The 220,030-nt window shown below is 38.2% G+C and overlaps 3 protein-coding genes and 1 non-coding gene across 7 annotated transcripts; 1 reads left to right on the forward strand and 3 right to left on the reverse strand.

The window, feature by feature from the left end:
* The first annotated feature begins 502 nt into the window (after nucleotides 1–502).
* Nucleotides 503–187,542, forward strand: Usp34 (ubiquitin specific peptidase 34). Its single transcript, XM_075944509.1, has 80 exons — nucleotides 503–850; nucleotides 20,852–20,939; nucleotides 34,224–34,644; nucleotides 42,763–42,813; nucleotides 42,950–43,099; nucleotides 48,143–48,210; nucleotides 52,557–52,749; nucleotides 54,901–54,962; nucleotides 58,432–58,513; nucleotides 58,595–58,687; nucleotides 66,728–66,853; nucleotides 67,028–67,157; nucleotides 68,077–68,112; nucleotides 68,551–68,681; nucleotides 69,259–69,899; nucleotides 72,968–73,182; nucleotides 77,086–77,201; nucleotides 77,286–77,413; nucleotides 79,025–79,114; nucleotides 80,406–80,501; nucleotides 84,762–84,844; nucleotides 87,992–88,146; nucleotides 89,802–89,915; nucleotides 92,187–92,286; nucleotides 92,812–92,971; nucleotides 95,576–95,702; nucleotides 95,821–95,968; nucleotides 98,526–98,626; nucleotides 98,845–99,054; nucleotides 102,690–102,815; nucleotides 104,252–104,374; nucleotides 104,504–104,587; nucleotides 105,776–105,862; nucleotides 110,698–110,898; nucleotides 113,522–113,604; nucleotides 117,196–117,236; nucleotides 117,380–117,504; nucleotides 118,794–118,946; nucleotides 120,210–120,314; nucleotides 122,033–122,088; nucleotides 122,177–122,297; nucleotides 125,361–125,544; nucleotides 125,935–126,095; nucleotides 129,197–129,262; nucleotides 130,120–130,266; nucleotides 130,353–130,409; nucleotides 130,503–130,580; nucleotides 130,906–131,000; nucleotides 134,015–134,187; nucleotides 137,402–137,555; nucleotides 139,009–139,087; nucleotides 141,078–141,131; nucleotides 141,234–141,329; nucleotides 144,125–144,189; nucleotides 144,279–144,354; nucleotides 144,443–144,490; nucleotides 144,597–144,662; nucleotides 147,304–147,384; nucleotides 149,016–149,101; nucleotides 149,788–149,956; nucleotides 150,053–150,127; nucleotides 151,353–151,504; nucleotides 154,592–154,640; nucleotides 154,730–154,834; nucleotides 154,913–154,957; nucleotides 155,931–156,035; nucleotides 157,310–157,457; nucleotides 161,391–162,025; nucleotides 164,895–165,052; nucleotides 167,550–167,628; nucleotides 169,466–169,592; nucleotides 170,608–170,715; nucleotides 171,650–171,754; nucleotides 171,871–171,995; nucleotides 172,970–173,093; nucleotides 182,819–182,898; nucleotides 184,637–184,777; nucleotides 184,898–185,041; nucleotides 185,991–186,150; nucleotides 186,382–187,542. The coding sequence occupies exons 1-80, from the start codon at nucleotides 808–810 to the stop codon at nucleotides 186,987–186,989; spliced, it is 10,671 nt and encodes a 3,556-aa protein (XP_075800624.1). The 5' UTR covers nucleotides 503–807; the 3' UTR covers nucleotides 186,990–187,542.
* On the reverse strand, nucleotides 10,240–10,346 carry LOC142833247 (U6 spliceosomal RNA). The gene has a single exon (XR_012907376.1). It is a non-coding gene; the product is annotated as a U6 spliceosomal RNA (small nuclear RNA).
* LOC142833196 (activator of 90 kDa heat shock protein ATPase homolog 2) lies at nucleotides 185,687–197,705 on the reverse strand. 4 transcript variants are annotated; one of them, XM_075944513.1, is made up of 9 exons: nucleotides 197,485–197,705; nucleotides 196,386–196,576; nucleotides 192,742–192,827; nucleotides 191,287–191,401; nucleotides 190,198–190,286; nucleotides 189,384–189,497; nucleotides 188,976–189,077; nucleotides 188,444–188,495; nucleotides 185,687–188,348 (listed from the first exon to the last, which is right to left on the reverse strand). In XM_075944513.1, exons 1-9 carry the CDS (start codon nucleotides 197,562–197,564, stop codon nucleotides 188,176–188,178), a joined length of 1,002 nt encoding a protein of 333 aa, XP_075800628.1. In that variant the 5' UTR covers nucleotides 197,565–197,705; the 3' UTR covers nucleotides 185,687–188,175. The 4 variants fall into 4 exon arrangements, with proteins under 4 accessions (XP_075800628.1, XP_075800625.1, XP_075800627.1 ...); XM_075944510.1 differs by having other exon boundaries at nucleotides 189,384–189,491; nucleotides 197,485–197,696; XM_075944512.1 differs by having other exon boundaries at nucleotides 189,384–189,491; nucleotides 196,386–196,571; nucleotides 197,485–197,685.
* An 8,352-nt stretch (nucleotides 197,706–206,057) lies between these two features.
* C12H2orf74 (chromosome 12 C2orf74 homolog) lies at nucleotides 206,058–208,397 on the reverse strand. Its single transcript, XM_075943548.1, has 4 exons — nucleotides 208,255–208,397; nucleotides 207,622–207,732; nucleotides 207,077–207,245; nucleotides 206,058–206,276 (listed from the first exon to the last, which is right to left on the reverse strand). Exons 1-4 carry the CDS (start codon nucleotides 208,395–208,397, stop codon nucleotides 206,103–206,105), a joined length of 597 nt encoding a protein of 198 aa, XP_075799663.1. The 3' UTR covers nucleotides 206,058–206,102.
* Nucleotides 208,398–220,030: the final 11,633 nt, after the last annotated feature.

Below are 220,030 nucleotides of genomic sequence, written 5' to 3' on the forward strand. Positions count from 1 at the left end.
GAAGCGCTGCAGCGGCGGACACGGGGGCGCTCCCGTCCCAGCTCTCGGAGAGCCTCCCCGGAGAGCGCAGGCGGCCCGGGGCGGGAGAGTCCGCGTAGCCGCGACCCGCCCGCAGCCTCCGCCATCTTCTACTCACCCGACTCCCCCCGCGGCAGCGGGCGGCGCGCTTCCCTTCCGGCCTCTGACAGAGATCCGGGCTGGGCGGGGTGGGCGAGCGCGCGGAGGGGGTGGACCGAGGGCGGGGAGGCTGGACGGAAGAGGAAAGGGAGGGCGGCCAGCGGCTCCGGCAAGGGTGTGAGGCGTGCGGCGTGTGTGCGGAGAGAGGCGGAGGGCGGGAGGAGCCGGGAGGGAGGGCGGAGGCATGAGAGCGCGAGGCGCCTCTCTTCGGCTCCTTCGCCTGGGCGGAAAGAGCCGAGCGCAGCCCGAGCGCTCCATTAAAATGGCGGCGGCGGCGGCGGTGGCCGCGGCGTCTGGTCGGTGGTGAAGTGACTCTGCTGCTTCTCTCCCCACCCGCCCCTCCCTCTTCCCTCCCCCGTCCTTCCCCCTTCTCCCGCCGCCTGCGCCTCGGCGCCCCTGAGGCCTGCACCTCCCTCACCCCCCTCCTCGCCCCCGCCCGCTCCCGGGCCCGCCGGCCCCCTCCCCCACCCTCCGCTCCCCGCCCCGTCCTCGCCGCCGCCCGCCCGCCCTCGTCGCTTCCCCGCCCCGCCGGCAGGCCGGCCCCCTCCCCTGCCTCTGTCCCCTCCCCCCCGCCGGTCGGGATCAGTCAGCGCGATCCTCAGCGGGGGAGGGGGGGGCGGCGGCCGAACGATGTGCGAGAACTGCGCAGACCTGGTGGAGGTGTTAAATGAAAGTAAGTAGCCGGCTAGGGGACCTGTCGGGGTGCACGGTTTGGGGGTCCCCCCACCCCGCACCGCTCTCCGGTCTCCTCCCCCGTCTCCCGCGGCCTGCGGACAGCGCCGAGCCGGCTGGCCGGCGTGCGAGCCCGGGAGCCCGGGGAAGGTGCGCGGTGGCGGGGCCGTCGCGGCGTCTCGGGCCCAGGCCGGCCGGGTTACCTGGGCGTCCGGGAGGGAGGCCGCGGCTCAGCCCTGGCCCAGCCTGGCCTGGGCGGTCTCGGAAAGTTTCCTCATTACAGGTGTCAATTAACGAAGGCACTAATGAGTCCTTCCGCCCTCGGCCCCTGCAGAGAGGCGAGGGGAGGTGGGGTCGGAGGACTGGCCTTTCCTCCGCAGTCCGAGCCGGAGGGCCGCCCTCTTTGATTTCCAGCGTGCTGCGGAGGCCTGGCTTACCTGCTAATTTTCATTAAAGTCCCCGGGAGAAGGGTGGTGATTTTTCCTTCCCTTGAGGGTGTGTGGGTGTATTAAATCCATCTGCCAGCCCTGAAATAGCAGAAAATGAATTGCACTAGTGATGATTGGGGCCGTCTTACCTTAATTAAAAAGAAAGGCGATAGTATTTCTTCAGCGTATCACTCGTCGTTTAAGGAGTAAAATCTATTATGAGGACATCTCTGTACCAAAGACAGCCATCTCGAGTAGTCATGGTCTTCTATCCCCGAAAATCATAGGCCTAATTCTTTATTATAGTACATATTTTATTTGTGGCCGTTGCAAGATTGTGTTTCTGCTCTAAAAAAAAAAGGGTATATTGCAAGTCAGCTGCTTAATGGGTCCAGAGGCCTAGGTAGGGAGAGGTGATCTTGATGAAATGATAATTTACAAAAACTTGATTCATTTGAAGTATTGGAACTCACATTCAGTGTGATCTGTGATATTTTGCCAGATTTCCAAACTGCTTATTCTTTTTTTAATACATTGTTTAAATAGTGAGTTTATAGACTGCAATGCCCTTTTTGTGTTTAAATTTTACTTTATTATGTGCTTGGATTTTACTTTAATGACTAAAAGATCTGTAATTTATTTTTAGCTCTGTATTTACTTTCGGACAGATGCAAGTGTTTCCATATATTCAAATTATATTTTCTCATATTTGTGTCATCATAAATTTTCCTAGAATTTTAAGGTTATTTCTATTTTGACATAAGTTTCATTTTTGGTGCGGTAATACGGTAAACATAAGTTTTAGCATTTAAATTTTCAGTAAGACATTTTGTATCTTAGAAATACATTGGTTATTGTGACTTTCTTCTCAAACTTGAAAGTTACTTTATTGTTTAGTATGCATTAGAAAAATGATTAGGGTGGATTTGAAGATTCATTTTTATTATTTTAATTGTTTGTAGGTGTATGCATGTCTGTCTGTGGGTATATTCTTGTGAGTGCAGCTGCATAAGGCCAGAGACATCTGATCCCAGGAACTGGTGTTTGAGACAGTTGTGAGCTGCCCCATGTGGGTGCTGAGAACTGAACCCAGGTCCTCTGGGAGAGTAGAAGTGCTTTTAACCCCTGAGCCACCTCTCCGCCGATTTCTTAAGATGTGATTTAAAATATTTTAAGCCTAATTAGGAATGTTGTAAACATAGCATCTGAAGAGTTTATTTGTAAAGAGATGGTGTTTGTATGATAGAGTCTGTTTTTGGGCTGATGAGAGTGCTTCCGGGGTACAGGTGCTTTACTCTGTAAAAGGATGACTTGAGTGAGCTTATTTCCAGACCCACCCATGCTCACACGCATGTGCATAACTAATAGTAATAATAATAATAATAAGTGCTGTTTAAGATTATCTGTGAAACTCTTGAAACTTTGCCAGTGGTCTCCAAATGTTCTTACACTTTAATGTTTAAGGCTCATTTCGAAGAAAAAGAATGTCTTCAGTCATCTCATAAGATACTTTATTCTTTCTTTCTCTCTCTCTTTTTTTTAATTTCTTGAAACAGGGTTTCTGTGTGTGTGTGTGTGTTTCTGGTTTTCTCTGTCTGTCCAAAACTTTCTTTGTAGACAAGGCTGCTCTCAAATTCAGAGAGATAAGCCTGCCTCTGCGTGCACCATTACACCTGTCTGTATGTTTCTCTCTCTTTTTCTTTCTCTCTCCCTCCTTCCCATTCTCCCAACATTGTAGTTTTCCTAAATATTTTCATATGTAGTGAGACCCTGTCTCAAACAGTATTTTCATTTGTACTGTTCTTAATTCTCTGAGAACAAGGCAGGCATATTTCATTACTGATGATAATGTTTGCCCATGCACACGAAGGAGGAGCTTCATGATGAGCATGGTGGTTGAACTTTGACTAAAACTTGTTAAATTAGGCTGGCCTGGTGGCGCAGGCTTGTCTGTAGACCAAGCTACTCAGGAAGCTGAGGCAGGGGAATCACAAGGTCAAGGATTTTCCTAGGTTAGAAGATGAATCCAAGGCCATTGTGAACAGAAAATACAAAGTAAAAAGCATGCTGGAATTAGAGTTAGTGGTACTGTTTGCCTAGTGTGAAGCATGGCTCTGGCTTTAACCCCCAGGAATGGCCTCCCTCAACAAAAGCAGCAAAAAAGAAAATAAGCTGTTTTGAAACTTTAGACCTTTAAATTTAATTTTATGTGTATGAGCGTACCACTCTCATGCCTTGTGCCCTCAGAGGTCAGAAGGAGGCATCAGATCCCCTAGAGCTAGAGTTCTACAAAGTCAGCTTTTTAAATTGAAGTGGGTTATGTCTTTCTTGTAGTTGTTGTTTTTGTTTTTTCGAGACAGGGTTTCTCTGTGGCTTTCGAGCCCGTCCTGGAACTAGCTCTGTAGACCAGGCTGGTCTCGAACTCAGAGAGATCCGCCTGCCTCTGCCTCCCGAGTGCTGGGATTAAAGGCGTGCGCCACCATCGCCCGGCTTCTTTCTTGTAAGTTTATTTGGTAATTATGTATTGGTGATCTTTTCCTTCCCTATAGATTATGCAAAGATGAATATTCAACCCTGACTTAAAGTTCAGAATTAAATTTCTCAAACCACATTCTGCTGCCTTTTTGTTTGTTTGTTTGTTGTTGTTTTGAGACAGGGTTTCTCTGTAGCCCTGGCTCTTGAAACTCACTCTGTAGACCAGACTGGCCTCAACTCACAGAGATCCACCTGCCTCCTCTTGTGTGCTGGTATTAACGGTTGCAGCGGCTATTTATTTATTATTAAGGAACTCAAATATTTTTTTCTTTGGTTTTTCGAGACAGTGTTTCTCTACGGCTTTGGAGCCTATTCTAGAACTAGCTTTTGTAGACCAGGCTGGCCTTGAACAGAAATGTGCCTGCCTCTGCCTGGGATTAAAGGCGTGCATCACCACTGCCCTGCCAAATATAAATATCTTAAGGAAAAGAGAACACTGGAATTTTAAGAGGCTCCAAAGGAGGAATACTGTGGAACATTTAAAGATGAAATGAAGTGAGACTAAGACTGAGAAGATGGCCCTGTGGTTAAAAGTACTTGCTTGTTTTTGGAGAGCACGGGAAATGGGTTTCTAGAACACACACGGAGTGGCTCTCAGCTGCCATCTTACTCCAACTTGAGGGGATCAGAAGGTCAGACACTCTCTTTTGACCTTCAAGGTATGTCAACATACCCACTCCCACACATACAATTAACAATAAAAACAAAAAATTGGCAGAGAGCAGGGTGTTGTGGCACATACATGTCTGTGCTTGGGAGTCTGAGTCAAGATCCTGAGTTTGGGGCCAGACAGGCCGTAGTGAAACCTTGTCTTAAAACCAGGCAAACAAATCTGGAAGAATGTGTGTAATATGTCTGACAAAAAATTAGCAGTAACATTTTCTGAACAGTTTACTTTGTTATCAGTATTGGCTGCAATATTAATATCAGTTGTATCTGTAGTCTTGTAGAGGTTCTCAAACTAAATTCTTACCATGGAAACATATATTATGTAACTATGCACATAAATTTATAAATAAGTGTCTGGAGCAAGGCTAAGGATCAAGAACTTACCTGTAGAGCCTTGACAGTTCAAGGCTGGTCTTGAAGTCCTTCCTGGTCCTCTTGCTTGAGGCTCCCAAGTTTTGGAATTATAGTCAGGAACTAAGTCTGACTTTAAATAGAGAGGAGGCTGGGGGGGGCGGTGAATGACAATGTTTTGCCCTTTGCCTAGGTTGGCCTGGATCTTGCAAGTAATATTACTGTCTCAGACTACCAAGTATTGGCATTATACATGGAAACTACATACCTGCCTGTCAGTACAATTTTTTTTTTTGTTGTTGTTGTTTTTGATTTTTTCAAAACAGGGTTTCTCAGTAGCTATGTATGGAGCCAGTCCTGGAACTCGCAGAGATCCACCTGCCTTTGCCTCCTGAGGGTTGGGATTTAAAGGCTTGTGCCACCACCCAGCAGTACAGTCTTAATTACAGATTTTTTTTCCTGCTTGGTAAATCTTGTTATTTCTTTAACCAATTAATATTTGAAGTACTGACTAACAGATAAAATTATTCACAATTTCCATCCAAATTCTATTATGTTTTGAGCCTTGGTCTTCTGTAGCCTAGGTTATCTTCAAATAGTTCTGCTTCAGCCTCCCAAGGAATAGGTTACAGGCATGAACTGCCATGATCAGCTGTAGTTCAAATAGCTTTATAAAGTAGCTTCTATAAATGATGAAGTATTATACAGATATGTAGTATATTAACCTAGGAAAGTATCAGTATTGTCTCTGTAATGAACACTGATTATTATATAGCTCTCCTGTCCTGGAACTTACTATGTAGACCAGGCTGGCCTCAAATTCCCAGATGCTGGTAATAAAGGCATGCGCCACCACATCTGGCATATTAATGTGTGTGTGTGTGTGTGTGTGTGTATTTAAAAATGTTAATAGAGAGGCTAGAAGAATGGTTCAGTGGTTAGGAACACTTGTTGCTATTGCAGAGTACCTGGGTTTGTTTCCCAGCACCTACATGGTGGCTCACAAACATCTGTCATTCTAATTACAGGAAATCTGATGCCTTTTGACTTCTGGGGGCACTAAGCACACATACCTACCTGCAGGCAAAACACTCATACACAAAAACAAACCTAAAAACGATTTATTTATGTGTTAAATGTATGGGTGTTTTGTCTGCATGTATGCCTGAATACCAGAAGAAAGCATTGTACCCCAAATGTTTTATGTGGTTGTGAACCATCATGTGGGTGCTGGAAATTGAACTTAATACCTCTGGAAGAGCAGATAGTGTTTTAAATAGCTGAGCCATCTCTTGAGTTCCCAAATATAATTTTTTATTATTATTATTGAGATAGGTTTCTCTATGTAGCCCTGGCTATTCTGGATCTGGCTCTGTAGATCAAGCTAGCCTCAGAGATCTCCCTGCCTAAGTCTCTGGATGTATGCCTCCACACTACATTTAAAAAAATGTTTTTAGCCGGGCAGGGTAGTGCACGCCTTTAATCCCAGCACTGAGAGGCAGAGGTAAGCAGATCTCTGAGTTCAAGAGAACTCTTATTGATTTCCAGGACAGACTTCAAAGCTACACAGAGAAACCCTGTCTTGAAAAAAACAAAACACCAACAAAAAATACTGGGGCCCAGCAAGATGGCTCACCTGGAAAAGCATCTCCTGCTAATTCTGCCACCTGAATTTGATTCCTGAAACCTACTTGGTAGATGGAGAAAACCCAGCTCCTGCAAGTTGTCTTTCTGACTTTGACATACTTGCCACACACACAAAAATAAATTAAAAAAAAAAAAGGTGATGAGACTAAAGAAGATTGCTCAGTGCTTAAGACTATTCCTGCTCTTGGAGAGGACCAGAGTTTAGTTCCCAGTATCTACATTGTACATTACCTTCTGTAATTGTATTTTAGGGGATCTGGTGTGTGTGATGTAGCTCAGGTGTTAGAATGTTTGCCTGACATGTGAAACCCTGGGTTTGGTCCCTAGTATCCCTTAAATTGGGCTTTATGATGGACTTCTGTAATCCCAGTACTTGGTAGGTGGCAACAGGAAGTTCAAGGCTACATAGTGAGTTGAGACTAGACTTAGCTGCATGAGATCCTGAAATGGATAATGATAATATCCTCTAACCCAGCTTTTTGGAGTTAAGATCTGATATCTCCAGTTCAGAAAATCACACATAGGACTTACTGAAGCCACCTTGCACATCAACAGATCTCAAACAAGTGTTTGGTAAAAGCTTTCCCATTTATACAGGTAATTTCCCTCTGAACTCTGTACCTGAATACTGAAGCCAGTCTTGGGCCCCCCTGGCAGCTGAAAAGTTATAGCCATCCTCAAGAGTGCTCCAGGCAAGGAGGAGCTTGCCACTCAGGAACCAAAAGTAGTATGAGTTCTTGCAGAATCCATATCTCTTTACTAAAAAAATTGTCAGAACTTTATGTTCCATTTTCATTCAACAAAGGAACAGAAAGAGAACATTCTCTCCTTGGAAGTACTGGGGAAATGAGAAAACTTTGAGGGATGTGGTCTCTTTTTTTGTGTAGTGGATTCAGAGTGTCCTTATCAAAGATTCAGAGCAGTTATCAAAGAAGAAATTACGAACTGCCAAATTCTGGGGCGTTGAGGATTCTGTGTTAGAAATGTAGGAACTGTCGTTATTCATTTTATGGGAATTTTAAGAAGAACTGCGTTTTCTTAGGTTTTAGTTAAGTACTAGTTCTAATAAAAAGTGTCAGACTCTTCCTCCAGTCACTTTGAACTGTGTTTGGTAAAGTGTAGTATCCATTTATCTAACTATTTATACCTATGTACAAACAATAGGACAAGTTTTCCCTGGAAAACAACTATGTATTAGGTGTATAAACTCTTAGGTTAGTCAGAAAATGATGAACCTAACCAATTAAGAGAATAGCTTGGATTCTTCTAGACATCCAGCACTTTATGTTATGGTTAAAACTGGCTTTAGTCGTTCACTGGAAAGCTAGAGCTTGTTCAGACTCTTAGAGGATCCCTGGTCAGAACCTTTGGTCTCTATCCTTCCACTCTCTAGCAACGATGCCTCTCTGGACCATGGTCTGTCACTAGGTCACAGACTGTTTCTTTTTTTTTCTTTTTAAAATATTTATGTATTATGTGTACAGTGTTCTGTCTGTGTGTATGTCTGCAGGCCAGAAATGAGCACCAGACCTTATTACAGATGGTTGTGAGCCACCATGTGGTTGCTGGGAATTGAACTCAGGACCTTTGAAAAGCAGGCAATGCTCTTAACCACTGAGCCATCTCTCCATCCCCCACAGACTGTTTCTTGCTTAGCTGTATTAGGCCAGCCTTTGATTACTTTGTTGGTTTATAAAAGCTCACAGCTTTCAAGGAAGTTATGTGAAGGTAGGATATACAGCTTTCTCTGGGTGTTTTTGTGGATCCCAAGTACATGGCCCTAAAGTGTTAAATGATTGATTCTCAAGCAAACCTGTGGTAGGAACATGGAATATCTGTTGAACAGTAGCATCTTCGTCATAATGTGAGGTCCTAGTGCAGGTAGGCACAGAAACATAGGGGACACTTAGCATCACCAGCATGATTGTTGGCTTATCTTTCAGGATGGGGTGAGAGTGTGCATGGGTATAGCTGTGTCTTAGAGAATTGCTCTCTTGTCTGGTGGTGGCGGCGCATGCCTTTAATCCCAGCACTCAGGAGTCAGAGGCAGGTGGATCTCTGTGAGACCAGCGTGGTTGACAGAGCAAGTTCTAGGACAGCCAGGGCTTCACAGAGAAGCCTTATCTTTAGGGGGAAAAAAAGAAAAGAAAAGAAAAGAAAATTTCATGAGTTGATTATATAGCTCTGTTGGTAGCAAGCTTGACTGGCTTGCTAAACTCTAGGTTTGACCCAGTATCCCATGAAGACTTTTCTAGTGGTATACACCTGTAATCTTAGCACCTGGGAGGTGGGTGTAGTAGGATCAGAAGCGCATAGGTATCCTCAGCTACACAAGGAAGTTGAGGTGAGTCGGCTATTTGAGACCCTGTCTTTTCCAAAGTAAGAAAAGAAAAAAATAGTAATTGGATGTGGGACCACAGACGTAGGAGCTTATTCTTCTGTTTTATTGGATATGGAGGAAATGTTTTCCAGCAGTTAAATAAAGGACAGTGCCATAGTATATCACTGAATTTATAGAGCCTGGTTCTGGGAGAACAAGAGAGGAGGTCAAGGACAGGACTAGGATGAGGATCATCTTGTTTGTATGTGTGTGTGTGTGTTTTTAAGACGAGATTAACTTTCTTAGCTTTTCGAGACAGGGTTTCTCTGTTTAGCCCTGACTGCCCTGGAACTCACTCTGTAGACCAGACTGGCCTTGAACTCAGATTCTGCCTCTGCCTCTGGAGTTCTGGGATTAAAGCTGTGTGCCGCCACTGCCTAGCAAGAGATTAACTCTTTTGATCTAGACTTGAGTGGAATTCAGTAGCCCTGATTGATCTCACTCACAGCTATCCACCTGCTTCAGTGTTATAGTGCTAGGGTGACAGCGACAGCATGAGCTAGCATTCTTTGCCAATAAAGTTTTATATGGCTACAGATGTCATTTTCTTTTAATTTTTTTGTGTACGTATATATGTAGTGCCTGAATATAATAAGTATGTATTCGTGTATACGTATTACATCTGTGCAGCAGCCAGCAGACGTCAGATTAGGGTGTCAGAGCTACTGGAACTGGAGTTACAGGTTTTTGTGAGCTGCCACATGGATGTTTGAAACTGATTGGGTCCTCTGCAGGAGCAGCAAGTGTTTTTTTTTTTTTTTTTTTTTTTTTTGGTTTTTCGAGACAGGGTTTCTCTGTAGCTTTGGAGCCTGTCCTGGGGAACTAGCTCTTGTAGACCGGGCCAGCCTCGAACTCACAAAGATCCGCCTGTTTCTGCCTCCCGAGTACTGGGATTAAAGGCGTGCGCCACCACCGCCCGGCTTCGCAGCAAGTGTTCTTAACTGCTGAATCATCTCTTTGACCCCCAGATTATATTTTTGCAGTTATATAGACAATACTTCTAACAGTTGTCTATGAGAACTTGATATAGAAAGTTGATGCTGGTTATTTCTATGTGCAAGTGAGTATAGTCCGGGTTTCTAGGAGATGGGTGTTTTTATTTGTGTGTGCCAGGTCTGCATGTGGAGGTCTCAAACAGTGTGAGTTGGGTCTCCTTCTGTCCTGTAGGTACCAGACATTCAATTCCAGTTGTCAGGCTTGCTGGTAGTCATTTATTTGTTTGTTTGCTTATTTACTTATTGAGGCAAGGTTTCTCTGTAGCTTTGGAACCTTTCCTTAGGACTCGCTCTGTAGACCATACTGTCCTAGAACTCACTGAAATCCACCTGTTGGGATTAAGAACGTGCACCACCACTGCCTGGCGCAAGTGATCATTTTTTTTTTAATATGGAACGCTTCACGAATTTGCTTATCATCCTTGTGCAGAGGCCATGCTAATCTTCTCTGTATCGTTTTAATTTTAGTATACATGCTGCCAAAGCGAGCACGCTAATAATCATTTTTACTTGCTGAGCTAACTTGCTTGCCTGGAGATTGCTCACTATGTTGCCTTGGCTGGTTGGAACTAGATATATAGATCAGGCTGACCCCAAACTCAAAGAGCTGCTTTCTTCTGCCTCCTGAGTGCTGGAATTAAAGTTGTATATTGCCATGGTTGGCTAGATTGCTAATTTTTCAACTGTAGTTCTAGTGCTATGTACACTAATCACAAAGTTTTATGTATTTCTATATGTTACTTAAAGATTTTTAAAATTTAATTTTTGAAACATTTATTTTGTTTTTTTGAAACAAGATCTCCTATAACTCAGAGTTGTCTCAAACTAAAATGTACCTGAGGAGGACCTTGAATTTACTCGAAGCCTTTTAATTATGTATAGTAAATTATACACCTTTACAATGGAGGTACAGTTTCAACAGCCTTAGGTAAATACTGAGTTTCTCTTCAGAATGTAAATAAAAATTTATCTATTTTTCAAAGAAATATGTGTGTGTTTATAGATTTTTCTGTTATGTGAAATTGATTCTTTGTTTCTACCATGTGGGTCCTAGGAATTGAATTGATTGTCATTCTTTGGGTACAGATACTTTCATTCACTGAGCCATCTCATCAGCCCTGCATTTTTCTTTTTACATATTTATTATGTTTACAATATTCTGTGTGTATGTCTGTAGGCCAGAAGAGAGCACCAGACCTCATTCCAGATGGTTGTGAGCCACCGTGTGGTTGCCGGGAATTGAACTCAGGACCTTTGGAAGAGCAGGCAATGCTCTTAACCACTGAGCCATCTCTCCAGCCCAGCCCTGCATTTTTTTTAACAATAGATTGAATTACCATGTCCTATGCTATTAACTAAGTAACACCCAGGATTACATTTTAAAAATTTCCTTTTGTCTTTAATGAGGTCCTGGATTTATATCTAGGATCACAGGTAAGCCAAAACAATAAAACATCTGGGCATGGTGGTGCGTGCTGAAGGCAGGCGGATCTCAAGAGTTCTAGGCCAACCTGATCTACAGAGTTAGTTTCAAGACAACCAGGAATACACAGAGAAATTCTGTCTTGGAAAACCAAAACCAAGCAATAAAATTAAAACCCAGGGGAGGTAGGAGAAAACCAATATTACTTCTTAACCCCTCAGCTGCTGACTCCTGATGTGATTCTTCGAAATAATTTTCTTTTCCATAGACGTTTCATTGAAAACAATGTTTATGCAGTATAAGATTTAGCTAGAGCTGGATGGTGATGGCACACGTTTAATCCCAGTGCTTGGGAGGCAGAGGCAGGTGGATCTTTGTGAGTTCGAGGTCAGCCTAGTCTACAGAGCTAGGGCTCTGTCTTGAAACCCTGTCTTGAAAAACAAAACAAAACAAAAAGATTTAGCTAGCTTCTTCTAACATTGACAGTGGCTTTTTTTGTCTTAAATTTTATTTAATGTGTATTTTGCCTGCATGTATGTCTTTGCGATATTTGTGCAGTGCCCAAGAAGGCATGGAATCCTTTGGAACTGGGATTACAGATGGTTGTGAGCTGCCGTGTATTTGCCGGGAATCAAATCAGGTCCTCTGGGACAGCAGCCAGTGCTCTTAACTATTGAGCCATCTCTCTGGTCCTCTTGTATTTTTTTTTTTATTAACAAAGTAATATTTCATTATGTCATTTTAGTACATAATTTGCTTTTTGTTGATTTCTTTTTCACTTTACACCATGTGTGTTCTATACCATATCTTCAAAACCTATTACCTTTTTTTTCTTTCTTTTCTTTTTGGGTTTTCGAGTCAGGGTTTCTCCGTGAAACAGTACTGGCTTTCCTGGAACTCACTCTGTAGACCAGGCTGACCTCGAACTCACAGAGATCCTCCTGCCTCTGCCACCTGAGTACTGGGATTAAAGGTGTTGGCCACCAGCCTGGCCACCTCAGGCTTCTTAGTTTAAATAAGCAAATTTTGTATGTTGTCTTATGTTATTTTCTTTTGATGACAGAGATTAACTCAGAGTCTCTGTTCTACCATTGAGCCATACCTATCTCTCTTAATATCATTTATTTTGTGATGACTGAACCACAGGGCTTGGTGTGTAATAAGGAAGTACTCTGTCATTAAACACTTCTAGCCCTCTAAAATTACTTTTTTCTCCTTTTGTCAGTGCTGTAGATTGAATCCAGGTCATGTACATGCTAGGCAAGTGTTCTACCACCGAGCTACAACTTCTATATAATGTTTTTTTATTTATAGTGTGTATATGCCCTTGAACAAGTGTGTATGTGAGGGAGGGGGAGGTTAACATGTCGGTGTACATGTAAAAGGCAAAGGAAGAAATTGGATGTTTTCCTCTGTTGTTTACTGCTTTATTCGCTTGAGACAAAGTCTGTCTCAAACCTGAAGCATGAGGTTTTGGCTCCCAAAATTTGCCTCTTTGCTCCAGATGCTGAGGTTAGAGGCCTTTGTGGCCATGCCTGTTTTTTGCCTGTAGATATTTCAATTTAGATCCTTATGCTTATACATAAATGTTCTTATCTGCTGAATTATCTCTCTTTATCTATCTGTCTGTCTACCTACCTACCTAATTTTTAAGACAGGGACTTATGTAAGACAAACTAGCCTAAAATTTACTGTGCTGCCTGGCTCTTAATTATGTTTCTAAGACGCAGGTTAAAGCTGGATGTGATGGCACATGCCTGTAGTCCCAGCAATAGATAACTAGGGAATCTAAGGGCTACCCTGGACTACATAGTAAGACTGTTGACAAAAGAGAAAAAGATACCAGCACCTTTTCCATATTAAGTATCCAATTAAATTACACCTTTTATAGTCTTTTTTTCTTTAAAAAAAACTTATTTATTTATTCTGTATACAATATTCTTTCTGCGTGTATGCCTGAAGGCCAGAAGAGGGCACCAGACTGTAGTAATATGGGCGGCGGCAGGGTTGCGTCCCCAAACACCCCAGCCGCCTGCCCGGCTCGCTTATGCCCCAAATAATTACACGGACACCGTATTCTTTTAAACACTGCTCTGGCCCATTTCTATCTAGCCTCTTCTAGGCTAATTCTCACATATTAATTTAGCCCATTTCTAATCATCTGTGTAGCGCCCCTAGGTGCGCTTACCGGGAAGATTCTAGCCTAAGTCCATCCTGGGTTGGAGCTTCATAGCGTGCATCTTCCCTGGAGCAGGCAGCATGGCGTCTCTCCTGAGGCGTCTGCTCCGGAGAGCAGAGCTGTGGAGTCTGACCTCACTTCCTCTTCCTCCCGGCATTCTGTTCTGTTTACTCCACCCACCTAAGGGTGGGCCTATCCAATGGGCTAGCAGTTTCTTTATTGCTTAACCAAGGAAATCAACAGATTGATATATGACACTCCCACATCACTTCCCCTTTTTCTGTTTAAACAAAAAAGAAAGGCTTTAACTTTAACATAGTAAAATTACATATAGCAAAACAGTTATCAAGCAAGAATTACAGTTACAATATTTATATCTATTTTATCTTTTATCATAACTAAGGAAAACTATAACTATCTATTCATTCTTCAACTCCAGCAAAGACTCCAGAAGGATATAATACTACCTAAGTAAACAAGAAATAAGAAAACTCTAGAAATGACAGAGACATCTCGCTGCCTGGACAGTCACCCAAAGGTCCTCTGTACCGTTGGGACATCCATCTTCAGCCTACAGGCCCATGGTATCCAGCAGACATTTCCATAAAGCAGGAAAATTCAAAGTCAGTTCAGTCACTATCTGTTGTGTCCTGCAGAATGTCTTGCAGACTCTTTCATGAATCAGGAACCCCGAAAGATCATCTCACCTTAGGCAAGTTCAGTAGTCCTCTCTCTGTGGGTTCTCTGTGTCCAGTTTATGCAATAGTCCAGGCAAGAGCAGTTTCTTGCCCAAATGGCTATCAAACTCCATAAGGTACCTCTTCGATGCCCATCTTCCTCTTGAAGGAGATTGGTGCTGCCAGGAGCAGAGTGTCTCATTGTCAGGAAAAGTCCTCAGTTATTAAAACATTAAATGTCCTATTCTGTAATCTTTGAAAGACATGAAGAATATCTATCTAAAATATATCTCTATATATATCTAGAAAATCTAACTAACATGACTGCAAGCTTTACTATTATCGATGATTATCCATTAACAACCTATATTTCTTAATTATGCAGTACATATTTAAATAAACTACACAATCACAATACCTTAATAAATATCGGAAATACATATACATATAATAAAATTGACCTTAAAATCCATACCAATGCAAATTATTCATACCTATATCATTTCCCCCTTTAAATGTAAAAGAATGTTTATAAACCATATTTGGGAACATGGGCGCAGTTTTTTCTCTCCAAACTGCTTCCTGCTGAATGGGGGCGTCGTTAATTAGGTCTTTCATGGTATAACCTGTGTGCTAGTTTCATCTCAGATGGCAGTTGAGCAAAGCAATTTTCTGAAGATGTTCACAGCAACCCTTCAGGAGGACGTGGTCCATCATACCAAATCGGAATAGAAGAAATCCATAGAGTCTCATCCTCTGTGAAAACAAAAGAAGACTCTCTCCAAAGCATCATATCCTTAGACCCAAATTCTGAAATCGTAATACCCTTATATCCATTCTGGTTTAGCTTGGCAGCCCAGGTAATGAAATGTCTCTCTGTACTTAGCTCCTTCACAGTCAAAAATTTTAAAGAAAACACAATAATACAAAGAATCCAGACTCTCTGTGAATTTTCCATCTTTACGCGGCTTATTTTTATTTATATCTATAACTATCTGTACTCTGTCTCTTTAAAGACTTTACTTTTACTTTTTTCTTTTTAAACCATTAACTTTTTTCTCTATATTCTTTTTCTTCTCTCTCCCAAGCCAACGTACATTCATCTAACAGTGTGACTTATTTAGTGGTCTGAATCTGTCCTATTGTGAATCTGCAATTTTTTACTATCCAGGAGCACTTTTGATCTACGCCTTTAAATCACTAGGTGCTTAAGAATCTAAGCTGTGACATTAGGTTAACTTTTTGTTTTTTGAGCGTATATCTGTAGACCAGGCTATCTTTGAACTCTCAAGAGATCTGCCTGTCTCTGCCTCCCAGGCATTGGGATTAAAGGCGTGTGCTACCACACCTTGAAGTCACAGAGGTCAATCTCCCTCTGCCTTCCAAGTGTTGGGAATAAAGGTGTGTACCACGACACACAACAACTCTCTTCCTTTTTTTGTTTTTTTGCTTTAAGAACTTCAACTTTCAGCTTGCATATATTTTTAACACACTTTAAACCATTCAGAAATCTCTGTCTTTGAATCTCTCTTTACTGTATCTCTCTGTTTTTCTGACCACATGAGTCTTTAATTTACCAAGCAATCTCAGTAGGACTAAAGGCGTGGCTTTGCCAGCTCGATGTAGCCCATTCCTTAGCTTTTCAGCCTCATGGCTGATGTACAGGCTGCAGCCGTGTTTATAGCCACACCTGGCATTTCAAGGTCCCTGCCAGCCAGCAAGCTACAACAGACAACACTCAAGTCCTCTCTCTGTAGCCGGCCCTCCTGCCTCAAACAGTCAGAGTTTGCCCTGGCAGGATGGCCCAGAAAGCCGGCATTTTTAAATGGCGCAGCTTTTTTCCTGCTACGGCTGAAAACCGAAAAGCATGTGTTCAGCTTTTCATCAACACCGTTTAAATGTTTCGTGGCAGGACCTCTTAATGAGCTGCAGGCTTTGCAGCTGAAGCTGAGTCAGGAAGCCTCTCTTAGATGAGAGCGCTTGCTTGCCTCTAGCAAGCAGAGTAGACCCAAGAAATCGCTACTATCAATAAAACATGCTTTACTCTTTCCCAAGCTTTTTCAGGCTTTCTGTGGATTCAGTTGGCCCCTCATCTGGGCGTCATTTGTAGTAATATGGGCGGCGGCAGGGTTGCGTCCCCAAACACCCCAGCCGCCTGCCCGGCTCGCTTATGCCCCAAATAATTACACGGACACCGTATTCTTTTAAACACTGCTCTGGCCCATTTCTATCTAGCCTCTTCTAGGCTAATTCTCACATATTAATTTAGCCCATTTCTAATCATCTGTGTAGCGCCCCTAGGTGCGCTTACCGGGAAGATTCTAGCCTAAGTCCATCCTGGGTTGGAGCTTCATAGCGTGCATCTTCCCTGGAGCAGGCAGCATGGCGTCTCTCCTGAGGCGTCTGCTCCGGAGAGCAGAGCTGTGGAGTCTGACCTCACTTCCTCTTCCTCCCGGCATTCTGTTCTGTTTACTCCACCCACCTAAGGGTGGGCCTATCCAATGGGCCTAGCAGTTTCTTTATTGCTTAACCAAGGAAATCAACAGATTGATATATGACACTCCCCCATCACCAGACCTCATTACAGATGGTTGTGAGCCACCATGTGGTTGCTGGGAATTGAACTCAGGACCTTTGGAAGAGCAGGCAGTGCTCTTAACCGCTGAGCCATCTCTCCAGCCCCACCTTTTATAGTCTTAATATAGTTTTCCATTATTTGGTCACACTGTAACTTAAATATCCCCCTGATCTTTATTTTCTTTTTTTTTTTTAAATTATTTATTTATTATGTATACAACATTCCTTCCATGTGTGCTTGCATGCCAGAAGAGGGCACCAGATCTCATTCTAGATGGCCATGAGCCACCATGTGGTTGCCGGGAACTGAACTCAGGACCTCTTGAAGAGCAGTCAGTGCCCTTAACCTCTGAGCCATCTCTCCAGCCCTGATCTTTATTTTCTTTAAAAAATTTTTTATGTGTATGAATGTTTTTCCTGAATATATGGGCAATGCATGTGTGCCTGGTGCCTGCAGAGGTCAGAAGAGTGTCAGAACTTCTAGAAATAGAGTTACAGATGGTTGTGAGCCATCATAAGAGTGCTAGAAATCAAACCCAGGTCCTCTGCAAGGGCAATAACTACTCTTAAATGCTGAGTCAACTCTACAGCCTACTCCCTCCCCCCAATTTATTTTATTATTACTTTGTTTTAAGTACAGATATTTTACCTGCAGGCATCTGGGCATTATGTGCATGCTTGTGCTCACAGAGGCCAGAAGAGGATATTGGACCCCATGGAAATAGAATTAAAAATAGTTGTTGGCCACCATATGCATGCTTATAATTAAACTCCTATCTTCTGTGCTATTAACCACTGAGCTGTCTCTCCTTGCTGACCTCCTACACCCCCACCCCAAGAGGCAGTTTCTAGTATGAAGCAATGTGTCCTTGAACTCAAGATCCTCTTGTCTCAGACACCCAAGTATTGAGATTGCGGGCTTGTACCATTGGGCAGTGATGACAGTAGGGCCTTTGGAGTGCATTCAAAGTAAGAAGATAATGAGATGCTACTCATCATTACTTGGTAAAGTGGTTTAATGTGGCCAACAGAATGTTGTTTTATTTTATTTTCATTCTTTTGTTTTTTGAGAAAGGGTTTCTTTTTGTAGTCTTTGTTGTTCTGTAACTCAATCTTTAGACCAGGCAAGGCTAGCCTCAAACTCACAGATAGATCCACCTGCCATTACCTCCTCAGTGCCAACACCACCCGACATGTTTTATTTTAATGGTATTTTGTTTCCATGTTTCCTTTCAAGGTGAGTTCCCCCAAATAGCAATACAAATCCTATCTTAAGTGAGATAGTAACTTTTAATCTAGTGAAGAATTAGAGGTTGGTTATCACTAAACCTAAAACCTGATGTCTTCTAGTTAGTGTGATGCTAGAATTTAAATTTTGAGTAAAAAAATAAATTTAAAAAACATTTATTGACTGTGTGAGTGTGCATGCTTATGTGCGTATACATGCATAGCAGGCATGCATGCCATGGAACATGTGTGGAGCCCAGATGACAATTTGCAGGATAATTTTCTCCTTCCACCGTGTGGGTTTTGAAGATTGAATTCAGGGTTTAGGACTTGGTGGCAGTAATATTTACTTCATGAGTTTTGCCAACTTCATTAAAAAATTCTGTTTGTTATGTGTATACACGTGTGTGTCATAAGAGGGTATTTTATCCTCTGACATTGGAGTTCCAGGTGTTTGTGAACTGTCTGACATGGATGTTGAGAGCTAAATTCTTGTTAGTGTTCTTAACCACTGAGTCATTCTCCAGCACCAATCCTCCACTCCCAGCTTTAACTTTTTTTTTTAAAGATGGCATATACAGCTAGTAAAGTCTGCACCATTATTTTAAATTCTGAAAAATTCTGAAGTCTGAAATAGTTCTTATTCCAAGCATTTCAGGTACAGAATACTGAGCTTGTAATGAGAGAATGTTGATGGTATCCAAATTTAAATCCCCAAATCTTGGGAATAAAAGAATACTGAGTTTGGCATTTTTTATTTGATTTTATTTTGTGAGCTGGGTTTCTGTCTGCATGTATGAGCACCACATACATGCAGTGTCTACAGCCTTTTAAATAGTACTTTGGCTCACCTGGAACTGGAATTAGAGACAGTTGTGAATTCTCATGTGAGTACAGGGGCTTGAACCCTGGTCCTCCTGAGGAGCAGCTAGGGCTCTCAGTTGCTGAGCCATCTCGAGCTCAGTGATTCTCAGCCTGTAGGTTATGACCCCACTGGGGTCACATATCATATCCTGCATATCATATATTTTTGATGCATAATAGCAAAATTACAGTTATAAATAGCAAGGAAATGATTTCATGGTTGAAGAGCACTACGGGGGGATCTGTATTAACTGGGCAGTGGTGGCACACACCTTTAATCCCAGCACTTGGTGGAGGCAGGCAGGTCTCCCTGAGTTCAAGGCCAATCTGGTCTACAGAGAATCTAGGACTTGCAAGGCTGTTAAACAGAGAATCTCTGTTTTGAGAAACCAAAAAAGGGGGGGAGGGCTGGAGAGATGACTCAGCGGTTAAGAGCACTGACTGTTCTTTAAGGGCATCCAGGTTCATTCCCAGCACCCACATGACAGGATACCCTCACACAGAGATACATGCAGGCAATACACTAATGTAAATAAAATAAAGAAAATTTATATTAAAAAAGGATCTGTATTAAAGGGTCTTTGCATTAGGAAGGCTGAGAACCTCTGTTGTAGCTCCTTTGAATTTGAAGCTTTAGTTAATGATGCCTCTGGAATAGTAAGAATTGACAAACACTGTTTTAGATTGCTATCCCTTTCTTTCTCTTTAAAGAAGAAATGTTAGGGCTGGGGAGATGGCTCAGCTGTGGATAAGATAGTTTGATGTTAAACCTGATGACTTGATTTTGATTCCTTGAACCCACATGGTAGGAGGAGAGAACAAATTTCTGCAAATTGTTTTCTCACAACTTAAAACACATATTCACAAAATAAATTCAAAAACAACAACAACAACAACAACAAAACAAACTTAAAACACCAAAACAAAAACTGAACCAGGTATAGTGGAACACACCTTTAATCCAAACACCAGGGTCAGAGGCTTGTGGATCTCATATTTGTCAGTTCAGTTCGAGGCCAGCCTGGTCTACAAAGCAAGTTCCAGGACAGTCAGGACAGCTACACAGAGAAACCCTGTCTCAAAACAACAACGAAAAAATGTACAACAAATTGGAAATCTAAGTGGAAAATGCATTCAGTACTCGTACACTGCCAGACAATTTATTGGATACACACTGTATTTGTTGTTAACTTTCCTGATCACATGACTTGCTAGAAGCTAGGATTTTCTGCCCAGGATTATGAGATTTTCATAGAGCATATCTATAGTGTGGGAAAAGAGAAGTATGGAATGGCTAGCTGTGTACTTCTGTAGCATTTATAATGCCGCATACCTTAGAGGAGTCGTGATTTGGTCTAAATAGGACAAAGCAGCAGGAGGTGGACTAGAGTTAAATTATTTTTTTTTTAAATACATCATTTGATTGGAGAGATAGTCCAGTGGTTAGAGCACCTACTGCTCTTGCAAGGAACCTGTATTCAGCTCCCAATACCCACAAGGTAGCTCATAATCACCTGTAACTCTAGTTCTTGGGAATCTTGCTGGCACATGATACACATGTACTCACATAGCGTCACACACATACACATACATAAAAAAATCTAATCCTAAAAATACTTTTATTAAGCCTTTCTCTTCTTTTTTTTTTTTGGTTTTTCGAGACAGGGTTTCTCTGTAGCTTTGGAGCCTGTCCTGGAACTCCCTTGGTAGACCAGGCTGGCCTCAGAGATCCGCCTGTCTCTGCCTCCCAAGTGCTGGGATTACAGGCGTGCGCCACCACCGCCCGGCTTCTTCTTTATTTTTTTGAGATAGGATCTATTTAGCCCTGGACCTTTAAGTGAAATAAACCCTTTCCTCTCCAAGTTACTTTTGGTAATAGTCTTTGTTACAGAAATAGGAACTACTATAGTCAGTAATCAAAGATTTTATTTCAGTAGTGAAAGCAAAAGAATTAACTGATGTTTGTATTCATGTATCTAAACTTTATTTTTGAAGTATTGACTTTAACATTGGTTTAACATTTATTCATACTTTTATCCTTCTATTTCAGTATCAGATATAGAAGGTGGTGATGGACTGCAGCTCAGAAAGGAACATACTCTCAAAATATTTGCTTATATCAATTCCTGGACTCAGAGGTATGCAGTTGTAGGTATTTTGAAGACTAACTTGGTGAATTGTATAAATTGCCATTAATTATCATTAGATTTTCTTTTAGGATGTTTTATTACATGTTATTCTTTGTACTAATGGTAGTTATCAATATTCAATCATTTTACCTTTTCCTTAATCATGGGCTTAATTATGACATTGTTTTTAAAACAACATAAAAATTGTTTTGTTTTTTTCTTTTTTTTTTCTTTTAAGACAGGGTTTCTCTGTGTAACAGCCCTAGCTGTCCTGGAACTTGCTCTGTAGCCTTGAACTCACAGAGATCCACCTGTCTCTGCCTCCCAAGTGCTGGAATTAAAGGCGTGCGCTGCCACCACTGCCCAGTTTATTTTTGATTTTTTTCTTTTACCTTTCCCTCATTGTTTTTTTAGGAATGAGTGACTAAAATTTAGAAAGATATTTTGAGCCATCTATCTATCTATCTATCTATCTATCTATCTATCTATCTATCTATCTATCTATCTATCTAATCTGTCAATTATTTTGAGAGATAAGAGATTTTTGTTTGTTTGTTTGTTTTTGTATTTTGAGATGGGGTTTCACTGTGTAGCCTTGGTGTCCTGGAACTTGCTCTATAGACCAGGCTGGTCTTGAACTCAGAGATTGTTTTACCTCTGCCTCCAGAGTGCTGGTATCAAAAGTTTGTGCCGCCACCACCCTGTCGATAAGAAAATTTTTATAGAAAGCTCAAAACTTATAGCAAACTTAAATTAAAACTATCTTCATTGTGGTAACATATTTTGAAGTCATTTGCTGCTTGTTCTTTTTTATTATGCACATTAGTTCAATTTTTATGTAATATGTAAGTTGGGAATAAATAGAACAAAACTCCAAGAATCATAGTTGTTAATATAATCAATTTGAAAAAAAAACTAAATTTCTGTTTCTGTGATTTTAATTGGTGGTGGCAAACAATCTTAACAGTGATGAAGTTCAGTGCCAGTCTATTAACTGCTGGGCTTTACCACTGAGTTATATGCCCAGCCTTCTAGTAGTTTTTCAGGGGAGATAAGGGTTGACTTTAAATTCAAGGCCTTGTATATACTAAACAACTATTTAGTGTATGTCCTCAGCCCCCCACTAAATATCTTTTCACTTGTGTGTTTTGCCTAATTAGAACTAGTCTTCTTTAAAGTTTTATGAGTTAGAAAAATGTTGGATGTGGGACAGAGAGCTGTTTCAGGGGTAAAAAACTTCTGCTACCAAACCTGATAGCTAAGGCTCAGATCACAGGGATATTGGTAAGGTAGAAGAGGAGAACTGTTCCACAAGTTGTTCTGACTTCCATACATGTGTATGGCACCTGTACATGAATGCACACATGTGCAGGGACACACCCAGTATATGTACATAAACTTTTTTTTGAGACAGGATCTCACTGTGTAGCTGTAGCTATCCTGGAACTCACTATATAGGCCTACTAGCCTTGAACTCACAGAAATTTGCTTATTTCTGCCTCCTAAGTGCTAGGATTAAAAGTGTATGCCACCACACTGGGCAATAAATAGAATATTTTAAAAAATATTTGAAGGGCCGGGCGGTGGTGGCGCACACCTTTAATCCCTGCACTCGGGAGGCAGAGGCAGGCGGATCTCAGGAGGCAGAAGCAGGCCAGCCTGGTCTACAAGAGCTAGTTCCAGGACAGGCTTCAAAACCACAGAGAAACCCTGTCTCGAAAAACCAAAAAAAAAAAAAAAAAATGAAGTATTATAGTAAGGATCAGTAAGTATGCTACATCTTATAACATAAAAATATAAAGTTTGTCTGATAATAAAGAGTTTAAGCTGGCCACTGGTGGCATATGCCTTTAATCCAAGTACTCAGGAAGCAGAGGGAGATGGATCTCTGAGTTCAGACCAACTTGATCTACAGAGCAAGTTCTAGGAAGGCCAGGGCTATACAGAAAAACCCTGTCTTGAAAAAGCCAAAGGGGGAAAAATTTAATTTCAAATTTCAGCTTTTTTCTGCAATGACATTTTTACAGTATTTTTCTTTTAGTAAAATCCGCAGTTTTTGGGAAAAGTTAGTGGGTTTTAAGTACTTTTTAAAACTTAAATTCAAGGTTGATGCTGACATCTCTTCTGAATACCAACCAGATAGATTGTTTCGGACTAGGTTGTTATTGCTTTCATTATGAGTAGACTAGATGTATATATATTTTATATTGATATGCTAGTTTAAAATGTAATAATTGAAGATATTTGCTTAGTCATAATTTTGAATCTGTTGTAGCTATAGCTAGATGCCCACATAATAGGCATCTACTAGAAAAACCTAGAACTTATAATTTCAGAATGTATTGGGTACACCTGAATAAGGTGAAATCCATAGAAGTAATAGAGTTTTCCTAATATCTTATTTAGAGTTATTAATGGAGCTGGGGTTGTAATTACAATTTCATGTTTTAATTCATACTAGTAGATATTAGAGATATTAGTATTTTTTAATGTAGAGTCTGTGAACAAAGAAATAGTTGGGCGGTAGTAGTGTACTCCTTTAATCCCAGCACTCTGGAGGTAGAGGCAGGTAGATCTTTGAGAGTTTGAGGCCAGCCTGGTCGACGGAGTGACAGCTAGGACTACACAGAGAAGTCTTGTCTCAGAAAACAAAACAAAAAAAAGTTTCAATGAAACTTTATAAATGGGACTGGAAAGATGGCTCAGGGGTTAAGAGCTTTGCCTGCTTTTCCAGAGTTCCTGAGTTAAATTCCCAGCAACCACATGGTGGTTCACAACCATATGCACTGAGGTTTGGTGCCCTCTTCTGGCCTGCAGGGATACACGCAGGCAGAATACTGTATACATACTAAATAATTTCTTTTAAAAAAATTTTATAAATGAAGAAAAAAATAATGAAATTATAAAGGAAATCTTGATATGTGCAACTATAAGCAATAATTAATAGGCTTTATCAGAATACCTAAATTTGCCCTCAAATTAATGAGAACCTCTGCTTGATCACCTAAAATACCTGGAGGGTGGCTTTGGAGCTAGATAGGTATGGATGAAAGTTATGCTTCATCATCTATGAACTGGGTAGTGAACAAATTATTTCACTTCTGTAAGGTTGTTTTTTTTTTTTTTTTCAATATAGGGTTTCTCTGTGTAACAGCTCGCTGTCCTGGAACTGATTTTGTATAGCTGGCTTTGAGCTCACAGAGATCCCTCTACCTCTGCCTCCCAAGTGCTGGATTTAAAGGTGTGCATCACCACCACCTGGCTTGTTATTTTCTTATACTTAAATGTTATTGACTAACTTTAAGATTGTGCTTCTTTCATGGGATAAATACCTATTAACAATTAGCCTACAAAAAAGATTAGGTTGAGTACAATAAAAAGATAAATTGGTAATAATTTGGTGACCTTTCGTGGAGAAAAGTGTTTATAGCCTTCATATAATATCAGTAGAATGGGATGGACATAATATAGCTGAGTATGTTCAACATTTGTGAGAACCCTGGGTTTGATTTTAATCACCACATACAAAATGATAGTAGATGCATGTTGTGGAATTCTAGTACAGTCCTAGGAAGTTATCTTGTTTTATAGTTCTTCAAGAATATTTACTTACTACTAAAATTAAATGGAGCTGCATGTTTTATGCTATCACTGCATTCAAAAGGCTTATTAGCGTGTGTATGTCTGATATGTTCGTGAGAATATGCAAGTTTTGTCATCCTTCTATGGTTTCAGGGATTGGATTTGGGTCGTTAGTATTGTATTGCAAGTGCTTTACCCACCAAGCTTTCTTACCAGCCCTCACTACATGTGTTTACGTATAAATTTAAATTCAGATGGGAAGCATATCATTTACTTGGGTAATAAATTCATAACCAGGCTGGAAATACTAGATGTAGGATGGATAAAAAGGTAGGAAAGGTATTTGTGATGCAGAAGAATAAATACAAGAAATCTATATGTGTTTCTTTTTTATTCATTTTACAACAACCACAGTTTCCCCTCCCATCCCTCTTCCCGCTCACCCCCTCAACCCACTCCCCATCCACTCTTCCAAAAAGGTCGGGTCTCCCTTTGAGGCAGGACCAAACCCCGCCGTCCACCCCCCCCACCCCCTCCCACCCTGCATGAAGGCTGATCAAGGGATCCCAAAAAGCCAGCTCATGTACCTGGGATAGATTCTGTTCCCAAATCTATGCAAGTTTTGTAAGTCAGTGATGCAGGCATGGTGGCACATGTATATCAACACAGATAGGTAGGTCTGAGTTTGAAGCCAGCTTGGTCAATGGAGCAGATTCTAGGCTCAAGTCTAAAATGTAACTGAAAGAGAAAGTATATAGCATTTTTAGTTTCCTTCTCAATCCTTTTCTGTTTGCAAGTAAAGGTTTAATATTCTGCTTTTTGAAATTGTATTATCTTGTAACTCTTGCTTCAGCTATCAATTTTAGGTATAACTGTAACCTTTTTATGATACAGGATTTCACTTTATCACGTCCTTTCAATATAGTTGCTATCGATTCTTAGCATACTTGTAAAACTAAAACTGCTGTTCAAAGATGTGCCAGAATGTTATATGGAAAACATGGTTTTAGACCTGGCATGTCTAAAGTGACTAGCCTATATGTGTGCTTTTGTTGGATACAGGATTTTGGGTGGAAAGTTACTTTCTCTCAAAATTGTGGAGGTAGTGCTTCATTGTATTCCAGGGATCCAGTGTTGTTTTTCTGAAACACTGTCTTTGTAGCTCTAGTTGTCCCAGAGTTGGGCTAAAACTTGGGCTCCTCCTACCTCAGTCTTCTGAGTGTACAACTATAGGTGTATGTCATGATGACCAGCAGTTTTAGAGCCTGTCCTGGAACTGCTTCTGTAGACCTGCCTGGCCTGAAACTCATAGATATCCACTTGCCTCTGCCTCCCGAGTGCTGGGATTAAAGGCGTGAGACACCACTGCCCAGCAGTTTTAGCATGTTTTGTTTTTCTTTTTTCTTTTTGGTTTTTTTCGAGACAGGGTTCCTTGGTAGCTTTGGAGTCTGACCTGGAACTAGCTCTTGTAGACCAGGCTGGTCTTGAACTCACAGAGATCCACCTACCTCTGCCTCCTGAGTGCTGGGATTAAAGGCGTGCGCCACCACCGCCTGGCATTTTTAGCAGTTTTTATCCCTTAAGTTTTCCCTATTAAATACCTTGATTTTTCCTCTTATACTTAAAAATTATAAGTGGTGTGTGTTTGGGTATGTCTTCCTAGTCTTAAAGTGGTTATCATAGAAGAACTGACAACAAAAGCTGGAGAGGGTCTGAAGCCTTGATGGGAATGTAAACTGGGGCGGCCTTGATGAAATCATTGTGGGTAGTTTCTCAGTAAATTGCAAATAGAACTTGCTTTTTTTTTTGAGACAGGGTTTCTGCCTGTAGCCAGGGCATGACTGTCCTAAAACTCACTCTGTAGACCAGGCTGGCCTTGAACTCAGAGATCCTTCTACCTCTGCCTCCAGAGTGCTGGGATTAAAGACTTGCTCCACCAGACCTCACTAAATAGAACTTTTATATGATCCATTTGTACGGTTCCTGGACATCCACCTGAAAGACTACATCCTATTATAGATATTTGCTTGTCTATGTTTAATGTTACTGTTTTCATAATAGTTGGTAAATATAATAAACTTAGATGTCCATCAATAGAAGAATGAATAATGAATATGTATATATACATGATGGAATTGTGTTCATCTGTAAAGAAAAATAGAATTATCTGGGTTTTGGTGGTGGCACAAACGTCTTTAATCCCAGCACGTGGGAGGCAAAGGCAAGTATATTTTTGAATTGAGGCTAGCCTGGTTTACAGAGAGTTCCAGTACAGTTAGGACTACACAGAGAAATCCTGTCTCTAAAATCTTAAAAAAAAAAAATAAAGTGAAAAAAACAGAATTATGCCTTTTGAAGGAAAGTGTATCAAACTGGGAAATATTACATTAAATGAGGTGACCCAGACTCTGAAAGACAAATATCACTTATCTTCTCTCATATGAATCTTAGAACTTTTTGTGTATGCATATCTATGTGAGATGGAGACCAGATACCAGAAACCATTACTTCTAGCAAAATTACTCTAATTAAATCTCAGTAAGTGGTATCTAAGCTTTACTTAAGAATCCTAAAAGCTGTTGTTGATTGGATTAGCATATGGCCATGTATGAAAAATCCTAAACTGATTATGCTGTTAGAACTAGTGTTTATGATGCAGATATATTTTCTCTTCTGATTAGTAATTTCATTTTTGTGCATTTTGTACATTTAAATATTTCTGTTGAGTTTCACTTAAATTTTGATCTTGATGCTTTTTTCAAAATCAGAGACCACCCTGCGATCTTGATGCTTTTTATCTTTAATTAGTTCTCTTTATATGAATTTAAAATTTTCAGTAATGCCGGGCGGTGGTGGCGCGCGCCTTTAATCCCAGCACTCGGGAGGCAGAGGCAGGCAGATCTCTGTGAGTTCGAGGCCAGCTTGGTCTAGAAGAGCTAGTTCCAGGACAGGCACCAAAAACTACAGAGAAACCCTGTCTCGAAAATCCAAAAAAAAAAAAAAATTCCCTTATGGGGCTGGAGAGATGGCTCAGCGGTTAAGAGCACTGACTGTTCTTCCAGAGGACCTGAGTTCAATTCCCAGCAACCATATGGTGGCTCGCAACCATCTGTAATGAGATCTGGCGCCCTCTGGCCTGCAGGCATACATGGAGGCAGAATGTTGTATACATAATAAATAAAAATTAAAAAAAATTTTTCAGTAAGTTGAAATAAAAATACTGAACACCCTTGAGAATTTTTATTTCCTCACTTTCATCTGCCCTTTAAACCTATTACTAGTTTTTGATTGGTTGCATGCTTTTCTTTTTCTCCCCAGTATCAGTCTTTGTCTTTCTTTCTGGGGAACTGTTAGACCTTCTGTTATGTATTAAAAATGATAAATGATGTATTTATTTAAAAGGCATTCAAAAAGCAGGGCAGTGATGGCACACGCCTTTAATCCTAGCACAGTCAGGAGACTGTTGGACCTCTGTGAGTTCAAGGCCATCTTGGTATACAGAGTGAGTTCCAGGACAGCCAGGGCTACACTTGAAAAACCAAATCTATGTACAATTAAAGAGCTTTTTATTTTAAATGGTGATTAGTGTTGAACCCAGGGCCTCATACATACAAAGGCAAATGATTTAATATTCAGCTCCTTGATGAACTTTAAAGGACCCAGTTTTTGTAATCCCTATTTTGGTTTTTATAATATCCACTCTTCTTTCAGTGACCTAATATCTGTTAGGTTCTAAGTATTATAAAGTACAGTTAAAATTTTTGCTTTCTTGTGATTGTGTTGGTTAGTGTTTTTTTTATTTAATTTTTTATTTTTTTATTTTTTTTGATTTTTTCGAGACAGGGTTTCTCTGTGGTTTTGGAGCCTGTCCTGGAACCAGCTCTTGTAGACCAGGCTGGTCTTGAACTCACAGAGATCCGCCTGCCTCTGCCTCCCGAGTGCTGGGATTAAAGGCGTGCGCCACCACCGCCCGGCTTATTTAATTTTTAAACTAAGCCCTATTTACTTTTTAATTTCTAAACCCATTTAGAGTTTCTCAAAGTGATACTGCACATAAGTATAATATGTACTCTCACTAAAATAAATATAAGTGAATCATCTACTGCAACATTAATGTAGTGCTTGCTAAAAATGCAGTGTATATATATATATATATATATATATATATATATATATATATATATATATATATATATATTTCTCTCTGCTCCCTTCCTTTCCTCTCCCTCACCTTTTACCCTCTTCCATTTAATTTTTAACACCTTTAAATAATATATGGTCATCTAGGAAGAGTTAACCTCAGCTCAGAAATTGCTCCCATTAGATTATAGAGCAGATTAGATTAGATTATTAGATTATATTCTTGAATGGTGATTGATGTGGGATGGCCTAGCCTATGGTGGTAGTGGATCCTGAAGCAGGGATCCTGAAGCAGGAACAAACCCTAAGGAGCAAGCTAGTAAGCAGCATTGTTCTATGGTAATCTTTTTAGCTCCTGTCTTCAAGTTCCTTGGCTTTCCTCAGTGATGTACTGTGGATAAAGAAGTATAAGCCAAATGAAATCTGTTTTTTCTTGAGTCACTTTTGGCCACAGTAACAGATAGAAAACTGGGAAAGAAATTGGTACCAGACACCTATTGTAGCTATTGTGGTGACAGATATTGCATGGAGTTTGGGAAGATTGTGGAAGTGTTGGGAACTTTGGGTTGGAAAAGCCATCACTTAAAACTTAATGGCCTGTTCTATGGAGACTTGGACAAGAGTGTTGAGAGAGCAGTGCAGATTATAGAGGCTTGCCTTGTGGAATTTCATATAGAGAAGCAAAAACTCTGTCAGGGTATTTGTGGTGATTTATTTGAATTAGTAATTGTGGTTTCTGGTCAGCTGCAGCTAAAGAATCAGCTCTGAATAGGAGGAAAACACACTGAAATGAAACCTTTGCTTTGCTGGGACAATTGATGGTTGTTTGGTATGGCTTAGAAAGCATCCGTGATTACGAAAAGACCAGTATCATAGAGTTGAAATCTTCTGTGGAGTGTTTCCTCTGGGCCAGCACACCGAAGTTGTGGTCCAGAGGAGCCAAGGCTGTTTCTCAAGTTGGCAGTTGAACTTGGTAATGTTAAGAGTCTTCTACATGGTGCTGATTTTTGACTGTGTGAAAGTTGCTTTTTTTTTTTGTTTGGTTTTGTTTTGAGACAGGGTCTCATTACGTAGCCCTGACTGTCCTAGAACTCAAAATGTAAACTATACTGGGCTGGGAACTCAGAGCTGTGCCTGCCTCTGTCTCTTGAGTGCTGGTCCCTGAAAACTTCCTTTTAAGGGATCATAGGGAGCTTGGTATTGTGAGAGGTCAGGAAAGAAAGCTCTTTGGTTATAGTATAGCATCAGCTGTGGTGGAAACCCCAGGATTGAAAGGGTCATGGAGAGAAGTTGAGGACTGGCACTATGGTACAAAGTTGGAACCCTTGAAGAGAACACAGGAGATGTCATTAGTGAAGGTATAACTTTAGCCTCAGTGGAGACCCCAGCATAGCAGAGATTCCAGGACTGTGACCATTTTCTTTATTAATAAGTGATGTTGGAGGGCGTGGCCGGTGGTGGGTGGTCTTGGGTTTTATCACAAAGCAAACTGAGCAAGCCATGGAATATGCTAATAAGGAGCCATTGTTTTCCATGATTTCTGCTTCCAGTTCCTACTTCCAGAATGACTATATGTCTTGTCTTTCCTCAGTGAGGAATTGTAACCCAGAGTTGTAAGATGAAATGAACACTCTCCTTCCCTGATTTGCTTTTGGACACTGTTTATCAAAATAATAGAGAGGAAACTAGAACATTCTGTGTTGTATTTATTTTTGAGTATTTTTTAAAAAATCTATTATTATTATTATTGTTGTTGTTGTTGTTGTTATTTTTATTTGGTTTTTTGAGACAGGGTTTCGCTGTAGTTTTAGAGCCTGTCCTGGAACTAGCTCTTGTAGCCCAGGCTGGCCTCGAACCCACAGAGATCCACCTGCTTCTGCCTCCCGAGTGCTGGGATTAAAGGTGTGCGCTACCACCGCCCGGCAAAAAATTATTTTAAGTTTTTATCGATTCTTTGTAGATTTAACCCCCCCCCCTTTTTTTTTCTTTTTTGCTCTTACAAAGATTTATTGTTGGCTGTCCTTTTATGGTTAAGACAAAGGCACAGCAAAGTATGTTGGATATTCTCTGTGGGTGGGCTACCTTAAAATGATGGCAGAGGCAGGCGGATCTCTGTGGATTCGAGGTCAGCCTGGGCTACAAGAGCTAGTTCCAGGACAGGCTCTAAAACTACACCGAAACCCTGTCAAAAAGACCAAAGGAAAAAAAAAAAGATGATTTATACTATATTAAATAACATGATGAGCAGGCTTTTTTTGTTTTCAGACAGGGTTTCACTGTGTTGCTTGATTGGCCTAGCCAACCTTTTGTAGAGCACACTGACCTCAAACTAGGCTTTTTTAGTCTTTACCTGTGATAATTTAACTATTGAGCAGGGAAGTTACTTGATAACCTTTTATTGAATCCTCTTTTTCTGTCCTGCTTCATCCTTGCCTTAGTCTCTTAAGTCCCAAGTCTTTCCTCTGTTTTTCCTCTTGTTTTCAAGATCACGGTGGACCTCTTGTTGGTCTGGAACTCGTAGATCCTGCTGCTTCTGCCTTCATGTTTTGTAGGATTAAAGGCATGCACTGCTACTTACCTTAATTCTCATTTCCTTTTTATTTTTCCTTTTTTAAAATTTTATGCTTATTGTCCTTTGCCCACATCAATCTCCTACATACAGTGTCTGCAGAGGCCAGAAGAGGACATTGGATCCTGTGAACTGAAGTTATAGACAGTTGTGACCCACCATGTGGACACTGGACACTGGAAAAGCAACCAGTGTTTTTAATCGCTAAGCCATCTCTCCAACCCCAATTTCTATTTTCTGACAACTAATTTTGAAAGTAAATTTGTCTTTCCTATTCTAAGTCTGAGTCAGGATCTTTAGGAACTCAGATTCTGGCTTTACTAAGAAAAATGCCTAAGTGTGCAGCTTCTCACTTTAAAGATAATTTTCCATTAGTATTATAGGAAGAAGCTGAATTTGGAGTGGTGCTGCATGCCTGTAATCCTCAAATTTTGGAGTCCTTAAGGCAAGAGGATTCTGATCAGCCTGGATCCTGTCAATGTAAAAAATGACAGGGATGTGGCTCAGCAATTAGAGGACTTTCCCAGTCTGTATGAAGTCCTGGATTTGATCCCAAGTATTGGAGAGGAAAAAAAAGAGAGATAGGAAATAAGAGGTATGCAGACTGTTTTTCAGAAAAACAAAATAAAACAAAACATTATAACTAATTTGTTTTGTGTGTGTGTTTCAGCTTTTTGTGTGTGTGTGTGTGTGTAGCTCTATTCTAGAATTTGTGTGGTAGTCCAGGCTAGCCTTAACTCAGAGAGAGATTCTGCCTTTGCTTCCCGATTGCTGTCACCACCACCCTGAGTAATTTTTTTATGTTTGTTTTAAGATTAGGTGAGAGCATCTCTTTGTAGTCCTAGCTCACTTTGGAATCACTCTGAGTTCAACTCACAGATCTACCTGCCTCTTCATTATATTTGTTTTTTTTTTCCTCATACAAATTATAATTTGGACTGGGGGGTGGTGCTGGAGAGATGGCTCAATGATTAAAAGGACTTTTTGCTTTTCTAGAGGAGCCATCTTCAGTTCCTTGTCTGGTGGTTCACAACTGCACATAACTGCAGATCCAGGGGATCTGCCCTCCTTTGGCCTTTGAGGCACATGCACATATAAACACACACACACACACACACACACACACACACACACACACACTGAGTGTTGTGACATACATACATATACCTTTAATCCTAGCATTTGGGTGTCAGAGGCAGGCAGGTCTCTGAGTTTGAGGCCAGCCTGGTCTACATAGTGAGTTCTAAGCAATCCAGAGTCACATAGTGAGACCTTGTCTTAAAAAAAAAAATAAAAGAACCCTTAAAAATACTGGTAATATGGAATTTTATAGCGGCAGAGACCTTTGAAGTAAAAGCCCTTTTATTCCACCATTGTAACAATTTTCCAAAAGTAGTATTTAATTAATATAGAAACTGGATGACAGTCAGATAGGGATTTTGGAAACTTATAGTTGGTTAATTCTGTGTTGGATTTGTCATTGGATTTATCATAAGGATTTAGTTATGGTATTATTATCATCTTGGAGGCTTACACGGGGCTAAAGGATCGACATTAAGTGTTTGCGGGAGGTCTTAAGTGTTTCCTATATACTTTTTCAATAGGCAGCTTCAGTGTTATTAACTAGATCATGGTTGTAATGTCTTTGTGACCTATTCTTAGATGTCCCATCCTCTAATTTCCACCACAGTCTATTCATCAGAGAGTCTCTTTGACACTCGAGGAAAAAAGTTAGGGTTTGCTTCTCAAATGAAAGTATGTCAGTGGTTTTGTGGTCAAGTTTATCATACCTATAAAAATGAAATTATTTTTCTGTGTGGTCATACAGGGTGCTGGTGATTTATTTGGACTATGTTGGACACATTTTGCTAATATTCGAAGACATAAATCATGAGTAATAGCTGATTAACTGTCATCAGTCTTTGGATTATGCTAATATAATTTGAACTAGGTGGTACTTGTTCATATTGTTTAGTTACTTAGTAGCAAGATTTTTAATTACCCGAAGTATGGTAGGCATTGTGCTATTAATTGAATTTTTAAAGATTTATTTATTTATTATGTATACAGTATTCTCAGTATTCCGCCTGCATGTATGCCTTCATGCCAGAAGAGGGCATCAGATCTCATTACAGATGGTTGTGAGCCACCATGTGGTTGCTGGGAAACCTTTGAAAGAGCAGGCAGTGCTCTTAACCACTGAACCATTTCTCCAACTCTTAATTGAATTTGTTTAAGAGAACTAGATTAGTATGTTCTTACTTGACACCTTGACACTTCCTGTTTTTTTTTTTTTTTTGAGATGGGGGTTTCTCTGTGTTAACAGTCTTAGCTATCCTGGAAATAGGTCTTGTAGAACAGGCTGGCCTCGAACTCTCTGAGATCTGCCTGCCTCTGCCTCCCAAGTGCTGGGATTAAAGGCATTTACCAACACCACCTGGTTTATTAATAAAAAATTTTTATTCTTATTTATTGTTGGTTGGTTGGTTTATTTATTTATTTATTTATTTATTTTTTGGTTTTCTGAGACAGGTTCTCTATAACCCTGGGCAGTCCTTGAACTCACAGAGATCCACCTGCTTCTCTGCTTCCCAAATGCTAGGAGTAAGGTATATATCACCTGCCTGGCCTGTGATTCTTTTGTTGTTGTTGTTGTTTGTTTGTTTTTGTTTTTGAAGACAGGGTTTCTCACTAGTTATGGAGCCATGTCATGATGCCTAGCAGTTTTAAAGCCTGTCCTGGAACTTGCTGTGTAGACCAGGCTGGCCTCAAACTCAGACATCTGCCTGCCTCTGCCTTTTATGTGCTGGGATTAAAGGCATGCACCACCACCGCCTGGCTGGCCTGTGATTCTGTTATAAAATCAGTGTTACCCTAGCAGAAGGGGAAAATTGATGCTTTAAAAAGTATTTCAGTATTTGTTTTGTCTGTGACTTATTAAAATGTATAATTGTTTCTTTTCTAGGAAGCATTTATTTATTGCATTTTATTTTCTTTTGTAGGCAATGTCTGTGCTGCTTCAAGGAATATAAGCATTTGGAGATTTTTAACCAAGTAGTGTGTGCACTTATTAACCTAGTGATTGCCCAAGTTCAAGTGCTCCGGGACCAGCTTTGTAAACATTGTGCTACCATTAACATAGATTCCACGTGGCAAGATGAGAGTAATCAAGTGGAAGAACCACTAAATATAGATAGAGAATGTAATGAAGGAAATGCAGAAAGACAAAAATCAATAGAAAAAAAATCAAACTCTACAAGAATTTGTAATCTGACTGAGGAAGAATCTTCAAAGAGTTCTGATCCTTTTAGTTTATGGAGTACAGAGGAGAAGGAAAAACTATTACTGTGTGTAGCAAAAATTTTTCAAATCCAGTTTCCCTTATATACTGCTTACAAGCATAATACTCATCCTACTATAGAGGTATGTAAAAATAGGTACTGTGACTCTTTTCTTATGATCAAGTCCATTCCTTATCTGTGAATGACTGAAGCTAGTTATTTTTGATGGTAATCTTTCTGACTAAGCTACCCTGTTGCATTCCCTTTCATTGTATAGTCTTGTAGTCTGTAGGCTTTGAGCTTTCTGTGTATCCTTGGGCTGGCCTGGAGATTTAATTCACTTGCCTCAAATTAAGTATTTGAATTACATACAGGTGTGCACAATCATGTCCCAGATTGATGGAAATTTTTCTAAAAATTACTGGTGTTGTCAAAATTGTTTTCTTTAGATCTTTTTATAACAGTTTGTGTTGAAAATGTGCATATTATTTGTAATTGAACTCATAGAACTTAAATTTTAAGTGACTTAAACATTTTTATAGTCTGTTCATTATGACTTTAAAAAATAATGGCTGGGCGTATACTTCAGTGATAGAGTGCTTGCCTATCATTTGCATGAGGTCTCAAGTTCAGGTCCCAATTCCAAAGTAAATAAAATTTATAGTTGCAGTGGACCCAGGTTCTGTTTCCAGTGGCCATTCATTGGTCCACAGTTGTCTGCAGCCCCAATTCCAGGGGATCTGATCTGACCGACCTTTTTAGGTTCCTACATACATGTGATGGGAAAACATACACTTAATCATACACTTATACATAAGATTAAAAAAAATAGTTGTGGTAAGAGAACCACATAGAGTTTTTAATTTCATTTTTATAAACGGATGTCAGACTCTAGAATTTTAAATCATCAAACAGGGCTTAGCAAATTATATACATTTTAAAAAGTATTTTTTTTTTTTTTGGTAAGCCAAACTGCTTAATTCTGCATTTGTTATTTTTATAAGCATTTTCAGAAACTTAGTAATATAAGATTTGTGTCTTATCAGTTTGGCTGCTCTTTTTAGGTTCTTCTGTTTTTTTCCATGGCTACAGCTTCTACTCAGGTGGACTAGCTTCCTTACATTTTTGATTTAGGAGTGTTTGAGAGACGCAAAGGTAGAAGCTGTAAGATTTCCTCTGAAATAGCATAAAATAAATTTTTTTACATTTTGGTAATTGATATAATTCATAAGGGCATTCAGCATCCAAAGGGGTTTTGAAAGTCTCTAGGTGGGGAGGAATGGTATTGTTGTTATTATTATTATGACGATGATGATTATTAACTGGGCTAAGGTTGGCCTAAGACCCTAAACTACTTCCTTCTCTGCATCCTGGGTTCTGGAATTACAAGTATACATTACCATATCTGCTTATGGAATTCTGGGGATCAGACATAGGACTGTGCTTACTGGGCAAATTATGCTGTCAACTAAACAGTATCTCTAGTCCTCATTCCTATCTTGGACAGTTTGCTTCCCCAAATGTTGAGATGTTCATCCATCCATCCATCCATCCATCCATCCATCCATCCATCCACCCATCCATCCACCCATCCATCCATAGAAAGGGTTTTACTTTGTAGCCCTAGCGGTTCTGGAATGTGCTATGTAGACCAAGCTGGTGTCAAAGTCAAAGAGAGCTGTGGCTGGCTGTCCTGGAGCTCCCTCTGTAGACCAAGCTGGCCTTTACTCAGAGATCTACCTGCCTCTGCCTGCCAAATGCTGGATTAAAGGCGTATGTCACCATAATCAGATGGCTTTATTGTTTTTTTCATGTCTGTTGTTTTTCAGTTTATATCTTTTGTAACCTTCATACTACCAACTTTTCTTCATCTGAAAAGTAATAGTCCTTCATTGGAATATTTCCACCTTGTATTGAGTAAAGAAAGCCCATGAAATTATTATTATCCCTATTAGAAATATTCATAAGAACATTTTGAGATAGATTGTGCTTTCTTCTATAATTTAGTGTATTGTTTCTGTGTAGAAACTTAGTAAAGAATATTATGAGATACATTAAAGATACCAAAAAGTGTCAGGGTTTTTATTTTTTTTTTTGGTTTGTTTGTTTGTTTTTAAAAACAAATTACTAAAAGTGTGATTTTTCAGGGACTAGAGAGATGACTCAGTAGTTAAGAGCACTGGCTGCTCTTCAAGAGGATTCAGGTTGGATTCCTAGCACCCATGTTGAAGCTCACAACTGTTTGTTCCAGGGGATCCTTCTAGGGGATCTATACTCTATTCTCGCCTACAGAGGTATTGTTTGTACACGGCGCACAGATTTATATGTAGGCAAAATACCTATATACATGTATAAAATTAATCTGATTTTTCCTAAACATTCATTAGAATGCACTGTAAATTATGTTTTCATGCTTCAAATTGTTATTGAAAGATACTAGAAATATTTTCATTAGGAACCATGTGAACTTTATTCAGAAATTAATTTTATCCAATTATTTTTTTGGTGGGCAGAACCTCAATTATCTTGCCTGGAGCTTGCATTGTAGATAAGACTGGCCTGGAAGTTACAGATCCACTTAGTTCTTCTTCAACACCCTGTTAGTTAAAAATTACTTAATGAAACTGGATGTTGTAGCTCATGCCTTTAATACCAACCAGTTCTCAGGAGAGACTGAGGTAGGAGAATCATCATAGTTGGAGGCCAGTTTGGGCCAACCATAGTAAATTTTAGAACAGTTTGACCTTCTGAGTCAAACTTGACCTTGCCTCAAAACAAAAACCAGAAACCAGAAAAAGCATTCTTTGTAAGAGTACAACGAGTCTGCATCTGTTATTTCGTCCTTTATTTTTTTCTTCCCAAGATTTATTACATATACAGTGTTCTGCCTACAGGCCAGAAGATGGAACTCCAGATCTCATTACAGATGGTTGTGAGCCACCATATGGTTGCTAGGAATTGAACTCAGACCTCTGGAAGAGCAGCCAGTGCTCTTAACCGCAGAGCCACCTCTCCAGGCTTTGTTCTTAAAATAAATTTATTCATTAGTTATCTTTGTTTTCTTCTTGGATTCTAAAAATGATAACCTGTAAATGTTATAGTTACTGCATATACTTTTTATTTTTGGAGTAAAAAACCTTAATTATTTTTCAAGACAATTTCGTATGGTTACATGGTTGAAATTAACGGTATCATGAAATGCTTGAGGTAAAATTATTTTATTGAAATTTTATTAAAATTTTGATTTAAAAACTTTAAAATTTTTTATAAACTTCAAATTTTTTTTCTGAAAAACCATAAGAAGAGTTTTCTTACTAAATTAACTGTTAATTGTAGTTTTCAGAAGGTCCTAGATCACAGTCTTTTTTGTGGGGTTTTGTGGAATTTCGTGGAGTTGGGACAGGGTTTTTCTGTATAATAGATCTGACTATCCTGGAACTCACTTATCGACTTGGCTGGCTCCTTACTCTAAAGGCTAGGATTAAAGGTGTATGCCACCATGCCTGGCCCTAGATTGCAAGCTTCATATAGTCTATATATATCCTAGAGTTAGACAATATGTATTTATACATATGAGTTTGTTTTACAGTGTTTAATGAGCAGTGCAGTGACACTTAATTTCTAGTTTATCCTTTTGTTGTTTACTGAGACAAGGCTTCACCCTGTAGCATACATTAGCTTTCAACTCACAGTCCTGACGCCTTCACCTGTTAAGTGCTGGGTTTGCAGGTGTGTACCACCAGGCCCAGCTTTCTTTTCTTTGAATCATAGCCTATCTTGTCTTACCTTTTATTCTTGTGCCACCCTTTCCTGATTAAGCCTTTTACTTGAATTTTTATTTTATTTTATTATTACTATTATTATTATTGTTTTTTTTTTTTTGGTTTTTCGAGACAGGGTTTCTCTGTGGCTTTGGAGCCTGTCCTGGAACTAGCTCTGTAGACCAGGCTGGTCTCGAACTCAAAGAGATCCGCCTGCCTCTGCCTCCTGAGTGCTGGGATTAAAGGCATGCACCACCATCGCCCGGCTTTGAATTTTCGTTTTTAAGAGATGTAACTTGATAAAGTCTTTTATAACAAAAAGGTTAAAGACTCATGTTATTATTTTAATAGCAATGACTAGAGACCTAGTCAGTGCCCTTATTAGATAGAGGACAGATTTACTTGGCTTATAGACATTAAAAGATTTGGCAAGATTTCTTTCTTTTTCTTTTTTTTTTTTTTACTTTTTTTTGATTGATATTTATGAGCTCTACATTTTTCTCTGCTCCCTTTCCCCCTTCAGTCCTCCCCCAAAGTCCTCATGCTCCCAATTTACTCAGGAAATCTTGACTTTTCCTACTTTCTACTTCCCATGTAGATTAGATCTATGTAAGTCTCTCTTAGTGTCCTCATTGTTGTCTAAGTTCTCTGGGATTGTGATTTGTAGGCTGGCTTCCTCTGCTTTATGTTTAAAAACCACCTAGGAGTGAGTACATGTGATAATTGTCTTTCTGTGTCTGGGTTATCTCACTCAAAATAATGTTTTCTAGCTCCATCCATTTTCCTGCAAAATTCAATCTGTTGTTATTTTTTCCTGCTGTGTAGTACTCCATTGTGTAAATGTATCACCTTTTTTCTTATCCATTCTTTGGTCGAAGGGCATTTAGGTTGTTTCCTGGTTCTGGCTATGACAAACAATGCTGCTATGTACATAGTTGAGCACATGTCCTTGTGGCACGATTGAGCATCCTTTGGATATATACCCAAAAGTGGTAGTACTGGGTCTTGAGGAAGGTTGTTTCCTAATTTTCTAAGAAATCGCCACAATGGCATCTGAAGGGGTTGTACCAGCTTGCATTCCCACCAGCAATGCAGAAGTGTTCCCTTTCCCCCACAACCTCTCCAGCATAAGTTTTCATCAGTGTTTTTGATCTTGGCAATTCTTATAGGTATAAGATGGAATCTCAGAGTTGTTTTGATTTGCATTTCTCTGATGGCTAAGGATGTTGAACATTTCCTTAAGTGTCTTTAAGCCATTTTAGATTCCTCTGTTGAGAGTTCTCTGTTTATGTTTGGACTCCATTTTTTTAAATTCTATTATGTGATCTTTTGGTGTCCAATTTCCTGAGTTCTTTGTATATTTTGGAGATCAGACCTCTGTCTGGGGTTAATGAAGATTTCTGCTGTAATTCTTTTAGAAAAATTTATTTATTTATTTATTATGTATACAATATTCTGTCTACATGTATGCCTGCAGGTCAGAAGAGGGCACCAGACCTCATTACAGATGGTTGTGAGCCACCATGTGGTTGCTGGGAATTGAACTCAGGACCTTTGGAAGAGCAGGCAATGCTCTTAACCTCTGAGCCATCTCTCTAGCCCCTCCCCCCCCTTTTTTGAGTAGTCTTGTCCTTTCTTGAACTGGTTCTGTAGACCAGGCTGGCCTCTGCTTCTGAGGTGTTGGGATTAAAAGTTTGCTCCACTACTTCCCAGCAACAGCAAGTACTTTCAAGAGCTGAGCCATCTCTTCATTCCGTTTGACCCTTGGGGCTCAGTGTTGTGGGCCATACCTTTTATTCCAGCACTTGGAACGCAGAGGCTTGCCTGGCCTTCATAATGAGTCCCAGGACAGCTAGTACTATAACTTCAGACAGTCTCACACAAACAAGAAAATTATTCGATAATTTTAGCTCATGTGCAGGGTTTCATGAGTGCTGTGACTTGGCAGTTATTTTCAGCCTTACTTGAACAATTCTGCTTTATGTGAAACAGGTAATTGTAAAGAATGAATGAATGAGTTTTCTTGGTATCACTTTCAGTTGAATGTATTTAGTGTGACAAATTGATAACAGTACACAAAATAAAAACTATAAAACCCTTGGATCTCATCTTTCTTTCAATGCTTCCTCAGTGACAAAACACAGCCTTTTAACCTAATTACTAATTAGTTAATATCTTTCTTGACTTTAAAAAAATATATATTGGTGCACACCTATTATGTCAGCTCTTGGCAGATGGTGGTAGGAGTTCGTGGTCATCCCTAGCTGCTTTGGGAATTCAAAGTCAACCTAGGCTATATGAGACCCTGTTTCAAATCTTAGACCATTGTACACCTAAGTTGTGATCAGCAAGGTAAGATTTCATACTGGAACCCTTAGCATTAGAAAGCCAGCTTCATGAGGATTGTAAATTCCAGGCCAGTCTATGCTATCCAATAGAATTATTGTGTTTTAAAATAATTTTTTAAAAATATTTATTTATTTATTATGTATACAATATTCTGTCTGTGTGCCTGAAGGCCAGAAGAGGGTGCCAGACCTCTTTACAGATGGTTGTGAGCCACCATGTGGTTGCTGGCAATTGAACTCAGGACCTTTGGAAGAGCAGGCAATGCTCTTAACCACTGAGCCATCTCTCCAGCCCCTAAAATAATTTTTATAATTAGATCTTGACCATAAGTTCTTCTCTTAACATTATTACCTTTTTTCCGAACATACAAATCTTAATTTTTTCCTATCCATTTTGTTTTCAACGGGCCTATTTTTTGGAAGGGGGGTTTTGAGATAGTGTTTCTCTGTATACCTCTGACTGCCCTGGAAATTGCTCCCTTGGCAAGGGTGGCCTTGACCTCAGAGACTCTCCTGCCTTTGACTACCTACCTTTTTAATAGGATCTTTTTGTTGTTGTTGTTTTTTTGTTTGTTTGTGGTTTTTTTTTTTTTTTTGCTTTTTTTTTTTCTTTGCTTTTCTCTGCCAGACAGTCCTAGCTGTCCTAGAACTTCCTAGACCAGACTGGCCTTGAACTCACAGAGATCCACTTGCTGGGATTAAATGCAAGCACCACTACTGCCTGGCTTCTTAAAGGTAGAAATTATATATCATATGTCTGCAGTTTAGTAGGACAAACTTGTACCACATCTCAGTTTTTAGAGTATTTTATTTTTGATAGGTGATCTAGGATTGGGTGTTTGTACTACTGTTTACTTACCTGATCAGTGGCTATTAGTTTTATTTAGATTTGTTATCAGTTACTGTGAACATGATCATACAAACATTTTTTCAGCATTTCTCTTGATAATCTTTAGACTGAAGCATACAAAAGATCATCTGCAATTCTAAACCAGATATTTATTATTTTAAATATTGAAGGTACTATTTACTTACCCCATAGAGACCATATTTGCTTATATGGTTACCAACAATGTTTAAGTGTACTTCAGGCAGTTAAAATTCATTTATTTATTGGTTTCTTTCAGACAGGGTTTTTCTGTGTAGCCCTATCTATTCTGGAACTTGCTCTGTAGACGGCTGGCCTCGAACTCAGATCCACCCGCCTCTGCCTCCCGAGTGCTGGTATTATGTATTATCATTGCCTGGTACAGTTTATATTTGAGATATGGAGTTATACATTAAGGAACTCTGGAGTCTTTTTCTAGCAAATTACGGAGTGTAGTTTGAAAATCATCTAAGTTATATTTTTATGAGACTCAGCCTGACTCTTTTGAGGTATGTGCCCCCCCTCCCATTGTTAAGATCCAACCCAGCAGCCGGGTTGTGGTCGCGCACCCCTTTTTATCCCAGCACTTAGGAGGCCGAGGTAGTCCGACCTCTGTGAGTTCAAGGTCAACCTGGTCTACAAGAACTTGTTCTAGGACAGGCTTCTAAACTAAGGAGAAACCCTGTCTCGAACCCCCCCCCCCAAAAAAAAACCCAATCTACCCCAGGGTTTTATACATGTTAAGCAAGTATTCTAACACTATACAGCAATTTACGCAGCCCAACTGCGCCATGATTGAAAGGACAGCATATATTATTAAAATTGCTTTTATTTGAAAAGAAAAGATAAACCCAGTGTGGTTGTGCACAGCTGTACTGTCAGCTCTGTGAAGACAGAGACAGAAAAGTCGTGAGTTCAAGGCTATTATTCTGGGCTCCTGCTGGGCAATCCTATCTCAAACAAAAGCCAAAAACAAACAAACCAAAAAAAGAAAAAACCAGAGTGTAGTGGCATAGCTCAGTTGTAGAGTACTTGCCTGATGTGTGCTAAGTACTGTGAAAGAAACCTAACCAGGAGGACAATGGTGTGGTGTGTCCTAGAGGAGAGTTGCCTCCCGAAGGCTTTAAGTATAGTTCAGAGCTGGGTGACTGTAACTTCATAGGCGATGTTGCTGTTGATCGCTATAAAATACTTCTTGAGATTTCATAAGATCACTTTGAGAAAATTTAATGTATTTGATTATCATTTAATAATGACCTAATATTTACTTTTTTTAAAATTAGGATATATCGACGCAAGAAAGTAACATATTAGGGGCATTCTGTGATATGAATGTAAGTGTTTTTATCTTCTTTAAGGTTTATGGAAAATGTTTTCTTTTGAATTTGTTTTTATATTTTTTTATGTTTCTTATAATTAAAAATTATTTCTGATACGTTTAAAACTTATACACTTTTGTTTGTTTTATAGGATGTAGAAGTTCCCTTGCATTTGCTTCGTTACGTCTGTCTATTTTGTGGAAAAAATGGCCTTTCTCTCATGAAGGATTGCTTTGAATATGGAACTCCTGAAACATTGCCGTTTCTTATAGCACATGCATTTATTACAGTTGTTTCTAATGTAAGTATTATTTGGAATTAGTCTTGAACTCATTTAGCTCAACATCCTGTATTTCAGTGTCACGAGTTTTTGTTTTTTGTCTTGAAAATATCAAGTTTTGGGTGGTTTGCAGATGTAATCATCTTTTACATAATTTAAAAACTGAGTATGTTTGTTTTAAAGGGGCAATAAAATTAAAATCTGAACAAAATTAATTTTTAAATTTAAAATAGTTAAAGATTACCCTCATCTCTTTTTGTGAAATCAAAGGTAGGTGGCTTTCATTGAAATTAACCTTCTTTGTCTGGGATTTTTGTTCTAGCAAAACTTCGCTTCTTAGTGTTTTTTGTTATTTAAGTAATGGTTGTCTATTTCACTGCTGAAGTATGTCTGACTTCACTGTACATTACATAAAAAGGTATAATGTTTCTTTTTCCCTTAACACTGTTAGAACTGTGAGGCACAGTAAAAATCGTCTGAAAGAAGTAATTTTATTACCTATATATTCAGTCTTTAACTTACTGTGGACATTTCAGAAAGAGCGTTGCTAAAATTAAATGTAATTTAACTAAAACCTGAGGTTTGGTATAAGTATTTATACCAATTACATTTGGTATAAACTTATTTGAATATAAGTTTAAAAAGTAAAGCAGCTTGTGAAAAGCCTTTGGTCAGCATTGCGCAGTCATGCCTCCAGTGCGGTCTCTGCAGTGTCAGTGCTCTGGGACGGGGTGGGCGGGCACCTTGTGTTCCTTAAATTAAACTCTTTTAGCTCACCATCCTGGATTTTAGTGTCAGAGTTTTCTCTAAGATTAATTTTAAATCCATAATTCCATGTTTTCTGATATGTTGAAAGTTTAACCTAATAGAAGTATATATAGTGTGTATATATGCCATTTAGACTTTGTGTGTGTTATGCAAGGCCTGCTTTTTTGGCTGACCTCGGCCCCTTTGGTTTTATAGCTGCTTTTTTTTTTTAAGTTTAAAATGTTAGCTATTGATCTTAAAGTGAGAATGATGATGGTGTCTTCCTTAGAGGATTCTTTAACGTTGAGTGGAGTTTAACAGTAAAAGCAGTCTTGGCCTGGCGAGGTATGAAGTGCTTGAAGACCTTATTTGATAAGGTTGAAGAGAACACACTCTTGAGTTATCCTTTGACTTCCAGCCGTGTGCTGTGGCATGCAAGTGTCTGTGCTCACATAATAACTGAAAAAGAAAATATGCCTGGCAGTGGTGGCACACTCCTTTAATGCCAGCACTCGGAATTCAGAAGCTGGTGAATCTCTATGAGTTCAAGTCTACAGAGCGATTTCCAGGACAGATTCCAAAGCTACATAGGGAAACCTGTCTCATCAAGCCAAAATCAAACAAACAAACAAACCCTCAATTTAAAGTTGCTATGGTAGCACTTGATGTCTGTATAACCGCTTAATCACTATATTATTATGCATTTTAGCTATGAAGCATTTAACTCAGTACTCTTATTTTGCATATAGAAATTCTGTTCATTTTGGCTTAGTCTTCTGGCCCCACTTCTTCTCTTGAAACTTAACCTAGTCTCTAGCCTTGGGTATAAAGCAGGGTTGAGTTCAGACTGGGCAACATGAACCTTTCTGAGAAACTAAAATCAAATGCAAATCAGCTCATTTAAATTAAAATCTTATACATTCCTTATATCCCAGCACTTAGGAGGCAGAGGCAGGTAGTTCTCAGTTTAAGGCCAGCCTGGTCTACAAAGTGAGTTCCAGGACGGTCAAGAGTGTTTCAAAGAGAAAACTTTGTTTCAGAAAAACAAAACAAAACAAAAAACCAACTTATAAATATTAGAAGTTTTGACATTTTTTTAAACCTACTATTGGTGCTTTGATCCCACCCTTCCCTGAAGTTTATAAGTAAACAGGAAGTGATGCTGGGCATAGAAATGCATGCCTTTAATCCCAGTGCCATAGAGGCAGATGGGTCTCTGCATTCAAGGATAGTGAAATCCTGCCTCCAGCACAGTGTCTTTAGTTAATTTTAATGACATGGTAAATTTCAGAGTTTTTGTAGGTATATCATGCCATCTGGAACACAGTAATTTTTCTGTTAGTCATTATGTGAACTATGGTTTGTTGTTGGCTTCGTCTTTTGTTGGAAATTGTTACTTAGCCTACGTTGACCTCAATCTCTGAATTCCCCTGTTTTATGTGATTCACTATCCTCACACTGTTAATGTCCATTTCTTTTATTGAAAATAGCCTCTCTTTGGGAATATGCAAATTTACATGAATTTTCACACAGTGAAATGATGGATAATCAGCTCCTTTCCTATAAAGAGAAAGAAAACTGAATCCTAATATATGATCTAGCACAGATAGACTGGCCTTATCGAGTACTTATTTCTCTCACAGTGTGAGACCACATGTCCCATAAAAGAATAGTTATATTTTTGAGGGAACTAGATTTTTATGCCTGTGAAGAGTAGCACTCTCTCTCTTCCTCTCTCCCTCTGTCTGCCTGTCTGTCTTTTGAGACAGGCCTTTTGTTTTGTTTTGTTTTTTGAGGCGGGGTTTTTCTGTAGCTTTAGAGCCTGTTCTGGAACTAGCTCTTACAGACCAGGCTGGCCTGGAACTCACAGAGAGCTGCCCGCCTCTGTTCCCCAGTGCTGGGATCAAAGGCATGCTCCACTACCGTTCAGTGAGACAGGCTTTCATTATTCAGTCTGGGCTGTTCTGGAACTATGTAGACCAGGCTGTCCTCTAGCTCAGAGATCCACTTGCTTCTTTTTCCAAAGTGCTGGGATTAAAGGTGTGTACCATCACATATGACTATCTTCAGCAGTTCCTAGTCTCATTGTTAGTATATTTCTCAATTTTGCACAAATAGCCGACTTGTATGGATACATTCATAGAAATAGTAGCTAAAGCTATTATTATTTTTCTTTAAGAAAAGAAACCTTTTTAAAAATAGTTATTTTCTGTTGATCTTTAAGTCTTTAGGAAAGGCAGTTTATTAACATTCATTATAGATTAGAGCAGTAGAACATAAAAGGAGGTTTCCCCACTAAGACCCAGGTAGTAGTTCATCTTTTCTTTTTTAGGTTAACATTTGTAGGCAAAGGCTGCTTGCTCGTTTCCTTGTTGCCGAAACCCAAAATAATCACACAGAAACTGTATTAATTACAATACTGCTCGGCCAGTTAGCTTAGGCTTCTTATTCACTAATTCTTACATCTTAAATTCACCCATTTCTATTATTTTATGTTTTACCATGAGGCAAAATTGGTTTTACCTTATAGTACTCTTCCTCAGCTCTTACCTCTTATCCAGAGTTTTCTTGTCTCAAACGTAATATTTTTTATTAATAATATGTTAAATATGGTATAGAATTTAAAAATTTTAGTACATTTGGAGAAAAGTTGAAAGACAATAAACTATAAATAAGATGCTTTTGAAAATAATGTAGATTAGTTATTAAAAATATAATCAGATGTAAGTTTTTCATAGTGATTTTAGTAATGCTACAGTGGACAAAATAAATTGAACTGTCTTAATACTGCTTTTGCTAGGTGTGTTGGTACATCTTTTCATTCCAGTACCCTGGAGGCAGAGTCAGGTGGATCTCTGAATTGGAGGGGTCCTGATACAGAGTTCCAACCAGCTGATGATACATAATGAGATTCTGTCTCACCCACTCTCCGTGTTTTTACAAGAGGACTAACAGAGCCTTTTGAATATAAGAAATTAGTTTAGGATTATGTATTTCCACATATTTCCGTGACAGGTCAGAAAGCTGACAGTTTTGTAAAAATTTTATTTTTCTACTTTATGAAAAAGTGAGATTAAGCAATTGGGAGCAGTGAACATTTCTTTCCCCTGTTAATGACATTTAATGTGTGGTTAGAGTCTTACTAGAATTTTATTAGTGCAAAGGTAGCCAAGGTAAACCTGAAAAGCGTATTCATATCTAACATCATCCTTCAGTTTGCTTGTTTTCTTTGCTAATCTCTGGAGCTGGTAAGAAATATTGCTTTCGGGTAAAGCAGACAGTATGCCATTTTTCTTGTAACATTTGAGTTCGTTTTGATCTTTGCACTTGGAGTCACTTTTTAATACTTTGCATATAACATACACCTCATTTAGTTGCATTGAGTCTTCAGCTTAAATTGGTTTAATCTTTACAGTGTAGTGTCTTCTGTAAGCAGACAAATGTTTCTGTGGGTTGGTTTTTTTTTTTTTTTTTGAGACAGTCTTGCTCCATAAACCAGGCTTTCTATGAACTAATTTGAGATCAACTTGCCTCTGCCTCCCAAGTGATGGGATTAAAGGCGTGTGCTACCACCGTGAGACAAATGTTTCTTTAAAAAATTTTTTTGGTTTGTGGAGATGCCTTAGTGGTTAAGTACACTTCTTGTTTATGCAGCGCACCTAGGGTTGCTTCCCAGCATCCACAAAACAATTCTCAGTCATACAAACTCCAGATCTAGGATGCACCTGAAGCACAGAGGTACTGATAAGCTAAATATTCACAGACTTAGAATAAAATAAGCAAATCAAAGGTTTTTAAAATTATAGTTTGTGTTTTTAAGAAGAGAAAGAGAGGAGAGAAACAATGAGCTGTCTTTTCAGCTCGTACTTCACACGCATACAGTTTGTTCATGTGTATATATATATTTGCTGGCACAAAGAGATGGAAAAGCGTGGTTTTAGTATTTATTTTCTTCCTTTTTTTTTTTTTTTTTGGTTTTTCGAGACAGGGTTTCTCTGTAGCTTTGGAACCTGTCCCTTTGTAGACCAGGCTGGCCTTGAACTCACAGATATCCACCTGCCTCTGCCTCCCGAGTGCTGGGATTACAGGCGTGCGCCACCACCGCCCGGCTTAGTATTTATTTTCAAGTTAATTTTATATTATTGTATATAAATTAGATTAATTGATGAATTATAGCTTTTTTTCTAGCTTATCTTATTCAGAATGTATGAATGAAAGGTAGGGTTTAAGAGGCAGCTCTTGTTTTTAAATTAAGTGGAAGGCACTAACATTTTTCACATCTTACTTATACATTGTTTGGTTTACATTTACTTATAGATTAGGATATGGCTCCATATCCCTGCTGTCATGCAACATATTATACCATTTAGAACGTATGTTATCAGGTAAGTTCGTAAAATTTCTTCTCTCATTTATTAAATTTATAACATAATTAAACAATTCATAACAATTCTTTTGCTTTTGAAAGACCCTTGTAGATATATTCTAGGGACGATTTCAGTTTATAGATCAGTATATAGTAATTTTTATGCATGTGTATGAGTTTATGTTGATATATACATTTTAAAAAATTCTTTAACCTTGTTTTTTGCATGAGTTTAGGAAGAGTTAAGTAAAGACTTAGTATGGTTTTACTGACTTTATTAGTCAATAAGTAATTTTAAGTACTTTGTTAAGAACACCTTATTTAAAAAGTAACTTGATATACACAATTTATAAGAAATCACAACTATTAACAGGATAATTATCAGGAAAGAAATAAGAGTATGAGAGGGTGGACTATAATTTTACATGCCCGGTTTGGTTGAGTCCTGAGGAGACGGCTTTGTTGAAAAAGCATGTACACAAATGTGAGGGCCTGAGTCCACATAAAAACTGAACACCCAGGCGTGACACTTGTTACGGGGAGGTGGGAATTGGAGACTGGTCCTGGAGGCTCACTAACCCTGTTTTAGTTTACTTGATGAAGTTGCAGCAAATGAGAACCTTACCGTAAAAATGATACCTTCAGCCCAACCTCTGTACATACACTCTGGTACACATGAATACACATAAAGGTTAGAGGAACGAGAAAGGTCTTTTTGAGGAGGAAGTAAATTTAATTTTTTTTATTATTCACCTAAAAAGAAAACCTAAGATGATGTATTGTATAGCTTAGATATGAAGTGTGAGACTATTAATTTATTTTCTTGGTTTCAAACAGGAGTTCTTTGCAGTTTTTCCTCATTCATTTATTCAAGTTTTGAGTGTTTTTTATTTTTCCTAATACTGTTAGAGGTGTTGCAGAATGTCAGAGTATCAGGATTGCTTAGATGTGTTGGGTTCCTTGTAAGTAAAGCCGTATGATGGAGAAAGCTGTGAACCAGCTACTCATGTGGTGTCAGGGCAAACGTTCTAGCATGCATAGAGACATAGAGTATGATGAAGTGGAAGTGGAGTGGTGTGAGCCTATTGTCAGGGATGGTGTTGTTATGGTACACGTTGGAGTGCTCAGCAAAGGCAGATTATTCAGATCTTTGTAGGCTTCTGTGAGTGCTTGGGTTTAGTTTTAGCAATGGTGACTATGTGGCTCTAGATGTTCTGGAACTAGCACTGTAGACCAGGCTGGCCTTGAACTCACAGAGATCCACCTGCTGGGATTAAAGGCCTGCATCACTACCACCTGGCTCTGTTGAAATTTTTAAGTAGACCAATCTTAATATTTTTAAAAGACCAGTTTGGATTTTAGTAAAGTTCATGTTTTAAATACTATAAGACTTTATTAGAAGCCAAGGGACCAATTAAAAGTTCATGCCATGTCGTAGTAGAAATTACATTAGCTATACCAAGATTATTGATGGCTAGATTAGAAATAGGCATATTAAGTTGTCGGAGACCAGCCTTGACAAAAATACCTCCTGCCAGGGTAAAGGCGTGGGGGTTAGAAATATAGAAAAGAATAAGAAAGCACGAATGAAAATAATAAAACAGAGAAACAAATAGGATAGTATCAGGAGGGGATTTTTCAGTGAGTACTTGGTTTCAACTGCTTAAAATATCCCTGACCCCAAAAGGTAGGAGTAAGACAATAAACTGCATTAACATGATACAAGGAAATGAACATACCAATTGAAAGTCTCCGGCTACATTCATAGTTAAACATTCTGTTGCTAGAACAAAGCAAGCCGCCAAGTCACTCTCACACCCTAGATCAAACACTCTGTTGGCAAACCACTCCTTGGGTGGAACCCCAAGTTATTTCCACAAAAGGGAATTGGAGCTTAGTTGGATCCTTGGAGTTTTGTTTGAGGTAGGAACAAACTACTTCTCTATTCCAGGAGCAGATGTCTGACAATTAGCCATACTTGTTGACACTGTTGACGATAACCTGGAGAGAATAAAGCTCTGATTTACAACTAGGTGGGACCTTTGTCTGGGGTTTAAGTACAATAACATCAGTAGGAACTAGAAACAAGTCCCAACCTCTGTGACCTTTGGTCAATTTGGAAATAGGCCTTTTTGGGCCTCCACATTAAGTGAAAATAGAATCACTAAGACTAGTAATTATGGGGCTGTAAAGAAAAAGGTAACATTACAGAGGCCGGAGATACCTCAGTGATTATGAGCACTAGCTGCTCTTGCAGAGCACCTGAGTTCAATTTTTAGCACCCAGATGGTGGTTTACAGCAGTCTACTGATCATCAATTTTAGTTCTAGGGGTTCCATTCCTTCTTCTGCCCTCTGTGGACACCAAGCATGTGCGTGGTATGTATACATACATACATACAAAATTAGTAAGTCTAATTTTAAAAAAATTTAAAGAAAAAGAAAAAAGGTAACGTTGCAGATGAGACCAATACTCATACCTTCTTAGTTTCCCTTTAGCTGTGGTTATCATTAACAGTGATGCAAAAGTCAGAGAAAACATAGGTGAAACTTTGTGTTCCTTGTGAGACATTAATGTGATGTTGGCAAATTGAAATGAACTTCCATCCGGTTCCGAAGAAAATCTTTTAGTTTTCAGCATAAGGACTGGGGTATTTGTTTTGTGGGTACAGTGCTTGCTGCATAAGCACGCAGACTTAGTTCAGACGCACAGTTCAGATATAAAAAAGAAGCAGAAACAGGAGAGTCCAAAGTTTTCTTGGCCAGCCAGCCATTCAGGGTGCTGAATTTAATTCCCATAACTGTGTGTAACTTCAGTCCTAGGGAAATAGATGATTATTTCTTCTGGCCTTTTCAAGCACTGAGCATACAAGTGGTACTCAGATATACATGCAGGCAAAAAAATAAATATATATTTAAATAATAAAAAAATAAAGTTACTATATAAAAATAGAAATAAGATAAATAATAAAATAAAAACAATAAATAAAAGTGATGGAGAGCAATTGAAGAAGGTATCCCCCGTTTACCTCTGCTCTCCATACACATGTACACAAATCACATATAACATACCACAGACATACACACCAGCAAAACATGAACAACAATCCCATCAAATTATCATCCAAATTATCATCATGAAAACAGTAGTTAGAAACTAGTAGAACATATGAGGTCACTTAAAGAGAGAACAAAGAAAGAAAATATAGATGAGTCTATGGTGAAGCCTTATATCACTTGCTTTTGCTATGTAAGCAAAGAGCCCTTCTTCCACTTAGTGTTTTAAAGTAATGGGCATCTATTATTTCTCATTGTTGGTAGGATAGAAATTTCAACTGATTTGGACTTGCTTGACTGAAACTGTGTAGTTGAAGATAACCTTACTTATTCTGTGATTACCGGCGTAATTGGTGTTGGCAAATGGATATTCATTTATGTTCGACAGTTGGCTTCTCATGAAGTGCTCTAAATTGTGTCTCTTAGTGGTGGAAGTAGAGGACAAGCTGAATGCCTCTCCATTTTCTTATGTTAGTCATGTTTGTTAATACCTTCTTTGCCAAAGCAAATTATCTGTCAAAAGTTCAGACTCAGTAGGGTAAAAAAACACTTTTTGGTGGGAGGAGTACTGGAGTCACATTTCAGGTACTTTTACATCTAGCACTGAGAGGAATATGTGGCATATGTGGCATTTTTACAGATCCTGAGGTGTTGAAAGGATGGATAACAGAGAATTAGCACTCAGAGATGTAAATCAGGGCCTGAGAAAAATTTTTAAATCACTCTTTTATTGGTTTTTAGAAAAAAAGTAAAAAAAAAAACCCATAATGATTTGTATGCATACCATGACAAAGGTTTCCCTGTGTCCCAGAAGGAAATTTGCTATTTCTTTGAAGTCAGCTGATAATCCCTAGAGTGGGGATGTTAGAAGATGATACAGCATTATGGAGGAACAGACCACTAGGATAAATGACCTGGTTTTTTGCAATAATCAGTTCAGATTGAACTCCCAGCAATGACACATTGTTACAGTTCACTTTTTAAAAAAATTGTTAATTAGAAATAGTTTAAATTGTACCTAGCTAGATGATTTAGTTCTATCCACAGGATACATGTAAGTAGTAGTAGAACCAACTCCCATAAGTTGTTCTGACTTTCACATCCATATTGTGACACCCCACATGCCTACACACAAAATAAAAAAATATATAAACAATTAAAACATAAAAGGAAATTTTAAATTAAGAATATTTATATATTGTAATATATAAAATGGAGATTTGGAGCAAAGAAATGTTGATAAATTTCTAATGGGATTTTTAGAATTATTTAGTGAGTTTTGTATATTTTCTGTTTTTGACTCATTTAGATATTTATGCAAGCTCTCTGATCAGGAGTTACGACAGAGTGCAGCTCGTAACATGGCTGACTTAATGTGGAGTACAGTGAAAGAACCATTGGATACAACACTATGCTTTGATAAAGAAAGCCTTGATCTTGCATTTAAGTACTTTATGTCACCAACTTTGACCATGAGGTTGGCTGGATTGAGTCAGATAACAGTAAGCAATATTTCCTTTGTTTTTGATGACTGTTTTGTTTGCTTGCTAGACAAACATAATACCAGTGAAGGGCTTTATGTTCCGCTTAATGCTGTTTTACACAGAATATTTTATATTGCCGTCACCATTTTTTTTTCATTTGTAAAAATAAGATGAGTGAGAGTTAGAGAGATGGCTCAGTGGTTAAGAGTGTTTGCTGCCTTTCCAGAAGACCTGGGTTTGGTTCCCATCACCCATATGTAGGCTGACAGCCTTTTGCAACTGCAGTTCCATGAAATTTGATGCCTTTTTCGGATGGTATTTTTGTATGTATGTAGGCAAAACACTCATACACATAAAATAAAATAAAAATAAATCCTTAAAAATAAGACTGAAACTTTGATTTATATTTTAGATCTGTTTGGTTTCAGTGTCTCATTATTGCTACATGGTATATTTTGTTTCTGTTGAATTTCTGCACTCAAGCGTTAGCTATCTGCTTCACCATGGATTACAGATAATTACCACTACACCACACACATATGTGTATAGTGTATGTGTTCATGTGTGTGGAACTTTGAGGTTGATATTCATGATTTCCTTAGTTGCTATCTCTCTCTCTGAAACAGGTTCTCTTATTAAACCTGAAGCATATATATGTGACTAGACTGCTTGGCCACTTCTTTTCAGCACTGTGATGATAAGCATATGCTGTTATACTCAGCTTTTTTATTCTGAGGATGCAAACTAAGTGTCTCATGCTTGCATGATAAGCAGTACTGAGCCATTTCTCTTTCTCCTCCCCCTTCTTTGCTTTCTCTCTCTCTCTCTCTCTCTCTCTCTCTCTCTCTCTCTCTCTCTCTCTCTCTCCCTCCCTCCCTCCCTCCCTCCCTCCCTCCCTCCCTCCCTCCCTCCCTCCTTCCCTCTCCCCCCCTTCTTTGCTTTCTCTCTCTGTCTCTCCTTTCCTCTCCCTCCTTCCCTTCCTTTCTTGTTTTATAAGACTATGTTATATTATGTGGCCTCAGATAAACCTTAAATTCACCACGTAGCCATGGCTGATTTTGAACTACTGATTCTTTTGCACTTCTTGATTGGTGGGATTGCAGGAGTGTACTGCCACACCCAGCTATTTTTAAGTTTTTATTTTATTGTTGTTTGTAAGAAACATGCTATCATGAATTTGATCCTGATTTTGCTTACTGGTTACTTGAAATTAAGGGGTGGATACAACCATGCCCTTGTTAAAAAAAATCTGCACTTAGACAGTATTTTAAGATAGAAAAATAATTAGCAGTGATTATCCAGAGTTAATGATAATCTTAATGGAAGTCCCATTTGACTAACAGCAGTTGTTTTGTACATTATTAAGTACTGTTTAAAATGTGGGAGAATGAAATTAAAATCTAGTTGTTGGAGTGTCTCGAAGTGGGAATAGGTGAACAAACACTTTGTGTGTTACATGAATTATTTGCTGAAGACAAATAGTTGACTTTCTTAGTTTATTCTGGTTCTCAGTAGCTTTTGCTTCTTTCTATTATTTATTTTTTGTAATGTTAGCACACTGAAAATCTAAAGTGATCTAATATGTTGGGTTTTATAAATAGCAAAATGCTTCTTGACATTTTCCCAGATAAATCACAAGTAAATTTTACTAGGAAGCCTAATGACATATATGATTTTCTCCCTAGATTGTATTTACCTTTTTCCTTACTCAGCTTTATTTTCTTACTTTATTTATTCATTCATTCATTCATTCATTCATTCATTCATTCATTCATTTATTATGTATACAATATTCTGTCTGTGTGCATGTCTGCAGGCCAGAAGAGGGCACCAGACCTCTTTACAGATGGTTGTGAGCCACCATGTGGTTGCCGGTAATTGAACTCAGGACTTTTGGAAGAGCAGGCAATGCTCTTAACCACTGAGCCATCTCTCCAGCCCCTCAGCTTTATTTTCTTGAATGTGTTTAATGAAATAAAGCATAATTTTTTTGCAAAGAATTTTAGTATTAACATGATAAAATAATGTACTCGTGGTTTTATGTATTACATTTCATTATTGCAATCTTATCAGTTGTGATCTGTGTAACAAGTTTATTGTGTTTCTTGCCATTTGCCAACAGCTTTCATGTTTAAAAAAAACCCCTTATCTTCTTTTCTTTAATCTTAGAATCAACTTCATACTTTCAACGATGTGTGCAATAATGAATCATTGGTATCAGACACAGAAACGTAAGTGGGATCATTAGTTGATATAGAGTTATACTTTTTTCTTTAAAGACTTGCTTTGGCTGTTATGGAATTCACTGTGTAGGCAAGGTTGGCCTCAGATCTGTCTGCTTCGGACTCCTGAATGCCTCCATTAAAGTTGTATGCCATTATGCCTGGCTGAAGTATACCATGTTGTTACTGGTTTTATAGCAAATATAGTTGTGTTTTTATTTGATTTGAAGAATTTATTGGAAATCCTTATCTTGTGGCTTCAGTTTGAATAAAAAATATATATTTCAGTGTTGGCGAGATGCTTAGTGGTTAAGAACAGTAGCTGCTTTTCCAGAGGACTCAGGTCAATTGACTCAGAACTGCAACTCTAAGGCTCTCATTTTCTCCTGGCCTCTATGAGCAGTACTGTGTATATCTGCACGTGCATACATTCACACATACACACACACACGCATGAATATATATATAAAGTTCTTTTAAACAACAACATATATTAGGTTCTGAGAGACCTAGTCATTAAGACTTCTTGCTTCCAGAGGATCTGAGTTCAGTTCCTAGTACCCTTGTTTGGTGGCTTTCAACCACTTTAAACTCCAGGGAGTCAACACTCTTTTGGCCTCTACAGATCTGCGCACACATATATTAACCTGACAAGAAGCTCAACTACATGAAGCAGAGCTGGGTGTGGTAGTAAACATCTGTAATTCTTACATTTAGTAGGTAGAGAAAGCAGAATTAGGAGTTTAAGATGATTCTCAGTTTCCTAACAAATGTGAAACAAAACTCTGCTATAGAGCAAGATTGACAAAAAAAAAAAAAAAAAAAAAAAAGCAGGGGTGTGTGTGTGTGTGTGTGCAAGACCTATTAAAACCACAGTGAAATAATAATTGGTCAGTGTAACAGCTATAATAAAAAATGTAGTAATTGAGTATAAGGGCTTTCAATCTTAGTACTTAGTGTCTATTATGAAAAATAAGAACATATAGTCTAAAGACCTGCACATAAATGTAACTAGCAACTGAAAAGTAGAAAATACACTGATACCCATCAAAAGTAAGTGGAGAATCAGAATGATACAACATTGCACAATGTAGTGGTATTTAATAATAAAAAGAATGGTGTATTAGTACAAGTACAAAATAGATAAATATAATAATTGGATAAACACTGTAGTGTATTTGAATGATGTAATACTATTAGGAAATAAAAAATACACACTACTAGTCAGGTGATGGTGGTGAACGCCTTTAATCCGAGCACTTGTGGTGCAGAGGCAGGCTGGTCTCTGTGATTTAAGGTCAGCCTGATCTACAGAGCAAGTTCCAGGACAGACTCCAAAGGTACACAGAGAAACCCTGTCTTGAAAAACCAAGCCAAACCAAAACATAAAGAAAACCACATACTACCATGTGAATAAACCTAGTAAATGTATAAAAAGTTTGGATTCTTGTTTCTGGAGAGAGGGCTCAACAATTAAGAGCACTTACTGCCTTTTTTTTTTTGTGTGTGTGTGGTTTTTTAAGACAGGGTTTCTTTGTATACCAGGCTGGCCTTGAACTCACAGAGATCTGCCTGCCTCTGCCTCCCAAGTGCTGGGATTAAAGGCGTGCACTACCAACCAGTGCTTTTCTTGAGGATCTGTTTGGTTCCCAGAACCTATATTGGGTGACTCAACACCACTTGTAACTCCAGCTTGAGAGATCCAACACTCTCTTCTGTCCTCCTTAGATACCAGGCCGGTCTATATAGTTTATCTATACAGATATACCCACATACTCATAAATAAAAGTATTGTTAATATTTTATATATAATTTTATATATTTATAAATAATTTATATATTTAATATATATTTAATTTATGTATAATTAATCTATATAATGAAACAGTACTATTCAGCAGAATAAAAGAAAAGTTCTGTGATAGAGGCCTTTCCTCACATGAATGAAGTCCTATGTTCAATACCTATTATGAATATAAATAACATTATAAATAGGTAAAGTTTGGTATATATTACAACAGAAATAAAACTTAAACAAAAAATGTAGATCTTAGAAGCTGGCTCTGTGGGTTTATTACTGGCCATGTAAAGTCAAGAATGTAATTTGGATTTCCAATCCACATAGAGTGCAAAGTGGACCTTGCTAGAATCCCAAGGCTTGGAAGGCAAAAACATCGCTGGAACAAGCTGGATAGCTAGACTAATTGAATTGGTGAGCTCTTGGTTCAGTATATAAGATAGAGAGTAGTTAAGGAAGACACGCGGCATAAGCCTCTAGTTTCCACATCTACCTACCTGATTACAAATACAGCACAGCACAGTGTAGGTGTACAAGCTTCGAATGTGGCATGCACAAAGGCCATAGGCTCAATCCTTAGAACATATCTGTCTGCTTTCCCCAAGACCCAATGAAAAATAACATATAAATATCATACAATTCCATTTACTTGAAATCCTTATGAATTGATAAATTATGTTGACAGAAAATAGACTAATAAAACTGGAAATGAGAACAAGGACTGACTTATTGCAAATGGGAGATAGCAAATAAGATTTTTCTGAAGGGATGGAAATATTTGTTAAAATGTGTTGTAAGCATTTCATTCAAAACAGGTGAATTTTGTTTGTGTAATATGTATATCTTAAAGTTTTAAAAAATACTCAATTTAGTCTCCAACAGTATTCACTCTTTGTTTGCTGTATTTTTTTCATGCTGTTTATACAATATCTTACCTACTTGTCATTAAAACTTAAGGTCATTCTAAAAATGACCCACCTTGGCCCTAAACAAACATGTTGTTTTTCTTTTGCTTTCCTTGAGTTAAGTGTTACTGTGTAGCTCTAGATATCCCAGAATTGATTACTAAAGAATGTGATGGCCTCGAATGTCAGGTGATCGTTTTGCTTTTGCCCCTAAGTGCTGTGGTTGAGGTTTTATTTTATTTTGGTGGATTTCATATAGTAATTATCAAAATTAAATCTTACAGATCATATCTTGAGTAGAACTACCCAGAAATAGTTAAAATATATAAGTATTGTTTTTGTGATTTTTTTTTTTCTGTACATAACTTACTTCATTCATTTTGAAGCTTCATTAGTATTAGGAAGGAGACATGCAATTTGTTCTTGGGTATAATTCTTTATGTTTTCAACTCTTAGGTAACTACTTCCTACTTTGCTTAATTCATCATAGAAGTGGTGTTGCAAAATCTTCCCCAAATGCTCCAGTGCCTATTGTGGAAATTAATGCCTGGGAGCAAAGTCTAAGGACTTGGTAGCTGGTGTTGTTATCTTAACTTTTCAGTTGTTAATTGTTTGTAAATTCAGGGTATACTTATTTTAGTTATGCTTTGTAGTATTGTGAACAATTTTTTATAATTCTTTGTATTGTATGGAAGCAAATCTAGGTTTTCTTTTGTGTCTTTTTTGACATGAGAAAATTGCTTTAAAAATTATTTTTTCAATCATTTGATCCTAGGTCTATTGCAAAAGAACTTGCTGACTGGCTTATTAGCAACAATGTAGTGGAACATATATTTGGACCAAATTTACATATTGAGGTTTGTGGACAGTTATATTGGTTATCTATTATATAAAGGCACTTTAAATAAAAATAACTACACCAAGTTTTCCTTTTTTAGATTATTAAGCAGTGCCAAGTGATTTTGAATTTCTTGGCAGCAGAAGGACGACTGAGTACTCAGCATATTGACTGCATTTGGGCTGCAGCACAGGTGATACTAATGCTTCATATTTATTTAATGCTTTTTTTAATGTTCTGAATGCTACTGTTATGAAAGATAACGAAGACATGAGGAAGATATGATAGGGACCTCTAAGGTTTGGGTTGAGTCCATGTGTTATTATGTTACTGATAGAAGGCAGGCTGTTAGAATCACTAAACTTACGGAAACTACTCAGTTTTAATAAAGACATTTTCCTGTTATTTATAAAATCGACACTTATAACATGATATTACGATTGTTACATGTTTCTTTTCTGTGGCAGCCAGCCTCCTTGCCTTCCTTTCTTCTTTGAATCAGGCTCTCACTATGTAGATCTAGACGGTCCATCCACTGACTTCTGCTGAGTGCTGGGATTAAACGCTTTGCCAGCATGCCTTGATGTTGTGCTATTTTTTTTTCTTTAACTTTTTGAGTAGCCCTGTATCCATCTGAAAGATTCAAAAATTTAAAACATGAAAGTATAATATGACTGGAGAGATGGCTCAGAGGATAAGAAAACTTGAAGTCAGAGGACTTAAGTGTTGGTTCCCAAGCTCATATCAAGTGACTCACAAATGCCTGAAAGCATTTACATACGAAATAGAAATCCACATGTACATTTTTAAAAAGAGAGAGAGAGCACCAAATACCAGTGGCTCATGATACTGGCCCTGGAATCCTCATAAATACCAGAAGTATTTATCATTTTTCTTGCACCTTAGTCTCTGAAGCAGCTTTTTTAGTCCCTTGTAATAAGTCAAATATGTACATAGCTCAGTATATATATATTTTCTCTTTTGTTTTCATAAATAGTGCATTCCCACAGACTTGTGTTTTATTATTTATTTTGGTTAGTTTCATATTCTGGAAACGTGCTGCTATGTAGATTAGGCTACCCTGGAATTTATCTTCCTGAGTGTTGGGATTATAGGCATGAACTAACAGTTTAAACCCAGCCGTCTGTCCATCTAATCTAATCTATGATTATATAGCTTTCAAAAGATTTAGACGTAATTTATACATATATGTGAGCTTCTATATGCGCACCATTTGTGTGGGGGGAAAAAACAACAAAACAAAATTCCTATGTCAGATCTGGAACCAGTTGTGATGCAGTTTTGAGCTTCTGTGTTGGTGAACCCAACGCAGGTATTCTGCAAGAGTACTATGTGATCTTGATCAGGGAGTCGTCTCTAGCTTGCTTAATACTTTTGTTTAAGACTGTAGTGTCATCATTTAGATGTGAAATAATTTTAAAAAATCCATTCATGGGCATATTTTCTCCTGGACATTCTATTATAAAGGATACTGTTGTAGTATCTGATAGTTATTACTTACTTATGCAAAACTTTTATGTAAGATTAATTCCTACTGAAGTAGAATTAATATGTTAAAACAGAGTGTGCTTTTCTTGTGATTATTTATAGGGAAGTGCCACTTTTTTCTCAGCTTCCTTTATGTACTGTCATTAAACTTGATTCTTATTCTTTTTTTGCTAATTTGGTGAGTGAAAAGAGAGATTAGTATTTTATTTTGCATTTATTGTATTATGAATGGGATTGAGATACTTTTTATATCTTTTCTGGGAATATCTGCTTATATTCCTTGTTGTTTATTGATTGCTTTATTTGTTTATTCTTTTTTTAAACATTTATTTGTTTGCGGTGGGGCTCATATGCCATGGCATCCATGTGAAGTCTGGACAATTTGTGGGAGTTGATTCTTTCTGCCAGCTTAGTGCTGGGAATCAAACTCAGATAGGCTTGGAGGCAGATGTCTTTACCCACTGAGTCATCTTAGGGGCCCTTTGATCTTTTTTTTTTTTTTTTTTTTGGATTGTGTGTGTATCTGTGGTGTTCATATTCAAGCCCAGTGCCTCTCATGTATCTGAACAAGTTGTTTTTTGTTTTTTGTTGTTGTTGTTGTTTTGTTGTTTTGTTTTTTCGAGGCCGGGTTTCTCTGTAGCTTTGGTGCCTGTCCTGGAACTAGCTCTTGTAGACCAGGCTGGCCTCGAACTCCCAGAGATCCGCCTGCCTCTGCCTCCCGAGTGCTGGGATTAAAGGCGTGCACCACCACCGCCCTGCCTGAACAAGTTTTTTGTCACTTAATTTTTCCTTTTAAAGTAATCCATTATTATTATTTTAGTTAAGTATATGTGTGTGTGCCTTGTGTGTGGGTAATGTGCCACATGATTGCTGGTGTTCGAGTTGGCCAGAGTCATTGGATTTCCTGGAAGTACAGTTATAGGAGGTTGTGAGTTATCTGACATGTGTGCTGGAAATGGATCTTGGGTCTTGTGGAAGAGCAGTGCTCTTAACCTTTGAGTCATATATCTAGACACTATGTATACATTTTATTTATTTACACATGCACAGTGATGGCATTCATTTTAAAGTATGTGATTATGTCATTAAAATACTTTTATTTTTCTTAGATTATAAAGTAATTAAATTACTGGTCCCACTATACTGTCCAGGCACACCATTGTCACTTGCCTTCATAAGGCCTAGTTCAGTCCTTTGAAGGTTCTCCAGTTGTCTGTCTGGAGTCAGTGAGATTCCAATAGCTTGGGTCAGCTGATTCTGTGGGTTTCCCCATCATGGTCTTGACACCTTTGTTCATAATTTCTTGCTCCTCTCTCTCTTTGACTGGACTCCGGGAGCTTGGTGCAGTGGTTAGTTGTGGATCTCTTCATCTGCTTTCTTCTGTTTGTGGATGAAATCCTAGCTTCTCTGGGATTGTGGACTGGTTATCCCTTTGCTTTATGTCTGATATCCACTTATGAGTGAGTATATACCATGTTTGTCTTTCTGGATCTGGTTTATCTCACTCAAGATATTTATTTATAGTTCTGTCCATTTGCCTCAAATTTCAAGATGTCATTGTTTTTTTACTGCTGAATAGTACTCCATTGTGTAAATGTACCACATTTTATTTATGCATTCTTCTGTGGAAGGGCATCTAGGTTTCCAGGTTCTGGTTATTACGAATAATGCTGCTGTGAACATAGTTGAGCAAATATTCTTATAGTATGAGTGTGTATCCTTTGGGTATAAGCCCAAAAGTGGTATTACTAGGTCTTAAGGTAGATTGATTCTCAGTTTTCTGAGAAATGCTGTACTGTTTACCAAAGGTGCTGTACAAGATTGCATTCTCTCCAGCATGAGCTGTCATCAGTGTTTTCGATCTTAGTCATTTTTTTTTCTCATGAAAGAACAATTTATTGCTTCCTCCTATTTCTTTTACATTCATTTTTTACAGTACCCCAACTAAGAGCTAAGTTTAGGGGTTTATATGTTTGCATCATCCCCTAGACTATCAATTGCATAATAATAAGCATTATGTTCAATTTAGTTCTGAGCTGAAAATTCGCAGAGTACCTGACTCATTGTTTGCACTAAACTGTCTTTTTAGTGATTAATGAATTAATACACAGGCACAAAACTTAGATTTGGAACTTGAGATGCTTGATTCTCTCAAGCATCAAGGAAAACCATATCACAATCAGAAGTTTTCCTGAATAATTAGAAGAAAAGCAGTTTACAGAAAAAAAAATGTTTTGAAGTCCATTAGTAGAAAACGAACTTCAGAAAAATGTGGCTCATAATTAAAATGATTCTTCCACCTTCAGCATAATAATAATAATAATAATAATAATAATAATAATAGGAAATTTAAATTTTGGCACTCTTGTGCCACAAATTTGGACACTCGATCTTAGTCATTCTGATCAGTGTAAGATGGTATCTCAGAATTGTTTTGATTTGCATTTCTCTGATGGCTAAAGCTGTTGAGCATTTCCTTAAGCATCTTGTTGGCCAGTTGAGATTCTTCTGTTGAGAATTCTCTGTTTAGATCAGTACCTCATTTTTTAATTGGATTATTTGGCATTCTGATGTCTAGTTTCTTGAGTTCTTTGCTTATTTTGGAAATCAGCCCTCTGTCAGATGTCGGATTGGTGAAATCTTTTCCTGTTCTCTAGGCTGCTGTTTTGTCTTGTTGACTGTGTACTTTGCTTTACAGGAACTTCTCAGTTTCAGAAAGTCGCGTTTATTAATTGTTGCTCTCAGTGTGTATGTCACTGGTATGCTATTTAGGAAGTGGTATCCTGTGCCAATTGTTCAAGAGTACTTCCACTTTCTCTTCTCTGAGGTTCAGTGTGGATTTATGTTGAAGTCTTTGATCCATTTGGAGTTTTGTTCATGGGGATAGATACAGATATCTATTTGCGTTCTTCTACGTGTTGACATCCAGTTATACCAGCACCATTTGTTGAAGATGTTTTCTTTTTTTTTTATTTTATATTTTTGGCTTCTTTGTAAAAAAAAAATCAGTTGTTCATAGGTGTTTGGGTTAATATCAGACTCTTGGATTCTGTTGGTCCACCTGTCTGTTTTTGTGCCAATACCAAGCTGTTTTCATTACTGTAACTCTTATAACATCAGGGATTGGTGATGTTGCCAGATGTTTCTTTATTGTACAGGGCTGTTTTGGCTATCCTGGGTTGTTTTTTTCATATGAAATTTAGTATTGTTCTTTCAAGGTTTATGAATTGTGCTGGGATTTTGATGGGGATGTCACTGAATCTGTAGATTGCTTTTGGTAAGATTGTCATTTTTACTGTGTCAATTCTACCTATCCAGGAGACTAAGAATAGGAGATCTTTCCATTTTCTGATCTTTCAATTTCTTTCTTCGAAGACTTAATTTTCTTGTCATACAGGTCTTTTGCTTGTTTGGTTAGAGTTACCCCAAGATATTTTAATGTTTGTGACTGTTATGAAGGGTGATATTTGTTTGATTTTTTTTTTCTCAGTCTGTTTATCAGCTGTATATATGAGGGCTACAGGTTGTGTTTTGGGTGGTTTTTTTTTTTTGAGTTAATTTTTTATCCTGTCACTTAAGTATACTATCATATCATCTGCAAATAGTGAAAGTTTGGCTTTTTTCTTTCTAATTTTTGTTGTCTTACTGCTCTAACCAGAACCTCAAGTACTATATTGAATAGATATGGAGAGAGTAGACAAACTTGTCTTGATCCTGATTTTAGTGGAATGACCTAGGCTCTCCATTTAGTTTGATGTTGACTTGCTGTATATTGCTTTTATTGTATTTAGGTATATTCCTTATATACCTGATATATCCAAGAATTTTATCATGAAGGGATATTGACTTTTTTCAAAGACCTTTATTCAGCACCTAATGAGATGATTATGTGATCTTTTTTCTTTTAGTTTGTTTATATGGTGGATTACATGGACAGATTTTCATATGTTGAACCATCCTTGCCTCTCTGGGATGAAGCCTACTTGGTTGTGGTGGATGATGTTTCTGATGTGATCTTGGATTTGGCTTGTCATTGTTTATTGAATATTTTTGCTTGAATGTTCATGAGGAAACTTGGTAGTGGCAGATTTTGGAGAAGTGTTGTGCTCCTTACCTTCTTTGAACATGCTCTGTTTCTGTGTTTCAAGTAGATTTGGAGTTTATTATTTCAGTTAATGTAAATTCTAAGCCTAGGTTTAAGAGAAAGAAAAGTGGTAATTAGAAAGTAAGATATACTTGAGAACCATGAGTATGGAATTCTCAAAGGTGAGTTGCCTCCTTAGACAGTAGCAATTTTTATGTGTGTGGATGTTTTACCTGAATGTATGTATGTGTACCACTTGCATGCCTAGTACCTGCAGTGGCCAGATGGAAGTGTCTGATTCCCTGGAATAGGATTTAAAGAAGGTTCTGAGCCACCATGTGGCTGCTTGAATCCAAACCCAGGTTCTCTGAAGAGCAGCCAGTGATCTTAACCACTGAGCCCTTTCTCAGCCCATACTTTTTAATACTTCTGACTTCTTTTCTATGGAGGTTACTAATGTGTGCTAATCAATTTCGGGGGGAGGGGGGCGGAGTCTTTTTGCCTTGGTTTTTCAATTATTTGCTTTGGGGACAAGTTATTTGGGATTCAGTCATTATTTGATTTTCTTTTAATTCTGTCACATATTTGAGTATATACATGTTTTTCTTTCTGTAGTTATGCACAAGTATGTGCATTTGAAGGTCTGAGGTCCACATTAGGTATATTCCTTACTCATGCTCTACCTGTGGCTTTTGTTTTGTTTTGTTTTTGTATTTTTTAGATGCATGTTTTCTCGTTTAACCTGGAGGTCACTTAGCTAGACTAGCTTGACCAGCAATCCCTGGAATTCTTCTGTCTTTTTATGTGTTACAGGATTACAGGTGCACGACCATGCCTAGTTTTTTACATGAATGCTCAGTATGTGAATCATGGTCTCATGTGTTTGTGTGCTTTATTGACTGGGTTTGGCAAGGGTTGCAACTGCTCTTAACCCACTGAGACATCTCTCCATTCTCCTGATATTTCTTACAGCTCATACCTAGGTTTAAACCCCTGTGGTGTATATTTCCATTTCAACTATTGGACTTTTCAGCTTTAGGTGGTTTTTTTTTAACTTTGTTTTTTAAATTTTTCTATTCATGATCTTTTGTTTAGTCATTCTTTTCTTGAAGGATTTCTTTTAACCCCTTTTAGATAATGTGGAAGTCAGAGAACAAATTGCAGAAATCAGTTCTTTCCTTAAGCCATATAGGTATAAGGTATAGGGATTGAACTCAGGTATTTTTTTAGCTGCTGGTCCATCTTGCTGGTCTTCTATGTCATGTACTCTTATCTTCTTATTTGTCTTAAAGTGTTCTTTTTGTCCCCATATCTCTGTTTCTGTCTGTCTGTCTCTCTTTGTGTGTTTGTGTGTATGTGTGTGAGTGATAAATAAAAAGACAAACGGGCTCTTTTTATTGCTGTGTAGATCAGGCTGGCCTCAGAATGACAGATTCACCTCCCTTTGGTTTTCAAAGTGTTGGGTTTAAGGATGTGTACTACCCTTGGGCCTTTGAAAGGTTTTTGTAATGTACAGGATTGAAAATCCTTTTCCAGTTTGTCTGAAGATGGTAGTCCTTCTGAAACATGTGTTATCTTTTCTTCTTTCTTTTCTTTTTCTTTCTTCTCCCCCCCTCTTTTTTTTTCTTTTCCTTGTGAGGTAGTATTTCCTGTAGCCTAAGTTGACCTTAAACTCAGTAGTCGCCACAACTCACCTTACTCTTGTCTCAAGTGCTATGTTATTGTCCTGTTTCCTAATGTCCTGCTACTCTCTTCATTGTAAGGGGACCTATCTACCTTCTGTTTCTTTGTTGTCACGGAATACTAGAGCCTGCTCCATCAGTCAGCCCCTTCCTCCCTCCCTCCTTCCTTTTTTCTCTTCTCTTTTTTTCCTTTCTTTTGTTTTTCCTTACAGGGTTTCTGTCTTTTTATGTGTTATAGGATTACATGCTCCATCACCACCTGGCTATTCTTGGTTTTAATTGTCTACAGCATAGTCATTTTTTAAAAGATTGGTTTATTATGTATACAGTGTTCTGTCTTCAGGCATGTCTGCATGTCGGAAGATCTCATTATAGATGGTTGTGAACCACCAAGTATTTGCTGGGAATTGAACTCATGACCTCTGTGAGAGCAGCCAGTGCTCTTACACCTGAGCCATCTCTCCACCCATATAGCCATTATTTTTAGCATTGGTGATCATACCAAAGTTTCACACTGTAATACTTCATCACTGATCTATTTCCCAAAGCCCATTAAATTTTTTTTATATTAATGATATTGGAATTCTCTTTACTAGAATTCTGAAAGCTTTTATTTGCTTCCCTTTTCTGACTAGAAATTAGCTTGTAGTTTGTTTGGCTAAGATAAATCAGTTAAATTTTGTTTTCAATTTTTAAAAATAGTGATTTATATTTACACTATAAATCAGTATTTTACCAGTATATAAAGTTTTTGTCGATTTTACAACCTAGTTTTTTCTAATTTTTTTTAAAATAACAAGAAAAGCATCATTTATTATATTCCAACGCTTAAATACAATAGAGGATTATAGAGGAGTCAAGCTGGACTGGGAATACAGCACAGTGGTACAACCTAGCTTTTTCATATCAATAAATTTCCTTGGGGGAACTTGTTAAACTTTTGTTTCTTATTTTATAGCTCAAACACTGTAGTCGATATATTCATGACTTATTCCCTTCACTCATCAAGAATCTGGATCCTGTGCCACTTAGACATTTACTTAATCTGGTCTCAGCTCTTGAGCCAAGTGTTCATACTGAACAGGTAATACATTGAGAATAAATTCATATGTTTTGTTTCTTGCATGTTAGAATTTTGCATAATTGTTCAAATAGCGTAAGTTATAATTTATGTACTATTTAAATTCATTTAGAATTTTTAAATTTCTTATATGTCTGCCCTGCCCCAGAGGCTCTAACCTTAATCTTTCTCTTTTAGACACTGTACTTGGCATCCATGTTAATTAAAGCTTTATGGAATAATGCACTTGCCGCTAAGGCCCAACTATCTAAACAGAGTTCCTTTGCATCTTTATTAAACACTAATATGCCCATTGGAAATAAAAAAGGTTAGTCAAATATATTGTTGTTTGAAATAACCTGTATTGGATTTTGAGTTTATTAATAAGGTGTCAATTATTTCCTGGTAGTGCAGTTTGAACACTCCTAATCTGAAAATTCATATCACTCCAAATCCAACATCTTTGTTGAATAAAGACATACATAGAAAGTCCTACATCTTTTCTAACTATCACCATCTCGTCATAAGTGCACTACAGATAATATGTAAAATTATTCTTAGCCTGGAATGGAAGTTTTATATAAGACTTGCATAAATTGAGGGGCTGGAGAGATGACTCAATAGTTAAAGATTACTGACTGCTTTCCCAAATGTCCTGAACTCAATTCCCAGCAACCATTTTTAATGGGATCTAATGCTGTCTTCTGTCATGCAAGCATACTTGCAAGGAGAGCACTCATATATATAAAATACATAAGTAAATCGTTAAAGAATTGTATGAATTAAAAATAAATTTTGTGTTTAGACTTCTAAAATCTTAGAGTAAACACAATCTGAGACACATTAAAATCCTGTGCATTTTTACATAAGATATTTAAGAGGTAGTCAGAAGTTTGCCTTCATTTTAAGTGAGATTTGGGACAGGATTCCTATTTGGAATGGGAAGTAGGCTTTGTATGAAATGATTAAAGATTAGAACGTAATAATGGTTCTTTTTAACTTTGCATATCAGTTTTTCTAACTTTTTTGTTGCATGTATGAATTATTTTGAAGGAATTTTTAAAACTTTATGCACTTAAACCCAGTTTTCTTTTGACATCATATACTACTGTCTTTCTGTGCAGATACCCACAATAATTGACAGGTTTCCCTATCAGTATCTTACATACATAGATAGCGTCTGTATTGTCTCAGAGAAGGTCAGTCACTTAGAATGTTTTCCTCCTGTTTTTTTCCTTTTCCTTCAGAGGAAGAAGAGCTGAGAAGAGCAGCTCCTTCACCTTGTAAGTCGAGCCTTAGAAATGCATGACAGTGTGACTTGGAGTTTTTGTGATCTTTGAGCTTGTGGATCTTGTGTAGTGTATATATTTATGCAGTGTATGCTCGAGTCACAATTTGATTTGAGAAAAAGACATTATTAAAATACTCATCTTGCCTTTTTGTTTTGTTTTCAACACTTGTAGTCTTAAACCTGCTAGACAGCAAATGACTGCACCACTGAGCTCTAGCCCCACACCTCATCTTACCAGTTTTGCTTAAAATCATTAGTATCTAGATTTTAATTGAGATTATTTTTACCCTTTTTAGAAACAACAAATTTAGAGCTGTAGTTTGGTTTCTTAGCATAAACTTTGATAAGTAACTCAAGGAATCAAAGTGTGGTGTCCTATCAGATGCATGTTAATTTAAATCAGAAATAAGAATTTAAAAATCGATTTTAGGGTCTCCTGCAGCAAGTCCTCAAAGTAGTGACAACAGTGATACACATCAGAGTGGAGCCAGTGACATTGAAATGGATGAGCAGCTTATTAATAGAACCAAGCATGTGCAGCAACGACTTTCTGACACCGAGGTAAGTGATATGGAGGTCTCTTGTCATAGGATTTAGAAAATCTGTTTTAATTTGACCTGGGGATAATACCACTCTTCAATTTCTTTGTGTAGGACTTTGGACATCCTTAGAGTTTTATATTTATTTTGTAGTTTTCAAAGATAATAATGCAGTAGTACTATTGCCAACATTTTCAAAAAAATTTGCTGTGTTGAGGCCAGCATGGTCTACAGAGTGAGTTCCATTTTCAGGATAGTCTGCACAGAGAAACCCTGTCTTAAAAACCAACCAACCAACCAAACAAACAAAACCTAAAACTTGTTGTGGTACTCAAAAGATGGCTCAGATGTAAAGGCACTTGCCATCAAGTCTGACAAACCAAAGGACCCGTAGGATCCCCAGAGGAAGAAGAGAAAAGCAGCTCCTGAAAAGCTGTCCTTGACTTTCACGTGTACTCCACATGTCATAGCACATGTTCATAGAGACACTGGAAATAAATAAATGTAGTAATTTTTTTAAAATATTAACACATATTATCTACATGCCAGTTTCTCTCTCACTGTTCTAAATTTTTAAATATATTTGTTTATAAATATAGGAATCCATGCAAGGAAGTTCTGACGAAACTGCTAACAGTGGTGAAGATGGAAGCAGTGGCCCTGGTAGCAGTAGTGGACATAGTGATGGATCTAGTAATGGAGTCAACTCAAGCCATGCGAGCCAGTCAGCTGGTAGTCCTGGAAGTGAGGTGCAATCAGAAGACATTGCAGACATTGAAGCCCTTAAAGAAGAAGAGGAAGATGATGATCATGGTCACAATCCTCCCAAAAACAGTTGTGGTACAGAACTTCGAAACAGAAAGTTAGAAAGTCAAGCAGGCATTTGCTTGGGGGAATCCCAAGGCACATCTGAAAGAAATGGGACAAGCAGTGGAACAGGAAAGGACCTGGTTTTTAATACTGAGTCATTGCCACCTGTAGATAATCGAATACGAATGCTAGATGCCTGTGCTCACTCTGAAGACCCAGAGCATGATATTTCAGCGGAAATGAGTTCTGCACACATAGTACAAGGTTCTCAGGAGTCTTGTATCACACGAAGCGGGGACTTCCTTGGGGAGACTATTGGGAATGAATTGTTTAATTGTCGGCAGTTTATTGGTCCACAGCACCACCACCACCACCACCACCACCACCATCACCACCATCACCACCACCACCACCACCACCATCATGATGGGTAAGAATGCTTAAAAATAAATGCTGTATTTGTGTTTCTTATAGTGAAATACCGCTATTACTTTTTCAGTTGCTATTTATTTTAGTTGAGTACTATTTAATTCTCAAATAGATAATGATAAATTTTTTTGTTGTCAATTTAAGAAAATGCAAAATGTAAGGTAATGTGATTGCTGCTAGTGTACCTCAAGGCCCTGGGTTCAATCAGGACTGAAAAAAGTAAGGTTCACTTTGATTACATATTTTATTTAAGCAAGTAATACTTAAAGATCATAACCACATAAACTGATATAAAACCTGAAATACTTTTCCTTTTCTATTTAAGTATTCAATAAATATTACATGTATTTTTGCCATTGCAGAGCTGGCAATTAAACCCAGCACTTTGCAAATGCCATGCAAGCATCTGCTACTAAGCTATATCCTTGACTCCCCTCAGTTTATATTGCTAAAGTCACAATACATCTCTGTAATGGCCACGTGGGCATAGCAAATGCTGTACTAGGCAGCATAAATTTGGATCTTCAACTCTTTTGTTATAGCTGTTGCCTAAAAGCACATGTAGGATTGCTTGTAGCAACTTGAGTTAAATGTTGATGAAAAACACTGCCTTCTAATTTTAGGATTACTATTGTAAGGGTATCTGTGGTAAAAGATTTTTGTGTTTGTAAAGTATATCTATTTAATAATAACTGCTTCTGTTACTTATAGAAATAAGAAATAAGTAGGACTAAGTTTTTAATTTCTCTGTCTCTTTTTTTTCTTCTATCTTTTTTGTATGTTTGCTTGGGCTTTTTTTTTTTTTTTTTGAGATCTGGTCTTACTGTCTTCAGACTCACAGAGATCTGCCTGCATTTGCTTGGAATTCCAGGCTGTGTCAGACCTATGCCTGTAAACCTCCTTTTTAAAAAATGAAAACCAAAACAGTCATGGCCAACATTCCTGAAAACCCACTTTTTCGTTAAAAAGCAAAACAAAAATAAACTATCAGGGGTTTATTGTGAGAATTTCATGGGCTACCTTGATTACTACAAATGTGTAACTAATTTTTAACCTGTTATTTATTGTCAGTATAACTAGTTAAAATTTGGGTTTGTGGTGAAACAAATGTTCGGTTTATCGGGATGAATTTTCTACGAAAGACTTGCTGTTTTGCTAAATTTTCCAAAATTTAGTTTAGTTACATGAACTAGCTATAAATGTATTCATTTTAATGTTACTTCCTTTTTATTCTTATCATAAGGGCATTCAAGTTTTAAGGGCTTGTTTTATCTTTATAATGATTTATTTTTATTTTATGTGCATTGGTGTTTTGTCTGCATGTCACATCCCCTGGAACTGGAGTTACAGACAGTTGTGGACTACCATGAACCCGTGTCCTTTGAAAAACAGGCAGTGCTCTTAACTGCTGAGCATCTTTCCAGCTCAGGGCAGTGTTTCTTACTCTTGACACTATTGATGTTTTGAACTATGTGATTCTTTGGTTTTGAATTCTTAACTGTCTGAATACTTCCTTGATATTGTTCATGGTTGCAACATCCTCAGCCCCTATCTGTAGATGCCAATATCCCTTCATTTGTAACAATAACAAAAATAAAAGATGTAGCTAGACATTGTTAAATGTCACCAATTTAGCCAAATCACTTTTTTTTTTTTTTTTTTTTTTGGTTTTTCGAGACAGGGTTTCTCTGTGGTTTTGGAGCCTGTCCTGGAACTAGCTCTTGTAGACCAGGCTGGTCTCGAACTCACAGAGATCCGCCTGCCTCTGCCTCCCAAGTGCTGGGATTAAAGGCGTGCGCCACCACCGCCCGGCCCAAATCACTTTTAATTAGAACATTTGGCTAATACCTCACATTATAGATGGTCCCTAGCAGCACTCATGATAATGACAAATGCTAGCATGTGGATAAAACGAAGGTGCAGAGAAGTATATTTAGTTTCAGAGATTGGATGTCTTTTATAGTACTGATCCACTCTCATAATAAATTAAACACTCAAAATTAGTAGACCTTAAATGTCTACCCCAAATGTTTTGATAATTGAAATTTTCCTTATGGCTTTTCCATATTCTGTATATATATATAGTGAGTCTTTGTATCAGTCCTGATCTTTTTTTTTATTTCATCATCATTTTGTCTTTGCTATCTTGAAATATACCCGGTGTCGTAATATTTAGAAATGAACGTAAGCAGTTCATTTTTGAGTTGAAGGAAATATATTTGGAGACTCGAAGTTTTTTGGTGGTGCTGAGGATTAAACGCAGGGCATTGTTCATGTTAAGTTTGTGGTATACTGTTGATCCATACTTTGGGCCTTGTTCAGTTAACAACAACTTCCTAGATTGCTACCTTAAATTGGAATATTTTGTATTCTCTATGATATCATTTGATAATGTACTTACATGAACAAATGTAAAGAAAACTTACGGTTTCACATTTTATGAAATTGAGTTTATGTAATAGTATATAACATTTATTACTAATATTACCTAAAATGTTTCTTTTTGAAGTTGTAGTGAGGTATATTAATATTCATATATTATTGAATATAATACTTATATGTTATAAAATTAACTTCCATATATTAGAGTCTTTATAGTATTCATAAATGTCTCAATATTATATATTGTTAAAATGTTTCAACCCAATTTCAACTAAACGCCACATTGTTTAGTTTCTGAGTATGGAATAATTTGTGCTAAATGTTAACGAAGAGATTTTTAAAAAGAAAAAGCTTATAGCAAAGCATAGTATCTTTAATCCCATAGTACCTTTAATCCCAGTACTCACGCTGAGGCACGTGGATCTCTGTGAATTTGAGATCAACCTGATCTACACAGTGAGGTCCAGGACAGCCAGAGCTACATAGTGAGACCCTGGTTTTGAAAAAAACAAGCAAACAAACAAAAAAGGTTTCCAATTAAGTTTATAGTTTTAAGGGCTAGGATACAGCTCAGTAGTAGAATGCTTGCATAGCCTGCAATGGGACCTGGGTTTAATTACTAGCAACAAATAAATAGATGAGTAAAAGTTGGTAATTACTAAGTTTATGGTTTTCTGTGTGTTGTAGACATATGGTTGATGATATGCTAAGTGCAGATGATGTCAGTTGCAGTAGCTCGCAGGTCAGTGCAAAGTCAGAAAAAAATATGGCTGATTTTGATGGTGAAGAATCTGGATGTGAAGAGGAACTAGTTCAGATCAATTCACATGCAGAATTAACATCTCATCTTCAACAACATCTTCCCAATTTAGCATCTATTTACCACGAACATCTTAGTCAAGGTAAGATTTTAAGTAAGTCAGTATTACCTTGTTCAAACCAGGACTAATTTAATTGCATGGTTAAAAACAATAAACTGCTGATCTTATGTTTAAATGGTTGTGCCGAAATAACTTAAGCAATAGCTTTTTTTTGTCAAGACAATTATTATGAACACTCCATCATGAGAGAAAATGAGGCCTTTTTGTTTGTTTGAGGTACTGGGGTCTTGGAAGCAAGGGATTTTTGCATTGTCAGCAAGTATTGTGCTATTGAGTATTTTTTCATAAAATGATGGTCACCTAGCAAAGACAATGCATATTAATGATCTGTTAGACATTTTGGAAAATATGATTATGATAGATTTGAATTTTAGAAATTTATAACCCACAGATAAAAAGAACGTGAAAGATCATCATATAGCATATAATTCCATTTATGTGAAGTGTGTAGAGTGATTAGATTTATAGAGACAGGGGTACAGATTGCTTGGAGTTAGGGAGGGCAAAGTTTTTCTTTATTTTGGTAATGAAAATGTTTGAGAAATGATTAGTTACATCACTTTCAGTTGAATATAAGAAGGTAATAGAACCAGACCAGTTTTGAAGGAATCGAGACTGAAGTTAAAGAATAATAGAGCCATGCCTGTAGTCCCAGTATTCAAGTAGGGAATACTAAACTTGAGGCCAGCCTGTACTATATAGAAAGCAAGCCTCTATTTCCAAACATCAACATAACAATAGATGGTGATGATGATGAAGTAGGAAATAAGGAGGAAAGAGAAAGAAAAGAAAAAGGGGAAATAATATTTAGAATTGTCAATTTAAAGACATTTAACCCTTTTCTTGATTATAAACCATCAGCACATACCAGGTTAGGTTTTGGAATGATAGAGTGTTACAATAGAAAAAAACCTGGTAGATTGGGTTTTTGGTAAAAGATCAATGTCAGACTAGAGAAATAGTATTATTGTGAGTGTGTTCTTTCAAGGTAGTTTGAGGCCACCAGAATTAATTTGATGCCATGTTAATCAAGTTGTTACCATTCTTTTTTTCCCCAATTTTTAAAAATATTTTTTTATTATGTATATAATATTCTGTCTGTGTGTATACCCGCACGCCAGAAGAGGGCACCAAACCTCATTACAGATGGTTGTGAGCCACCATGTGGTTGCTGGGAATTGAACTCAGAACCTCTGGAAGCGCAGGCAATGCCATTAACCTCTGAGCCATCTCTCCAGCCCAAGTTGTTACCATTCTTTTGTCGTGTATTTTCCTTTTAATTTCTAGTTTTTACACTTTTACCTTATAAAGGTAGAAATTAAACCAATTGTTGTATAATAATGCTCCAAACTCATATTAATAAAAGTATTAATATTCTAATGAATCCCTTCAACTCCTTTGAGATAAGCAGTTAAATTTGCGTATGGAAACCAGGTGTCATGTATGCTTATATTCTCACGTTATCAGAAGATTTATACAGAAGGATTTCCATAGCAGAATAATCTGAGATTAGTTTGGGCAGTATACTAAAACACTTTTTCCAAAACAACAACAGAAAACTTGGACAAAATTTATGAACAGTTTCTTTATAAAAGAAGAAATGATAATAGTATATTTTACATGTGTTAGTACTATACATGCATCAGAATGGGTAAATTTGAAGAGTGATATTAAAGAATGTACAGTGATGGGACTGGAGAGATGGCTCAGTTAAGAGCACTGACTGCCTTCCAGAGGACCTAGATTCAATTCCCAGCACCCAGAGGGTGTTCACAAATGTCTGATACTCTAGTTCCAGGGGATCTGATACTCTTTCGCATGCATACACACAGACAAAATGCTGATACACATAAAATAAAAATATCTTTAAAAAATGTGCAACAGTTGAAAGTTTATGAAGAGTATAAAATAATGGCTACTTTGGAGAATTGTTGTTTAGGAAATCTGATTTGTTATATTAGAATCTTTTGATTAAATTGTCTATTTGAAGTAAATCATCCAATACATTTGTTTTATTTTTTGAGACAGGTTTTCTCTAGCTTCAGAGCCTACGCTGGAACTCACTCTGTAGACCAGGCTGGCCTTGAACTCACAGTTTCTGCTGAGTGCTGGGATTAAAGGCTTGAGCTACCATTGCCCATCCCAATACATTTTTTAAAAACAGATTTTTATTTATTTTTATGTATACTGATGTTTTTCCTGCAAGTATGTCTGTGCACAATGTGCATGCAGTGCCAGTGCAGACCCTCAGGGACTGGAGTTACAAAACAGTTGTGAACTACTATAAGCGTGCTGATAATCAAACCTGAGTCCTCTGGAAGGGCAGCCAGTGCTCTTCACTCTTTTTCCCTTTTTGTCCAGGATCTCTTTGGGGGATGGGGTTAGCAGGGTCTCACCAGGTAACATTGCTGACCTGGAATTCACAGAGATCCCACCTGCTTATGCTTCTGAGTGCTAGAGTTAAAGGTATACAATATGCCACTATGCTCAACCTTTTCCTCTTTTTTAAAGAAAGAAAAACAAAACAAACAAAAAACCAAGTGTTCTTGTGGTATGATAAGTGTCTTTTGGGTATATGCCTAAGAGTGGTATAGCTGGTCTTGAAGTAGATCGATTTCCAATTTTCTGAGGAACTGCCATATTGATTTCCAACGTGACTGTACAAGTTTGCACTCCTCCAGAATTGAAGGAGTGTCCTGCCTGCTGGAGCTGTCACTTGTGGTTTTGGTCTTAGCCATTCTGACAGGTGTAAGAGTCATTTTTATTTGAATTTCCCTGATGGCTAAGGATGTTGAGCATTTCTTTTAAGTGTTTCTCAGCCATTTGAGATTCTTCTGTTGAGAATTCTATTTAGATCTGTCCCCGTTTTTTTATTTGTGTTATTGATAATTGATTTTTTGAGTTCTACATATATTTTGGAAATTAACCCTTTGTCAGACATGGTTGTGACGAAGTTATTTTCTTGCTCTCTAGGCTCCTTTTTGTACTTTTGACAGTATCTTTTGAGAACTTTTCAGTTTCATGAAGTCCTGTTTTAGTGCCTTCGTGTTCTGTTCAGGAAGTGGTCTCCCATGCCAATGCATTGAAGGCAATTCCCCATTTTCTCTTCTGTCAGATTCAGCGTATCTGGTTTTATGTTGAAGTTTTTGACCCACTTGGACTTGAGTTTGATTCACAGTGATAGATATGGAATTTTTTGGAACTCCTAAAAGTGGGAACTGGAGCTGTCTCTGATTCTTGTTCCAACTTTTAGAACCCTTACCAACTCTTACTGGTTTGCTTTATCAAGCCTTCAACTTGATATGCCATGTTTGATTGACACCCATCTCTGAATAGAAATGGAAGAGGAGTGGATATGGGGATATAGAGTGGAGGTGAGGTTGGAGGACTGGGAGAAGGGGAAACAGTAGTCAGGCTGCAAAAATAAATAAATAGATAACAAAAAACTAAGGATTTTTTTTTTTTTTTGGTGACAGAGTAGCTTTGGAGCTTGTCTTGGAACTTGCTCTGTAGACCATGCTAGTCTTGAACCCATAGAAATATGCCTGCCTCTGCCTCCAGATTGCTGGAATTAAAGGCATAGTCCACCACCGCCCGGCTCATTATTAAAGTCTTATTTACTTATTTCAGATAAGTTATCTATATGCTTCATAAGAGTTACAGGAATTCATACAGTTCTCTTATTATGATATATTCATATTTATTACAATTATTAGAGACAATAGAATGAAAACTTATTTTACTTTAGTCTTAATTATAAACAGACCTATTGATGTTTATTCATTAGTGAAGTAATTGCTAATATTTTTTAATCTCAAAGTTTATTCTTAAACTTTTATTTGGATTTGCTCATTTACAAATTCTGTCATTTCTGATTACACTCCACTGTCATCTTCTATAATGTTTTATCTTTTGTTCTTTTAGGACCTGCAGTTCATAAGCATCAGTTCAATAGTAATGCTGTGACAGACATTAATTTGGATAATGTCTGCAAGAAAGGAAACACTTTATTATGGGACATAGTGCAAGATGATGATGCAGTAAGTTGTATAATAAATCCAGAAGGACTTAAAAATTACAGCAAAATGCAGTCAAAATAAGTAATAACTATATTTTTTTTGTAGGTTAATCTTTCTGAAGGATTAATAAATGAGGCAGAGAAACTTCTCTGTTCGTTGGTTTGTTGGTTTACGGATAGACAGATTCGAATGAGATTCATTGAAGGCTGCCTTGAAAACTTAGGGAACAACAGGTAAAGAAGAAACACAATTTTTTCTTGTTGAGTAACAGTTCTTTCTGTGCCCTTGTATAGAATGGGTGTGTTGTTTTCATAGTGTTTACTATATAGATACAGTCACCTCTCAGCTGTTGTGATTTCCATGTTCTGCTTAGGGATATTTTTCTTAAAAGTCAACACTGTCTCTCAGTGGTAGTTCTCTCTTTATTCAACACCCAGATCAGCTACTCTCTACCATAAGCAAAGGATTAATAATACTATGTTGTATCTTATTTATTTATTTATTATATAATATTCTGTCTGTGTGTATGCCCGCAGGCCAGAAGAGGGCACCAGGCCACATTACAGATGGTTGTGAGCCACCATGTGGTTGCTGGGAATTGAACTCAGGACCTTTGGAAGAGCAGGCAATGCTCTTAACCTCTGAGCCATCTCTCCAGCCCCCTAGGTTATATTTTTTTTTTAATGATTAGAGTTCATTTATTTTCTAAATAATTGGATTCATTATGATACTTCCATACACAACTTACCTTTGATACTGGCAACACAGTGTGGTTATTTTGTTCAAACTGCATCTAAAGTTCTTGAACGTTCTCATATTGTATATAAAGAAGCCGAAGAAGTGAAATTAACATATCTAAAAACAATCATTCTAAGGAGATAAGGGTTTTTTTGTCTCAACTTCTAGCATGTATAAAAGAATGAAGTTAGGAACTCATAGAATTGAGTACATAGAATATATAAAGTTTTTATGTCATTCATATTGCAGTAAAACAGATTTTACAATGTAGAAAATGTTACTTATTGTCAGACATATCTATAATCCCAGATCTTGAGAGGCTAAGAGAGGAATTGTAAATTTGAGGCCAGTCTGAACTAAATAGTAAGACCTTGTTTCTGCACAAGTAATGAATGAGACCAGAAAGAGGGCCCCTCTGTGACATGATTGCATGTTTCTGTGACGTCTGGTACTAAACAAGTCCAGTCATAGATGGCCTGTTTCTGGGTAGTGATTTTGTAAGTAGCAGAGCAACTTCCTTGTTGCAGTCTTTTGAACATCAGCTCTCCATACAAGGTTTATTTTGAAAAGAAAGTTCAGGTAGGTAAAGGTGCTGCTGCCAAGACTAAAATCCAGAGTTTGTTTCATTTGACCAACAATAGGAAAGAGGAGAACAGACTTTAGAGAAGTTATCTTCTGACCTCCACATGTGTCTTGCGGCATGTGAGACACACACACACACACACACACACACACACACACACACACACACACACATTTTTGTTTGTTTTTTTGTTTTCATCAAAACGATCTCTCTGTAGCTTTGGAGCCTGTCCTGAAACTCATTTTGTACCCCAGGAGGATGGGCATCAAACTCCAGCCTTCTGAGTGCTGGGATTAAAGACGTGCATCACACCACTGCTCCCTAAGTCTTAGTTTAAGTCTTGGTTTGAAAATTTTGAAACTAAACATAAATAGGCATTATGAACAAAATTATTTTTGTAAGGATGTACTTCTATGTGAAGTACATTAAGAACTTTTATGTTTAAGATTCTTAAGGACTGGATTTCTGTGATATTTAGGAGTTACTTGTTTTATTCTATGAATATGTATTTTTACTGTTTCAGATCAGTAGTGATTTCACTTCGTCTTCTTCCAAAACTGTTTGGTACTTTTCAACAGTTTGGTAGCAGTTATGATACACATTGGATTACAATGTAAGTGAATAAAAGATACAAAATACTTTTTAAGATTTTTTTGCAAATTATATTATCAGATTTTGTAGTAGCCTTTTCTGTGCCTAAGGAGTGAAATTAGGTTTTATAATTTAAATATTTTGCTACTCTTTTTTGTCTTTTCCCCATATGAACATTATTTATTTATAGGTAAACTTGTTTTCTTTGTAGTTTGAAAATGATAACTGTAGCATTTGATGCTCTAATACTAGGTTCAAGTTCCATTTGGTTTATGTATTGTTTTTGATTTAAGACAATCTGACTTTGTTGCCTACTTCACTTGGTGCTTGCTCTGTAGCCAGTTCTTGCTCATAGTGAGTTCATCAGATGGTCTCCAAAACAAAGGGAAACCAAATAAGTAATTTTGTCTCTCCACGGGTGTTAGTTTTTGTTTTGTTTTGTTTTGTTTTTGTTGTTTAAAACCCTAATTATTGGGTTGGAAAGATGAATCAATAGTTAAGAGCACAGGTGCCATTTCTAGGATTTGATTCTCAGCATCCACATGACAACTTAAAACCACCAGTCTCAGTGGAGCTGACAGCTTTCTGGCTTCCTTTTGGCACTGCATGCAAATGGTACACAGATGAACACTTAAGCAAAAACAAATCTACAAAAAATCCAAAAAAACATGAAAAATAAAGTAACAAATTAAAACTTTTTAAATTCTTTAAGTTTATTTTATTCATTTAATTAAATTTTATGTGTTTGGGTGTTTTATCTTCATGTTATGTGTATCACATGGGTCCAGTGCCTGTGAAAGCTAGAAGGTATTTTACCCTCAGGGATTGATGTAATAGTGGTGAATTGCTAAGTGGGTGCTGGAACTTGAACCTGGGGGTTCTCTGGGAAAGCAACCAGTGTCTTTACTACCAAGCCATCTCTCCAGCCCAGGAGGAAAAATTATGAGGGTTTGTTTGTTTGGGAACAGAGTCTTATTAATACAGCGTTGGCTGGCTTGGAACTTGCAAAGTAGACCAGCATGGCCTTCATAGAGATGTACCCTGCCTCCCTTGTGCTGGGACTAAAGGTGTTTTGTTGTCAGCTGGGCAAGCTGACTTACATCTTTAATCCCAACAGTTTATGGCTAGCTTGATCTACAGAACAAGTCCCAGGACAGCCAGAGCTCCACAGAGAAACCCTGTCTTGAAAATCAGCCAAGCCAAATCAATCCAAAAACTTACACATTTGAAGATGTCTTACACTTTATTCTTTTCAGGTATATCTTTTGTTCTCTTTCCCTTTTAAAATTATTATTTTCTTTTAATTGGGCCAGGTGGGCAGAAAAAGAACTGAACATGATGAAGCTTTTCTTTGACAATCTGGTGTATTACATTCAAGGTCTCAGAGAGGGAAGACAGAAGCATGCATTGTAAGTACCTCTTTGAGTAGGTGAAATGATTTCTAGTCCTCTAACAAATAATTTTCTGCTTTCTTTTTTTTTAATATGTAAACACTATAACTCTTTATGTAAAATTGTAAGAGAAAATAAAAGACATTATGTTAAATTTTCATATTAGTCCCATAATTCTTAGTAAAGGTAGGTTGTTTAACTTAAGCTACTGAAATTATTTAAAGTCCTTGTAGTTAGTTAAAAGTAAACATTCTCCAGAAAGTGTTAATATTTTCCTAATGTAGTAGTACTTTTATTTTAAAATGTAAATATATTTTTAAGTTCTTTATTTATTTTCATTTATGTGTTCTCATGTTTTTCCTTCATGTACAACCATGTTGTTTGTCTTCATCATTTTCATGCCAGCTCTGTGCAGAGGCCAGCAGTGGGCATAGGACTCCCCGAAACTGGAGGTACAGACAGATAGCTGTGAGCTCTACCATACGCATGCTGGGAACTGAATCCTGGTCCTCTGGAAGAGCAGTCAGATCTCTTAACCAGGGAGCCATCTTTAGATGACCATCCCTAGAGACCTTGTCTAAACAAAATAGGGTGGAGAGTAATTGATGAATATGCCACTTACTGTCCTCTGCCCTCTTACGTGCGTGGTGTGCATTCATCACCCTCCTTTTCTTACACTTGTACACAGTTATCAATAAAAGAATTAACTGCTAACCTTTTAAAGATAAACAGCAACTCATTTGAGGAAAACAGTCTTATTTTACAAATGATAACACTAAAGATAGGAAACAATCGATTTAACTGACCCAACGTCACACATACAGTAAAGAATGGAGCTAGGATTTATGTTTAATCCTAATTTAATGTGTTTCTAGCACTTATAATTATTTTTATTTACTTTTTAAGCAGGATTTTGTTGGCCTGGATCTCACATATTGAGCCTGATTTGACCTTAACCTTAGAATACTCAGTGGTGAAATCTCGCCAATTTATACCATAAGAATATTCATTCATGCCGGGCGGTGGTGGCGCATGCCTTTAATCCCAGCACTCAAGAGGCAGAGGCAGGCGGATCTCTGTGAGTTTGAGACCAGCCTGGTCTACAGAGCTAGTTCCAGGTCAGGCTCCAAAACCACAGAGAAACCCTGTCTCGAAAAACAAAAACAAAAAAGAATATTCATTCATAGTCAAAGTAGAGACCGCCTTGGTGTACTTTCTTTGATTTTTCCAGACTGTTTAATAATATTCATTTTCTGAAACACACTGATCTCATGAATTTGGGGCATTTTTCACCTCTCTCTGGCGATTATAATACAGAAATGCTGAAGTTTGGCCTAAGAAAAACATTCTGTTAGAAAGGAAAGAGAATTCATTTCCTACAAGAGCATGTTAGAATATTTCCTGAGACCCAGGGCTCTTTGGATAAAAGACTTAGCTGTTTTGGTGGTAAAAGTACAATGGAAGCGGTTCCTGTTACTTGTTAAATAAAAATAAAAAGTATTTTTTTTAAGTGTGAATGTGCACTTTAACAGGTTGGGGGGGTGCACATGCGCGTGTGGGAGACAGGTCAGCCTCAAGGATTGTTCCTTAGGAACTGTCTACTATATTTTTAAGATGGAGTTTTGCTAGTACCTGATGCTTTTTAAGTGGGTTAGAATGGCTCAGCAGTGAGCTCCAGGCATTCTTTAGTCTTCACCTCTTCTGCTCTGGATTATAATTTCATGGACATAGATTGTCTGGCTTATTTTTGTCTTTTTATGTTTGTTTGTTTGGGTTGGTTTTTCAAGACAGGGGTTATCTGTGTATACGTGGCTATCCTGGAACTCACTCTGTAGACCAGGGTGGCCTTGAACTCAGATTGTTTGACTTTTTACCTGGTTGTGGGGGATTAAAGTTGAATCAGTTGAATCAAGTTGACATCATGCTTGCATGATGATGATTCAAACTGAAGTTGTTTGGTAAGAAGGAACCTGGCTTGAGAAGTTGTTTTCATCTGATTGGCCATTGGACATGTTGCTGGAGATACGGGGTTCTTCAGTGAGTGATGTGGAAGGGCCCAGCCCACTAAACATGATGCCATCCCTGAGTGGATGGTTCTAGGGTGTATAAGAAAGAAGCTCAAGCAAACCTGTAAAGCATAGCCTATAAATTCTTTTCCTCTTTGCTCATAATCCTACTACAAAATACCTTTCTATTTAAAGGCTAGAAGGTACTAAAAGCCTTTTAATTTTTTTTAAATTTTAAATTTATCTTGATAACACATTAGGTTGTGAGTTGCTTACTCCTTGTCTTTTCTCCTAATCAAGCTATTTTCATTCTCACAAAAAGCACTAATACATTAGATAGCCACTGAAAAACAGAAAAGGTACCGATGATCTTCGTCTTTAGAACAGCAGTTTTCAAACTGTGAGTCGTGGCAACTCCTGGGGTTTGAAGCACTCTTTCACAGGGGTCTTTTAAGACCATTGGGAAACATAGACAATTGTGATTCGTAACAGTAGCAAAATTATAGTGAAGTGACAATGAAATAATTTTATGGTTGGGGGTCACCACAACATGAGGATCTATATTAAAGGGTTGTAGCATTAGGAACTTTTAGAACAGAGTTCTCTGTGTAACAGCCCTAGCTGTATCGGAACTTGCTTTGTAGACGAGGCTGGTGTTGAACTCATAGAGAGATCCTCCTGCCTCTGCCTCCTGAGTGCTGGGATTGAATATGTGTAGTACCACCACTTCCTGGCTAGAATAAAACTTTTAAACCTTTGATCTCTTATAGTAACATGTCACTTTATGACACTTCTGAAATTTTGCACTCAGTAGAAAATTTATAAACATTTCTATTAGAAGGTTGTCAGAATTATCTGTTAACTATGATATAGATTAGAGATTAGGTTGGCTGCTGCTTATATGTTGGCAAAGCAGTTTGAAACTCAGTGTGTTTTTTATTCTGTAACAGAGATAAGAACTCATGGTTTAGTTTCGTATCACAGAAACTGATCCTTCAAATCATAGTTCAGTGTGTTGCTGGAGTGTTCTTCAAATGGAAATATAATTGTTAATCTCACTCCCTATCCTGTCAGTCTCCTTTCAGTGACTCCTTTTTTATCTGTAACATACATACAGAACTCTGCTTTCTGGTATTCAGACGATCACATTGGGGTTATGGTCAAATCCTTCCCTTTTCGTAGGATATTGTGCTTCACAGATGCGTATAAACTCAGTTCCTAGAAAATTATGTGAACTAATTTACTGAACCAGGCTCATAACAACTTTTATGTTACTATTAAATTTTGTTCAGGTAATTATTTAAGTTTGAAGTAATAATCTTAGCGCCAACTTTGTATAGGATATTTTTTATGAACTAAATTTCCACCGTGTTAAGTTAAATAACATCTACATGGATAGTGATATAACACGTGCATTACAGATTAACATATTGTCTTTCATTTCTTTTTTTTTTAAATATTTATTTATTATGTATACGATGTTCTGTCTGTGTGTTGCCTGCAGGCCAGAAGAGGGCACCAGACCTCATTACAGATGGTTGTGAGCCACCATGTGGTTGCTGGGAATTGAACTCAGGACCTTTGGAAGAGCAGGCAATGAGCACTGAGCCATCTCTTCAGCCCCAGTCTTTCATTTCTTAACTTTTATTTTATGTGGATATAATATAATTTTGAAATAGCATATCTTTTGCTTACTGATGATTTTTCATACTTTCGGTTTTTATCTTTGAGTTATTTTTTTATTTACATACTTAAAAAACTAACTTGAAGGCTGGTAAGATGGCTCAGTGTTTAAGAGTACTGGCTACTCTTACGGAAGACATGGGTTCATGGTGCCTTATAGAGATCTGTGTGTCCAGATTGAGGGGATATGATGCCTTCTAACTTCTGTGGACACAGACAAAACATTTATGTACATAAAATAAATATTAAAAATTTTGAAGGTTTTAAAAAACAAACTTGAAAGTAGTTTCATTATAGTCAAAAATTTTCATGAACTTGTAAATGCATATAGTTGTATAATTGAGGCGGTGGGGCATTGTAAATTGTATATGATTTTTTTTCCCTATGTTATGATTAAGAACATTAAACATCTTACTAAATGATGTAGGATCTTGTTGGGTGTGGTAGCCTAGACTTGTAGTCTTAGTGCTTGGTGAAGCAGGATGGTTGCCTTGAGTTCAAGGCCATTCTTCATTATCAAAAAAATCATGAAAAAAGAAGAAAGAAAGAAATGGGTTCTTCGGTTAATTATTTGAATGGTTCTTTGTAGGTACAGCCATAGTGCCGAAGTTCAAGTTCGACTTCAATTCCTAACTTGTGTGTTTTCAACTCTGGGATCACCTGATCATTTCAGTAAGATTTTAATTTCTTTTAACTTATTTGTGTGTTTGTACACATGTGCTTATTAAGGGTACATGAGGAGGCCATAGGACAATTTGAAGGAATCTCTCTAGAGCCATGTCAGCTCTAGATACCTGACTTGTCAGGTGGCAGTACCTGAACCTATCTAGATATTGGCATTAGAAATTTCATGAAAATATTTTTGATACACATTTCAAGTAAAACATCCCCATGGCTTTTCATAATAATTTTAAAAGTAAAACACAACATCTTTTTAATAGCATGTTTATGTTCTGTTTTATTACGTTATTGTACCCCACTTGACTAAAAACAATAAGAAACAAAACATAACATCATATGAAGATAGGAAAAACAAATACTAGTATAAACAATGTCTGATAGCTGCTGAGTTTTGTGTTTATTTTATGCAGTATAGCTTCTCTACAAAAAATTTACTGTCTAGATAAAACCACCAACAAAACCCCCAAACCACTCCACTCAGAAGATAATAATATTACAAACATAGTATAGTTATGTTTAATTATGCTGGGTACATTAATACATTAAAAAAAGAACAATTTTGAAAAATTTATAAAAATAACCAATGCTAATACCTATTGAATGTATTTCTGTGGTTCAGTGAATTTTAGCCAGTCTAATTACATAATTCACTATAATTAGCCACAATACTTTTTATTGTGGAATCTTTTAACTATTATCTTATTCTTTTTAAAACATACTGAACATTACTTATAATTTATGTTACCTTTTATCTTTTAAGATTTATCTTAATTTTTATTCTTTTTTTTTTTTAATTTATTTTGATTTTTGAGACAAGGTTTCTCTGTGTGTAGCCCTGACTGTTCTGGAACAGTCTCTGTAGTCCAGCTAGACCATACTGGCCTCAAACTCAGAGATCCTCTTGCCTCTATAGTGCTAGGATTAGGGCTGTGCACTACCAACACATTACTATGTGTGTGTGTGTGCGTATGTATGTGTGTGTCAGTGTCAGAGAGAAAGAGATGTGTGCTCAAACTCAGAGATCCTCTTGCCTCTGTAGTGTGAGGATTGAAGGCCTGTACCACCAACACATGGCTGTGTGTGTGTGTGTGTGTGTGTGTGTGTGTGTGTGTGTGTGTGTGTGTGAGAGAGAGAGAGAGAGAGAGAGAGAGAGAGAGAGAGAGTGACAGAGGGACAGAGAGATGTGTGCTAGTGCCCACCAAGATTAGAATAGGATATTATAGGATATTAGATCTCCTGAAGTTGAAATTAGCGGCAGTTTTGAACTGATTTCTGTTACTCTAAGAGCAACAAGCACTCTTACCAGTGATCCATCTTGTCAGCCCTCAGGTTGGCTCTAAGCAGCACATGCTCTTTTTAGAAAATAATCTACAACACCACATATTACTTTTGAGACAGGGTCTGACTTATGGCTCTGGTTGTCCTAAACTACTTGGAAAGCATTATTTGGCTTCAAACTTAATATTCTTCAGACTCATGGTCTGAGGGCTACCGTTATAGTTACTGAAGTCATAAATCCTTTTATAGAATATTGATACTTAGGTGAATGTTTTCTTTTGTGGAATGCCATTTGATTTCTCAGTAACGGGCTTTTTGGTTGTTTCTATAATTTCATGACCTCCCAGAGTGTAGGAAACCACAGTAGGCTTTGGAATGAACTCAGGAAGTTAAAAATCCTTTGCCTTGTCTTTTTTAAATTTATATTTAGACTTGTGATTGCCTGTAATGTTTTCTGTTTCATTCTACAGAGTTGTTTTCTTTTTTAAAATCTGTTTTTCTTTGTTATATTTGGGAATCTTGATTTTTGGGTCAAAATACTCTGTATATGTCATCTGAATCTGGTGAAGGGAATCCTTTGTATTTCATCATTTCCTGCACTTTTGCTTTGTTCTTCATAGGGATTTCTTCCATAGTTTATAAAAATAATGTTTGTTATCCTCTGTCTCCCATGGACAGCCTTTGTACATGCTTTCTACTCTTGTAATCCTCAGCTTTAGAATTGAATCCTCAAAATTTTTGTGATTTTTCTCCAGGTGGACAGGTAATCCACCTGTCCACAAGATAGAAGAATTTTAAGCTCAAAGCCTGCTGTCACTGTAATACAGTGATGTATTTACATTTAAAGACCATGACACTATCTTTTAGACCTATTATTGTAGGTCTAAACCCTTTAAGAAGACTTTCCTTTTTTTGTGTGTGTGTGAATGTGTGTGTATGTATGTGTGTGTGTTTCGAAAGATTGTATTCAGGGGCCTCATCATTCACTAATGAACTATATCCCTAGCCATACAACAGTTTTTGTGGTTTTTATAGTCATGTTAGATTATGCATATGTAATATCTTGTTTTTATTTCATTTTTAATTATGTGTATGTTGCATATGTCTTTGTGGGTATGTTATCCAAGTGTGAGAGTTCCCACGTTGGTCAGAGATGTCCTCTGGAGGTATAGGTGGCTGTAAGCCAATTAATGTGTGTTATGGGTCCTCTAGAAGCATAGTACATGCTCTCAAACTGCTGCGTTACGTCACTAGCTCTGATATATCTACTTTGACAGCAAAACTTAGTGAAGTTTTTTAAAAATACTATTTTGTGATATTCTGTCAACTATTCAGTTGGTGGCAGCATTCACCTTTAATTCCAGCACTCGGGTGGCAGAGGTAGGCGGATCTCTTGAGTTTGAGGCCAGCCTGGGCTACTGAAGGAGTTCAAGATAGCCAGGGCTGCACAGAGAAACCCTGTTTTCAGAAATAATATACTGTCAGTTAGCTCCTTATATACATAGTTGGTTCTAGCTGCTTTTAATATAATCAATTAGGGCCACAATGGTTTATATAATCCTGATTCAAATTTTCAGACAGAAAATCATAAGGAATTAGTACTAGTAATTAACAACGTCTGTATTTCATGAAAAACAAACTATATATACACATATGTTCAAAAGGAGATGCACAGTTGTTTTTTTTTTGAATAATTTATGAAACACAAGTCAGATGTGGTAAGTCACCAATATTTCATCACTTGGCAGATGCAGGCAGGTAGAATACAAGTGTAGGCCAGAATGAGCTATGTAGCAGAAGTGTATATCACACCTTTCCCTCTAAAATCAATAAAGCATAAAATTTATCATTTTTGTTTAGGGTTAAGTTTAGAGCAAGTCGACATTTTATGGCATTGTTTAGTAGAAGATTCTGAGTGCTATGATGATGCACTTCACTGGTTTTTAAATCAAGTTCGAAGTAAAGATCAACATGCAATGGGAATGGAAACCTACAAACATCTTTTCCTGGAGAAGGTAATTTTACATCTTTGAAGTTCTTTTTGTTTATTTTTGTATATGCATTTAAATCTCCTGAAGTATGACTTCTGCAGTAGTCCCTGTCTTATTTTCCTGTCTCACATATATCTTTCAGAGTAAACAAATGCATCAGGTTTTGATGATCCTTATATAACTTTTCCAATTCAGATTTTCCTGTTGTGTTACCTTTTATTTTGAACTAAATGTAAATTTAGATTATATTTATAAATCTATTATTTATTTAATAATTTAGAGTAATTAGAATAACGTTAAGACTGGCACTAACCATAAATGTTGGTCTTTCGGTCTTTAATTTTAAAAATGATTCTCAGTTTTAAATGTGTGCCCACAACAACTAGTATAGTTCCTAAGTCCAGAGTCTTCTTGAGTTAAATTTCCATAATTTCAATCTGTCTTTTGTCCGACTATAAACTAATATCCACATTTGTGAGCTTCTTGAGATAGACAGCCTTGTAAGAAGTATAGTGGTGATAGTAACATACATGTTTCTGTTCACCATAATCAGATGTTGCAGGTAGCTACTATTATATAAACTATAACATTTGAATCAATGTTTGTTAAAAAAAAGTGTGTGTAGATTGTGGTATTACATGCCTATAATCTCAATGTTTGAGAGGTGGTAGGAAGAGGATCAGGCGTTCAACAACAAGTTGAGACTGAAAACTAAGGGTTTTTTTCCTTCATGCCTTTTTTATTTACGTATCTTATCTGTCTGTCTATCGTTTTATTATTTATTTATTTTGTCTTTTTTTCGAGACAGGGTTTCTCTTTGTTATAGTTCTAACTGTCCTGGAGCTTGCTTTGTAGATCAGGCTGGTTTTGAACTCGGCATGCCTCTGCCTCTCCGAGTGCTGGGATTAAAGGCATGCACACTACCACCCAGCTGGCTGGCTAGTTTATCTTGTCTGTCTGTCTATCTATCATCTGTCTAACCATTCATTTAATTATTATTTTTTTTTTTTTTTGGTTTTTTGAGACAGGGTTTCTCTGTGGTTTTGGAGCCTGTCCTGGAACTAGCTCTTGTAGACCAGGCTGGTCTCGAACTCACGGAGATCCGCCTGCCTCTGCCTCCCGAGTGCTGGGATTAAAGGTGTGCACCACCACCGCCCGGCCTTAGAACTAGCTCTTATAGATTAGTTTGGGCTAGAACTCATAGATCTCTGCCTGCCTTTGCCTTCCAAGTATTAGGATTAAAGGCTTATACCACCACTGCCCAACTTATTTATTTATTTATGATTAGAAAGTTTCCTTGCTAATTCACAATGTCTCTGGGTTACAGTATAATAAATGAGTTTTACAGCAAGGTACAGATAGAATTTATTTTTATCATAACTTTTGTCCTTCAATACAAACTACATTTAGTTAGATATCATAAATGTATATGGTCATATTTAATAGATGACAAAACATTTTTATTTACTTTTCTTGATTTGCGTGTATGTTTGTGATTGAAGTAAACATCAGTCAGGTGCACCTGAGTGAAGCACACTTGTCTTCAGGCTTTGCATGAATAGAATTTTAAAATTATTTAAATGTTTACATTATTGCCAGATCTTTTCTGATGTTTTTCCTTCTGTATTGTCTTTAGTAAAATTAATAATCTAATAAAATCTGTTAACATTTTTTTTAAGATGCCCCAGCTAAAACCTGAAACAATTAGCATGACTGGCTTAAACCTGTTTCAGCATCTGTGTAACTTGGCGCGATTAGCTACCAGTGCCTATGATGGTGGCTCAAATTCTGAGGTAAGGTTTTAGACTTAGTGTTTTGTCAGATAAAATTTGAGAGATTTTTTTTCTTGTCTTCAAATTAGATTGCCAAGTTATCTTTCTATAAACTTTGCCTTTATTATAAAGATTAATTTTATTTCAAGTGTCTCTCCTCCCTTCTCAACAGGGTTTTGTGTGTGTGTGTGTGTGTGTGTGTGTGTGTGTGTGTGTGTGTGTGTGTGTGTGTAACCCTGGCTGTCTTGGAACCTGCTCTGTAGATCAGGGTGACCTCAAACTCAAAGAGATCTGTTTGCCTCTGCCTCTGAGTGCTGGGATTAAAGGCGTGTGCCATCACCAGCTGTTATTTCAAACTTTAAATGCTTTATATTTGCATTTTGGTGTTGTGATTTTATCATATTTGCCAAAGGAAAGTATGCTTTTGCCTTAAAATGTCTCATTATTTGCTTTGTGATTTGTTTAGAAGGATAGGTGCCTCTTCTGTTATTTTTCTTGCAGCTTCTGGAAAACATAACTATTTAATGGAAAACTTAATTTGCATGAAACAACTTTTAAAAACCTTAATTATTTGTATGTGAGCAGAGTTGTGCTTCTGTGGAAGTCAGAGAACAGCTTACAGAAGTCAACCTGCTTCTACCATATGTGTCCTGGTGTGTCTTAGTCAGCCCATCGTATTTGACAGCAAGCACTTTACACTGAGCTGTTTCCTTGACTCTGAAGTTCAATATGCCTGCCTTTTGCTATAGCTAAGATTTTAATAATAGCTAGGATTTTATTTATAACAGTATATACTAATATATAATGTAATTTGTAGTGATTTTTTTCTATGATCTACATAGATCAGTCATTATGATTAGCTGATTAACTGCACATTTCTACAAATTTCTAGTTTACCTTTGGCGTTAAAATATTTTCCTTCCCCAGACTGGGTGACTGCAATGTATTTGGATGATTGTCACTATTCTTCTAAAATAAACTGTTATTTAAGGTCTTTCTTGTGAAACATTCTTCTAGTTAGTTAATTGGTAGCTTTTTTATTTTTATATTATTGTGTGTAGTTAATTTTGTTTTATATGAGGAGGATAAAATTGTTAGTAATCTGTATTATAAAGAATAATTTCAGAGCTGGTGATATAGCTTAGTTTGTTGAATGGTCTCTCAGCAGGCACAAATCCCTGTGTTTCAGTACTAGTGCCCCATAAACCTAGTAATGAAAGTAGTCCACACCTGTAATTTCCTGATTTGGGTTTTGGAAAAAAGAGGATAAGGAGTTCAGGTTAATTCTTGACTACATAGTGAGTTCTAGACCATTCTGGATTTCATGAGATGTTGTCTCACAAAATAATTTTGCTTCTAACAGCTATGTTCTTTCCTATCTTCCTAGTGTGCCTTTTCTTTATATAGTGATATGGGACTTTTTTTTAAAGATTTATTTATTCATGTACATGTAAGCTCTATCTTCATGCACATAAGAAGAGACAGCCAGATTCCATTATAGATGATTCTGAGCCCCCATGTGGGTGGTGAGAATTAAACTCAGGACTTCTGGAAGAACAGCCAGTACTCTTAACCACTGAGCCATCTGTCCAGACTGTGGGGCTTATTTTGTTCTTGTTTTTTAAGTTTTAATCTTAGCACCAATATTACTACATTTCTATTTAATAATTTCAAGACAATCAGACAATCTTTAGTTGCTCCTTAATAACTATGTTCTGCTAGCTGGTATTTTACTGAGGCTATCCAGTTATCCATTGGGAGACCGTCTTTCTTCACTCTGTCCACATTTTGAGGACTTTCACTTGAGCTGTTTCTGTGTAGCACTTAGCAGAAACATTTTTTTGGTATCTCTAGTTAACATCACTAATGTGAATAAGAATTTGGTTACTGTGTCCACTAAATTATGAATGACTGCATTAGAGTGATAGCTTTATCAGTGTAACTTGGATGAAAAGCATTGAAGTATTTTGTAAGTTATTATAATTTGTTGGTTTTATTCCTTTGCAGCATGTTTTATATTATTGTGTTTCATGTAATTTATTAAGCATCATATATAGTTTTCCTGCGTTATAAATAAATTCAATTGATTTTAAAAGTTCTTCATTATCTAAGGAAGTATGTAAACTTTTCTTAATGATGATTATTATATAATGTCCAAATATTTAAACTACACTTTTAGTACTTTGTAAAGTATTAAGTTTACTGTTTAACTCCATATTTGTTATTTTAATCTAATAATCTGTCTTCATTTAACAAACAAACTTTAAAAATGTCTTTGTCTTTAATCCTTAGCTGTGTGGTATGGACCAGTTTTGGGGCATTGCATTAAGAGCACAATCAGGTGATGTCAGTCGAGCAGCTATTCAGTATATTAACTCCTACTACATTAATGGTAAGTAATTTGAAATACTGTTTAAAAAGTAAAAATTAATTTTTGTAAAATTTCAAGATTTCTCTTTTTGTTTGTTTCTTTAAAACTTTTTGGGGACTTTTGATTTTATTTGTTTGCGTGTTTGCCTGAATTTATGTATGTGTGCCACATGTGTGCAATGCCACAAAGGCCATAAGAGGACATATTCTTGGAACTGCAGTTATAGATGGTTCATGTGGGTACTGGGAATTGAACTTGAGTTCTCTGTAAGAGCAGCCAGTTATTTTTATTCTGAGCCATCTTACTTACCATCCGTATTTATTTTTTCTGAGACTCAGTTTTGCTATCCCTAGTTGTCTTAGAATTCTCAATCCTTCTGCCTTAGTTTCCTTAGTGATGGACTAACAGGCATGTACCACCACTTCCAGTTCTTATAAGTATTTTTTTTTCCCTAGGGAGATTTTACTAAGCTTCAGTTTGGCTCATTTTCTTTAATACAGGCAAATAAAAATGTAAAAGTGTAATGAATATGCATCTGGGTTTCAGGTAAAACGGGTTTGGAAAAGGAGCAAGAATTTATTAGCAAGTGCATGGAAAGTCTTATGATAGCTTCTAGCAGTCTTGAACAAGAATCACACTCAAGTCTCACAGTTATAGAAAGAGGATTACTTATGCTGAAGACACATCTGGAAGCATTTAGGAGAAGGTAATTTTGTTACATTGTACTACACAAATCAGTTTCAGTATTTTTATTGATAGCATCTCTATATGTATTCTTAAAGTTCATGTCGTGGGCACATAGGAAACATAATTTACCAAAAATAAATGGATTGTAATGAAAATTTTTGCTTAAGAAACTTAGGTATCATTTTCCTATTGAAACAGGCAATATAATATCCTCATAAATATACAGATTTGAAAATCTTAAGGCATTCAGCAGTTATGCATGAATAAGAAACTGGACAGAATTCCATTTCTACGGAGGTGTTAATTATGACCGAAAAGGCAGGAACACAACACTGAGACAAGTTACACTGCCACTCTCCCCAACAACATCATATAATCTTTCATATTTTATCAAGTTGAATCATTTGTTTCATTTGCTGTTTTTTTTTTCTTCCTGGACTAGGAGAGAGTATTTTAATTTTGAATTTCCATTTACCATGGAAACATGACCAAAACTTTCTGTGTTAATGAATATCTATATAATTAATTTAGACATACCCTGTGTAATACAGAAATAAAGCAAATTAACATTTATGAATATATCAACCGAAATGAAAGGTGAGTAGATAGTTTTAATTACAAAATTCTGTTTGTTAAAAGTCATTTAACGATGAGTATTAATGTAAAAGTACTAAGAACTGTGTTGAAAATTTGTTAAAGTTATAACTTCTTTCAACCTCAGATCTTAGTTTGATATTTGTAAAATCACATGCAATTCATATTTTTGACATTTTAGTGAACTGGTAGGAAATACTCAGTAAGAAAAATACCCCTATTCATTTTTTATATGTATACATGATTTGAAACATTTGTGTAGTGCAAGATTCTTTTATCATTAGTTTGTAGAGATTTACCTAAATCTTTCTTGTGTTTTTAAACAGTGTGTAAGAGAACTCTTGAATTTTTGCACAGAAACATCAGAGCCCCTCAACCTGTACCACATTAGAAAAATTAAAATAAAGCAGATGTGGTGGTCTCATTCAAATTAATTAAAAAGTCAATCCAAACTTGTTGTATAACTCAAACATTACACTAAGATACTATTTATAAGTCTGTAATTTCTGTTTCATGTTAGACATACTTGCCGTTAATGTTATACTGAATTATTTATGAACAAATTTTGTTATGTGAAGAGTAGTGAACTAGTACGTTAGCACAAATCCATAGGTCTTGTACATTGTAATTTTACCAGTATTTAACATTAAATGCAAAAGTACTTACTTTTCATTTTCAAAGGCTCAGTAGTACTTTTCATGAGTTTACGGAGTTTAAACCCAGGACTCCTTCTCATCCATACTAGTTTTGTGATACTGTGAAGAAATATCCTGTGTCCTTCATATGTATCTGATTCATTTTATGCTAAAGTTAATCTTGCTGTCAAATTATATGAATATCTTTGAGTAACTAGTAGACCATTAATTACATTAAATTTACTAAACAAAAAAAAAACCCAAAAACCAGAGCAGTAGCTGAAAAGTTATGTATTGCCCAACATGTCTTGTCTCCCTGTATATCAAGTGCTCAATGTGGCTATTATAAATTTAAAATTACGTAACATGTAGATAAAAATTTGAGATAGCTTGTATTATAGTGAAAAGTAGTATTATCTTAAAGAATTTACCTTTTAGAGAGACGTTTAATTTCAGAAGTGCCCAGCGGCGCTAGTAGGGTGCGTCAGATCACCTGCCCATTTTCTCCAAGAATAATATAAATTATTGAAATCAAAATATCAGGGGACGCAAGGTTATAAAAACTAAAACTTGAAATATTTAGTAGAAGGCATTCTTTTAATTACTCTTTTATTTAGTCATAGCCCAGGGTATTTTTTCACCTGAAGGAAATAAGTTAATTTCTTTTTATGTCAGAACTCCCGATTAGTCTTAGACATCTATCTCTCCATCCATCTATATTGTAGATATAAATATATAAACACAGATATAAACATGTATAGGAATTAAGGAATTTGGGGGTGGGTAAAGAGTACTTTGAAGAATTTATTTCATTTTCTATGCACAACTGTTTTGGACACATGTATGTATGTGTACCTGCTGTATGCCAAGGTCCAGGGAGTCTCATCCACTGGAACTAGAGTTATGCTGGTTATGTGCCACCGTGTGGTTGCTGAAAATGGAACACCAGCTCTGCAAGAGCATCATTACTCTAGCCAACTAAAATCAGTCTTTTAATCCAGTTTACTTTTGTGCCTGTGGGTAGAAACCAATCTCTTACTCTGTTAAACTGATTTACATAACTTGAATATATTCTTATATCTCAATATTTCAATGGATATGTCTTTCTTTGAAAGTATTTCTTAACATCTTTTTTTAAAATGTAAAAATGATAACTTGATACGTTATTATTAGATTAATATTGAATTCTGTTTTACTTTCCTCCTGGTTCTCCTCCTACTCCTTTAACGATTTATATAATGGAATTTTCCCCTCCAATAATTCATTCAATATGTTAAATCTAAAATTGTTGTAAGCTTTTGTGGACTTTTTCTATTTTTAAAAAATTTTAAAAACTTTTGTAATATTAAAGTGTTCAAAATTGTTTCCTCTTTGTGTGTTTTGTGTTGTTTTAGGTTTGCATATCATCTGAGACAGTGGCAGATTGAGGGCACTGGTATTAGTAGTCATTTGAAAGCGCTGAGTGACAAACAGTCTTTGCCTCTAAGGGTTGTATGTCAGCCTGCTGGACTTCCTGACAAGGTAGTTACAAGGTTTTAATTTCCAAATTTGGTAACATTTATCTTTACAAATCTTTGCTCAGTTGATCTGGTTTGGTACATTTTTTGTAACTTTTAACTGGTTGCATCTTATATTTCAGATGACTATTGAAATGTATCCCAGTGACCAGGTAGCAGATCTTAGGGCTGAAGTAACTCACTGGTATGAAAACTTACAGAAAGAACAAATAAATCAGCAAGCTCAGCTACAGGAATTTGGTCAAAGCAACAGAAAAGGAGAGTTTCCTGGTAGGTTAAACAGTTGACATGTTCAGTACAGTTTTTAGCTTTATTATATAGCAGCTCTCTTGGTCCATCTTGTGTTGCTATAACAGTTGCTTTAATGGAAGGTTTTATTGTTGGTGGTGTTTTTTTGTTTGTTTCTTCTATTTTAATTTTGAAAATGGGATTTTAACTCTGGAGTCCAAACTGACCTAGAACACACTGTATAGCCCAAAGCTGGACTCAGACTCTCAGGAATCCTCCTACCAGGACTTGAGTGTTCTAGGATTACAGATGTAATCTGTAATGAGCCATTACGCCTGCCCAGACAGAGTATAACCTGATACTTGTTTCATATCGTCCTGCAAAATATAAGATTAATGTACCAGAATCTGGTAAGGGTTGCTTTCTGTTTCAGTACAATGCCTTCAACTCTCAAAAGGTCAGAAAGAAAGAGAGCTCCTGTGTCCAGACCTTTGTACAGGTATTAATGCATCTGTAATGGCTTTGCCCTTCTGTCCTAAAGTCCTCCCAACAAATCTCATCTCCAAACACTATTGTATGAAGGAACCAATGTCATTTAACATATTTGTATGGGAACAAAGCATTCAGACCATCAGCAATTTTAAATGTTTAAAGATCTCATGGCTGCTTTCCTGGTCTTGGTATCATTTTGTTAGGTATCAGTAGAACAGTGGTTGGGGTATTGTTCACAAACATCATTTGTTTCTCACAGGATTTTTTTTAGGCTTCTAAAAATATTTTTTTCTTTTTCTTTGTTTTTTGATTTTCGTTGGTTGGTTTTGGATATTTCTTCAAGACAGGTTTCTCTGTAGTTTTGGATCCTTGTAGTAATAAGGGGCGCGGCGGCGGGGCTGCGTCCCCAACCCCCAGCCACCTGCCCGGCTAGCTTATGCCCCGAAATAATTACACAGACACTGTATTCTTTTAAACACTGCTTGGCCCTTAGCTCTAGCCCTTACTGGCTAATTCTGATATCCCTATCAACCCATCTCTAACAATCTGTGAGCACCGGTCTTACCGGGAAGATTCTAGCCTATGTCCGTCCTGGGTTGGAGTTTCATAGCGTGCGTCTTCCCTGGAGCAGGTAGCATGGCGTCTCTCTCTGAGGTGTCTGCTCCGGAGAGGAGAGCTGCGGAGTCTGCGCTCACTTCCTCTTCCTCCCAGCGTTCTGTTCTGTTTACTCCACCCACCTATCTCCTAACCAATGAGAGCCAAGCAGCTTCTTTTATTTTAACCAATGACCTTCCTCCATCAGATCCTGTGCTGGGACTAGCTCTTGTAGACCAGGCTGGCCTTGAACTCTCAAAGATCCACCTTCATCTGCCTCCCAAGTAGTATAATAATTCCTATAAAAATTACCTTCTGAACCCTTGCAAAGACTACATGTTGGTGTGACTACATGACAGTTCTACTCTAGGGACTATAATGACCACAATCAGTCTTGTGAGAAATGAGTTATTTTCCTATATTTTCTTGGTGTGAATGGGAAAGTAATTTAGAGCTTTGATGTGTCATTTTGGGGGTTGTGACTCTAGTTTATTGGTAGAATACTTGTCTGGTAGCCATGCGCTGGTGGTGCACGCCTTTAATCCCAGCACTCAGGAGCAGAGGGAGGTGGATCATTGTGAGTTTGAAGGCCAGCCTTATCTACAAGAGCTAGTTCCAGGACAGGCTCCAAAGCTACAGAAAAACCCTGTCTCAAAAAACTTTAAAAAACAAACAAACAAACAAACAAATAAATAAATAAAAATACTTGCCTGGCATAGTCAAGGCCCTAAGTTGACCCTGCCTTGCTATCACATGCAAAATAGAAATGTTATGTCATTATGTAAAGAATTTTCCTGTTTTACTCATTATTCCTGAAAATAGTTGCTTTATCCTCTCTAAATAGATTTTTCTGCATTAATAAAATTCAAGGTTGGGGTTCACTCACTGGTACAATTTTTGCCTCACATGTGAAAAATTCTTGGTTTTGATCCCTGGAGCTGTGAGCAAGAAATCATAAAATTAGGCACTGACAGCTGTGTGTGGTGGCATTTGGTATAATCCCCACATGTAGGAAGCTGTTACAGGAGGAACCCTAGCTTCATAGTGAGATTGAGATCCTCCTTAATTTAAAGACGAATCAAAAATGAATAATGTTTGATTAATTTATTTCACAATAATTTTATTCATTTCCCTATTAAGCACTTCTATTATTATTGCTATTACTATTATAATATCATCCACTATATAGTAAATAATTTGGGCATCTACTATGTTTTAGTGGCTAGAATCCCTCAGTAAGTTTAAAAAAAGAAAAACGTACTTGTTGGAACTGAAGGTTTGTTTATGTATGTTATTGAAGAAAGTTACATATACTAGTGGTAAAAAAAGATAGCTTGTTACTTTTAATACATAATTTAAGAAAATAGAAAACATGCAGGAAGCATGCTTGCTATTATTTTCTGTGTTTCTCAGGAGTTACATTTAGGTTTAATGAACAGTGAATTTATTGGCCCATTGCATTATTGTTAGCAAATGGCATTAACAGTTTATTCCCTATTCTGATGATTTTCAGGTGGCCTTATGGGGCCTGTCAGGATGATCTCATCTGGACATGAATTAACAACAGACTATGATGAAAAAGCACTTCATGAGCTTGGTTTTAAAGATATGCAGGTACATACATAAGTTGTGGTTTAGTTTTAGTCATGTGTTGGCTCAGCAGGTTAATAACTGAATAGTTGGAAAATATAGTTAAATACTTCTTACGGCTATGTATTGAAATTATAAGTAAAGTTAGGTTGTACTTTAATTTTATTGTTTTATAAATAGAAAAACCTATTTTTTTTCTTATTTCTCTAATTGTTTTATGTCTATCTTTTTTGTGTTTGTAGATGGTATTTGTATCTTTGGGTGCACCAAGGAGAGAACGTAAAGGGGAAGGTGTTCAGCTGCCTGCATCTTGCCTCCCACCCCCTCAAAAGGACAACATTCCGATGCTTTTGCTGTTACAAGAACCTCATTTAACTACTCTCTTTGATTTATTAGAAATGCTTGCTTCATTTAAACCACCCTCAGGAAACGTGGCGGTGGATGACAGTGAGGTAATGATCAGATTTCTTTCCCATATATTTTGTCATTTCTGTTGAGAATAGTAAGAAATAACTTTCTAATCTCTTAATATCAAAGAACCACTTTTTGTTTGTTTCCTTTGTTTTTGTTTTTTTTTGAGACAGGTTTTTCTCTGTGTATTCCTGGCTGTCCTGGAACTCACTTTGTAGACCAGGCTGCCATCATAGTCAGAGAAATCTGCCTCCCTTTGCCTTCCAAGTGCTGGGATTAAAGGTGTGCACCACTATCACCCAGCCTAAGTAATTGTTGTTTGTTTGCTTGAACCATTTGTGCTTAAGATGACCTAGGCAAAGCCGGGCAGTGGTGGCGCACGCCTTTAATCCCAGCACTTGGGAGGCAGAGGCAGGCAGATCTCTGTGAGTTCCAGGCCAGCCTGGTCTACAAGAGCTAGTTCCAGGACGGGCTCCAAAACCACAGAGAAACCCTGTCTCGAAAAAAAACAAAAAAAACAAACAAAAAAAAAGAACAAAGATGACCTAGGCATACTGTAATAAAAGTATTCTTTACAAAGATGATGAAAATGGGCAATTTAAGGCAATTTAATAGGCAGTTCAAGCTGTCTTATGTAAGACAGCTGGACATACCTTGTAAGTATACCAACAAGCAAATATTTTCGGATAAATTAGTTTTTAATGAGGATGAACTGTGCTATTTAATTAATTTTAAGGGGAACATAAGTGGGAGAAAAAATCACGTGATAATTATTTGGTTTGGTATGGTTTCTGTGAGACCAACTCAACTCTGAATTAGAAGGATGACAAAGAAAAAGTTATGAGGATAAGAAATATGATAAAAATCTCAAAATTCAAAAGTCACATTTTTAGATTTTCAGAAAAATAGTGGGGGCTGGAGAGATGGCTCAGTGGTTAAGAGCATTGCCTGCTCTTCCAAAGGTCCTGAGTTCAATTCCCAGCAACCACATGGTGGCTCACAACCATCTGTAAAGCGGTCTGGTGCCCTCTTCTGGCCTTCAGGCATACACACAGACAGAATATTGTATAATAATAAATAAATATTTAAAAAAAAAGAAAATGGTTTAAAAAAATGTTAGTAAAAAAATAGTGGTAAAGTCATGGCCTTCTTGTTACGTAACAGTGAGTTTTTGTTTGTTTGTTTTCACTTTTTGAGATAGGGTTTCCTTGTATAACCCTGACATCCTTGAACTTAGTATATAGATTGGCCTTGAACTTCCAGAGATCTGTCTCTTATCTGTGTGGAATTCTAAGCATGTGTCCCCCAAAACCTGGCTATATAAACCAGGTTTGACCTCCAATTTACAGAGATGAGCTTACCTCTGTCTATAATGAGTCTTTCTGTTTCACCAGCCAATACTCAAATAACAACACAAAGATTTGTTATTAATTATATATATATATATTTAATTTAAGATTTCTGTCTCTTCCCCACCACCGAGTCCGGTTTATTCCCAGGCCTTTTCAGACCCAGGCCAGCTGGCCTTGGTGAGTTCCCAATAGAACATCCCTTGCGGTCCTAAGTTCCTTGCTCGTGCTCTCTCTCCTGCTCCTGATTTGGACCTTGAGATTTCTGTCCGGTGCTCCAATGTGGGTCTCTGTCTCTGTCTCCTTTCTTCGCCTGATGAAGGTTAATATTCAGGAGGATGCCTATATGTTTTTCTTTGTGTTCTCCTTCTTATTAAACCTCATTGTTCTCATTGTTAGCTTAGGCTTGTCTCACTAGCTCTTTAACTTGTTTACCATGTGGCTTTTTACCTTTCATCTTTCACTCCTTGTTTCCTCTCCTTTTCTCCTGGACTCTCCCTAGTGCCTTGATTATCTCTTCCTACTTACTCTCTTGCCCTGAAGTCCTGCTTATACCTCTTGCCTAGATATTGGCCATTTTGCTCTTTATTTAAATAATCACAGCAATATATCATCATACAGTGTACAAATATCCCACAACATCTACCTTCCTGGGTGCTGGTAGGCTCCTCTCTTCTACTGAACTATCTCACCAGATCAGGATTCAGCTCTAGTTAGTGACAGTATACCCACAGATCCTGGAGAATAAATCTGGGATTGCCTCAGTTTTTTCTTCTGTCCTGTCAAAAGGCCAACTTTACCATAGATTCCCAATTCTAAACTCCCTTGTCCTCAAAATAGAGTTGCCATATTATATTTTCCTCATTTACAAACTCACCCGAGCAATGAAAATATCTAAAAACATGAAGTTGGGGCTCAGGTCATCAGGCTTGTGCAACAAGCACATTTATCTGCTAAGATATTTTACTGACTGTTGTTTAGGTTTTTGAGAATGGATCTCATATAGTCTACTCTGTTCTCACGTTTGCTATGTAGCTGAAGCTGGTCTTGAACTCCTGATCCTTCTGCATAGGTTATCCTCCACCCCATATGCCCCCGGAGGGATTCCTAGATAGCCCAACTTGTCCTAAAACTAAAACTGTTCTTCTTCAGCTTCCTGGCTGCTAGGGTTATATAGGCAGCCCCCACATCACACAAGCTTTTCCATAACTTTTATATAATGGGTTTATGCAACACAGATATTGGTATGTTTATTGATCCTAGATAGATCCAAATCCCCACATGTACAGAAGAATCACTCCATACAAGGTTAGAAAAATGATTATGTCAATAGATCTTAAGTTCTTATTTATAGGCATAGAATATTTTTTGATATTCCATGTAACTTTTTTTTTTTTTTTTTTTGGTTTTTTGAGACTAGGTGTCTGTGTAGCTTTGGTGCCTGTCCTTGGAACTAGCTCTAGTAAACCAGCCTGGCCTTGAACTCACAGAGATCCACCTGCCTCTGCTGGAATTAAAGGTGTGCATCCAGCTACTCCATGCATTTTATTAGCCCAGGGAATCATTGTAATTGAACAAGTGGCAGTAATATAATAGATTTATATTCTATGGAAAATACCAGCGCAGTAGATGTTATCTTTTGCTGTAAATTTTCTTCTTAATTGGACTGAGAAATAAATGAAAACTTGCTTTTAAGTGTACTTTAGGAAATATTCCTTTTTAGTCATTGTTTTAATTGCTCACCTTGTTCAACATAAGTTCTAGCAAATAATAATAGTAAAAAGCAGGTTCTTTAAATTTCTGTGCTTTTCTTTAATCTTTGCTCACTTGTGGGTCAAAAGTTAATGTTCCAGTTTTATACTTAAATGATATTCTGAAAAGAAGAAATAGGAAGAGACTTGAAACAGATGGTTAAACTTCTAGTTCAAAAGTTGCTTGAGGAAAGTGATCAGCCATCATAGGAAATGCAGATGAGAAGTTGAAGAATTGCTGCTTCTACATAACTACTTACTTTCTTGATTACAATTACCTTGAGAAATGTATTCACTGTTGAAATCTCAGACTTTGTTTTTTTCAAAACAGGGTTTCTCTGTAGTTTGGAGTCTGTCCTGGAACTTGCTCTGTAGATCAGGCTGGCCTTGAACTCATAGAAATCTACCTGTCTTTGCCTCACAAGTGCTAGGATTAAAGGTGTGCGCCATCGCTGCACGGCTAAATTTCAGACTTTTCCAAAAGTGAGGAAAATTTTGCCAAAACACTTGACCTGAAGTTTAAAATTTTATTTCTTCAGATCTATCTTGATAAAATGGTTGTTCTTCTTTATGTAGAGTTTAAAATGTGAAGAACTTCATCTTCATGCAGAAAATCTGTCAAGGCGTGTGTGGGAGTTGCTGATGCTTCTTCCTACATGTCCAAACATGTTGATGGCATTTCAGAATATTTCAGATGAACAGGTGAGCCCACAGTCTACTTTCTTGTTCGGTGGTCGTTGTGTATATGTATGTGGAGGCCAGAGGTCATGTTGGATTCCCCTGCCATTTTGCCTCCTGGTCCTTCTGATTATCTTGTTAGTGAATTTGTAACTGATTAGGCTAATTGAGTCAAATGTGTCCCCCTGTTTCTGCACTGCCAGTGGTAGTAAGTACAGACATGTGATAGATATGCCTGGCTTTTTCTAAGGGTGCTTGGGATCCAAACTGAGATCTTTATGCTTGTGTGGAAAGTATGTTACTAACTGAGCCATCTTACCAACCCCTCTTTTGCTAATATAAAAATGGTATCATTTAAACACTCATTTGTTTTTAAGGTACATAACATACTAAATAAAATGCAAAGGTTAGAAAAGTAGGGATTTGCCTTTTTAAAAAAGATTTTATTTTCTGCATGTATGAGTGTTTTGCCTACATGTATGTCTGTGCACCATATGTTTGCCTGGTGCCTACAGAAACTAGATGAGGGTGATAGATCCTCTGAGACTGGAGTTATGGATGGCACCGAGCTGCCATTTGGGTTTCAGGAATTGAATCTGAGACTTCTGCAAGAATAATAAGTGCTCTTAACCAGTGAGCCACCTCTCCAGCTCTGCATATGCTATTTATTGATGAGGTTTTAAAAAATTATGTTTGTGGTTTAATCTCAGCACTTGGGAGGTAGAGCAGAGGCAGGCAGATCTCTGTGAGTTCAAGGGCAGCCTGGTCTATAAGAGCTAGTTCCAGGACAGGCTCCAAAACTATTGAGAAACCCTGTCTTGAAAAACAAACAAACGAAACAAACCAAAAAACCAAAAATAAATAAATAAATAAAATTAAAAAAAAAAAAAAACAACAACAGATTTTCTTTCCTCTGCCAAGTGCTGAGATCCTAAGTGTGTGCATCACTGTACCTGACCCAAGATTTTTTTTTCAAAGCTATACAAACAAGGCTTTTCTCTAGGGAAGATCTACTATAATGCTCACGTAATTAATTAAAAAACAAATGGTTTATTGTTTTGTACCACTTATTTGACTTGATATCCCTTTATATGAGTTGAGGACATCTGACATCTCAAATTGCTTGACTATAAAAAAATTGGCTCTAGAATGTGATTAGTGATTCCTTTAGTAATAGCATTTTAAAGCTGCATGTTATGCAAACAACATTAATTTATATATTGAGACTAAAATAGCAATGTTCTAATTTAATTCTTTTTGTATACTTATTTATCTTAACAATTTTTAATGAATAGTTTTGCTTTCAACATGCTATTAGTACCATTTCTTCTACTTCTTAAATGTTTTAAATTATACACAGTGTTGTATTTTATACTAATGTTCAGTTCTGAGTTTTGGAACTTTAGAGAACTGTCTTAGGAAGGTGTCTTGATAAATCGTTTTTCTTTTTTTAATTTAAGAGCAATGATGGACTTAATTGGAAAGAACTTCTTAAAATTAAGAGTGCTCATAAGTTGTTATATGCTCTTGAAATTATTGAAGCACTAGGAAAACCCAACAGAAGAATAAGGAGAGAGTCCACGGTAATTACAGTTCCATTGTTCTCATTAAAGGCTGCTTTACTCCAGAAGAATTCTAAATCTTATTATTTCATTCTAGATTGATATTTTTCTTCTGAAATCTCCCTTATTTATGTTTTGCCTTCCCCATAGGGAAGTTACAGTGATCTTTATCCAGATTCCGATGATTCAAGTGAAGATCAAGTGGAAAATAGTAAAAATTCTTGGAGTTGCAAGGTTTGATCATAATTGTTTTGGAAAAGATTGAGAAAGTACTTTTTGGGTTCTATAAATCGTTATTTTAAGGTTAATTTTCAAGATTTATTTTAACTTTCTGTTTTTTGAGTGTTTGCCTGCATATATGTATGTGCACCACTTGCATGCAGTGGAGACTAATTGAGGACTCTCTGGATTCCTTGAATTGGAGTTAAAGATGATTGTAGCCTTTCTGTAGGAACCAGGGTCCTTTGCAAGAGCAGCAAGTGCTTTTATAATCATTAACCATCTTTTCAGCCTTGTGGGGGAGCTAAATGCAGGCGTGGGGTTGTGTGTGTGTGTGTGTGTGTGTGTGTGTGTGTGTGTGTGTGTGTTTCAGAGAGAGAGAAGAATGAGAATGAATAAATAAGCCAAAGGACATCTTGCAGTGTTATCCTCACCCCTCCTTTGAGACATGGTCTCTCATTAGTTTAGAGCTCATCAGTTAGGTTGGACTGATGGACCAGAAAGCCTTTTATCTCTGCCTTCCCAGTGCTAGCGCTGTAAGCACAGCACCATGTTTTTAGGTGGGTTACACAAATTGGATTTAGTCCTGTGCTTTCAAAGCAAGAATTTTCAGGTCTGAGCTATCTTTGTTTTTAGCCCTGTCTAATTTAGTTTTTACATTGTAGATAAAAAGTTACATTTTACTCTAAATCATAATGTAAAGATTATTTAATGCTTTGTTTGTTTCTTCTAATTTTAGCACCAGTGTTTATCCCATTTCACTGTCATCATTGTATCCCATTCCTCCAACACATATTGGAATACTGTATCAGGACAGCCTAGTATCTGGGCTTAAATGGTTTACTGAAATAGTAAAGTCATTCTTATATACTTTTAATATGACTTTTTACAAATTTTTAAAACATTTTACATAGAAATTATTTTTATCTGGGTGTTGGTGGTGCATGCCTTTAATCCTAGCCCTTGGGAGGCAGAGGCAGGTGGATTTCTGAGTTAGAGGCCATCTTGATTTACAGTGAGTTCTGGCGTCAGGGCTACACTGAGAAACTTGGTCCCAACCCTTCCCCAAATTTATTTTTTATTATTTGTAGACATTGATTTCTATAAAGCACACATTTTCACAAATGCTTTTTAAGTCAACAGAGCAGATTGTCATTCTGTGCAGCTGATATTCCTTATCACCACCCCCACAATTGTTTACAGTTTGTTGCTGCTGGCGGGCTTCAACAGTTACTGGAAATATTTAATTCTGCAATTCTAGAGCCAAAAGAGCAGGAATCATGGACTGTGGTAAGTAAAGACTTTTTTCAGCTAATTATATTTTATTATCTTCTTTCAGTCACTTTTGTTTTATTGGCAAAGTAACTTACTATATACTTGATATAATAAGGTTAAGACATAGTAGGAAATAAAAGATTTGATAGATTGATAATGGATTAAAATTATATAACCAAATGAAGCAAAGAGGGAGTGTTATTTTTGGTTGGAGAGGATGGATTAGTGACTTAGAGCATTTGCCATGAAAGCATGATGAACTATTCAATCACTGGCATTAAGGGGTGAAAGAAAAATGACCTCCACAAAGTTGTCTTCTGATCTTTACATGTGATTGCTCACATTCAGTCTCTACCTACACACAGGCACACACCCGTAATAAAAAGATAGCTATGTAATTTTTCATTTTTTTTGTTTTTTACCTTTCTTGAGATGAGGTTTCTTTGTGTAGTCTTGGTTTTCTAGAACTGCTCCCGTAGGCCAGGATGGCCTTGAACTGCCCCTGCTGAGTGCTGGGATGAGATAACCTGCCCCTGCTGAGTGCTGGGATTAAAGACACAGCCATCATCACCTATCCAGCTATATTTTTTAATAGCTTGAAATGAATAGTACTAAATTTAATTACTCAGAAATAATAAGTTCACAAGAAGTTGTTTCTCTCTTAGGGTTTTAAATCATTTATTATTACTCATATGGTTTTAATGTTTTCCTGCTCTCTTTGGGGTTGTAGTAGTTTGTCTTTTAAATCATGGTTTCTCTATGTGCCCCAGACTGTAACTTACCTGATGCTGGTCTCAGATTCCTGCCTTGGACTCCTGAGTGCTCAGATTATAGGTTTGTGGTACCATGGCAACAGTTGTTTGCTTTTGAAAAATGATTCAGTTCAGGATGGTGGTGCATACCAGCACTTGGGAGGCAGTCGCTGTCAGATCTTTGAGTTCAAGGCTAGCCTGTTCCATAGAGCACGTTCCAGGACTTGCAGGTCTACACAGAGATACCCTGTTTAAAAAAATAAAATAAAAATGATTAATCAGAGACTGGAGAGATGGCTCAGGGTTGAAGATCACTGTCTGCTCTCCCAGAGGACTCGGACTCAGACTCAGTTCTCAGCACCCTCATGGCAGCTCACAACTGTTTGTAACTCCAGTTCTCACACAGACAAAATGCAAAACCACATAAAATAACTTATTTTTTAAAAATAATTTATTCATATATATGTGCTTATTTGTTGTAATGGAGATAAATCTATGCTCTTTTGCATGTACAAGAAGTCTTTTACTACTTACTTTTGTCTGTAGTAAATGGTCTCATTGTTTCAAAGTTGTTAGCTTTTGTTTTGACCAATTTTGTCTTAGCAACAGAACAGAAAAAGTGTTTCTAGACCATATTGACTATCTTCCATGGGATCAAAAAACTGAGAATAATAAACCTTTCCATTTTTATAATAATTAGAAAGTTTTCCAGTTTTTGTAATATTTCACCCAAGTATTGGCCTTCATTTTAAAAAAAATCTTTGGAGAAAAAAAGACCATATTAACTTACCACTATTAAAGAAATATTGCTTTAATATTAGTAATAGAAAGTTGCAATGTTCATAACTTTAACTTTATGCAGTAATGCTCTTCAGTCTTTTTAATTAAATATAAAACAGATCATTTTTATTTGGAGTTCAAATGAAATTTTAACTTGTTTGCAACAAGTCAGCAGCAGATATCTGATGATATTTTGTTCTACTTTGTGCAGTTGATTCTTTCCCTCCACTTTTTTAGGCTCTAGTGACTGGCAACAAATTCAGGTTACCAGGTTTTCATGATAAGTGTTTTTATTCATGTGCTACTTCACTGGCTCCTTTGCGTTCCTTTTAAACTTTGTGTTTCAAATTTAAAATGTAGTAAACTTTAAAATTAATAAAATTTCATTTTCCCAGTGTTAATGATATCTTGAGCATTTCTTTGTGTGGTCTTTTGTGACTGTGTGTGTGTGTGTATAGGTGTGTGCTTTTGTGATTGCACCTGTAAATGTCCCTTTGCCTTTTCAAATACCTTTTCAGTCAGGGGGGAAGACATTTACCACTTGGGTATTTGTAGTGTTTCCACTGGTGGCTGTTATCAGTATGTTGCTTTGATACTGGCTTGCTTTGGTGTTTGTTTATGAATATAATTGCTGGATCCAGTAATAATCATGTTTAATATTTTAAGAATTAGCTTAGCAGGTCTAACATTTATATTCCAACCAGCACTGTATATCCTAGATTTCATACTAAGGTTATTTACTATTTTCACAGCCTAGGTCCTGTGAAGTTAATATGTTGAGTGTTTGTTTGTGTTTTTGATTTTAAAAGCTTTCTGTGTGTTTATTGGCCATCTTGAACCTCATTTGCATATATGTTGATTCAACTCTATTGTACCTTTTTATTATTGAGTTTTGAATGTCCATTGTGTATTTTGGATACTGATTTCTTAGCAAACATACTGCTTTCTGCCAGCAGCTTTATAACTTTCCCTTTCTTGCTGTGCTATATATCCTAATGCAATATATCCTAATTTTGGACAAGTCATAAGTCTCTGTGATGCTCATACTTTTGTGGCATTGTGTAATTATGGTATTGAAGATTGATGATCATTTTCTTGTTTTAATTTGTATTTAAGGCTTTCATTGATTTTAAGTGAAGTTTTATTTATGCGAGTCATAATTCAGTCATTTTAAGAGAGTTACAGTTTTAGAAGCCTCAGTCCTTATGAAATACTTATACCTGCTTAAGAATGCAGAATGCTTTCACCTCCAGAGTTCTGGTTGTTTTTTAAATAGTCTGCTTACAACAAAGCAGCTCTAAGAAACTTAATTTGCTTTCTCTTACCATATATTAAATTTTGGTTCATAAACATTTGTAATTGGAGCAGTACTTAAGTACTCTTTTACATATGCATGTGTCTTCTAGTAGGCTCCAATGTACCTGTATGTGGAAGCCAGAGGTTGACCTCACTGTTGTTGTCCTCCTTAGTTTTTGAGTCGGGGTCTCTCATTGAACCTTGACCTCACTATTTCATCTAGTTGGTTGTACAGTGAACCCCTCTGGATCCACTTTACACCCCCACTCCAGCTGGGTGTACTGTAACATGTCATCACACTTGACTTTATGTTGGATCTGGACAGGAAACACTCACCTGATTCTTTCTAGCCCTCTATCCAGTTCTATAGTTTTCTTTGCTATAGTCAGTGCTTGTGGTATTGCATTTGAGTTAGCTTTTGCATGGAAAAGATAAGGTTGAATTGGTTTATTTATTGATATAAATATCTAATTTTTTTAACACCATTTGTTTTATATTGATGACATTTTGTAGTAGCATGGTATTGTTATTACTCAGGGAAGGATACTTTTTTTTTTCTGGTAGATAGATGTAAGTGTACCCATTGCAACCAGGAGACTACGTGGCCAAGGATTTATTGTAGTGAAATTTCTGAAATTCTTCTGCTGAATATAAGTGATGTTCCAATTAGCTTGTTCAAAGAAAGTTTCTTGTTGCTATTAGATCTTAAAATTCATTGTAAATTTTATGTTTTATACTAATTATTCTACTCAATAAATATTTATATTATATCCATATGTGATAAATGTAAGATTTTCTGTTAAAGTATCCTTTAGAGTAGTGGGGAATCCCTATGGTCTGAAAATATTAATCCTGGTCTACATAGTTAGTTCAGGTTGGCCTTATCTACATAGTGAGACCGTTGTTTCCTGTTGTTATTTTGAAATGCCTTTTTCCTGGCCCGGAACTCACTGTGTAGATCAAGTTCTAGCCTTCAACTCAGAGATGTACCTGCCTCTGCCTTGTAGGTGAAGGGATTAAAGGTGTGCACCACCATGCCTGGCCCTTTGTTAGCATTTCTAATAGTTTTGAAAAGTGCAGTCTTTGCAGCAATCCTGTGGATATCCTGGGAAACAAATGTGTCATTTCTAATTTATTATATATATTCTGTTAAAATTTATATTCAAAAAAGAAAATTAAAGTAACACTAGCCATAGCTTTTGAATGCAAAACTTTCTGTAGTGATCACTGTATTTAATTGAGTCCATGGCAAGTGTCTAGAACCTGGAGTGAAAATTGGCTGCAAATCAAAATGTAATGGATTAGCAATTCTTGCCTTGTGAATGGATGTAGGAATTAGCTGCCTATGATGAGAAGACTGTTGGAGTACTATATGTTCTTTTATCACTCCTTGTTCTTTTTGTTGTTGTTTGTTGGAGTTTTGTTTTGTTGTTGAGACAGGGTTTTTTTGTGTAACCTTGGCTATCATATAACTAGTTCAGTAGACCAGACACTTTTGAGGTCTCTTTCAGGCTTTATTCTTGTAAGATTGAAACTAAAGTACACCCATGGGGTATGCTCAGCTGAAAGCTCAATTAACTTATGAACCATTGGATTCAGATACTAATGCCCATTTGCCAATATTACGCTATATACAAAAGAATAATTTTCTTTCTGGTGTGTCACATATGGTTTACCCCTCTTAATTAAGCAAAGGCTTTGAATTATAAATTCTAGAGAAATGGTTGAAGAAACCTCTTGGTGATTGAAATAATTCCTATGAAAATTACCTTTGAAAATTTCATTTTAAATGCAGAAATTCCTTTGCCATTCACATTTATGATCTCAGTGGGAAGAAGTTTATTGTGAGAGTTTAATTTAGTAATGGAGCATTTTTTAAAGTTGCATAATTTTTTAAAAGTCATATAGCACATTGCTTAAAAACTAGCCAATTCTTTTTGTCTTTTTATTTCAAAGTTGTATAGTGATCATACTTATCACATGAATGAAAATAGAGAGCTGACATTGCTTTCTCCTTCACAGTGGCAGCTAGATTGTCTTGCTTGCTTGCTGAAATTAATCTGCCAGTTTGCAGTAGATCCATCTGATTTGGATTTAGCTTATCACGATGTCTTTGCATGGTCTGGCATAGCTGAAAGTCACAGGAAAAGAACCTGGCCTGGAAAATCAAGAAAAGCTACTGGTGATCATGCCAAGAGTCTTCATATACCACGATTAACAGAGGTAATATTCAGAAATCAAAATTAAATTGTCCTAATGAATTCTACTTAAGTTTTAAGAAAGCATATGGTTTAGTTTTTACAAAGAAATATACTAACACATAAATACTATTCTAGATTTTTATACTGCTACCTAGCAACTACAGCAGTGTTAAAATTTAAAATTGTTGTGATGTATTGGTAATAATTTTCAGTTTTTCATGTGCTATTTTAATAAGTTGTCTAATCTTACACGTACATGTGTTAATAGAACTTTGTAACTTACATTCGAAGTGTACCAGAGTCCATTCAGAAAAATAAGGAAATCATACTAGGTATTTCAGCACAGGAAATATAATAAAAAGATGGATTTCACAACATATGTGTTTCAACATATATGTTGAAGTGCTAAAAAAAAAATCAAAGTGTGCTGAAGAAATTTAGGTAAAGGGGCTGGAGAGATGGCTCAGTGGTTAAGAGCACTGCCTGCTCTTCCAAAGGTCCTGAATTCAATTCCCAGCAACCACATGGTGGCTCACAACCATCTGTAATGAGGTCTGGTGCCCTCTTCTGGCCTGCAGACATACATACAGACTGTTGTATACATAATAAGTAAATAAATAAATAAAAGAAATTTAGGTAAAGATCTGTTCACCTCTCCTAGAGCTGGATGTAGATCATTTTTGGAGTTATTAGAGTCAGAAACTTACCAAAGAAAACCTGTTGAAGTGATTTAGGCTTCTGAAAAATGGGGTTTTGCTATTTCTTGATTCTCAGAGGATACCAGATAAAAGCTAGTAAAAGGAGTCCTTTAGGTAGTTGGAAGATTGGAGCTGTTGAGATGGCTCAGTAGTTAAAAACACTTCTCTTTAGGAAGTCTTTAATTTGGTTCAGTACCCCGACCACACAGCTCACAACTGGCTCCAGGGAGAGCTAGTCCACTTCTGTGACTTTTTTGTGTTCCTGCATACATGTGATGCAGACATTTTTTTTTTTAAATGAAGCTTTCTGGATAAACACCTGGAGCAAACCTCACAAGAAAAACATGCAAAGCTAAAATCCAGTGTGACAGGTCATAGTAGGAATCCAAGGGAAGACTCTTGCTTGTTATGTCCTAGTTTTAGCATTCTACAGAAAATGTAGAGGATGCTAGATTTAGAAAAATTAAAAAGCTAGCACATCCTTCATTATAAATAGAGTTCATAGGCCAGGTGTGGTGCTCATCTAGGATTCTTGCACTCCTGACGAAGAGACAGGCAGGCAGAACTTGGGAGATTAGCCAGGCCAGAGAAGAACAGAGAGATCCTGTCTTTTTTGGGGGGTCAGGGAGAGAGGAAAGGATATCATTTTGACCATTCTTTGTTCAGGTATTCAGATGTATATCCTTCACCATCTCTGTTTGTTATTGGGGAAGTGGAAAGACTAAGATTGCTTTTTAGTGAAATCTCTCCTCATCCTGTCACCCTTTGAGAGGCACACCTCATTTCATTACCTGTCAAAGAACACAAGAGTAGTGAATTGTTACAGATAGAGGAATTTGGTGGTGAATGTTAAGATTTGGAAAACATTGGTATTACTGGGAACCTAAAGCATGTTTCACTTTTGCAATGTTAGGGGTTAATTTGGAAAATTAATCTTTCCTAGTATTGTAGATTATTTGTATCTCTCTATTTTTTTTCCTTTTTTCTTTTTAAAATGTGCATTGATATTTTGCCATGGGTGTCAGGTTCCCTGGAACTGGAGTTACAGACAGATGTGAACTGCCATGTGGGTGCTGGGAATTGAACCCAGGTGCTCTGGAAGAACAGTCAGTGCTCTTAACCCCTGGGCCATCTTTACAGCCTTATTTGTATTCCTTAGATATGAATGTTTCGTGAATTCTAAATGCATTCCAAAGTATTACATAGTGAAAGATACTACTTGACAACTTCTTTAATGTTTCTGTTATGTATGTTTTTACCAAAAGAAGCCTTCCACATTATAATATGGTCAAGTTCACTATGATACTTTCCATTAACAACTCCTGAATTTCCTTTAAAAGATGGTTTACTTTTATGTGTATCAGTGTTTAACCAGCATTTAAGTATGTGCACTACATACTTACCTGGTGACCAAGGAAGCCAGAGAAAGAGTATGGATTCCCCTAAAACTGGAGTTGCATACAGTTGTGAGCCTCTGTGTGGGTTCTGGGAACCGAACCTGCATCCCTTTTACAAACTGCAGGTACTTTCAAGACATCTCTCTAGCCTCTCACCAAATAATTTCTATGTTTATTGATAATTTGAATACTATAAATGTATGCAAGTATTGATATAAAAAATAGGGAATTTTTAGAGTGATTTGTTTGTAAAATATATGCAACTTCATGGCTGTTGAAAGTTGGAATATGTAAATGAAACTTGCATCTAGTCAGATAGTATATCCTTCTTTTTCAGAGTATTTTCATTAGATGTTATACAGCTAGGAAACATGTGTATATTTATTAATTTTTTTTACCAAAACAACTGTAGCTTAGAATGCGTATCAAAGTCACGAGAAATAAAACTTGCTGGTGCATGAATTTAAAGGAGGTGGGGAAATGAAAGTACTTTTTGTATTTTGCTCTATTCAAAGATTTTTTTTTTCTCTTGATGTTTTTATTTTTAAAGGTGTTTCTTGTGCTTGTCCAAGGAACCAGTTTGATTCAGCGACTTATGTCTGTTGCTTATACGTATGATAATCTGGCTCCTAGGTATGCATTTTATGTGTTTTATATGTATGTATAGTTATTAAACTTCATTTTTGCACTGGTCTTGGTGGCACACACCTTTGAGTATTCTGGAGGCAGAATCAGGTGGATCCCTATGTATTGGTCTACATACTGAGTTTCATGTCTCAAGAAAGGGAAAAACAAAAATTACAAATCTTTCATTTAGGGGCTGGGGATATGGCTAAGTGGTTAAAATATTTACGTACTTATGTTTGAGAACATGAGCTCAACTGCAAGTACCCATATGAATGTCAGGTGCTGTGTTGCATACTTATAGCCCTAGAGCTGAATGAGAGGGATAGAAGGATCCCTAGAACTCAGCCGGTCTACTTAACACAGCAAGACCCTGCTTTAGTAAAAGAGATACCCTTCTTAAAGATAAGGTAGAGAATAATAGACGACGTTTGACAGCAGCTCCGGCCATGCTTGCATCTATGCCATGAACATTCAAACAGTTTATTTCGAACAAATGTTTAGCAGAAAAGTTATTAGGGTTTTTAAATGTATTGCCCTACTTTTTACCCAAATTTTCATATCTTGTTAACAGTTGTCAAACTTATGTATTCCTGAGCATTTCTGTGTTTGTAAATTCTAAGGAAGTTTATGAATGTAAGGTCTAGACAGTATGACTATCTAAAATACTTTGATATTTGTTTCTTAAAATTAAGGATATGTTCTTAACATCTAGATTTGTGTGTGTGTGTGTGTGTACACTAGTGAGTGTTGGGGTCAACAGAGATCTGAAGAATACGTCTAGTCTCCTGGAGGTGAAATTACAGGTGGTTGTAAGTTGCCTGATATTTGTCCACACTTCCTGATTTCCTGTGAAAGAGTACCAAGTGCTCTTATCCACTGAGCCATCTGTCTAACCCTGAGTAAAACCAAATTAGTTTATGTAATCCAGCATTGGATTTGGAGAGATAACTCAGTGGTTAAGAGTAAGTACAGTTATTGTGGAAGACTGGGATTTGATTCCAACATCCACACTTAGACATTCACAATTGCCTGTAATCTAAGTCCAGGGATTTGATAACTTCTTCTGGCTTCCATGAGCATGTGTACACACACAGATAAATTTTTAAGAAATTAAACATTGATATGTTTGATTTTTTTTTTTAAAAAGAAATAGTGATAGGCATCAGACAAACATTCTACCATAAACCAAATCGGGAAACCCTTGATAATATGGGTAAGTTCATGCAGAGGCCACCAAGGTGTTACAGTCTTGCTTTGTTGCTCTCCATCATACTGCTTTGAGGCAAAAACTCACCTTTTCAACCAGGCTGGTTTTTCTACCAGTTATGGAGCTCTGCCTGTCTCTGCCCTCTAATGGCTAGGTGCATCCATGCCTTTCATTTTACTTGTTTACTTGGGATTCAAATTCTCATATTCATGCTTGCAAAGTAGCGATGGTTACCCATCGAACCATCTCCCTAGTCCCCTATTATCTTGTTAATTTATTCTTGGTTCAGCATCATGTGAACTATTTTTTGCTATTAGTTGTCATACTTTTTTCTTTTTCTTAAGTAGAGATATGTTTCTAACCTTTTCTTTATAGTATTGATATTTTAGTAGTACAGGCCATTCTTTCTTCTTTTCCCCTCCCTCCCTCCCTCCCTCCCTCCCTCCCTCCCTCCCTCCCTCCCTCCCATCTTCTGTCCCTATGTCCTTCCCTACCTTTTTTTTTTCTTTGAGACAGCTCTGTAACAGCTCTGGCTGTCCTGGAACTCACAGCAGTTTACCTGCCCCTACCCCTTCCTCCTGAGTTTGGAAGTAAAGGTATACAGCATCATTGCTTGATATTTTTTATTTTGAAACATGATCTTGCCAGGTCTGCCTGGCCTCTGTCTTGAAATTTTACTGCCTCAATCTGTAGAGTACTGAGAATCCAACCTGGTACAACTCTGCTTGTTTTTGTTTTGTTTTAGAACATTTTCATTTTGGGTCTTTCCTTTTTAGTAGTAATAGTCCAGAAGTGACATATTTTTTCTAGTACATTATGATGATGTTATTTAGTCTATTGATGATGCTAATTTTAAAAGTTAATCCGGTTTATTCCCATTTTCTTGGCTAAAAATTTCATTTTTAATAATCTGTCAATGTGAAGATATTTTGAAGGTATAAGCCTACTACTTTCTATAAAACCATAAAACTTCAATTGACTTGCACTTTTATTAGTAATTTTTTCTTAGATAATTGTTAATAAAATTTTTGCTAAATGTTGATTTTCCTAATTATTGGTATTACTCCAATGTCTATTGTTGTACAACCCATTACATAAAGAGAAACGTTTTCTTTGTTATTCATCTAGTTTAGTATTAATTTCTATTCATGAATCTGAAATGTTTATTTTGCTGGATGTGGTAGTGCACACCTTTAATCTCAGCACTAAGGAGGCAGAGGCAGGTCGATCTCTGGGTACAAGGCCAATCTCATCTATATAGAGTGAGTTCCAGGATAGTCAGGACTGTTTACACAGAGAAACCCTGCCTCAAAAAACGAATGAATGAACAAACAAACGAATGAATAATTGAATAAAAAGAAAAAAATCTTGGAAGTTGTGGGTGTTTGGTAATTTCAATATTTATGTTTCTTTCATGCACGGAACTAGAAATAATGTATATAAGACCACAAAAGCTGAAGAGGTGACTTATTAGTTGAGAGTACTAGCTGCTTTATCATCAGGACATGTGTTCCAATCTCAGTACTCACTTGTCTGGGCAGCCCACACATACCTGTTTCTTAAGTACTGAGTGGACAGAGATAGGAAGGCCTCTGGAGTGTCTTGACTTCTAGAGGATCTGAACCTTATAAGTCCCACCTTAGAAGAGGAAAGTGACCTCCACACCTGAATAAGCATGCATCATATATGCACATGCATTCTGTCTGTCTATCTGTGTCTGTGTCTATCTCTCTCTCTCTCTCTCTCTCTCTCTCTCTCACACACACACACACACACACACACACACAAGTGAGCTGTGACACCACTAGAACACGGTCAGTAGGACACAGAACTCAAACAAATATATAAATAAATTCTTTGTCTGTGATTTGAACAAACAATAACATTCTGCTCATTTGGACTACTTTAGAAACTTGGAAAGGCACAGATTTTTTTTTTTTTTTTTTTTTTACAATACTTCAAATAAAGATACGGGTTCATCTGTGTAGTGATGGTGCATTCCCTGAACTGGAAGACAGAGGCAAGTGAATCTCTTAAGTTCCAGGATAGCCTGGTCTACACAGTGAAACCCTGTCTTCAAAACAAAATATGAAATAGAAATGGGTAGGCTAATAAATGGAGACCTAGTTATATGCCTCTCTGAAGTTTGTCACTCTTTGATAACAACCCCTTTTACTGCTCTCCTCCTCTATCCTATCCTCTGAAGACCATCTAGTTGCTTTCCCAAGAATTTCATTTACTAGTAGTTTTTAAAAAAAGTGAAATCATAGTAGTAATTTTCTTAAATCTATTTGGAGTGAAGTTATAAACATTAAAGGATATGTAGTCATTATTTTTTTTACTTCATTGCCAGTTTTAATTAGTAGTGATAGCATATTTTTGTTTTACAGGGTTTTGAAAGCTCAGTCTGATCACAGGTCTAGACATGAAGGTAAGTGCTCAACAAAGTTATTTGTATTTTTAAATTTAATTTTTAATATTTTGTATTTAGTAATGATCACTCTGTCTTTTCTTTCTTAACACAGACCTGTATAATGCTTTTATTTAATTTATTTATTTATTTATTTATTTTAGTTTCACATTATTCAATGTGGCTCTTGGTGAGCTGGGCTCATTGCTGCTCTTTAGTGAAATCTAGCCTTGCTGATAGTGATCATTTACAAGACTGGCTGAAGAAATTGACCCTCCTTATTCCTGAGGTATGGTGAAACATTAAAGATTTGTGCTACTCCTTTTAAAACTTTTTGTATTATTAAGATTGTTAAACAAGATCCATAATGGTAAAGAAATGTTCATGATTATATTCATTATTACATTACCTATTTACCTTAGATATAGAATGTTAATTTAAAAATATGACTATTATATATTCTGTGTCATTACTATTTGTCATTTTTAAATTTTGTTCTGTTCTCACTGTTACAGGTAGCCACTGTAACATCTGGGCAGATCACTTGGAATCTGTGAAATGTTCTGACTTAAATACTTTCATAAGTTGTTTCTGGTTCCAAAAATATTTTGTCCTGTAATTTATATTGTAAATAACATAATTATGAAAACCTTCTTTTATCCTAATATTTCCTGTATATTTTTATATTTGTTTCTGCTTTTATAGCCATAATTAGGCATTTGTTAACAAGATGTTAGCATACATTGCCATACGACATTGACTACCTTGTATGTTGTTTATGTACATATGTATCATCAGAATATTAAATTTACAGTATTTTGCTAGGGTTGCTGTTGTAGTAGATCACTTGCTCTTATACATGTAGCATGCAAAATTCTGCAGTCCTAAACAAAACATAAAACACCATGCTAAAGAAGTAAACTGGCTTTGTGATCATGCTCACCTGTAGTTCCAGCACTTGGAAGGTATAGACAAAAGGATAAGAACTTCTTGGCCAGTAGTTTTGGGTTACCATGGACAACCTGAAACCCTATTTTAAACAAACACTTTTTAGAGTTTTTTTCTACAAAATTATCCTTCTTTCCTCTACTTTTTCTTCTCTCATTTCTTTATCCCCTTTACTTTTTTCTTTCCCATTTCTTTCCCTTCGTCTACACACACATACCCTTCTCTCTTGTTCATATATTTTTCCATCCCTCCTAACTGGTCTCAAACCCAAGGTTTTTCACATGGAAAACCTTTACTCTACTTCTGTATTACACTCCCAGGGATTCTGTTTATTTGTCTGTCTGTCTGTTTGAAAACAAGGTCTCATGTAACCCAGTCTGATCTCAAGATTGACAATGCAATTTAGGATAAGATTAAATTCTTGAGACAGTGTGGTCTCCAATTCACTGTGTAGGTGAGCATAATATTCCACTGATGGGATTGCAGGCCTGCTACATCAGGTATGTCACTACTGCCTGCTGGGTAAAATGCTGAGGATCAAATTCAAAGCAAACTCATTATCACTTGGGCTATTTCCCTAGCCTGAGAATAGCTTTTTAATTCTCAAATTGTCCCTTTTTTCCTCTTTAGACTGCAGTTCGTCATGAATCTTGCAATGGTCTCTATAAGTTATCTCTGTCAGGCCTAGATGGAGGAGACTCAATTCATCGATCTTTTCTTCTTTTGGCTGCCTCAACCTTGTTGAAATTCCTTCCTGATGCTCAAGCTCTCAAACCTCTAAGGGTAAAATTTTACCTTGCTGCAAATTTATTATTGTGTATTGTATTCTTGTAGTTAGCTCATGAATTTCTCGTTTTCTTTTCTCTGCTTCTTAATTGCTGGCATTATAGGTTTACACTATGATGTCTGTTTAATCTTAACCATTCTTATCGTCAACATTACATCTACTAACATCTATGTGATTTGATTTCAGCTTTGTGTTGTCTGTCATAAGAATGCTATTTTGGAAATACAGTTTATTCCTACCAAGTTGAAAAATTATGATGTAGCTTCCTTCCTGACTTAGTAACGTATTTGATTTTTTCTTTTTTACTTTTTATTCCTCATGATATTTTCAAATTTTGAGTTATTTTTTTTTTTTAATAAACCCAGTGTGACACTAACTTTGTAAAAGTTTTCACCACATAATAAATTCGGAGGGCTGTTAAAGTATTTTTAATGATATTGTGGGTTTTTTGTTTTGTTTTTGGGTTTTTTGAGACAGGGTGTCTCTGTAGCTTTGGAACCTATCCTGGAACTATGTCTTGTAGACCAGGCTGGCCTTGAACTCACAGAGATCCACCTGCCTCTGCCTCCTAAATGCTGGGATCAAAGGTGTGCACCACCACTGCCTGGCTAGTATTTTGTTTTTTAAAACATTTATCTTAAATATTGTATTGGTGTTTTTGCCTGCCTGCATGTCTGTATGATGATGGCAGATCTTGAACTAGAGTTACAGACAGCTGTGACAGCTGTGAGCTGCCATGTGGGTGCTGGGAATTGATCTCAGGTATTCTGGAAGAAGAGCCAGCGTTCTTAACCACAGAGCCATTTCTCCAGCCCCCATATTTTTAATAATTTATAAAACTGTTTACTGTAGCATTTGCGTATTTTCCTTGATTGTGTCCTTTCTAGAAAATTGGAAATTGTTTTTCTTATATTTTTGTTGTTGTTTTTTTTTTCCTTTCCTTTTTTTTTTTTTTTTGTTTTGTTTTTGAGACGGGGTTTCATTCAAAACTCCAGTCTGAGTTTGAACTGAAGGATGTCTGCCAGCCTCTGACTGGCACCATCACCCCAAGTTTGAGATTGTTTTTCTGAAGTTGTCTTCTCTTTTAGGTACCTTAATAGTCTCATTTTCCTTTTTCTCTGATTTTATGATTTGTTCGTCTTTTCTTAGAGTTTGAATACTATTTATTTGTGTAGGCATTTAATTTCATAAAGTCTGAACTTGCTTAAGTACATTATACTTCTAAAAATGATTTCAAAGTGTAAAATTTGTTTTAATAGATAGATGATTATGAAGAAGAACCGATGTTAAAACCTGGATGTAAAGAATATTTTTGGTTGTTATGCAAATTAGTGGACAACATTCATATAAAGGATGCTAGTCAGGTATGTTCAGAAAATTACCTATTAATTTGCTAATGGATCCATGTTATGCATGTGGATATTCTTGGTTTTACTTGTCCTTTCAGGAGAGGGCATGCTTATTAACGTGTAAGTAGTGAATACTGACCTAACTTTTCTGTTACACTAATACTTCTGTGTTCTCTACTTTTTTTCTCATTTTTACTTTGATTTTAACTGTTAAAGTATATCTTCATTTGTAAGCATCTGTAAGTACTCTTGACCAATCTAATATTTGTAAACTTTAATTGGAAAGTGAAATGTGTATTGTAACCTCTTTACTTTTTAAATTATCCCTGTTAGCATATGTGCAGTGCCCGTAGAGGCCAAGAGAGGGCAGCTTAGTCGCTATTGCTCTGTTTCTCTTTGTACAGTCATACAGATCAGATATTTATATTACGAATCCATAACAGTAGCAAAATTACAGTTATGAAGTAGTAACAATATCTATGCTTGGGAGGGTCACCACAAAATGAAGAACTGTATTAAAGAGTCTCAGCATTAGAATGTTGAGAACCACTCTAGGACCTAGACCTTCAGTTTCAGATGATGATGTGCTTTCTTATTGTGGGTCCTGGGGAACAAACTGGGGTCCTCTGGAAGAACATCGTGTTTGCTTCACCCCGGAGCCATGGCTCCAACCCTGAAATTTGTATTTTTTAGTGTGTCTGTGTCTGTCCGCCTGTCTTTTGGGTTTTTTTGTTTGTTTGTTTGTATGTTTGTTTGTTTTTGTTTTTTGTTTGTTTCTTGAGGCAGAGTTTCTTTGTAGTTTTGAAGCCTGCCCTGGAATTATCTTTGTAGACAAGGCGAGTCTCAAACTCATAGAGATCTGCCTCCTGAGTGCTAGGATTAAAGGGATGTATCATCACTGCCCAGCTTTTATTTATGTATCTTTTTATTTTTATAATGACATGTGAGTTTAGAGTCCTGATATGTAAAATGAAAAGTTTATGTAACTATGTGAAGATCAAATACTTTTTTTAAATCTGGCATTATCATTTACTTATGTTAATGAACAAGTTTTAATTCTAGTCAAAGTAATTTTCTCTTAGAGCTTTAGTTTCTTTGAGAGCTCTCTTAGGCTAAGTTCTATTTATGAAATCTTTTTATTTTGTTTCTATAGTTATAAATTAACTGTTGTTTATTATTAAAGCTTAGGTCAAAGATGTTAACAATAGAAACAGTCGTTAGAACTGTGGACAATATACAGTGTTCTACATCACTAGCCTATATATAATTTACATCTTGATAAATGTAGTTTAAAAAAAAGCTTTAGTATGATCTCAGTTGATTACTGGTTTATCATAATTTACTGCTGTGGTTATCATAATCTATCTTTGGTGTGTGTGTGTTTTTAAGGCAGGATTTGTCGGTATAGCTCTGACTATCCTGGAACTTGCCCAGGTGGCCTTGAACTCATAGAGATCTATCTGTCTCTGCCTCCCAAGACCTGAAAGCAAAGGTTGTGCTTATCATATCTCCTTGCTTATCATAATTGTTTTTGATGGGACTGTTAATGGTACATTTAAAATGATAGTTTTTTTAAAATTTATATCATTTAGAAGAATAGGTACCTTGAGTGTATAGCTTAATTTGCAAAATACAACTTTTATTACATATAAGGAAATAATTTGTGTTTCTAATCTGTTTAACACCAAAAATAAAAGCCTTATTTGAATTTTGTATTTTCTTTTTGTCTTAAGACAACACTCCTCGATTTAGATGCTTTGGCAAGACATTTGGCTGACTGTATTCGCAGGTAAAGTCTGATACAGAATTAACAATTACATTATTGAGCAAAGATAAAGAATATCTTTATCTTTTGCTTGTGATCTTTCTTTTAATAGTAGGGAGATCCTTGATCACCTAGATGGTCATATAGAAGATGATGGGCTTTCGGGACTTCTAAGGCTTGCAACAAGTGTTATTAAACACAAACCACCTTTCAAGTTTTCAAGAGAAGGACAGGTATGCTTCAAAATACATGCATGAAATACAACTGAAGCTTCTTTTTACATTGTTTGTGTTTTGTTGTTTTGGAGCAAAATATCCAAACAAGGTTTGCCAGAGCTTGATGATGAAGTTTGAGTAAATTAACAACATTGGTTCTAGAGTTTAAAAGATGAGGTTTGGCAGCAAATGCCTTTATTCTCTGAACAAGTTATAGGCCCTCTATGTACATTTAAGAAATATTGTTTATATAATAATAATTATAGTGGAAAGAGTTATGTTTTGGTATTTTTGTTGTTGTTGTTGTTGCTGTGGTTTTTTGGTTGCTTTGAAATAAAGGTAACCCAGGCTGACTTTAAACACTTTTGTTATTCTCTGTGGCTAATGACGGATTTAAACTCATGGTCTTTCTACCTCTACCTCCTAAGTGCTGGCAATAGTGGCATGGGCCAGTATGGCCTTTCAGTTTTTTCTGCATTGCATTGTGGTTTCTTACCGAATATTATTTTGAATATTGAGGCAGGGCGAGGTGGCACACACATTTAATCAATCCCAGCACTTTGGTGGTAGAGACAGGTAGGACTTTGAGTTTGAAGTCCTTGTGCTCTAGACAGTGAGTTTCAGGTCAGCCAGGGCTACATAGAGAGACCTGTCTCCAAAGCTCAAAACCAAACAGAACAATTCTCTCAGGTAGCAGGTTGAAGGAGTTCTTCTATTTCAGTTAGTTACCCACTTTTTCTAGTGGGCTCAGGATAAAGAAAATAAAAATGTTCATTTAAGCATTTACTGGCTCAGTATTTCTGTTAAAATACGTTGATTCCAGGCCTTAAGTATAGTTTTTCAAGATCTCTATAGCAATAGAGCTCATTTTCTTTTTATGTAAGTTGGTTGGCAAAGGTAGTTTGTTTAGAATCAGTTTTTACCAAATTCAGATTTGCTCTTGGAATGTTTGTTTTCTTCACATAAACATGTTGCTTTGTTTCTCCTTGATGATAATCTCACTTCTGAATCTTAAAATAAACAAAAATCATGTCATCTGTATGAAATAAAACTCAAATCACTTTTCATACTTTTTAGCCAACCTTGTTTTTTGTTTTTTTTTTTTGTTTGTTTGTTTTTTGTATATCCAGAAAGTAAGTTTTACATTCTTTGAAAATAGTAAGAAGAGGACAACATGGAAAATATTTGTCCTTTTGTTTTTTTTTTTTTTTTAATTCCTGTGACTGAGTTTCCAGTACCACCACAGGTTGACTCATTAGGCCTCACAGGCGTAAGCAATGAGCTCATGACTAGTTTTTATTAGAGTAGAATTGATTGATCAATTAATTATTAGAGTGGAATTAATTCTCCCAGTGGTTACTGTTGCAAAGCATATCTCCTATGTTTCCAGTGACTGAAATTCAAGATTCCTCAAAGGAAAGCTTTATGTAGTTAGTAAGTACAGTGAGCGCTTCTGTCTTTTAGGCAAAGTCTGATATTACAAGTCAAGTTTTCAGACTTCAGCCAAAAGGCAGTCTTATTAAAGAGTGATGATACTTGCATCTTTATATAGTACAGTTTTTCTGCTCAGTACTCTGTGAGGTATTATACCCCGGGCTAAATGGTAATGTTTGGATAATAAGAGACAATTAGATAAAAGAGCAAAGGAAAAATAAATAGAAAAGATTAAGTGAATATGAGATTTCTTTCCCAGCTTAGGAACTTTCAGAAGTTGATGGCTGGTGTTGGAGGGATGGCCCTTACCCATGTCCACAGGAACAGCATTATTGGATTCAGTGGGGGTATTAAAATGAAAAGATAGAAAGAATATAAAATTTGGCAGGGTACATGTTGCAAGATGAGTAAACATTGATTAGGGTAGAGAGGGGAGTAAGATTATGATCATAATATATTTATACAGATATGTAGTTCTCAGAGAATAAATTTAAAAATTTTTTTATGAATAGAAAAGACAATCTGGCCGGGCGGTAGCATACGCCTTTAATCCTAGCACCTGGGAGGCAGAGGCAGGTGGATCTCTGTGAATTCGAGGCCAGCCTGGTCTACAGAGCTAGTTCCAGGACAGGCCCCAAAGCTACAGAGAAATCCTGTCTCGAAAAACCAAATAAATAAAATGCAAAAAGAAAAGAAGAAAAGATAATCTGGTCGAGTTCCTCTTTGAGAAGCTGATAGCCATGCTCTTGGGTGTGTCTTTTTTTCCCCCAGCACCTCTTTTTCTTTTAATTTAATACAGTGCTTTAGTCTGTATTAAAATGTGCTTAATGAAGTCTTCAACTCCACTTCATAACTAAAACATTGCACAGTTTAAATTTAGGATAAAAGTTTGTTGTAAATTAAGATCTGAAAACTGATTCCATTAAAACAATTTAGATCCATCTCATGGTAAAACTTGTTTCTACTATTCACAAAATTAAGAAGATAGTTGTAAAGTCACGTCTTTCCTTCCAACTGTGGCATTTGCCACAATTCTGACAACTAGTGAGGTTCTTAATGTTTGTGAATTTTGTGCTGTGGACTTTGAGGAGTGGCCGTCCCTCAGTGTGGGTGAAGTGCTGTTTGCTATTACCCATATGGAGAAACACCTATAGGACTTGGCAAATAGGAAATAACAAGGCCTAATAGAAACTTTTGGTAATTTTCAAATGAAAATAACAGTAGTGTACATGATTAAGGATAACTATGAAATTTGAAGGGGGGGGAAGAGTAAAAGGTGGGTCCCTTCTATTTTCCTCACAAAAAATAACAGTAAGTTTTTCAGATGATACATAATACTGTCAAATTTTTTTGTTTTTTTATTTTGTTTAATTGAGACAAGGGTTTCCCTGTAGCTTTGGAGCCTGTCCTGGAAACTTACTCTGTATACTAGGCTGGCCTTGAACTCTCTGAGATCTGCCTGCCTCCCCCTTCCAATTGCTGAGATTAAAGGTGTGTGTCATCACTGGCCAACTTATGCTATGAACTTTGAACTAATATTTTAGTAAATTATAGATAGTCCTTATCCATTTTATTTTGTGTGTTATTATATTTGGAATATAATTGATATCCAAGTTATGTAACACCTGTTTTCTTCTTGTCCCCTAGGAATTTTTAAGAGATATCTTCAATCTTCTGTTTTTGTTGCCCAGTCTAAAGGACCGACGGCAGCCAAAGTGCAAATCACACTCTTCAAGGGCCGCTGCGTATGATTTGTTGGTAGAGATGGTAAAAGGGTCTGTTGAGAACTACAGGCTAATACACAACTGGGTGATGGCACAGCACATGCAGTGTGAGCATTCTTTTCATTGCATCTTTATGAAACTCAACCCTGAAAATCTAGGGGTATTGTTTAATGAATCCACTTTCTACATATTTTATTACACACACATTGTTGATATGTGTAATAAAATATGTAGAAAGTGGATTCATTTGTTTTAAATAGAAAAATGTAGAAAACCTTTAGATAGTTTAAATAATTGGACCTTCTTTGCATCTAATAATGTAATACCAAGGAAAATATAGCATTGATGGTTCTTTTAAATTTTACATAATTAATATTTTAAGTTATAATATTCCATATATCTTAATTAGGTAATTAATGGAGGAAGTAACTTCAAATCAAATCAAGATATGTTTAAGTTTGTTTGGGGGCATCTTCTCTTCCCTCTTGTATCAGCAGCCCATGCACCTTATAAATGGGACTACTGGCCTCATGAGGATGTGCGTGCAGAATGCCGATTTGTTGGCTTGACTAACCTTGGAGCTACCTGTTATTTGGCATCCACTATTCAGCAACTTTATATGATACCTGAGGCAAGGCAAGCTGTCTTCACTGCTAAGGTAGAGTTTCAAATTGTAAACCAAATATGTATTCCTAAAAATTAATTAATTTAATATAACCATATATTGCTTAATACCAAGGACATATAAAAATGTTACTATGTCATGGCTAACTATTTTAGTGTATTTTAATTTTAAGTTTCATTATGTGGAAATAATTTGTTTCAATGTGCAGCATAGTTTGGACTTTATATGCTTACTATGCACAGGTAATACTGTATTTCAGTTAAAATGAATACAGATTTTAATCACATAAAAATAAGTAAAACACTCGAACAAGCAAAGTAATAATAGATAACTGAGTTTGTTTCCTTTATTCCAAGCCAAAAATAAATAAGTTTGTGAACCTGCGTTGAGTTGCGTGTGCTTCGTGGTTTTTGTGTTTTTACATCTGATTTTATACTTTGTTGGTGAATGGCCTTTATGTATTCTTTCCTTTTTCTATAATGTGGTATAAACCTTGTTTGAACCTTTTAATTTGTTGTACTCTTCAAGTTATCCAGTGTATATTATACTCATATGAATTTGGGTTTTTACATTTAGTTATATTGGATTTCAAAATGTGATGTGCATATAGACTGATGATAGTTAAAAGTAGTTCTATAATGGGTTTACTTTGTAGAAAAAGTCTTGTAACTAAATTGGTTGGACCCATCTGCATTGTCTTCTGAAAGCAGTAGTTACCAAAAAATTATGTGTTTAGTGATTTCCCCCCCGCCATGATTTTGTTATACCTCTTGGTAGTATTGTTCATATTAGTGAACACCTTAAACTTTTAGTATTGTCAGTAATTAGCAACAACAGAAAGAACACTAGATGTGCTTATTTTAAGTAGATCTAAGTAACCTTTTCAGTTAAAAAACAATCCTCAGGACTAACGATGGATATCATTTCCTGTTCTTCCAAACGACAGATGTTCAGTTCCCAGCACCCATGTCAGGCTGCTCATAGCTATCTGTAATTCTCACTCTAACGGATCCTACACCCTCTTCTGGCTTCCACAGACACATGAACACACAACAGAATAAATTCGTTCCTCCTTTTAATTAAATTTTGATCTACATAACATTTTCTATTTATTTATTGAGCTCTACATTTTTCTCTACGCCCCTCCCTGCTTCTCCCCTTCTCCCTTCAACCCTCCCCCAAGGTTCCCATGCTCCCAATTTACTCAGGAGGTCTTGTCTTTTTCTACTTTCTATTTCCCATGTAGATTAGATCTATGTAAGTCTCTCTTAGTGCCCGCATTGTTGTCTAAGTTCTCTGGGATTGTGATTTGTAGGCTGGCTTTCTCTGCTTTATGTTTAAAAACCACCTAGGAGTGAGTACATGTGATAATTGTCTTTCTGTGTCTGGGTTATCTCACTCGAAATAATGTTTTCTAGCTCCATGCATTTTCCTGCAAAATTCAAGCTGTCCTTATTTTTTTCTGCTGTGTAGTACTCCATTGTGTAAATGTACCACATTTTTCTGATCCATTCTTCAATCGAGGGGCATTTAGGTTGTTTCCAGTTTATGGCTATGGCAAACAAAGCTGCTATGAACATAGTTGAGCACATGTCCTTGTGGTACAATTGAGCATCCTTTGGATATATACCCCAAAGTGATATTACTGGGTCTTGAGGAAGGTTGTTTCCTAATTTTCTGAGAAATCACCATACTGACATCCAAAGAGGCTGTACCAGCTTGCATTCCCACTAGCAATGCAGAAGTGTTCCCTTTTTCCCACAACCTCTCCAGCATAAGTGTTTTTGATCTTGCCCATTCTTTCAGGTGTAAGGTAGAATCTCAGAGTTGTTTTGATTTGCATTTCTCTGATGGCTAAGGATGTTGAACATTTCCTTACGTGTCTTTAAGCCATTTTAGATTCCTCTGTTGAGTCTCTGTTTAGGTCTGTACTCCATTTTTTTTATTCTATTATGTGATATTTTGGTGTCCAATTTCTTGAGTTCTTTGTATATTTTGGAGATCAGACCTCTGTCTGATGTGGGACTAGTGAAGATCTTTTTTCATTCTGTAGGCTGTCTATTTTTCTTGTTGACCGTGTCCTTTGCTTTACAGAAGCTTTTCAGTTTCAGGAGGTCCTATTTATTAATTGTTTTAGTGTCTATGCTGCTGGGGATATATTTAGGAAGTGGTTCCCTGTGCCAATGTGTTCAAGTGTACTTTACATTTTCTCTTCTATAAGGTTCAGCGTGGCTGGCTTTATGTTGAGGTCTTTGATCCATTTTGACTTGAGTTTTGTGCATGATGATAGATATGGGTCTATTTTCATTCTTCTACATGTTGATATCCAGTTATGCCAGCACCACTTGTTAAATATGCTTTCTTTTTTCCATTTTATGTTTTTTGCTTCTTTATCAAAGATGTTTGAAGATGTGTGGATTGATATCGAGATTTTCTATTTGGTTCCATTGGTCCTCCTGTCTGTTCTTATTCAAATACCAGGCTGTTTTCAGTACTGTATCTCTATAGCAGAGTTTGAAGTCGGGATTGTCATGCCTCCAGAAATTCTTTTATTGTGCAAGATTATTGTTTTGGCTATCCTTTGTTTTTTGCTTTTCCAAATGAAGTCGAGTACTGTTCTTTCAAGGTCTTTGAAGAATTTTGCCGGGATTTTGATGGGCATTGTGTTGTATCTGTAGATTGTTTTTGGTAACATTATTTGGATTATTTGTTCTTTTGGTGCCCAATTTCTTGAGTTCTTTGTATATTTTGGAGATCAGCCCTCTGTCTGGTCTGGGGATAGTGAAGATCTTTTCCCATTCTCTAGGCTGTCATTTTGTCTTGTTGACCGTTTCCTTTTCTTTACAGAAGCTTATAAAAGCAATTTTCAAAAAGATTTCTTTGTCGCTGTTGCTGTGGCTCTTGCTCTCTTTTGCTGTTTTGTTACCCGTCATAATAGCCATCACTGTATTTAGTGTAATGGAAAAATAGTCTGATTTTTCTAAGACACAATGGTAATGAAAGAGTGAAATGTGAGGTGTTTTCTCGCATAGAGCTGAAAGGATAAAGAGAGGGATAAAGAGGCCATTGTGGGTCTGCTGGGAAGTCCAACATGCTACCATTAGTGTTATGACCAAGTTTTTCTTGACTTTCAGTATTCAGAAGATATGAAGCACAAAACCACTCTTTTGGAGCTTCAGAAAATGTTTACATATTTAATGGTATGTTTGAAAAGTGTGAAGAAAAATAATTTAGATTATCTTTTAACAAAAAAAATCCCACTAAGATAGTGACTAAAAGATTGTAGTATTTTTGTTAAGGCTTACTGTTTTCAAATTGATTTGTTTTTAGTTATCTCTCTTCTTTGTTATAAAGACTTTAACAATCACAGCTGAGTTATCTATCTTTTTAATTTGTCCTTTATTTCTAGTTGTTTTTCCTCTCACTGGTTGTCACAGGGTTTCTCTTGCTGTGATGAAATGCCATGACCAAAAGCAAGTTGGGGAGGAAAGGGTTTATTTGGCTTACACTTCTACTTTCTAGCCCATCACTAATGGAAGTCAGGACATAACTCATACAGAGCAGGAACCTGGAGGCAGGAATTGATGCAGAGGCTATGGAGGGTGCTGCTTACTAACTCATTCAGCATGCTTCCTTATAGAACCCAGGACTACAACCCAGGGATGACCCTCCCCCATCAGTAACTGATTTAGAAGATGTCCTACAGGCTTGCCTACAACCTGATCCTTCTTTTATAAGAGGATCATTAAATTAAAAGTGCAGTTCAGCTCAAGTAAAAATGAAGTTAAGAGAGTATCTGGAAAAACATTGCTTAGCTGGGTATAGTGGAATACTGCTCCAGTTTTTGTTCTCAACTTTTTGAGCTGGGGTCTCTTGTAAACCCAGGAGTTTCTGATTCTGTATAGCCAAGGCCAGCCTTGAATTCCTAATTCTTCTGCCTTTACCTTCCAAGTGCTGGGATCAGTGTTGTATTCCACTTTGTATGACTTTGTTGTTGTTCATTCAAGAATGTATTGGCCATTTCTTATTTGATATTTCTTTCCATCTTCTCTCTCAGGAGAGTGAGTGCAAAGCATACAACCCTAGACCTTTCTGTAAAACATATACCATGGACAAGCAGCCTCTTAATACTGGGGAGCAGAAAGATATGACAGAGTTCTTTACAGATCTGATTACTAAAGTTGAAGAGATGTCTCCAGAACTGGTTAGTACCAGAATACTGAAAGATTTGTTTAAAGTTTATGCAAATTTGAATTTTAATCACTGACTTTGATTTGTTTTATTCTAAAGAAAAATACTGTCAAAAGCCTATTTGGAGGTGTAATTACAAACAATGTTGTGTCCTTGGTAAGTATATCTGTTTTGTTGTTGTTGTTGTTATTTTATAAGGCTTTTAAAGCTTATAACAATTTGCTCATTTTTGTTTGTCGCTTCATCTAGGATTGTGAACATGTTAGTCAGACTGCGGAAGAGTTTTATACTGTAAGGTGCCAGGTGGCAGATATGAAGAATATTTATGTGAGTGATACCGGACATGACTTGAGATTGTTTTATGATTTATGTATGTATATGTTGATAACAAATTCATTGTCTTGAGAAGAAATAGTTATTTTCATGTATTTTCTTTCTTGTTTTGCTATTTAAATAAGTATTAAAGAATTACAAACCAGTAATTTTTCAAAGTATGAATATATTTTAAAAGATAGCGTATGTTCATAAGAGGAAAAATTAATTTAATTTGAATTTACCTTTTTTCAAAAAAGAAATTGATCTTTTTTTGTGCATTCTGACCAAATTTCATGCTATAAATTATGTCAACTTCCCAATGTGGGTTTATACACAGGAATCTCTTGATGAAGTTACTATTAAAGACACTTTAGAAGGGGACAACATGTACACTTGTTCTCATTGTGGAAAGAAAGTCAGAGCTGAAAAAAGGTAATGCTTTTTGAAATGTAATTTTTATCACTTAATCTAACCAGTCGAACTAAAAGACGTTTCATAATTGTTTGTAAATGTGATGTAAGTAATGTGAATAAATAATACATTAAAGTGACTCAGGTAATAGTAGCTGTTTGAAGCTCAGTATTGATTGCTTAGTAACTTTTTTTTTTTTTTTTTGGTTTTTCGAGACAGGGTTTCCCTGGAACTAGCTCTGTAGACCAGGCTGGCCTCAAACTCACAGAGATACGCCCGCCTCTGCCTCCCAAGTGCTGGGGTGCTGGGATTAAAAGCGTGAACCACCACTGAGTACTTTCAAAGTGTGTTTTTTTTCTTTTTACATCACATGTATTGTCATTATTTTGGATTGCTCATGTTTTAATGCATTTATCATAAATTCTTTTACAGTTCTTTATAGAATTTCTTAGAAAATAATAATTGAGGTGCTGAAGAGATGGCTTAAAGGTTAAGAGTGCTGGCTGACTTCCCAAGATCCTGAGTTCAATTCTCAGCAACCACATATCTGGTGCCCTTTTCTGGTGTGGAGGCATATATTTTGACTGAACACTGTATATATAATAAATAAATAAATCTTAAAAAAAATAGTTGAACTGCCCTCATATTTAAAAGAGGGGAGCACTAAGTGGCACTGGAGAAATGGCTTAGTAAAGAGTTTATAATGCTCTTACCAAGGATTTTTGTTCCCTTCCCATTATCCACATTGAATGGGCCATATCTCTGTGTAACTCTAGCTCTAGGTGAGCTTTTGAGGGCACCTACGTTTATGAACGTGCACCCCCCCACACACACACATAGACATACACATTCAAGCAAACAATTAAAAATAGCATAGAGAGATGACTCAGTAGATAAGAGCACTTGGTGTTCTAGAGGACCTGAATTCAGTTCCTAGCATCCACATTCTCTGGCTTTCAGTTGCCTGTATGTAAGTCCTGCTTTAGGGGCTGAGTATGCATTTCTTTAATCCCAGCCTTGTCTACGTAGTGCAGTTCTAGGTTAGTGGAGGTATATAGTGAGACCTTGTCTTCAAAAATTTAAAACCAAAAACATAACTCTAGCTTCACGTTATCCAACGCCCATCTGGCCCCATGGATACCCCCACATTTGGCTTGCATACATACATATACACTGAAATACATATAAATAAAAATGAGTTATTAAAATAAATCTTAAAAATCTAAACTACCTTTACCAATTTATGGAAACAATTTTATAGTCTCAGTTTTATGCATTTCTGTTCTTTCATGATTCACATATCAGTTTAGATGTATATGGTTTGTGAATGTACCATGTGTAGGGATACACATAGACATGTGTACTTGTGTATGTGGAAGCCAAAGGTTAATTTTGGGTCTCTCTCCATCTTGTGTTTTTTTTATTTTATTTATTTTATTTTTTTTATGACAAGCTCTCCCATTGAACATGGAGTCTGTTGATTAGGTTCCAAAGATCCTTCTCCTGTCTCTTTCTTTGCAGTGCTGGGAATATAGGCCCATGGCACTGTACCAGGGTTTAATGAATACTGGGGATGTGAACCTGAGACAGGTCTTCCTGCTTACAGAGCCTTACCAACTGTGTGATCTTCCTACCGCTTCGTCTTCCCTTTAATATTTAATTCCTTGTAGGGGGCAGCTAAAAGCATTTCTAGCCAAGTCTTAAAAAGACCTGGATTCAGCCACTAGAACCCTCATAATGACACTGAATATAGTGGTGTATACATCTCTCATCTCAGCACTCCTAAAGTAAGATAGGAGGAGATGGAAGAGATCCTGCATCAATAAGGTGGACAAAAATCAGACTCTTGAAATTTGTCTCTCATCCTCACACACTTGCATGAATGTGTACATTTATACATACATAAACTGAGCTAGCAGCCACATGAAAAACCATCATGTGCACGTGCATTTGCTACCATAATGCTGTGAAGCTGAAACAGGACAATGGCAGTGGGAAAAACAAGCCCTAGGTTCATTGAGAGACCCTTTCTTTAACAAAACGAAGGTGGAGGGCCTTCAAGGTACTCTGTGAGTAAAGGCTTTTTTTTTCCTTGACAAGACCTACAACCCACATTTGATTTTTGGGACACATCTTGTAGAAGTAGAAGACAAGCGCCAGCCAGTTGTCCTTTGCCCACCACATTCATGTCATTGCACATGCTCTCCCACACACATAAATAAGAGTGTGCAGTCTGTACACAAACTAAGATATTTTTTTTTAACATTTTTTTATTGATAAAAGAAGAATAAAGAAAAAAAAAACAAATTTCCACCTCCTCCCAGCCTCCCCTTTCCCTCCCCCTCCTCCCACTCTTCTCCCTCTCCTCCCACTCTTCTCCCCCTCCTCCCACCCCTCTCCCCTTCCCCCCACTCCTCTCCCCCTCTCTCTCCAGTCCAAAGAGCAGTCAGGGTTCCCTGCCCTGTGGTAAGTCCTAGGTCCTCCCCCCTCCGTCCATATCTAGGAAGGTGAACATCCAGACTGGCTAGGCTCCCACCAAGCCAGCAGATTGCGTAGGATCAAAACTGCGTGCCATTGTCCTTGGCGTCTCATCAGCCCTCATTGTTCGTCATGATCAGAGAGTTCAGTTTTATCCCATGCTTTTTTGGTAATAGTCCAGCTGGCCTTGGTGAGCTCCCAGTAGATCAGCTCCACTGTCTCAGTGGGTAGGTGCACCCCTCGTGGTCCTGACTTCTGCTCCTCATTGGGACCTTGGGAGCTCAGTATTTTAACTATAAAATAAATAGAATTGAGAACAATAGATGACACCCAACATCAACCCCTTGCTTCCCACAGGTGCCTGAATGGGTAAACAACTCCAATACACACAAACACACACAAATTTGGTGATTTACACACACACATACAAATTATGTGACTTAAAATATTATTACTTTAATTTGAATATTAAAATAAATGTAGCACAAATATAAATAGATCTAGGATATTTGAAATAGTGTATTGAACAAGTTTGTTTCTCTCCCCCCACTTCTCAGGGCATGTTTTAAGAAATTACCTCGTATACTGAGTTTCAATACTATGAGATACACATTTAATATGGTCACAATGATGAAAGAGAAAGTGAATACACACTTTTCCTTCCCTTTACGTTTGGATATGACACCATACACAGAAGATTTTCTAATGGGAAAGAGTGACAGAAAAGATGGTAAGTTCATTTTTCTCAGTTCTCTGTTTATTGTTAAGTCTCTACCAAAATTAATCACCAAATTAATAAGGGAAATTGTTTGAATGGAGAAAATGTCATTAATGTTAATTTTGTGAATGGGAAACTCTCATCAGTGTTAAAGTCAGTTACCTGATTCTCAACATTTAGGAAATATAAGAAAAATTTTTTTTTCTAAGTATATTCTTTGGACTTTTTTCCCCGTTTTTGCTTTTTTAGACAGGGTTTCTCTATAGCTTTGGATCCTGTTCTGGAACTCTTTCTCTGTAGACCAGGCTGGCCTCGAACTCAGAGATCCACTTGCCGCTGCCTCTCAAGTGCAGAGATTAAATGCATGCACCACCAACGCCTGGCAGAAAAAATTTTTATTGAAAAGGATTTTTTGTATATGTATAGGTGTTCTGTCTGCATGTATATCTCTTTACTATATACATACAGTACCTACAGAGGCCAGAAGAAGGCATCAGATTCCTTGCAACTGGAGTTATAGATGGTTATAATCCATGCTTTTGGTGTTGGGAATCCAACCAGGTCTTCTGGAAAAGCAGGCTCTCTACCCCAAGAAAGAAAATTTTTGTAGAGACAGTGTAATATAATTACTCACTTAGCTAGAAAATATTAGGACTCTTGATGGACCATATTCTAGGCATTTTTTTTCCAGTCACTGTTTATGCCCTAGGAAAACTGAGGTCTAGGTGGTAAGTCTTATATCAAACCTGAAATTGCAATATATTACCATATGCTATCAGTGTGTCAAAGGTCTTGAGGAGTTAAGACTTCCATGAGAAAGTAGTATTTACACAGAGATACAGAGTTGAGTAAGAGATTGAGAAGAACGGATAAATTCTTGAATACAAGGGTAGCAGAATGGTCAGTGAGACAGCCTAAAGGCAGAATATTTTTGGCTTTGGGCAATATTAACAATTTTGTTATTTGCTTATCATTTATTGTATGGCCATTAGATTGTTTTTTGTTTGTTTTGTTTTTAAAGACAGTTTCCCTGTGTCCTGGAGCTGTTCTGGAACTCTGTAGACCAGGCTGGCCTCAAATTCAGTCTGTAGACCTTGCTGTCCTTGGAGTTCTGTCTTCCAAGTGCTGGGATTAAAGGCATGTGCCGCCATGCTCAGCTGGACATTAGGGTTTTAATCAGAGAAGTTTTAAAACAGAAAGCTGTTTGGATGAAAGAACAATGACTTATCTAAGGGGATGCAATTCTTGTCAACTACAATGAGTTGGGATCTTAGATGAAAAAGTACCAACAGATAGGTGGAATTTATGAACTTAATTAACTTTTTTGTGTGTGTGCAGAGAATTGAACATAGGCCTTTGTAGATGCTAGCATTCAACCAATATAACCCCATAATTGGATGAATAAATGAATTATTTTATTATCTCTTTGTAGTATAGACTATTCTTAAAGCAGCAGTAATAAGATAATGACAGAACCTGCAATGTTGGCTTCCCCACATATTTTAACTAGAGAGGGGTGAGGAATCATGGAAGACTGGGTTTTAACTTCAACAGTAGTTAAGAGAAATTTGAATTTATATGTTAAAGTCTCCACAAGGAAAAACTCTTAAGAAAGAGTAGGTCCAAAAATAATTGGTTGAAAACTTTATGTTTATCAGAGTAATTTGTTTTAAATGTTGAAGTAGAAAATTGAGATTTTTAGTGAATTAAGTAGCAGTGTCTTTTTTTTTCCACAAGAAAAAAAACCACCACACTATTTCAAGCTTAATGATATATGCCTCGATAGCCTTAAGGCTTTTTGGGTTTTTGTTTTTTTTTGAGACAGCGTCTCATTATGTAGCCCTGGCTCTTTGGGAAATTTCTGTCTAGCTGAGATTGGTCTCAAACTCACAGAGGTCTACCTGCCTCTGTCTTTCCCAAGTCCTGGAACTAAGGACCTCATCCATCCTACTACATGGCTTTTTAGGGCATGTTATAAGAAGGAAGAAGCCTCTTACATATGTACTACCAAGTTCCTTGTTACATAATAATGGGTAGGGCAATTTTATATTTAAAATTTAATTTAAGAAATCAGTATACCATCCTAACTTTTGGAAAGAGAATCCAGTTTAATCTTTAACTCCAGTGCCTAGCATTTTAATGAATATACAGTAAACATTTAGCCTCTCAGAATGAGAAATGAAAAATGTAAACTGTGAGTTATAGTCTATTTCTTCAAGGGAACTTACTAATTCTTCAGAGATAGGAGATGAGAATACAATTACAGGTATAAAGAAAAAGTTAGGGACATAACTTTCATTAGGATTTGTATGTTTATAAGTTCCAGTAAGTGGATCACATAGTAATACATTTGAAAATGCCAACAAAGTAGTCATTGTTATACACATCCTGCTTTTTTAATCAGACTGTTTTGAAAATCACAGTGAGACTTCATCTCAGCCCTGCTTCTTTGTATTTTCATGTGATTTTTTTTTTTACATGCATGGAGAGATCATTTATTTATAAAGGAGGTTTTTAGGACTTGGGTGATGTGTTGTACCTATTGCCAGTCTTAGCATTGCCTACATGAGCATAGTAAGGCTTCTCCGCCACTGATTTTAAGACTGTGGCCAGTTTCTCTTTACTGCAGTTTGCTTTCTGATTTAGACTGTGTACTGAAGCAAATATTCTCTGCTTTGCTCCTATATTTAGTTTTTCTTTTGTGTGTGTGGGGGGCGAGGTAGATATATATCTCTAGACTTCACAGATCAACTGTAATCTTTTTGCTTAGTATCTTCTGTTACCTTTTTTTTGACTTTAAAATTGTTTAGATTAGAGTGATGCCTTTATTTCTGTGGACACCAAGTTCCTAATATGTATCATTACAGTGGCAGGAGACTAAAGCTCCTGAGACTTTAAAGACTGAGCTCTTTTTAGGTCTTGGGATTTTGTTGTTGTTGTTTTTTTCTCTGTTTTTAAAAATAAAAAAATTTAAAAAGCAGGCAATACTATTTTAAAGGGCTAGTTAAGTTAAACACATAGTTTACATATCACATTTTTCAAAAGTTAATTGTATAGTATGTTCCTTGAAGCAATAATAGGCTGTGGCCTTGCAAGTAGTTTTTAATATGCCTATTTTATATATAAAGTTTTTATGCTTTTTTCTATGCATAATACCTTGCCAGAAGTAATCTTAAAATGACATTGTTGTGTGTTTTTAAAATAACTTCCATTTTATGTAAATTAGGTTTTAAAGAAGTTAACGACCATTCCAAAGACACAGAAAGCTATGAGTACGACTTAATTGGAGTGACCGTTCATACAGGAACAGCAGATGGTGGGCATTACTATAGTTTCATCAGAGACATAGTCAATCCACATGCTTATAGAAACAATAAGTGGTAAGTCTTAAATGTTTTTTCCTTTAGTTTTATTTTTTTATTTTTTTTGTTTTTCGAGACAGGGTTTCTCTGTGGCTTTGGAGCCTGTCCTGGAACTAGCTCTGTAGACCAGGCTGGTCTCCAACTCACAGAGATCCGCCTACCTCTGCCTCCCGAGTGCTGGGATTTTTCCTTTAGTTTAAAAAAAATTTCTCCCTGCTTTAAAGTACATATGTTTATGGTAGTACTTTCTTCTGATGAATTTTTGTTTTCTGAAAACTTACTTTGAAATTAGGGGGAAAAGAACATTAAATAATTTTTTTTAACATTTTGTCCTTGTATATGTGTCTTGTCTGTTTTGGTAGGCAGATTAATAGGTGGATGCATAGCGGTCTGAGAACAGCTTTTAAAAGTTGGTTCTCTCATTTCCCCATGTTGGTTCCAAGGACCCAATTCAGGTTGTCATACTTGGCAGCAAGTACCTATACCTGTTGTGCCATCTTTGTGGCCCAGAAAAAAATTTTTTTCATTGTAGGGAAATTTCAAAAAGTATATATCAGTTCTTAAATTTATGTATGGGCCTTATATTTTGAGAATTTGATGAATGCCTTCCTTTGGAAAATGAGCTGGATAGTAACAGTCTTAGAGCATGAGTCAGACAAATTGTACCCAGCGAATCTGCACCTTCCTTTGTTCATTTTTCGAGGTGCTCTTTATTGAGTGCCTTCTATTTAGAGATTACGAAGGTTCTTGGACTGCTCTCCATTCTGTTCACCTACCTTGTTCCTTCCACGTGTTTTGTTTTATCAAGTTAGTGTCAGTCACACAGTGACTGCTTTTTAGATTTTAGCTGTCTTTAGGAAGCACCCCATGCATAGGGACTGTATGGGTGCTTAGGCCCTCTTCTAATTCCTTAAAACTGCTTGGAACAGAATGTGTAGCCACTAATACGATCTACAGGCAATTAGTAGAATAGTTGCATTTTGCTCTTATTTCTGATTCTCTGAGACATCGTGGCCAAAAGTGTCCTTTTTTTTTTTATAGAAATAAAAAAAATAGTATCATTTCCACCCTTTTGTTTTTCTCCCTCCAACCTCTCCCATGTAGTTTTTTGTTCACTTGGTTATTTTTCCTTGAGTTTATTGAGTTGTTTTGTTCATATATTTTAAAATGATGTCTGTATCTTAGTGTTTTATCATATTTCTTAATCTTTCCTATCTAAGTGCTGGGATTAAAGGCGTGCGCCACCACCTCCCGGCCCAGATTGTATGTTCTAGCATGTGTGTGGTAAGGATGGAACTCGGTGCCTCACATATGTTAGGCAAATCCCAATTTCTAGACTAGATATATAAAAATAAGAATTTATTAGAATTTACCTCATCTAATAATATGACTAATACATCTAAGTCTTTTTTTTTTTAAGGAGTAGACACTATGCAGATATTCTAGTACAGTCACATGTGTTCTGTTGTAGGTATCTTTTTAATGATGCTGAGGTAAAACCTTTTGATTCTGCTCAACTTGCCTCTGAATGCTTTGGTGGTGAGATGACGGTAAGTTTGATTTAGTAATTGTAACTGGTTTATGAATTTGCAGTTATAAAATGAAGTACCAGACTCACTTTACATCATTATACCTGCTTTAATTCAATCTAAGATTTATTTGTGGCTGGAGAGATGGCTCAGTGGTTGAGAGCATTGCCTGCTCTTCCAAAGGTCCTGAGTTCAATTCCCAGCAACCACATGGTGGCTCACAACCATCTGTAAAGAGGTCTGGTGCCCTCTTCTGGCTGCATACATGCACACAACAGAATAGTTTATACATAATAAATAAATAAATATTAAAAGAAAAGATTTATTTGTTATGTGTTTGCTGTATATATCAGCTACTAAGAAATATTTAAATTTATTATTTCTGCCTTCAACCATAGTTTTATAAAGAAGGTAAAATGATAAGATTAAATCATAAGCCAGAAATTGAATTACAGTGTTAGAATAATTAGATTAAACATACCAGGCATTCAAAAAGTTCATGGTATTAGAGCGAAAAGAATTTACCCTTTACTGACATAATCTGGAAAATCTTTTGTTTTTTGTTTTTGTTGGTTTTTTGGTTTTTTTTTTTTTTTTTTTTTTTTTTTTTACCCGAGACAGGGTTTCTTTGTGTAGCTTTGGAGCCTGACCAGGCTGGTCTCGAACTCACGGAGATCTACCCGCCTCTGTCTCTCAAGTGCCAGGGTTGCTGGGCAGTGAAGAAACAATTATTTCAAATTATTGGAAATAAACTTCCGTGTGTAAGATTTTCCAGACTAGGGGCTGGAGAGATGGCTCAGTGGTTAAGAGCATTGCCTGCTCTTCCAAAGGTCCTGAGTTCAATTCCCGGCAACCACATGGTGGCTCACAACCATCTGTAATGAGGTCTGGTGCCCTCTGCTGGCCTGCAGACATACACACAGACAGAATATTGTATACATAATAAATAAATAAAAAAAAAAAAAAAAGATTTTCCAGACTATAAACCAGGCGGTGGTGGCGCACGCCTTTAATCCCAGTACTTGAGAGATAAACCAATTATTTCTCTTCTGATATCTTTGTTTAACATCTTTTTCATGTATATACCGACATGTATATACTTTTATGTATATACTGCATGTCCATTTCATATTCAGAAAGTTATAGCTTTGAGGCTCAAACTTGATTTTCAAAGTAATTTGATAAGTATTTTGAAAAAAAATTAAGTTTGAGGGTCATTTTATTTGTTTTTGAGAAATTATATAGCAGGCAAGCAGTGGCAATCTTGGTATCTTCAAGAAGGAAGGCAGAGATGACAAAGTCATCTTCTGGGCCCTTTTGAATTTGTGTCAGCAACGGACATCTGCAAACAGCCATGAAAACAGGGAATGGGGAAATGTTCAGAGAAAACAATGTCAGGGTCAGCATTCTTAACACTTTGACTAATATTAAAAAAAGAGATACAAAGGAAAAAAGGTATTTTTTAATCAAAAATATTTTTGGCTATCATATCCATAATTATATTTTGTACTTATTTCCATTTAACATATTCAGAAAAAATAGGCCCATACTACCTGTCTTCTTGCTATGTTTTCACTTGTTTTGTTTTATTGTTACAACAACATTCTTCCTGACAGTTTTGTGGTATTCAACATCTTAAAAGACGTGTACAATCATGTTAGGATATGCCAGCTAAATTTGTGCAGTTCATGGAACTGTTTTTGGATGGCTGCGGTGGATCAAACCATGACTTTGTATGTGCTAGGCAACTGCTTTAATTCTGCGTTGTATCTGTACTTCCAGCTGAATGGTTTTGTTATTGTGTGTGTGTATGTGTGTTACCGGTTATTAAGAGGGCCTTGTACATGTTAAACAAGTTCTCTAGCACTGAATTACATCCCCATCCCATGTACATAGGATTTATATGAATTCATTGTTATTTTAAAGTTATTTGCAAGCTTACTTTGAAGTATTACATAGGTGTTTACAAAATGTATGTATAAATCTTTCTAAGTGATTTTTTTTTTCACAGACAAAAACCTATGATTCGGTTACAGATAAATTTATGGATTTCTCCTTTGAGAAGGTGATCATCTTTTTTCATATGGAATAATTTAATGCTGCATATTATCTAATTTTAAATTATAATTTGTTAAAAATTAAAATGTTTTCCTTTTGCTTCATAAAGACACATAGTGCATATATGCTGTTTTACAAACGCATGGAACCAGAGGAAGAAAATGGCAGAGAATACAAATTTGATGTTTCATCAGAGTTACTAGAGGTAAAAATTAATTTGGTTTTTTAGCAACAGTTTAAATTGTGTTAGGTGTTTATGCAATAGATACTTCGATATGAAAACAAGCAGTGCAACATTAATATCTACAATCCCAGTTAGATCTTATATTTACAAAAATGTCAAGGCTATACTGACTTATGATTGAATGAAAAAGTATATATGAGGTGCTAGAAGAAATGGCTCAGCAGTTAAGACTGCTTGCTGCTCTTGCCAACGATCCACCATCCTTGACAAGGAGCTACAGCTAGCAGTGACTGAAACTCCATGGGTTTCAACACCTTCTTCTGGACTCTGAAGGTATCTGTACTTGTACGTACACACTGCCTCCAAACGTACTTACACATACATACATACATACACACACACTCATAACACACACTCCAGCCCCTCAAATTTTCTTAAGCAAAACAGTGTTTATTGGTGTATTTAGTAGCTGAAAGAAGACATATTGCTGTGATGTTTAGTGAGTTGAGGAAGAAACTTGAACTTGAGATTAAGTAATTATTTATAAAAACTATTAGGGAAGTTTTGAAAAATGCAGTTTTAATATTGAAGCATACAGTTAAACATGGTTTACTGATGAAGTACAAAAAGGACCATCAAGGAAATAAGGTGACTGAGTTATGAAGCAGAAATACAAGCACTGACTATTTTGGATCTAGGAGACATACTAGGCTTATGTTCAGAGCATAGAGTTATGACAGAGAGCCTGGCTCTTTGTAGATAACTAGAAATAAAAATGGATCTAGAAAGAAATTTGAAATGGGACTTTGTTGCTGTTAAGTCTTTTAATAAGACAGGTATGTCATGACTCTTTATCTTTGTAGACTCCTTAGCATTGTAGGGTCTAGAGATGCTCAAAGCCTATGAAATACTAGGTATTCACTGAGCAAACCTGAACAAGAGCCCTAAGAAAACAGGCTAGGAAGGCGGTTAGAGATAGTTGAATAGTGGAGAATTAATGACACTGTCAGTTCAGACTGAGCCTACCCACTAAATATGGTGCTATAAGCCTGTAATACCAACACTAATGAGGATGTGAGAGGATCGCTGTGATTCTAAGGCTTACTACAGTTTCAGATCGTGTCTAAAATATTAAAACCAGAAAAGAAAATGAGCATACCATCTTTAGTTTCAAGATACTTATAGAAGCACATGGCTAAAAAAGACAGCTAGTAAGAGAAATATATCAAACAGAAGTTTGTTTTATATAATTTTGTGAGGCTGAGGGCATGAGCTCAGTGGTAAAGCACATGTATAGGATGCACAAGGCTGCTACCACCAAAATATACTGTTAGTGTGGAGCTGTCTGACAAAGGCTGGAAGCATTCTTAGAGTTTCTAAGGAATAAGGGTATGCAAAAATAGCAGCATTGTTCTACTTGGCTTCATATCAGAAATAGTTGTTTGTTTGTTCTTAATGTCTAAATTTTACCACAGACTTTCCGCCCGAGACAGGGTTTTTCTGTGTAGCTCTGGCTGTCCTGGAACTGGCCTTCAGCTCACAGAAATCTGCCTGCCTTTGCCTCCCGAATACTGGGATTAAAGACATATGCTATCACTACCCTGTTACTGTCAAATTTAAACATTGCTTTCTCTCTCTTTTTTTTAATATCTATCTATCTATCTATCTATCTATCTATCTATCTATCTATCTATCTATCTATCTATCTATCTATCTATCTATCTATCTATCTATCTCATGTATACAGTATTCTGTCTGTGTATATGCCTGAAGGCCAGAAGAGGGCGCCAGACCTCTTTACAGATGGTTGTGAGCCACCATGTGGTTGCTGGGAATTGAACTCAGGACCTTTGGAAGAGCAGGCAATGCTCTTAACCACTGAGCCCCCTGCTTGCTCTTTTTTTGAGACAGGGTTTCTCTGTAGCTTTGGAACATGTCTTTGCCTCCCAAGTGCTGGGATTAAAGTCATTTGCTACTACCGCCTGGCCATTGCTTGCTCTGAAAACCTATTTTTGTCAAAATGTGGCGTGACGTATGTTTTCTTACTTTTATGTATTTGCTCTTTAGACAAGATTTCAGAGCTCATACTTCTAAGTCCTTATAAATAATGTTAAAAACCTGTGATCACTGACATGGTCAAACAAATAACAGCTTTTTAAAGGGCAGGTTTTGGGGCTAGAGCAGTGGCTTGGTGGTTAAGAACACTTTTTACTGTGAGTTTAAGGGCAGCCCGGTCCACAAAGTGAGTACCAGGACAGCAATGGCAATTACACAGAGAAACCCTGTCTTGAGAAACTAAAAAACAAAACAAAACACACTTGTTGTTCTTACAGAGGATCTGGATTTGGTTTCCAACACCCTCTATTGGCATCCATGAGCAAGAAGGACACAAATGGTGTACATATATGCATGAGTATACACACAAACAAAATAGAATAAAAAAAATTTTTAAAAGGGGGTTAGGTTTAGGGACCACCCTAAGATTTTTTAAAATATTTTTATGTGTGTATTTTGCCTGCATTTATGTATGTACCGTGTGTGTACCTGGTGCCTATGGAGGTCAGGAAGCATTGGCTTTACCAGAACTGGATTTATGAATGATTATCAGCCTCCAGGTTCCTCAAAAGAACAACAAATGTTGTTAATGGCTGAGCTACCTCTCAAACCCTAGAAAGTCAACATGAATTTTAAATCCATATTTTTTGTTTGTTAGCTTTGTGGGTTTTTGGATTATATTGTTTCTTGTTATTAAATTAAAATATTAAAATACATTTAATAAACTGCTTTCTGATAAATGCTAACTTTTTTCCCTTCAGTGGATTTGGCATGATAACATGCAATTTTTACAAGACAAAAACATTTTTGAACACACTTACTTTGGGTAAGTTTGGATAAATTTTGTCTTCTTTTTTTCTATTTCTAAAGAAAGTCTTCTGTAAGAATTTAAGTAACACATTTTTTAAACTCCAGGTTCATGTGGCAGCTGTGCAGTTGTATTCCAAGTACATTACCAGATCCTAAAGCTGTGTCCCTAATGACAGCAAAGGTGATGATAAACTTAAGACAACTTTGTTAGATTTATTGCTTTGCAGTAATTGACTGTCGTGCTTAATTGAATTTTTTTTTTTTTACAGTTAAGTACTTCTTTTGTTTTAGAGACATTTATTCATTCAAAAGAGAAGGTATGTGTTTTTGTTCTATGGATTTTTATGTCCATTACATTTTAAATTATGTTTGGTATTTATTATCATTGGTTAAATTCTTGGCTTTTATCTTTTTCTTTTTTAGCCAACAATGCTTCAGTGGATTGAACTACTGACCAAACAGTTTAATAATAGTCAAGCAGCCTGTGAGGTAAGATGACAACAAACATTGCACCGTTTAAAAATCTCTTGATAAGGAAATTTCTTTTTTGTTCTTTTTAATTTTAATTGAGATGATGCAGGAAACTTGTTTTTATCTGTTGTGAATCTTGAGCGCTCCTTGTAAGTTCTTCCTAATATTTGTCCCTTAGAAAGTTATAGCTTATATTTCAAATCTGTTATAAAGACTGAGTATTAATTCATTTTTATAGTCTTTGATTTTCCCTTTAGTGTTGCATAAATATAAAGATAATTTTATTCTGGGCGTGATTGTGCACAACAGTAATCCCAGCACACAGCTGGGAAAAACAGGACAATAATCATGAGTTAAATCCGGCCTGCACCCAATCTATCTATCTATCTATCTATCTATCTATCTATCTATCTATCTATCTATCTATCTATCTATCTATCTAATATGGTGAGTTCAGCGTTTACATGAGTTACATCATAAGACTGCCTCTCTTTTTCTGCCTTCGCTGTACTGGGGCTATAGGTATACACCACCATGCCTGGCTGATGATTGTGTTTTGAATTCTGGGCCTAACATGCTATACAGATGTTCTGAGCTAAACTCTCATCCCCAGATAGTCTTTTTACCCTTTTTGGTCTTAATTCAATTTGTATCCCCTATCTTGGAGGTATAATTGATAAATACAAAGTGTACACAATTAAGATGTAAAATACAATGGTTTATGATACATATGTACATTGTAAAATATTTACCACAATCAAATTAATAAATTGATGACCATGTAGATAATATTTGTGTTATGTATGAATTAAAATACTTTAGGTATGCTTTCAGCAAGTTCAAGTATACAATTCAGTGTTAATAACCCATTATCTGTACTGTATGTAGCTCCCCTAGAATTTATTTCTTCTATAACCAGATCTTTGCTCACTTGAGCAGAAACCATTCCATTTTTTTTCTATCCCTCACTTAACTTGCTTTTTTGTTTATTTGATTGATTGGTTGATTTATGTTCTTTTGTGTATCTTTTGCTGGCTTTGAACTAAAGGCAATCATCTTCTCTTCATTTCCTGAATACTGGAATTATAGTTGCTTCCTACCACACTGAGCCCTTAACTACTTTGAATTTTAATATAAAATAACATATTTAGGAGCTAGCAAGATGGCTAATGGCACTTGCTGCACAAGCCTCAGGACCTGATTTCAATCCCAAGAAACCACATCAAGATGGAAGGAAAGAACCTCCTCCTGAGCCCATCTGACTCCCACATCTCTGCAAACACAGCATACACACACACATGCAGAATGGTAGTATACACACAAAAACCCCATATGTGTCCTGGTAGATCAAGTTATGCCCACTCTTATTTCCTCACCATTGTATGAAAACTGTGTTCCTGGAGATAATTTACTAATAGCACTGAAGTGCCATCTTAATATAATCTTTGGGGCCTGGGAGAGATGGCTCATCAGGTAGAGAGCACCAACTCCTTTTCTGGAGGACCTGGGTTCAAATCCCAGCACCCATACTGTAGCTTCTGACTCTCTGTAATTACAAGATCTGACACCTTCACACAGACATACATGCTGGCAAAAAAACATAATGCTTATGAAATATAATAAAAATAAATAATATAATCTTCTGTTAACAACCAAAAAAGTATAAACCTTCCTAGAAATGCAAGGTTTGGTTCTTTTTTAGATATGCGATATAGTGGCATAGTGCATATAAGATGAAATTAGTTGAAGACTTTTGCTTTCTTATATCCTCTGTAGTTTTAGCTTTTATTAGTACAAAAGACAACCTAATCATCAAATTTCATTTTTTTTCTTTTTTTTTTTCTTTTTTTTTTTAATCATCAAATTTTAAAAAAAAAACATTTTAAGTAAAATATGGGGAAAATTCAAAATGAAAGGTTGCTTTGCCTGCTACCCAACTTCCACAAAGAGTAACTTTACATTCCAAAGCTCTTCTCTGATGTCTTCTTTTAGCAGATATGTTTACACATCAAACTCAGAAATCATATCTTTTGTTTTTGGTTGGTTTTGGTTTTTCTAGACAGGGTTTCTCTGTGTAGTCCTAGCTGCCCTGGAACTAGCTCTGCAGACCAGGGTGTCCTCAAGCATAGAGATCCACTGTCATCTGCCACCTGAGTGCTGGAATTAAAGGCTTCATATCTTTAATAATTAATATTCAGTATATGTGTCTAACAGATGGGAACGTAAAAATCTCTAATCATAATTCAGTTTCTTTCTTTAATCAGAATTCAGCAGTTTCTTTACTTTCAGCATTACATTTTTCGTGATTAGTTTTCTCTGTTGGCAACAAAGTGTGTTCAGTTAGTTTGAATTTGTGTTCTGACAAGGTCTACATTTTACTTTTCTCTTAAATCTCCTTTTATCTATTACAGTTACTTTCTCTCCATGCTGCTTTCTATTCCTTTTCTTTAAGTACCTCAGATTGCCTTCTTGTACAATAATGAATTGACATCTGTGGAGTCCTATAATGAAGTCATCCTTAGTATTTTAGATTTAACATTTTGTAATAATTTAATAAGCATTTAAAATGATGGAATCATCAAGTAAATATCCTTATGTGGGTTTTATTTCATTTAATAAGTATTGTGTGGATATTAAATCATGTTCTATTGTTTTACAGTGGTTTTTAGACCGCATGGCTGATGATGACTGGTGGCCGATGCAGATACTAATTAAATGTCCTAATCAAATTGTGAGACAGGTAAGGAAAGATATCTTTAAAAAAGAAGTTGCTTTTAGTTTATTCAAAATTGGCATATAAATGACATTGAAAATAATTTACAAACTCCTATCATAGAAGTCATTTGCTTTTGTTTTCATCAGCTCTTTTAAGACTAATTGCCACTAAGAAGGGACAGGAATTGTCCTTTATATAAGACCAGCTATTACTGCCAGCTTTTCTCATCCTTACAGAGTCTGCCTAGAATATTGTAGTGACCTACAAAATTACATGAATAGGATAAATTAATTCTTGTGCCAAAAGAATTGCAAAATGGATCGATTTTTTTTGCTTTGTTCATGAATATTTAAACATTGTTTTATAGTCATGTTTGGTATATCCAAAGATTAATCTGAACTATGCCACTTGATAGTTGTTATTAACGATAGTTCTTTTGTTATGAGTATTAGCAGTCTTCTGTGTAGTCAGAAAATTTCCTAGTAATGAGATTTAAAAGTATAGTTTTGACAAGTCTTATTCTGTAAAATTCACTCAGAAACATCCGTCACCTTCAAAAGAATCTCTAGTGGTTTCCTCCTATTTTGTCCTCATGGTTTCTGCTTATAACTACTGCTCTGCTCTTCATTCCTATGGATTGGCCTGTTTTCAACATTTTCTATAGAGTCATGGTGTTTTTTTGTATTACTGGCCACTTTGACTTAATCTTCTTAGTATCTGTCAATGTTAAAATGTATGTCTGGAAGTGGATATAATGGTCACAGGAGGCTTAGTTAGGAGGATTGCCATGAGTTTGAGAGCAACCTGGGCTACAGTGCAACTTCTTAACAAACAGAAAAAAGTATTCATACTTCATCTCTTTTCCCCCCACCAGCAAATAGTCCATCAGCTACATTGACTTATTTTGTTTATCTGTTCATTAGATGAACATTGACTGCATTAACATTGTCTTTATCTATTCATTGGATGCACATTTGAGATTTCTTTTTGTTTTATTGAGCAGTCCGACCTGGAACTCACTAGGTAGATAGACCAGGCTGACCTGAAACTTGCAGCAGTCTTGCGTTTCTGCCTACAGAGTGCCAGGGTTATAAGGGTGGAGCACCACATACAGCTTTATTGCTATTTTCTGACTATTTTGGATGCAGATGTAGCCGTTTGCCTGTAAGATTTTGTTTTGATCTGTATTTTAATTTTGTTCTCCATATCTTTGAAAAATGGGTTGCTAGTAACATTCTTAGATTTAACGTGTTTAGTTTTACCACAGAGGCTGCACCACTGTGTTTCTCTCCGCTGTATTCTTCTCCTCATGTGCCCCAGCTGGGAAAGTATCATTATCTATATTCCTGAAACCAATAGTTTGAATTGTCTCTCTTATCATAAAGCTGAATTTTTAAAAATAATTTTCTGGTGCTGAGGAATTGTACCCAGGGCCTGGTGCATAGTGAGATTCACTTCACCTTTGAGCTATCCCTGCAGTCTCTGTTATTGCTCAAATAAGGTCTTGCTACCTAAAGTACAGAGTGGCTTCAAGTGTTCAAGTGTACGGTTCTCATGCTTTTGCCTCCTGTATCCTAACATCACATGTGTGTGCTAACACCTAGACATGCTTCATTTGTAGTGTCTGTTACCTAATGTGAGTTTCTTCTTTAAAGATGTTTCAGCGTTTATGTATCCATGTGATTCAGAGATTGAGACCTGTGCATGCTCATCTCTATCTACAACCAGGAATGGAAGATGGGTAAGAAGTCCTTTTAGAAAAAAGACTTTTAAATATCTATAAGGTTATATTTGTTTTGTGCTATAAAAAATTTGTCTCCAATAATGCATGTCAAGAAAGGAACACTATTTGTTGAAATTTTCATTAAGTGCGTTTTAGGATTCTCAACAACTGACTTTTTGTATGGAGTGATGTAGTCTCAGTAGCAGGATCATAACTACTTCCATAATTGAAGTTGGTATTTGTTTCACAATTGTTTGTTTATTTATTTATTTATTTATTGGTTTTTCGAGACAGGGTTTCTCTGTGGTTTTGTGCCTGTCCTGGAACTAGCTCTTAAAGAACAGGCTGGTCTGGAACTCACAGAGATCCGCCTGCCTCCGCCTCCCAAGTGCTGGGATTAAAGGCGTGCGCTACCACTGCCCGGCTCTATTTGTTTCACAAAATTAATGGATGTAAGTTGCAGTTTAAAGATTGTTCTCCTATCATGGTGATTAATACTTTAATCCCAGCATTAGGCAGAAGCAGGCTAATCTCTATGAGTTTGTGCCAGCCTGATCTATAAAGCCATTTCCATACTAGCCAGGGCCACACAACCAGACCTTGCCTCATAAAACAAAAAAGAGTAGTTTCATCCTATATAGTATCTGTCTGCAGATTTATTGTGTTCTATAAGGTGTATTTGTTTTTATTTTTGTGTTTTTCAGGTCAGATGATATGGATGCCTCAGTAGAAGATATTGGTGGTCGTTCGTGCGTCACTCGTTTTGTTAGAACTCTGTTGTTAATTATGGAGCATGGTGTAAAACCTCACAGCAAACATCTCACAGAGTATTTCGCTTTCCTTTATGAATTTGCCAAGATGGGTGAAGAAGAGGTAAGGCTAATTCTTATTTGTTTGTTTTTAATTATATACCCTTTTAGTATGTTCAATTCGGTTTTTTATTTAAAAATTTAAATCACTTGTTTTTAGAGCCAGTTTCTGCTTTCATTGCAAGCCATATCTACAATGGTACATTTCTATATGGGAACCAAAGGACCTGAAAATGTAAGTATAGTTTTGTTATATGTCAGTGCAACAGAGGCCGTGCGTCTAGTCATTCACATCATGCAGAGTCACAGTCCTAGAAACCTCTAAAGTCCCTTCTGTCTTTTTGTTTGGTAACGTTAAGGGTCTTGGTACTGGTACTTTAGTCCATATACCAAGTAGGAAAACAAATTTCATTAGTAGGTGTGGAACAAAGTAATAGACTTCATCCTGGTAGCCTCAATTTAACCATGGCATCTGTGAAGCCATGTGTTGTTTGCATTCATGGTTTTGGTGGTTGTGCTTCACTTTTTTTTTTTTTTTTTTTTTTGTGCTTCACTTTTTTTGTCAGAGTTTAAAGTATGGATGGATTTCGTATTGTCAACTACATTCTATTGTGACTGCTACATTGGATTGGATTTTGTGACCTACTTGTAATATGTCATTTAATCCTTCTCATATACTTAAGAGTACAGTTTGTTTCACCATAATACATAAGAGGCAATTGAAGTTTAGAGAATTTAGCTTGTTTTAGATCACAGTAATTTGGGTTTTGATCTGTGGTCAAACTGCTGTTTCTTAAAGTTCATGAGTTGGTTTTAATCCAGTTCTAGCCTGTATGGCTACCTGTTTTTACTGTTTTTCTTCTTCTTGCCCGCCCGAACACCCTCCCTCCCTCCCTCCCTCCCTCCCTCCCTCCCTCCCTTCCTCCCTTATTAAGACAGGATCTTGTTATGTATTCTAGACTTACCTTAGATTTATTAATCTCCTGTCTTAGACAATTGATTACTACCATTCCTGATAGCCTCTTGAGTTTCAGAGCTGGAGTGAATTTCTCTCTGAAATATCTGCTACTTTAAATCATCTAGAAACTACAAATTAAGATTCTTTTGTATGTGTGACTGGCATTTTATTCAGTAGGAAATACTCCTATTATATTCATAATTTTTTATATTAATTAATCACCCAAAGAGGTTGATTGAAATAAAACAAAAGTTATTAAAGGGTTTATCTGGGATGAATAGTTTTGAGAACTATTGTTCTGTATAGTTCCTCTGACCTATCTAAAAGTGTCCTGATTGTCACTTCGGCTGTATCATGTTAGGTTTTGACCTTCGAATGATTTTTTTCCTTCTTATGCATGTTCTTGCCATATCTTTCTGGTAGTTATATTAAAATAAGTCAACTGTTTTCAATATGATATTAAGACTAATAGCATATTAAAATTAAATTTTGTTCCAATTAGCCTCAAGTTGAAGTATTGTCAGAGGAAGAAGGGGAAGAAGAGGAAGAAGAAGAAGATATACTCTCTCTGGCAGAAGAAAAGTACAGACCCGCTGCCCTTGAAAAGATGATAGCTTTAGTTGCTCTTTTGGTTGAACAGTCTCGCTCAGAAAGGTGAAATGTTTCAACATTCAAAATGCTTACAGCGTGTTTGGTTTTATTCTTTATACATAATTGTTCTATCACTTCGGTTTTTATTACATAAATCTTTTTAAATAATAATATCACTTCAACTCTTGTGGCTCACGAATTTCAGTCCTTTCTATCTAACTCGTCTGAGTCGTGTTAGAAACAGCTATTGGAGAAATCTGTAGTAAAATATCTGGCAAAATTAAATGGACTTTGATTCTTTATCGCAGCACCTATACTCAAGGGATCTACCCCAAACAGAAAGATATATATGGAGAGGTATTTATTAAAATGCCATTTCTAGTGTCAAAAAAATTGGAGACAGCTAAATGTTCATCAGAAGGGGACTAGTCATTGAAAAATCAAGAAATTCACTCAAGTCCACTGTAGTTTTGTTTTTGTTTTTTCCTTAATGAAATGTGGAATTCATCTGTGTTTCCATGTAGAAATTACTATACACAAATCCTCCCTTTTCCTCTGCTCCCTTCAAAAGACAAGGTAGGGAAGATTGTATATATTATGCTACACTTAGGAAAAGGGAAACCAAGAAAGCGAATGCATGTGTACATAGACAATCCTGATTCATGCATTTCCTGTTTACAAAGGCAGATCCTTGCTACATTTTTCTATAATGCCAAAAATCAGTACTGTGAGGAGCTATCCCAGTTATCCACTGACACATAGGTATTCAGAATGGTGAAAAACTGGAGTTTCCTGACACATGCTTTCCCAGCCGAGGTCAGACAAGGCAGTGATCTGCTGTCTTGTTTTGATTTTCATGTTGTAAACAAATGTACTTTTCATGATGTATGCCACATTTAAAAACTATTTGTGCTTTTCCTTTGGTTATGTCACTGTTTAAATGATTCTCAAGAATAGTGCTGAAGTGCTGTTTAGTGTTCCTGAGCATAAGTAAGGCTGTGATGTCCCTCAGTGGAAATGAATATAGTAAAGTTTCATTCAGGCATGAGTCCAGTATTGTTGGTTGTAAGTTTAATGTCAATTAACTAGTCATACATTTTAAATAAGGTGTCATTAAACAAAAACACCTGTAAATCATGGTACTGTATTGCTCTATTGATAACTTTGTGACAACATGTTCACAGGGGCCTAGTTCTTTGTTTTCATTCCATAGCAACGATGATTTGGTTTTTGGTAATTCATTGTTTGTACCTTCATAGAATGTGACTACTCAGATATCAAGAATTAGCTATAAATCAAATCATCGATCAATAGTATGGTTTTGAGAGAAAACAAGATGGAGGGGCACAGAAATGGAAGGTTGACAAAACCATACGTTTTTGGTTTGTAGCTTTAGTTTTTGAATCCTGTAAATGTCTGTATAAGTAAGTATATAAGAAGCGGTATTTTAAATCAAAGATGAAGGTGATCTAGCCACTGGAGAGGAATTAAAGAACATGTTAACTGTCAGTTTCTAACAGGATGTACACGAAAGACAAGAAGTAATTGCAAAATTATTTTAAGCTGTCTTAATTATGTTGTTGCTAATAAGTAGAATTATTCTGAAAGTATTTTGTGCTCAGGTTCTGAGCAAGAAATGAGTGAGAATCTTGGAATGTTTTTTATTTTAAGAAGCACAGAGACTAAATAGACTACTCTGGGGTCATGTTTAAAGAACTCAACAGTGTACTTTAGGAGTTTCTGTTGCTCTTATGTTGGACAAGGTACACATCAAAAGTAAAAATACCTGTGATGGAATGTAAAACACATCAAGATGTTTACATTGATAATCTCATGATATCAGTAAAAGAATGATACAGTAAAAGAAAATTTGAAAAACGTGTTGGCAACTTTTGAAATATACTGAGAAATCAAATCTTTACTTTGAAAACTGGAAAGGAAATGGTGTAAAGGATATGTTTCTCTTACCTGCAAGAAATAAAAGTTGATGTCAACTGATGGTGGATGAGGGCAAGTTCATCAATACAGAGCTGTCTCAACTAATAAATGAGCAAGGAGTGTTGGAATTAGAAAATCACTCTCTTGTGACCCTAAGTGAAATAATGCTTCCGAGGTCATCACTGGTGGAAAATGTCATAAAGACTAACCCTTCATTATGTGTCTCCCTGAGGAAAAGCCACATCACCATCTACAAAATACCCTTGATTACAAAGTGAAGCCTAGATCTGATCAAGTCTTTAGATCTGCCTATCATTTTACAGGAGGAGAGGAATGTGGTAAAACAACACCATCAGGATACAATTAGCAAAACATAAATATTGGAATCGCTACAGGACAAAGCTGCTTTCTTCAATGGATAAGTTGCAGTGAAGTGCCAAGGGAAACAAGTAGATTTAAAAATTTAAAGACATTAAAACCAATTGTAACAAAAGACTTTCATTCAGATCCAGATCGAAACAAATTAACTATAAAGTATTTTTAGACACCTTAGGAAATTTGTGCACTGATATTGTAAGATAGTAAGGATTTGTTGTTTTACTTCAGGCATGAATAATGGTATTATTGGTTATGCTTTTTTTTTTTGGATTTACCTGAGATATGTATTGAGATTTATGGATTAAATGCTAAAATACCTGGAATTTGCCTCAGAATAATGCATATTGAATGGCTGTTGGTAAAAGTGAAACAGGATTGGCTAATATTTGGGTAAATTTGAACTTGAGTGATGGGATACTTGCCACTATCCTATTTTTTTAACATCTGAATTTTTGTATAAGTTAAATGTATTATTTTTAAATTACATGGAAAAACAATATTTCTTAGAATTTCATTTTATTTTAAAGACTCATGTTAGAAAAAACAGCTGTCAAAAAAAAGTAGACCCACCCTAGCATTTTAATACAGTAATTCTATGGATTTAATGAAATGGAAATAAAGTAGTCTTGGTGTTCCATATTCCAATCTTGGAAAATTACCTGAGATGCTTAGCAAGCAAATCTAGCCATCAAACACTTCCCTTCCCCCCAAAATTTATGATGGCAGGTTGATATGGTTATAATAGAATTAACAGGGTTCATGCATGTCATGCTGTTAATAGCTTCAAAGTAGTACACATGGAAAAGATTTATTTCCACTAATATTTTCTTTTAGGCATTTGACATTATCACAGACTGACATGGCTGCATTAACAGGAGGAAAGGTAATACCTTGACTAATATTAAATAGTTTAATCATTCTAAAAATCATAATATGACAGTTCTTAAATGAATAATTTTTGTTTTTTAACAGGGATTTCCCTTCTTATTTCAACATATTCGTGATGGCATCAATATAAGACAAACTTGTAATCTAATTTTTAGTCTGTGTCGATACAATAATCGACTTGCAGAACATGTAAGTACTAAAAGTAGTCTTCAACGTTTTTGATAATTTTTAAAAGAATATTCTAAAATCCTGCTTTTTCTGTTTCAGATTGTATCTATGCTTTTCACTTCAATAGCAAAGTTGACACCTGAGGTATGTAAGAGTTTGCTAATAAGCATAATAACTGAACTAACAGTTAATTTTCTTTTTATAGTGAATATAGTTTTCCAACTAAATAAGAATTTATACATGTAAATTCAGTATATCTGAGTGTTACTTATATTCCAAGTTCAAAGTTGTTTGGCTTAAAGCATATATCATAAACTGTCCAAAATTCTGTATTTATGGAGGAATAGATGGATGGTAAAGTACAGAATCATGAATATTTTTATTGAACAGAAGCATTTAACAATCCCAGCACTCAGGAGGCAGAGGAAGGTGGATCTCTGTGACTTCAAGGCTAGTCTACTCTTTATAGTGATTTCAATGACAGCCAGAGCTACTTAGAGAGACCCTATTTCAAATTCTACCTCCCATTACCTGCCAACAGAAACAAGTCATTTTTCATAAAATTAGAAGTCTTTAGCTACTTTATTCCATGTTTAAGAGCAATATAAGGGCTTTCTTTGGGGATCAGAAATTGCTACAGGTAGAAACATACTTATTTCATTGATAAAAATACATTGAAAATTAGACAGGAGAAATGAATTCCAGTGATTACTTTTACAACCTTGAACTTAACAAATAACATACTGTTCACATGAAAAATGCTTTTGAGGATAGATTTCTGTTTTTACTACAAAATAAGATAAATATGTGAGTTAACACATGTATTTAGCCATTACATAGAGTGTGTCTGTATGTATTTCAAAATATCACCTATACCATAACTATATAATGGTTAGTTATAAATTTATAAACAAATTAAATCTTGAATTACTTTTTTGCTAAGTACATTTTACACCAGAGATATCTATTCAATTGCCTCTATTTAATTGATTGTATCTTCTGACGGGACATTCTGTGGTAGTTTTAAAAAAGTTCATATTCAAGAGTGCTGACTAAGCTCTGCCAGCTCAGAAGAGCAGATTTAAATAAGACTAAAAGAGTGATTTGTGTCTTACAGGCAGCCAATCCTTTCTTTAAATTGTTGACCATGCTAATGGAATTTGCTGGTGGACCTCCAGGAATGCCTCCCTTTGCGTCCTACATTCTGCAGAGGATATGGGAGGTAAGTTTTGAAGTACATGCTTCCAATCTTTTATTTTCCCAGAGATTTTCTTTTGTTGTTGTTTTTTAATTTTTTTCTTTTTTTAGAGTGTTTTTCCTTAACACAAAACAAAATATAGCAAAATTGAATGGAAGGTACAGATATTTTCCATCCAGCCTTGCCTTCATGGACTTTGCTTTTTTTATACTGTTACCACCATCTTCCATTTCTGTTTCTAATTATTTGGATCAAATTACTTTACACAGTATGAAGTTGTTACTAAGAATAATCTTCCTCAAGAAAATTTCATAAAGCAGCTAGAAGCTCTCAAAACATAAACCAAATATTTTTAGCAATTGATATAGGCAGAAGAAATACCAAATACTACTTCTTTTCTTCCAGAGTCATTGCTGTCAGAACAGTTTTCTTGGTGAGGACTGGAAACCTTTAGGCCAGTGCTCAGTAAACCCTTTTTTTGGTCAAATGTTTAAGCTTTAATAGATTGCATATTTCTGTTAATAATGTTCAACTGTGTTATTGTGACCTAAAGGTCATTCATGAGGCAATAAATAGTAAGCTTAGCCATGTTCAAATAAAATAACAGAAAAAAAAACAGCCATAGAATTTAGCCTATCTTACAGAGAGATTGCCATCCATTGCTCTAAATGGCTTCGTTTCCCATCCCTATGAAAAGAATCCCCATAGCAATTCAGTGAACTCTTTGCATTCTCATGTAATAGTAATAGTTTGGACATAGACTAAGAAAAAGAAGCAGATGAAAAAAAAAATCTGTGCCAGTATTCTATCACCAACCAAATATGTTTAAGAAAATAAACTTAGTAAGTTCATTGGATTCTCATATTTGTCCTGGGTTATTTTAAACCAGCAACAAATTTTCCTGAGCTTTTCCTGCACTTTGAGCATAGTAGGAAAACATGTTAAAACTTCTGTAAAAACTAGCTTAAAGGAAAAGAAAAAAAAATTGGCCTGAAGAAATGGCCCAGTAGTTAAGAGCATTTCTTGTTCTTGCAGAAGACCTAGGTTCAATTCCCACCATCTACATGGTGGCTCACAACCACTCATATAACTAGTTTGAGGGGATCTGAGACCCTCTTCTGTCTCCTCAGGAACAGGCACACATGGTGCACATGTATGTACATAGTCAAGATACTTATACAAATAAAATCTAGAAAGAAAAAGTCAACTAAATACTTAATGACATTTACCAAAAGAAAGTAAAAAATCAGGTGCTTATTCTGTTATCTTACGTCCTGTTTTTGTTATTTTATTCATAGGTTATTGAATACAATCCTTCTCAGTGTCTGGACTGGTTGGCAGTGCAGACACCCCGAAATAAGCTGGCACACAGCTGGGTTCTTCAGAATATGGAAAATTGGGTCGAGCGATTTCTTTTGGCTCACAATTATCCTAGAGTCAGGACTTGTAAGTCAAATGTTTAAAATTTAGTCAATTATTTATTGTTCCAAACTTTAGGTTTGTTTTACTGGGTTTTTTTTTTTTTGGTTTTATTTTTAGGTTTTTCTTGGGGGGGGGGGGTGAAGGTAACTCAGTAATAATGCCCATTATTATGTAAAGCTCTGAGAGGTATCATAGAAGGCCAGTTTTATTTTATTTTGTTTTTTTAATATTTGGAAATCATGGTGCTGTGTTTATCTATTGTATCTAAGTGTTACTGAAGAAAGTAAAATATAAGAAAATTCTTTCTTAAAAGCAACTCTTGAATCCAGAACAACCTACATACATACATAATGAGACCCTGTCTCTAAAAAACAAAGTAACTCTTAAATAGGCTAAATAAGATTAAAATGGAATTAGGACAGAAATCATGTATTTAATTATGAGAGTTAAGTAATATACATCTTGTGTATAAGCCATTAGAGAATGAATAGCAATTCTTAGAAGATAGGTGGACGTAGCACAAAGAAGACATTTTACAAGGCAGGAAATTGTTTTTTTGTTTTTCTTGTGATTTGTTTGTTTGTTTTTTAGACAAGGTTTCTCTGTGTAACTTTGGCTATCTTGGAACCTCATCTATAGACCTGGTTGGCCTTGAACTCAGAGATCTACCTGTCTCTGCCTCCCCTAATGTTGGGATTAAAGGTGTGCGCCGGTGTCATCCAGCAGGAAATTGATTGTTAAGAAACAATGTATTCACTTTTGCTAGTTCAAAGAAATGAAATCAAAGTAATTTTGGAAAATTTTTCAATGAAAAGCTGTTTCCCAGTTGAGAGGACTAGCGTCAGTGATATACAGATCTGATATATACATATGTTGTTTTCTAAACACCGTTCCCCAATAAAATACAGATTCATGGCTCTGTAGAGAAAAGACCAATTTTAGCACGGATGATAATAAAGCCAAGCTGGTGCCTTAAAGATGAGTACAGTGCCTTAAGTGAGGAAATAATATGCTAAATAACGTGACCACACCAAAGAGACAGAACTCCTGAGAGAACTCCCAGTTGCTAAAACCACAACAATTTCTGTAACAAATAATTACAGTACTCTGTGTTCCTATTCGAAGTATAAAATGACATTTACAAACTCTGATTCCCAGCACTCATGTGGCAGCTCATAACCTCCTATGACTCCAGTTCTGAGTGATTTGATACCGTACTGTTGCCTCAGAGGCACCAGGATCCAACTGGTGCACAGACAGAAAGGCAAGCAACACACAGCTCAACAAATAAAGATAAACAAATCCATAAAAGAGAGTAGTGAATAATTTGTATATACTCTCCTTGGTAGTAGCTTAGTGATGTAGTAGAAATGAGTGTTAAAGTAACCTGGTAGTGAGGGAATGTGTGTCTTCCAGGCAAATGGTCAGGGTTACTATCAAAAATTCCAGTTGAAGAGTGTACTTCTGACGTGCTGCAGTCTGTGGTCTTCTTCCAAACTCCTAACCCTGAGATAATCCGTCTTAAACATAACCTTGGTTTGAGAGGCACTCTGTGAACTTCCTATTACTCATCAGAGCTATCAAAGTTATCAGGGACAAGAAGTCTGAGAAACCAGAACCAAGAAGAGCTTAAGGGGATATGCTAGTTAAAATGTTGTGTGTCCAGACAGGATCCTGGAAGCAAACAAAAGCACCATTATGTCCTTAATCATATTAATTTAGCATAATAAATGTTAATGGTAGTAGAAACTTGGTGAGAGTTATATGGGAATTGTGTGTTCTTCCCGTGTGAAGTCAGAGGTTTATTTGAGAAAAAAAGCCTTTCAGTGGAGGTTACCAGTGGATTTGCATTAGTACTCTGCCCAGAACTTTGCTTCTCCCCCCTTTGATACTTTATTTACCCAAATGTTACACTGATTTTCATGATAGTACTGTGGAAATGAACTCTTCTACATAGTACTGATTTTGTGATGTTAATATCACAAAAGGCCATACATAGCACTTTGTGCCACACCTTTGATCCCAGCACTCAGGAGGCAGAGGCAGCTGGATCTCTGAGTTTGAGGTCAGTCTGGTCTACAGAGTGAGTTCCAGGGTAGCCAGAGCTGCACAGAGAAACCTGTTTCCAAAAGAAAAATTTCCCACAAAGATCCTTTAAGATAAGCATGTGTCTTCCCCTTTATAATGCCATTTTAGGACTTGTATGCAAGTCCTAAATGCACATGTCCAGTGGCATTACTTTTACACCTGCTCAGTGAGCATCTTGACATGGTAGGATGTGCTTACAGTCCTGTAGCTTCAGGGATTGAGGCAGTGGAACAGCTTAGCCAAAATCTATCTCTTAAACAAAAAAAAAAAAAAAAAAAACACCTTTAGTTAAGAAACAAATTGTTAGGTACCATTTTAAAAGTTACATCATTGAAAACTGAAAAATTGCTTTTAATATTAGTGTCCAAATATTTGAAAAGAATGGCTGTTTTAAAATAACATAAACTAAAGACCTTATAAAAACTACAAAATAGCTTTAACAAATAGCTGATTATTGAGAAAAGAAAAATTGAGTCCCCGAGTACTAAAATAGTTAAGGGCTTGACATAGTGGGGCACACTGTCAGCATCAGCATTTGGGAAGCAGAGACAGGCAGAGATCTATGAAATCAAGGACAGCCTGATCTACATATTCATTACCAGAATTGGCCATGGCTACACAGAGAAACCCTATCTCAAAAAACATAACAAGCAAAATACCCAAAAGCTGAAGATTTACTATGTAGCAGTAGAAGTAGATTTCTTCCACATCTCATAGTATGAAACAAGACCTGATAACCAGCTCAATTCTTAGCTTGTACGGATGGACTCATCTAATAAGTCACCAGCAGCAGAATGATGATAATAGGCTTAATGACATGCTTAACATGGGAGTCTCTGAGTTCTAGTTAGCCTTTAGAAGACTGTTGGCAAGGAAGAAGGGGCAAACAGTTTCATTGAGAAGCAGTTCCCCAAAGCAGGGAGGAATCTTAAAAATGAATTGCCCTAGAAGACTTGCAAAGGACTTTGTAGCCAGCAGTGCCTTAAATCCCAGGACGTGACATACTGCAGCAGCTCCAGAAGATGAGGAGCAGCCTGCACTACACAACTCAACCCTCTGTCTCCCCAGAAAGTAGGAAGGGAATCTCAAGAGTTAGTGACATACACAGACTAATATATTTATTAAGTATGTCATATGTCATTATCTTTAAATTATTACAAAGTAACTTACCAGGGTGTTTTTAAAGTAACACTTAATATCTAAAACGTTAAATGATTCCATGTATGAAGACCTTTCATTCTAAATGTTGGCTTTTTTTTCTCCTTATTAAGTCATTTTTCAGAAAAAATAAATGATAACATAGAATTCAGCAGTGGTGACAGCCTTTAATCCCAGCACTTGGGAGGCAGAGGCAGGTAAATCTTTGTGAGTTCGAGGCCAGCCTGGTCAACAGTGAGTTCAGGACAGCCAGGGCTACACAGAGAAACCCTGTCTTGGGAAAGGGGAGAAAAAAAAGATATGAGAATTCTATATTGTGGAAGAACTGAACAAAATAGGTTGAAAACTAGTTCTGATAGCTAGTGCTTAGTAGATGAAGGAAAAGAGTCAAGAATTCAGGGTTAGCTTGAGTAGCATGAGAGTCCGTCTCCAAAAAAAAAAAAAAAAAAAAACAGTTTTCGTAATGGTGATTATGGTTGCCACTTAAAATACAGCAGTGGCAGAATGAGGGGAACGTTCTACCTCCGTACCCTGTGGGAATCTTTCTTCTGGACCAAAGGTAAATCAGAAGCATATTTAAAAGATGTCATGTCCCTTAATTTTTATTCATTTTTATTGATAAAGGGAAGAGTGGTTTTGTGTTTTAATAACTGCTCTTCAAGTCTACTTAAATCTTACAAGGATCTGACAGTTTTGTTTTACATTTTATAGCTGCAGCTTATCTTCTGGTGTCCCTTATACCAAGCAATTCATTCCGCCAGATGTTCCGGTCAACAAGGTCTTTGCACATCCCAACCCGTGACCTTCCACTCAGTCCAGACACAACAGTAGTCCTACATCAGGTCTACAACGTGCTACTTGGTTTGCTCTCAAGAGCCAAACTTTATGTTGATGCTGCTGTTCATGGCACTACAAAGCTAGTGCCCTATTTTAGCTTTATGACTTACTGTTTAATTTCCAAAACTGAGAAGCTGATGTTTTCCACATATTTCATGGATTTGTGGAACCTTTTCCAGCCTAAGCTTTCTGAGCCAGCAATAGCTACAAATCACAATAAACAGGCTTTGCTTTCATTTTGGTACAATGTGTGTGCTGACTGTCCAGAGAATATCCGCCTTATTGTTCAAAACCCAGTGGTAACCAAGAACATTGCCTTCAATTACATCCTTGCTGACCATGATGATCAGGATGTGGTGCTTTTTAACCGTGGGATGCTGCCTGCCTACTACGGCATTCTGAGGCTCTGCTGTGAGCAATCGCCTGCATTTACTCGACAACTGGCTTCTCACCAGAACATCCAATGGGCCTTTAAGAATCTTACACCACATGCCAGCCAGTACCCTGGAGTGAGTATAGTTAGTACTTTTATTATCTGTTGCCTGAGCTTGGTTAGCAGTATATTTTTCCCTATTTAAGAAATGATATAATGCAGAATAGTCAAATCATTCACCTATATTGTCTTTCAGTGCTGGAAATTGAACCCAGGCTTCTGTTCATGCTAGGCATGTGCTTAGAACCTGAGCTACACTACTACCTTCCAACCTTTCTTTAAAATTTCATCTTATGTGTATGGGTGTTTTGTTTGTGTACCACATTCAAGCCTGGTGCCCACTGGGGCCAGGATCCCTTGTACTGTAGTTGTAGGAGGTTGCAAGCTGCCATGTGGGTGCTGGGAATCACCCACTCTGAGCCATCTATCCAACCCCATACTAACATCCTTAAAACCTTAACATTGTTTTCTTAAATGCTCTCATATAATGCAATGTAATTAATGAAACAAGTGATTATAATTTCTTATGCTGACGCTAAATTTTTGTTTACAATGGCATGTATCCTTTTAAATTTGTGATTTTATATTGTTTTATTTTTAACTTTCATTTGGCAATTCTGGGGAACAGGCCCAGGGCCTTGGCCATGCTAAGCAAGTATTGCCAGCTCAAATTTATGCTTGTATATGCATCTCTAATGTGTGCCTACTGCAAAGGTCAATATAGCTTTAGGGAATATTACTTTACATTTAGGCATTCAGGGACTAGAGACACAGCTCCACAGTCAAGAGTGGCTTTCCAGATTTCAACACCAGGCCGCTTGAAACTGCCTGCAACTTCAGCTCCAGGGGAATATGACACCTCTGGCCTTCATGGGAACCTACATGCACATGCATGCAAAAAATGCATATACATAATTAAAAATAATAAAATCAATTAGGTATTCATTATCAAGATCTGCATACTTTGCTAAGGTGTGAGTTGCTCAGATTTTTTTAGTAGTAGTTTGCTATAGAGGTGTTTCTCCATATCTCGGATGATTCATTAGCTCACAAGTACACACAATTCCAACCTTATCTCCTTTTCTATTTGTAAGTTTCATATTATGTTTTCCCTGTTATGTTTCACTTTTGTTCCGTCCTGTTGTTCCTTTATTAGGTTAAACTGTTCTTTGTTGATGGTGTAGTGAGTTTAGAATCTCTTACCCAGAAAAGGTAGCATAATTTCCAACTTAGAATTAGATTGCTTTTAATGTAAGAAAGAAAATATGTTCATTCAGTACCAGAAAGTTCCAAGCTGGCCGGGCGGTGGTGGCGCACGCCTTTAATCCCAGCACTCGGGAGGCAGAGGCAGGCGGATCTCTGTGAGTTCGAGACCAGCCTGGTCTACAAGAGCTAGTTCCAGGACAGGCTCCAAAACCACAGAGAAACCCTGTCTCAAAAAACCAAAAAGAAAGTTCCAAGCTAAGGCTGGAAAATGAAGAAAATGCATGAGCATGTCTCTCAGAGGCTGAAGAGATCTTGTAGTATTTATTTTCAGTCACTTTGTTTTCCATCATGGTCCCATAAATAACCTTTAACTTAGTTACTGTACCCAGAGTTTCATAAGGCAGTGGTAAGAATTGGCTGAGTTAAAATGCCCATTTCCTTGAGTTGGTTTCTGTTCCAGATGTCAGTTAGATATAATCATCTTTTTTTTTTTAAGAGAACTTGGCTCTTAGAAATTTTTATGATAATTGTTTTCCCATATGAAGTTGAGTAATTTTCTTTCAAGGTCTGTGAAGAATTGTGTTGGGATTTTGATGAGGATTGCATTGGACCAAGATGCCTTGCTCAGCCTTGATGCAGGGGGCAGGGGTTTTCAGGGGTTTGGTCCTGCCTCAGCTTAATGTGCCTGGCTTCGTTGACTCCCCATAGGAGCCCTTACCCTTTAGGAGAAGTGGATGTGGGATGGGTTGGGGGGCAGTAAGAGGAGGGTGGGAGAAGGAACTATGGTTGGTATGTAAAATGAATTTTAAAAATTCTTTAAAAAATTAATAAATATTGCATTGTAAAATTTTGTCAAGAAAAGTATCAAGCTACACAGTTTAGTTCATTAATAAATATGTTAGAAGCTCAACTGTTACTTCACATTTATATAAATTCATAAAATCATAGTTAATAATTTCACTTTATTTCCATATTACATTACTAATCATCAGTCTAGAATGATTGTGTTAAATGTTGATAGAAAGGCATGTCTCAGAAACAATATTAATTCAAACTTGATTTAGGTGTTCAAACTCTTTAAAACAAAGCAAGTGAGATAGATGCCTTTGAGGGTAAAGCCATTTGCCACCAAGCCTGATGAATGATTTCAGGATGATCCCTGGGATCCACTTTGTGCAAGGAAAGGATTAACTTTCCATTCATATTTGTTCCCCTCCCCCAAGATAAATAACATGTTTAAAAAAATCTAACAAATTAATGGTTTCTTATATATTAAAGGAATGGAACAGAGAAAGGATAAGTATAGACCTTTGCTACGTGACCTTTGAATTTAAAATGCTAGTGTTTTAAACAGCATTAAGACATATCTTTGTTAATGTTAACTTTAAGGATCATACAGGTGTGTCCATGTGCAGCTACATAACTCCATGATAGTCATAAATACTGCCTAGCACTAAGGAATGAAAATGGCTAAAACATGAGGTTTTTATTTGAGTAATTTGATTGCATAGCTCACGGATCTATCTGAGCCTCATAATAGCAAAGGTTAGACTTAACAGATTGTAGTATGTTATGTATTCAAATTTTAAGTAGATTTCATTACTGACTTTACTAGTTCCTTTAGTTGTGTGTTCAATCTATGATTTTAGTAGCTGGCTAATGAATATTGATTCAGAAATGAGGAACAGGTATTCTGAATATTGAAAGACTGGATCATTTTGCATATTTGTCTCTTTTAGGCTGTGGAAGAACTGTTTAACTTAATGCAGCTATTTATAGCTCAGAGGCCAGACATGCGAGAAGAGGAAATAGAAGATATTAAGCAGTTTAAGAAAACAACTATAAGCTGTTATTTACGTTGCTTAGATGGTCGCTCTTGTTGGACTACTTTAATAAGGTAAAAAAGATAATTTGTAATTTTTTTTGGTTGGTTCTTGATTGGTTTCCCAAATAAGAACATGGTACCTTTTGACATGAAGAGAGAAATAATTTTTAGCATTTATAATTAAAAGCTTGTTCTTTTAAAATAATAAGGATTATTATTTTATAAATATAGAGTCTGATGTAGCCTAAATTGGCCTTTTACTTGCTTGCACCTTGTAGCTAAGAATGACCATGAACTTCTGATCCTCAGACCTCTACCTCCCAAATTCTGGGATTACCGATATATATCCCACTATTCCATGTTAATGTAGTTTTGGGATCAAACCCAGGGCCCCTCATGAATGTTAGCAAGCCCTCTACCAGCTGAACTACATAGACCATAGAAACCCTATTCCTCCCAATTTAGAAATTCTTCGAGGTTATTGGTAAAACATTTCTGTACTTAGGAACAAACAATGTTTTTTTTCCTTTGGTTCATAGTATATTTTCCTATCTGACAGTTTAAAGGGACCTTAATGTTTGAAGGTCATGTTTATGATCATACATCAGACTACTTGAGTGGTTCCAGTCTAGAGACCCCTGGAAACAGCTTTTACATCTCAAGATGAGTCTGACTGTTAATCTCTTCCATTTTTCTTGAATCCATTTGGCTTTCTTATCTTTAGGAATTAGCAAAAATAATAGAACCATCTATGTAATAAATTGTTCTGAGCTGTAGAACTGAATGATTTAAAAAAGAACTGCAAATTACATTTTATTTCCTTTACCTCTATATAGAAATAAAATTCTGCTCAATGTATCACAATGCTGAGAAGGAATGGAGAAATATGGGGGACTGGTTGAGGGTCCTTCAGTAGGCGCATAATTTTGTCTGTGTTTTCATGAAGTCTACACTATAACATTAAACTAATGAACCCAAGAGAAAATTCTTTTTTTTTTTTCTTTTTTTTTTGGTTTTTCGAGACAGGGTTTCTCTGTGGCTTTGGAGCCTGTCCTGGAACTAGCTCTTGTAGACCAGGCTGGTCTCGAACTCACAGAGATCCACCTGCCTCTGCCTCCCGAGTGCTGGGATTAAAGGCGCCACCACCGCCCGGCTGAGAAAATTCTTTTAGGTTATTTCCTTCAGAAAGCTTTTGTATTTGAATCTTTAGTAGTCTACAAAATGAAATAAATGTTCAGTAGTCTACAATTTTTTCCCCCAAAACCTGTTAAAAGGAAATGTTGGGCATTCAGTTTGAATACATTGTTTCCTAAAGGTTAGTTATTTATTTTTTTAAGTGTTAGAGTTTTGCTGCTTGTTGAGTAAAGAAAGGAAGCTTGCAATGGAAGTAAAGGGTTTTTAGTTGTATCTTTAATAGCACTTTGCCAGTTCTGAGCACAGCATTAACTCAGATAAATCTATCCTTAGGATTTTCAAGTTTGTCCCCTTCATGGTACCCTTTCTTCCACAAACTGATGAATGCTTTTGGAATGTAGAATAGTTTACTATTATAAGAACTTAAGAGATGGAAAGATAAACTCATTGTTTCACTTTGTTTTTATGTGCATTAGTGTTTTGCCATTGGGTTTCAGGTTCCCTGGAACTGGAGTTAGAGAAAGTTGTAAGCTGCCATGTGGGTGCTCTCAAAGAGCAGTCAGTATTCTTTAACCACTGAGCCATCGCACCAGCCCAAACTCATTTAAAAACAAAACAAAACAGCATCGTTATACTGAAATTTAAAAGTACTCTTATCATACCGTCCTCTTACCATTGTGGATGAAGAATTGATTAGACATTGGTAGACATGTTTTTCTTTGAATTACAATGCAAAATATTTTATTTCCCTTTTCAAGTTGAATGTCCCTTCCCTTAGTATGTCCAGAGTACTTAGAAATAGAAATGTTTCTGATTTCAGAGGATTTTTTTTAAACTTTGGATAATTTGCATCAAAGTTACCAGCTGAACATCTATAATCCAAAAATCTAAGATGTTCCACAATTGAGTAACAACTGATGGATTAATAATCTTGAGATTTCAGAGTGTTCTAGATTTCAGATACCGGCTGTTCATTCCATTGTGCACTACTCAGAAAGAGTGTACATGCTTGAAATTTCACTTAGTGAAGTCAAGGCAAGAGGATTGCACAAACTGGAAGCTAGTCCGAGTATATAACAAAATCTCTTAAAAATTAAAAAACAAGGGGCTGTGGAGAGGTGGCTCAGTGGTTAAGAACATTGGCTGTCCTTCCAGGGGACCTGGGTTCAATTCCCAGCACCCACATGGCAGTGCACAACTCTGTAACTCTAGTTCTAGGGAATCCAGAATCCTCACGCAGGCATACATGCAGGCAAAACACCAGTGCACATAAAATAAAAATAAATTATTCTTTAAAAAATTAAAAAAACAGCAACAGATGTAGCCAGTTTCTTATATATGATAGGAAAACCAGAAGCTTAAGCCAATTTTACTCCTGTTTTTCATCACCAGATTGTTCTGTTCTTTTCTAATTGGACTGTTTCTATTTCTCTAGTGCCTTCAGAATACTATTAGAGTCTGATGAAGACAGACTTCTTGTGGTATTTAATCGAGGGTTAATCCTGATGACTGAGGTAAGTATATAACATTGCCTTTTATTGTGACTGTATCTCATTTGAATACTCTTTCCATGACTTCTTACTGCTATATATAAAGAATGCCTGCTGAACCGTTTCCCAGGTGGCAGGACTTTATTTACATAGATTACGCCTCATTTTGTATTTAGGTTTATTTGAAATAGACTAGTTTTATTTATTTCACTTAGTACATAAAAATGAAAATCATGTGATTTTTTTTTTTTTTTTTTTTTTTTTTTTTGGTTTTTCGAGACATGGTTTCTCTGTGGTTTTGGAGCCTGTCCTGGAACTAGCTCTGTAGACCAGGCTGGTCTCGAACTCACAGAGATCCGCCTGCCTCTGCCTCCCGAGTGCTGGGATTAAAGGCGTGCGCCACCACCGCCCGGCAATCATGTGATTTGTAATCAAGGTTACACATTATTTCCCAAAAGCATTCTTATTTGGCAGAACCAAAACAGAAGGCCGAGAGATTTGCCCAGGACTGAAATTTGCATGACATTTTTCATGGTTCTTAGTTCCCAAGTGGGAGATGGTTTAAAGCCACCAGAGTCCATCATACTTTTTGGTCTATGCTGTAGATAACATTATACACCTAGAAAGTACTGCACAGGGGCTGGAGAGATGGCTCAGAATTAAGAGCATTGCCTGCTCTTCCAAAGGTCCCGAGTTCAATTCCCAGCAACCACATGATGGCTCACAACCATCTGTAATGAGGTCTGGTGCCCTCTTCTGGCCTGCAGGCATACACACAGACAGAATATTGTATACTAAACAAATAAATAAATATTTTTTAAAGGAAAGTATTGCACAAATTATGATGTAGTGTTGATGTTTTAATTGATAGTATTATAGAGCAGGAACAGAATATGAAACTATACATTGAAGCATTTGGACTAGGCAAGAAATGAGTGGGAAAATATTCAAATAAATGACTTCCTGAGCTCAAAGGCAAGAAAGTTTTGACTCTGTTTTAGGCCTGACATGTCTACTCTGTGCTAAGTATTGCACCAGGCAAAGGATTATAGCAAGAGAGATGCAGTTCCTGTCCTGTCAGTTTACAGGTTAAATATATTTGATACTGCCTTCATATTCAGCTACAGAACCTAGGCTCTGAATTTTGAACTGTGAATCAGTATGAACTGTAATAAACTGACTTGGAGCCCGGTGCACGCCTTTAATCCCAGCACTAGGGAGGCAAAGGCAGAGGCAGGAGGATCTCTGTGAGTTTGAGGCTAGCCTGGCCCACAAAGTGAATTCCAGAACACCCAGATCTGTTACACAGAGAAACCACGTCCCCAAAAGCCTAAATAAATAGATAAATAGGTAGGTGTTAGATTGATAGATAGATAGATAGATAGATAGATAGATAGATAGATAGATAGATAGATAGATAGATAGATAGATAGATAGATAAAACACACACACACCCGACATAAGAATCAATGAACATGGCCGGGCGGTGGTGGCGCACGCCTTTAATCCCAGCACTTGGGAGGCAGAGGCAGGCGGATCTCTGTGAGTTCGAGACCAGCCTGGTCTACAAGAGCTAGTTCCAGCACAGGCTCCAAAGCTACAGAGAAACCCTGTCTCGAAAAACCAAAAAAAAAAAAGAAAAAAGAATCAATGAACATGCACACGTGCTTGCACCTCCACATACACAGTAGCTAAATGGGGCAATTTGATTTAGAAAACAAGTAATACCTGCTGTGTACACACCTGTACACACATAGTCCAAGTCTGGAAATACCTTTAGAAGATAAGCATTTCCGTTTTGTGTCTAAAGTAGAAATGAATTTAAGGGATTCTGAATTTTTATTTCCTAAATCACTTGTAGTCTTTCAACACACTGCACATGATGTACCATGAAGCTACAGCTTGCCATGTGACTGGAGACTTAGTAGAACTTCTGTCAATATTTCTTTCCGTTTTGAAGTCTACACGCCCATATCTTCAGAGAAAAGGTTTGGTTGGTTTACTTTTAATTTTTGTTATTATTTTGCTGCCAAAACAATTTTTTTGGTTTTTGTTTGTCTTACTAGTTTCAGTATGGATGGTTCCTGAGCTAGCTAATATTGGGCAATGTTTATCATGCCCTCATAATGTAAAGGTGGGATATTCTTATATATGCTTATATACTTATTTATGCTAGTAAACAATAGGTAAGTGTCCTATAAGAGTCATGATTTGGTCAGGTGGTGGTCGTGCATGCCTTTAATCCCAACACTTTGGACAGGCTTCAAAGCTACTGAGAAACCCTGTCTCCAAATAAACAAACAAACAAACAAATAAATAAATAAAAGATTCAAAATTTACGAGATGTGGAAAGCTTCCACACAGTAATAAGCTGATTTTTTTTAAACCTATATAGCTCCGATTTGGTCGTTTTTATTTGTTGGTTTTTATTTTTTATTTTATTTTATTTTATTTTTTTATTTGAGACAGGGTTTCTCTGTGTAACAGCCCTGGCTGTCCTGGAACTCGCTTTGTAGACCAGGCAGGCTGGCCTCAAACTCACAGAGATCTGCTTACCTCTGTCTCCTGAGTGTTGGGAGTAAAGGTATATACCACCAACACCTAACTTAAAACAGGTCATTTTTAATCTTAATAGAAAGAAGTGTAAAAAATAACTTTTATGATTCTAGAAAGTGCACCATATTAAGATGTATCATGTTTAGCACATACTTGTAATCCTCACCCTCAGGAGGGTAACCCAGGAGGACTGAAAGTTCTAGGCGAGCCTGGGCTATACTTAGCAAGACCCAGTTTCCCCTCCTATTTCCTGGGGGCAAAAAAAGAGCCGTTTAATGTTGCAATCTCATGATCTCATGAAATTAACCACTTTGCTTTCACCAAGCATGTTTTTATGTAATTAATTTGAAACTTGAGGTGTTTCAAATAGAGGTTACAAATAGAACAAAAATTGTGGGGAACTGTGCTCATTCAAAAGTCCAATTATATATACTTTTATATTTGCAGATGTGAAGCAGGCATTAATCCAGTGGCAGGAGAGAATTGAATTTGCCCATAAACTTCTAACCCTTCTTAATTCCTATAGCCCTCCAGAACTAAGAAATGCTTGCATAGGTAAGTTGCTTGAAAAATAAAAGTTGTAGGCAAATATTTCTGGTGTTTGTTTGTTAGGCTTTTTCTTTTGTTTTGTTTCTGTGAGTTGTGAGGTTACATTTATAGTGTTTGGAAGACAGTGACTCGTCTGTATAATTCATACAGAGTAGCAGGTCCTAAGAAAAGTTGTTTCTGAACATGCTAGTGTTAAATGTGGGCAGACTATCTGGGCCTCTATTGTAGGTTTCATACAACTCTAAATAAACTGTGATCCTGTATGAACAAGGTAGAATCATGTTAATATTTACAAAGTGCTATTCATAGTGTAAAAGATAGTGCTAGTTTCTTCACAGTGAGTTTTGGCCTTAAAAACATTTCTCAGTAACTGTTTATAGACTCTTGAGTATAACACCTTTGTGACTGATTGCTTACAGAATGATAATATATAGCTGTTAAAAGAATCTTCATTTAAATATAGAGTGAAGTTTTTTACTACCTTAGAAACCACTTGAAGTAGTGAGCATTGTAGACTGTTAACTGTAGTTTCTCAAAATAGCATAAACAATAGTTTTCGTGCATGAGATTTACTCTTGTGTGGTTAGTAAGTGAGAATCAGTCTAGCCAATATCGTAAACTTCAACAGCAGAAAGCAGATTATCAGCTGTTGTGATGGACTTTATAAAGGGTATTGCTATATGACTAGACTGTGTCTACAAGTAAGCAAGGCAAATAGGGAGATTAGTGATAGTGTTTTAAATTCATGTTTTAAATACATTTACCCTCTGCTGTGGTTATCACAGCTCTTGATCCAGAGTTGTGCATTAGGCAGTTTTTCCCTTATGTTAGAAGCTCAACAGTTTGTGGACACTACAACTTCATCAGGATTTGAGAGATCAAAAGTAGTAGGTAACTAACCCGCAGTGTTTTGATAATGTTAAATTGTTTTCATTTTCAGATGTCCTCAAGGAACTTGTTCTTTTGAGTCCCCATGATTTTCTTCATACTCTGGTTCCCTTCCTGCAACACAACCATTGTACTTACCATCACAGTAATATCCCAAGTACGTATTTATCTAACATAATACTTGAATATGGTTGGCATGTAATCATTCTGCACACTGAAGCTTGGAGATTTATTTTTTCCATTTATTCTTATTGTACACTTTTAATGTCTTAGTGTCTCTTGGACCTTATTTCCCTTGTCGAGAAAATATCAAGCTAATAGGAGGGAAAAGCAATATTCGGCCTCCGCGCCCTGAACTCAATATGTGCCTCTTGCCCACAATGGTGGAAACCAGTAAGGTATGTTGGGATGCCAGGAAAACCGTATTTCTATAGTACAAGGTAATCTGAGATTTCCCCCTGGCTGTCTGTTAGATTTATGTGAACGATTCATTAATCCTATTATTAGATTCATTTGGATTTTTTCCTTTAAGTGCTCTGAAATGTTGATATTTGCAAAATCAACACTAAGCACAAGTTAAGATTTTTTTCTTCTTTTTAAAAAAAATAGCTTAATAGTAAACCTTAGTTTGTTACTAGGCTAAATTATAGCTGTGTCCTGCATCTAAATATACAAAAATCAAATTAGGTACTTGGAATGTTTTCAATTTGGCAATATAATCAAGACCTCTTCTGCTGTCCCTTTAATCATATTCTCCTTAACTTACCCTAATGTAACTGTTTGATAGATTTATCATCCGGTTCCTGTTCTCTAATGCTTATTCTAAAATAGTGTCAATCCTAAATTACAGAGACAAGCTATATTAACATAAGATATCTTAGTTTTAACTTTTTTTAAAAAAACATTTTTCCCCTTCAGCTTTCTTCACCCACACCTTTATCCACACTCTCTCTTGCCTACTATTTTTTGGATCTGAAGTATATTGAACAATTCTTCATGATAAAATATTAAAAATAATTAACATTATAGTTACCCTTATAGAAATATTCTCAAATCTTTCAAAAATCAAATATAACTCATTCTTCTTGATATGTTTATAGAGCTAAAGTGTCACATGCTAAAATCTCAGTACTTTTACTCTATTTAAAGTATATAGAAATGATGGGTAATTATAATTGATAGCATTTGCACACTGACAATAAACCTAAGACAACTATGATCTTAATAACACTAGAAATTTGGAATTTAAAACTAGATTCTTATAGAAGTTAAAGATTTAATTAGATTTTTACTTAATCTTATTACATTTGCACAAAATATGCTCTTTATTATACAATTTAAGTGCAACCATTTTATCATCTTTAACCTTCAGGGCAAAGATGACGTTTATGATCGTATGCTGCTAGACTACTTCTTTTCTTATCATCAGTTCATCCATCTATTATGCCGAGTTGCAATCAACTGTGAAAAATTTACTGAAACATTAGTTAAGCTGAGTAAGTATAAAAGATGAGCAGTAAATTCCACTGAATTATTTTAAGCCCCTAGCCATTCAGGAAGGGGAAAAATATATGACAGTCCCTTTATATTTTTCTTTTTTAAAGTGAATGTTTAAAAATATTAATTAGTGTCCTTGGGAATATTTTAATTTTTATTAAGAAAACACCAACTTACTGGTTTCCATTGGATAGTTCTGCCCAGAGTTTCAGCTGGCCTATTATGGAGCAGGAGCAGGGCTGACCATCACTCTGTACCCAGAAGCCCGGGTCCACCATCTTCACAGCAGAATTCAAACAAAACTATTGCTTAGGGAGAAAAGTTTAGAGACACACTTCCCGGGCCCTTGAGGGTGAGTTGAAATCTTTAGTGCCAGCTGTGCTTTGGAGCTGGTGGCGCCAGAAAAGCTGAGTGGGCTTGGCAGCGTGAAGCAGAGGTGCATATACGAGTGACTAGGCGGTAAGTGTCATAAAATGAGAAGACACATTTGAAAGGAGCATCATGAGCAACAGAAAACAAATCCTGCAGTGAGTTATATAGGGGAGAAAAAAATTTGACAGATGTCTAATACCTCTCTCCAAGGTCAGGACCTAGAAGTTCAGAAGCTCTGTATGTCCTGCCTTCTAATTTTATCAAGGATGGGCCAGGATCCTCTCCGGTCTCTATAGTTTCATTTCAGAATGTGGGGAGTAATACTTATGAAACTACCACTTAGATCAAGAAATAGGGTATTACCATACCCCAAAGTCCTTTTTGTGTTACATCCCAGCAACAACTCCCTTTTCTATGGAAAAGATATTGGTCCATTCCAGGTAGGGCAAAAGATATGATCCAACCATAGATTTCATTACCCAGGAAGAAGGAAGTGGTTACAGCTGTCAGGGATAACTCCTCTTCAAAAAAAATCATCTTATTGGTAAGTGATCAGAGCATCTTCAGATTTGAAAGGCTGTTCTGTTCCTTCATTAGCTGATCATACCTACGTGTCTATGGGTGATGCCAAGATGTGGGGAGGTAAGGATATCTGCAGATTCTGTTTCAGAATTGTGCGTCTGGGCTCTGACACTTGGTAAAAGTCTCAGTCTAGCAATAACAACTGTCAGGTGTAAAAGCATACTCAGGAGTTCTGATAGTGTAGCCTTTGTGCTCAGATAAGAGGTGTATCCAAAGATGCTAACTTTTGGAGAACTTCCAGGTAATCATGTTTATATAATTTATAACAAACTATGTGAAGAGCTGTTCTTGATAGTTGGACAGTTTTGGCCAAGTAATGAATGTTCTACCATTTTTGAGTTTCTCTTTGGTCAACACAAATATATACTTTCATGGAAATTGAGAATGGAGAAGGGTAGCTGGATGTGGTAGCTCATGCCTGAATCCCCACACCTGTAATCTCAGCAGTCAGGAGGCTGTGGCAGGAAGATGGCCAGACTTTTAAGGTCTACGTGGGCTACAGAGTTAAGCTGTGTACAAAAACAAGCATAAGTAACAGGGAGGGAGAAAGAACACACTTAACATCATACACCAAATCAGCGCCACCATAGCATGGAGCACTATTCTACCTTAACGTCGTTTTTGTGTAAGTGTGGTGAATGTTTTCGGGAGATGCACACATTCCCAACTGTGCTGTCATTCAGAGCATGGTGGTTAGTCATGCTGGAAGGGTTAGAAATGCAAACTGTGACCAAAGGAACTGTTTTATGTAATTCCAGCCAAACTAAGTTTAAATAGCCAAATGGTGACTGTTACAACAAAGCTAGCTACAACCCAAACCACAAAGCAAGAAATTGAAAGTTTATTGGTCCATTCCTAACTAATGCAGAAAATTGATTATCCTCTTAATGTACAGAGACTTAAAAGCAATGATGTCTGGGAAATTATGCCCCAGCGTTTGCCATTAATTACTCTTATAGCCAAGACAACTATTTGCAAGGAAAGGGACCTAGGAAAGAGCTCTAGAAGACAAAACCCACATTAGTGGTGACAGCAGTGGTGAGGAGAGTTGGTAATTTTTGATACGTATGACTCTTTCAGGAAAAGTTTAAACTGAGACTTTGAAGTTAGATAGTCTGAAGATCAGAGTATTAACATATTATTACCATATGTGAGATCTTTCTCAAAACCTATGTTGGATTGCAAGTGATTGCCAGTTTTGAAGAAAACACTTGGATCCCTGTACACTACCACAATTTCATTCATCTCTTTGTCTTTTTACTTTCATTTTGTAAATATATTTTCTTTCCTTTCACAAAAGTAAACTAGAATGATTCAAACAATAGCAAAAAAGACCAAACAAAAGCACATATTTAGTAGCTATTAAAGATAATATCCAAGCCGGGCAGTGGTGGCACACACCTTTAGTCCCAACTCAGGAGGCAGAGGCGGGCAGATTTGAGTTCGAGGCCAGCCTGGTCTACAAGAGCTAGTTCCAGGACAGGTTCCAAAGCTACAGCAAAACCCTGTGGGGGGTGGGGGGTGACCAAACAAAGAAAGATAATATACAATTAATAGAGTATTGGTGGTATTAACAGCATGGTGGTCCATACTCTTGGGAGCTCAGGCAAAGAGACCGAGAACTCAAGATAACTACATAGCAAGTTTGGTGGCAGCCTGGGCTGCTTGAGACCTTGGCCTCACTCTAGGGATGACAGGAAGTGAGGTGAATAGAGAAGGACCCCTAGCAGCCTCCTCAAAAGCACATGCACTTGCACCACACATATATGCAAATGTGAGAGAGAGAGAGAGAGAGAGAGAGAGAGAGAGAGACTCTGACCATATTTTGCAAGATATAAAAACCAGGAACAGTAAACTTAAGAAATTTTGAGCTGGGCAGTAGTGGCACACACCTTTAATCGCAGTACTTGGGAGGCAGAAGCAGGTGAATCTCTGTTAGTTTGATGCCAGCCTGGTCTACAGAGCCAGTTCTAGGAGAGCCAGAGCTACACAGTAAAACCCTGTTTGAAAAACAAAAAACAAAACAAAAAAGTTTTTTGGTTACATAATGTTGAAATTGTTAATAGTAGTTGTGAAAACATTGTAAATTAAAATATGAACTAGCAGCCTAGCATGGTGGCATATATTTTTAATCCCAGCAGATATCTGAGTTCAAGGATAGCCAGAGCTATATGGTGAAGCAATGTCTCCAAAACACAAACAAAAATCACAAAGTAGCTAATGGGAAAATGCTGTCAGATAAACACAAACACAAAATGGTTTTAGACTTCAGTAAAATGGAAACTAAGCAAAATCAGGACATGAATAGTTATGTCATACACACACACACAAGTGTGTGTCAACCATGTGAGAAGTTGCCTGCTTTCATTAATGAAAAAGCAGCTGGCAGGGGTGGTGCACTCCTTTTAATCCCAGCACTCAGGAGGCAGAGGCAGGTAGATCTCTTGTGAGTTTGAGGCCAACCTGGTCTACAGAGCAAGTTCCAGGACAGGCTCCAAAGTGACAGAAATCCGGTCATGAAAACTAAAAATCAAAAACAAAATATTTTTAAGATAGGGTCTCACTGTATGCTCTAGTTACCAACAAACTCACAGTATAGACTAGGCTGGCATCTCAGAGAGCTCCATCTGCTGCTGTTGCAATACTGCTGGAATTAGAGGAGTGTGCCATAACATGTATCCAAAACTGTGTGAAGGTCACTTTAAGATTTACTTATTGTACTGTATGTGTATGATCGTTTACCTACATATTTCTTGCACCAGTGTGTTTCTGATGCCTCGGGGAGCCAGTAGACAGAACCCTGGGACTACAGTTACAGGTGCTTTTAAGTCAGCATGTTCATAGTGGGATGTTGCTCTGAACTGCCGAGCCATCTCTCCAGCCCCTAAAACTAATTTCTTTAATTGACTAAATTAAACATTCAAATTCATAGTATCCATATACAAATCCATGACATAGAAAGCACACTGTGATTTCTGCTTCTCTTTAGGGTATAGTGTTACTGACTGAAAATGGCTGTTTTCCCTCAAGGCTTCCAAAGCTGAATGTATTTCAGACCACCTGATATCTAATGCAGATCCACAGCTGGCTTTACCAGTCCACAAGAATCAAATCCATATGTTACACATAGTAATCACATGTAAAACAAACCTCAATTTCAAACTGCTTGCCAGTTTGTTCATCTGCCTGAAGAATTGACATGGGTGTCTGAATATTCCAGAGTTGGGCCATCACATTTTCCAAATGTGAAGGCTACAGTAGGTTAGCTAGTAGGTATGCAGTTAGAAGAATAATTTGATTAGATATTGGTATTTATAGCCTACGGCATCTTGATTATTTCATAGTAGAACATTATTCATGGCGTTTATCCACTAGCTGTTGCCATAACTTCCCTAAGATAATGATGGGTGGGAATAACACTACTATAGAAAACCATGAAACTGTGACTGGTTTATATATACATATGAATATATGAGCCGGACAGTGGTGGCACACACCTTTAATCCCAGCACTTCGGCACTTGGGAGGCAGAGGCAGGCAGATTTCTGTGAGTTCGAGGCGTGCCTGGTCCACAAGAGCTAGTTCCAGGACAGGCTCCAAAGCTACAGAAAAACCCTTTCTTGAAAAACCAAAATAAATAAGTTTATGAAATATTTTATTTTCATAGCAATCTTGGAAGTACTAAATATTCTGAAACAACATTTCCCTACAGAAGCAGCTTGAAAGGTGTTTCTTTTACTGACAAACCATATAAAAGCGTCTACAGTCTCAGGTTCTCTGACAAAAGATAGATGTTTTTGAGTGAGGAATGGGACAAAGTATGAGCCTTGCTTAAAGATGCCTGAAGTCACGGGATAAAGAAATTTAAGTGTTTACAGAATCCATTGCATTTTAGATGTGCCATTCTATTTACTGAGGGAAGTGCACCCGAGACTGACAAAAGTGGCTCAGCAGTTAAGAGTGCATGCATATCGTCCATGCAGAAGACTGGATCTGTTCCCAAAACCCACTCCAGTTGGCAGCTCACAACCATCTGTGACTCCTGCTCCAAGAGATCTGATGTCTACTTCTGTAATCTGGGCAGGTGCACACATACGCACACAAACAATATATAAAAGATAAAGAAGTATATCTGAGAGTTGGGCGACTGCTTCTCCGTGTGCTTTACACCCAGAGTATGACATAGGTATTGAGGAGGAGGAGTATGTACAGTTACACCCAGGGTATGACATAGGTATTGAGGAGGAGGAGTATGTACAGTTACACCCAGGGTATGACATAGGTATTGAGGAGGAGTATGTACAGTTACACCCAGGGTATGACATAGGTATTGAGGAGGAGGAGTATGTACAGTTACACCCAGGGTATGACATAGGTATTGAGGAGGAGGAGTATGTACAGTTACACCCAGGGTATGACATAGGTATTGAGGAGGAGTATGTACAGTTACACCCAGGGTATGACATAGGTATTGAGGAGGAGGAGTATGTACAGTTACACCCAGGGTATGACATAGGTATTGAGGAGGAGTATGTACAGTTACACCCAGGGTATGACATAGGTATTGAGGAGGAGGAGTATGTACAGTTACACCCAGAGTATGACATAGGTATTGAGGAGGAGTATGTACAGTTACACCCAGGGTATGACATAGGTATTGAGGAGGAGGAGTATGTACAGTTACACCCAGGGTATGACATAGGTATTGAGGAGGAGGAGTATGTACAGTTACACCCAGAGTATGACATAGGTATTGAGGAGGAGTATGTACAGTTACACCCAGGGTATGACATAGGTATTGAGGAGGAGGAGTATGTACAGTTACACCCAGGGTATGACATAGGTATTGAGGAGGAGGAGTATGTACAGTTACACCCAGGGTATGACATAGGTATTGAGGAGGAGGAGTATGTACAGTTACACCCAGGGTATGACATAGGTATTGAGGAGGAGGAGTATGTACAGTTACACCCAGGGTATGACATAGGTATTGAGGAGGAGGAGTATGTACAGTTACACCCAGGGTATGACATAGGTATTGAGGAGGAGGAGTATGTACAGTTACACCCAGGGTATGACATAGGTATTGAGGAGGAGGAGTATGTACAGTTACACCCAGGGTATGACATAGGTATTGAGGAGGAGGAGTATGTACAGTTACACCCAGGGTATGACATAGGTATTGAGGAGGAGGAGTATGTACAGTTACACCCAGGGTATGACATAGGTATTGAGGAGGAGTATGTACAGTTACACCCAGGGTATGACATAGGTATTGAGGAGGAGTATGTACAGTTACACCCAGGGTATGACATAGGTATTGAGGAGGAGGAGTATGTACAGTTACACCCAGGGTATGACATAGGTATTGAGGAGGAGGAGTATGTACAGTTACACCCAGGGTATGACATAGGTATTGAGGAGGAGGAGTATGTACAGTTACACCCAGGGTATGACATAGGTATTGAGGAGGAGGAGTATGTACAGTTACACCCAGGGTATGACATAGGTATTGAGGAGGAGTATGTACAGTTACACCCAGGGTATGACATAGGTATTGAGGAGGAGGAGTATGTACAGTTACACCCAGAGTATGACATAGGTATTGAGGAGGAGTATGTACAGTTACACCCAGGGTATGACATAGGTATTGAGGAGGAGGAGTATGTACAGTTACACCCAGGGTATGACATAGGTATTGAGGAGGAGGAGTATGTACAGTTACACCCAGGGTATGACATAGGTATTGAGGAGGAGGAGTATGTACAGTTACACCCAGGGTATGACATAGGTATTGAGGAGGAGGAGTATGTACAGTTACACCCAGGGTATGACATAGGTATTGAGGAGGAGGAGTATGTACAGTTACACCCAGGGTATGACATAGGTATTGCGGAGGAGGAGTATGTACAGTTAAGAGAATACTGGCCTCTCACTCATCCCCAGTGCTTTGTGAAATTGCAAGAAAATTCAGAAACCCCGGTGCTTCAGAATAACCTTCTGTCCAAAGGAAACAACTTGAGAGGGAATTCGAAGGACTGGAAGGTGACTCAGTTCCCCCTGGTTGGCATAGCGTTGTCTAGAGCTTACTATATGAGCTGGCTTAGGAAACATTCTTGGATTGGTAATTACCTATGTTCATTGCTGTATTACATAGTATTTCAAACTAATTCCCTCAGTGCTGCACTGCCTTAATAAAGCTAATATGCTGCTAGTGTTGGTGAATCTAAAAGTAACAAGGCTCGAAGTAGTTCAGTGGGAGAGCATCCCACATAGCATGCTAAAGTCCCTGGGCTTGAGCCCCTGTACAGTGTGGAAGGGGAAGTATTATGTTAATTAAGCAATGGTGCAGGTAAATGTGGAGATCGTAAAATGATACCAGAGGATTTGAGTAAATGTAAATTAATGAAAAGAATATTAGTGTTAGAATTAGATAAATGTGGGATAGATGTAACTAACAGGCTTTGAGATAAATTAGGAGACTATTACAAACTCTGTTCAAGGAAAAGAAACAAGCTGAGCATGGTGGCGTACACCTGCAACCCTACCACTTAGGAATCGGAGGCAAGGTCATCAGGAAGTCGAGGGCAACTTTGGTTGCATGAGAACATCTTAGAGCAAAAATTGTCGCCCTGCTTCTCCACCAAAACAATAACAACAACAAAAGAAAAAATAAGAATTAAAGTAATACTTTTCAAAGCTGAGATATTTTAATGTGTTTATCTGACATACCTAATATAGTAGGTGTCAATAAATGTTCCTTTCCCTCTTGTTTTAAACATGGTTTAATATCAAGACATCACCAAGCCGGGCAGTGGTGGCGCACGCCTTTAATCCCAGCACTCGGGAGGCAGAGGCAGGCGGATCTCTGTGAGTTCGAGACCAGCCTGGTCTACAAGAGCTAGTTCCAGGACAGGCTCCAAAACCACAGAGAAACCCTGTCTCGAAAAACCAAAAAAAAAAAAAAAAAAAAAAAAAAAGACATCACCAGGGTTGCTTTGTTGTAGGGATTAATGTTGGCTTTTTGTAGCTATTGAAAGGAAGGAGGATTATTTTACTTTGAGGAACAATTGAAGAAAGAAAAAGTTAAGAAAAACTTTAGTGATGATACAGACTTTTATATCCGAGCAGCAGTCTGGAAACTGACTACTGGCAGACTGAAGAGCTGGATCTAGTAAGAGGCTCTGCATCTGTAGGTCACATGGTCTTGGACTTTTTGTTGTTCTTTGTCTTAAATGTTTTGTTATCAACATTTGAAAATGTGGAAACTTTCAGGTTTAGGAGTTCAACACCTGTAATCCCACAGTTCTGAGGCAGAGACAAGAGAATTGTGGGTTTCAAGACCAGCTTTGGCTATGTGTCAAGAGACCATGGTGTCGATGTTAAATAAAAATAAAAAGCCATTCCCAACTCACCCAACCATAAAACAGGTGGCGTCAGACTTGGTCCAAGGGTGAACCCTTATTTTGTGACCAGTTACAATGAAAGAATATGTGACTAAAGAAACCATTTCCTGGAACCATAACTTGATGGCTTGTATGTTTGTATGTGTTATGATAAATACTTACTGCTTCATCTAGTTTAGGTTAGAATAATTAGGGCGGATGAGCAATGTCTTGTCTTAACAAGGGACTAGTAGGCTTCATTCTGAAAGAGATCCCTAACTGTGTAATTTGCTGTTTAAAGATCTCAAAGCCTTGGTCTAACCCAAGAGCTGGCAAACTACAACCCTCGTACTAATAGTTCTTAAAAGCCAGCAGCTACCTACTAAGAGTAGTTTTCATATTTACATACTAAGGAAATTAGAATGTTTTATGACACGTGAAAGTTGTGATTCAAATTTTAATATTTGTTAAGATTTGCTTGTAGCTAGTCAACCTTAGTTGATGCTCTATCTGCTACTTTGGCATTGCCTTTACAGCCTTGAGTAGCCACAGTGCTTATACTTACTGTTTGCTCTCTATAGAAAATCTTGTGAACTCCTGACCCAGCCCAAACTTTTTAACTGGAAGATACCTTATATCCTGTTTCTTCTCTGTAGTTATGTTATTCTTGAAAGTGGAGAGATGCAGAAGTAGAACATTTTATGGAGGGAGCTGACACTGTAGTTTCTGTAAGAGAGGCAGAGAGGATGGAGGGGAGGAGGAATGTATGAAAATCTATCTGACACCTAGAAGAGGTTGAAATTAGAAGTTTCAGGACTTGGGCTGTAGCTGGGTAGTAAAGTCTTACCTAGTTTATGTGTCTGAGCCCTTAGTTTTACACCCCAGGGAAACACATACACGCACGCACAGAGAAGTCCTGAGGACAAGGCAAGAAGACAGTAGTTGACTCAGCAGTGTTTACTTCATGGCACACAGAGAAACAAAAGGGGAAGAGATGAAATGTTTTAGAATGTAGTTCTCATCACCTTCTCTCCCACCCCTGTAACAAGCCTGGAAAATTGTCTAAAGATTTCCTTAATCCAAGAAAACTTTGAAAACCCCAGATAAGTTCAGTACTCAGAAATAAAGAGCTGGCTGAAGTTGTTGTCTTAGATACTTCTGGGAATGAGGTGTAGGGTGTATAAATAAATTCACAATTCTGCGTTCTCAATTTTTGCAGTGTTTAAAACATTGCAGTGAGTTCTCTCGTGTTGTATATATTTCTAAGAATACAGAGAAGATGCAGTTGAAACCAGAGATAGCTGACAGTATTGTACCTGCAGTTCCGTAACTCAGCTGTATAACATAGTTATAACCTATTCTGATTTTTATTTTTCAAATATTAGGTGTCCTGGTTGCCTATGAAGGCTTGCCACTTCATCTTGCACTGTTCCCCAAACTTTGGACTGAGCTATGCCAGACTCAGGTAAAGCAAATGGGTTCACATGATTGATCTCATCCAGCCCGATTACCGGGAATTTTTAGAACAACTGAATAAAAACTGAATGTTAGAAATTCGGAATGTTGTAGAATTAAGGGAATTACTACCTGCTGGAATTTCATTCAAACTCACGCTTTGTATAGGGGAATTCCAAATAAGATGTTTATGTTGGATTTCTTATCCATAGCTCATAGACTGCAGTTTCTGGGAACGTCTAAAACCCTGAGGTAGTGGAGGAAGCAAGCTCATAGCCCTCCCAGCTCCTTCCACCCTACTCTTCACACATCTCCAACAGAAACCATGGTGCTTGTCCTTTAACTCTGCCTGGTTGTGATTCTCAGAGTCTCACTGAGAACAGGACAGTTTTAGCTAATACCAAATAGAACAGGAACTCCCTTACCCACTTCATTTCAGAGTGACCTCCAGTCAGGCATGGTGATGCTTGCCTGTAACTGCAACCCCAGCATATGCTGGAGCAGGATAGCCACAAATTTAGGGCCAGCCTTTGGCTACATAACAGGACCCAAGTCTTTAAAGCCAACACATCAACACTTAAGTATTGCTTGTTAAGATGTTGAAGAATTTGTGAAGAAAGCCAGATTAGCCAGGTTAGTCTAATGTGAGGTTTGTCTCAGTTCTTGTATATGGCCTAAAAGATTCCCACAAACATTAACTCTGGTTGTATCTCCAATTGTTTACCATGTAGTACCATAATAAAGGTTATTTCCTGCCCCAAACTATAAGACTGTATAGAGCATCATCTGTTCCCTTGAAGAATGTCAGTTTTTGTGGTAGTACTTAGGACTGCTGGGCAAAAGTTTCTGAACTATTACTACAAAGAACTTTATTATTATACAGGGAAATATAATAGGAATCTGTGAAAGCTATTGATCCCAGTCTGCTAATGTGACTGGCATTCAGAAAATGACTTTCTGGTTTATTTTTGAGTCAGGGTCTCCCTTTGTAGCCTTGTCTGTCCTGAAACTCACCAGGCTGGCCTCAAACTCAGAGATCCACCTGCCTCTGCCTCCTGAGTGCTGGTATCAAAGGCCTGTGCCACCATACCCAGCTGTATTTTAATTTTTTTTTAATATTTATTTATTTATTATATATACAATATTCTGTCTGTGTGTATACCTGCAGGCCAGAAGAGGGCACCAGACCCCATTACAGATGGTTGTGAGCCACCATGTGGTTGCTGGGAATTGAACTCAGGACCTTTGGAAGAGCAGGCAATGCTCTTAACCTCTGAGCCATCTCTCCAGCCCCTGTATTTTAATTCTTAAAATTTGTCTTTTCTTGGTTATCTATTAGTCTATCCATTGATTGTCTCCTCAAAACATTCATGTTCTATTCCTTAAGGCTTGTTCTTTAATCCTTTTTAACTCTGTGCTGGGTGGTAAGGCTACATGAGTATGTTGTTTGGGTGGGGCTGGAGGAATGGCCAGTGCTAGGAGCATTTGCTGCTTTTCCAGAGGACCCAAGTTCAATTTCCAGCACCCATGTGGCAGCTAACAACTGTAACTCCAGTTAATGGGAAATCCAACGCCCTTTTCTGACCTCTGACATGGGACAGGCACATGTGTATGCAGACAAGTACACACACAGAACACGTTGAGTTTTGCCATTGTCTTTCTCTAGCAAATTGCTACAGTTCCACCTGTAACTGAACGTTGTCCAAGTCCCCAGCTGCTAACTGCAATGTTTCTTTTCTCCACTTTAGTCCACTATGTCAAAAAACTGCATCAAGCTTCTGTGTGAAGATCCTGTTTTTGCAGAGTATATTAAATGTATCCTAATGGATGAAAGAACTTTCCTAAATAACAATATTGTCTACACATTCATGACACATTTCCTTTTAAAGGTATGTATGTAGTTCTGAAATGCCTTTTCTGCTTAATTAATGTGTGTTTATTATGTTCGGCTTGAATTTTAAGACTTGTCCGTGCATGTGTGCATACGCAAAATATGTGTTCTTTTCTAGGTTCAAAGTCAAGTGTTTTCAGAAGCAAACTGTGCTAGTTTGATCAGCACTCTTATCACAAACTTGATAAATCAGTATCAAAACCTACAATCAGATTTTACCAACCGAGTTGAAATTTCAAAAGCAAGCGCTTCCTTAAATGGGGTAAGAACTGTGCCAAGTTCAAAACTCACCTTAAAATCAGCTCTTGTATGCGTCCTCTTTTTAACCATTATGACTTTACTGTTTAAAGGACCATGCATGAAGAAAACTATTTCAATTAAGTGTTCATTGTGTTATGTACACTTAAAGCACGCTTTCCATTATTGAGAACATATAACCAAATGTCATTCGATATATTAAGGGCAACGAGATCAGTAAGAACTGATTATAGGCACATACTTATCATAGCACTTGAGAAGCAGTGGCAGGAAGATCACTGGCAAGTTGGACACTAGCCTTAGTTCCAAGCCAATCAGGGTCAGCATGACTATCAAAAACAGGATAGGTCCCTTATCTCTGCTGTGTGTGTGAGAGAGAGGGAGGGGGAAAGAGTGAGAATTATCTATGGCTCCCAAGTAATCAGATCAGTCACACTTATGATTATAAAAGCAGCACAGACTAGAGAGTATGTTTATGTAGATTCTGACAGCCATAGAATGGAACATGTTGGAAACATGCAGACTTATCATTCAGCCGCAGGCCCCTAATGAACAAGATGTTTACAAGCTATGCAGGGATTTTTGTTGTTTTGTTTTTATTTTTATGGAGACATACACCAGAACCGAGCTTGAGAAGCTATGACTCCTATGAAATAAAATCCAGATTTTATTTGAAATTACAGTATTATTTGAATCACTATGTAAGCCTAAGCTGCATTATTTGGTTTCTGTTTCAAGAGTCTTTATTCTTTTTCATACTTGACATAGGCACAAAATGAAACAATGCTATAAACTGATGGGATACTGTAATGTGCTAATTGTGGTTTTAGATTTATTCTGCATTGCCAGAGAGACCAGAATAGATTCCGGGGAAATAAACATCTTCATTTAACTGTGAAGTTGTCTAAATGTTGTCTTTAGGATTTGAACTCTTCCTGTCTGGGTTTCTGTAGGACCTGAGGGCACTTGCTTTGCTCCTGTCAGTACACACTCCCAAACAGTTAAACCCAGCTCTGATCCCAACTCTGCAAGAGCTTCTGAGCAAGTGTAGGACCTGTCTGCAGCAGAGACACTCACTCCAAGAGCAAGAAGCCAAAGAAAGAAAAACTAAAGGTTAGCTTTGTCAACTAAGTCATTGGCTGGGGCTGGGGCTGGAAGGATGATGACAAGCTGGAGGTATGGCTCAGTGGTTGCTCTTGGCTAGTATTGCAAGCCCTCAGCTTCGACCTCCAGTACTACGAAAAAAAAAAAAACTGAAACAAAACACTGGCTTCCCACAATTGTCCCCAGTAGGATTTTAATCTTTTGAGGAAGATTCTGTTTTTATGTATTTTTCCCCCACAGATGATGAAGGGGCAACTCCTGTTAAAAGAAGGCGTGTGAGCAGCGATGAGGAGCACACTGTAGACAGCTGCATTGGCGACATAAAAACAGATACCAGGGAGGTCCTGACCCCCACTAGCACCTCAGACAATGAGACAAGAGACTCATCCATTATTGATCCAGGGACCGAGCAAGACCTTCCTTCCCCTGAAAATGGCTCTGTCAAAGAGTATCGGATGGAAGGCCTATCTTCGTTTTCAGAAGACGGGTCACATATCCGGTCGCAGCATGCAGAGGAACAGTCAAACAGTGGCAGGTTTGATGACTGTAAAGAGTTTAAAGACCTTCACTGTTCCAAGGATACTACACTAGCTGAAGACGAATCCGAATTCCCTTCTACTTCCATCTCTGCAGTTTTGTCTGACTTAGCTGATTTGAGAAGCTGTGATGGTCAAGCTTTGTCCTCCCAGGATCCTGAAGCTGCTTTATCACTCAGTTGTGGCCATTCCAGAGGCCTCTTTAGTCACGCGCAGCAACACGACATTTTAGATACCCTTTGTAGGACCATTGAATCAACAATCCATGTGGTCACAAGGATATCTGGCAAAGGAAATCAAGCTGCTTCTTGACATTAGATGTGGCATGTCTACTTTCAAGTGCCCCTCCCCCTTGCCGTTTGTCTAAATTTTGCTTATTTGTTTTGTGCTTCAGTTTGTCCAGTGCTCTCTGCTTGAATGGCAAGATAGATTTATAGGCTTAATTCTTGGTCAGGCAGAACTCCAGATGAGAAAACCTTGCATCTTCTGTATACTTTCTAAAGGGCAATCAGATAATGGATATGTTTTATGTAATTAAGAGTTCACTGTAGTGGCTTTCATTTAATAAGGCTTTCTGGGAGAATCGGGGCGCTGACCCTGTACAATGTAATTTAAACTTACAGCATTTTTACTGTGTATAATATGGTGTCCTCTGTGCCAGTTTTGTACCTTAAAATGAGAGGCAGATTGCCTCTGATCGCTGTGGTTCTTATTATCAAAATTAAGTTTACTTGTATACGGAACAACCACAAGAAATTTGATTCTGTAAAGAATCCTCTTTAGCTGTGGCCTGGCAGTATATAAATGGTGCTTTATTTAACAGAATACCTGTGGAGGAAATAAAGCACACTTGATGTAAAAATAACTGTTTTATTTTTATTGAAATGACTGCCTCTTCTGTGTACTTAAACTGACTGTGATGCCTTTGTTACATAAGTTGTTTCAGTTCCCTCGGACGACAGCCAGCCCTTGAGCAGACTGAAGACAGGAAGCATATAGCCTTCTGCTTTGCTGTTTGAGAAGTCCCTCAGCAGTCCAAAACAGGAACTGACCATGTGGATGTCTCACCAAGGAAAGCCAGAGAAACGTAACAATGCAGCCAACTAGCCCTCACCACAACAACACTCCTAAGAACTACACCTTGAAAACTGGAGTAGAATAAAATAATAGTATATATAACATGCCATTTATTTGTCTTAAGCTTAAATCAACTGTAGCAATGAAGTAGCATGTTGGGACCAGCTTTAGCTTGGGGAACTGGACTTCACTTACTTTCCAGAAAGGAACACCCATGGAAGGTGAGACGACACCTGATTTTACTCAGTGCAGAGTCTAGAATACGTCAAGCAATGCTTTTATATTCTGTAGTTTCATGAATTTCATCCAATATAAAATAAATTAGAGACCTTGGGGGAGGGGACTTTTTGAGGAAGAAAGAGGTAAGTAAACAGGCCAGGTTTCTGCTTACAAAAGGAGGTCCTTATAAAACCTAACTAATTCAAGCATTCTGGGTGGTGAGCTGAAGTAAACCTTTTATTTCTTCAAAGTGCTGCTTCTGCCAACAGAATTTTGTATTCTCTTCTTTACAGACAGGAACTCCTTTACAGTCCAATTGTAATTCCGTTTGCCCTGGAGCAGGCACAAAATTCAATGCAACTGTTGCATAGTGTTCTGGGGGAAAAAAACCAGGAGCCTTATTATACCAAGAAGAAGAAACTGTATCCCAGCTTTAGTTTGCTGGTATATATAAAGTGCACACAGCATACCTTCTGGCCAGTTCCTGCACCTCCATTTCATGATGATCTTCCTATTTGTTAACTGAAAACAAAGACAATTCTCAGAAAACATTTATTGAAACTTGTACAATACAACAGAAGAAACAAACCCTTTTCAAGTTAAATTCCTCTTAATACTAGAACCAACAAGTAGCATACAATTCTGTCTTCCAATTTACACATCAAGGACAAAGCTATGGTAATAACTGGTAGCTACAGAACTGATTGAAAAGACCACTGATATCTGGCAGTTTGGACCCTAATGATGTAGAATGCGGAGCTTGAAGCCTCCAAAACAATATGAGGCAGAATAGAGAGTGTTACGCTATTTTTGCAGAATTACTATCAAAGTAAGGCTTAGACTTTATCATTATTTATAAATATATATATTCTTTTGTTCTACAATGAACTTTATTAAAGAATTTGAGACTGAACTCACCAAAAGCTTTAAAACAATTAAAAGTAACAAGTGAAAGGAGCAACAATTGCCCCATATCACCATTGTAACCTTGTAGTTACTTACCAGTTCCACATATTCTCCAGTGATGTTCCCATCAAACATCTGGAATTTCCCTCCCTTTTCAGCTTCTAAGACAGCAGGAGATTTGGAAAATTTTTGCACCAACTAGCCAAACAAAACAGACATGTTATTCTAACACATGCTGTCACCCTGTCCATGTGGTGAGGAATATACCAGCATCTTATATGCCAGGTCTGTGGTTTTGCTTAATTTTGTTAGACATCAAAGCTTTCTTTTTTTTTTTATAGAGGAGGGAAATTTACATAAAATCCCCTAATTGCTGATACAGCCCACAAGTGCTCATTGTTGTTCCCTCAAGTTATTCAATCACCAATGTCCCTGAAGCCCTTCCTCAAAAACAGACTTTGTTCTTTGTGACATGGCTACAAACCTCATTTGGTAGTTACTTACGTCCTTCACGGTGAAGATACTGTACAGCTGTTCTACTGTGGTGTCAAACAACTCAGTCAAGTGCAAAGCTACAGTGGGAATCCTTACACCCAGTGCCACTGGAGAAGCCTGCACCTCAAGATGAGAAAGAGAGTCAAGAGGATGGGGAGCATACCGGAAGAGAACCTCAGGATTCCTATAAGGTCAATCCTACAAGTTGCACACTGCTGCCTCCACTCACATAAGAACAGCATTAAAGTTCTTTGCTCCAGCAGTGCTGGCTTTTATGCTAGGAGCCGTTTAAACACCTCTGATCTCAGTTCTGTACAAAGGGACCCAGCACAAGACAACAGGGTCAAAGATGACCAGACCATAAGGTTGTGAATTCCATGCATATATTCCTGCTCACCAATTCTAAATCCTAATGTCAGGACAGAACATTATTCCATCACAATATATGAGCTTAAATGTCACTTGGCTTTTGCTGGCTATGATAGCTCACACCCCCACTCCTAGCAGTCAGAAGTTTGAAGCAGAATCACCATGAGTCTAGGCTAATCTATCAACCAATGACTTAAAAATAATTTTGATGTTTAGTGTTCTCATCCATCAAGAATTATAACCTCAGGCTAGAGGTGAGTTCTGTGGTAGGGAGCATGCCCCGCATCTGACAGCCCTCACACTTAACACAAAAAACAATCCCATAAAATGATGTCACTGTCTTAAGGGGAAATGTGTAAATCAACACCCTTTCCTCATCTACAACCCACTATCAAAAGAGTGTCTGGAAAGTCATTAAGGCATCCTTACTACACTTTAGACACCAAGCTCATACCTGCAAAGAGTTCTCAGCCAGTGTCCTCTCAACAGTCAGTTCCTGGGTTGTTACAGCTTTTGTTGGTAAAATCATTCCTGCTGTAAATTCTATAAGTAAATAGGAAGATTTTGTTAACATACTTTTATCTAAACTGGCATTTTTCAAAAGAACATTTTGAGGCCTTGAAAATAATTCCCATGTTCTTACATGTATGTATTACTGGTACTTATTAGCAAAGGCCCTTTTATTCATGCTCCAATGCCTTGCTTTACCGCATTCCTCTAAAATGCTAATTTTTTTCACAAGTTCTTTTCTAAATAGGTTGTACATTAACTGTTAGTAGTTTATGGTCTTGCCTACTCTGCACTACCCCTTAAAATCTTATTCTCACCCAGTCTTCATGCCTGGGAGGTCTTATGGGACTAGTGCTGACCCCAAACCTGTGTATGCCAATACCTGGACAGTCAGTGAGCAAGCTTAAAGGATGAGTTGCAAAGAAAGCCCTGCCGGACACTGCCCAGCTCTCATCTCTAATATAAGAAAATAATAGCCTCATTTCCGTACAATATAGAGATGATGTAGGTATTATCGATACCTGTAATATCTGGTCACTTTCATTCATACATTCATTCACTCAGCAAAGATTTATTAAGCACCTACTATGTGCCAGGCATTGTGCTAGATGCTGGAGATACAGCAGTGAACAAGAGAGACACCTTCCATGCCCTCATGGAGCATATAGTCTAGCAGGGAAGACAGACATTAAACAAGTAATTACACAAAAACTATTCCGTTGGGGAGGGGGTTTCTTTTTTGAACAAGGTCTCACTATATAGCCCAGCCTAGCCTCAACCCTACAATCATCCTCCTACCTCAGCTTCCCAAATGCTGAGAGACAGTAAGTGTGCCATCATGCCCAGCTCAGGAAACTGCTGACAAGTGGCAGTTATTAGTCTTACCCACAACTAGCTTCCAACACCCAGACTACAACTTATTCTGCAGTCTAAAGGTGTTTCAGGAGCCTGCCTTGGGAGTCCAGCCCTCATGCAAAACATAATTGGGTAAACAGCAAGGGACCCTGTGGTTCACAAGGAATGCCTTCTTTACCAGTCTTCAGTGCCTTCAGGTACTCTCCAAGGGCCTCCCTGACCTTGGCGGTGCCTGTAGTTTTCATAAGATCCTTCAGTATATCCCCATCTCCTTTCTTTTTACTCACGTTCACCTGCAAATCAGAAGAATAAAAACCTAAGAAAAAACTGATGAATGTATTCTTCCAACACTGGATCCTATTGAGAACTGAACTGTGGGAGACAAAGGAAGTGGTCACAGTCACAGAGGAGTTAAGAATTTTTAGGTGAGTACTGGCCGCCATGTTGTGAGCGAACTGTACAGAAGATGAACATTTAACTTGCTTTGAAATTGTCTAAATACAGGAGTTTATAAATAAACTGCTTGTGGCTTTATCTAGAGAAGGTCCGGTATGGCAGCTACTTGTGGCTGAGCATTTAACAAGTGCCTGGTCTGAACTATGTTATAAAAACTAATACACCAGACTCCAAAGACTTAATACAGAAAAGAAAAGGTAACATACCTCATCAATTATTTGCTAATTACATGTTAAAATCATACTAACTCTCTACTTGATACTGGATTAAAATTTTCTAATTATTCTATCTGGTTTTTAATGTGGCTACTAGAGAAATTAAATTGATTATGTAAAGCAGCGCTTGTCTACAAACCCAAATCCATCACCCAAGAAAATCAAGTTGGCATATAACTTGACCGTGGGCCCTTGGAAGAGGAAAGCAACAGAAAGGAAACAGTGATGCGTTAAATGGTCTGGACATTCTGATAGCAAAAAGGTGTTGGTCTCAAACTACAGCAGGTCCCTGTAATTCTGGAGTGGGCTGCATCTGAATCTGGCATTGGCTTGGCCAGATGCTACTGTAGGACAGACCTTTAGATCACCAGGAAGCTGCATTGTTGACCCCTATGTGGTGAGACTACAGCACCCAAGTGGAGCGAGCTAAGTCTGAGACAGATCCACTTTATAAAGCTGAGACAGGGCTTTGCCAGTGTCTCTAGCTTTGGAAATTACAGCTGCTGTGCAACAGCGACAATGTGAAGAGTCAAGTAGCATGGGAATGAGACGGCTCCTCGTGGGGGACAAGAAAGCCAGCAGTTCAAAAGTAAGTGGTTCATTAAAAGCAATGAGGGAGTATAGTTAAAGGCTGAGAACTGTCACACTCAGCAAGTCATGCAAGTGGTCTGAGCACTACCTGAATACATCCCTGAAGGATAAATGAACTACACAGATGAGAAAGCCAGCTGCTGCAGTCAGGTACCTGCCCAGGCATCACACCCGGCCCTGGGTGTCTGAAGCTTCCTAGGGCTTCCTCCTTTCCCCACACCTGTTCCACCTCTTATACACCCAGAGTGCAGTGGCAGACAGCCTCCACAATTCACACCTACACAATAGACCCACACAGCCAAGGGAGTAGTCTGCAAATGCCCACCAACTATAGCAGAAGCTTGACTAAAAAGGAGAACTCCAGCAAATACCTCAGTGTCATCAACGTCATTCTCTTCAGAAAGATTGGGTATCTCAATCAGTCCCTTGTGTTTTGCGCCAGATTCTTTAACTGTACCTAAAATGAGCAAAATGGGCACAGTTAATAACTAGTTTTATTTAAAAGTCCTCTGCCTGAATGAATAGCCCACATGTGGTTCCACCCCTCTTATGCGGTGTTATGTTGATGTTAGGGCCACATCAGAGACAACCAAGAAAGGGTGGCTGCCCTAACAGGTTTCTCACCCATTTCCCTTGTCTTCCAGTGCTCTTTGCCATGTCAAGCAAAAAAAGGCTATTTTGAGGAGAATAAGACACTAGAGGACCCAAGTGGGAGAAAGGGACATGTGGAGAGAGAGGGACAGAAGGAAAATGAGCTCTGACCACGGAAAGCTTCAAAAGCTATGGCTTGGCGAAGCCTTGGTGAAGTTGGATTTCTTCCCACACTAAAGCCTCAATATCCTCAAAGACACAGTGGGCAGTTCTTGCAGCCAGCTCCTGGTTAGACCTGGAGGCCTCCTCTTGTTTAAACTGCGTATCTTATTATACTGGTTTGGAGAAGCAGAGAGTACAGGCAGGGATACGCACCTGGAACAATGTTTAGAAACAGCCACACTGAGACACATTAAGCCACACTTAGGCATAACCTAAAGGAATTTCATTGCTGCCACCCGTAACAGGCTGCTTTCCAGTCCTTTATGAGCTGAGTTATGTCACACAGGCATTAAAAATGACTGATTTTCTGAGGCCTGATCATATATGTAACAACTTCAAATGCTTGGAGGTTGTTCTTATTTGTTGGTTGGTAAATCTCATACATTAACTTAATCCAGAATTCATGCCTTCTGCAGTCAGGTACCTGCCCAGGAATACTTTTTTGTTTGTTTGTGACAAGGTTTCTCTGTGCAACAGTCCTGGCTGTTCTGGAACTTGTTCTGTAGCTTGACTAAAAAAGCTGGCAAGGCTGGTCTCAAATTCACTGAGATCCACATACCTCTGCCTCCTAAGTGCTGGGACTAAAAACGTGTACCACCACTGCCCAGCTCTTGTTTATTTTTCAAAGCCCAACACATACCACACTCATCAAAGTTGTGAGACATGGACCGGACTGCAGAAGGGTGCAGACCAACTTGCAGTACACACAGGCTCTGGACATCTTCCTCAAACAGTGTTAGCAAACACTGGCAAAGCCTTCTAATATCAGAAGAGCCCTCCCTTGGCTTGGACAGAGAGCTGAGGCTCCAGAAGTGCTACTCTGATTAGATTTTCTGAAGGGAGTGGATATAAGAGACAGAAATGTCAAAATGCAGAGGTCAGCCCCAGATCTCCATCTACCTCTTCAACTTGAGATGCCCATGTGATTGGTGCTGACTTGCAAGGGAAGTGCCAAGGAGTAGAATAAGGGTGATGAGGTCCTCAGGACAGTGGCCTGCCTACTTGCTACTTCCTGCCCTTGCCCTTAGCAGCCATAGGTTCCATGGCTTCAGGCCCACTTTGGTTTCTTTACCCCACCCCACCCCCAAGGAACTGCCCAGGGATAATGAGCTTCAAGAAGGTCTTATTCCACACACAGACAACAGGAGCACCAGTCAGCAGATTAAGCTCCATGATGGCCACTTCAGAGGGACCTTCAAGATGCTTGATTCTGCACCAAAGACTGTTTTCATGGCAGCAATAGATACTTCTTAACCCTCCTGGATCTGAGGATTGTCTTTTCAGGGAGAAAAAGGGGTTGTCTGGGCCAAGGAAATGAAGAGCTACATACAGGTCATGAGGCTCTTCGAGACTCCTGAGTCCTGCTACAATCCAGCTAGCAGCAGCCAGAGCAAAAGAGTTGAGGGCAACTCCCAACTGGAACCAACTGTTAATAGTCAGACGCCTAAGATCTAACCTAGAGCCTCTGTACACTAGGCAAGCATTCCATCACAAGCTACACCCAAAGTTCTTGGCTTTTATGAAGTAGATCTATATAGCTCAGGCTAGCCCTAACTTAAATTTTCTGGAAATGCTTTGATGTTTGAAAACCTCCTTGAAACCAGGCAATGGTATCGCAAGCCTTTAATCCCAGCACTCAGAAGGTAGAGGCAGGCTGATCTCTATGAATTCGAGGCCAGCCTGGTCTACAAGAGCTAGTTCCAGGACAGGCTCCAAAGCCACAGAGAGGGGGCTGGAGAGTTGGCTCAGTGGTTAAGAGCATCACCTGCTCTTCCAAAGGTCCTGAGTTCAATTCCCAGCAACCACATGGTGGCTCACAACCATCTGTAATGAGGTCTGGTGCCCTCTTCTGGCCTGGAGACATACACGCAAACAGAATATTGTATACATAATAAATAAATAAATAAAAAATAAAAAAGCTACAGAGAAACCCTGTCTCGAAAAAACCAGAAAAGAAAAAAAAAACTTCCTTAACTCCTGCACAATTACATCAGCCCAGCCTAATGAGCTCCTCTCTGACACACACTACACAGACAGGAGCCAACTCCAGGACAAGACACCCAATGTTTTTCCTCCTTTTTGTGTGTGGGGGGGTGGGATTTAGACAGGGTTTTTCTGTGTAGCTCTGGAGCCTGTCCTGGAACTCGTTCTGTAGACCAGGCTGACTTTGAATTCAACAGTGATCCGCCTGCCTCTGCCTCCTGAGTGCTGGGATTAAAGGTGTGCACCACTACTGCCCAGCACAGACCCAAATTTTTAGCATAGTGAAGTCTTCCATAACCAAATCTCTTGTTTTGTCCTCTTCCTGATCCTGAGTCTGATTCAACATGTATTGACCCAAAAGTTAAGTGTCGTAGTAGAACTTGGAAAAGATAAGAAAACCGCCAACAGAAATGCCCCCGACTGGTGCACAGACAAAATGTGGTCTATGCACACAATAGATACAAAAAGCCTAAAATACTGAAACATAGTACAACATGGAATGAAAATAGAGTCAGGGAACTTTACATATGATTGCATTCTAGCTATATGAACTGTCAGAGGCAAATCCACAGAGCCAAAACTTAAGCTAAAGACCCCAAGGGATGGGCTGGCAAGACAACTCAGTGGGTAAAGGAGCTTACTGCTGGAGCCTTGTACCTGAATTCAGTTCCTGGAACCAAAAAAAAAAAAAGGGTGAGGAAAAGAGCCAACTCCACAAATGTGTCCTTGGACCTCATATGACCCACCACGGCACACATGCCCACGCACACAATGTATGCATACATATAATTTTTAAAAAGACCCAAGGGTGGCCTAGCAAGGAGGCACAGTGTGTAAAACCACTTGCTATCAATCTTGTTAACTTCAGTTCAATCCTTGGAGAACAAACACATGGTAGAAAAACGGACTTTTGCAAGTTGTTTGCCTTCTACCCATATGCTGTGGCACACAACTCTTTGTGCGTACACACACAAATAATTTTAACGTTTTTCAATAATTAAGAATTTTTGGAGCAAGCATTTGTGGAGGACAGGTGCTGCAAGCACCAGCACCAGGAGACCCTAGTCACAGCAGCTGGTAAACCAGGGTCCAGCTGGAGTGCTATGTAAAGTGCAGTTTCCAGACCCACCAACTCCAAATGCACCTGAACACCAAGAACTTCAACTGCTAACTAAATGGGAAAACTGCCCAGCCTGCCTCCTGCCAGGACCCCCATTACCTTTCCAGGACAGCTTGATGTTCCACTCATAGAAGAAAATTAGCTTTCCTTTGCGGCTGCTACAGGAAGCCTCACCTTCCACCTGCTTCAACTCACTGATCTCACACCGGCCAGCCTCATTCTCCATAGCAATGCCAACCAGGAGCTCCCGGAGCTTCCCCTTGGACCAAACGGTGGCATCCCGCTCTGTCCTGCCAGAGAACAGAAAGACACGGGTGAATGACCCAGGTGAATTCCATCTGCCCAGCCAGACGCCATCCAGACCAGGTGAGCCCTGTTACTCACACAGCCTCCCACTTGCAAATGGGCTTCTCCGACTAGCTTTCTATTAGGTATCTTCTAAGCCTGCTGCTCTGTTTCTTAAGACACTATTATTCATCATATTAAATGGGCAATCTTAAAAACAATGACCCCGGGAATCAGAGTCCAGCAGTCTCACCCACAGGAAATAGATGGGCTGAGGCCATCTGTAATGGTGGTAGTCATTTAAATAACCTTAATCACAGTATCAATTACTGAGCTTTTCCTTATTTATCTTATGCACTCTCCCTAATGCTCCCATCTGAAGGGATGGATAGCGGCTGTGAGAAGTCAGTGTCCTAGCCACGGAGCCTAGCCTAGAATACTAGACATTATTCTTTCAGGATAGCCAAGTCATCTACTGGTGCGGTCCGGGCTCTGCCCTGGGAATTGCCTCAGCTTTTCCCAACGCCCGTCAGAGAAGCAGGCATCTCCCGGTATTCCAGAGACACAAAGGGGGCAGGTAGCTAGCGCAAACAGACAAAGCAAAGAAAGTGAGATCCAAGTCCCTGCCCTTCCAACTGCACACAGATACATCCCTCGGCACACACGCACGCGCACTACGCAGCTCAAGCCCGAGGAGGGCCCGGAGAGGGGCGACCGAGGCACAGACGTCGGGCGGTGAGGCAGAAGTCCCTCGTGGGGCTTGGCCCAACTTTCAGGAGGATCCTGAAGCCGAAAGGCCAGGGCAGTTACGAACCGTCTCTCGCCAGGGGCAAGCGTGCTGCAGGGCCGCGCGGCCCTCCCCGGAGCCCGCCCGCGCCCGAGGCCCAGCCGCCCGCCCGCCAGCCGGCCGCACCAGTGCCAGTTGTTCACGTTGGTCCCGTCTTCCCGCTCCTCCACGATCCAGCGCGGGTCCCCCTGGCCCCACTTGGCCATGGCGGCGCAGGCGGCGCAGGCGGCGCAGACGACTAGGACGGCGGTAGCGGGTACGCGCGGGTTTCCGGCCTGAAGGTTGACTAGCCCCACACCCGCAGGTCCCAGAAAGTGCCAGAAGTCCCCGCCCCCGGGCCGCTCCGGCCCCGGCCTGCCCCGCCCCCTGCTGCCCGCTCCCCGCCGCCTGCTCCGCCCCACATCGACTCCACCCACCGCCGCTCCGGCTCGGCTCCGCCCCGGACCCCGTTACGCCCACAATATGCCACACCTCCGGACACCGCCTTCTGCCCGGTTCCTCCCCCCACTTCGCTCCGCCCCGCCCCTGGCTCGGTCCCTCCCCTAGGGCTCTGGCCCGCCCAGCAGCTCGCCTCTCACTGGTGCGCTGAGGACCCGCCCCTGGTTCCCGCAGGCGACCGGGCGTCAGGCCTGGGCCGCTTACAGACAGCCGAGACTCCACCCTGGGCTCGCACTTGCACTGGATTTCTCAATTCCGTGAAGGCCCGTGGGCCGCGAGCGAGCTGCTCAGTTCTCTAAGCCCACCGCGGGGTTACTGAAGGAATACTTAACTTTATTCACGCAGTACTCTTCTAAAGACCGGCAAGGATTGTGCTTGCAAGCACATGGGATCAAGACACAGTTATAATTGGGTTTATTAATTATTTTCATCGTCTAACAAAAACTGCATCAACCATCTGGAAAGTGTTACTTAGGCGATTTATTTAGCAAAGGAAATAGGTAGTTCAATGAGAAGTTGGAAAGGACCTGGTTGTGCTTTGAAAAATTACAACGCTCAGACTGCTGAAGCGACGCTGTGACTCCCAAATCAAAATGACATTGTGAGTTCATCTGATCTTAGCAAAGCTTGGCCCAGCTGACCAAAGGCATCGGAGACTCAAGGGGTGATTGGCGGGTACTTTGCGGCTTTCTTTTTATCCAGATCCGATTGCTCCTAATAAAACATTATTTGATAAGGTTTAGATAATCATTTGAAAATAAGACTTCAGAGGCCATAAGCTGCTATGATCGGTAAAATGTGTAAACTCCAAAACTGTACAAGAGCTGATACCGAAGGAAATAAATTCACTAAAATGAGTGCGACTCTAGGCTGGAGATACGCAGACCGCTGGACCCTGAAGCGCTCTTCAGGCCTGCAAGTTCCCAGGTGCATTTATAGACTGGGACAATATTTGAGACCCTGAAGAGAGTTTTAAACTGTCCCAAGTTAATCGATGTCTTTCTCCATTTTCAAGAAGCTGGTAAAGAAAAAGATAAAAAATGGAGAACCCTTACATGACAGTAAGCCTGGAGACAATAGATCAAAGGCAGCAGGTGTGTCTGCAGACATGAGAGACCTAACAGTCCTGGGCAGCGGACTGCAGTGAGCAGCCACGTCTCCGTGACGTGGAGGGTGGAGCTTTAGACAGGCCAGCTAGATGCCGGCTGGTGGCCAAGGGGACGTGTCCTCAAACTGTAATTATTTCGTGTAGACAACGACCTAGCATTCTTGTCCTTGTTGGAACATGACTTTGATAACTGTTTACACTGTGAGTTTTTTAACGTCTTGTTTATTGATTGTGTTTGTTTGCTCACACTAACGCAGAGGCCACAGCACAGGCATGGAGATCGGAGGATAGCGGTCCACAGTCAGTTCTCTGCTCGCGATGTCTGCAAGTCCAGTCCCAGGGGATCCTCGTGGACCCCAGGGATGGAATAATGTCATTAAGCATATATATATATATATATATATATATATATATATATATATATATATATATGTGTGTGTGTGTGTGTGTGTGTGTGTGTGTGTGTGTGTGTGTGAATACTTATGTATATATACATGTGTGTATATATATAAAATGCTTACATAAATATACTTAATATATAATATAATCTGGGTCTTGATTTTTTAAGTGCTAGTGACAAAAAAGCAAGTTTGGTATGTCATTTTGAAAGTAATGACAATTTGTATGTGTCCGTGTGTTATATGCATGTGTATGCAAATAAGTGTGCAGGTTAAGACGTGCCTATACATGTCAATGCAGAGACCAGAGCAGAGGGCCTTTTTCTCCTTTTCCCTTCTTTTTTTATGGATTTTTATTGAGCTCTACATTTTTCTCTGCTCGCCTCTCTTCCTCTCCGCTCCCCTTCAACCCTCTCCCAAGGTCCCCTTATGCTCCCAATTTACTCAGGAAATCTTGTCTTTTTTTTTTTTTTTATTTCCCATGTAGATTAGATCTATGGATGTCCTTCTTAGGATCCTCATTGCCATCTAGGTTCTCTAAGATTGTGATTTGTAGGCTGGTTTTTTTTTGTTGTTTAATGTTTAAAAACCACTTATGAGTGAGTACATGTGATATTTGTCTTTCTGGGTCTGGGTTACCTCACTCAAAGTGATGTTTTCTAGCTCCATCCATTTGCTTACAAATTTCAAGATGCTGTTATTTTTTTTCCACTGTAGAGTACTCCGTTGTGTAAATGTATTACATTTTCTTTATCCATTCTTTAGTCAAGGGGCATTTAGGTTGAGGTCTTTGATCCATTTGGACTTGAGTTTTGTGTGTGGTGTTAGATAGAATCTATTTTCATTCTTCTACATGTTGATATCCAGTTATGCCAGCATCATTTGTTAAATATGCTCTCTTTTTTCCATTTGATATTTTTTGCTTCTTTGTCAAAAATCAGGTGTTTGAAGATATGTAGATTAATATCTGGGTCTTCAATTCGGTTCCATTTATCCTTCTGTCTATTTTTATGCCAATACCAGGCTCTTTTCAGTACTCCTTTCTCTTTTTTAAAAACAGTATTTATTGGGGCTGGAGAGATGGCTTGGAAGTTAAGAACACTGGATGCTCTTCCAGAGGACCTGGATTCTGGAATCCGCATGGCAGCTCACAACTGTCTGTAATTCCAGTCCCAGGGGATCCCAAACATCTACTGACCTCCTTGGGTACCAGGCATCTGTGCAGTGTATAGATAGATATGCATGCAGAAAAAACCCAGCCATACACATAAAATATTTTAATGTTTTTAAATTTTTATTTGTATTATTTTAATTATGTGTATGTGGGGTGGGGATGTATGCACATGAATGTAAGTGCCCATGGAGGCCAAAGGTGTCAGATCCTCTAGTGCGGGGTCACAGGCAGTTGGGAGCCACCCAATGTGGGTGCTGGGAATCGAAATTCAGGCCCTTAATCACTCAGTCATCTCTCCATCCCCCCCTCAAATTTTTTTTTTTTTTTTTTTGGTTTTTCAAGACAGGGTTTCTCTGTGGTTTTGGAGCCTGTCCTGGAACTAGCTCTTGTAGACCAGGCTGGTCTCAAACTCACAGAGATCCGCCTGCCTCTGCCTCCCGAGTGCTGGGATTAAAGGCGTGCGCCACCACCGCCCGGCAATAATTTTTTTAATAACAACAAAAAACCATTAGGGTCATGGGTGTGAGGGCCAGTGTTAGCCTTCTAGAGTCTGTTCTCTCCAGCCTGTGGGTCCCCAAGACCAAACGCAGGGCATCATGTTTGGGGGATCTCACTGCCAGTACGATAATAGCCCCACAACCTGGGAAACATGCCTGTTTCTTTTAGTTAGCTATGTAAGACTTGGCGGACAGTCTAGGCTTCTCTAGTGAACCACTTCTATAGAAACCTGGGGTTTGTACAGGCTGTGATTCCTGGAGCATCCAAGATGGCTTGAACACATGCGGCCACATGGTTAGAGGTGGCAAGTTGGCACCTGCTGACTTATGAGTGTACAAAGTCAATAATATAAACCGTCAACCTGCAAGCTTTCCTGCCCCAACTCATCCCTGTGTGTAGGCTCAATCTCTTCAGTATTAGGCTACAGAAGAAGCCACAAAAATATCTTGTTGTATCAGAGTGTTAGCCAATTATATATTACCCCTCCCCCCTTTTTGGTAAATAGTTTTATATTACTTAAGGGTAAGTAGTTCTATCCTTAGAATGCAAATGGTTTTTAAATTTCAGTGCCTGCTTCTAATTTCAGCACAGTGACTCTGAGTTCTTGTTCAGCCTGGACTACAGGATTGAAACACAGTTTCAAAATTTAAAAAGAGAGTGTTCCCTGGACTGGAGAGATGGCTCAGCAGTTAAGAGCACTGATTGCTGCTCTTCCAACAGACCTGAGTTCAATTCCCAGCACCCATATGGCAGCTCACAACTGTCTGTAACTCCAGTTCCAGGGGATCCGGCACCCTCTTCTGGCCTCAGCAGACAGCAGCCATACGTGTGGTGCACAGACATGCAAGCAAAATACCACATACAAAAAACAAATTATTTAAAAATAGTGTTGCCCCAGGTGACCAACAGACCCTCACTGGGAATTTGGGACCGGCTGCAATTCCGTGTCGTGGCAGACCTGCTAGCTAGCCGTCCTGGGAGTCACTGTAGGCTTTTCCTGCTATAATTCTGATGCCCACGCACGCCTCACCTTCATTCACATCCACCAAAGACTGCAGAAACACATCTGCCCTGAGCACCCAGCCCTGCAGAACAAAGACCAGCAATCAAATGTGGGAGCAGGTGTGGATGTGTGGGTACAGCATGGGGGGGCGGGATCCGGGTGCAGGCAGACCATGGGAAGGAAGTTCTCCTGCACCATCAGGGAAGCAAGCATGGCTGCTTCTGCAGCCCTGGCGTGAATCCCTGTTTGCCGCTCCCATTGACCAGTTGAGTGAGCGCCGGGGATCTTCCTCATCTCTTCTTCACCTCTGAAATGGGGGTGGTGTGACCTGCCTTCTTCTCCGGGTCAGAGTTGACTGCTGGCAGCTGGGGACAGAAGCACATCTGCCATATATGTGGAGCTACAGAGGATTAGCAAGTCATAAAGTCAAGGCCTAGGGCCTTGTCCCCTTGCGCCCAGGAGACAAGCTCAGACTTCCTGGGGAAGGTGGCATTAGAGGAACTTTTGTTTTCATTTTTAGTATTGATCTTTACTTTTTTTATCTGTGTTTTTATTTATGGGTATTTGTGTGTAGACAAATGCCTTCCAATCCCTGGGAACTAGAGTTTATGGAATTGGGATACATCCCACCCAGTCTGAAACTGAACTGGGGGCCTCCAAAAGAACACATGCTCCCAACTGCCGAGCCATCTTCTCCAGCCCAGTTTTCAGTGACTGATGGATTTTTTTTTTTTTTTGATGTTTTCTGCCCTTCATCAAGATCCAACATGGCATTTCAAGTTTAAGCCAACATGTCCACATTCCAATCTACAGAAAAAGAGAAAGGCAAGAAACTGTACAGCTGCGGCCCATCACTCAGCCGAGCACAGCACCAATGCAGCACCAATGCAGCCAGCGGGGAGTGAGGTTGCATTTGTGTGTTAGTAAATAAAGCTTTCCTGAAGGCCAGAGAGTAAAACAGCCACCCTAGGCCCAGCAGTGGCGGCACACGCCTTTCATCCCAGCGGTCATGCTAGTTAGCCTAGAGGCCAGGCGGCGGTGGCGCACACCTTTGATCCCAGCGCTAGAGAGGAATGTAAGGCAGGATGAGACAGAACTGTCTCTCAGTCTGAAGATTTCATAGAGGGAAGAGCTCTCTAGTGGCTTGGCTGCTTTGCTTTTCTGATCTTTAGGTTGAACCCCAATATTTGTCTCTGGCTTTTTATTATTTGTGCTCCAACCAGGTGTCAGGAAAAAACAGAAGCAGTGTCAGCCACGTGCAGGGCTGGCATTTGGGAATTCTGTTACCAAGAACAGCGGCTATTTGGAATAGCAACATCTGGAACCCAGCCACATCTGTGCTGTGAAGTTCAAGTAATTGCTCCAATAAAGATTTTAGATGATTTCCAGGCACATGGGAAGTTCCTACTGAAGGCTGCTATATTATGTGCCCTCCCATCAGCCCCGCCTCCTTTCCCTCGTCAAACAGAAGCCATCAAACTTTACTAAATTGACACTTCTAGATTCCCAGCTAAGCCAAGGCCACAGCTACCCGTCAGTGGAGTCTCCCTAAGCCGTGGTCGCAGACACCCATCAATGGAGTCCCCCTAAGCTACGACCATGGCTACCCATCATAAGCTATGACCATGGCTACCCATCAGGGAGCCCCGTGTTTTGTAGGAACGGGTTTGCTCTGGCATTCTTGTTAGGCTCAATCATTGAGTAAGAAAACCCTGCACAAGCATCTCTTCTTCCGTGACACCCACTCAACTTTTTACATTACTACTTCTGAGAGGGTACATACAGTTGAGGCTTCTGTCACAAGAGACTGGCCTTTCACCTGGCCGCCTGAGCCAGGTTGGAAACTCATTTCTTCCACATACGACAATTTGGCTAGCGGCTCAGGCCCGTCTGGACTCTCAGAAACTTAATGTTGTTGCTCTCCCTTTTTTTTTTTTTTTTTTTTTTTGGATTTTCGAGACAGGGTTTCTCCGTAGCTTTTGGTTCCTGTCCTGGAACTAGCTCTTGTAGACCAGGCTGGCCTCGAACTCACAGAGATCTGCCTGCCTCTGCCTCCCGAGTGCTGGGATTAAAGGCGTGCGCCACCACCGCCCGGCTTGCTCTCCCACTTTTAAGAGATTTTAAAAAGTGACTTGGGTCTGGAGAGATGGCTCAGTGAGCCAAGGAGATGTCTAAACTGGCAAAGGATTTGCCAAGCGTGCATGAGGACCGGGGTCCGATCCCAGCACCCCCATAGGAAGCAACATGTGGCTGTGTACGTCTGTAATTTCAGTGCACAGGACAGAGACTGAGATTCCGTGGCCAGCCAGCAGCCTAGGAGAAACATCAAGCTCTAGGTTCAAGATCGACTCTGCCTCGAAATAAAGGGTGCCATGCTGGTATGGGGGTGCACACCTTGAGTCCCTGCGCTTAGAGCTAGAGTTCTCTTCAGTCCAGTCTTTGCTGGTTCTGAGAATCTTGCTGGCTCAATCACGACTCAGCAACGTTCACTCAGGTCTGGTCTAGAGGCTACCCCCGTACTGTACTCTGCCCTGCCCACGGCTCTTCCTCTCCTAGCATGCCAAGTCCTTACGTTTACCGGACCTCTGCCTGGTAGGCACTCGTCACCCCAGCTTCTGTTCCCAAGGCTTTATTCAAATATCTCTTCCTCACTTGGGCTAAAAGATGGTTCAGCTTTTGTGAGCATTGACTGCTCGTCCAGAAGACTGAGGTTCGACCCCCCCAGCACCCACACGGCGACTCACAACAATCTGTAACTCCAGTCTGTCTTGATCTCCAGAGACACCAGGCATGCACATGTCACACAGACATAGATTCAAACAAAACACCCATACTCACAGAAGAAGTAAGATCAAAACCAGATTTTGTTTTTTTCTCTGCAAAACTTCCTCAGTGCCTCCCTCACCTCTCAAAGCCACACCCAGTCCATCAGCATGTGTTAGCGCAAACTGGGGAAACGGCTTGCCGTGCTAAAAGGAGGCTCCCCGGCTGATCCTAGTACCTATGTAAAAGCCATGCCTGTGATCCCTGCAGTGTGGGGACAGAGACAGGCAGATCCCTCGGGGCCTCGAGGAGGGACTGGGAGCTAATGCCGGCATGCAGTGTTCCAGTTTAATCAGATGAGTTTTGTGACCGGATGGGGATGACTGTACAACAGTGTAAATGAATTTACCGCCGCGGGGTAAGTTGTATAATAGCAGCCCGTAGCTATAAGCAGCAAACGTTCCACACAGATGTATCTGGGCCGTGTCTGTTATGTTCTCTTTGCGTGGCATGCTATCCAGCACCCACAAACACAGCCCTCGCCCCATCATCACTGTTTATTTACCCCAGGCCAGAACGATGCGTGGTGCCCCGGAGCCAGGGCTGCGCCCCGGAGTCAGGGATGCACTCTGGTTTTTGTCTGTAATACCCTGATGCATTTTGCTCACATTAACTGCAGCCCTCTGAAGGTGGTCATTCTCGACCAGAGGGCCACATTCCACACACACGTTTGGACAGCACGTTTTTATCATTTGCTAGAGATAGAGTCTTGCTGGTCTTACACTCTTAGACTCAAGTAACCTCCTGGTCTCCCAAGTAGCTGATGTTACAAGTATGCATCACTATGTCAGATTTAAATGACAGACTCAAGAATGGCTGAATTCTACGATTTGCCAAATTTAGCAGTATGTTTTGTTGGCAGCAGTTGGTTTTTCGACCCAATCTTATAATGCAATGGTCAGTACAAGCAGTTTTGGATTGCATCCAATGCACAGAGGACCCCAGACCTTGTTACCAGGGCTCCCATGACGACAGCTGCAGGGGTATCTGATCACGAATGCCTGTGATCACAGCATCCAGTGTCGGTGTCCTAAAACCCCACCCAAACATGACACTCAGTGCTGCAGGAGTAGACATTTATTATAGTCAACTTACCAAACTCAGATTTGCTTTTTGAAGACTATATTTGAGCTCAGTATTTTACGTACAAAATTTTGCACAGTTCACTTCTTTCCGACAGAGGTAAAATATCGCCTGTGTTTTCTCTCTTCCCATCATTCCGCTGCTCTGACGTGACCCTGTCATGTCAATCCAGAGCTAGTCAAAGGTTACACTTCTCTCTCTGGCAGCCTTTCCCGCGCTTTACTTTCTCTCTTTATGTTCTCGAGCATAGCTTCGAGGTCTGGCGTATTCATTTCCAAGATCCACAACAATCACCTCCTTAGAAAACGTCACTCCTTTCAGAGGTCTCTTTTGGCTTTCAATAACTGAAGGAGTTAAGGTGGCGCGCGTGGGTGTTCTCTCAACGATCCCACCCTGCAATGAGAACGGGACAGACCATAGAAATGACATTTCAAACACAGGGAGTCGTGCTTTAAAGCATTCAAAGGCACGTTGTGAAGGAGCAATAGAGAAAGTATTTTCGAATGGTAGAGGCAGAAGTGACCATGTATGGCTGCCAGATTCCCACGGCTAGAGAAACCTGGACTCGTCTGGCCTAATTTGATGGCATAGCGTCAAAGCTGAGAGCAATATGGACCCGCATTCTGCTTCCGATACGGTGTGGAGAAAGGGGGGAGGTCATGAAGGTTCCGGAAGTGTTTGTGTACCAATGCCAAGGATCCCAAGATCGCAGCAAGGACAGCAGGCTGGTCCCGGGCTCAGCAGACACTCATCTCTGTTTTCCATGTGTCATGAAGTTTAGACTCTAGATAGCTTACAGGGACTTTTATAGCTCTAAGATCCCAGGAGTGTAGGAAAAACAAAACGAAGGGAAATGTTAAGAAAAATAGGGATATAAGAATGAAAGCTGAGGGGCTGGAGCGGTGGTTCAGCATGAAGAGCGCTGCCGGCCATCCCAGAGGTCCTGAGTTCAATTCCCAGCAACCACATGATGGCTCACAGCCATCTGTAATGAGATCTGGTGCCCTTTTCTGGCCTGCAGGCACACACAGAGGCAGAAGATTATGTATATAATAAATAAATATTTTTTTAAAAAAAATGAAAGATGAAAACGAAAAGCCTCCAGCTTGACAATGCCATATCTACTTATTGTCTCTACATGGGTGACTCTCCTCATCGAACCTAAACGAGCCCGAGAGCACAGCACACGTCACCTTGTAGTTGGTTTCTCTAACATTCGCAGACTCGAATATCCGTCTGTTTTTGTCCTCTTCGAAATCGATGTTGTCTCCTAAGTGTGGGGCCGTGGCTTCCTTACTCTGTCTTTGGACGAGGATGCCAGGTCTCACAGGCATGTCCATGTTTACCAAGTGCAGTAGGACCCTGGGAAAATCAGCAGTTTTTAAAAATCCATGCATCTTAGTCAACATTACCACGTATAGAAATGGCTAGCATATCCAGATGTACTTTATTTTGGTGCGCGCGTGTGTGTGTGCTTGTCTGATTGGATGTGTACAGAGGTCAGAGGTTGTTAGTTGCCATCTGATGTCACTTGTTTTCCCTTGTGATTTGGGGGCACTCACTGAACCAGAAGCTCACAGTTCATCTGGGCTGGCTGGGATCTGCCTGTCTCTGCCCCGCACTGGGGTTACAGGTGTAACCCCACACTTGGCTTTCCATGCGAGCGCCGGAGAAGCCAAAGTCAGCTTGTCAAGCCTCAGCACAGCCGCCTGCCCTTGAGCGCCTTCCTCAGACTCACTTGTCTTGATCCTCGGGTTTGTTCATCTCCACATTAGCAGCTAAACAATCTTCACCTTCGTTCTCATCAGTACAAAGTAGATTCACTGACTCTTCATTCCTGCCTCTGAAACTAAAAATAACAATAAACACCAGCACAGAAGGCGCTAAGGTGTGAAGTGAGACTTTCACTTCTAAACAGGGCATCGGCGGTGGTGGCGCACGCCTTTAATCCCAGCACTCGGGAGGCAGAGGCAGGTGGATCTCTGGGAGTTCTAGGCCAGCCTGGTCTACAAGAGCTAGTTCCAGGACAGGCTCCAAAGCTACAAAGAAACCCTGTCTCGAAAAATCAAAAAAAAAAGAAAGAAAAACCCAGACGTGGAAGAAGTAACTAGTTGCTACCTTGCTTATTCTATTTTATTTGGGTGTTTGAGACCGGGTCTCTCAGAACCTAGGTTGATCTTGAAGTCTCTGTGTAATATATAACAACCCTGAATTCCTAATCCTGCTTCCACCTCCCCAAATTCTGGAATTACAGGTGTGTGCGCCAGCTTGCCTTTTCCTTGTTTTATTTAAAACGACTTTGTGTTATTTCTAGACACACTTGCTACTGTAACTTGAAGCCGGTTCCCAGATCGTCAACATAGGTGTATACCATTTATATAAAAACACTGCCAATAAGAGGAGGATACAAATGAAGCAAATGAGGAGGATGATGAAGAACGTGATGGTCGTGGTCTCAAAGACCAAAGGGTTCGATTTGTCGTCCATTTTCTCATCCTCATTTTGTCCAAACATTCTTTCCCAGCCCAGCTTGAATGCAGATTTCTTGTTCTTTATGTTTTCTAGAAAGAGAAGGATAAAAGGCTGTTTTCACTGTGTTCTTCTGCTCCAGCAAGTCTCGCAGAGGTAGCCTGGCTTCTTATGGTGGAAGTGACTCACACTGCCTAATTTCTCTTCATAAAGGCAGTAAGGGGCTGCGGTGGCCAGAGGGGAGACTGAGCTGGGATACGCTGCTCACTCAGCTCACCTCCCCTCACCCCCAAAATTGCCAAAACCCAAAAGAGAGAGGACTTGGAGCAGCAGGAGACGGACCCAGCTCTCCATTCTCTTCTCTTCAGTGACATCACAGAGCTACAGAACTGTTGTGCTAGAGACCATGATCTGGAGCAAGAGGCCACTGACCTCTCTGTGGGCTGCGGCTTCCAGCCGCCCTCTCAGGTGTCAGGTGGAGCTCACTTGGCACTGTCTTGGCCATGGTTTAGACCAGGATTTTTCAGATTCCTGCTTTCTTCTCCCGACTCAAGCCTCATTGATTGAATTCTTTTCATGGATGTGATCAGCCGACTCACCTTCCTACAAAAATCCCCTTCTATAGCTCTGTGTACTCCTAAGGACTTTTCTCCAGAAGGAATGGCACAGTGGCCTCCTGGACTCTCAGCTAGGTGCCGTCCAGGCCACAGCTCACGGAAGCAGAACTAGAACAAGATGCTCAGTCAGAAGATGAGCTCATGCCCCAGGAGTTGAGTGATGTCCATGACAGGGAGGGCAGTGCTGGATTGTACTATATAAAAGCAAGTTTGAGAAAGGTGGTGGCATAGGCCGGCAATCCCGTTCTGATGGGGAACCTCCTTCAGCCAAACGGCCTTTAAGAGGCTGGACCAGGTGGGGCCATGACTTTTGGGCTCCCAGAAAGCCACCGTCCTGCCCAACTTGCTCTTTCTCTCTTCTTCCCACACTCTACACCTTGAGGTTGGACCCCGTTCCTGTTCCGTGAGTTTTCTCCCTTAGTACAGTCCTTAGAATACACCATTTCAGAGTCAGCTTGGAGTATTTGACTCACGCTCCCCACTTTACGCACTCAGCTTCACCTGGCGCCCAACACAAAGTTGGGCCAAGTCCATGCTTGCTCTTCAGGGTGCCCAGGCCCCCCACGATGCTGCTGGTTCACCAGCTCAGCGTGTTTCCTGCTGGGACTGGCAACCCACCCACCACCCCTCTCATTTGTCCCTTTTAACTGGTCCCATCTCACTGTGCCCCTGTTTCTCCAGCCAGTGATCCCTGTGTCCGCGATTTGCGACTGATGGAAAGTTCTGGGCTTTCACCTTATTCAAGTCACCAACTCTTAGAATCACTTTGACTGTCCTTAATAACCGCTCTTAATTTGTTTAAAAAAAAGGATACTTTTCAGTACCTAAGTAAGCAACACCCGCTGTTCAATGCTGCTTGCATCTCTCAGACATGCGTCCCTAACTGCCACACCTGCTGGCAAATAAAGGTTACTACACCTACTCCAGCTCACTGTAATTGCCTTACAGGAGGTAAGATCTGAAAAACTACAAAATTACTGATAGTATAATCATCTTGGAGCTTAATAATTATTTTACTTAAGCTATGAATGGTATTCTGCAAAGCTTATGTGATTTTTCTTATACATCCATTTATTTGATTCTAGGGATTAGTTTTATTTTTCATATTATCTCATTAAGAAAATGGTTTAATAACAGAGCCAAAAATGAGGCACTTATAAAAAAATGATATCATCTTTAGAGGCTAATAATAAACAGCTAGTTTTAAAAATCAATTCTATGAAGAGGGATAGCATCAGTTTGACAAACAAGATCCAGTCAATATCAAAGGGTGCTAAAACATTATCTGAAAAAAATTTGTGCTTCTAAATTTTATAATCAAAATCTGTTTAAAAGTTATGATAAATTAATGGATAAGGTGTCTCTCCAGAAAGGTAATATACATGCCATCAAAATTATGTTCAACAATGAAATGTTATCTTTACTGGACAAGTTTCATACCTTAAAATCCTCAATGAGGGCATTAAAACAAAACACTGGACAGAAGATTCAGACTTTACAAGAGACAGTAGTAGAAAGATTTTATAAGATTTAAAAAATCATCAAAACTGATGAGCAGGGACAAAGGTACAAGGACAGAATTTAGCCTCATCAGTACATGCCAGACTCTGGGATGACTTACCTAGAGTTTTAACTGCCTGTTTGGTAATACTCTCAGAATGATCATCTGGCACAGAGTACCCTAAGATAGTCAAAAAATACATATGGCAACCTATAGGTATGAGCGATCTTAAAAACACCAAACAAACAAGCAATAGTCTCTTATAGACTACATTCGCCATTTGTTAGGGAAATGGTGAAACCGTGGGCTTCAAGCAATAAGGCCACCCCACACAATTGGTTTCAATTAATCTCAGCAGTCCTACAAGATGGGCCTCAGCAGCATTAAAAATGTTATTAATAAAAAGAGGCAAAAATTTTAAAACAACAGGAAAAAGCAAAAGGATTTGAGACTTCCCAAGATAAAATTCTTGGTGAGGGCTATTACTCTGATCCTCGGGACCAGGTTCTCTGTGACAAACACACCTTGTTCCTGTGTAGCACAGCAGCTTTAAATGCTTGGGACAGGATTCAGGAACTAGAAAAAAATTGAAGCATATATTAGAGTTAAACAAGACCAAACAGAACCCTTTCGTGACTTTTTACACATATTAACTTAGGCTCTACAAGTAGGAGTAAGAGACCCAGAAGCTAGATGAGCACTTGTTGAAAATGCCAACTTAAAATGCAAAAAGATTCTTGGGCTTTTAAAGGTCAGATCAGCACCAACAGTTAAAGGAATCTTGCTTACAATAAATGTTGAGACATTTGACTATAATACTGAGGCTTAGGTAGGAAAAGTGATTTCCAATGGTATGAGGAGACACCAAATTGCCAAATGTTTTAATTGTGGTAAAAATAGGGCATCTAAAAAGGGACTGTAGACAAAAAAAAATCCTAAAAAATAATGTCTCCTCTAAAAACGGCAAAAATAGGGGGACTCAGTTTTTGGTATATGTAAGAGATGTCACAAAGGCTAACATTGGACCAGTAAATGTAGAACAACAAAAGACAGACAAGGCAAACCAATATCATCAGGAAACTCCTTGGGGGGCTTCTCCCAAGCTCCCATGTCTAATGTGGTCCAGTCATTCCCAGTCACTGTGTAAAACATGTCTCACCAAAAAATTAAATAATCCAGTGCCTACTGTAAAAAACCATTTTATTCTGGGTAATAAAATAGACATAGAGAATAAATCAAAAACTTCAGCAAAAAATAAAAAAACGTATATTTTGGCAGACATCTATAAATGATCAAAGACCAAAGCTGAAAATGCATATAAATTACATTGTAATTAAGGAATTAATAGACACAGATGCAGATGTGAGTATCATTACTTCAAAATCATGGTATCTGAATTGGCCTCTTCAAGAGGCAAATATTCAATTCCTAGGAACTGGAACCCTATTTCAAGTAAAACAAAGCACAAAATGGGTTGAATGCAAAAGGCCAAAAGGATAAAAAGAAAGGCTGAGGTCTTATATAGCTAATATTGCACTAAATTTATGGGGTTGTGATTTATTGCAGCAATGAAATATCCAGATTAACATTCCTGTAATTCCCCCCTCCTCAAAATCTCGACAACAAATGGTGCCCAAAAAAGCCACGCCATTTTAAAATGCTGGCTTTCTGTGCTGAAGCTTGCTTGCTGGCAGGGACCTTGAAATGCCATAGAGTTGTGGCAATAAACATGGCTTCAGCTGGTACCTCTGCCATGAGTCTGGAATCTCAGAAAGCTAAGGAATGGGCTGGATTCAGCCATCAAAGCCACTGCTCTAATCTTCACCATATTGCTTGGTAAATTAAAGACTCATGTGGTCAGAAAAAGAGAGATATATACAGTAAAGATATATTCAAAGATGAAAAAAATCTCTAAATGGTTTACTATGTGTTAAAAATATATGCAAACTTGGGAAAGTAAAGAAAAAGGTTAAAGTCCTTAAAATAAAAAAGAAAGAGAGTAGTTGGGTATGGTGGTAACCACCTTTAATCCTACACTTGGGAGACAGAGGCAGGTGGACCTCTGTGAATTCAAGGTGTGGTGGTGCACACCTTTAATTCCAGCACTTGGGAGGCAGAGGCAGGAAGATCTCTGTGAGTTCAAGGACAGCCTGGTCTACAGAGGGAATTCCAGGACAGCCAAAGATACACAGAGAACCTGTCTCAAAAAGCCAAAAATTAAAAGTAAAAATAAAATAAATAGAGGTTAAACTAAAGCCATGTAAAGATGAAAAAATACAGAAAGTCTGGAGACTGTATGTTATTATGTTCTCTTTGAATTGTTTGAATGCTGAGGAAGGAGCAACAGCTGCTAAAAGATACTTGTTTATAAATGCTGCTGAATTAATCCAAGATAGGTGGTTTGAAAATATCTTGACTTTAAAATTAAAGTTAAAAGGTATGTTACTTTGGAGAAGAGGTTTTGCTTTTGTTCCCACAGAAAATGAGAGGCTGTAGATTCATTCTGAGTTAAGAAAAATCAGGTTTGATCAAGAAAGACCACCTGAGAAATCTCCGGTAGAAACAGATGGCCCAGATGTCAGAGTTCTATATCCAGAACAGATTCAAGATGCTGCCTGAGATGATCAAGCCTCACAGGATACCCCAGTCAGGACTTGATCATAATTCTAAATTTTCTTTAGGTCCCCACAAGAGTATCAGCGCCCCCACCCAGCAGGAAGTAGCTTGGAAAACTATGCCCACATTCCCCAAAGAATGGACTATGGATATTTTTCTTTGTTTAGAATATCGGTTACAAGTTGTTATGGATAATGGTCAGGAGAAAAGCTAGACAAAGGATATTGGATTCAGAGTTCTTTTTATTTTTTAAAAAAGAGGGGTAAATGGTGTGGGACAAATGTCTATATTCTGTCAATTATATTTTAAATAAATGCTGATTGGCCAGTAGCCAGGCAGGAAGTATAGGCGAGGCAACCAGACAGGAAGTAAAGGCGAGTCAATGAGAACAGAAAATTCTGGGAAGAGGAAGATCTGACCGCAGAAGCAGCAAGATGTGACTGCCCCACTGAATAAGGTACTGGGACACATGGATAACACAGATAAAAATAATGGCTAATAATAGGCTATATAAGTTATAAGAGTTAATAAGAAGCCTGAACGAATGGGCCAATCAGTTTATAACTAATGTAGACCTCTGTGTGATTTCTTTGGGACAACGATTGAAGGAACTGGGCAGGATAGAAAACTCAGACAATACTCATGTTTCTAAAAAGGATATTATAAGGTATTATAAACAAAGGTCACCAGTCATTCAGGCTGCACAAAAACACAAAACAACTTCAGAGGTTCCAATGGCCCTACCTTTAAAATAGTCAACTGAGAAACCAATATGGGTTAAACAATGGCCTTTAACAGAAGACAAACTGCAGTCTTTAAAACAGCCAGTACATAAACAGCTAGATGCTCACCATATTAGTCAGCCAGCCCTTAGAATTCTCCTGTATTTGCTGTTAAAAAGAAATCTGGAAAATGGAGAATGGTGACAGATTTAAGAGCTGTCAACAAGGTAATTCAACCCATGGGCACTCTACAATCTGGAATTCCTCTGCCTTCTCTGTTACCAAAAGGATGGCCTCTTATAGGTATTAATTTAAAAGATTGTTTTTTTTCATTATACATTTACAAAAAGAGGACAGAAAAGTTTGCCTTCACAGTGAGAATTATAATAATTCTCAGCCTACTAGGAGATATCAATGGACCATCCTCCCACAGGGAATGCTCAATAGTCCCACCCTGTGCCAATACTTTGTCAGTCAGCCATTAAAAATAATATATAAACAATTTCCTAAGTCTGTAATTTACCATTACATGAATGACATTTTGCTATCTCATTCAAATGCAGATACTTTAAAAAATGTTTAAAAAATTAAAAAGTTTTGCCTAAATGAAGATTACAAATTGTTCCTAAAAAATACAAAGAGGAGATTTTGTCAATTACCTAGGTTAAAAAATAGGTTTACAAAAAATTAAAACACAAAAGGCACAAATTAGGAAAGATTGATTGCAGATTTTTAATGACTTTCAAAGATTGTTAGGAGACATTTCCAGTCTATAACTGGCTGTTGGGATAACATCTGATCAAATAATTCATTTAAACAAAACCTTAGATGGTATAAAAGACTTAAATAGTCCCCAAAAATTAACAGCTAAACCAAAAAAAGATGATTGTTAAAAATTAATTACAGGAGGCATATGTGGATAGGGTAAATCCAAAATTTAACTGTATTCTAGTCATATTGCCTTCCAAATTTTCTTCTACAGAAATTTTAATGCAGAAGAAAGATATTATCTTAAAATGAATCTTTTTACTACATAAACCAAATAAAAAATTAAAACTTATGTTAAAAAGGTCTCTAAGTTAATTATAGAAAAATCAAGACTTTGTCAACTAGCAGGTATAGACCCAGCAGAGATTGTAGTGCCTTTTACTTCTGATAAAATTAAAAAATTCTAAAAAGACAATAAACCATGGCAAAGAGTTTGTGCTAATTTTTTGGAAAAAATTAATAATTATCCCCCAAACAATAAAATTAACCTTATAAAAAACTACTTAAATTCTTCCCCAAACTGTACATGACACACCAACAAATGGAGCCCACACATTTTATACTGATGCAAATAAATCAAAAAAGGCAGGTTCCTAATCAAAAAACATAAGTAAGATAAAACAAAGCCCTTATAAGCTCAGTGAGGTTGCAGACACTCAGTAATGGCTCTCCAGAGCCCAGCCACATATGCCTGCTTCAAAACTTACTCAGGGCAGAATATTACTGTCAATTCAGCAGAAACACCAAAGGATTGCAAGGGAGCACTAGCCAGAGAGATGGCAGTGTTGAGGGAGCACTAGCCAGAGAGAGGGCAGTGTTGAGGGAGCACTAGCCGGAGAGATGGCAGTGGTGAGGGAGCACTAGCTGGAGAGAGGGCAGTGGTGAGGGAGCACTAGCCGGAGAGATGGCTGTGTTGAGGGAGCACTAGCCAGAGAGAGGGCAGTGTTGAGGGAGCACTAGCCGGAGAGATGGCAGTGGTGAGGGAGCACTAGCTGGAGAGAGGGCAGTGGTGAGGGAGCACTAGCCGGAGAGATGGCAGTGTTGAGGGAGCACTAGCCAGAGAGATGGCAGTGTTGAGGGAGCACTAGCCGGAGAGATGGCAGTGTTGAGGGAGCACTAGCCAGAGAGATGGCAGTGTTGAGGGAGCACTAGCCGGAGAGATGGCAGTGTTGAGGGAGCACTAGCCGGAGAGATGGCAGTGTTGAGGGAGCACTAGCCAGAGAGATGGCAGTGTTGAGGGAGCACTAGCCAGAGAGAGGGCAGTGTTAAGGGCGCACTAGCTGGAGAGAGGGCAGTGTTGAGGGAGCACTAGCCAGAGATATGGCAGTGTTGAGGGAGCACTAGCCGGAGAGAGGGCAGTGTTGAGGGAGCACTAGCCAGAGAGAGGGCAGTGTTGAGGGAGCACTAGCTGGAGAGAGGGCAGTGTTGAGGGAGCACTAGCCAGAGAGAGGGCAGTGGTGAGGGAGCACTAGCTGGAGAGATGGCAGTGGTGAGGGAGCACTAGCCAGAGAGAGGGCAGTGTTGAGGGAGCACTAGCCAGAGAGATGGCAGTGGTGAGGGAGCACTAGCCAGAGAGATGGCAGTGTTGAGGGAGCACTAGCCAGAGAGATGGCAGTGGTGAGGGAGCACTAGCCAGAGAGAGGGCAGTGTTGAGGGAGCACTAGCTGGAGAGAGGGCAGTGTTGAGGGAGCACTAGCCGGAGAGAGGGCAGTGTTGAGGGAGCACTAGCCGGAGAGATGGCAGTGGTGAGGGAGCACTAGCCGGAGAGATGGCAGTGGTGAGGGAGCACTAGCTGGAGAGATGGCAGTGGTGAGGGAGCACTAGCCAGAGAGAGGGCAGTGTTGAGGGAGCACTAGCCAGAGAGATGGCAGTGGTGAGGGAGCACTAGCTGGAGAGATGGCAGTGGTGAGGGAGCACTAGCCAGAGAGAGGGCAGTGTTGAGGGAGCACTAGCTGGAGAGAGGGCAGTGTTGAGGGAGCACTAGCCAGAGAGATGGCAGTGTTGAGGGAGCACTAGCTGGAGAGATGGCAGTGTTGAGGGAGCACTAGCTGGAGAGATGGCAGTGGTGAGGGAGCACTAGCCGGAGAGATGGCAGTGGTGAGGGAGCACTAGCTGGAGAGATGGCAGTGGTGAGGGAGCACTAGCTGGAGAGATGGCAGTGTTGAGGGAGCACTAGCCAGAGAGATGGCAGTGTTGAGGGAGCACTAGCCAGAGAGATGGCAGTGTTTAGGGCGCACTAGCTGGAGAGAGGGCAGTGGTGAGGGCGCACTAGCTGGAGAGATGGCAGTGGTGAGGGAGCACTAGCTGGAGAGATGGCAGTGGTGAGGGAGCACTAGCTGGAGAGATGGCAGTGTTGAGGGAGCACTAGCCAGAGAGATGGCAGTGTTGAGGGAGCACTAGCCAGAGAGATGGCAGTGGTGAGGGAGCACTAGCTGGAGAGAGGGCAGTGTTGAGGGAGCACTAGCTGGAGAGATGGCAGTGTTGAGGGAGCACTAGCCAGAGATATGGCAGTGTTGAGGGAGCACTAGCCGGAGAGAGGGCAGTGTTGAGGGAGCACTAGCCAGAGAGATGGCAGTGTTGAGGGAGCACTAGCCAGAGAGATGGCAGTGTTGAGGGAGCACTAGCCAGAGAGAGGGCAGTGTTGAGGGAGCACTAGCCAGAGAGATGGCAGTGGTGAGGGAGCACTAGCCAGAGAGAGGGCAGTGTTGAGGGAGCACTAGCCGGAGAGATGGCAGTGGTGAGGGAGCACTAGCTGGAGAGAGGGCAGTGTTGAGGGAGCACTAGCTGGAGAGAGGGCAGTGGTGAGGGCGCACTAGCTGGAGAGAGGGCAGTGTTGAGGGAGCACTAGCTGGAGAGAGGGCAGTGTTGAGGGAGCACTAGCTTGAGCGATGGCAGTGGTGAGGGCACTGGCTGCTCTTTTCTGAGGACTGGAGTTCCATTTCCAGCACCCACATCAGGCAGCTCCAGCTCCAGGGAACCCCATTGCTTGTTCTGCACCCACAGAAACACACACACATACATACACTTAAGACAATAAAAAGTCGGGCGATGGTGGCGCATGCCTTTAATCCCAGCACTCAGAAGGCAGAGGCAGGTGAATCTCTGTGAGTTCGAGGCCAGCCTTGTCTACAGAGTGAGTTCCAGGACCGCCAGGGATACACAGAGAAACCCTGCCTTGGAAAAAAAAACTGAATTTAAAAAAACAGAATAGCACAAAACTTAATGCTAAAAAATTGGCTATCTTGGAGGAGTAAGAAAGTTCCAAGAACACAAAAGCTTTTATCTCTAAATCATGAAGGACCAGAGAATCTGGGTAAATCTGCAGTGAGACTAAACCAGCAGCAGAAAACGTCCCCACAAAGATGGTCCAATGACATAGCTTCTCTTGGGAATTCTACCAAATCCTCCTCACAGCATCCGCAAGAATCAGAGAGGACACAGTTCTGGGAGACTAGCAATGCCCTGTGTTCTGTACGGAGGATGGTCGGCAACACTCACTCTTTCTTCTTGAGTGCGTGAGCTTATTAATTGCATAGCAAGCAAATGTAGCAGGAAAATAGCAGGCAGCAGATAGAAGTAGACGGACCAATAGACATCACCAGAGTAGGCACTTGCAACATCCAGCAGGGCTGACTGGAAAGGCAGAGTCCTGGGCAGGGCAACCAGAAAGTTGGCTTCTCATTCTCAATGCAGACATTTTAATACCAAGAGATAAACACCAGCCACACTGCCAGAAATGACTTTCCTTCTAGCTGTTCCAAAGGTGCCATGTTTTCAATACCCTCAGCTACTCTCCTTTCTCTCGGCCACAGAGTTACTGGTCCAGCCTGCCCAAGACAGGGGGCCTTGGAGGACATCTGAAGTAAACATGCTGGAGTCTGGGAGAAGAGGACCGTCCTTAATCCCAGAGTCCCCTTTTTGGTAAGCACATGGCAATTCACCAATGTAATTTAGATTGTATTCGGCCCTTGCCTTGTTTATATTTTGTTATGGAACATTTAAAAAATACCTATTAGGTTGTTTTATAACAGGTTTTAAAAGATTTATTTTTTTAAACTTTTACTATTTTTAATTCTCTCTCTCTCTCTCTCTCTCTCTCTCTCTCTCTCTCTCTCTCTCTCTGTGTGTGTGTGTGTGTGTGTGTGTGTGTGTGTGGCCCAAGGGAGTTGGATCCCCTGGAGTTGGAGTTACAAGCGGTTGTGGGCCACCTGATGGAGGTGCCAGGATTTGAATTCTAGTCTTCTGTGCTCCTCTGAAAGAGCAGTCCATGCTCTTAACCACTAAGTGAATACTCCAGCCCCTATTTGTTTTATTTTGTACGTGTGTTTGCCTATATGTGTGTGCTTCACAAGTGTGCAATACCCACAGTGGCCAGAAGAGGCACCAGAGCCCCCGAAACGTGTTAGAGTGGTTGTGAGCTGCCTGATAATGGATGCTGGGAAGTGAACCGCGTTCTGGGTCCTCTGAAAGAGTGGCAAGTGCTCTTAACTGCTAAGCCATCTCTCTAGTCCCTTTGTAAAAACAAAACAAGACAAAAAAACTTTTAGTAATATAATCAGCATGAAAGACAGAAGATGGATTGATTAAAGCAAGAATGAGGTTTTTGCTAAGGCCTTGTTACTGTTAGAGCTCCATTCTCTCTCCTGTCTGGTTAGCTAGGCTGTGGTATCAGCTGCAAGACCCGGCCCCTTCAGTGTCTTTTATCTGTTTTAACCCTAATATTTTAACTCACATTTGGTTTTTATTATTGTTTTGTTTTGAGACAGGGTGTGAGGGCCCACAGTTGTGAGCCTGTTCCACCTTGACTGGAGGTCAGAGAGTTTGAGCTAATCTTTGATCACCCCACGTTGTTGACAACAGGCATGGCTTCAAACGAGAGATTCTGACCTAAGGTGTGGTTGGTCAGTGTTTTGGATATAGAGGTGGATCCACCTGGACCAAAGGTCGGAGAATTCAAGTCCATTCTTTATATCCTCGTAGTGAAGCCCGCTGCACCTCCACCCCTTTTGGAGTAAAGTATATAAGCGTGTGGAAAACGAGGCAGATTCAGAATTCACTGACTGCCCCTCCTGATGCTATTCTGTGCCGCTGTCTCTTGTTTCTCTCATACCTCTGTTCCTTTTGCTAAATAATTCCAATCCTCACGCACCTACCCTGAAGCGTATGAGTTTTGCTGAAGCTGATCTTCGACCACAGGTCTCATTGCAGCCCTAGGCCTGGAATTCACTACGCAGCCCAGGTTTGCCTTGAACTTGCAGAGATCTCCCTGCCCAACCCCTGTCAGTAAAGGTGTGTGCCATTACCGCGTAGTGACCCTCCTACCCGTTTTGCCATCCTCAGGGTCTGGCTGAACACGTGGCTTCCCTTGGAAGTCCAGGAACTGGGTCCCTCTCATGGTCTCTCATACCTGCTTAGAGTTCTCCTGGGCAACTCAGTGTCTCTCTGGCTAGCACA

The sequence above is a fragment of the Microtus pennsylvanicus genome, chromosome 12 (genome assembly GCF_037038515.1).
Source record: "Microtus pennsylvanicus isolate mMicPen1 chromosome 12, mMicPen1.hap1, whole genome shotgun sequence".
Lineage (NCBI taxonomy): Eukaryota > Metazoa > Chordata > Mammalia > Rodentia > Cricetidae > Microtus > Microtus pennsylvanicus.

Coding starts and splice junctions, on each gene's coding strand:
- Usp34 (XM_075944509.1), top strand. CDS start 808: ATGTGCGAGAACTGCGCAGACCTGGTGGAGGTGTTAAATGAAA. Junction 48,211..52,556: donor TTTAGAACGTATGTTATCAG/GTAAGTTCGTAA, acceptor TGACTCATTTAG/ATATTTATGCAAGCTCTCTG. Junction 144,491..144,596: donor TTATTCATTCAAAAGAGAAG/GTATGTGTTTTT, acceptor TTTCTTTTTTAG/CCAACAATGCTTCAGTGGAT.
- LOC142833196 (XM_075944513.1), bottom strand. CDS start 197,564: ATGGCCAAGTGGGGCCAGGGGGACCCGCGCTGGATCGTGGAGGAGCGG. Junction 192,828..196,385: donor CATCAAGCTGTCCTGGAAAG/GTAATGGGGGTC, acceptor TGCTCATTTTAG/GTACAGTTAAAGAATCTGGC. Junction 191,402..192,741: donor ATGACGTTGATGACACTGAG/GTATTTGCTGGA, acceptor TCTGATTTGCAG/GTGAACGTGAGTAAAAAGAA.
- C12H2orf74 (XM_075943548.1), bottom strand. CDS start 208,397: ATGTTTGGACAAAATGAGGATGAGAAAATGGACGACAAATCGAACCCT. Junction 207,733..208,254: donor GCAGTGTTTTTATATAAATG/GTATACACCTAT, acceptor TGTTATTTTTAG/TTTCAGAGGCAGGAATGAAG. Junction 206,277..207,076: donor TTAGAGAAACCAACTACAAG/GTGACGTGTGCT, acceptor TTCTCATTGCAG/GGTGGGATCGTTGAGAGAAC.